This window comes from Schistocerca gregaria, chromosome 6 (assembly GCF_023897955.1).
Source record: "Schistocerca gregaria isolate iqSchGreg1 chromosome 6, iqSchGreg1.2, whole genome shotgun sequence".
NCBI classification, from domain to species: Eukaryota; Metazoa; Arthropoda; class Insecta; order Orthoptera; family Acrididae; genus Schistocerca; species Schistocerca gregaria.
This window is the reverse complement of record NC_064925.1, coordinates 445,614,920-445,903,277: the sequence shown is the minus strand read 5'-3', so window position 1 is coordinate 445,903,277 and position 288,358 is coordinate 445,614,920. Positions and strand designations below refer to the sequence as shown.

The following is a 288,358-nucleotide window of genomic DNA, read 5'->3' as shown; positions in this document are numbered from 1 at the left end:
ACTTCTATGCGTATTCGCAATTACATATGCATTTCATATATTTCACAGTATATACCAGCGCGAAGAGCTGCAGAAAACCAGCCTTTGGATTGAAGAACAATTACCACAGCAACATCTTATGGAGTGTTATGTGCTAAATTCTTTCTTCTCCACTATCTGTTAGTAATTATACGATTTTTATTTGTGTGTTCTGTACGGCCTGCCGCGGTGGTCTCGCGGTTCTAGGCGCTCAGTCCGGAACCACGGGACTGCTACGGTCGCAGGTTCGAATCCTGCCTCGGGCATGGATATCTGTGATGTCCTTAGGTTAATTAGGTTTAAGTAGTTCTAAGTTCTAGGGGACTGATGACCTAAGATGTTAAGTCCCACAGTGCTCAGAGCCATTTGAACCATTTTTGTTCTTTACGCCTTATAAAATCATTGTGTATCTGTTCAGTTCCTTCGAGCGAGAATTATTGCGTTTTCAGTATAGGTGTTTGGGGTAAATGTATTTACGATTTATGTGCCTTAACATTATTTAATTAATGTGTCAGGCTTGCACCCATTCAGGGCGCAGCAAGTATTATCTTGTCTCGAATTGGTGGAAGATGTAAAAATTGCGAATTATTTAAATCAGAGAGCTGGTCTCATTGCGTAAAAGTAGTTTCTTTCATAACATGTCAACTGTCAATGATTTAAGGTAGGTGCATGAGCTGGTACAACTTTTTCATGAATTCACATGACCCTTTCGATTAGAGTGTGCTTGTACATTGAGCAAATTCCTGTATTATTAATTTTTTGTATCACATATTTTCCTTAAATTACATTGATAAGAGATTTTATAATGACTTCTACAGTAACGATCGGGCCTTGACACTTCAAAACTATTACCTTAAAGTTAATTCTGCAATTACATATTTTTTTCTCAACTCTTGCGACATGGTCAATATAAAATAAAAACTATTTTAACGTGTCATCTGATTGATAATTACATGGCATACCTAACCCACCCACCAGTTAGATTTTCTCATATAATGCACTTCTTGGAACTGAATATCTCAGTCGATTCCCTGACTGTAATTTCAGGAAATCTGGTTTTTAAAACAGAAATTCTGATTTTTCTATAGATTTGTTCATATTATTTTCATACTGTTTATGTCCTTATTTCTCCATCTTTACATGTTAAAGGAAGAAAGATCATGAACATTTAAGTTTTTATGCTATCTGTCTTGTCCGGGTCGCCCTAAAATTATTTTGTCACATAGAACGCCCTTTACACCGTACTGGAATTTTAACATTCGCATCATTACTACCTGCGCCATGCATTGTCACAGCTTACAATAAAGAGACTAATAATGTTTACCAGTGTGTGACAAGACTGGTAAACCATGTTGTTGTATCCTTCATTATCAAGGTACTAAATAACATATTTTAGCAGGATAATGCAAGAACCCACACTGCAGTTCACATCATAAACGCCTTGATAAATGTGTGGATTCTTGACTGGCTTTCCCAATCACCTCAACGCCCATACATAGAGGATGTGTGGGATGCTTTGGAAAGACGCATGTGTGCTTTCATATTAAGCCTCAGCCAGTAATCTTGATGAACTGACACTGTATGCTTTAGGCATGGGAAGAATCTTCTAGCGTTGACATTCAGAGGCTGTTTGCATGTATGCCACAACGTATACAAAAGTGTATTCGTGCTCATGGGGGCTCCACCTCATATTGATGTTAATGATGGACATCAATTCTGAGCAGGTGAAAGTTTAATTATTGAATACCCATTATGTGATGATAAACTATACAGAATTTAAATAAAAATATGACATTTCAGTCTTTCATCGCTATTTTTTTATTTTCAATGACCGGTTTCAGGCTAGCTGCCCATCTTCAGATCATATATTGCAGTTACAGAGTAACCTGTCAGTACAGAGTTCTGTAAGACTGAAATGCCATATTTTTATTTAAAGAATGATCACGGAAATTCCAATAAGACAATCATGTCTAGTTTCGATATACAAAATTTGGTAAAAACGGGACTGATGCATCATAGTGTAATATTTTTCGTTGCCGTCAATGTATCACGAACATAGAAACATAAAAAAGGAATGTAACTTATCAGAACCGGAATAAAATATTTCTTGTTATTGTAAACAGTTTGGACTCCCTCATCTTCCGCTTGAGTGGGCAAAGTCTGCCTGTTGTTATCCACGAGAATAGGGAAAGTCAGTAGTCTTTATAGTTCCGATAACAGGAAGGTATTCATCGACAGACTGTTATTTGAAAAGAAAAGGAGAGTTGTAAATACAGGATTTGCGGCAGGTTCTGCTTCAAGCAAAAGGAATGAAGGGACATCGGCAGCTGCGTGGGGCAAAGGCAGCGGCTGCGGTAACACAATGGGCGAGGAAATTGCGTCCGCTGAGGGTCTTCTAGCGGAGGCGGCCTAAGCAGCCATCTGTGTAGCCGACGGCCGAGGGCCGCATCTCGCGGTCGTGCTGCGTCGCTGCATAACGAGCGGCAGCTATCTCGGTCTTCACGCTGTTATCGTAGAAAAATGAGAGAGAGAGTTGTCCGCTATCGCAGACTTCCTTAATCAGTGGGATGGTGACCTCTGATTTAGCGATTTTCTTCCTTTTTTTGTTGCTGTTTCATGCCCTTGCGAGGGCTGACAATAATAGTGAAGTAAGGTGCTCTTCATCCAGAAAAAGGGAAAGTATTATTGTATTCTTAAAATGATGGCAGCTGTTGTTAATAATGACTAAATTAGCCCTTGAATGCATAACAGGCGTCTTTCGACCCGACAACCTTCCACTGTATCAATAAACTGTATTAACAATTGTTTACATTAGTTAACGTTCTGGATAATATTCGGAAATACACTTGACTTTCCTTAGAAAAAACCTCATGTGGTGCAGGTCAAATTATTTATTTTTCCTTGTTAATATTGTAATCCTACACGCCTAATACTTGGAAAGGGTCTTCTGGACCCTTAGCGAGGAAATCATGTTTCGCACAATCTTTTGGGGTAACTTTGTACCACATTTTACCATTTTTGTAAATACTGGACGCAAAATAAATCACACATCGCAAATGACATTATAACATTTTACGTATACATTTACACAGTTCTTGGAAAGCGAGAATGTATAATAAATGTGCCGCATTATAGACAATTTTAAGTTTTAATACAGGTACGAAGTTATATTGTCATTCACAATAACTTTAGACCAGTCTTAAACAATAAATAATTTTTCCTATATCTATCCTCTGAATAGCTTTAGAGTGATCAAAAGCAAAATTACTTGTAAATAAGAAGCAAAAACAGAGAGTTAATTCAATACTGCAGATTTACTTCGAAATTGTAAGATAATTGTATTTACCTGGTATTGTTCTACTTAAATCACTGTTGCCAAAAGCTCTATTCACAGCCAGTTCAATTAAAGCATAATAATAAGCCTAAGAGTAGTTAGGAAGTCGGTAAGATAATTTAAATACGAACTAGAAATCGCATAGGCAATAACTGTTATTTATAGTACAAAATAATGCACGTAGGTGGAGCAGCAGGCATCTGAAACAAAAGTGGGAAGTGGTACAATGATAGGACTGGTAGAAAGTTACCCTGATTGACTATACTGTTTGTTTATTATAGCTCTGAAGGCCACGTTAAGTACACAAGATTACTGAGACAATTAATAGTTTGGCATAACTAAACTCATTACTGGAACGTCGGGAAGTGCCGAAAAAGCCTGAAATGAAAATTGTTTTGGAAGGTGTTTCATGTGCGCATATGTTCAGTTTCTTGGAGAGAATAATTATGCAAGATTTTTAGCCTTTACTCACAACATGGAAACTATATTATCGGTTAGAAGCAAAAGAGCGTCATCTGGATTCAGCACAAGTGATCAGAATCTTAAATAATAAATTGCTAAATGACTTGAAGTTCTATTTGACCAGAAAGATATCAGCGATTCCAACACTGATTGTCCCCGGGAATCGAAATCGCAAATTTCTAGCATTCCACGTGAAGATACTGTGCTGTCACCGCCAGACACCACACTTGCTAGGTGGTAGCCTTTAAATCGGCCGCGGTCCGTTAGTATACGTCGGACGCGCATGTCGCCACTTTCAGTGACTGCAGACTGAGCGCCGCCACACGGCAGGTCTAGTCTAGAGAGACTTCCTAGCACTCCCCCAGTTGTACAGCCGACTTTGCTAGCGATAGTTCATTGCCTACATACGCTCTCATTTTCAGAGACGACAGTTTAACATAGCCTTCAGCTACGTCATTTGCTACGAACAGCAAGGCGCCATATTCAGCTACTATTGATATTGATATCGTGACTCATGTACCGTCCAGAGCAACGTTCATCATTAATGGATTAAAGTTAAGTATCAAACTAATTACGTCCGCTTTCTGAATTCTAATTCCTTGTCATGTTCCAGACCTCACTTCAGTATAGTTCTTCCCTCCTCACGCTAGCCTGCGTGAGCTAAACCGCGTGCATTTCGGCCTCCTCTAGTAACACGGTGTTGGCTCTTCTGCCAACACAACAGATACTGTAGATTAAAGAATAGCTGATATCTTTAATGGTTGTGATGGAACTCAGTTGAGTAAAACATCGACACTATTCAGCATAATCATCACCAGGATCAGTATCATAGAAATCCCAACGGAACCAGTAAAAGGTAGTGAAACTATCCCTCCAAGAACACATGGGACTTCATTTTATATCGCAAAGACTGTTAGAGGACATCGTGTATTGTACTAATCTAGAAGGTAGGTGCATTGCTAATATGAAGTGGAAAATTCGACAATATTACGTATGAGGAAATGAACGTATTTTGGAGCCTGATCAGCTTAAAGAATCCTGTGCTGCTTCTACTACAATAAAAACAACAAAGACAGTTGGAGAAACCTTACAAATATTGCAATGGATAATTTATTCACAGGTGATTAGTTATTTGAATTACTATTGCAAGAAAACATTATAGAAATTCGAACTTTGAGCAGAAAAAACAACATGGTAATTCCATAAAAAATGAAGGCTTCCAAGGTAGTAGAGAAATGTTTTAACCTCATCACATGTTACTGAAGACAAGTTGACAATGTAGGTTATGTACCAAAAATGACCGTAAGTTTTATACTGCTCAGTTAGTCGCTCCCAACGCCACACTGGATGACAGTCATAAAAATGAGGCAGAGGTAGTTTTATTCAGTAATAAAACTAAATCAGGAGTTGATACTTTTGATCAGAAGACTTATATATACAAATGCAATAGACAGTCATGAAGATAGTCTTTGACTTATGGACAAATGTAATTGATAAAATACTCTGTGTCTATTTTTAATAGCAACGTCCCAATTACCAGGAAGGCAGATCTGATAACAGGATAGTTTTCGTCAAGGCATTAAGTAAGAAATGACACGCTCTGATATGGAGAAGAGAGACAACAATCAACGGCTCCAAAAGAATGTTCTACAAGCCATGACACCTTGTGGAGTTACTCATTAGCAGCCGAAGATTGCACAAACTGGAAGATTACCATAAAGATGTTCCGTGTGCCCATATAGATTTGGGATAAGAAGTAATCAAATATGCAGCAAATGTACAAAATGTATTTGCAAAATCATAATGTAATGATATGTAAATTGGGCACTTTCACGAGCAGAACTACTGCTGTAAGTGCAGCAAAGTTCATAGTTTTGGCTTTAACTCAGAAAAATTATAACCTAATATTTGACAGTGTATTTCATGTGCTCAGATCATAGTAAATATTTTATTAACCATTTTGTGTCATAACCAGATAATATTGTTTTAACAAATAGCTTTTTGTATTTGTTCTAAGGCAGTAGTGTCATAAGACAGTAAAGGATATCACGCGTGTACTTTTGATTTGAAAGGTACAGTCCCTGAAACTGCTTTAGGTGATTTCGGGAAACCATGGAAAATACAAATCTGGATATCTGGACATGCATTTGGATCAATGTCCTCTGTAAAATGAATACAAAAGAGCACTGCGCCACCTCGCGCCAGGGGTCTACACAAGAGGAAGTCTAAATTAACAGGCAGACGATCCAATAGATTTATCAAGGCTTTGGCTCCGTTGTAGAGATGTGCGAGCTAACATCCCAAAGATGTTAGAGCTCACATCCGGTTCCTCTTCGTCGAAATGTCTTGGCTCAAACCCGCCTAGGGGTTGGACCGCACGTGTCGCATTACACGCCCTAAATTAGACACTTTTGACCCTTTGGTTAAATAGTCTGACTGATGGCAAGTTTGCGAAATACAAAGTTAATATAAGATATAATAACAGTAATAGTAATATCGGGAACTAAATTATCGACCCATAAATGATGTAGGCCACACAGTTGGAATTTGGTTAGAATAATGTTTATTCAGAAAGCAAACTAATAGAGAAAGTGGTTGGATTTGGAGCTACTGTTACACTCTAGCGCATATCCATTTGACACAGTTCGATCAATCACAATCTCATAGCGAAACAAGTCTGTGGGGGTAGGTTTCTCTGTCATATGGTGTTTTGGTGCGTGTTAGTGAGTGTTTTGACATCGATAAAGTAGGCTTCAGAGGCATATGTTCTGTGACCTCACAAGAGACAAAAGAAGATTGTCTTGTTTTAGAGAGTTGTAAATGTATCGTTGCCTAAGTAACACGCCGATTCATGTCTTATAAAATTATAGAACAAAGTAGTTATGAGTTCTTATTTGTCTGTGTTTACCATAGACAACACCAATAAGTCCAATATCCACTCTATATTTACACGAAAAGTTAAGAGTTCACACCAGGCGCGCGGGTGCCCACCGCTCAAAGACTAAGTCCCGCGATACCACACAACGCGAAATTTTCTTAGTCGTTTCACTTCCTAGCTGCCTAAAGACCGACTGTCCGCCTTCGCGTCTCAATCCAAACTGTACCCTTTGGTGTCACCAGCCGAACTGCCCGCTTTCGCGTCTGCCGCAGCCTTGCCTTTGGTGTCTAGACACTAGACCACAACTGTCCCTCTGTCCGTCTCCGACCGCTTATTCCGCGCGCCGAACCTCCTCGCTCAAGTGACTAGCGCAGTTCCCTTTCCTGAAGCCGTCCATCTAATTGGTTGCAGCTTATTCTACATTATTTTACATTTTAACATATTTAAATAATCAAAGCTTGATCACTTTCAATTTCTAAATAAAGTAACAATAATATCCATTACATAATAAACGTTAAATTCTTTTACATAAAACCAATACAATATCCTTCTTAACTCCGAATGTCACTGCGCTTTCTGATAAATAAACAAAGAGCAAAAGTAACTATTATGCACTTACGTTCGCAATACGTCTTCCATTACCTAATGATTCAATAAGGTGTCATGCTGTCATATTTCAATGTGTTTTGTGTGGAGGAAATGATGATCTGATGCTTAAATGAAAATACTGATAATTTAAAATTATTATGTCTTTTAAAAAAATAAATTTCGGATTTGATATTTAGAACATTTGTCATTTTAATGATGCGCTTCTATATGAAATGTCGATCGTTAAGATCGACCAAAGCTTTCAGATTTTAGCGTTCATGTCTTTGTTAGAAAACTTTATGTCACTAAATCCTAAACTGTTATAGAGATGATCAGTATTCAAGGTTTATTGGGATTACCATGAAATTGTATAGAGGAAGGCAGATAAAAATTACTATGGCTTCATTCCGTGCACTACTACAGAATTAACTAGTTTTCATAAATGTTTCCGTTTACGGCCGTTCTTCGGTCCGCCATATTTAACACTGCTGCGTCTCCTTGGCCACAAAAGCCTTCTAATGAGTTTCCCTATCATGTAGGTTCTTGTCTGTCTCACTCGCGCACTACAGCGCTTAGGCCTAAATAGACAATAGCCGCCTGTGAGTTTCCCCATCTCGTAGTGAATCTGCGCCCTTTGTGGTATGCGGTCCTAGACGAAAGCGTTCGTTTCACAATTCCTGTAGGCTGACCCTTTCGGCCATATATTTAAATGAGAGCGCAATACTCGTTAACTCACATATGGAAGTGTGGGCTTTGGGATATCAGGACAGGTGTAATGCTGAAGAAACGTTCATGAAATTGTTGTTCTGGAAGAAACGTTCCTCAATGTGATTCCACATGGTGTTGTGGAGCGAGGTTTGTGCTATTAAAGTGGGAAACGATAACTGAAAACACTTATTAAAGACATACAATTTGGTAATAATGAATTTTAAGTAAGAAAGCTTATATGCCATGGAACAGAGTGAAACAGTTTATGAACAATAACAGAATGAGTAGCTTTGGTAGCTACTTAAACAGAGGGTGTAGCCACTGTATACAAGACGTCATTACTTCCGTACTCACCACTCAGTTACAGGTTGCTTTATCAAATGACTCTTGTCATCGCTTGTACTTCATATTCCTTAGAATGCCTTGTAGCCATACAAAAAAGATTTTACCATCGTGGAAATTCAGCTATACTGGTATAATACTCGAAGGTCTTGTAGATAATTTCAAGTCATGCGACACTGGGCGTTAATCTCGACTCCAGGCAAATATAACCCAACAACGTGTTGCAGAAGACCTGGCCATGAGTCGGACCACTACCGCGGCACAACTCCTGTAGTTACGCCAGCAAACTGCAACCGGCCGGCCGGGGTAGCAGAGTGGTTCTAGGCGCTACAGCCTGGAACCGCGCAACCACTACGGTCGCAGGACCGAATCCTGCCTCGGGCATGGATGTGTGTGATGTCCTTAGGTTAGTTAGGTTTAAGTAGTTCTAAGTTCTAGGGGACTGATGATTTCAGAAGTTAAGTCCCATAGTGCTCAGAGCCATTTCAACCATTTTGCAACCCGTAGTTTACGTATAGGTCTGGTATCTTCCTGGTCGTTGGCTCACAATTGATTGCCCGACCCGGCCACTCCCAGCGCCCTTCACAGAAACCGCTCATAGTGGCGCCACTACTCGAAGGCATACATCCTCAGGGCTAGCAGAATATGTCGCCAAGTGGCATAATGTGAAGTGGTACACATGAGCGTCTGTCTGTAAATGAGATATACAGGAAGCACTGAAGTTGCGTGAGAGAGAGGGTTGTTGAGTCATCCTTGGATAACTCAGTTGCTAACAGCATTAAGTTACGTATGCCAAGCAAGGTTCTGGCACTGAATACCGATATGTCGAATTGTGCTTATCAGTCAGGAAGCGCTTTAGCATTTTACACCACAAGGCAACTAAGTACACAGAGAGTTTGCATCCATAACCACGAGGTCAGCATGTCTGATTGCTTTGCAGAGAGCCCATGTTCGATTACAGTACTGTTACGATTTTTCCTTGGTAGGAGGATTGGAACAGGGTACACTCAATTTCGCGATGCCAGCTCAGGAACTACTCGAGTGGGAGCTAGCGACCCCAAGGTCAGGGAAGCTGGCAACAGAAGCGAGAGCCGTGTACTGATCCCCACCCTTCCGTGCCGTATCCGAAAGACGATCTTGCCAGAGGATGACACGGCGGCCGACCGATACTGAATAGGCCGACAGGGCCAGGAGACGGAGAAGTTTTCTGTACGTAGAAGCCATCTTTTGAACGGTTTCTATTGACGATGCAGTTATTTTATACTCAATGAAGCATTTGTGGTCTTCATAATTTTTGAGAAGTTAAACATGACTTTCAAACTGGATAGCTGCTTTTTTTAGTTTGGAAAGAGTAATGAAGATCCTGTGTCACAATGAAGCTTTGGTAATCTGCCTATGAAACGTCAGGTGAAAAGTTCTGGTTCTTCAGAGAAAAAACTTAAATATTGCAATGGACATTACATCTAATGCCGTAAATATTTCAGTATTGCCCACTAGTTAATTATACCTTTACTGAACTCATATAGAATAGTCCTACCACCATTTAGTTTTCGATCAGTCTTTTTTTATCACGGTGACGTCGTAATACCACAATATCACAAAACATGTGGCCAGAATGTGACGTATTTGGCTTCTCCAAGTTCTCTAGGTAAACGTACTTTCCGTGATCTGTAAATGATTTATTAATGCGCAGAGTGGCTGCTCTCTGAAAATTCGTTACGAGACACTATGTTAATTCTTCAACTACAATTGAAAACCACGGAAGATGCAAAACCTATTGAGCCTAGTAATCCCGACCATGAATTAAACACAGTTCATAAAGAGAACGGGATCTGCCCAACTGAAACGTAATAGCGAAAATCACTCTGCCACAGTATTCACTATTTGAGGCAGATTAATAACGATAAGGAAATATGGCTCGTTCCGCATTTACTAACGCAAAGATGTGACCTTTTGATCCAGAATAATCGTATGAGAGGAGTTTTACTTTTTTGCTAGAACACTTCACACATACAAACTATTATTGCTTTCATATACACTCCTGGAAATGGGAAAAAGAACACATTGACACCGGTGTGTCAGACCCACCATACTTGCTCCGGACACTGCGAGACGGCTGTACAAGCAATGATCACACGCACGGCACAGCGGACACACCAGGAACCGCGGTGTTGGCCGTCGAATGGCGCTAGCTGCGCAGCATTTGTGCACCGCCGCCGTCAGTGTCAGCCAGTTTGCCGCGGCATACGGGGCTCCATCGCAGCCTTTAACATTGGTAACATGCCGCGACAGCGTGGACGTGAACCGTATGTGCAATATGACGGACTTTGAGCGAGGGCGTATAGTGGGCATGCGGGAGGCCGGGTGGACGTACCGCCGAATTGCTCAACACGTGGGGCGTGAGGTCTCCACCGTACATTGATGTTGTCGCCAGTGGTCGGCGGAAGGTGCACGTGCCCGTCGACCTGGGACCGGACCGCAGCGACGCACGGATGCACGCCAAGACCGTAGGATCCTACGCAGTGCCGGAGGGGACCGCACCGCCACTTCCCAGCAAATTAGGGACACTGTTGCTCCTGGGTATCGGCGAGGACCATTCGCAACCGTCTCTATGAAGCTGGGCTACGGTCCCGCACACCGTTAGGCCGTCTTCCGCTCACGCCCCAACATCGTGCAGCCCGCCTCCAGTGGTGTCGCGACAGGCGTGAATGGAGGGACGAATGGAGACGTGTCGTCTTCAGCGATGAGAGTCGCTTCTGCCTTGGTGCCAATGATGGTCGTATGCGTGTTTGGCGCCGTGCAGGTGAGCGCCACAATCAGGACTGCATAAGACCGAGGCACACAGGGCCAACACCCGGCATCATGGTGTGGGGAGCGATCTCCTACACTGGCCGTACACCTCTGGTGATCGTCGAGGGGACACTGAATAGTGCACGGTACATCCAAACCGTCATCGAACCCATCGTCCCAGACCCACCATACTTGCTCCGGACACTGCGAGACGGCTGTACAAGCAATGATCACACGCACGGCACAGCGGACACACCAGGAACCGCGGTGTTGGCCGTCGAATGGCGCTAGCTGCGCAGCATTTGTGCACCGCCGCCGTCAGTGTCAGCCAGTTTGCCGCGGCATACGGGGCTCCATCGCAGCCTTTAACATTGGTAACATGCCGCGACAGCGTGGACGTGAACCGTATGTGCAATATGACGGACTTTGAGCGAGGGCGTATAGTGGGCATGCGGGAGGCCGGGTGGACGTACCGCCGAATTGCTCAACACGTGGGGCGTGAGGTCTCCACCGTACATTGATGTTGTCGCCAGTGGTCGGCGGAAGGTGCACGTGCCCGTCGACCTGGGACCGGACCGCAGCGACGCACGGATGCACGCCAAGACCGTAGGATCCTACGCAGTGCCGGAGGGGACCGCACCGCCACTTCCCAGCAAATTAGGGACACTGTTGCTCCTGGGTATCGGCGAGGACCATTCGCAACCGTCTCTATGAAGCTGGGCTACGGTCCCGCACACCGTTAGGCCGTCTTCCGCTCACGCCCCAACATCGTGCAGCCCGCCTCCAGTGGTGTCGCGACAGGCGTGAATGGAGGGACGAATGGAGACGTGTCGTCTTCAGCGATGAGAGTCGCTTCTGCCTTGGTGCCAATGATGGTCGTATGCGTGTTTGGCGCCGTGCAGGTGAGCGCCACAATCAGGACTGCATAAGACCGAGGCACACAGGGCCAACACCCGGCATCATGGTGTGGGGAGCGATCTCCTACACTGGCCGTACACCTCTGGTGATCGTCGAGGGGACACTGAATAGTGCACGGTACATCCAAACCGTCATCGAACCCATCGTTCTACCATTCCTAGACCGGCAAGGGAACTTGCTGTTCCAACAGGACAATGCACGTCCGCATGTATCCCGTGCCACCCAACGTGCTCTAGAAGGTGTAAGTCAACTACCCTGGCCAGCAAGATCTCCGGATCTGTCCCCCATTGAGTATGTTTGGGACTGGATGAAGCGTCGTCTCACGCGGTCTGCACGTCCAGCACGAACGCTGGTCCAACTGAGGCGCCAGGTGGAAATGGCATGGCAAGCCGTTCCACAGGACTACATCCAGCATCTCTACGATCGTCTCTATGGGAGAATAGCAGCCTGCATTGCTGCGAAAGGTGGATATACACTGTACTAGTGCCGACATTGTGCATGCTCTGTTGCCTGTGTCTATGTGCATGTGGTTCTGTCAGTGTGATCATGTGATATATCTGACCCCAGGAATGTGTCAATAAAGTTTCCCCTTCCTGGGACAATGAATTCACGGTGTTCTTATTTCAATTTCCAAGGAGTGTATGTAGCTCTCTCTCTTTTTTTCGGTATGTATAAAGGCAACCACTTTCAGTAGTACACATTTCACACCATAAGGAGGTACACCCTATGTCCATCACAGCCACGAACAGAATTGGAAGGAGAAATAGCCTTTGTTCTTCTTTGACACTTGGAAAGTCCTTCCTTAATGTCTGTGCGCCTTTGCCCCTAATTGGTTTAGCCGCTCATGTCCAAGAAAACCTCAATACATAAACTATCGTAACAGACGCCGCAACGAAGGCTGACCAGTGGGTTTTAAGATAGCAGAAAACATTGCTCACGAATATTCGACATACAATACTCTAGGAAACTCAGAAAATACGCAAATATAATGTATGATATTCACCCTCAAATAACATACTGTAGTAGTTAGTGTATTATTTGAGTTCAGACCGAAAGTCTTATCAGTGGTCACTTTTTGGATATAAAAGTGTACAAACCTTTTACTGAAAGCACATTCTCAAAACGCTGGCTAACTGGTTGATCTAGAAGCATGCATTCACTGGTTATGAAGAAAATGTTCTATCGGTGATATGGATTACCAGAACTTACACAGGCCTTGAAGAGAGCTGTTAAGTCAAAAGTTTAACTATTACATTTCAATAGATCGATATAACAATGTAATTACTTATAGCAATGCTAACTGACAATTTCTTTAATATGAATAATGATCCCAAAATTTTGTTTTGTTGTGCTCTAATTATGTACTGTAGAATAGATTAGAATAGAAATGAAGCCTAAGGAAGTACAATTGTTTAAAGGACATCATCTTTACGCCAGTGACTGTTATACGTTTTTATTACACTATTGTAATTTCGGCCTTAGACCATTATGAAGTTCTGATATTATGGCTTTAAGCACTTGATAATGGCCTAATGCCGAAATTGCAGTCGTGTAATAAAACTTATCACAGTCACTGGCGTAAAGATGATGTCCTTCAAAAAATTTTTTATGGCTGTGAATCCCAGCTACAACAGGGAACTACAATTGTCCTTTACAAAACATCTCACTCGAGATATTCTAGATTTTTTTCTTGGCCCTTATTAAATTGCTTTAAAAGAAGAAATAGAAAGTATTCAAAGGAAGGTACGATTCATCAAAGGTGCGTTGGCCCTACTCTAAAAATGGTGGTTGCCTATATCCTGAGTCAAAAAAAGCATACCACTTTTTCCAACGTAAACATCGAATAGTAATCGTCAAGGAAAGAAATGGAGTAATTCGTGACTATTTCCATGAGCTGAGACAATATTTTGGACTTTTTTCAGATATTCAGCAGGGTGGCGTTGCTCGGAAGACGCCGGGAAAATCTAACACACACAAAATTTCTTTCCACGAACTGAAGAGACAAGTTACTTTATGTACTGTGCAGTGAGAAGAATCGGCGCTATTTCGCACTGACGTGTATTGCTGTTTCCATTGCGAAATAGCAGCGGTAGAAGGATTTGTAACTCTGACATCGGATTTTTTCATAGGTGATTGATGTCGCTATTCTCGGAAAAGTGACAGCATACAGAATTGGATGGAACAAAACGATACCACGATGACTGCTGATAGAAGATTCATGTCTATACAAGAAGATGCAAAGCAAAAATCTACCATTGAATACTGATAGTACCATCATTCTTACCATGAACATCAGCAGCAGAAGCAGCTGCAGGAATTCGACATTTTGCCAGATAAAATCTTAATCTAAGGTTTCCCATACTGTCCTCAGCTATTTGCATCCATGAATTGGTTCTGTATGTTTTCTAATTGAGGGACATGTTAGTAATGTCGTTTGTGCGCTTTTGACAAGCTCACTGTGTACCTCAAAATCATGCCAAGGACGTTGTAGTGTTTGAGTGTCTTGTTTACTCTTAAATAATTAAATATTAAATTACTTGCTCTTTATGTTGCAATGGCCAGCCAAATAACAGACAAATCTGGCCATATCTGATAATTTTGATCATTACCACACGTGCTGATCAGGAAGATCAACAACTGTAGACAAACACATGTTAAGGGTGGAAGTGGAGGCAAATGCGCGTCAGACAATCGACGAGCTGTCAGTCACTTAATCGATCTTGTTCGACAGTCGAAGTTCATTTGCAGCAGATTGGCAAAGATAACGAAGCTAACCGTCCAACCAAATCCAACTTATTGCTTCAGCGGTACAATACAGAAGCGTTTTCTGATCGCTTCAACACTAGAGATGAAAAATGGTCCGTTTATGATAATCAAAAATGCAAAATGCAGTGGTTTTCTCCGAATAAATCACCACAAGGTACAGCTAGGGTTGGTTTCTGCATGGTTTTCTCCGAATAAATCAACACAAGGTACAGCTAAGCTTGGTTCCAAATAGGCGGTTTTGAGTGTTTGGTAGAGTAATCGCGGGATTGTCCATTCTGAAGAACTGAAACCTGGACAGACTGTGAATGCATATCTTTATTGTGAAAAATCAGCGATTGTCAAAAGAAACGGCATTATTTTGCTACATCATACAAGACAGCGCTGTGCAAGACGAAACCTGGAAGAAAAATTAGTGAACTATTGTGGGTGGTATTGCGTAACTCACCAAATTCGACCTATATTGCGGCACCAGGTTTCATTTTATTCTGATTGCTACAACATGTGGTAATGTGGATGATGTCCAAAATTTATTTTGCTCAAACAGCAATTGATTTTTATCGATGTGACATTGAAAACTTACACACTACATGGCAAATGATTGTTGATAACATGGATGATTATGTCACTGACTAAAAATAAAATCCTAAGAATTTATGTTTTTGAATTTAAATTAAAAAATCACATTTTCCTGTGCCCTTGTTAATCTCATCTGCTCACGTACTTTGAAGTCTTGGCCTTTTCAGCCAATAACTTCCGTAGTCCGTTATTCTCCAGACTACATGTCCCATCCATCTCCACTTCGTTCTTATTCTGATGAATTATACGCCTTTCGCATCAGTCTGTTCGCTGAGCCATTTGCTCCACCTTTCTGTTGCCCTACTAGTGTCCTATATGCATATCTTTATTGTTCTATAATCTGCTCTTTGTGTTGTACGGTTTCCGCATTAAAAGTCCATGCCTCATTGTGACAAAGTTCAGTCTGTCAGTTGACTTTGAAATGAGTCCACAATCATGTTTGGCACTTTGTTCGTAAATGTCCGGCTTGATTGCGTATAACAATATAATTGATAATGACCGGATTCATATTAATTCCATCATCGATTCACTTGTTAAGTGTACAGATTATTTGACGATTGTACATGTGTCAGAATACTGTTAGTGATCTTATGATGGCAGTTTGCTAAAACTCGACTATCACAGAAACAAGGAAGAATATACTTTGTATTTGTCAGTCTTTTCGTTCTTTTTGTTCTAGAGTAATGTGTTTATATTTCCGCCAAGCAAGGACTGTTGTAGTTATTATTAACTGCCGACCCCGGGAATGCTTCGCCATAGCTAAAGATGTATGGGAATTGGATATACGTCCTAGTCTCCTTCTTCCCCCTCTGTCCGTCCATCTCGTCCTCCCACCACCCTTCGCCCATCTCCTCCTCCTATCCCCTCTCTGTCCATCACTTCCTTTTCTCCTCTCTGTCCATTTCCTCCTCCCCACACTCCATCTCCAACGGATGATTTAGGTTCCATCGTAGCGTTATAATCACAAGGCGGTAATCCATAAATAGAATTCAACTGATTTGGTTAAAACCGACTGGAGAAAAGATAGCGAAAAAGCACGTAGTTGTAACTTTTGCTGAATATTATATATACAGGGTGGTCCATTGATCGTGACCAGGCCAAATATCTCACGAAAAAAGGGTCAAACGAAAAATCTGCAAAGAACGGAACTTGTCTAGCCCGAAGGGGGAAACCAGATGGCGCTATGGTTGGCTCGCTAGATGGCGCTACCATAGGTCAAATGGATATCAACTGCGTTTCTTAAAATAGGCACCCCCATTTTTATTACATGTTCGTGTAGTGTGTAAATAAATATGAATGTTTTAGTTGGACCACTTTTTTAGCTTTGTGACAGATGGCAAAATCACCACACGAAATTCTTTTTCGTCCACTTTTTGACAGTTACTCGACTTCCTTGATCCACACGAATGCCAAACACAAAGAAATAGGCCAACATGCCTGAAAGCTGGTGTGCGTTCTTTCCAAAGATGATAATAATTAAACATATGCACCGGTGATGCCATCTCTCGGACTCTGCACGGACTTTTCAAACGCCCCTCGTATACCAACTTCAGTGGGTCGTGCACATGACAGGTGTTTTCATTTACGTATTCTGATACTTGCAGCGCTATCTATTGATCAGTTTTCACACTATTTTCTTCTGCCATAAGTTTTCCCCTTTCTCCAATTATATTTCATTGCAGTTTTACGTCACTCTGTCCAGTCGTGTTATTTCTCAGCGTTTTGAAAGTTTAACTTTGATTATAATCACGCTGTATATCGGCGTTCAGTAAGTAATGCAGCACATTTCTTTTCTGACGGCAACGTGGTTTTATTCACGATTTCAGTACACCATACTATTCCCCACTCTGTGTCTACAAAACCCTATTTCCATGCAGTCCGACGTCCTGTCTCTACCTCACTGGCAGGACCTGTGTGTTTATATCGTACCACTATACTGGCTGTCGCCGCAGCCAACGACTTGCTGCATCAGTAATCTTCCCATCACCCACTACTGCTCCCCGCGAGCTGCATCCTGTTTGCCCCAAACAGATGCAAGGTGGATGGTGCGAGATTAGGGCTGTACGGTGATTAAGGAAGAACAGTCCAGTGAGGGTTTGTGAGCTCCTCTCAGTTGTGGAGATCTTGCATTGTCATGGGGAAAGAAACATTTGTTTGCATTTTTGTGGCAAAGAAGACCTTGAAGTCATTTCTTTAATTTCCTGAGGGCGCGCGCGGTCTGCCGGCAGGCGGGAGATAAGATAATTTTGCACGGCATTGTTGCAATGACGACAAATGCCTTGCCCAAGGTGTCACCATACTTTTATTCACTGCTAGTTCCTTGTAGACATTCTGCAAGTGGCATTGAATATGTGGTACTCCCTGGTTTTCCGTCAAAAGAGACTCAGTGACAGCACTCTGCTTGCAACGCACGTCTATTAAAGACACCATTTTGAAGGCTACGCACAGCACGGCTACGTTTCTGAACATCATGACGCTATATGGCTGAAGCGGGAATGTTCCACGGTGTTCCACAACAAACTCCGCATTTTTTCAACCAAAATTGACCGAGAAAAAAAAAGTGATGCATTACTTATTGAACGGCCCTCTTATATAGTATAAGTCCATCAAACGTTTATTAGGATATCGTTTAATATTCTGATGCACATGAGTCAAGAATTTTTCGAGACTTTTCTTAACTACGTTTCCTCTATGTGATTTATTTTATATATATCACTTCCGCCCGAACTTTTATAGCGGCGGAAGCTTATTGAATGCCGTCAGAAGCGAATTCTCACAGTGGTTACTTAAATTTTCTATTGGGTTTTATTTTAGGTACCTTGTAGCGGAGGTCGATCCGAGCAAAACTGTTCTGAACTTAAGCGCTCGTGGAACAGAGGACACTGAATAACATTTAATTAAATTCGAGCATCGTTGTATTTTTAAGAAAGGGAGTGGCCACAATCACTGTGACATGTCGAATCTTAAATTTTAACAATTCTATTGGTTAGCCGACAGCACTACAGGCTATATTTAATATTTTCTTTATTTTCTTCTTTATTTTGTTGTCCAGATCATTGTTACCTTCAACTCCTTTACATTCACAAACGCATAAACTGATTAGATGACTTTACTGTTAATTTGTACTGTTTTCGCTAGTTATACATTACTTTAGTCTTATTGTAGCTGATTTGGAGGATGTACTGTTATACGTGATCAATTATGTTCATCGAATAGTGAAATACGATACGATTATCGATTTAGAGAAGGTCGTGATTGAAAATGATCCTCTTCTGTTCTTTTATTACGTGTGAAGATAATCACTTTTCTTATTATTGCAGTGGCCGGTATCGGTTGTAAACTACAGACATCTTCAGACCTTGGTTGCAGCATAAATCTCGTGACAAATGCGCTTTTGATGCCTTATGACTGTAGAGCCCCCCCCCCCCCCCCCCTTCCCCATGAACCATGGACCTTGCCGTTGGTGTGGAGGCTTGCGTGCCTCAGCGATACAGATAGCCGTATAGCCGTACCGTAGGTGCAACCACAACGGAGGGGTATCTGTTGAGAGGCCAGACAAACATGTGGTTCCTGAAGAGGGGCAGCAGCCTTTTCAGTAGTTGCAGGGGCAACAGTCTGGATAATTGACTGATCTGGCCTTGTAACACTAACCAAAACGGCCTTGCTGTGCTGATACTGCGAACGGCTGAAATCAAGGGGAAACTACGGCCGTAATTTTTCCCCGGGGCATGCAGCTTTACTGTATGGTTAATGATGATGGCGTCCTATTGGGTAAAATATTCCGGAGGTAAAATAGTCCCCCATTCGGATCTCCGGGCGGGGACTACTCAGGAGGACATAGTTATCAGGAGAAAGAAAACGCGTTCTACGGGTCGGAGCGTGGAATGTCAGATCCCTTAATCAGGCAGGTAGGTTAGAAAATTTTAAAAGGGAAATGGATAGGTTAAAGTTAGATATAGTGGGAATTAGTGAAGTTCGGTGGCAGGAGGAACAAGACTTTTGGTCAGGCGAATACAGGGTTAAAAAACACAAAATCAAATAGGGGTAATGCAGGAGTAGGTTTAATAATGAATAAAAAAAATAGGAGTGCGGGTTTGCTTCTACAAACAGGATAGTGAACGCATTATTGTGGCCAAGATAGACACGAAGCCCACACTTACTGCAGTAGTAAAAGTTTATATGCCAACTAGCTCTGCAGATGACGGAGAAATTGAAGAAATGTATGACGAAATAAAAGAAATTATTCAGATAGTGAAGGGAGACGAAAATTTAAGAGTCGTGAGTGACTGGAATTCGGTACTAGGAAAAGGGAGAGAAGGAAACGTAGTAAGTGAATATGGATTGGGGGTAAGAAGTGAAAGAGGAAGCCGCCTGGTAGAATTTTGCACAGAGCACAACTTAATCATAGTTAACATTTGGTTCAAGAATCATAAAAGAAGGTTTTATACTTGGAAGAATCCTGGAGATACTAGAAGGTATCAGATAGATTATATAATGGTAAGGCAGAGATTTAGGAACCAGGTTTTAAATTGTAAGATATTTCCAGAGGCAGATGTGGACTCTGACCGCAATCTATTGGTTATGCCCTGTAGATTAAAACAGAAGAAACTGCAAAAAGGTGGGAATTTAAGGAGATGGGACCTGGATAAACTGAAAGAACCAGAGGTTGTACAGAGTTTCAGGGAGAGCATAAGGGAATAATTGACAGGAATGGGGGAAAGAAATACAGTAGAAGATGAATGGGTAGCTTCGACGAATGAAGTAGTAAAGGCAGCCGAGGATAAAGTAGGTAAAAAGACGAGGGCTAGTAGAAATCCTTGGGTAAGAGAAGAAATATTGAATTTAATTGATGAAACGAGAAAATATAAAAATGCAGTAAATGAAGCAGGCAAAAAGGAATACAAACGTCTCAAAAATGAGATCGACAGGAAGTGCAAAATGGCTAAGCAGGGATGGATAGAGGACACATGTAAGGATGTAGAGGCTTATCTCACTAGGGGTAAGATAGATTCTGCCTACAGGAAAATTAAAGAGACCTTTGGAGAAAAGAGAACCACTTGTATGAATATCAAGAGCTCAGATGGAAACCCACTTCTAAGCAAAGATGGGAAAGCAGAAAGGTGGTAGGAGTACATAGAGGGTCTATGCAAGGGCGATGTACTTGAGGACAATATTATGGAAATGGAAGAGGATGTAGATGAAGATGAAATGGGAGATACGATACTGCGTGAAGAGTTTGACAGAGCACTGAAAGACCTGAGTCGAAACAAGGCCCAAGGGGTAGACAACATTCCATTAGAGCTACTGACAGCCTTGGGAAAGCCAGTCCTGACAAAACTCTACCACCTGGTGAGCAAGATGTATGAGACAGGCGAAGTACCCTCAGACTTCAAGAAGAATATAATAATTCCAATCCCAAAGAAAGAAGGTGTTGACAGATGAGAAAATTACCGAACTATCAGTTTAATAAGTCACGGCTGCAAAATACTAACGCAAATTCTTTACAGACGAATGGAAAAACTAGTAGAAGCCAACCTCGTGGCAGATCAGTTTGGATTCCGTAGAAATACTGGAAAACGTTAGGCAATACTGACCCTACGACTTATCTTAGAAGCTAGATTAAGTAAAGACAAACCTACGTTTCTAGCATTTGTAGACTTAGAGAAAGCTTATGACAATGATGACTGGAATACTCTATTCTATAGGTGGCAGAGGTTAAATACAGGGAGCGAAAGGCTATTTACATTGTGTACAGAAACCAGATGACAGTTATAAGAGTCGAGGGACATGAAAGGGAAGCAGTTGTTGGGAAGGGAGTAAAACAGGGTTGTAGCCTCTCCCCGATGTTATTCAATCTGTATATTGAGCAAGCAGTGAAGGAAACAAAAGAAAAATTCGGAGTAGGTGTTAAAATCCATGGCGAAGAAATAAAAACTTTGAGGTTCGCCGATGACATTGTAATTCTGTCAGAGACAGCAAAGGACTTCGAAGAACAGTTGAATGGAATGGATAGCGTATTGAAAGGAGGATATAAAATGAACATCAACAAAAGCAAAACGAGGATAATGGAATGTAGTCGAATTAAGTCGGTTGATGCTGAGGGAATTATATTACAAAATGAGACACAAAGTAGTAAAGGAGTTTTGCTATTTGGGGAGCAAAATAACTGATGATAGTCGAAGTAGAGAGGATATAAAATGTAGACTGGCAATGGCAAGGAAAGCGTTTCTGAAGAAGAAAATTATGTTAACATCGAGTACAGATTTAATTGTCAGGAAGTCATTTCTGAAAGTATTTGTATGGAGTGTAGCCATGTATGGAAGTGAAACATGGACGATAAATAGTTTGAACAAGAAGAGAATAGAAGCTTTCGAAATGTGGTGCTACAGAAGAATGCTGGATATTAGATGGGTACATCACATAACTAATGAGGAGGTACTGAATAGGATTGGAGAGAAGAGAAGTTTGTGGCACAACTTGACGAGAAGAAGGGATCCATTGGTAGGACATGGTCTGAGGCACCAAGGATCACCAATTTAGAATTGGAGGGCAGTGTGGAGGGTAAAAATCGTAGAGGGAGACCAAGAGATGAATACACCAAGCTGATTCAGAAGGATGTAGGTTGCACTAGGTACTGGGAAATGAAGAAGCTTGCACAGGATAGAGTAGCATGGAGAGCTGCATCAAACCAGTCTCAGGACTGAAGACCACAACAACCACAACAACATGTGACTGTAGACTGCTGCTGAAATCGGACATTGAAATAAACAAAACCAGTGATTGTCATCGAGTGTAGTAAAGAATGAGAAAAATCTTCCGTTACTTGTAGCTCACTCCGTCTAGCGACAAACGAATGTCATTAGCAAACTAAAGCTGGTTTAGATACTTCCCATAAACACATATTCCTTTTGCATCTTCTCATTTTTTGGGGTCTGACAACTTCGTCAAGTTTTGCTGAGAGTTTTTATAGGATATGGAACTTCCTTATTTGATTTCACTGCCAATTTTGAATGTCTCACTATCTTTATATAGTCTAATACAAGTTATATCATTGAGTATACAGTGTTAGAAACGTAGTGTTTAACATGACTGCTTTGCCTTGCCAGACGCCGACTAGCTCCACCACAAGAACAAGATGCTTCGAAACCGTCTGGCACGGCATTTATTATTTTCACTGCAGCCGTCTTCATACTGCGTTTTTTGTCTGGCAGAGAACAAAGACATTTCTACACCATACAGACTAAGGCGTCTGAAGCGATCGAGCAGACCTTTGATTCATCAGTTGCAACGCCGCTTTTGTGGAATGAACTTCCTGCTCCCCTTCGGGTGAAACTGCAGGGCGTTTGTTTCTGTGTCCTGCAGTCCACATTCTAGGCTCTCAAGAAACACATACATCGCGGAGTAACCAGCTAAGATGGATTGAACAGCAGTAATATGTTCCACTTAAAATAATACGCAGAGCATGAACTGCCAGTCTTCTATTACGTAAAATCGGTGAAAGTTCCTGAAATTGATGAAAGTGATTAGCAATAACACTGTCAGGCGTCTATATTCTGGTAATCTGGAGGTGTAGTCCCGATATTTAATGCACAAACTGATTGGGGGAGCATTAGCCAAAAATTGATTAAACTATATTTCACTGACCCGTGTGGCTCAGTTTCATCTTTCCCGCAGGCCTTTCTCAAAGTGGATAATACCTGAAGCTGAAAGTTTGAGCAGAAGTGGAAGAGTCAACCATAACAGTTCAACACATAACTGTCTGTATTACTTTCCGGCGGACAACGAAAGATATTTCTGTAAAATACCTTTGGAAACAGTTTCCAGCTACTTTAGAAATCTTACATAATGTGCATTGTAATCAATCGATATTACTTTGAGGACATTAAATAGGTGTTGTAGCTGTAATCTCTATTGTGCCTTTTTCTCAGTAAAAGCCCCCAACAATTTTTTTGAGATTAATGTGATGCACTTGGTAAATATAGTATAACTTGTGTGTAAAGCTTGTTTCATTTACGTATTATTGAAACATCAGTCTAGGGCAAAGAATGGCAAACTATCACTTGACGAACAGAGAAGTTAAGTGTGAAAATCTTGAAATGTTACACATTACAGCTTTTGAAGACTGTATCAATGAGCCACAAAGAATAAAGCTGTAGCGCACATATTGATGGTGTAGTCATATACAACAGTGTATCTACGAGAGGGATTGCTTGCAAAACTACCCATTCTCCAATTTTTTCAAGTGTTTTGGATCCAGATTACAGTGTATGAATAGGGCACTGAGCATGTGCAATGAACAGCACAGGTTTGTCTGCCTAAAATATATATCGCAAAATGTTAAGTGGCAGGCATTAGAAATGATTCAAATGACTCTAAGCACTGTGGGACTGGGGTCATCAGTCCCCTAGACTTAGAACTACTTAAACCTAACTAACCTAAGGACATCACACACATCCATACCCGAGGCAGTATTCGAACCTGCGATCACAGCAGCAGCGCGGCTCCGGACTGAAGCGCCTAGAAACGCTCGGCCACAGCGGCCGGCGGCAGGCATTAGAGGAAACAGCTCGAATATCTAGTGAAAATCAGTTTCGGACGTTTCAAGAACGGATTTCCAAAACGCCTTGGATGGTAATCTGATTGTTATTTATTTAAGACTTCAACTTAAATTTGTGGAAACTCAATTTGAACTTTAATCAAAGGTGTGTACGTCGACACTTTTACTAAAAGTTACTAAATTCAGCGAGGTTATTCGCCGAAAAAGGTTCTTAAATATAACATTAAATTAGTGTTATTAATTGAGCCCTGCGACTAAGACGACTTTTATCTTTGAGCTGTGATACGATGCGCAACGTGTCTACTCTCTGTTCCTGTCCAGTAATTTGCCGTCTAGCACAGCGACGATTTCCACTACACGCTGAAATGGAGTACCTTCATTTACCAGAGAATGTAAGGTACACAGCTGAACATATTACAGAAGAACCAAATTGTGACCGTGGGAGCGATAGGGATATAGGTAAAATTTCGCTTAGGATGCACAAAACATACCAGCAACTTTGAATTTATATATTAAGGTACAAAATAATAGCTGAGATAATTGTGTTAATTGTAGTAGCATAAGTCTTATACGGGCGCTGAAGTGTTAATGGGGTTAAATCTACACAAGTTATACAATAATAATTATTACAGAAGCACCGACAGAACGCATGGAGAGTATACGTAATATTCTATAAAGAATGAACACAAGCAACAAAAATGTCCATAGGAGCTGTACACTAAGTCGATTATCAGTCGGCCATTAAAAAAGTAATGACAAAAGTGCAGGATTCGCTATCACAAATTTTTCACAAACAAATTTTTAATAGTTACAAATATGTGCTGCAAGAAAACACAACATTTACACTCTCAAGTAAAACGAGAAACAGACTGAAGTCATTTGGCAATATGCCCAATCATATTGAATATCCAGCGTAGACAGCACGGTCCATTTGGTTGGTTGGTATGTGGGGGTTGAAGGGACCAGAGTACAAAGGGCATCGGTCCCACGGTCCATTTAACCTGCTCATAATGACTCCTTCGTACTGTCACCAGAGGAGTGCTTCTTTAATCAAAGTGTTTTACTTAGGGAGCTGTCAGAGAAAGCTGACGTCGCATATCCGAGTTGCCAACCAAGCGAAGCGAATCACGTGCCTAGATTCAGGTCCTAAGTACGTTGGAGCTTTAGGACGATCGATTTCGAGATAAGCAGAACTGTGTCATTTTTACACATCGATAATTTAACGTAACTTGCGAAGGGGAATGGTAGGTTGAGAACACATTGCCACCTTTCACCGTTATTTTCAGCTCTCAACAGTATCTACATCTACATACACTCATGCTCATAAATTGAGGATAATTCTGATACATGGTGAAACAACGCTCTGGTGGGCGGTTTGCGGGCTTAAATCACCTCGGGGTATGCCCATGCTGTGCATTTGACCTGCAGTCGTCACTCGGTAGCGCTGACAGCAGTCCACATACGCAGAGGTGTGTTGGTGCATGTCAGAGTAGGGTTCAGCGAGCAAGTGTGCAGACGTTTTCAGACGTGCTAACGGTGACTGTGTGTTGAAAATGGCTCAGAGAACACATATTGATGACGTTATGAGGGGTAGAATACTGGGGCGACTGGAGGCTGGTCAAACAGAGCAAGTCATAGCACAGGCCCTCCGTGTGCCACAAATTGTATCCCAAGATTATGGCAACGATTCCAGCAGACAGGAAACGTGTCCAGGCGCTACAGTACGGGACGCCTACAGTGTACCATCACCATCAGTGCCCACAGGCCACGGTGTACTGTTGGATGCCTTGCTCAGGACATTACTGCAGTCACTGGAACAGTTGTCTTCAGACACACAGTCTACAGACGACTGAACAGACATGGTTTATTTGCCCGGAGACCTGCAAGATGCATTCCATTGATCCCTGGTCACAGGAGAGCCCGTAAAGCCTGGTGTCAAGAACAAAGTACATGGTCACTGGAACAGTCGTTCCAGGTCATGTTCACGGACGAGTTCAGGTATACTCTGAACAGTGTTTCTCGCCGGGTTTTCAAATGGCGTGAACGAGGAACCGGATACCAACCCCTTAATGTCCTTGAAAGGAACCTGTATGGAGGTTATTAGTTTGATGGTGTGGTGTGGGTTTATGATTGGTGCACGTACACCCCTGCATGTCTTTAACACAGGACATGTAACAGGTCAGGTGTATTGGGATGTCATTTTGTACCAAATGTCTGCATTTGCAGGGGTGCAGTGGGTCCCACCTTCCCCCTGATGGATGATAACGCACGGAACCACCGAGCTGCCAACGTGGAGGAGTACCTTGAAACAGAAGAAACCAGGCGAATGGAGAGGCCTGCCTATTCTCCAGACCTAAACCCCATCGGGCACTTGTGGGTTGCTCTCGATCGACGTATCGCAGCACGTCTTCAAACCCCTACGACACTTCAGGAGCTCAGAGAGGCACTGGTGCAAGAATGGGAGGCTATACCCCAGCAGCTGCTCGACCACCTGATACAGAGTATTCCAACCCCTTGTGCGGCCTGTGTAAGTGTGCATGGTGATCATATCCCATATTTATGTCGGGGTACATGCGCAGGAAACAGTGGCCCTTGTAGCACATGTGTTCTGGGACGGTTTTCTCAACTTATCACCAATACCGTGGACTTACAGATCTGTGTCGTGGGGGGTCCCTATGTGCCTATGCTATTAGCGCCGGTTTCGTGTAATGCCACGTTGTGTGGCACCATAATCTGCAACTATCTTTAATTTATGAGCATGAGTGTAGATACCCCGCAACCCACCGTACGGCACCGGGCGAAGGGTACTCCGTACCACTACTACTCATTTCCTTTCCTGTTACACTCGCAAATAGAGAGAGAGAAAAACGACTGTCTACAAGTCTCCATATAAGCCCTAATTTCTCGTATGTTATATTCGTGATTCTTCCGCGTAATGTATATTGGTGGCAGTAGAATCGCTCTGCAGTCGGCTTCAAATTCTGGTTCTCTAAATTTTCTCAGTAGTGTTCCTCAAAGAGAACGCCGCCTTTCTTCCGGAGATTCCCATGTGAGTATCACAAACAAACTTGCGTGTTGTTCTAACCCTCCATTGACAAATCTAACAGACCGCCCCTGAATTGCTTCGATATCGTCCTTTAATATGATCTGGCAAGGATCCCGAGCACTCGAGAAGTATCCAACAACAGCGTCCTACATGAGGTCTCCTTTACAGATGAATCACATTTTCCTAGAATTCTCCCAATATACGTAAGTAGACCATTCGCCTGCCTTTCCATAATCGTCACATGCTCGTTCCTTTTTATATCGCTTTGAAACGTTACGCTCAGATGTTTTGTAACATTCTCATACACTACTGGCCATTAAAAGTGCTACACCATGAAGATGACGTGCTACGGACGCGAAATTTAATCGACAGGAGGAAGATGCTGTGATATGCAAATGACTAGCTTTTCAGAGCATTTACACAAGGTTGGCGCCGGTGGCGACACCTACAACCTGCTGATATGAGGAAAGTTTCCAACCGATTTCTCATACACAAACAGCAGTTGACCGGCGTTGCCTGGTGAAAGGTTATTGTGATGCCTCGTGTAAGGAGGAGAAATGCGTACCATCACGTTTCTGACTTTGATTAAGGTCGGGTTGTAGCCTATCGCTATTGCGGTTTATCGTATCGCGATATTGCTGCTCGCGTTGGTCGAGATCCAATGACTGTTAGCAGAATATGGAATCGGTGGGTTCAGGTGGGTAATACGGAACGCCGTGCTGAATCCCAACGGCCTCGTATCACTAGCAGTCGAGATGACAGGCATCTTATCCGCATGCCTGTAACGGATCGTGCAGCCACGTCTCGATCCCTGAGTCAACAGATGGGGACGTTTGTAAGATAACAACTATTAGCATGAACAGTTCGACGACGTTTGCAGCAGCATGGGCTATCAGCACGGAGACCATGGCTGCGGTTACCCTTGATGGTGCAGCACAAATAGGAGCGCCTGCAATGGTGTGCTCAACGACGAATCTAGGTGCACGAATGGCTACATGTAGTTTTTTCGGATGAATGCAAGTTCTGTTTACAACAGCATGATGGTCGCATCTGTGTTTGGCGACATCGCGGTGAACTCATATTGAAAGCGTGTATTCGCCATCGCCATACTGGCGTATCACCCGGCGTGATGGTATGGAGTGTCATTGGTTACATGTCTCGGTCATCTTTTGTTCACATTGAAGGCACTTTGAACAGTGGACATTACATTTCAGATGTGTTACGACCCGTGGCTCTACCCTTCGTTCGATCCCTGCGAAACCCAACATTTCAGCAGGATAAAGCACAACCGCACATTGCAGGTCCTGTGCTTGCGTTTCTGGATACAGAAAATGTTCGACTGCTTTCCTGGCCAGAACATTCTCCAGGTCTCTCACCAATTGAAAACGTCTGGTCAATGGTGGCCGAGCAACTGGCTCGTCACAATACGCCAGTCACTACTCTTGATGAACTGTGGTATCGTGTTGAAGCTTCATGGGCATCTGTACCTGTACAGGACATCCAAACTCTGATTGACTGAATTCCCAGACGTATCAAGGCCGTTATTACGGCCAGAGGTGGTTAATCTGGGTACTGATTTCTCAGGATCTATGCACCGAAATTGCTTGAAAATGTAATCACATGTTAGTTCTAGTAAAATATATTTCTCCTATGAATACCCGTATATCATCTGCATTTCTTCGTGGTGTAGCAGTTTTAATGGCCAGTAGTGTATATTTTTTGCTATTGTAAATAATTCACCTTTACTGTACTTGGAGAAAGATAAATGAGTGCACTGCATGAGTAGTGAAATAGATCCTTGACTCTGTGTTTAGTCTGATCTCTTGTTGACTTGTTAGTCTGTCAGTTGTGCAGCGCTGAGACATTCTTATTTGAGCCATAGTAGCGTGATGTTCAGTTTTTCAGAGAAATCTGTTATTTGCACATCTGGTAGAAATTATCCGGAAATCTTTGTTATCGAGATGAAAACACATTTAAAATACTTGCTCGTTATTTGTATTTTTTGGAGAAGATTTTGGAGGAATCTTTAACGAATGTTTGTAATTTTTTTCATAAGAAGATTTTATAATTGTTAGAGTCTTCTTATGTTGTGTTGTCCTTTTCTCAATAATCAGAGTTTGATTTCTGAAACACGATTTTCTTTGAAGTATAACCCACCTCCATGATTCACAGTAAAGTTTTTAATTTTTATCGTGTGGCATTGCACCTTACGACACATGAAGTTGGAGATCGTTTCTGACAAACAAATTTAGCTGCTGCATCTGCTGATTTATATTTGCTTTCGAGATCGTCATTACTCCAGACACCAAAACAGCATGCTTAGCAAGAAGTAAGTCGCTTTCATTTCAGATCAGACCTCACCTTGCATTCTTGTGCAAACAGTATGTAATCAGGATTGTCCCATCTAGTGTTTGCAAGTACATTCATTTTCAGTGAACAGTGTCGGTAATGTCAAATATTTATTTTCTTCCCAGAAGAGCAGTAATTTATTTTTGTAGTCATTCTTGGTCCACACATTGAACTTCATATCACGCATCGTTCTTAATGTTCTTTGATATTAAATAAGTTACTTAGTTTTCATTGCGCACTCAATTAGTTACTTTTGGTATTGAATTAGAATAATTTTCGTAACTTCAAATTCTGCCTTTCATGAAATTTAAATTTTTACTTCAAGATGATGTTCACATGCGTAACATAGGGCTACCCAACTGTCAGTTTTGCTCAGCAATTGAATATGTCATCTAAAGTACATGTTACACGAGGAGAAAGTTTTCGAAATGAATGTGTTCAGTTTTCCCTTAGACAGACAATATTTTATAGAAAAATGAAAAATTATCGTTTTAAACGACGTGACTATGTCAAGCAGGACACTACTAATGCTGTATCCGAGCATTATAGATTTGTTTTTCGGCATTCATTACACCAATTAGAAATTTTGCCTAAGTCATCTTGTGTGCTCCTACAGTCACTCAACTTCGATACCTTAGCATACTCCACAGCATCACGAACAAATAACCGCAGATTGCTATCCACTGTATCCGCCACAATATTTGTGTACGCGGACAATAGTAACGGTCGTATCACACTGCCCTGGGGGGCACTTTTGACGAGACCCTTGTCTGTGATGCACACTCACTGTCGAGGGCAACATACTCTGTTCTATTGAAATCTTCGAGGCACTCTCAAGTCTGTGAGCCTATCCCATATACACGTATCTTCTTTAAGAGCCTGCAATGGGGCACCGTGTGAAACGCTTTCCGGAAATCTAGAAACATTGAATCTGCTTGTTTCCCTTTATCGGTAGTTCGCAATATCTCGGGTAGGAAAAGGGCAAGCTGAGTTTCGCATGAGCGATGCTTTCTGAAACCATGCTGATTCGTGTACGTAAGATTCTCGGTCTCATGATAATTTATTATTTTCGAACTGAAATGTGTTCAAGGATTCTGGAGCAAACCAATGTTAGGGGTATTGGCCACTCTAGCAGATGCCTTGAAATAATTAGAGCGCAGCATACGCAGTGGAATAAAGCTCCATCCTCTCAGATTTCTGCAGTCATCGTCTTCAACTTTGTCCACTTTCTCACCATCGTTCTTATTACACCCTCTTCAATATGACCACACAGTGTCTAAAGCAAACCAAGTTTTGCCCTCCATCATCCATCTGAACCAGTACCAAGAAACTGTGCTCATCGCCAACAAAATGATATAGTGTAAACCTCTTACTCCCAAATTCCGAGACGTCTCCTAAAATACTCTAATTTCATTCTACAGCTTAACGCTCGTCATCATCTAATGGGCATAATTCACTCACCCAAGACCGCCAAAAGCGGATTGTTACGCTCTCTGCTGAAGAGAATCACTAAAAACATTCACTTAGTCACCATCAACATCGTTTATCTGTCTTTGTTTTTTTTTTTTTTTTACTTTTTTCTAATTTCATTGTGGCCTTAGATCCTCGAAGGTTATATTCGGTTTAAAGCACACCATATTCAAAGAAATTCTTCTATCAGTGAGCTGTCGATCAGTTACTCAGTTACCAAGTCTAGAGGTACCTTTTGAAACGTCCCCTTAGAAAAATTATACAAGACTGTGCTTAAACTGACACACAATATTTTTAGCGCAACGCAATTTCACTTTCAAAAATCTCTACATAAAAAAGGCCCTGACTAACATTAACCTATACGTTTCACAAATCGCTTATCTCACAAAAATCTTGATTACTCGAACTACTGCAATACAGCGAGTGCCATTACTGCCAGCTAAATAAAAGATTCAAAATACTGAAGGCACTAACTACTGACAGGCATAGTTAGCAAGTGAAAGATTTTGATAGTGAACAAACAATGTATTTACCTTAATAGTCATAATATATATTTCAGTTCATGACATCCAGTCTTACAAATTTCAAAACTCCGCCATCTCTCTCCCCACATCCACCACTGCTGGCGGCTCACCTCCAACTGCGCAACGCTACGCGCTGTTAACATCCAGCTGCCCAACGCTACAATGGCGAGTATTACAACAATGCCACCCAGCCACAGACTACACACAGCACAGCCAGTGATTTTCATACAGAGCGCTATGTGGCGTTACCAATAAAAAAACCTTAACAGCCTACTTACATAGCCCCCATGCTCTCCACAAAAAAATTTACAAATTGTTTTGGGCAGTGGCCAATACAGATTTGAAAATTTTTTTCATAAGTATGATTACAATAACAGAGAAATCAAATGCACACACTTATTGATACAATGTTGGTCAAAAGCTAAAATTTTCTCACAGTCCATATAGACCTGATCATTCATCACAGTAAAATAGCAGTGTTTTTCTCAAAGACTGAGCATTAAAAGAAAATGCACAAGGAAGCAGTGGATTTCCATGAAGTGTTGAAGAAGTAGTGTTGTCCTTCCTATGGAAATACAGTGCTAACTCTTGACATGCAGACAGGTAATGGGTCACAACAGAGCAAACCCACAGTAGAGTCAGTCGAAGTTTTGAAGAACATTGGTAGGTAGGTCAACACAGAGTAGACCCATTGTAGTCCTGGTAGAGATTACGGTATTGGTGGGCCACCAGAGGTGCAGACCCACTGAAATCCTTGTAGATATAATGGTATTGGTGAGTCATCAAAGGTGTAGACCCACTGTAGTCCTTGTAGAGATGGCTAGCAGCCATCTGTTGCGACTGTGCAGGTGCACAATCACCATCGAAGAGTCTTGCGGAGAATTTAGCAAGTCCATAAACCACCACTTGTGCACGCACAAAGTTTTTTTTTGAAATGTCCTTATAACCAACAATGGTGTTATCTAGTCCCTTGCTGAATTATTAACACACGTGCAAACACTATCAGTCCCTACTTCTCACATATTGTCCATATACTATGACCAACAGAAACGAGTGTAGTGAAATGTAATTTACAAGTTACTTAATTTGATGAACTGGTGTCAATTACAATTTTATAACATGAGAATACAATAACAAAGGTACAAAATATATAATTAAAGAACATAATAGTAGAGATAACATTTGCAGTAATACAGGCTTTACAAAAGAATCGAAATAACAAATACATCAGAGTTACAAAAATTATGACATAAGTGCATACATTAAAGATCAGAATAACTTTTAAAACATCAACTTCACACATGAGCATTAGAACAAAACAGAATAATTAATGTCTAAACATCTTTATGAAGTAAATAACATGTTGTTAATGCAAATTATATTTGGGGATAACAGTATTCCTCATCATAGTGAACGTAGCTTAGTATTAGAAGAGAAAAAAATCTATCAAACAGTACACAGAGACAGGAAGAAAGCAAATACACAAGGGTACACAAACACATAGTGGGATAACACAAAAGGAAAGGACAGGGTTTGTTTTCAGTGTAACATTTGGTACTGCAGTCCAACCCAAAACTTTATTCCATAGATCGTCCCTCTTATTTCAACATTTGCTCCAGCCAAAAAAATCCTATCCAAGCATGCTTTCTGTATTTATATGTTCACATATTTCTTACCACATTATTTATTTTCCATTATCTTACCTCATCATTTATTTCCAAGAAAAAACTACCTAAACCTGTTGTCCATAAACCCTACTTTTTTTTGTTCCTATCCTCTCTCAAAATACTTTTTTTGGCCAAACCATTTCCTTATAGCTTCTCAATGCATTCCTTCCAATTCATCGCAACTCATTCTCTTATATAGTCTACCCCCTCTTAAGCTAACTTAAATCTACTGAGCTCAGATGCTAAACTAAGGGACGACGCAATGCAGCAGCACAAAACCATTAACACAAACAGCAATGACAAAAAAATGGCAATGGGCAAAGCAAGCTACAGTAAATCTAAATTACCAAGCAATGCAACGTTACAACTGAAATGAACCAATGTGCAGCAACAAGGAAAATAAATCAGTAGTAAAACTAGCTTAACAGAGTAATACAAAGTGAAATTTAGTAGCACTATGCCTGGCAAACAGCAGTAGCAAATACAATAACTTATATCTAAACATGACAAAGCTCAAGCAGAAAAAATATTACAGTAAAGTCAACAATGCAGAAAAGGGAAATGTCTATTCACATATTAATATCTATGTCATTAAAGTGGTGCACCACAAGAAGTTATTCTACCATAAAAATTACCAAGTACTGGAAAAGAAAATTATGTATGCAGTTCCTGTGAAGGGAAGTCTTTTTGTGCTCCTTCGTTTTTTTTAAGTACATCATAAAGTTATTATTTACTGGATCTGTAGGCATAAAATATCTATATTAGTACATCCATTAAATTTTATTGTAACCAATGCAGCAGTGCAGCTAGAAACTAGATATTAAACAAAATAGGCAAAGCAAGGTGTGAAACGTCATTCGCTATCCATAAGTCATTTCATAATGCAGTAAACAATCTTCCAACTAGCAAGACAATAGACATGAAACGTTTCTCATCATTTCATTTCATTTAATATCATAAATAAAGAACTCTACAGTGTAATCATGTTTTCAAGTTTGAGGGTGTCGTATTTACGATTACAGTGGAATGTCAATAGCGAGGATAATGTTTTTTTTTTTTTTTTTGTATCTGTGCCTCTGAAAGGCACACACTAATGGCTTGTTTCCTGGTGGCTGTCGCCCAGCTGGGCGCCCACGACCGACGCATTACGTGCAGGTGGTCACTTACATTTCTTACCGAAATATTTACGACACCGGTTTCCGCTACAGTGGCAGTCTCATATAAAAAAATTCACAGGTCAAGAATTTGCGTTACATATCTGTAGAAATAAAATCATTTAAATATAATAATGTCCAAAAAATTTTCGACAGCATAGTGATACATTCACGAATATACACACATTTTATAACTCTTAAAGTACGATTCTCGGTTTCCAACATCCTTTTTCACAAACCAGAGTCCCTAACCACTACTCATTATTCATTACCTTATTACACATATGTATATTCGTCGACACTTCTTCAATATTTCATCATAACAGATACATAGCATAACCAAATAACTCATATAGCATCAGCTTACACATACCTCAGCAGCATAATACACATCGTCGTCGTAATAATAACATCATAACACCTCAGTCAAATCTCAAAAATGTCATAGCTTTCTGCAATAATTTCAAAGCCTAAAAAAAATTCTCTGGTCATGTCAAAAGTGTCATCTACCTCAAATGTACTTTAAAAATCATGATCCCATACCTAATACATCATTAAAAGCTCTCATAGTATCACAATGGTTCCGAAAAATTGTGAACAGTTCACAAAGTACAGAAAAATACAATTTCATAAGTGTGAAGTTATCCAACTATGTAATTATGTAAACATCTGTCACTGATGTAGTAAAATAAATGTTTGTCTCTCTCAGTTAAATGATCAGATAGCTGTGTAATTTATGTGTCAGAGAAATATGCTACCGATGTGTAAAGTCGTGTAAGCAAATACCATATTAGCTAGGGCTCCTTGTGCTTGCCAAACACATGATACACAAAGTAAGCGTGTACCCCCCTGAGGATTAATGTAATTACATCCTCAGATGTTACAGATTACAGCAATGGAATGAAATGTATCACGGAAAACCTTGGAATCATTGTATTTCAAATATCTTTAAAAATAAATGTTTTAAGTACAAAATTAATCACTCAAATACGTGTACTGTAGCGCTAAACTGTGCGTCTTGTTGTAAGATAATCTCTGTGGAAGTGTCGTAGTTATCGTCCTCCTAAAGCTAAGTTCTGCAGAAGTGAATGTACTTACCTCATGATAAACAAAAGTGAAATGCTTTGCGTATAGATATCGTAGTTACTACGCTTATTGCCATGATGAAGTAAGTACTGTACTGTAACGTATTGTTGTGCTACAGAAAAGGCTGTCTCATTGTAGCTATACCACAAAGTTACTACTAAAACATGTTTTACTTTCCAGAATAATACAGAAAAACTGTGCAGATATAAAACAGATACAGTGCAAAAGCAACATTGTAAATTGTCACTCATTAGTAGCGTCGTGATAAAATCGTGTAGCTGTCACATAAACTAACCACTGAGTCATCTGGTATCTGACAGAAAGTACTTTAAATCCAGAATTTATTTTCAAGTGAACCAAAATTTTGCATTAAAATCTCATTAGCAGTACTGGTAAATGTTCTAAGTATGTCAGCCTTATAGTCGTTACGTAATCGTGCAACTAAAAGCAAGAATGTACACGCACAATAACACTGTGACGTCTGTTCACTATAACAATGGATTCGTAATTTCTGTTTAAATAAGTTCTCTTGGTTCTTGACTGGATATTTAACTTCAAACATTGTTGCATGTTAACAGATTCTAAGTCTGACAAAGCATACTAGTAATGTGAAGTGAAAAGTTATATGGCAAAGACAAAGTTAAAAAGCAAATTATCTTTCAATAAACGGTTTTACATGTGAAATGTAGTACAATCTTTTACTCTTCATAGTACTCAAAGTTTCAGCTTGAACGCAATTATCATGCCGTATACGTCGGTAAAGAGTACTGGAATTTTTCTCAAGGTTAGCGTCTGTTAATTTTCTCTGAGCCAGCCGGCGCACGCGGCTGCCTGCGGTGTGAGTCATTGTCTGTCTCTTTGTTGGCGCGCGCCGTTATTGGGATTAGGAGACCTAACTTCTGCAAATTCACCTCGACGAGAAGGCCCTGCCCTGTTTGAATCCCGCCAGTTCTGATGAAATTCCTGTCTGTCGTTATGATTATATCGTCTGTCGTCATGAAGGTAGTTCCTGTAGATTCTTTCTTGTCGGTTAAGTGGTGGAGAATTTCTCCCTGAATTATCACTGCGCAGTGGACCCTTGCGTCTGAAATTATTCTGTCTCCCGTGATAATAATAGTTTTGGTTGCCATAGTGCCTGTTTCTGTGATTGTCTCTGTTATATTCATTACTACGGAAATGCGATCTTTCTCTGTAACTATTATTACTCTGCCAGTGGTTGTCATATGGGTGGTGTCTCTTTTGGTCACGATTTGCGTTGTAAGAATAGCATTGTCGTGTCCAGTTATTGTTACTTTCATCGCGGAATTGCGACGGATGTGACCTGTAGTGATTGTTTTGCTATTTTCGCATCCCGCGACTGTCTGTGTCAATTTCTAATTCTTGTAAGAGTCCCTCAAAAGCTTCAATGTCGTCTTTGCAACGCCCTGCCAAAATAATATTCCTTAAATGTTTCGGCAATTTCATTAAGCAAACGCGGATGAGTTCTGAAGGGCTGTATGGGTTTGAAAGATACTGATTTTTATGCAATATGTCTACAAAATATTTGACAAGACTGGAAAATTCAGATTGCTCAAAGTGTTTCATCATCATGATGCTATGTTTTACTCGGTTTTGTGTAACTTGAGACCAATATGCTAAGAGGAAGGCATGATAAAATTCTCCTTCACTGTGACAATCGTGAATGACCGATCGCATTCTTACAGCTGGTTCATTCTCCAAGTAGCCACACATAAATTCTAATCTGTGCTCTAAAGACCAGTTGGGAGGAAAACAATGAGAGAATTGATGGAGCCACGCTGGATGAATGTCGTTGCCAGAATTATTAAATGATTTGAATTTACGTGCAGTAATGAAAAGCTTATAGTCAAAATCATCGTGTCGCCGAGTAGCATATCGGTCATTGTTATGTCACGTCGGCGGTTCCATCCCAAAATTCGGTGCACCTTGCCAATTTCTTTCATGATTTCCGAAATGCCCTGTGTTATTATTTTGTGGCTTTTCCGTATTTCTAAGTTCCTCCTCCCGTGTTGGAGCGCGAGTGTTCTCTGAATTATGTAATTTTTGTATTACCTGCGTCAACTGATCTTGTACTTCCCGGATTTCTCTTTTGTATTGTGTATTAATTTGATTCTGATTTTGTTTGAATTTTTTTAATTTGTTCATACTCTTCTGTGTCAGTGATGGCTACAGGTCTTGTGTCATTCAGATCATCATCTACCTTTGCAGATAAATTAGTGAACTGATCCTAAAGTTCGGCTACTTTCTCCGATAGCGAACACATTTCCTCAGTGTGTTTTTCTGAACCAAGTTTCAGAGTGTCCATTTGTGTTGAAATCGAATCTACTGTGTCCTTTAAGTTTTCCTGAGTTCTTACAAGTTGCGTAATCGAAGCGGTGGATGCAACTGAGTCCATTTTAGCTTGCAAGGTGTCGTGATTTTCACGAACAATAGTTTGCAATTCTTTTATGGCTGCTTCGTGATTCTGTAATGCGTTTTCATGCCGCGAAAAAATAGGTTGAAAATGCTCACAAATTTGTGTTTTTACGTCATTACAGATTTTTTGACATTTCGATTCAATGTTATGTAACTCAGTAGTTAAATCTTCACGTGTTTGTTCAAGTGTGGTGTCTAACTTCCAAAGATTTTGATCCATTGTGTCTAACTTTTGAAGATTATGTTCCATTGTGTCCAACTGTTGCTGTGTTTGTCTCTGGTGTTGTTCCATTGTGTCTAACTTTTGAAGCTTTTGCTGTGTTTGTCTCTGATGTCGTTCCATTGTGTCTAACTTTTGAAGATTTTGTTCCCTTGTGTCTAACTTTTGAAGCTTTTGTCCCATTTGTTGCATTAATTGTAATAACAATGCACTGGTGTCTGAAACATGTTCCTCAGTGCTATTCGGCAATGCATTTGAACCGGCAATATTCGCAGTTTGAAAAACAGAAGATGTGTCTTGACTTATTTGAGAAAACGGTGAGCACGCAAAACCTGAATCTACAGTATTTGCAAGATTGTGTCCTGTCATTTCGGATTCCTGACGCGAGCTGTTGCCGACCGATCGATCGATAATGCTTCCCTGTTCACTAATTGTTTCACTGCCTAAACCATTATTTGCAGCCCGCTCCATTTCCCTATGCACTATTACCAAATTACTATTTTGAACATTAGTTAATTCATTACATGGTGGCGCTAACACACTGCTTTCGTCTTCACTGTCATTTCTCAGTTTACTTTGGAGCCTAGTATTTCGATTTCACACGCCATTATTGTCACAATATTTCACACGATAACACAGAAAAGCACAATTTGAAGAGCAAAAGTAAGAGAACACATTAACGTAGCACTGAAAATAATATCTCATTAATTTCAAGCGCAACTGCAAAATACTTGCTGCAACTCTACATGCATGCCACAACTGTTTTACTGTACAACAATGAAAAACACAACTACAGAGGAAATTCTCTCTACATTTACGCACTAGCAATAAACAAAATCTACACTAATTACACAAACTACAAGAAAAAATCAGAAGACTCCAGTGAGGTATCCTCGGCTAAGGGTCGATATATGAAACGTCCCCTTAGAAAAATTATACAAGACTGTGCTTAAACTGACACACAATATTTTTAGCGCAACGCAATCTGACTTTCAAAAATCTCTACATAAAAAAGGCCCTGACTAACATTAACCTATACGTTTCACAAATCGCTTATCTCACAAAAATCTTGATTACTCGAACTACTGCAATACAGCGAGTGCCATTACTGCCAGCTAAATAAAAGATTCAAAATACTGAAGGCACTAACTACTGACAGGCATAGTTAGCAAGTGAAAGATTTTGATAGTGAACAAACAATGTATTTACCTTAATAGTCATAATATATATTTCAGTTCATGACATCCAGTCTTACAAATTTCAAAACTCCGCCATCTCTCTCCCCACATCCACCACTGCTGGCGGCTCACCTCCAACTGCGCAACGCTACGCGCTGTTAACATCCAGCTGCCCAACGCTACAATGGCGAGTATTACAACAATGCCACCCAGCCACTGACTGCACACAGCACAGCCAGTGATTTTCATACAGAGCGCTATGTGGCGTTACCAATAAAAAAACCTTAACAGTCTACTTACACTTCTGCCAGCGCCACAAAACCGTCTCGAAAACCAGCGCAGAAAAAAATCACTCAATCAGACAGTAGGGGAGCATCTTTGGCTACCTGCGAAAGCTACTAACACGTGCAACCACATGGAGACAGTTTGTAAGGTGTCTATAATTTTCTACATTAAAGCAATCATCTATATACTTTGCCGTGATTTACAGCCGGAATTAGGTATCATTTGATAGGTTGTACATCGTATATATTAACGAACACTGACATTGTCACGAACACCTTGTAAGTAGTTGTTAACGTTTATTTCATGAAAGGTGACAGAGTGTCTTCATTATCAATACGGCGTAATGAATGTTTACACTTGTAGAGGTTGGAACGCCAGTGGAAATGAAAAGGCAGGGGTAACTCAAGCCGTTGGTGGAAAAGCCCGCACAGGTGTGTTGGTCCTGCTTGATACAGGAAGTAGCCAAGACCTATGATCGGGGCACCTGAGCGCTGAAGGACCTGACAGAGGCGGCTGGCCGGTTTTGTAGCGGGGCCAGAAAGATAACCGGATAATAATTTGGAAACTCTGAAAATCTTGGACGCCAGAAAGAGGAACGAGGAAGCCTTACCTCGAAAATCACGCAGGGTGGATTATTTTCAAGGATTTTTACTCTGAGACGCGTACCATTGTATATATTCCTAATTAACGAGGAAAGGTATTTTCTCGCAAACTTTCCGCGCTAGACGACAAAAGATTAAAATATGGTTGGCCGGCGTTCGGAATAATATGTAAAGAGGGAGAATATTCCGTGGTTTCGAGGATATGATTGGCCTTCTGCAGTTACAAGGAAGGGGGGCCGCGCTTTGCTGGGAAGCCAGCAGTGGAGAGAATGAGGTCATCTGTTTTGAGAGCTCGTGTTTGACTGTCACTCCGTATCAGCTTTGTTGCTACAGACGGACTTGCTGTCTTTGCCCTCAGGAGATTTTTATAGTTAGAACGGTTAGTCTCTGTACTGTTGCAAACTTACACGATTCTGGACTTCGGCTCCAGTAGGAAGTCGTCGTTGAGTACGCAGCGTTCAGTGATTGAGAGCAGTTCTGCTGCCTATACTCACGTTGAGACGTTATCTGCCAGCCTCTGTGGCCTAGCGGTTCCAGGCGCTTCAGTCCAGAACCGCGCCTGCTGCTACGGTCGCAGTTTCTAATCCTGCCTCGGGCATGGATGTGTGTGATGTCCTTAGGTTAGTTAGGTTTAAGTAGTTCTAAGTCTAGGGGACTAATGATCCCAGATGTTAAGTCCCATAGTGCTTAGAGCCATTTGCACCATTTTTGAGACGTTATGTGAACTCTGTCCTTGTGGCTGAGAGTTCATGTTCCTCGATCTGTAGGACACAGAGAGGAGATGACAGATTATACTAGCCAGAGGACTGTATTCTGCCATCCTAGTGTTTGAATAAGTTGTTTTTATATTTTGTGGCTTGAGTTCTTCCGTCGTCGCAGATGTGTACGAGAACCATCACTCCGCCACACCAGATGCAGTACATATGGTGATACTGCTAACTGCTCCGGCTTATTAGGGCTACAAAGCTAAATAGCTGTGATCATGTAAATTTTATTCCACTTAGGGTGCACACCACTGTAGATCATTTTTGACAATAGTGTCTTCTAGGCGATGTCAGTCACATAGCGTTATTTATATTAGAGCGCGTAGCCATAAAAAGGGGCAGATTTGGGCAATTGATCAATCAAATTCGTTAGGAAATCGATTTGTATCTCTTTATGTCCATTGGACATTGATATATAAACATTTGTAATAGGTAAAGGGGTTTAATCCACAATAAAAGTACAAGCACAAACAGCATTTATCATTTGTAATTACTTGTTCCCTTAATTATTCATTTAAAAATGGTTCAAATGACTCTGAGCACTATGGGACTTAACATCTGAGGTCGTCAGTCCCCTAGAACAAAGAACTACTTAAATCTAACTAACCTAAGGACATCACACACATCCATGCCCGAGGCAGGATTCGAATCTGCGCCCATAGCGGTCAAGCGGTTCCAGACTGAAACGCCTAGAACCGCTCGGCTACTCCGGAGGGCAATTTTTCATTTATGTTGATATTTTAATCGCATAGCGGGATTAGCCGAGCGGTCTTGGCTCTGCAGTCATGGACTGTGCGGCTGGTCCAGGCGGAGGTTCGAGTCCTCCCTCGGGCATGGGTGTGTGTGTGTGTGTCAAATGGTTCAAATGGCTCTGAGCACTATGGGACTTGACTTCTAAGGTCATCGGTCCCCTAGAACTTAGAACTACTTAAACCTAACTGACCTAAGGACATCACACACATCCATGCCCGAGGTAGGATTCAAACCTGCGACCGTAGCGCCTAGAACCGCTCGGCCATCCGGGCTTGCTGTGTGTTTGTCCTTAGGATAATTTAGGTTGAGTAGTGTGTAAGCTTAGGGACTGGTGACCTTAGCAGTTAAGGCCCATAAGATTCACACACATTTGAACATTTGATGTTGTAATTTAAATGTTAAAGAGCAAGAAGGAGGAGATAATATCACCATTAAGAGATCATAAGATCTGCTTCAGTGGGTGGTCAGATAGGGCCAAATCTTCATTTTCGCGTTCCGTATTTTCCGTTGCTCACATTCATTTTACACTCGCCTGGAGTAGCATCTTGAAAGGTAACGGGTTAGGAACGAAACGTGGGCAGAAAAAATCAAACAAGTGAGAAAGGCATAATGTTGATTTTATTATTGACTGCCGCTTAGATAATTTGTTCAGTATGAACACTGGAGTTGTCAACTAGTTGGTCCATCCATAAAAGGACGTGATCAACAGTTATCGCAGCAGTTCTGGCGGAATGTGAGGAAAGTGTTCCCGTTTATTGGGCTTCAGATGAGGTAGAGACCGAACGTGTCGCTGGTAAACGCAGTTCTTTAGATATCCCAGAGCAAAAAGTCACATGGATTCAGATCAGGTGATCTTGCAACCCATGCATCTGGAAAATGTTTGGAGATAACACATTGTGCAAGGTTGCATTGAGCAGGTCTTTCACTGTGCGACTGACACGAGGTGTCACCACATTTTGTATAAAAACTGCGGTTTCCACACAGTGACACTCTTCCAAAACAGGAACCATATGCCGTACAAGAAGGACGTGCAGACCTCATGGTACACTTGACCTCTAGATGTTTTCTCTTCATAAAAGAAAGTACCGAGAATAAAGATGTTTTGCTGGCATTGGTGGCCGATCGGTTCTAGGCGCTTCAGTCCGGAACCGCACGACTGCTACGGTTGCAGGTTCGAATACTGCCTCGGGCATGGATGTGAGTTATGTCCTTAGGTTAGTTAGGTTTAAGTAGCTCTAAGATCTAGGGGACTGATGACCTCAGATGTTAAATCCCATAGTGCTTAGAGCCATTTGAACCTTTTTTGACCTAGTGCTTTACGTATTGTCTTGATATAGTCACTGCATATTTGTACCCTGATCTGAAGATGACCGTTCAACAGGCTGAAACCAGTATTCACTGTTTCCTACATTGTGATCTTGGATAATTAATGCTATAATAAAAATTCTACGGGATTCAACGTTACAGATCGCTTTCTCCATGCCGACTATCTCGTGAAATTACACAGTGTTGTGCCGTCAGAGCTCCCTCGATTACTACCTGCCGCCAACTGAAGTCATACCAGATGGCTGCCCATAGCATGATCCCGGGAGTAACAGTAATTGCCTCTCAAAAACTCTGGAAGAATGGGACTTCTCCGCAGGTCTCTATCATATTTGCTGACGATGGTCATCCGGGGTAGTGCAGAACGCTATTCATTGTTGGATGAACCATTCGTAGAAGTGTACCCGTGGAGGCCAATGAGCTGCTGATAGTGCCTGCACACACTGTACATGGTACGGAAACAACTGGTTCTCCCGTAGCACTCTCCATACAGTGACGTGGTCAACGTTACCTTGTACAGCAGCAACTTCTCTGACGCTGACATTAGGATTAAAGTCAACTGTACGAAGAATTGCATCGTCCATTGTAGGTGTCCTCCTCGTTCTAGGTCTTCCCCAGTCGCGAGTCATAGGCTGGAATGTTCCGTGCTCCCTAAGACGCCGATCAATTGCTTCGAACGTCTTCCAGTCGGGACACCTTCGTTCTGGAAATCTGTCTCGATACAAAAGTACCGCGCCACGGCTATTGCCCTGTGCTAATCCATACATCAAAAGTGTATCTGCCAACTCCGCATTTGTAAACATTGCATTGACTGCAAAACTACGTTCGTGATGAACACTAGCCTGTTGATGCTACGTACTGATGTGCTCGATGCTAGTACTGTAGAGCAATGAGTCGCATGTCAACACAAGCACCGAAGTCAACATTACCTTCCTTCAATTGGGCCAACTGGCGATGAATCGAGGAAGTACAGTACATACTGACGAAACTAAAATGAGCTCTAACATGGAAATCAAGCGCTTCCGGACACATGTCAACATAACATCTTTTCTTTATTTGTGTGTGAGGAATGTTACCTGAAAGTTTGGCCGTACCTTTTTGTAACAACCTGTATAAGAGGCAACAATCTGGAGTGCCAGATTCGTCATTTCACGCTTCGCAATGAAGTGGGACGTGGAATTCCACGCTCTGACGTCACCAGCCAGGACGGCTTTACAGAACTAGTGGACTAGTGGGAGCCAACCCGGAAACGCAGTAAACGGCGCAGCGGCGTCAACGTCACGGCCGACGCTGGCGCTGATTGGCGCGCGCTGCGGCGGGCCTCATTAGCAGCGCTGTTTATCGCCGTCCCGCCGCTCCCACGCTGTTTGCCCCACTACGGCCCTGCACCCCCACCCCCAGCCCTACCCCTACCCCTACCCACCCCTGCCTCCACGGCGGATTACGTGCGCAAGCGTTAACGGCCAGACACCAGCTTCACGGCGCCTGACACCTCTGCGGTGTCAGCCAGTGATGGACGAGCCGCCTCTAGCCGTCTGCTTCTCAAACAGCGGCGCTCCGTGGAGCTCGGGCTGGCGAGCTCCGAGGAAGCGTGTTTATGCTAATGTGTGACAATCTGACGTGTCTCATTCCAGTTTCGCGAAGTGCACGTACGCCAATCTGTCCTCGTCCACGAGTGCCACGTCATATTTCAAACCACTCTTTCTCACCGGATGAAACATTGCGAAAAGCGGGGTTCAGGTTTTCAACTAGCCATTAAGATGTCTGCATACGTTGTTCCAGGCTAATATGGGGCTGATTCTTCAACAGGGTAGTGACCAGCCTTATAATTTTTTAAGGACATGAATCTGTTTCATCCTTTCTTGTCTTGTAATCTTTACATCGCTACATAACTGCTGTAGCCAAAACCTTTGTACGGGGTGAAAAGTATTTAAACCGACAAACTGTGGAAGGTTGGAGAGGACATAAAAACAAATATTTTTCCCTAATGTCTTTTTTCCACGGAGGATTATTTAAACCGGTGGAGGCCGTTGTTGTTAGAGGCTGTATTACGACCTTCAGTTGTTAGAGGGCGTATTACGCTCTTCGGTTGTAGGAAACTGCTGCCACCAGTGTAGTAGTGCATTGTCTCTCTACTTATGGAGCGATAGACCTGGAGGGAGTACACTGATATGGTTGGTGGGTAGTACGTAGCGCACCACAACGGACGAGCTGCACAGCGGGTTTATCAACAACAGTATCCTAATCGCCGTATCCCGCATCATACGACCTTTGCTGCTGTGTACCAACGTTTGCGTGAGACCGGAACAATAGCAGATTACCTGGACAGGGACGCCGTCGCACGGTAAGAACGCTGTCTTGCAGCATGTGGAGCGACATCCTTCAATCACCACTCGTGCAATTGCACGTAACATGGGGACGAATCAGACGAATGTAAGAACAGTCTTTCGAGAGCAGTTGTTACGTCCATTTCACTTACGGCGTGTCCACAAACTGGAACCAGTTGATTATCCACAAAGAGCACAGTTTCCGCAGTGGTACCTGGAACAGTGTGAGATGCATCCTACCTATCCATCCTCTGTGTTGTTTACCGATGAAGCAACGTTCGAGGGTGATGGAGTCTTCAACACGCACAATTCGCATGTTTGGAGTGGGGATAACACGCATGACACAGTCACTAGTGCCCATCGAGTGCGGTTCTCCGTTAATGTGTGGGTCGGTGTTCTTGGGGACTGTTTAATTGGGCGTATCTGCTACCTAGGCCATTCAATGGCAGGCACTATTACAATTTTCTCGCCAGAGCATTGCCAGAATTGCTGGAAGGCGTCCCGCTCCCTACAAGACAAAGCATGTGGTTCCAACATGACGGAGCGCCGGAAAATTTCAGTAGTCGTGTGCGTCGATTCCTGGACCGACGGTTCCCAGAAACGTAGATTGGCCTGCTCGATCCCCAGATATGTCCCCTCTGGACGTTTTTGTGTGGGAAGAGATGCGCAACGTTGTTTACGCAACTCCTGCTGCATCAGAAGAGGATCTGGTTGCCCGGATAGTAGCAGCAGCAAGAACAATCCAGGATACTCCTGGGGTTTTTGCCCGTGTCAAACAGAACATTAACCGACGGTGTAACCATCGTTTACGTGTCAATGGAGGCAATTTTGAAAATCTGCTGTCACTGAAATTGGATTGTGTTCATGTGTTGTCCCTTGGCCACAGAAAATGGAAAAGTGTTTGTTCGTTCAATTAATTTGCCGCCAGAGAAATCTTCCTCTACTGGTTAAATACTCCTCATAGGAAAAAATGACATTAGGGAAAAATATTTATTTTGATGTCTGTCCCCTACAACCTCCCAGAGTTTGTCGGTTTAAATACTTTTCACCCTGTAATCCGTTTTGCATATTGTACTAGGGTGGTTTGAAAAGTTCTCGGAATCGTATAGAAAAAAAGTACTTACATCAGTCTCCTTGCAGATTAATGCACATGGTCGAACGATGTTCTAGTGCCTCGATCTCAACTCGAAAATGCGTTTCCTAAGGCCTGCAAAATAGTTGTCAACTCCGACAATCAATTCTTTGTTTGAAGTGAATCTTCGTCCACCAAAAAAATTTTTCAGTTTTGGGAAGAGATGGAAGTCTGACGGAGTCATATCAGGTGAATGAGGCAGCAATTCATACCTTAGTTCGTGTAAATTTGCCATGGTGACGGCACATGTGCGCTGGCGCGCATTGTCTTGATGGAAGGTGACCTTCTTCCTTGCTAAGCCTGTCCTTTTATTGCGTATCTTTCGTTGCAATTTGTCCATGAGTATAGCATAGTATTCCCCAGTAATTGTTTGCCCAGTGTGGAGATAATCTACACTCCTGGAAATTGAAATAAGAACACCGTGAATTCATTGCTCCAGGAAGGGGAAACTTTATTGACACATTCCTGGGATCAGATACATCACATGATCACAATGACAGAACCACAGGCACATAGGCACAGGCAACAGAGCATGCACAATGTCGGCACTAGTACAGTGTATATCCACCTTTCGCAGCAATGCAGGCTGCTGTTCTCCCATGGAGACGATCGTAGAGATGCTGGATGTAGTGGAACGGCTTGCCATGCCATTTCCACCTGGTGCCTCAGTTGGACCAGCGTTCGTGCTGGACGTGCAGACCGCGTGACACGACGCTTCATCCAGTCCCAAACATGCTCAATGGGGGACAGATCCGGAGATCTTGCTGGCCAGGGTAGTTGACTTACACCTTCTAGAGCATGTTGGGTGGCACGGGATACATGCGGACGTGCATTGTCCTGTTGGAACAGCAAGTTCCCTTGCCGGTCTAGGAATGGTAGAACGATGGGTTCGATGACGGTTTGGATGTACCGTGCACTATTCAGTGTCCCCTCGACGATCACCAGAGGTTTACGGCCAGTGTAGGAGATCGCTCCCCACACCATGATGCCGGGTGTTGGCCCTGTGTGCCTCGGTCGTATGCAGTCCTGATTGTGGCGCTCACCTGCACGGCGCCAAACACGCATACGACCATCATTGGCACCAAGGCAGAAGCGACTCTCATCGCTGAAGACGACACGTCTCCATTCGTCCCTCCATTCACGCCTGTCGCGACACCACTGGAGGCGGGCTGCACGATGTTGGGGCGTGAGCGGAAGACGGCCCAACGGTGTGCGGGACCGTAGGCCAGCTTCATGGAGACGGTTGCGAATGGTCCTCGCCGATACCCCAGGAGCAACAGTGTCCCTAATTTGCTGGGAAGTGGCGGTGCGGTCCCCTACGGCACTGCGTAGGATCCTACGGTCTTGGCGTGCATCCGTGCGTCGCTGCGGTCCGGTCCCAGGTCGACGGGCACGTGCACCTTCCGCCGACCACTGGCGACAACATCGATGTACTGCGGAGACCTCACGCCCCACGTGTTGAGCAATTCGGCGGTATGTCCACCCGGCCTCCCGCATGCCCACTATACGCCCTCGCTCAAAGTCCGTCAACTGCACATACGGTTCACGTCCACGCTGTCGCGGCATGCTACCAGTGTTAAAGACTGCGATGGAGCTCCGTATGCCACGGCAAACGGGCTGACACTGACGGCGGCGGTGCACAAATGCTGCGCAGCTAGCGCCATTCGACGGCCAACACCGCGGTTCCTGGTGTGTCCGCTGTGCCGTGCGTGTGATCATTGCTTGTACAGCCCTCTCGCAGTGTCCGGAGCAAGTATGGTGGGTCTGACACACCGGTGTCAATGTGTTCTTTTTTCTATTTCCAGGAGTGTACAAACAGAATCCCTTCGCATCCCAGAACACTGATGCCATGACCTTTCCCACCGAAGTAATTGTCTTCGCTTTCTATGGTGGAGGAGAATCAGCATGTTTCCACTGCTTCGACTGTTGTTTTGTCTCTGGGATATAGTAGTGCACCCAAGTTTCATCTGTGGCCACAAAATGGCGCAAAACATCATCTTCGTTTGTCCTATATGTCCATTCTCATGAGTTTTTGATGCAGCGTCAAGAGTCGCGGCACCCATCATGGAGATAATCCTTTCATTTCTAATTCTTCAGTTAAAATGTGATATAACCTTTCAGATGACAGCCGGCAAGCGTAGAAATTTCACGCACTTTCAATGGCGTTCCTCCATGACCATGTTATGCACTTTTGCAATGATTTCTGGTGCAGTGACACATCTTGGCCGACCACTGCGCGGATCATCATCTAAGCTCTCCCGACCAAATTTAAATTCATTTGTCCACTGGGCAACAGTTGAATATGAAGGAGCAGAGTCCCCCAGTGATTTTCGAAATCGGCATGATTGTCCTTTGCTTTCATACCTTTCTTTAAGAAATACTTAATCACTGCTCGAATCTCGATTTTTTTTCCTGTCTTCTCAAATTACTACGAGGGAACAACAACAGAGCCACTGCACCGCCACACCTCTCTTCCAAAAGCACTGACATGGCACGTGTTTACAGGGGCCCTATTCTGTATCGTTCATACAGATCGGTGTAGTAGGTCAGTCTCAGTAGCGACGTCATTTTCGGTTCTTTATCGAAATTTCCTATTCAGTAAGTTTCTGAGACCCGTTACCGAACGGTCCTCCCACCGATTTTACGACAATGGTACCGAGAGGTTTTGGCTTTTAGTGTGGCCCTGTCGATCGGTGAGCAACAGTCCAATGAATATCACTAGAACAATCCGTTGCGCTAATGCTGTCCTCTGGTGGTGATTTCGAGAACTTTTGAAACCACTGTCGTAGTGTCACAAAATTGTCGGCGACACTCGTTCCCTGAAATCGTCGACCTAGTGTCTGTGCGACCTGTTCATCAGTTCCATTTAACCCATACAAATAATAACACAGTCTGTTTTGAACCCGCTAACCTCCATAACTGATAGAAATTTTTATGGGTTTCAGTTACGCAACTAGTGATTCAGATGTCTGCTAACTTCAGCGTTGTTAGACGTACCGTGTACGATATATTTTGTCAAAATCGGCTCAGGAAAAAAAGATATTCACGCGTACACCTGACGAAAAAAAATCATAGCACCAAGAAGCAGCTGTGCGACATAAAACAAAGATGGTAGGCTTGTTTCTACATCTGTAAGAAAATGTCTGTTCATATTTCGCACCAATTGCATAGGAGTGGTTCTAGTAGCTCTTCTAAGAGGATGCAAATCAGGTTTGCTTTAAATACACGCTTGTAACGTTCGTGAGTTAGTTTGAGATTGGACGTGGTGAGGTGATGTTAGTTGATAATGCCATTAATATGAGAAAGACGCCATTATCAACACCACACTGAGTTTGAACGAGGTCTTGTAGTAAGGCTACGACAAGCTATATTTTTGAGAAAACAATGACACTAGATTAGATATTTATATGTATTGTTAAATTTCTGGAACAAGATGTTCCTTCTGTGATACTGCAGAAAGACTTGGCAGGAATAGTGCTATTCAAACCCCAAATTAGGGGGTTGTGGTTGTTTGGGGGAAGAGACCAAACAGCGTGGTCATCGGTGGCATAGGATTAGGGAAGGATGGGGAAGGAAGTCGGCCGTGCCCTTTCAAAGGTACCATCCCGGCAATTGCCTGGAGCGATTTAGGGAAATCACGGGAAACCTAAATCAGGATGGCTGGACGCGTGATTGAACCGTCGTCCTCCCGAATACGAGTCCAGTGTGTTAACCACTGCGCCACCTTTCTCGGTCCCAAATTAGGAATTTGATGAAATGGACAGGATCCTTCCTATCATTAGTGTTGATAGGAAGAGACGTTTTGTGCAGTTTCCACTGTACATAATTGCTGGTAGCAGTAGTCACGAGAATGTGTGGTCTTCGGTCATCCACGTGGCACTGCTGAAAAGGTAGATCATCGTGTTCAGAATATGGATCTGGTACACCGTAATGCATCCGCAGCAGCAATTTGAGCAGCAGTTGGCTCCACAGTGACGCAACGAACTGGTACAAATCCATTACTTCAAGGAGAGCTCCAAGCGAGACGCCCTGCAGCGTGTGTTCCACTGACCCCAAACCATCGCCATTTGCGGTTTCACAGGTGTCAAGGGAGAGCTCATTGGAGGGCAGGGTGGATGTCTGTCGTGTTTTCTGATTAAGATGGTTCTGCGTCGGTGCCAGTGATGGCCGTCTGTTGGTTAGAAGAAGGTTAGTTGAGGACCTGCAACTAACCTGTCTGTGTGCTAGATACACTTGTACTGCACCTATGATCTGAGGTGCGATTTCGTATGATAGCAGAGACACTCTCGTGGTTATCCCACGCACCCTGTTTAGACCAATTGTGCTACCATTCATTCACACCGTAACAGCAGAATAACGCTACCTCACCTACCGTTGTTGTAACCCAACGTGCACTACGGAGTGTCGACATCGTACCTTGCCGTGTTCGATCACCAGACCTGTCGCCAACCGAGCACATGTGGGACATCATCTGACGGCAACTCCAACATCATCCACAAACACCATCAACCGTCATGTACATACAGACCAAAGGTAAAATGCATAAAACTCCATCCCGCAAACCGAAATATGGCACCTGTAGAGCACAATGTATGCACATTTGCATGTTTGCATACAACATTCTAGCTGTTACACCCGCTATTAGTGTACTAGCATTTCACATTTGCAGTAGCTTATCTCGCTGTGATCTTGTGACGTTAAACACTTAAATATATTACCTAGACAAATGAATCCCGAAATTTCGTTACTCTACATCAACTGTTTTTTGGGGCTGCGATTTGTTTTCCGTCGGTGTATCGTAAAAAAAAAAATGTATGTATTTATGCATGCATATTCTACGTCCCCGAAACCACAAGACCGACTTCAGTCGCACTAGGTACCCATATCACGTACTGTCTGGAAAGTTTCACTGTGACGGTAAGAACCACCAAATGCATTCGCGACATATTTTACAGTGTTCACACGTACCACTGATTGTACTCTCAAAATTTGGTTTATGTCCGACATATAGTTCAAGATATACGAACTCAAACAGAGTGACGCATCATTTAATTTATTGTTACTAACCCACTGAACCGATTTCGATGAAACTTGGTAAGGACATAGCTTGAAACATGAGGAAGAAAATAGGCTACTTTAAAAAGAATGTAATGCTAGATGCTTACTGAAGAATGTTACACGAATTAGGGAACGTTATGGCCCTTTGCACCCCCCCCCCCCCTCCCCATGAACCATGGACCTTGCCGTTGGTGGGGTGGCTTGTGTGTCTCAGCGATACAGATAGCCGTACCGTAGGTGCAACCACAACGGAGGGGTATCTGTTGAGAGGCCAGACAAACATGTGGTTCCTGAAGAGGGGCAGCAGACTTATCAGTAGTTGCAAGGGCCACAGTCTGGATGATTGACTGATCTGGCCTTGTAACACTAACCAAAAGGGCCTTGCTGTGCTGGTACTGCGAACGGCTGAAAGCAAGGGGAAACAACAGCCGTAATTTTTCCCGAGGGCATGCAGCTTTACTGTATGGATAAATGATGATGGCGTCCTCTTGGGTAAAATATATCGGAGGTAAAATAGTCCCCCATTCGGATCTCCGGGCGGGGACTACTCAAGAGGATGTCATTATCAGGAGAAAGAAAACTGGCGTTCTACGGATCGAAGCTTGGAATGTCAGATCCCTTAATCGGGCAGGTAGATTAGAAAATTTAAGAAAGGAAATGGATAGGTTAAAGTTAGATATAGTGGGAATTACTGACGTTCGGTGGCAGGAGGAACAAGACTTCTGGTCAGGTGACTACAGGGTTATAAACACAAAATCAAATAAGGCTAATGCAGGAGTAGGTTTAATAATGAATAGGAGAATAGGAATGCGGGTAAGCTACTACAAACAGCATAGTGAACGCATTATTGTGGCCAAGATAGATAGAAAGCCCACGCCTACGACATTAGTACAAGTTTATATGCCGACTAGCTCTGCAGATGATGAAGATATTGAAGAAATGTATGATGAAATAAAAGAAATTATTCAGGTAGTGAAGGGAGACGAAAATGTAATAGTCATGGGTGACTGGAATTCGTCACTAAGAAAATGGAGAGAAGCAAACGTAGTAGGTGAATATGGATAGGGGCTAAGAAATGAAAGGGGAAGGCGCCTGGTAGAATTTTGCACAGAGCATAACTTAATCATAGCTAACACTTGGTTCAAGAATCATGAAAGAAGGTTGTATACATGGAAGAAGCCTGGAGATACTGACAGGTTTCAGATAGATCATATAATGGCAAGATAGAGATTTAGGAACTGTAGATTAAAACTGAAGAAACTACAAAAAAGTGATAATTTAAGGAGATGGGACCTGGATAAACTGCCTAAACCAGAGGTTGTACAGAGTTTCAGGGAGATCATAAGGGAACAATTGACAAGAATGGGGGAAAGAAATACAGTAGAAGAATGGGTAGCTTTGAGGGATGAAGTAGTGAAGGCAGCAGAGGATCAAGTAGGTACAAAGATGAGGGCTAGTAGAAATCCTTGGGTAACAGAAGAAATATTGAATTTAATTGATGAAAGGAGAAAATATAGAAATGCAGTAAATGAAGAAGGCAAAAAGGAATACAAACGTCTCAAAAATGAGATCGACACGAAGTGGAAAATGGCTAAGCAGGAATGGCTAGAGGACACATGTAAGTATGTAGAGGCTTATCTCACTAGGGGTAAGATAGATTCTGCCTACAGGAAAATTAAAGAGACCTTTGGAGAAAAGAGAACCACTTGTATGAATATCAAGAGCTCAGACGGAAAACCAGATCTAAGCAAAGAAGGGAAAGCAGAAAGGTGGAAGCAGTATACAGAGGGTCTATACAATGGCGGTGTACTTGAGGACAATATTATGGAAATGGAAGAGGATGTAGATGAAGATGAAATGGGAGATATGATACTGCGTGAAGAGTTCGACAGAGCACTGAAAGACCTGAGTCGAAACAAGGCCCCGGGAGTAGACAACATTCCATTATAACTACTGACAGCCTTGGGAGAGCCAGTCCTGACAAACCTCTACCATCTAGTGAGCAAGATGTATGAGACAGGCGAAATACCCTCAGACTTTAAGAAGCATGTAATAATTCCTATCCCAAAGAAAGCAGGTGCTGACTGATGTGAAAATTACCGAACTATCAGTTTAATAAGCCACGGCTGCAAAATACTAACACTTCCATATAATGTTCAATTTAATTCCTGAGAACTTGAAACATTTTATTCTGCAAAATACTAACACAAATTCTTCACAGACGAATGGAAAAACTGGTAGAATCCGACCTCGGGGAAGATCAGTTTGGATTCCGTAGAAATATCGGAACACGTGAGGCAATACTGACCCTACGACTTATCTTAGAAGCTAGATTAAGGATAGGCAAACCTTAGTTTCTAGCATTTGTAGACTTAGAGAAAGCTTTTGACAACGTTGACTGGAATACGCTCTTCGAAATTCTGAAGGTGGAAGGGGTACGGGGAGCGAAAAGCTATTTACAATTTGTACGGAAACCAGATGGCAGTTATAAGAGTCGAGGGACATCAAAGGGAAGCAGTGGTTGGGAAGGGAGTGAGACAGGGTTGTAGCCTCTCCCCGATGTTATTCAATCTCTATATTGAGCAAGCAGTGAAGGAATCAAAAGAAAAGTTCGGAGTAGGTATTAAAATCCATGGAGAAGAAATAAAAACTTTGAGGTTCGCCGATGACATTATAATTCTGTCAGAGACAGCAAAGGACTTGGAAGAGCAGTTGAATGGAATGGATAGTGTCTTGAAAGGAGGATATAAGATGATCATCAACAAAAGCAAAACGAGGATTATGGAATGTATTCAAATGAAGTCAGGTAATGCTCGGGGAATTAGATTAGGGAATGAGTCACTTAAAGTAGTAAAGGAGTTTTGCTATTTGGGGAGCAAAATAATTGAAAATGGTCGAAGTAGAGAGGATACAAAATGTAGACTGGCAATGGCTAGGAAAGCATTTCTGAAGAAGAGAAATTTGTTAATATCGAGTATAGATTTAAGTGTCAGGAAGTCGTTTCTTAAAAGTATTTGTATGGAGTGTAGCCATGTATGGAAGTGAAACATGGACGATAAATAGTTTGGACAAGAAGAGAATAGAAGCTTTCGAAATGTGGTGCTACAGAAGAATGCTGAAGATTAGATGGGTAGATCACATAACTAATGAGATAGTACTGAATAGGATTGGAGAAACGAGAAGTTTGTGGCACAACTTGACTAGAAGAAGGGATCGGTTGGTAGGACATGTTCTGATGCATCAAGTGATCACCAATTGGAGGGCAGCGTGGAGGGTAAAAATCGTAGAGGGAGACCAAGAGATGAATACACCAAACAGATACAGAAGGATGTAGGTTGCAGTAGGTACTGGGAGATGAAGAAGCTTGCACAGGATTGCGTGACACGGAGAGCTGCATCAAACCAGTCTCAGGACTGAAGGCCATAACAACAACAACAACAACATGGCCCTTTGAGGAAGCTATTTACTCTTTTTGACTTTTGAACTTTGTCATATTTTTAAACATTCTTTTCTTGGTAGACATGTGCTACGTGATACGATTCAAAGTGATGTATACAATGCTTAAACTATCTTCTGTGTGTTTATTCTATACTTTTGCAGTATTTGCTGCATAACGTACACGTTGCCTAATGTAGGACTACGGCTACTAGGTGCACTACGCAATATTTCAGAACAGAGAACTTAGTGACTTGCAACAAATACATACATAATTTCAAAGTATTATGAAATATTTTCAGGCTGACAACCTCCAGAAAATGATGGGAGGAGAAGTATTTATCGCTTACTGCATTTTCGTTGTTCATGTAGTAAAACTGTCGCATCACGTATGATGTCATGAGGTCTACATTTATTGCTTGTTCGCTACTAATTCATTCGCAACGCATTTACCAGGTACTATTCACATATGCTGCTGAATGTACCTACAAAATTATATCACTCAACGGCACATATCCCAGGAGGGAAGAAGAAGGTGGCCAGGGGAAAATGTCATTGATTTATAAAGTTTCACTCCTTTTTTGTTTTGTGAAGATCTGCTTATTGTTCCAGATATAGTCCCAAAGTTCGCTAATTTATTCTTTGTGTCTTCGTCGTACTCAGAATGTCATAAGCAAAGTAGTTAGAATGTTTTATGTGCTCCACTGATCTGTTGTTAACTATTCTACTGTTCGTACAAAATATTTTCTTTTAAAAAACCATTGATTTTCTCTTATTATCTGTAATTGACAAATTGTAGTCTTCACATACCTTACCGAATAGGTATATTCTCCTTTGTAGGTCATCTTCATTCTCTACCAACAATGTCATCTGCATATATAGAGCAATTCAAGAGATATTTCAATTACTTTTAATTCCTCCGTTAAAAATTTCCTTCAGTATCCGAACTGCGTCATTTAAATAAATGTTAAAAAGTGGGAATGAAATGTTACAAGCTTATCTGTCTCCTTTATTTGTGTCTATGTACTTCTCAGAGTACCAATTGTATCTAAATTACAGTCATGCATTTGTACAGACTTTTCTTTGGTGGTTTGCATAGTCTCTTTCGCTCTTAATCTGCATGTTTTCTTTTGGACAACATTCTAGAGTGCTTTAATAAAATGAATGAATACTAAACAGGTTTCCCTATTATAATTTATGTGTTTCTCGATTACACTATAGGACAGTTTGAGAGAATTTGGCACGGTATCCCTCAGGAGGAAATCCAGGACCCCTTGGTAACAGTAACACGGAAGTGGTCGCTGTCTTAATCAAGGCTGTCTTTTCATTACTCGCGATACTGTCTCGTGTAACATCCTAGTGATATCTAGTATCATAAATACTGTCATTAAGTGGATGTTGCTCGCTCACAGTTACCACTCTCGCATGTAGTACCACGACTCCACCAGCAATAATACAGCAAGTCATATCGAGCCGCGTTCTGCACCTCAATTCCATGGTTTGCCTTTACTATGATCGAGCTACAATTCTTATAATCACACTCAATTTCCTTTAGAATCTCTAGTGTCCTTTAAAATGTTTTAAGACTCGGCAAATTAAGAAAGGATGAGTGACTGTAATACATGGAGTCGCCTTCTGCACTTCAACTTCAATGGTTTGCCTTAACTACGATCGAGCTACAACTCTTACATTCATACCCAATTTTCTCGGGAGTCTCTAATATCCTTTAAAACGTTTTAATACTCCTTACATTACGAAAGGATGAGTTACTGAGTAATGTGTGAGATTGAACTCACCTGCACGATATGAAATGGAGTCCCTCAAAAAGTACGACTGCGTGAAAGAAATGTGTTCTCAAGTAGGCTGTCTGACTGTAACTAAATGACTTTCCGTTAAATGTTACGGACCTTTGTTAGTTTAGAAAGCAATTGCTGCACGATAACTGTTATCGTGACTGCACAACAAACGATCAATGAAAAAAAAACGCATGTGACTTTCTCCGTTAAATTTGTTTATATCAGAATGTAGCACTTTCATAAAGTATTTAACTTGCGTCAAATCTCTGAAGATACACTGATATTATTTTCTTGAGTGCTATTTGGCAATCACTGTGGCTGACTCAAACCAAGTACATTACCACACACTCTGACTCTTCGCTGGCAATGTAAAGCTAAACTCTCTGACCAGCATCTTTGGTCTCGAACGTAGTTCTACAGTGCATAATTACTAAGACAATGTTAAAACGTTACAAAGTTTGAGAACATTTGTCAGCTTTACAAATTAACTCATATTTGTGACCCAGGACAGAATTATCGTAGCCGATAGCATAGCCACTTTTCAACTTCTGTAACAGGGCTACCTCAAATTGCGTTTTCTTTGTTAACATTTGATTTCGAATTAACGTCTCTCAAGGGCTCTCATTCGCTGTAGCTTTCCCCCATCTGCTTTCTCTTAATACCTTTCAAATTTAGACAACACCGCTTCCCTGTAGGACAGAAATTCGACAGCCTGCGTGGTCCGTGGGCAGTACATCTGACTATCTCTCTCTCTGACAGAGAAAAGGTGCGAGGACCAAATCCCGTTCGTCGCAGACGCATCGATTGTTTCGATTACTGTAACCCACAGTTACGCCCGAGTGTTGAAATCCGAAATCTCTAGTGGCAACTACTTGTCAATGGTAACTGCAGGTGAATGAATACATAATTCTGAGGAAATGGAGGCAGCCATCAAAAAGTTGAAAAATGAGAAGGCTCGAGAACGGTATCTAATACAGCCCGAACTGGTAAAAAATTCAGGAAAGGAATATGTCAGACATTTCCACAAGTATGTAATTCAGATTTGGAGAAATTAAATTACTGTTGTTGAATGAAATGTAGGTATCATATGCTGATACACAAAAAAGACGAAAACTTGTGTGCACTAATCATAGGGGAATTTGCCTTCTACTTGCTGCAAATAAATTATTCTCTAACATCGTCAATAACAGGCTTCCGTCTGATGCTGGAAAATGCTGTTTGTCACTGTCAGCGTGAATTTAGTTAAGAGTCATCTGCTGATGATCAGATCATCACGATACGCAAATAGTATAAAAGTGTAAATTTCGGATTGATAAACATCTGCTCTTTATAGACTGCAGAGCAGCCTGTGCGACTGCTGACAGAAAGGAACTGTGTATAGCAATATATAGTTAGAGATTCCTATAAATTGGTCGCCTTAATTAAATCCAATAAAATTAAGATACAAATTATATTATTAAAAGGCGTGGCCACTGAAAAGGGTGCAAGACAGTGAAGTTCGCTATCCAACGTGCTGTTATACACTGCTTTGAAAAGGTGATAAGAATTGTGGGCATCAATACAATGGGGTAACCAGTACAAATTAACTGAATGTGCAAACGATATAATAGGAAGGACGTCAAAAGCAAGTAAAGAACTGATTATAAATCTAGAAAGACTGCTATAAAGATGAAACTACAGATGAATAACAGGGAAATTAAGTATATGTCTGTATCTATGAAAGGTTATCCTAAGGAAACAAAATAAAAAAAATTATTTCATTTAAATTTGATAGCAGGTGTATTTTCACTTATCTTGGACCAGAAATAAACTCTAACAGCTAATCGAAAGATTGTTCTCCAACAAGTGTTATCATTACCCCGAAAAAACTAAGTGAGGTGGCGCAGTGGTTAGCACACTGTACTCGCCTTCGGGAGGATGACTGTTGAAACCCGTGTCCCGCCATCCAGATTTAGGTTTCCCGTGATGTCCCTAAATCGCTCGAGGGAAATGCCGGGATGGTTCCTTTCAAAGGGCACGGCCGGCTTCCTTCCCCGTCCTTCCCTAATCCAATGAGATCGATGACCTCGCTGTTTGGTCTCTTCCCCCAAAACAAACCAACACATAAATCGCTCGAGGCAATGCCGGATGGTTCCTTTGAAAGGTCACGGCCGATTTCCTTCCCCTTCCTTGACACAACCCGAGCTCCAGCTCGAAGGGACGATAAACCCAGTCTTCCTTCCATGACCCCAAAACGCATCCGAAACCTCGTAAGGTGTCAGGCAAATCCAACACCTTACATGGAAACCCTGACATGATAAGCAAATCCAGTAGTATGTCACATAGCACCGAATAAATCGTGACATTAAATTAACCAAATAATACGAGTAACGAGTGAGCAAATGGAATACCACAGACTAACACAAGAATGCCTAAATGCATGTCGTACCTTCCCTCCGTGAGGCAGACGCAGTTCCGAGGGGAGAAACGAGGACAGAAGCCGAGAGCAGAACCGTGTTAAGCTAGAAAAGAGAGGGGCTGGGCACCCACGCCGCGAGCCTACCTGTACAACTATACAACCCACACGTTTTAGCGTGAGGCTTTTTCGCGTCTCAGGTATGTCAAGGATCACCCCCAGCCCATGTAAAAAGCTAGAGCCCTCCAGAAAAGCAGTATAGATCTTACGATAACACAAAAAGGGCCACTACCACCCGCAAGTTTTAGCGTGAGACTTTTTCGCGTGTCTGTTACATTAGGATCACTCTCCAGCCCATGTTAAAAGATAGAGCCCTCCAGAAGAGCAGTATAGATCTTACGATAACGCTAAAAGGACCACACCAGCTGCAGATTTTAGCGTGAGACTTTTTAGCGTCTCTGTTACGTTGCAAACTGTAAAAAACTTTGCCCCACCACGAAAAGTATAACGTTTCTCATGGGATAGACAAAATTTTTGTAGGCGGAGCTTAAGGTTAACATTGAGACCCTGATTGGTCAGATGAAAACATAGCCAGATAGTTTTTTTTAACTAACTTCGGTAAATTGTAGTAAGGAGAAGTTAGAGGAGAGTTAGTTCCGAGACGGCGGGCTGGATGGCTGCTGCGCCTGCCGCTGCCGCCCTGACGCTGCTTAGACACCGACAAGGTAATGAACGCACGCGATGCCGCATTTTTGAGCGCATAAGGCTTCACTCAGAACTGCAGAAGTCTCATCTGTTACACCCCTTTTTTCCGTAAAACTAATGGTGATTGTTAATTAAAACTCATGGTGTTCACATTTGCCACTTGAAGAACAGATCTGAAACGCGATGATTTTTCTTTTATATAGTTATTGAGAAGCCACGTCAGCCACTGTAATTTACGACAAGTTAGATAAGTTATTAAAGATAATTGAGGGTCACTGTAGACCATTTTGATAGTTTTCTCTTTTGTGAAACTTAAATTAAACCTAGATTATAGATGTGATATGGCATAGGTCATCCTTCGATCCATTGTAGAACTTGGAAACCCATTTAGGGAATATTCGTTCACATTTTTGTTGAACGCAGATGGTTTTTACCATCCTGTATTAAAACATTTCCTTTTATCAATAGTGCAATTTATAAACGATGTTTTGTGATTAGAATAAATTTCCAATGGTAAACTTAACTGCTTTTTCGACGTTATTTTACCAGCTAACTAAAAATAGGAAAGCCTTGAACCCTTTCCACTATATTTAGTTAGAATTAAGATTCTTTTACAGGGAGTGCAGTGGAGCTGACGCTGAGATCATTAAGCATTTGATTATATCATCGCTAGTCTCACTGAACTCTTCTGAATTCTACATGTCATGTGTGGTCTGGCGTCTCCTTACCAGCAACAGGTCCCAGGTTCAAACTAGTTCCCTAAAAAACACGCTCAGAGCGTCGTTGCGCGAAAGTGGTAGGGAGACACGATATAGGACAAACAGACACCACCATGAATGTTTAGAACCTGGACTGCTATTCACAAAAACTAAAGTTACGAGACACAAAGTTTTAGTGAAGCCGTTGCCAAAGTACGGTGCTGAAACCTGGAGATTAATGAAATTCGATAAAGAGCGACCTGAGATAGACTATTCTGTAAAATAAATAAATAAAAAAAAATTAGAGAGCTTGGCGGTTTTTTGAGCTTGCTTGTCAGTATGACGTTACACCGCTTCTAGCCAAGATACGCCGGCCGCGGTGGTCTAGCGGTTCTAGGCGCCCAGTCCGGAGCCGCGCGACTGCTACGGTCACAGCTTCGAATCCTGCCTCGGGCATGGATGTGTTTGATGTCCTTAGCTTAGGTTTAAGTAGTTCTGAGTTCTAGGGGACTGATGACCATAGATGTTAAGTCCCATAGTGCTCAGAGCCATTTGAACCATTTTTTTTTAACCAAGATACATGCACTGATTCATTCGGGAAGGGTGTCACAAAGAAGCTGTATCCTCTCCTAAGGCAGCCGTTGTACTCTGCCTTGATGCTCTTGATTTGGGGGCTGGGACGGGGTTGATGTCAAACGTATTCCATCGGAAACAAGTCTTAGGATCTTGCTAGCCACGTGAGTACTTCAACATCACTCAGACAGTGTGCCATATGGGGATGAATATGGAATTGTTGAAAAATGGAACCACAATAATATGACATGAGATGTAACACATGAGGACGCAGGGTGACCGTGACTCATCGTCGTGTGCTGTAGATTTCCGATTAAAGACTTTGTTTGCCAAGATCACAGTGTTGTAAACAGTGATAACTTGTTTCAAACCCTTAAACCGTTTTATTCAGATCAGGGTTCAGACATGCAGTATCCACATGAAGAGAGTAGGTACGGCAATTTGACATTTCAGTGTCAACATTCTGAAGGGAATGTCAACTTACAATCCTACTTACAAGGGACAGTCAAATGAAAAAGAGACAAATCTCTTCACCCGAACAAGCCTTGGAAGGCCCAACGGTACCGACCGGCCGCTGTGTCATCCTGAGCCCAGAGACGTCACTGGATGCAGATATGGAAGGCCATGTGATCAGTACACGGCTCTCCCGACCGTCTGTCGGTTTGCGAGACAGGAGCCGCTACTTCTCAATCAAGTATGTCCTCAGTTTACCTCACAAGGGCTGGGTGCACCCAACTTGCCAACAGCCCTCGGCAGACCGGATGGTCACCCAGCCAGGTGCTAGCCCAGCCTGACAGCGTTTAACTTCGGTGATCTGACGGGAACCGGTGTTACCACTGCGGCAAGAATATTGGCAAAAAATTGAGTAAACTGTCTATTGTTTCATATATTGTGATAACTGTTAATGCATTTATCCCACTGTAAGAGAAGACAGTCCCTGCCTTCGTAGAAAAATGTTTGTGGTTGCCTACGTAACCATGATTGTACCTAAGTGTGCACCTCTTCGTCCGAAGCAAACTGACAGCCTTGATTGTCGTTCTTCAGGGCTCCAAACATATAGACATCGCATGGGGAAACAGCGGTAGTCTATGGAGAATTTGTAAGGGCTTTGCAGCGGAATTTATGCTGCGTAGTGGAAACAACCTTGTCAACATACGGGTTTCGCTGTGGAACCCTTACACGTCCTTCGTACAATCCCGATCCCTCCCCAAGCCAGTTACATATTTCTGGAGCCCTGGAGAAAGACATTCGTGGCTGTCCATATTATTCCTACGAAGAAGTACACGCTTGGGTGAATCAGGGTTCCGAAGGCAACTGCAGACTTTTTCCATGAAGGTACTGACCTTCTTGTCTCACGGACATATAAACATACCAAAGTTATTGCACTACTTTTGAAATAATAAACAGCTTACTTTTCTTCATCTGCCTCATTTTCTTTTGAATACGATTTACATTTGATTGCCCCATATAAAACAAACGCATGTGAAGCATACTGCTCAAGTGTCACACATGAATATTTAAAATACGATTTTAAGTTGAAATTTCATTCAGGATGTTAACATTGAAGTGTCCTAGTGCACCGGCCGCTGTGGCCGAGCGGTTCTAGGTGCTTCAGTCCGGAACCTAGGTGCTGCTACGGTCGCAGGTTCGAAGCCTGCCTCGGGCATGGATGTGTGTGATGGATGTGTGTGATGTCCTTAGGTTAGTCATGTTTAAGTAGTTCTATGTCTAGGGGTCTGATGACGTCAGATGTTAAGTCCCACTGTGCTTAGAGCCTTTTGAACTATTTTTTTGACCTACTGCTTTACGTATTGTCTTGATATAGTGACTGCATATTTGTATCCTGATCTGAAGATGATCGTTCAACAGGCTGAAACCAGTATTCACTTTTTTCTACATTCTGATCTTGGATAAACAATGCTATAATAAAAATTCTACGGGATTCAAGATTACAGATAGCTCTCTCCATGCCGACTATGTCAGATAATTACACAGTGTTGTGCAGCCAGAGCTCCCTCTGTTACTACCAGCCACCAACTTAAGTCATACCAGATGGCTGCCCATAGTATGACCCCGGGATTAACAACATGGTGTTTCTCAAAAACACTGGAAGAATGGAACTTCTCCGCAGGTCGCCATCATATTTGCTGACGATGGTCATCCGGGGTAGTGCAGAACGCTATTCATCGCCAAAGACAATACGGCGCCATTGTGCTTGGTGCACAATAAAGTGACCCTCCCTTGCGGTTGTTAGACACAGTTGACCGGAATCTTGAGAGTTTGGCTGCATGAAGTTTAATAGTGGGTCGCTGTCACATTCGAATGCCCCAGAAATGAGGCTAATGTGCTCTGTGACTGGCTGGCCAAATGGAGACCCACTATGAGGGAGATTTCAAGTTCCATCAGTTGCTGATAACGTTGTCTCACACAAGAACGTGACATCTACGTGTCTTTCACAGGGATCACTCAACATATGATCCATTTCATGTCAGTTGTATACCCTACCAGGCCTACTAACAACACTACACACGAACAATAGTAACGCACTCTGGTGGACATTCTATTTGTCGCAGAGAACAGCAACTATAATGATTAACATACACTCTGGTTGCAGTAGGAGTATGAAGTGGCAGTGAGATCCGAACATGTCTTCTGGGAGCTTCACTTTCTTTTTGTCAGGTAGTTCTTAACATTCATGGTGGTGTCTGTTTGTTCTATATCGTGTCTCCCCACCACTTTCGCGCAACGACGCTCTGAGCGTGTATTTTAGGGAATTGACTAGTTTGAACCTGGGATCTGTTGATGTAAGGAGACGCCAGACCACACATGAGATGTAGAATTCAGAAGAGTTCAGTGAGACTAGCGATGATATAATCAAATACTTAATGATCTCAGCGTCAGCTCCACTGCACTCCCTGTAAAAGAATCTTAATACTAACTAAATTTAGTGGAAGCGGTTCAAGGCTTTCCTATGTTTAGTTAGCTGGTAAATTAACGTCGAAAAAGCAGTTAAGTTTACTATTGGAAATTTTATTCTACTCACAAAACATTGTTTATAAATTGCACTATTGATAAAAGGAAGTGTTTTAATACAGGGTGGTAAAAACCAACTGCGTTCAACAAAAATGTGAACGAATATTCCCTGAATGGGTTTCCAAGTTCTACAATGGATCGAAGGATGACCTATGCCATATCACATCTAAAATCTAGGTTTAAATTAAGTTTCACAAAAGAGAAAACTATCAAAATGGTCTACAGTGACCCTCAATTATCTTTAATTACTTATCTAACTTGTCGTAAATTACAGTGGCTGATGTGGTTTCTCAATAATTATATAACAGAGAAATCATCGCGTTTCAGATTTTTACTTCAAGTGGCAAATGTGAACACCATGAGATTTAATTTACGATCGACACTAGTATTACGCAGAAAAGGGGGTGTAACAGATGAGACTTCTGCAGTCCTGAGTGAAACCTTATGCGCTCAAAAATGCGGCATCGCGTGCGTTCATTACCTTGTCGGTGTTTAGGCAGCGTCAGGGCAGCGGCGGGCAGCACAGCTCCGCTCACCTCGCCATCTCGGAAGCAACTCTTTCCTAACTTCTCCTTACTACAATTTACCGAAGTTAGTTAAAAAAAACTATCTGGCTGTGTTTCCATCTGACCTATCAGGGTCTCAATGTTAACCTTAAGCTCCGCCTACAAAAATTCTGTCTATCCAATGAGAAACGTTATACTTTTCGTGGTGGGGCAATGTTTTTAAAGTTTGCAACGTAACAGAGACGTGAAAAACTCTCACGCTAAAACCTGCAGCTGGTGTGGTCCTTTTAGCGTTATCGTAAGATCTATACTGTTCTTCTGGAGGGCTCTATCTTTTAACATGGGCTGGGGAGTGGTCCTAATGTAACAGACACGCGAAAAGGCTCACGCTAAAGCTTACGGGTGGTAGTGGCCCTTTTTGTGTTATCGTAAGATCTATACTGTTTTTCTGGAGGGCTCTAGCTTTTAACATGGGCTGGGGGGTGGTCCTTGACGTAACAGAGACGCGAAAAAGTCTCACGCTAAAACGTGCGGGTGGTAGTCTTAGAGGTAGCCTGCCGACGTGGGTATCCAGTCCGTCCCTTATCGTAGGGCCTTCTAGCTTAACACAGTTCTGCTCTCGGCTTCTGTTCTCGTTTCTCCCCTCGGAACTGCTTTGGTCTCACGGTGGGAAGGTACGACATGCATTTAGGCATTCTTGTGCTAGTCTGTGGTATTCCATTTGCTCACTCGTTACTCGTATTACTTTGGTTAATTTAATGTCATGATTTATTCGGAGCTACGTGACATACTACTGGATTTGCTTATCATGTCAGGTTTTCATGGAAGGTGTTGGATTTGCCTGACACCTTACATAGTACGTTTGAAAAACTTCTTGAACCATTGAGAGAAAATGGTGTCTGGTTAGAAGATCTTAGCTGAGGTGGGAGGAAGGCGTCAGATAGAAATTTAGCATTGGCGAAGTATGGCAGTGAGCAGGATAGTATGAAACAGTACAACACAGGACGCCAAGACTCGCAAAGGACAGACGATGATGATGATGATGATAAGAAATGTTGATTACATGAAGCTACATTCATTAACAGTGAATTAAATGATAAGTTTTAACTGAAGAGATAGAATGTCAAGTAAAACACTTTTCAGCCGTCTAATTTTGACACTGTTGTGTTGCTGGGCTATCAGTTTCGGCGATTTATTACGTCATATTGAGCCCTCCTTCCTGAGTCGGCAGACGGTGTTTGAAGTCGTCACTGTATCATGCAGAAATATGCAGATGCCAGTCTTTGAATGCTGGCCCCTATTTTGACCGGAATCGAATTTTCATACACGTCGGTCAGGAGGCTTGAAGATGGCGTAATAAATATAGGAGAATATACAGCCTACAGTTGGAGGTTAACTTTATCGTTTACCTAGGTTTCAACGTTAGTAATAACGTCTTCTTCAGAACCAGCAAAAAGTTGATATTATAATGTGCTAGTGAATTACATTAGACGTAGTCATCCTACAGGATGCAACGTGTAGTACTTACATAAAATATTATTTAAATGTTTGCATAAACAAGTCTTTCTCAAGGGAATGAACCAAATTTGGCTTTAAAGTATTACTCGTTGAGAAGGAAATTTTAAAACCTGAATTTGGTTCATTCCCTTGAGAAAAACTTGATAAGTCAGCGAAATTGGGCGTATATAAGATTATTTGTGATGATTGCCCATGTTATTACATAGGCCAAACAGGCAGAGCTATAGCAGTAAGTTTTAAAGAACATCTTCCAATAAAGGGAGTAGGAACACGGGGGTCAGCCTTTGCGGAACATCTGGTGGAAATGGCTCATACACCGAAACCTTTACGTGACATAGAGCTACTATATCATGAAGTTAAGGGATACAGACTCGAGATACTTGAGGAACTACAAATTTATACACACCTAATTACAGATAGAGGCAATTTAGTGAATGATCAACTGTATCTAAAAAATAGGACATACTTCGAAGGCTTGCAGCCTACATTAAGTTTACAATAATCCATAATGCAAGTGACCATTACAATTTCTGTAATAATAGAACCATTCCTACAGATGTTCATACGAGATTTGTTGGTCAGTTTATAAGGCTCTGTAGTAAAATGTAAAATGTAACCATGCTGGATACTGTAATTAACTGACAATAGTAAAGTATAAAATTAATTCATAGCAAAAATGTTATCTCGCATCCGCGCCGCACTCTGTGAGGCAGACCGCGAAGCCCTCGCAGTCCGCAGTTGCTAGTCACACGACGAGGCCCATACAACGGGCTTAAAGTGAATTTGCTACAGCTTGTTTAATAGAAATGACAAAACCTTATGGTTATGCATCAAGTTTTATAAAGTTGACTTAGGACATTGCTTGTTTTAGGCAAACATTTAAATAATATTTTATCTAAGTACTACACATTGCATCCTGTAGAATGACCACGTCTAATATAATTTACTAGCACATTATAATATTAACTTTTTGCAGGTTCTGACCCACCCCTCCTGGCAATTCCCTTCGCCCTCCCCCTACCGCTGAGGACATCATCAGATTCCTTACCATCGTCCTCCAAAATGTTGGCCCCCTTTCAGCGCCCCCACACACTCCAACAGATATCCCTCGCCACCCGTTCCGTCTTTCACCTAAAAATGTATGTCATCTACTCCCATAACCAGGCCCATTTCACCTTCTCCCGTCTTGACACCCTCATCTAAATCATTGTCATGGCGCGACAGCACCGTATCCTGTTAAAAAACATCCGCTCCCTTACCGCCAACAAGAACCTCTTCCTGCACACCCTTGCCACCCACCACATGGATGCCTTCCTCCTAAATGAAACTTTCCTCCAACCCCACCACACCATCCACACTTCGCCCTACCTCCTTCATCGCTCCGATAATCCCCTCCTGATTGCGCGTGGCGGAGTTGCCATTGGTCACCACCACCAGATCCCCGTTCGGCTGCAACCTCTCCTTCCCGACCCTACCGAACACCTGATCCTTAGTCTCTTCTTCCCCGGCCTAACCGTCATCTGCGCCACCATCTATGTCCGCCCTAACGCCCTGTTCCTCTCACTGTACCTTCTCCTCCTACGTGATCGCCGCCGACCTCAACATCCATAGTCGTTCCGCCGCCCAGTTATGGCGGTGGCATCGGTTCCTCTCCTCCCTTCAAGGCGACCTCGTCCCTTTCCCCATTCCCCAGCACACCCATCCCAAATCCAACTACACTCCTGATGTCATCCTCTCCTCCCCAACCTCCTTGGCCACGTAACGGTGGATGTCCTGGAGCCCATTGGTAGCAACCATCTCTCTGTCCTCCTCACCGTTTCAGACGGTCGTCGCCCCCGCCCCGACCCTCGTAATGACCCACTCCCGAAGTACGTCCATGATTCTTCCTGTGCCAACTGGAATACCTACTGGGGTATCCCCTCCACTCAGGTCGATAGCCACTCCTTCACATACCACCACCCTGACGATGTTACCCATGCCACCTCCTTGCCCCAGAAGACATTGTCTGAGGCTGCGGAGGCCCACGTCCCTACTGTCGCCATCCACCCCCCCCCCCGTCTTATCTTACCCCCACAGGCTGTCCTCCTCCTCTGTGAATCCCGCCGTCTCTACTGTGCCTTTCTTCACACATGTGGCCCGGACACACTATGACGCCACCGGCAACTCCAGCGACATATCCGAAACTTGCTCGCGACTAAGAAATACCAGGACTGGCGACAGAAATGCACCTGTTTAAATACTACCCTGCCTATAAACTCGTCCAAGTTCTGGTCAGCCTTCTGTCGCCTTACCGGAACTAAACCCTCCCCCTACTATCCTCTTCTCCATGATGATCACCCCTTCTCTGAAACCCTTCATAAGGCCAATCACTTTGCCTCCTACCTCTCAGATGTCTTTTCCATCCCCGTTGATCCCCAGTTCGATTACTCCCTCTTCCCGGATGTCCGTGATAAAACTGACACCTCGCACCTGGTTTCCAGTACTTGGACAACATTGCACACACAGAACTCAATGCCCCTATCATTACACAGGATCTCATTGCTACACACCGCACAAAACGCAACACCGCTCCTGGTCACGATCGTGTCACCTACTTCCACCTTTGTGAAGCTCCTGTCACTTTCCTTTCCACCCTGGCCAGGCTCTACAATGTAGTCCTGTCCACTGGCTACTACTGCAACCTGTGGAAAACCTTCCATATCCTGATGTTCCTTAAACCAGGTCAACTGCCGTCGGCCACCTCCTCCTACCATCCCATCAGCCTTACCTCGGTCTTCAGCAAGGTCCTGGAATCCATCCTCACCTGCCGCTTCTACCAGAACCTCCACCAGCACTGCCTCCTTCCCATTACCCAGTTTGGCTTTCGGCTGTCCTTCTCTTCCGATGACCTTCTCTTTCACCTCATCTCCTTACCCAACAGCTTAATTCCCGTCGCTCCGCAATCTTCCTCTCCCTGGACCTCGAATGTGCCTATGACCGCGTATAGCATTCCAGTCTCCTCTTCAAGCTCCAAACCTTCGCCCTTCCCATTAACTATGTCCGTCTGATCGGCTTCTTTCTCTCCCACCGTCCTTCCTATGACACCATCCATAACACGGATTCCTACACCTTTTTTCCCTCCACCAGGGTGCCCCAAGCCTCTGTCCTCTCCCCCCTTCTGTACCTTTTGTATACAGCGGACATGCCGCTGCCGTCACCCCCTGTCCACCTTCTCCAGTTTGCCGATGACACCACATTCCTTTCCCTTGCCCCCACCCTGCAGTGTTCCCAACACCTTCTCCAATCCCATCTTGACCGGTTCACCGCTTAGTGCAACCAGTGGTTGCTCAAGGTCAATCCCTCCATAACCCAGGCGATCATTGTAGGCAAACCCACCCCTTCCTTCCGCCTCCTCGGTTTCTATCTAACCATCTATGGCCGTCCTATCACCCTCACCCCCACCCTTAAGTACCTTGGCGTCACCCTCGACCGTCGCCTCTCCTGGACCCCCATCTCCAGACAATCCAAGTCAAGGCACGCTCCCGACTCCATCTCCTCAAGCTCCTTTCCGGCTGTATGTGTGGTCTGGACCCCTCCACCATACTCCAGACCTATAAGTCCCTCATTTGCCCTATCCTCTGTTACGCCCATCCGGCCTGGATCTCCGCCCTCCCCCTGCCTTTTATAAATCCCTTCAGATCCTTGAATGCCATGCTCTCCACCTCGCATATGGCATCCGTCTCCCCTCTCCCACGCAGGTCCTGTATGACCTAATTCCGTTTCCCACCTCCTCCTTTTCCTCAAATGGATACGGATCCTCTACACCTCCCATAAACTCGATACTCCTCACCTGCTTGTCTCCCCCATCCTATCCCACCCCAGCCCAGTGCCATGCCTGTACTCCTACGTCCCACCCGGTGTCCATCTCTCCACCCTCCATACCCTCTCCCAAGGTGGCTTCCGCCAGCTCCCCCTCCCTGATGAAGCCCTCCTCCCCTCCATCTACCCCTCCTATCAACATTGATCCTCCCCTCCCACTTCCTGTGTTTTTTTCCTTTGGGCACCCTCCCTCCCTTTTCTCCTCCTTCCCTCCCTCCTCCCTTTCTTCCCATTCCTCCCCCAGGCTTCCCCTACCCCCATCCCTCTACTCCTCCTCCCCTCTCCTCTGCCATTGGCATCTTTGCACTCCATTCTCCCTCCCCCTCACCCTTCTCCCCCTCTTGGCAGGTCCCCAAACTCGCACACGTTACGTGAGCATTAGCGCGCCGGAGATCATCGCCATCCGTTCTCGTGTGTGCCGTCGTGTTTTGTGTTTAGTGTTCACCGTCACACTCCATAGTTCACATGTGCCATCGAGATCTTCAGTATTTGTGCGTCGTGTCAACAGTTTGTAGTGTGGATTATCGTCGAGTGTGAGCGGCTCCGTGTTTTTGTATTTATGTGTCTACTGTTTTCTTACCCGCCATTATGTAAATTATGTGTATTCCTTATGTTTTTCTCATTGTCTATCCTGTGTATTCTACGGCTGAAGAGCAGCGTAGAATGCTGCTGCCAGCCTGCCTGTTATACAGGTTTTAAAACCACAATAAAGATAAAGAAAACAGGTTCTGAGGAAGACGTTATTACCAACGTTGACACCTAGGTAAACGAAAAAGTTAACCTGCAACTGTAGGCTGTATATTCTTCTATAAACAATATCAGTTGCTGTCGCTGCATAAAAATGTTAAAAATTATGAAAGGCGTATTAAAGTAACAATTTGGAAATTAAACACTTTTGATTTTGCAATGAACAGCCGAGTCCCGCAACCATCTCTGAAAAGATGGACATACGTAAAACTGAAGTACATTTGAAGTCTAATATTTTTATTTTAAAAGATTCGTTTCAACAGCTAAACTCGTTCAGTGAGAACCTCCTTGTAGAGCGCCGCAGCACAAGCGCGCGCTGGCTATGGCGAGCGGGTATTTCAGACAAAAAGTAACAGATTGTCATCTCACTCCATTGTCAAATTTATCCCCGTCGTTCCTTCTGCGTAATGCGGAGCCACGTCATACCAGAGGGACACTCGGTTCGGCAGCCGCGTCTGGACGCCGGCCAGCAGAGCAGCGGCCGCCACGTGGGAGCGCAGGATTTACGAGGCGTGGCTGTCGACGGCGCTGGCTGGGCGGCCTGCGGAACGAGACGCGGGGGCCGTGCAAATCGAGAGGGCGATTACACTCCGCTGGCTCTGAGGCGGAATAACTCAGTGCGACAAGAAGCGGAGGCTAATGGGGAAGTGGGGAAGGGGGGGGGGGGGGGGCAGGGAACACTCGTCCACTCCTGCTTGGCGTGCAAATGACCGCTAACGGGATTCAGTGGCAGTGAAATCCCGCGGAATATGAGACTTGGCGAGACGCGTCAGCACTGCTAGCGTTCTGGTGGAACACCAGCTGTTAAAGAGGTGCTAATGGAAGGAAGATTTAAGAAGCGGCAAGAAATATTCATAGAACTCTCTGACCTAGAAAAAACATTCGATTGTTTAAAGCAGAATAAAATGTTTCGAACTCTCAGGAATTAACTATACACTATAATGGAAGTGTTAGTATTTTTCAGCCTTGGCTTAGTAAACTGATAGTTCGGTAATTTTCACATCTGCCAAAACCTGCTTTCTAGCCGGCCGTGGTGGGAGAGCGGTTCTAGATGCTTCAGTCTGGAACCGCGTGACCGCTAGGGTCGCAGGTTCGAATCCTGCCTTGGGCATGGATGTTTGTCATATCTTTAGATTAGTTAGGTTTAAGTAGTTCTAAGTTCTAGGAGACCTTAGAAGGTTCGTCCCATAGTATTCAAAGCCATTTGAACAATTTTTTGTTGTTGTCTACTTCTGGGGCCTTTTTCGACTTCAGTGCTCTGTCAAACTCTCCACGCAGTATCATATCTCCCATTTCATCCTCACCTACTTCCTCATCCATTTCCATAATACTGTCCTCAAGTACATCACCTTTATACATACTCCTTCCACCTTTAGGCTTTCCCTTCTTTGCTTAGAACTGGGTTTCAAAGCTGCATGCCCTCGGCAAAAATTACGACTAGTTTCGGCTTGCTTTCAACGGTTCGCAGTACCAGCACAGCAAGGCCGTTTTGGTTAGTGTTACAAGGCCAGATCAGTCAATCATCCAGACTGTTGTCCCTGCAACTACACGAATTCTTGACAGACGATTGGGAAAACTGGTAGAAGCCGACCTCGGGGAAGATCAGTTTGAATTCCGTAGAAATGGTGGAACACGTGAGGCAATACTGACCCTACGACTTATCTTAGAAAATAGATTAAGGAAAGGCAAGCCTACGTTTCTAGCATTTGTATAGAGGAAGCTTTTGACAATGTTGACTGGAATACCCTCTTTCAAATTCTGAAGGTGGCAGGGGTCAAATAAAGGGAGCGAAAGGCTATTTGCAATTTGTATAGAAACCAGATGACAGTTATAAGAGTCGAGGGACATCAAAGGGAAGCAGTGGTTGGGAAGGGAGTGAGACAGGGTTGTAGCCTCTCCCCGATGTTATTCAATCTCTATATTGAGCAAGCAGTGAAGGAATCAAAAGAAAATTCGGAGTAGGTATTAAAATCCATGAAGAAGAAGTAAAAACTTTGAGGTTCGCCGATGACATTGTAATTCTGTCAGAGACAGCAAACGACTTGGAAGAGCAGTTGAACGGAATGGACAGTGTCTTGAAAGGAGGATATAAGATGAAAATTAACAAAAGCAAAACGAGAAATGTGGAACGTAGTCGAAATAAATAGGTTGATGCCCCGGGAATTAGATTAGGAAATGAGGCGCTTAAAGTAGTAAATGAGTTTTGCTATTTGCAGAGCAAAATAACTGATGAGGGTCGAAGTAGAGAGGATATAAAATGTAGACTGGCAAAGGGAAGGAAAGCGTTTCTGAAGAATAGAAATTTATTAACATCGGGTGTTGATTTAAATGTCTGGAAGTCGATTCTGAAAGTGTTTGTATGGAAGTAAAATGTGGACCATAAATAGTTTGGGCAAGAAGAGACTAGAAACTTTTGAAATGTGGTGCTACAGAAGAATGCTGAAGATTAGATGGGTAGATCGCATAACTAATGAGGAGGTACTGAATAGAATTGGGCAGAAGAGAAATTTGTGGCACAACTTGACTAGGAGAAGGGATCGCTTGGTAGGACATATTCTGAGACATCAAGGGATCACCAATTTAGTATTGGAGGGCAGCGTGGAGGGTAAAAATCGTAGAGGGAGACGAAGAGATCAATACACTATACAGATTCAGAAGGAAGTAGGCTGCAGTAGGTACTGGGAGATGAAGAAGCTTTCACAGGATAGAGAAGCATGGAGAACTACATCGAACCAGTCTCAGGACTGAAGACCACAACAACAACAACATAATGGAAGACGCGTAATATACACTGCGCAATAGAATTAAATGATCATCTTTTAACAAAACCGGTAACTGTCTCAATTACAACGCTTAAGTTTTAAATTTGGCGCAAAGATTCCTGCGATCTAATGGTGCGACACTTCAGACAACAAGGGGTCGACACGCGTGAAAAAGAGGCCATAGGTCAAAAGTTCACGTGAGCTATAATGTGGGTTAATCGTGTCTTATTGGCACCAAATTTCGCCACAATTCTGCCCTACGCCACTGTGTGCATGTAACAAAAAGTGTTCAAATGAGTGTGAAATCTTATGGGACTTAACTGCCAAGGTCATCGGTCCCTAAGCTTACACACTACTTAATCTAAATTATCCTAAGGACAAACACACACACCCATGCCCGAGGGACAACTCGAACCTCCGCCGGGACCAGCCGCATAGTCCATGACTGCAGCACCTTAGACCGCTCGGTTAAACCCACGCGGCGTGCATTTAACACTATGAGGAGGTCGTCACAGCCCCACTCACTCTTTTTTTGGCTACTCTGCTATGGAGGACAGAACCGAGACACGCACACTGAAATCACCCAGTTTTCTAATGAGTGACCGAGGAAATCATTTCAGAAACACCGCCGCTACATTAAATGGCCTCAAGAGGCGACAAAAAGTGCACCAATGAATCCATCCCTTCCCTTGTGGCGTTGATTTCACACAATTCGCCGTCTAGAACGTTTGTTCGCAGTGCGATGAGAGACAGGAATGTCCTTGACTGTTCCGGCGTAAAGTTAAGAACCGGCATCGGGTTGGGGACGTTCGAGCAGAGAGGGCTGTGAAGAAGACGTCAGCCAATTGCACGCGGACCGACCCCTTTCGAGGACGACAATAACAGAGCGGCATCGAGAATAGGCACTTGATAGCAGCGACTTAGAAACTGCATAACTTTTTTGTATATACTGAAGGGATTGCTTATGTTGTTTCTCTCCCTTTGCTTGTGACACATCACTGTAAATTTCTCAAAGTTAAATATAGTCGTTCATTTCTGTTAGTAAAATTTATAAATAATATTTACTTGAATGTTGACTAGCGATCAGAGAAAGCTGGTTTCATAGGCACCCCATATTTGACGAGTGGGCGGAATACAACATTGACAACTTCAGACACTGCTGACATCCTCGCATGCATCAACCCTTCTCTACAGACATTATTTAACTGCGTTACTGTATCGACAGTGAATGTAATCGCATCGCTTTCGACTGCAGAGCTACCGCAATTTTCGCTTTTGTGTACAGGCTAGAACCACTAGAGACCGTTGAAAACTATTCTACGAAATTTGAACGTGATCTGAAGCACCAAGGCCCACTTATCTTTTTCAATCTTTCTGTTTTCTTCCCTTCTGTGACGTGATCGTGCGGGAATGCAACATTAACATATGAGTGAGTAATACGGCAAAGTGATCCTCTAAGACCCTCCCCCCCTCCCCCCTCCCTCCCCCCCCCCCAGTTTGACGGCACATTTTTGTTGAGCACCGTTAGAAATGTACATTTAGAAATTCCGACACCAGCCTGATGGCGGGTGTAGCTTGAAGGCAGGAAAATCACACCAAAGGTTGTCAAAGGGGTTGCCTATTTCTAAGGCGCTAGAGCTTTGGTGTCGAAATTTCTGAAGCTGCATTAATAGCGTGCCAAACAAAGTTGTATGGCACTCGAGGTATCGCCGAACTCGGCGGGTCTTAGAGGCACCCTTAGCCATTTCATGCACGCACATGTTAATGCAGCACACCTACATGATCACGCCACAGGGTCGGTGGGAACAAGAGAGCTGAGAAAGAATCACGTCAAATTTCGTCGAATGGTTTCCGAGTGGTTACAACCTGTACGGGAGAGCAGAAATTGCGATTGCACTTCACTCCAGAGGAATGTGATCACGTTCAACGGAGATGCAGCTGCAGAATGTCGTTAGAGAAGGGTTGAAACTTGCGATGGTGTCAGCAGTGTCAAAGATTGTCAAGAACATTTTCCTGTTCATCATCGCACTGGGAATTGTCATTTCCAACCGCGTAATGTTTGGGAATCAAAGCTCCACGGGAACCGGTGTATCCACTGCGGTAAGGCCGTTGCAATTAACACAACGTGATATTAAAATTTTTTGGCTATTTCTGCCTACAAGCCTAATGACATTTTCAGCTGTGTAATTCTGTGTTAGACAAATATGGTACCGATGTGTAAAACTGTATAAGCCAATACCATATTAGCTAGGGCTCCCTGGGCTTGCCACACCCATTCAGTGTTAGCGCGAGCGGGCGGTTTGGAGAGTCCTTCATGGACATTTAGTGTTGGTTGGAAATGGCTTGTAAAATGATGATTGATGTATTTGCTAATGTTTTCAGAAATGGAATTATTGACGATTATATAATTTTTGGGACTGGATGTTACATGTTTAAGGTAAAAATCTGCTAAATGCATTGTTTGCTCTGCAACAAAATCTTTCCTTTGCTAACCACATGTCTAGCAGGTAGAGCCAATAGTAGTTAAAATCATTTTATTTAGCTGGCTTTATTTTTGCAGTATTTGATGTAGTTCGAGTCATGAAGATATTTTGTGAGGTAAGTGACTTATGAAATGTATGGGTTACTGTTATAATCTCTTTTAGTTCAGGGTCATTCTTTTGTATTAATTATTCAGGCTCATTCTATTGTGTTAATTATTTGCAGTCAGATTGCGTGGTGTTTGAATATTGTGGGTAATGAATGAATAAGTTTGAGTTGCATTTGTCAGGGATAATTCTGCCGGTCAGAGTTGAAATGATAAAAAAAATAACAGTACGTTCAGTTGCACACAGCAGTTTCAGGAGGTTCAGTTGCAATCAGCAGTTTAAGTAAAAACATAGAAGTTTCACCAACTCAGTATTCAGTGAAAGTATAAAACTAAGAAGTTTCAAAATAAGTAATTTGCGAATAGCACCTGTATTGTGTCCATAGTTACAAGCACCAGACTGCAGCTGTTAGAAATTAGAATAACTCGGTCTTAGAAAGGAAAAGCTATGCGATGTTTTACTTCTGCAAAGGAGCAGTTAAATGGCTTTGAACAAGACAGATTTGAGTTTAAATCTTCAGAAAAATCCGGATATAGAGGAATTTTCCACATCTGAAGAACTGCATTCCGAGTGAATATTTTTTTGTTTTGTATTGTTTAGCACCTACAAAGCTTTTTATCTCCTGGTGGAACCACAGAAATAATATCTTGAGGTACAATCTTATGCTTTCTCATTTTCCTAATGAGTGATTGTTTGATGTATAGGGTGACACAAAAGTCGGTTAACATTTGTAAATGCACTGCTTCAGGGAATAATGTGGATATATAGGTAAAACCTGCCACGCGTGCCTGAAATGACATGGGGTTGTACTGAAAGCAAAAACGAGTGCACAAACTCGCCAACAGATGGCGCTGGACATCTGCATCTCAGTGAATCTTCACGCGAATCATGTATAGAAAGTCAGCGTGACGGGTGCGAGGTGTAGCGATGTGTTACAAATCGCATTATCCCTAGCGTGGTTGATAAACACCTGCTGGAAGGCACGACTGTTATGCTAATTGGCACTACAACCCATATTGTCACATCTGTGAAAGATGCCTTACTCACATCCTTTGGTGAGGATCGAGTGCTGAGTCGCCACTTACGTCATGCTTAGTTCCCCAGTCTACAGACTTCAATCCATGTGGTTTTTGGGGATGGGATTACCTGACATTAGAAATCTACCGCGATCGTCCGACATCGTTAGGGAAGCAATTTCTCACCATACCTACGGATATGTTGCACAGTGCTGTTCACAATATTGTCCCTCAACTACAGTATTGTTGATGAACTATAAAGAACAACGTCTTTGCTAAACACTAGCTGTTATGCTAATTATGGCTTTTGTATCATTTGGAACGCCATCTGTTTGTCAATTCTTGCACTTTATTTTGGTTTCAATAAAACCCTACTTCATTTCAAGCACTTGTTTCGGTGTTTACCTCTCTGCCTACCTTATTCAGTCAAGCACTGAATTTTCAAATGTTCGTGGACTTCTGAATCAGTTGAACAGATTAGCACCATTTTATGCTGTTTTTAGTCGTACCTTATCACTTTTTCCCTTCTTTTTCCCATTTGAAATTTACAGCTAAAAATCCTACAACTGATCATAACACACCGGTTTTTGGGGGTTTAATTATATGATCAATCAGGACGGAAAAAAAATTATCGAACTACTGGCAAAAGGTCTCGTAAATTCAGTTATGTCTTAAGGACGCTAAGTGACTAACCATAAAATATTGCTTATTACACCGAAAAAACAAAATGATTAATTTCTTGTTTCTTTGGACATATATGTCTATAATACTACCACATACTAGAAAATTCCTCCCCACGCTACAATACTCTAGAACGCCGCTAGAGGAGCTAAAATATACTGACACAGTCTATTGATCGTGCAGTAATTCCGTTTCGTCAGCAGTCCAGTCGGACAGGGAAGCTATCAGGGTTCGCCTGACACAACGTGTCTCCGCTGCCGTCGAAAACGAATTAACGAAGCGTACTCCATTTCCTCAATGGGGTGTGCAATTTCGTTTTGCCTCCTCTAATGGCGTGAGAGGGCACGCGGCTGCGCTTGTTAGTGTGTGAATATGTGTTTGTGCGTTACCGTATACCGCACAGGGAATTTTCAGCACTTCACAACCATGTTCACGGTAACGACACTGGAAGTAGGAACGAATTCCACAGAGAAATACGTAAGAAGGCCCTTTATCAGAAATAAATGTTGCATGAACTTAAAAATAAATTTCAATGCATTTCTTGCAGAAATAAATAATATAAAAACGTCAGGTATATTTAACAAAATGTTGAAAACGACGGGTTCATCGGTGTTAAAGGTAATTAGCAATATGTACTGAAGCTTCAAAGAAACTGGTATAGCCATAGGTATTCAAATACAGAGAGATGTAAACAGGCAGAATACGGCGAACGGTCGGCAACGCCCATACAAGAGAACAAGTATCTGGCGCAATTGTTAGATCGGTTACTGCTACTACAATGGCAGGTTATCAAGATTTAAACTAGTTTGGACTTGATGTTATATTCGGCGAACTAGCGGTGGGACACAGTATCTCCGAGTTAGCGATGAAGTGGGGATTTTCCCAAATAACCATTTCACGAGAGTACCGTGAGTATCAGGAATCCGGTAAAACATCAAATCTCCGACAGGGCTATGACCGGAAAAAGATCCTACAAGAGCGGAACCAACGGCGACTGAAGAGAATCGTTCAACGTGACCAAAGTGCAACCCTTCCGCAAATTGCTGAAGATTTCAATGCTGGGCCATCAACAAGTGTCAGCGTGCGAACCATTCAACGACACACCATCGATATGGGCTTTCGGAGCGGAAGGCTCACTCGTATACTGTTGATGACTGTACGACAAAAAGCTTTACGCCAGGCCTGGGCTCGTCAACATTGACAGTAAACTGTTGACGACTGAGAAGATGTTGCATGGTCGGACGAGTCTCGTTTCAAATTGTATCGAGCGGATGGACGTGTACGGGTATTGGAAAAACCTCATGAGTCCAAGGCCCCTGCATGTCACCAGGGGACTGTTCAAGCTAGAAGAGGCTCGGTAATGGTGTGGGACATGTGCAGCTGGAGTGATATGGGACCCCTAATAGTCTAGACAAGACTCTGATAAGTGACACGGAGGTAAGCATCCTGTCTGATCACCTGCATCCATTCATGTTCACTGTACATTACGAATGGCTAGGGCAATTCCAGCAGGACAATCCGACGCTTTTTAAGCCTCCAGAATTGCTACAGAGTGGCTCTAGGAACACTCTTCTGAGTTTAAACATTTCCGCTGTCCATAAAACTCCCGAGACATGGACATTATTGAGGATATCTTGGATGCCTTGCAACGTGCTGTTCAGAATAGATCTCCGTCCCCTCTTACTCTTTCGAATTTATGAACAACCCTGCATGATTAATGGTGTTTGCTCCCTCCAGCACTACATCAGACATTAGTTGAGTCCATGCCACATCGTGCTGAGACACTTCTGAGTGTTCATGGGGGCCCTACACAATATTAGGCACGTGTATCGGATGGCCGGTGTGGCCGAGCGGTTATAGGCGCTGAGGTCTGGAACCGCGCGACCGCTACGGTCACATGTTCGCATCCTGCCTTGGGCATGGATGTGTGTAACGTCCTTAGGTTTAAGTAGTTCTAAGTTCTAGGGGACTGATGATCTCAGATGTTAAGTCCCATAGTTCTCAGAGACATTTCAACCATTTTTTGTAGGTGTATCAGTTTCTTTAGCTATTGAGTGGATACATCATTCACATTGAAACAGATCGGCCACTTTTTTCAAAAATTCGCTTTAAGGCAAATGGGAATCGAAGCAGCACGGAAATTTTATCGGAATGGGACGAAAATAGGTAGATGTGACGTACACGTACAAAAAACGTATGATTACCATTTCAGAAGTATTGGATGAGTTATTCAAGAGAAAAAGCTTCACAAATTAAGGACATCAGTAATGCATTGGCTCACCTCTGGCTCTAATGCAAGCACTTACTCGGCATCGTAATGATTCATAGAATTGTTGGATTCCTCCTGAGGTATATAGTGGAAAATTCTGTCCAATTGGCGCATTAGATAGTCAAAAGCTAGAGCTGTTTGGAATGCCCTGCCCATAACGCTCCAGATGTTCTCATTTGGGAAGAGATCGAGCGACCTTGCTGGCCAAAATTGAGTTTGGCGATCACGAAGACAAGCACTAGGCACTCGCACCATATGTGAGTGGTCATTTTCTTCCTGAAATGTATGCCCAGGATGGCTTCCTGTGAAGGCAACGAAACGGGGAGTAAAATACTGTCTACGTACCGCCGTGCTGTAAGGGTGCCGTGGATGTCTACCAAACGAGTCCTGCTATGAAATGAAATAGCACCTCAGATCATTACTCATGGTTGTTAGGCCGTATGGCGGGCGACAGTCAAGTTCGTTGTTTAAGTGATAGTCGTGCACCAAACACGTTGCTCAGTTTCAAATGGTTCAAATTACTCTGAGTACTATGGGACTTAACATCTGAGGTCATCAGTCCCCTAGAACTTAGAACTACTTAAACCTAACTAACCTAAGGACATCACAGACATCCATGACCGTGGCAGGATTAGGACCTGCGACCGTAGCACTCACGCGGTTCCGGACTGAAGGGCCCAGAACCGCTCGGCCACAGCGGCAGGCTTGCTCAATTTATGAAGCTCTTTCTCTTGAATAAATGATCCAATTTTTCTGAAGTCGTTATCATTTATTTATCTGTATGTCTACAGTTATCTGCCCTTTCTTTTGTCTTTGAGTGTATTGCCGTTGGTCTTTGTGCGGCAGTGATTTGAGATAGGGCGTTACGCCAAGATGGTCCAAAAACTGAGGAACACCTAATTTGGAAGGGATTTTAAAAGATGTTAGTAAGTTAGTCAATCAACAGCAGGTATCTAAAGGAGCTAGGGCAAATCCCAACATGCATTAGGATCTGTTGTGTTCTTCCAGGGAAAATAACCCAATGGGTAAGATCATCATTGACTAGGCAGGACCTCCTCTCTGTATTAAAAATGGGCACTGCTGCAGATTTGTTGCTGTAGTACAGTTGTTTGGTTCATTCCTTGTTGTGTCTTTCTCACTCGTCTCTTATAGGGTGCCTAAAGCATGCTGCTTTCTCGGATAGCTATACAAGTGAAGCAAATCGCTTTAACGGTTTTCATTACAATAAAGTAGAATGTCAATACTTAACTATGGGTCGCAAGCAGTTGGCGACATGCAAATAATCAATGTCCTTTGCTATATTGCTATATACAGTATACAAACAAGTAATTCACACAAGTTCACATGGATCACAAATAACAACCCTTCTACTGCCTCTTCTAGGGTGTGGTTTCTAGTCCAGGTCTGCTAGTAGGCGTCTTCTACTGTCCCGCCGAGGCTGGTAGGAACGGTGCTTACGTTCTCTTCGGCTAGAGGCAGCTCCTGTCGTGGTGAGGTCCAGGTCAGTGCACTATTGGGCTCAAATGGTTCACATGGCTCTGAGCACTATGGGACTTAACATCTATGGTCATCAGTCCCCTAGAACTTAGAACTACTTAAACCTAACTAACCTAAGGACATCACACAACACACTATTGGGTGATGTCGTCTCATAGCCTTCTCTGATCGTGCGTTCTTCAACTTCGTGCTGGCGCTTGTTGTTACGCTGGAACATTCCTCCCCCACAAAGTGACGGGTCGTCACCGTGCACCGTGTAGTGGGGGAGGGGGGGGGGGGAAGCAGCAGTGTGGGCACATCGCTGGACTGGAAGCTGTGGGTGCAGGGGGTGTCAAGCTTCTGATCATCCCCAGCCATACGGCCTTCACTCTGACAGAAACGTCCCCCAGGGAACGACAGAAGAGTACCCGTCCAACTCCTGATGCCATGAACCAGATGAAGAAGGCGGCGACTGCTGCGGAGGGGCGGGTGCAGCTCCGTGGATAGGAGGAGAGGAGGCGGAGGAGGCGAAGGCTAGGTCTCCATGGGGTCGTCCCGTGGCGTCGTAATGACACCCTCTGGCATCGTCTGTGATCGCACTGTCCTCTGGATCCGTGAATCTGTGGAAAGAGACACGGAAAGAACATCGTGCACACGACAGAGGCTGCATGCACGGGCTCTTCATCCCATGTTGCTTCATTTTAATTTGAGTGTACAGTGAGAGATGTCTCACTGTCTACCACTCACAATAATTACACGGAACACAATATCTGGCATAAATGTTTATTCCAATAAACTTTACAATTTGCACAGTCAGTCTGCCAACTACAGCTCCTGGCTTAGCTGAGAGACATACACGACCGTCCGCTACGAGGTCTCTAAGCTACCTGCCCGGCCGTTACAACGTCACTCATCTTACCTGCGCGCACTAAAGTTCTGGGAGGTCTCCCGACGGGGAGCAGACTATACTGGACAGGCTGACCTGCCCAGTTTGGAAGCAGTCACTAGATGGCAGTTGGAGTGAGTTGCACAGTCCAAACATATGCCCACTCTAAAATGAGTTTCTCATTTGACAAATAGCCATAATTTTAGCAAACAACAAATCCAAAACAACGAAAACAATACAGATGTAACTAGACATAATATCAATGCACATAAAACATCAATACACTAACACTTGTGACTCTCACACCACCAAAATGACACTATAACACTGCATGTGATACGCGATGGGTACTAACAAGTAAGAAACAAAACAATAAATTATTAATATCATATTGCATAAATCAGTATTAACAGCAGTCACTCCACAAGAAAACATCCACAGCTTCTCAAGTTGATCTTATGAATTAAGCAGTTATTCCTGTAAATGATAATTTGGCAGTGGCCCTATATAATGTACTATTACAAAGATGTGAGGGAACACTTAACTGATTCACTGCTTAGGCAGGGGTCACTATTTGGCTACAGACCTCTTAATTTGCCCATTAGCCAAACGCACACACTTATCAGAACTGGGAAACAACTGGTCAATGACACCCAGCCTCCACACCAAGGAAGGCAAGTTATCCTCCTTGACCAGCACATGACTGCCGATCTGAAATTGCCATGCTGCTTCTGGTGTCCATTTCCTGCATTTCTGCAGATCATGTACGTATTCTGTCGATCACCTCTTCCAAAAGGGCTCATGCAACTTCTGTACAAGTTACCTTTTGTGCAACCTGTTGGGGGGAACATCAAGGTCAGAGGGTTCAGAAAGAGCACAAAGGGACTGTCCGATTAGGAAATGACCAGGAGTGAGAGTGTCAGTAGGCTCTAGGTCATGCTTGTATCTGAATTAAAACAGTGGTCAGTTCTTCAAATATCAGAACCACATTGCCGATGAGGCGTTTGAGATACGACTTCATGCATTTTATTCCTGCCTCCCAGAGGCCACCAAAGTGAGGGGCATGAGGTGAAGTGAACCTCCAACTGATTCCCTCTGAGTTCGAAAAATTCGCCTCACCTTCAACAGTAGCACTATTAAAGCAGAAACGTTTCAGTTTATTGTCACCTAAAAATGTGGTGCCATTGTCACTGTACATGTGAGAAGGTTTCCCTCTTTTTGCAATGAATCTCGTGAGGGCAGCTGAAATGAACTTGCTACCAAGTCACTAATTCTAAGTGGATGACCTTGGTTGCCATGCAAATGAATAAAGCAATACAAACCTAGGAGGTAACCTTACTCTGTCTTCCAACATGCTTTACAGCAATTGGCCCTGCGTAATCTATTTCCACAGTGCTGGAATGGGCGACACGGGTTTACTCTAGCTACAGGTAGCTGAGCCATGAGTTGAACTGCTGTCTTGGACTTACGCCTAAAGCATTTTAAACAGTTTCTGATATTTACTTTGACTGTGTTGAGCCCATTGTTGGTCCAAAACCTCCTACGCAACATAGCCAACGAAAGTTGACACACAGCGTGCAACAGATTTTCATGTTAATATATTATGAGGATTGTTGTCAAATGTTGCTTAGGCGTACGATAATAAGATGGCGCTCATGGTACATCAGCATTCATTAATCACTCGTAAAATACCTTCGGTGTCAACAAACAGGTGCAAATCCCTTAATTTGCTGTTATGTGGAACAGGGGAACTGGCCTTCAACAGAGCGATCTCATTACCATATTCGCTATGTTGAACTGTGCCAAAGGCCCTTTTGATAGCGTTTTGGCATTTCTGTGGAGCGAGTGGCCCAGTTATCCTCTCTGATTGCTGAAGCCTAATATTATTAGCAAACCTCACTGCATAGGTCAAAACTCTGTAAGTTTTATTGAATGATTAATATTTACGCAGCAGTTCATCACCAAGTTTAATGACCGACACCAAGGATACTTGTATACATCTTCAGTCACGCGCATCTTCCGCATTAAGTGAAGCACAGGTGTTGCAGTCGAGGTCGCAACTGCATTGCCATGATGGGCCAAACCGCCATTGTAAATTGAACTCAAAGCAGTTAGATTAATACCACATGATAAGTGATTAGCAGGATTATCCTTTGATTTGACATGTCTCCAGCTGCCAACTGAACTCAGTTCCTGAATTTCAGAGAATCTGTTGGCAACAGAAGTTTTCCAGTGACCAGGACGACACTGCAGCCAACAGAGAACTATTGTGGAGTCCGTCCACAAATAAATCTCGCCACTATCTATGACGTCTAATGCGTTGGCCACCTTGTGAGTGAGTCGAACAAAAAGCAGAACACTACATAACTCCAGTTGTGAAAGAGACTGTTGTTTTACAGGGCAACCCAAGATTTGGCTGCAGCCAATGAGACTAAGACATTGTTACTGGGAAGAACACATGTGACGTATACACATGCACCATATGCCAAATGTGAAGCACCACAAAAACCATGAAATTCTAATTTAACATACTGGGGGCAAGGAATGATTTTCCTGATGATCAAAATTCCATTCAGGGAAGGCAGTTGAAGACAAACGGCATTCCATTCATCAGTCAGGTTGGATGGAAGAATTTCATCCCAATCAAGGCTTAGCTGCCACAAGCGCTGCAAGAACAATTAACATCTTATAACTGCTTGATCTAGAAGCCCCAGCGAATCATAGATTGATATTATTGTTGACAGGAGATTGCGCTTGGTAACTTTTGATAACCGATGACTCTTCAGCTTCACATGGCACTGGAATGTGTCAAAGCCAGGGTGACATAACATTCCTAAGGTTTTTATGGCTTGATGACAAGGGAAAGACGTTTCTCTGCCTTGCACAGGAATTTTTTCCATGACCTCGTGGCTACTGGAACACCATTTCCTTAGTGGAAAACTTCCAGATGCAAGTAGTTGAGTCAACTGGGTTCGATGTTCCTGAACTTCAGATTCCGTAGCTGATCCACCTAAGAAGGCGTACACATAGAAACTAGACATCAACGCTTGCGATGCCATTGTAAACCTGTTTTGATTTTCCAAATCCAACTGTTGAAGACACCTAGAAGCAGGAAAGGCAGCAGTAGCGGTTCCATAAATGAGTGTACCCAGTCTATATTCTTGCATCGGTTCAGACGGTTATTCCTGCCACAGGATTCTCTGGAAGTTCCTATCCTCAGGATGGAGAGACACTTGGCGATACATTTTTGCTATGTCAGCTGACAGAGCCACATTGACGGAGATAAATTTTGTAATAATGGAAAATAAATCTGGCTGGACACTGCAGCCAATCATCAGAACATCATTGAGAGATACTCCATTGGAAATGGCAGCATAACCCTCAAATACTACCCTCAACTTAGTAATGGAGCTGCATTCCTTGAAGACAGCATGATGCGGAAGTTAACACCTTGGACCAATAATTCCTTGAAATTAGAGACCTCCATGGGTCCCAGTTCAATATATTCATGCATGAATGAGACATATCCCTTCTGCAGATTCGGTTGCCTCTTAAGTCTGTTCTGAAGACGCGCCAGTCTCCGAGAGGCTTGTTGTCGTGATTCACCTAAGGGTTTACAGTTAGGTTTCACTGGCAGTAGAACCACAAATCTCCCTTTTTCATCTCTCGCCATGTGGGGCTGAAAGTGAGCCTCACGTATTTTATCCTGTTTACTCATTGTTTTAATAGACAGTTTCTCTAGCTTCCGAAACCTTTGCTGTTTGACATTTAAATTGTCACCTCTAACAAAGCACAAGGTCACCTTAGAACGAAGCATGTTGCTTGCAGCTGAAGGCATCGTACCAGCCAAAATCCAGCCAAATTTTGTTTCAATCAGTGAAGGATGACTTGGTTTCACCAGCCTTTCCTTACATACAACACCAAAAAGAATCTCAACACCAAGAATTAAGTCTACTGTGGCAGACTTGTTGAATTCTGGATCAGCGAGTGGAAGATTACATGGGCCACTCCAGGACCCTTGTGTCTAAATAACTTGCTGGTAGGTCACTGGTAACATTGTCTACGATAGCACAAGTGGTTCTAAGATGAAGGTCGTTGAGCCTAGACGACAGTTCAACATTACAGGTGTAAGGCACTGAGGCTGCAAAGACATTGTTTATGCCTTTTACAAGAAACGAATGTTTACTTTGTTTCAGTTTTAATTTCTCTGACATGCTCTAGGATAAAAAGAATATCTGACTTGACTATCTAGTACAACTCTGCAAACCTGCCGTCTACCCATGCTGTCCTTAATGTTGACAACAGCTGTAGCCAACAAAACATTACAATGGATGTTTGCTTTCCCCTTCGTAACTTGATGGGCCAAGGAATGGTCTCGGGATTCATTATTCTGCTCATTCCTTGGATCAGCAGGCTAGTGCAGCAGTATGTTGTACATTCCATTACAGGGCTTACAAGGAGAAATCTGGCATTTAGTCGAAATATGACCAGAGCGGATACACAAAAAACAAAGCACGTTTTTATCACATATTCCCGCCGTTGTCGATATTTAGTGATCGAAACCCCTTGCATTTGGCGATATCATGAGGTTCATTACAAAATTACATGACTCCTCAGTATCAGCATTAGCCAGATGAGCCCTCCTCACATGTCTCGTTTGATTTGATTCATGGCATTTCCTGTCGATCGCTTGAGGTGTTATCCCTGAACCTGATCAATTCAAAAGCCTGACATTTTGTTTCCAAAAAATCTGTCAGTTGATTTAATGCGGTGAATGTCGACCCATATATCTATACCTCCCACTCATGACGATCCGTGGGTCGCGTATTAGACAGAATCACTTTCTAAAGAATAACTTCATGAAGTGGAACATCAGGTTTGAGAGCTTCTAAGGCCTTCAAATGGCTACATACGTGATTAATTAGTTGCCTATAATCACTCGCTGTGCCATGGCAAATCGTAGGTAAGGCCAACAAAGACTCAGCATATCTGGCTCCAATTATTTTTGGGTTGTTATACCTCTGCGTAATAAGTCTCCAGGCTATCGATAGGTTTCCTGCTGTGGCAGGTATATGTTTCAGTAGCTCTTTAGCTTCACCTCGCAAAGACGAATTAAGGTAATGAAGTTTTAGAACGTCGTCAATTGAATTTTTATTCATAATGAGACTCAAAAATGTATCCCGGCATGATGACAACTTCAAGTAGTCGCCTTCAAAATTGTGGCAAGTTAATAGCGGGTAGATTCAAAGAACTGACACTGCTCGACGGATTCGAGCACAAAGACTGCGAAAGCTGGGTGTACATCTTCATTGAACCCTTGGTAGTGGATTCAACGGAGTCCAACGAATCATAGAATTCTGCCCTGTTCTTTTTATGATCTGCTGATTTGTCTCCAGTTTCCAGACGTGTTTGAGACGTCTCAGAATCAGTGTGAATCCGAGTCAATCGACTTAATTTTGATTCAAACATTTCGATGCTGGCACTGTCTGCAGACTGCAAAAAGCTCGCTAAGTGCACGAGAGCGGCCTTTGCTAGACCTCTCTGCTTAGCTAATTTCATTATCTCTGAGTGCTCCATTTTAGGACTGGGAAGATGATAGCAGGAAGCCAACAGTTGCACTTACCAGGTTGCAGCGGCAGTACGGAAATACGAGGCAGCACGGGCTGGAATGCGGCGTCACGGGCACTTGCAGCTAGCGTGGCAGGCTTTGCACTCTCCGACGGCGCGGAGTTTCGGCGGGAGCAGGAGATGACGTCACACCGACACGCTACTGTGCTCCTCGCGTTTCAGTTCCAGACACATTAAACGTTGTTAAGGCTGTTATTGTCGAAGTCCCGAATAGGCCTTGGGACACTTTATAGCGGTCACCAACGAAACCGATAACGTGCACAGCTCACATATAGTTTTTAGAAGGTCAAAAATACCGGAAAATAGGTCCACGCGAACGTAAATTCCACGTGGTCGCTGTATCCGGCCCGGAGGACCAAAAAAATGTGCGCATGGGCTGACCTGCCCAGTTTGGAAGCTGCCACTAGATGGCAGTGGGACTGAGTTGCAGAGTCCAGAGGCGAAATTGATTTTGATATCGGCGCTGCATGCCGTCTGGACCTTAAATAAGATACATGCAAGATCCAAGTCGACGGCAGATCTCGCCTCGCGTTTGCTTCCGCTAAAAACCCTGTAAAAGACAGCATCGTGCGGCGCGAAGCGGTACTTGCGGCCTTCCTTCAGCGGCGCATGCTGCGGAGGGTGGAGCAGGTGGAGCAGTGTCCGATGGTGGCGGCCGTGAAGCAAATCCGCAGGCGATGGTCCGTCTCGTGGGTGTGAATGATAGCAGTCGAGAAACAGTTGCAATGCTTGATCCCTGGTGTGTGCGGAGCGAAGTCTGGCCTTCTGCTGCTTGAAGGTTCTGACAAAACGTTCCGCTTCCCCGTTTGACTGTGAATGAAACGGTGCACTAGTTAGATGGTGTATGCCATAGCGTTCACAGAATGTTTCACATTCATTTGACGTGAACTGAGGGCCGTTGTCTGACGCTATGACTTCAGGTAAACACCTTAATTGTGCTACGTGACAATGTCGAGTTCATTGGCACAGCAAGAGGAAACTTGCTATTCGAGTCAACCACAATCAACCAACGAGTGTTCCAAAAAGTTTTCGCAAAGTCTATGTGCGCACGTTTCCATGGGCATTGCGACTTAGGCCAAGCAAAGAATTTTTGTGGCGGAGTGGACTGATATACCTCACATCCGTGACTAGGTGACGTCATCTGTTGTATTTTTAGTACCGATATCCTGCCACGTACAGTGTCGACGTGCTAACTGCTTCGTACGAACAATCCCTCAGTGTCCTTGGTGAAGTAACTGCAACACTTGTTTTTGGAAAGCCTTAGGGATCGACTCACGCGACTGTCCACTGTCATTTTGAATAAGAATCAGACCTTTCTGTACGGCGAGGGTATGCCGACGGACAAAATTTCGCGCATTACAGAGCTCTTCACGCTATGCAAGGAACGAGGGCAAGATGTGGGAATGACATTTAGCATAATGTTCAAATCTGAATCACCTTCCGTGGCCTGTGCAATTTTCTTATAGTTCAGCGGAAAAGATTGAAGTAATTCAGAACCTTGGACATCGATGTGACAACAAGATGCAGCAGAAGCGTCGAAGTCTGTATCAGGGCCGAGCAGAAGGCGCGAAAGAGGCTCCGCATTAGCATGCTGAGCCGTCGGACGATACACAGTTTCGTACAACAAAGCCCATCTTTGCAATTTTTGGGCTGTTCGTACAGGAACCAATTTTGTCGGATGAAACAAGGCCTGCAAAGGCTTGTCATCCGTTACTAAGTGCAATTTTCTGCCATACAAATAGTGGTGGAATTTAGTGCCACCATAAACAATAGCCAAGGCTACGTTTTTCAATTTGTGAATAGTTACACTGAACATTGGGCAACAATTCTGATGCGATAGGAATAGGCCTGTCTTTATCACTAGTTCTGTGCGAAAGCACTGCACCGATTCAGTAAGAGAAAAAGGTCAACTTGCAATATAACTGGTTAGTCAGGATCAAAGTGAACTAATCATTGACCACTGAGCAATGCATCTTTAAGTTTTTGAAAAGCTACTAGCACCCATCTGTTCAAAAAAGGGGAACATTCTTGCGACACAAGCGAAGCAATAGAGCCACAAGTCGTGCAGCATGCGGTATGAACCAATTATAATAGTTCATTTTCCCTATAATTGACTGCAGTTCTGTGATATTTTGAGGAACTGGCAAATCTCGTATGGCTAACACAATGTGCTTTCCTGCCCACACGTCTCTTATAGGGTGCCTAAAAGATGCTGCTTTCTCGGATAGCTATACATCACTTCAAGCAAATGATTTCAATGGTTTTTATTACAATAAAGTAAACTGACAATACTTAACTGTCGTTCGCAAGCAATTGGCGACATGCAGATAATTAATGGCCTTCGCTATATACAGTATCCGTACAAGTAATCCAAAGATGGTCATATGGATCACTAACCACTGCCTCTCTTCTGGTGCGTGGTTTTTAGTCCGGGTGTATTATTGCCTCTGCTAGTGCGCGTCTTCTACTGTCTGGGAGTCCGCTCCTGACGTGATGCGGTCCTAACCAGCGTAATCTTGGCTGACAAAAAAAAAAAAAAAAAAAAAAAAAAATGGTTCAAATGGTTCTGAGCACTATGGGATTTAACTGCTGAGGTCATCAGTCCCCTAGAACTTAGAACTACTTAAACCTAACTAACCTAAGGACATCACACACATCCATGCCCCAGGCAGGATTCGAACCTGCGACCGTAGCGCCTAGAACCGCTCGGCCACATCGTCTCACAGTCTACTCTGCTCTTGCGTTCTTCAACTTCGTGCCGGCGCTTGTTACGCCGAAACATTCCTAGTACGCCAGTCACTGCGAAGGTTAAAACAAAACATGTGACTACTATTTTCTGTAGTTTTGGGCCACTCAAGCTTTTAGAATCGGATAATGCGGCTGCCTTTCTCTCCAGGTATTTTAGGAAGTTGTGCTTTGCTAATTTAGTTTCTCACGTTACCACATAGCACACATTTTATTCAAACTTGATTTTAAAATAAGTGGTATAAAATTCTGTATGAGATCAGCGACGGTTTGCAAATTTTATATAATCACCCGTGTAGCTCTAGTGTCAAACGAGATGTTGATAACAGCGATCTTTATCGGTGCGGCATCACGGCGTTTGCACTTAAGCACCGTCAAGCGGAGCTGTCATGCTCGAGTGTGTTGTTCTATGTAGTTTGTATAACACGAGGACGACAAATATTTGAAACAGTTCTCGCCCTCTAATAAGCTATAACATAACATACAGCTCCATTTACGAAACTCTTATCTGATACTATATTTTTGTCGCAAAAAGAGGGACAGAGAGGAAATACGTATTATCTCAGCCTGCACATTACAGCGGATTCAGAGATCCAGCTCCACCTGGCGGTATCTACATTACTAAAGTGGATTCCGATCGACTTGTCTTTTAGTAAATGCAGCCAACAACAAGCTTTATACCACCGTAGTTGCTTGCATAGTTTTACAATGTCTTTCCATTTGAAACGACCATACTCGCTTCAATGTCTCTTTGTAGATACGAGTTATTAGTGTTAACTGAATTGAGCAATTACCTGCCTTTCTGCGTACTATCATTTGCCAAAGCCCGAGGAAGGTCTTGAGCCGCTTAGGAGATAAAGAGGATGTTAACGAAGGCATACGGTCTAGATATCTGGACACGATGCTCGTCTGTTGTAACTGGTAGGAGAAGTACGTCTTTTCTTATAACAAATCCAGACAATAGGTTCCTTTGCCTAAAGAATTTCTGCATCAGTCGTGCAGTAAGCACTCACAAGACAGCGTTTGAATCATGAAAGGCTCACTGGATGTGGCAAACGAATAAGAAATCATAGGAAGAAGTATCACTGGACTATTTACAAACTTAATAATCTTTTATTAAAAGTAATCTTTTATTAAAACAAACAATGATTAAAAAACAAAATACAGCAATTTGAAAGTGAACACAAGAATCGTTCAGGTAGTATTATCGTTTTGCGGATGTCAGACTTTTACTGTAGGACTTGGTGAAAGGCCGGAAGATCATCCATTTTATTCAAAAAAGGAACACAGTTTCCATCGAGATATGCAGATGGTAGAGCACTTGCCTGCGAAAGGCAAAGGCCCGAGTTCGAGTCTCGATCCGGCACACAGTTTTAATCTGCCAGGATGTTTCATATCAGCGCACACTCTGCTGCAGAGTGAAAATCTCATTCTGATATTTGTGTTTGTTATAACATTTGTCACCTAAGGGTGGAGTGAACATCTTGGCTCTGAGCACTATGGGACTCAACTGCTGTGGTCATTAGTCCCCTAGAACTTAGAACTACTTAAACCTAACTAACCTAAGGACATCACACACATCCATGCCCGAAGCAGGATTCGAACCTGCGACCGTAGCAGTCGCACGGTTCCGGACTGCGCGCCTAGAACCGCGAGACCACCGTGGCCGGCAGTGAACATCTTATTTGATGTAAATTGACAGAAGCTCTAGAAAATTGTCGGCCACAAAAATTAACATAACTGTGTGTCGTGACGTCAGTGTAAATACAGACATTATTATATGAATATTCTCCTTTGTCCGTGGCCGTGATCGGCGTTAGCTCGTGTGCTTTGCTTGGATTCACTCCGTTATCTCTGAGCCGTGGGTAATAAGTGTTATTCGGAGGTTGTCATGGTACTGTAAGTAATTATTATAAACAAAATTGTTTATTCTGATTATACTAAATTGGAGATGTAAGGTCGGTTGTGTGCCGCTGTAAATTACTATTGTCTCCTCCGTGTAGCAGCCTAGCATTGTCAGTGGCTTCAACCATTACTCCTGTCATATTTCGAGTTCTGTATTCGTGGGTTACTTAAGCTGACACTATTAAGTGAAACTGTAAGACCTATAAACAGGCAAGTCAAACTGAGTAGTCTATGAGCTCAAGACGATATCCTAATATGTGGTACTTTAGTTTGTTATAGGTTAGAAGTAATTTACGTGTTATTAATATTCTGCTGTTTGCTATGTCTAAAGAGGAGCTAGTTCTGTGAAGTAGTCGTTTATATTTTACACTCCTGGAAATTGAAATAAGAACACCGTGAATTCATTGTACCAGGAAGGGGAAACTTTATTGACACATTCCTGGGGTCAGATACATCACATGATCACACTGACAGAACCACAGGCACATAGACACAGGCAACAGAGCATGCACAATGTCGGCACTAGTACAGTGTATATCCACCTTTCGCAGCAATGCAGGCTGCTATTCTGCCATGGAGACGATCGTAGAGATGCTGGATGTAGTCCTGTGGAACGGCTTACCACGCCATTTCCACCTGGCGCCTCAGTTGGACCAGCGTTCGTGCTGGACGTGCAGACCGCGTGAGACGACGCTTCATCCAGTCCCAAACATGCTCAATGGGGGACAGATCCGGAGATCTTGCTGGCCAGGGTAGTTGACTCACACCTTCTAGAGCACGTTGGGTGGCACGGGATACATGCGGACGTTCATTGTCCTGTTGGAACAGCAAGTTCCCTTGCTGGTCTAGGAATGGTAGAACGATGGGTTCGGTGACGGTTTGGATGTACCGTGCACTATTCAGTGTCCCCTCGACGATCACCAGAGGTGTACGGCCAGTGTAGGAGATCGCTCCCCACACCATGATGCCGGGTGTTGGCCCTGTGTGCCTCGGTCGTATGCAGTCCTGATAGTGGCGCTCACCTGCACGGCGCCAAACACGCATACGACCATCATTGGCACCAAGGCAGAAGCGACTCTCATCGCTGAAGACTACATGTCTCCATTCGTCCCTCCATTCACGCCTGTCGCAACACCACTGGAGGCGGGCTGCACGATGTTGGGGAGTGAGCGGAGGACAGCCTAACGGTGTACGGGACCGTAGCCCAGCTTCATGGACACGGTTGCGAATGGTCCTCGCCGATACCCCAGGAGCAACAGTGTCCCTAATTTGCTGGGAAGTGGCGGTACGGTCCCCTACGGCACTGCGTAGGATCCTACGGTCTTGGCGTGCATCCGTGCGTCGCTGCGGTCCGGTCCCAGGTCGACGGGCACGTGCACCTTCCGCCGACCACTAGCGACAACATCGATGTACTGTGGAGACCTCACGCCCCACGTGTTGAGCAATTCGGCGGTACGTCCACCCGGCCTCCCGCATGCCCACTACACGCCCTCGCTCAAAGTCCGTCAACTGCACATACGGTTCACGTCCACGCTGTCGCGGCATGCTACCAGTGTTAAAGACTGCGATGGACCTCCATATGCCACGGCAAACTGGCTGACACTGACGGCGGCGGTGCACAAATGCTGCGCAGCTAGCGCCATTCGACGGCCAACACCGCGGTTCCTGGTGTGTCCGCTGTGCCGTGCGTGTGATCATTGCTTGTACAGCCCTCTCGCAGTGTCCGGAGCAAGTATGGTGGGTCTGACACACCGGTGACAGTGTGTTCTTTTTTCCATTTCCAGGAGTGTATTACTGTGTTACGCGTTGTGCCTTTTAAAGTTAAATGTTTTTAAAAAGCTACAAATGCCTCAGTGAATGTTACAGGTAGCTGAAACTGACGTGTTCACGGTGGTCTCATCCTGATGTGGTTGATAGTGGCCCTTTCTACTACAGCACATACGGCTATCCTCCTTCAGTATATTTGTCTCGGTTATATCGTTACTACGTTTGTCTAGTGGAATTAGGGCTTCTGTAATCTCCTTATATGTTGAAGTTAAGTATCTCCTTTGCCAGGGCGCGAACCTTCGTTATATAGTCGTTTTCTCATCTGTAAAGATTGATAGTGTTATTCATTTGTTCTCGTCACAGTATGATTATTAATCTTGTTATATTTAATGTCAGTAAAATGTAAGAGTTAGCGAGGTCCGTTGTGTTCTCCTCCTGTGCAAACAAATTTAAGTGATTTTATTCCCTTTTTAAGTAGCTTTTAGATGCATACATTTTGCTTCCATGTTTGATGTTTTTATGGCTTCCGCGTTAATTAAAATTGCAATAAAGGTAAATTTGGCTATAGATGATATTTATTAGTTGCTAAGTGGACCTAAGTTAAGTGCAGGAATCCCACAAATCTCGTTCGGTGTTTTATTTTTGGGTGGTCTATACACTTACCAAGCACAGAATAGGGTGGTGGTCATACTGATTTGCGGTGTCAGTTTGCAAACTTCTTGTAGACTGTCGTTCAGGTGTCACCGAAATGAAATTCTGTCACTCCTGTACATAAATTCCATAATGGGATTTGTTATCGACAATACTGACTCATTCAGAAAAACATGAAAAAATTCATTTGGTCAATAGTATATGGAAAACTATGTGCACTTGGATAACACTGTTGCTTATGCACTGTGATGGAACTTCTCCACAATTAACCAGGTTTCATTTTCAACAGGCTTCCTGCAGTACCGAAAAAAATTGAGTGCAACACCCTAAGCATGCAAACCTAACTTGGAATTACTTATTTGTACGGGAAGGTTTCCGACCAGGGCGGTCAACAGTAAATCGTATCTTCAGTCTTCGGCAGCTCACTGAGAAACTGGGCGAATATGGTAAAGATTTGCATATTTTATTAATTGATTTTAAGAAGGCCTATGATTGCATACATCGCAAGAGCATGCTCAACTGTTTAACGGAGTTTGGCATAGCAGAGAAACTCATCAATCTGATAAAGATCTGTCTGAACGAAACACTTGCAAAGGTGAAGATGGGAAATCGCGTAACTGAGGAGTTTGAAATTATGACAGAACTCAGGCAAGGAGATGGTTTGTCCCCTATGCTGTTCAACTTTGCCCTCGAGAAGATCATACGCGAGGCCCTCCAGGAGAACGAAGGGACTGAAATAGAAGGAACAAGACTGGCATACTTAGCCTATGAAGACGACATCTTTTTACTCTCTAGGTCGGAAGAGGAGTTGGAGCAAATTACCAAAGCACTAAAGGAGGCTGCCAGCAAATTTGGACTAAACATAAACGAAACGAAGACAGAGTACCTCGTTATGACGCGTGGTCATTGTAAGACTGCTGATCATCTACAGTCACTGCAGGTTGGGGACCATTCCTACAAGAGAGTGCAAGAATTCAAATACCTAGGGGGACACTTTTCGCTGAGAATTCGTCATGTGAAGCAGAGATCAATGCCAGAATACAAGCAGGAAACCGATCTTACCACAACCTAGCACAACTGCTTCGGTCCAAATACCTCTCCACACAGTTCAAGATTCGACTGCACAAAACCCTGATCCAGCCTGTTGTTCTATATGGCTGTGAGACATGGAGTATCCGGAAACAGGACTTCCATAAGCTCCTTGTTTTTGAGAGAAGAGTGCTTCGGAAGGTCTTCGGTCCAGTTCTGGATGCAGATACAGAGGAATGGAGGATCAGATAACCAAGAGATTGTGGAACTATACCAGCAGCCCAAGATAGCAGGAGCTGTCAAAGCCAAACGAATGCAGTGGGCCGGCCATGTGGCTCGGATGGAGGATCACAGATGGCCTCGGAAGCTCCTGGGTTTCACACCTACAGGAAAGAGACCCACAGGGAGACCCAAGAAGCGTTGGAGGGATGGACTCCATGAAGATTTAAACAAAGTGTCAATAGATGTGAACGGATGGCAGATAGCAGCAGTGGACAGAATACAGTGGAGGAGGAAATTTGTAGATGCGTGCGGTCCACTGGGCCTGATCACTGGTAGTTTTGTATAGTAGGTCAGGACTTGTCACCGTAATGTGTTATTTTTACCTGTACTCTCTCACAATTTTTTTCGTGTTCATAATTTTTAATGGCTTTGTTCGTACATTTTGTAATAAGTGTTCTATAAGTATGAACTGACTCGTTCCAAGACCAAGTAGCTTTGGATGGCATGGCCCCACAGAACACGAAAAACGAAGTAAGAATACGTAAAGAAAAAGTGAGCCGCTGTGCCTCGACTGCACTCCCAAAGGGCAGCGAACTCCGCCCCCTCCTGCGTGTACCCATCTCCGGCAACCACGCTCGACTGCCGGTGTGGTTTGCTTATCATGGAAATTGCGGAGCTCGGCCGCACGGTCACGAGGGTTTTTCTATGCAAATTCTACAGCTGTGTCACATGGCTCCCTATTTATGGGACGGGGCTGTGTCGCTGTGTGTTGCTTGTATGGCAGCACCAGCGTCTGCCTCGTTTGGGGACGATATATCCTTTATTTCACGGTCACCGGCGCTACCGAACAGAGGGCTTTCTTGTCTGCGCATGTGCGTGTGGGTATGCGCGCTATCGCATGTGTGTGTGTGTGTGTGTGTGTTTGCGTGTGCGAGAGAAAGATAGCAATTACGAGAGAAGGATGGCGATACCAGGAGGCAGACTAAATTTACTACACATACGCTCTTTATTACGTTGTGCTCTCACCTCGTCGACACACACTTTTGTCCTTGCGCCATCCGATACAGAAACATAGTGTATAGCACGACAGCCTTGAGAAAGATACACCCTACTTCTCATGTTCCTCTACACTTAAGAACATACTAAAAAAGGATCATGAGTATTTCTGCTTTATGCTTCAGATCAACAGTAGACAACCTGGTCCCTGCTGCTCAATAGTGGACGCTTCAGCGTTATCTATAAACGATAGAGGGTTTAAAGACTTTTCATTAGATTCTCATAAAAATTAGACGTAAAGAACACGGTACGTTATTGTTATTTTACGCTTCAGTTGGCTGTAATTGTTCATTATATTTTTTTAAGTAGGGTATGCAAAAGTAGGCGGTAAGTAAAAAAGGTTAACTACCCTTGCTTTAGATATAGTCTAACTGTTAAAACATAGTGTACTGAAGTATTAAGACTTTGTAACCAATTACACTAACATTGCTGTCGTCCTTTGTTATTAAGATGTATAGAGATTTTACGGAGACAAAAATGGTTCAAATGGCTCTGAGCATTATAGGACTTAACTTCTGAGATCATTAGTCACCTAGAATTCGAACTACTTAAACCTAACTAACCTAAGGACATCACACACATCCATGCCCGAGGCAGGATTCAAACCAGCGACTGTAGCGGTCGCTCGGTTCCAGACTGTTGCGCCTAGAACCGCTCGGCCACCTCGGCCGGCTTTCCGGAGACAACGCTGATACAAATTATCATTTGATTTCAAGGTCAATGTGAATCGAACAACCATGAACCTGAATGTAATGGAACGCTGTATTCCAGCCTCATCCATGCACGAATGCAAAATGAAACATTTTTTAAATAGCAAATTTTTAGAATCTTTACTTTATTTTCAATAAGAATCCCAAATTGACAACTTCATGGTAGCCTTGCACATTTTTCTGCAATCAGTCATTTTACTAATACGAATTTGGGGTTTTCTCACTTGGGCCGGCCGTTGTGGCCGTGCGGTTAAAGGCGCTTCAGTCTGGAACCGCGTAAGCTCTACGGTCGCAGGTTTCAATCTTGCCTCGGGCTTGGATGTGTGTGATGTCCTTAGGTTAGTTAGGTTTAAGTAGTTCTACGTTCTAGGGGACTGATGACCACAGATGTTAAGTCCCATAGTGCTCAGAGCCATTTGAATCATTTTTATCACTTGTTTTCTCCAACAGCTCTGAAATTCAATCCACTCTATTATATGCTTGCGGAACTAACGGTCAGCGTATTGTAAAAAAAGGAGAATTTCATGAAAAGTCCTCCCCATAATACGATCGCTTTTGATTATTTCTCCGTTACTTTGTTTTTAAATCTTAAAAAAAATGGCTCTGAGCACTATGGGACTTAACATCTGAGGTCATCAGTCACCTGGAAATTAGAACTACTTAAACCTAACCAACGTAAGGACGTCACACACATCCACGCCCGAGGCACGATTCGAACATACGACCGTAGCGGTCGCGCGGTTTCAGACTGAAGCGCCTAGAACCGCTCGGTCACACAGGCCGGCTAATTTCCCCAGATCATATGGCGTCTTGTATGGGAAGCAGTGCACACAGGATTTACTGACACCAGCGTCCAGTCCGCCTGGTGTATCACCGTCAGTGGCAAACGGGTCAACCAGTTTAGTTTGCATCGCATCTGCCTGGCTGACACCCCAATATGCGTTCTCTTGGGTGTACGATACAAACGCCCACTGACTCTCAAGAGTTCCACCGTCTGATGTCTGGATGTTCGGGGAGCGTATCTTGGCATTCCCTACGCAATAGACACCTACTAAGATCACTTTCCATACACTTCTATTCCCAGATGTGATTCATTACCCTGCAAGGAAAACTAACGCCGTAAATTGGATACGTAACCATATGGTCCGGAATCTTTTGGGCCCGACGAGAAATCGGAATTGGCTTATTGGGCGTACCTTAATGACCGGCACTGTGCACTTGTTCGCAACCACTGATACAAGCAATTCTTTTCCCAACTTCTGTAGAGGGCCCTCCATGAAGCGCTTTTCAAACCGTGAGATACTGATGCTTCTTTGCGACAGCATGCTCTGAATGCCCTATAAACTGAATCGCCATTAAAATTTCGAGAAGACACGTTTGGATATTCCGCCATCCGAAGGCGCGAGCGACACCTGGAATACTGGTACATAAAAAAGCTATAGCGTCTTAGATTAGTGAAAAAAACATCCTAGGTCCCTGGTTCACAACCCGCAACTGCTTAAATTTTGTATACAAATCATCAGCTTTGGAGGCAAAAACTTCCAGCATAAGAAGATTTCCTCATTCTGCGAACAGCTTTGTCAAAGAGGGCGGAGGAGAGGACAGAGGTTCAGGGCACCCTCTTGCCGTTGAATGAGAGACTGTTTCTAAAAGCCGGAAGAATCCGCAACGATCTACGGCATTAAGATGCAGAAGGAAGAGCGAGACCACCTGCGTTAAAGACACATTATGCATATGCATAGGACATATGGCCCATAAAGTATTATGATGAACTCTCCATTGGCAATAGGGTTTCAGACTAGTCCCCCATTCGAATCTCCTGGAGGGTACTACCAATGGGTAGGTGACGATGAGAAAAAGGTTCAATGACAAACGAAAGGGTAACGTGCTACGAAACGGGGCGTGGTCTGTCAGAAGTTTGGACGATATAGCGAAGCTAATAAATCTGGAAAAGGTACAATTAAAGCTCAATCTAGATATAGTTAGGAACAGAAGAGTATAGGATACTATCAACAGTGGCGAAAATAGTGTAATGGTAGTAGGCTTCGTTATGAATAGGAAGGTAGGCCGGAGAGTGAGTTACTGTGAACAGTTCAGCAATCCAACACCGACAACGATAGTTCAAGTATACATTCCGACGTCGCAAGCTGAATATGAAGAGATAGGGAAAGTAAAGGAAGATATTAAACAGGTAATTAAGTATGTAAAGGGAGATAACAATCCAGCAGTCATGGGGGATAGGAATGTGCAGAAGCAGTGGAAGAGAGAATATGGATTGTTGGTACTAGGAATGAGAGGGGAAACAAAATTGAGTTCTGCAATAAATTTCAGCTAGTAATAGCAAATACTCTGTTCAAGAATCACAATAGGAGAAGGTAAATGTGGCAAAGCCTGCAAATAAAGAGAGACTTTAGTTACATCATGTTCTGGCCGAGATTCCGAAATCAGATGCTGGATTGTGAGAGGTACCCAGGACGGATATAGACTCAGATCACAATTTGGTAATGGTCATGCGTAGACTGAAATTTAAGAAACTACTCAGGAAGAATCAATACGCAAAACAAGTGGGATGCGGAAGTTCTGAGAAACGTAGAGATAGGCTTCAAGATCTATAAGACTACAGATACTGCGATAAAGAATAGCACAGTAGACATTTCGATTGAAGGGATCTAGACATCTCTAAAAAGGGCAATCACAGAAGCTGGAAAGAAAAACATAGGTAGAAAGGAAGTAGCTTCAAAGAAACCATGGGTAACAGAAGAAATACTTCAGCTGGTCGATGAAAGAAGGAAGTACACAAAGGTTCAGGGAAGTTCAGGAATACAGAACTACAAGTCGATTATTAATGAAATAAACAGGAAGTGCAGGGAAGCTAAGGCGAAATGGCTGCATGAAGAATGTGAAGAAATCGAAAAAGAAATACACTCCTGGAAACTGAAATAAGAACACCGTGAATTCATTGTCCCAGGAAGGGGAAACTTTATTGACACATTCCTGGGGTCAGATACATCACATGATCACACTGACAGAACCACAGGCACATAGACACAGGCAACAGAGCATGCACAATGTCGGCACTAGTACAGTGTCTATCCACCTTTCGCAGCAATGCAGGCTGCTATTCTCCCATGAAGACGATCGTAGAGATGCTGGATGTAGTCCTGTGGAACGGCTTGCCATGCCATTTCCACCTGGCGCCTCAGTTGGACCAGCGTTCGTGCTGGACGTGCAGACCGCGTGAGACGACGCTTCATCCAGTCCCAAACATGCTCAATGGGGGACAGATCCGGAGATCTTGCTGGCCAGGGTAGTTGACTTACACCTTCTAGAGCATGTTGGGTGGCACGGGATACATGCGGACGTGCATTGTCCTGTTGGAACAGCAAGTTCCGTTGCCGGTCTAGGAATGGTAGAACGATGGGTTCGATGACGGTTTGGATGTACCGTGCACTATTCAGTGTCCTCTCGACGATCACCAGAGGTGTACGGCCAGTGTAGGAGATCGCTCCCCACACCATGATGCCGGGTGTTGGCCCTGTGTGCCTTGGTCGTATGCAGTCCTGATTGTGGCGCTCATCTGCACGGCGCCAAACACGCATACGACCATCATTGGCACCAAGGCAGAAGCGACTCTCATCGCTGAAGACGACACGTCTCCATTCGTCCCTCCATTCACGCCTATCGCGACACCACTGGAGGCGGGCTGCACGATGTTGGGGCGTGAGCGGAAGACGGCCTAACGGTGTGCAGGACCATAGCCCAGCTTCATGGAGACGGTTGCGAATGGTTCTCGCCGATACCCCAGGAGCAACAGTGTCCCTAATTTGCTGGGAAGTGGCGGTGCGGTCCCCTAAGGCACTGCGTAGGATCCTACGGTCTTGGCGTGCATCCGTGCGTCGCTGCGGTCCGGTCCCAGGTCGACGGGCACGTGCACCTTCCACCGACCACTGGCGACAACATCGATGTACTGTGGAGACCTGACGCCCCACGTGTTGAGCAATTCGGCGGTACGTCCACCTGGCCTCCCGCATGCCCACTATACGCCCTCGCTCAAAGTCCGTCAACTGCACATATGGTTGACGTCCACGCTGTTCGGCGTGCTACCAGTGTTAAAGACTGCGATGGAGCTCCTTATGCCACGGCAAACTGGCTGACACTGACGGCGGCGGTGCACAAATGCTGCGCAGCTAGCGCCATTCGACGGCCAACACCGCGGTTCCTGGTGTGTCCGCTGTGCCTTGCGTGTGATCATTGCTTGTACAGCCCTCTCGCAGTGTCCAGAGCAAGTATGGTGGGTCTGACACACCGGGGTCAATGTGTTCTTTTTTCCATTTCCAGGAGTGTAATTGTTGGAAGCAGTGACTCAGCATACAGAAATGTTAAAACAACCTTCAGTCATGTTAAAGCAAAAGATGGTAAATTCAAGAGTGAATTCCACTGAAGAATGCAGAGGCGAGAGCAAATAAGTAGAAACAGTACACTGAAGGCCTCTATTCGGGGAAGACGTGTCTGACGTGACCGAACAAAAAGAGGAGTCGATAAGCAGGAGATAGGGGATCTGGTGTTGGAATTAGAATCTAAAAGAGCTTTGGAAGACTTTAGATTAAATAATGCAGAACGGATAATAATATTCCACCAGAACTTCTAAAACCATTGGGGGAAGTCGGAATAAAACGACTCTTCACGTTGGTGTTTAGAATGTATGAGTTTGGTGATATGCCCTCTGTCTTTCGAGAAAATATCAACACAATCTCAAAGACTGTAAGAGCTGACAAGTACCAGAATTATCATACAATCAATTTAACAGCTGATGCATCCATGTTGCTGACAGGAATAATGTACAGAAAAATGGAAAGAAAATCGAGGATGTGTTAGATGACGATCAGTTTGGCTTTAGGAAAGTTGAAAGAAGCAGAGAGGCAATTCTGACGATGAAGTTGATAGTGGAAGCAAGACTAAAGAAGGATTTGTCTACCTGGAGAGAGTGTTCGACAATGTCAAATGATGTAAGGTGTTCGAAATTTTGAGAAAAATAGGGTAAGCTATAGGGAGGGATAGATACTATACAACATGTACGGACCAAGAGGGAATAATATGAGTGGAAGACCAAGAACGAAGTGCTTGAATTAAAAAGTGTGCGAGACAAGGATATAGTCGTTCTCCCCTACTATTCTATCTACACATCGAAGAAGTAATGATGGAAAGAAAAGAAAGGTTCAAGAGCGGAATTCAAGGTGAGAGGTTATCGGTGGTAAGATTCGGTGATGACATAGCTATTCTCATTGCTAATGAAGAAGAATTATAGGGCCTGACGGATGGCATGCACAGTCTACTGAGTACAGAATATGCATGGAGATTAAACTGAAGAAATATGAAAGTAATCAAGAGTAGCAGAAAAGACAACAGTACGAAACTTAACATCAGGACTGATGGTCACAAAGTAGATCAAGTTAGGGAACTCAACTACCTAGGCAGTAAAATAACCCTGGCAAAAATGGAGATCCTGGCCAAGAAAAGTCTACCAATATCAAGCACAGGCCTTAATTTGAGGAATAAATTTCTGTGGAAGTATTGTGCGGTAGTGAAATATGGATTATGGGAAAAAAGGAAAAGAAGAGAATCGAACCAATTGCGATGTAGTGCTACAGACGCACGTTGAAAATTAGGTGGACTTATAAGGTAAGGAATGATGCGGTTTGCACAGAATCGTAGAGGAAATGAATATATGGAAAACACTGATAAGAAGAAGGGACAGAATGACAGGATATCTGTTAAGACATCAGGGAATGACTTCCATGGTGCTAGAGGGAACTGTAGAGGGTAAATACTGTAGAAGAAGACAGAGATAGGGATATATACAGCAAATAATTGAAATAATTGGTTGGCACAGGAGAGGATTCCGTGTCGGGCGACATCAACCCAGTCAGAAGACTGATTAAGTACATTCTTCTGTCAGTTCTCTGCTTCAGTTGTCCCATTTCGCATGGCTGTTTCTGCATTTTGATCGTCGTATTCATAGCAGAGTCAAATGTTTCCACATACGGTATGGAAGTTGTTGGCTTGTTGGTAGTTACTTAACGTAATTTTAATTTTTACTTGCTTGTTCGTTCACTCTACACAGATACAGTCAACGTATGTATCTCAAATGAAGTAGAGTAATTGACTGTGTGGTTGTACCGTGATCTCGAAGCGGGAGGCTGTTACATTGTGTTTTTATATAGTATGCTGCGAATCCCTTACATGTTATTCTTTTCACACTAAGCTGCTCTGTGGCTCGTAACGCTTCTATACAGGGTGTAAACGATAGCCCTTTACAAAGTACTACAGACGTGTAGTCGGGACGAACAAATTAATACAAAATACTACTGGCCTGTTAAGCTGGGAAACTACCTCAATTGGCCCACACAATCAACTCGAACTACAGCGCACAGGTGCCACACGAGTTTATTTCTTTTCCTCGCTAGTATCGTCCTTGAAGATTAAAAACTATTTGTTCTTGCACTTACAAAATCAAAGTGCTAAGTTGACTTTTATGAACAATGAAATCTTTTTCGTTTTTTTCCCTCCTTGCTACTATACAGGGTGATTCAAAAAGAATACCACAACTTTAAAAATGTGTATTTAATGAAAGAAACATAATATAACCTTCTGTTATACATCATTACAAAGAGTATTTAAAAAGGTTTTTTTTCACTCAAAAACAAGTTCAGAGATGTTCAATATGGCCCCCTCCAGACACTCGAGCAATGTCAACCGGATACTCCAACTCGTTCCACACTCGCTGTAGCATATCAGGCGTAACAGTTTGGATAGCTGCTGTTATTTCTCGTTTCAAATCATCAGTGGTGGCTGGGAGAGGTGGCCGAATGACCATATCCTTAACATACCCCCATAAGAAAAAATCGCAGGGGGTAAGATCAGGGCTTCTTGGGGGCCAGTGATGAAGTGCTCTGTCACGGGCTGCCTGGCGGCCGATCCATCGCCTCAGGTAGTTGACTTTCAGGTAGTTACGGACAGATAAGTGCCAATGTGGTGGGGCTCCATCCTGCTGAAATATGAATTGTGCTTCTTCTTCGAGCTGAGGGAACAGCCAATTCTCTAACATCTCCAGATACTGTAGTCCAGTTACAGTAGCACCTTCGAAGAAAAAGGGACCAAAAACTTTATTCGCTGAAATGGCACAGAAAACGTTCACCTTAGGCGAGTCACTTTCATACTGAGTTGTTTCCCGCGGATTCTCAGTGCCCCATATACAGACATTGTGACGGTTGACTTTCCCGTTAGTGTGGAAAGTTGCTTCACCACTAAACACATTTGAGCAAGGATAAAATCACAGAAATAGATTCTTTTAATCTTATCAGCTGCAGACAGTGCTTGAACCAATTTCAGACGATAAGGTTTCATAACTAACCTTTTTCGTAGGACTCTCCATACAGTTGATTGTGGAATTTGCAGCTCTCTGCTAGCTCTGCGAGTCGATTTTGCTGGGCTGCGAACAAATGCTTGCTGGATGCGTGCTGCATTTTCATCACTCGTTCTCGGCCGTCCAGAACTTTTCCCTTTGCTCAAACACCAATTCTCTGTAAACTTGTTATACCAACGTTTAATACACCACCTATCAGGAGGTTTAACACCATACTTCGTTCGAAATGCACGCTGAACAACTGTCGTAGATTCACTTCTGCCGTACTCAATAACACAAAAAGCTTTCTGTTGAGCGGTCGCCATCTTAGCACCAACTGACGCTGACGCCTAGTCAACAGCGCCTCAAGCGAACAAATGTACAACTAAATGCAACTTTATAGCTCCCTTAATTCGCCGACAGATAGTGCTTAGCTCTGCCTTTTGTCGTTGCAGAGTTTTAAATTCCTAAAGTTGTGGTATTCTTTTTGAATCACGCTGTATTACTATTCTTGTAAGGGTAAAGCTTGGATCGTATTGTAAACGTCAATAGTTTTTGCATTGCTATTACAAACTTTTTTCTTTCAAAATCCTTATGGGAAAGTTTAGATTAATAATGTTAGCGAAGTATCCGACTAAGCCGCTGCCGCTAGAGAGAGAGAGAGAGTATTGAAAATCTTGCGCGTCGGGCATGCACAGTAGTGTAGGTGGCCTTTGGAGGTCAATTTAATATTGTTACCTAGCTAGATAGACCGCAAATATTGTGTAACGAAATATTCGTCTCACCTGCCCCTACGCCACTATGATACATTGTTAACAGTTGTCGTTTACACCTTGTAGTGGTCGACGGACTAAACTTGTGAATTTAGGTTAGACTACATATCGAGCCGATCCTGATTCATTCCGTGCTATACCGCCTTGTTCTGTGTGACACAGCGTACTCCCCAACAGCGAAACTCAGTGCTAGAACAGTCAGATGAAAAACTGCCGAAACGGGCCAAAGTGGAACACTCCTTTTCACGTTATCACTATATCCATGTATTTTCTATACAGTTGTTAGTAACGCATTTTATATGACAAAACACCTTACAACACTGCCCCCAGAGATACTTCGCGTTGTCTTTATGGTCTAACATGAATCCCCTCCACTTATAGTCACGTGACTACTTGCATACTCCGTAAGTGGAACTTGCACACTTGGATCTCGTTGGGGCCATGCTCCTGATTATTAACGTTGAATTTAATCTTTATACTAAATAAGAATGAAACGTAAAAGTACTAAGATAATAATCTTATCTGAAATCTGTTTCAGCCATGTAAGATCATTGTCAGGCTGAAGAAACTTGCACATTTCGGCATTTCTGTATTTCAGCTAGGTCGTATGAGCGTGTGCAAATATTTACGTTTTACTGAAAGTAACGTAACAAGAGTAATTTCCATAAATATGTCACATTTGACATATTGGGGTGTTCGTCATCTTAACAGCCAAATTCGATGATGTTTCGTTTTGACAATGTGGGCAGATTTTTCGAAAGACTGTTAGTAAATAAATCTATCGTTGCTTGTTCTCACAATAAGTAGTGAGACATTTCTGACAGCAAATAAAGCTTTCCTTGATTTCCTACCAAATTTTTAAAGCATGTGTTTAAACTTCTTACAACGCCTTCCCTGTAGTGTCTCTATCTCGAAATTGCCCTGTATATCTGTGGCGCTTTCATGGTCGCTAAATAAAACGATCAAGAATCTCGCTAATCTCCACGAAATTTTCTCGGTGTCTTCCTTTAATACAGCTCAGTAAGGGTAAGGGTTCTGGGCTAAAGAACAAGACTAACAATTGATATATTTGTATGTTTGACATTGAGTAAATGGTTGTGGGCTGTCTCAATGTTTGACATTGAGTAAATGGTTGTGGGCTGTCTCAAGGTAATGTTTTTCTTGAATAGTCAAGTTTATCAAAATCATTAGTAGTGATTTGCGTTAAATTGCAATAAAAAGTGGGAGCATGTCATAACTAAAATACCACAGATTTAACACATACAACGTGCTGTGCTGATGTCCCAGTATAATAAAATACTCAATGCCTTCACAATGATGACTTAGCTCGTAGGTATGTAAGTTGTCGTTGTGGTGTCAAGTGATTAGCTTATGTTGTGACATCTAACAACATTATAAGATCCGATGATGACAGCGTAGATCCGTCTAAACCGGAAAAGCAATAAAAAGAACTGCTAGCGATCTTGGCAAACTTGATTCTTCAAATATTACTTAGAACAGAGTGGCTCTAGATGTTATAAGAAGCCTCTTTCATAATATTTTATTTCTGTCTGACCTTCACTTTTAAGCAACTAAATGTAATTAAAACTATTAATTACAATTACAGTGCCAGAAAAGATAGGAAATAAGATTTAGTTAACATTGTGTATACAGTTGCAAGAAGTGTAAATTAAATTTGTAGGTAATTTGTGGCACTCATCCTTTAAATTTTGTTCACACAGAAACAATGACTCAGACCCAGCTTGGCCGACAAATAGATACGAGTATTTCCATGATACTTCTGCTTTGTGCGAGAGTTTAGACCCTCCTACAATGTGAGAAAGGGTCTAATGGCCCTATTTAGATCAGGTTGAATAAACAAATAAATAAATACATCGGAGCATTTATGCACAGAACACGGTCCAACTGCAACCCACTATGAGGCAACATCGACTACAATGTGATCTAAAACTGTTTACCAACTAGGTTTGTCAGCATCAACTGTAATAATACGACAGTCAAATTCGAAATCAAAAATTTCTGCATCATTTGAAACAAGGATAATGTGGCTCTGATATTTTACGTCGCCATCCGTTTGAATCTTGATTATAACGGGGAAAAGTTTCCCGTCAAACAGTCTCTGCAACTGGGGACTGTAAATTTTCTATCATTCCCACGAGAATTCTTCAAAAATCATGCATGACTTATAACTTTTCAAACCTTCAAAAGCAAAGTTAATCGGTGTTTGGATAAAGATTTTTCATGATTTGTGTGGTAACCAACAATGTTTTCAAACAACGTGAATTTACCAGCACCAGGAAGTCCATGAGTTCTTGAGTGCATTAACACCATCATTCCATGCGCCTACCAACGATACCAAGAGGCGTCCTCGCATTGTCGCATAAATGTAATTTGATTACGGTGTGAAACCACAAAAGGATGAAAATATCAAGTCTCGTTTCAATTTGCAATGATAAAAACGTTCAGCATTAAAACGATAATTTCGAAGCAGGAACATAGATAAAAACATTCTGTATCTTCTTTACTGATACAATTTAATGAAGAGTTCTTGCTCATGCAAGTCTGACCATCAACACTTGGAAATAACTCCCCCGGCAGTCCACTGCCAGAACAGCAAGGAGCAACATGGGGTCTGGTATTTTGAAGCTGAAAGGTAATGCCACGGAGACCTTAAAGATAGAGCACAGTCTCATTACTGAAATACACAGTAGAAATTTTTCAAACGGACAAACTCTGGGAGGTTACGCGGGACACTGAAACAAATACTTTTCTCTAATGTCGTATTTTCCTGTGAGGACTTTTTTAAACTGGCAGAGGGAGTTTTCTCTGGATGAAAATTAATTAAGCCAACGAACACTGTGAGGTTACATGGGATAATGAAAACACTTTTTCTTATGTGTTTCCCTGTGAAGACAAAAAGTAACACAACAAATTTCATTTTTGCAGTGAACACATGGTGTGTCGTGGGGCGATCACTCTGTTTTCAAAATAATTGAAAAGCCACGATCGCTTCAATCGTTTATTAGATGACTTGTTTCAGCTCTCTGAAGCTGCCATCATCAGATCTGTGAAGGTATAACATAACAGGTTTGACGGAGGGTTTACATGAGCTAACTATATACATTACAATTATTACAGAACCACATACCTGAAACGTGGATTAACATTAATAAAACCATATGGGCATCATGGCATATGAGGCAGACCATCTGATAAAATCATTGTCACAACCAATAAAAAATAATAAAAAACCGCTCTCACGGTCGTTACTTCCTACGCGGAATAGGGCAGTGATGATGCCGACCGGTGTTAGGCGGGCAGTGGTAGTTTCGTATGGTGACTTCACTTTTACATTTTATGGAAATAACGACCATGAGAGCAGTTTTTTATTAATTTTTATTGGTTATGACAATTATTTTATCAGATGGTCTGCCTCATATGCCATGATGTCCATATGATTTTATAAATGTTAATCCAAGTTTCAGGTATGTGGTTCTGTAATAATTGTATTGTATATAGTTAACTCATGTAAGCCCTCCCGCAAACCTATTATGTTATACACTCCTGGAAATGGAAAAAAGAACACATTGACACCGGTGTGTCAGACCCACCATACTTGCTCCGGACACTGCGAGAGGGCTATACAAGCAATGATCACACGCACGGCACAGCGGACACACCAGGAACCGCGGTGTTGGCCGTCGAATGGCGCTAGCTGCGCAGCATTTGTGCACCGCCGCCGTCAGTGTCAGCCAGTTTGCCGTGGCATACGGAGCTCCATCGCAGTCTTTAACACTGGTAGCATGCCGCGACAGCGTGGACGTGAACCGTATGTGCAGTTGACGGACTTTGAGCGAGGGCGTACAGTGGGCATGCGGAAGGCCAGGTGGACGTACCGCCGAATTGCTCAACACGTGGGGCGTGAGGTCTCCACAGTACATCGATGTTGTCGCCAGTGGTCGGCGGAAGGTGCACGTGCCCGTCGACCTGGGACCGGACCGCAGCGACGCACGGATGCACGCCAAGACCGTAGGATCCTACGCAGTGCCATAGGGGACCGTACCGCCACTTCCCAGCAAATTAGGGACACTGTTGCTCCTGGGGTATCGGCGAGGACCATTCGCAACCGTGTCCATGAAGCTGGGCTACGGTCCCGCACACCGTTAGGCCGTCTTCCGCTCACGCCCCAACATCGTGCAGCCCGCCTCCAGTGGTGTCGCGACAGGCGTGAATGGAGGGACGAATGGAGACGTGTCGTCTTCAGCGATGAGAGTCGCTTCTGCCTTGCTGCCAATGATGGTCGTATGCGTGTTTGGCGCCGTGCAGGTGAGCGCCACAATCAGGACTGCATACGACCGAGGCACACAGGGCCAACACCCGGCATCATGGTGTGGGGAGCGATCTCCTACACTGGCCGTACACCTCTGGTGATCGTCGAGGGGACACTGAATAGTGCACGGTACATCCAAACCGTCATCGAACCCATCGTTCTACCATTCCTAGACCGGCAAGGGAACTTGCTGTTCCAACAGGACAATGAACGTCCGCATGTATCTCGTGCCACCCAACGTGCTCTAGAAGGTGTAAGTCAACTACCCTGGCCAGCAAGATCTGCGGATCTGTCCCCCATTGAGCATGTTTGGGACTGGATGAAGCGTCGTCTCACGCGGTCTGCACGTCCAGCACGAACGCTGCTCCAACTGAGGCGCCAGGTGTAAATGGCATGGCATGCCGTTCCACAGGACTACATCCAGCATCTCAACGATCGTCTCCATGGGAGAATAGCAGCCCACATTGCTGCGAAAGGTGGATATACACTGTACTAGTGCCGACATTGTGCATGCTCTGTTGCCTGTGTCTATGTGCCTGTGGTTCTGTCAGTGTGATCATGTGATGTATCTGACCCCAGGAATGTGTCAATAAAGTTTCCCCTTCCTGGGACAATGAATTCACGGTGTTCTTATTTCAATTTCCAGGAGTGTACCTTCACAGATCTGATGATGACACCTTCAGAGTGCTGAAACCGGCCATCTAATAAACGATTGAAGGGATCGTGGCTTTTCAATTACTTTAAAATTTTTACAAATTTCAGTTGTTTATTACCAAGAGACAACAACATCAACACAACACTACGTCAGTAACACTAGAGGCCCAAAGTACTTTCATTGACTTGTAAACATAGGCGACATCTGTGTCATGTTCTGTCTAACACGATCAAGTGGTGCAGGAGTGTCGTTAATTCCTACTGCTGCTGCTATTGTCTGGGCAACCAGATGCTATTCAGATTCAAAATGGGGATTGTAAACAAGGTTGGACACCTTTTCCCACACAAAAAGTCTTGACGCATCAAATCGGGGGGGGGGATCGAGTAGGGCATGGTACAGGACCACCAATCCCAATCAACTTTTGTGGAAACGGTTCAAGAATCGACGCATAGGGTCACTAAAATTAGCCGGCGCCCCGTCATGCGGGAACCACATGCACTGTCTTGTCGCGAATGGCGTGTCATTCAGCAACTCTGGCAATGCTCTGGAAGGGAGTGGTAATAATGCCTGTCATTTAATGGCCCAGGTAGCAGAAGTGAAACAGTCACCAACAACATCTTCCCACATATTCACCTAGAACAGTACTTGATGAGCGCAAGTAAATTTTGTATATGGATTAACCTCTCTCTCGAAACAGGAGCGTTGTGGATGTTGAAGAATCACGCCCGAACGTGACTTCATCCGTAAACAGCGCAGAGGGCGGATTGTAGGTTGCATTTGACACTGTTTCAGGTACCGCTGCGAAAACTGTAAAACTGTGCTCTGAGGGATAACCATCCCGTCCCACGTTTTGCGCACGCTGTAAGTGAAATGAATTAACAATTGCTCATGAAGGACGTTTCTTACATTCATCTGATTAGTCCCAATGTTATGCGCAATTGCACGAGTGGTATGGGCGATTATGGCTGCTATCTGATTGAAAAATGCTCACAGATATTTACGACGTTTGAGAAAAATGCCTGTTTCTGTGTCCCTTGCAACTATGAAGAATTTTTCGATTTAAGTAATTTTCTCCCTATGTAACGGCTGGTCTCTAAATTGGAGTCTGTACGAACCTGTGGTGATTGTATTGTGCACCCAATGCAACCTCATACCATCACTCCAGCTAATAGGTGAATATGAAAATGACGGATGCAATCCAGCAACACGTGTTCTTCATGGAACCTTCACACATGGGGTCGTCCATTGCGATAGACGCAGAACTGACAATCGTCTGAAAAAACGACGTGGTGCTACTGTTGGTTGTCTTGTGTTGTCGTTTTCTCTGCTACCGTCGCAAGGAAGACCGCTAAAACGGTCGCCATACTAACTATGCATGGTACCGTGGACCAGTAAGGTGGATACTTGTCTTGCTCCAAACGATGCCATTCCTCACTCATGGTTGGTGACGTGGCCGTACGATGCTGCACCGCCAACAAACGGTGTGCCGCTCCTATTGGGAACAATACGTGTGTGACCATTGAGATTCTGAATGGAGTTGAGTATGGCGAACATGAACCCATCGACTCTACTTTCGCATGAGAATCGTGGGATGCAGACAACGCTAGCAGTAGTATCGGCAAACGACTAACAGCACCCGTGACAGGCCAATTCTCAAACGTCACCCAGCTGTTAGAGGCTTTCCCTTCTTGCACGAGTATCCCACCAACAAGCAACGTTGAAATACGATTTCTGAATGAGAAAATCGCTTTGTGATCTTTCCTAATATAATAGAACCAGCTGAATACCTGGCGTTGCTTGGATACGTATTTACTTCAATTCTATAAGTGCACCTCCTCGCCTCCCGTTTCTCTGTCTACTTCTCCCTCCCTCCTCTTTGTCCATCCCCTTATCTCTTGTATGTGTGTTAATGTCCTCCCTCCCCCTCTCTGTCTCTTTTCCTCTTCCTCCCTTATTCTCTCTCCACGTTATCACCCCCACTTTGAATAGGAGGTTGCTGGTTCTTACTGTTACGTATTTCTTTCCAGATAATAGGTGATATGTGTACCAAGTTTGATTGAATTCGATCAAGGTCTGTAGAACAAGTATTTTACCCACATTCTTGCCTGCATACGTACATGTTATATATGTTTCTGATATATTTAATACGTTTCAAATATACACAAATCAAAAAAAAGTTTTGCGTTACCCCGGTCCCCAGAACTACTGAACATAGATGTTGACTGCGGATATTGTATCACAGACACAGTACCTTTCACTGTTCAGAGATGTCGCTAAACCCGCCCGAAGATGTAAACAACCATGCATGAGCAGAGCCTATTAGTAGAAGGGCATTCGACAACCGATCACTTCCAGTCACTCCACCAGGTAGGAGGTACACTGATCTTGGTGTATGTAGTTCAGCCATGCCTAGACGGTCGATACCACCGTTCGATATCGTCCACATTCTTATTTTGTGCCAGGAAGGGTTCTCAGCAAGGGAAGAGAACCAAAGCGATATTGTTTGGATATGGAGGAGATACAGAGAGACATGAACTGTCGATGGCATGCCTCTCTCATTCCACCCAAGGGCTACGAATGCAGTGGATGACGGCTACCTACGGATTATGGCTCGGAGGAACCCTGACCGCAAAGCCACCATATTGAATGATGCTTTCCGTGCAGCCACAGGACGTTGTGTTAAGACTCAAACAGTGCGCAATAGGCTGCATGAAGAGCAACTTCACTACCGCCTCCCATGGCGAGGTCGATCTTTGCAATCACGACGCAATGCGGCGCGATATAGATGGCCCGACAACATGCCGAATGGACCTCTCAGGAGTGGTTACCATGTTCTTTTCACCGATGAGTGTCGCATATGCCTTCAACCAGACAAACGTCGGGGACGTGACTGGAGGCAACACGATTAACGTGAAACCCTTAGACACACTGTCCAGCGAGTGCAGTAATGTGGAAGTTCTCTGCTGTTTTGGGGTGGCATTATGTGGGCCGACGTACGCCGCTGGTGGTCATAGAAGACGCAGTAACGGCTTTACGACACGTGAATGCTATCCGCCGACCGATAATGCAACCATATCGGCAGCATATTGACGAGGCATTCGTCTTCATGGACGACAATTCGCGCCTCCATCGTGAACACCTTGTGAATGACTCCCTCCAGGACAGTGACATCGCTCGACTAGAGTGCCCAGCATGTTCTCCAGACATGAACCCTACCGAACATGCCTGGGATGGATTGAAAAGGGTTGTTTATGGACGACGTGGCCCACCAACCACTCTGAGAGATCTACGCCGAATCGCCGTTGAGAAGTGGGACAGTCTGGACCAACAGTGCCTTGATGAACTTGTGGATAGTATGCCACGACAAATACAGGCATGCATCAATGAAAGAGAACGTTCTACTGGGTATTAGAGGTACCGGTGTGTACAGATATCTGGACCATCAACTCTGAAGGTCTCACTGCACGGTGGAACAGCATGCAATGTTTTGTATTCATGAGCAATAAAAAGGGCGGAAATGATGTTTATGTTGATCTCTATTCCAGATTTCTGTACAGGTTCCGGAACTCTCGGAACCGAGGTGACGCAAAACTTTTTTGATGTGTGTATTTCTACGGATATTTTATGTGTACATGTAACTAACTTCGTCCTGCACTTTTCCTTTCACGCAACTCAGTGTTGGAAATGGAAATGCGGTGTGGGTAGCGCCTCCCGCAAGGTAGACAATTCGCCTGGTGCAAGTCTTTCGAGTTGACGCCACTTCAGCGACTTGCGTGTCGATGGAGATGAAATTATGATGATAAGGACAACACAAAAACCAGTCCCTGAGCGGAGAAAATCTCCGAACTAGCCGGAAATCGAACCCGGACCGTTAAGTTAAAATGGCTCTAACCGCTATGGGACTTAACATTGAGGTCTTCAGTCCCCTAGACTTAGAACTGCTTAAACCTGACTGACGTAAGGACATCAAACACATTCATGCCCGAGGCAGGATTCGAACCTGCGACTGTAGCAGCAGCGCGGTTCCAGACTCAAGCTCCTAGAAGCGCCTCGCCACATCGGCCGGAGGGACCGTTAGGCATTACATTCCGTCCGACCACTCAGTTACCAGGGGCGGACAACTCAGTGTTTATGACGTTGTATCTTCTGAATTACGTGTTGTAGAAAAATATAATTTTGTAGGTACATTCAACGACATTTAGGGATACTTTCTGCGAAATGTGTTGCGAACAGAGTTAGTAGCAAAGAAATAGTAAATTTAAATGTCATGGAAGGAGGCTGACAAACCACAGCCATGTTGCGCTTGGCCAACAGCTCTGAAATAATTGAGAATGACGAGCGGGTGAGTTATTGTGGTGGAGGTGTCACCTGCCAGCTGTCCGTAAGTCCGACTATTCGCGTCTCACTGCTCCACGAAGGGGGCGCCGGGTATCTCGCCAGCACTCATTATTGAAATTAGTACCTTATGTGGCGTACTCGTGATGGGCCACGCCACTGAAGTAAAAAAAAAGACGGTCAGCATTACTAACACTGCTCGGACTTGCCTTGCTTTTTTAGAATGATGGGTTATTTGCTTATCCATTGGCATATTTCCATTCTGTGACCGCTCCTCATATGTTTCAACATATGAAATATGTTTCTGCTGTCAAATATTGTATTTGACCTCTCTATTTCACTCATTATGTTAATCATGAATTTTCTTTTCGCTGTCCTCGAATCCTGTTTGGTTCTCTTTCATGTTCTTGACTACTTTCTGTATAATTTATATCCACCGTGGGTGTTTCCCTAACTCTCATCCTGGCCTTCACAGCCAGTTCACATTTATCGTTGATCTGCTTCTTCTTGCTTGTTGACTTTTTCTCTCCCAGAATTCTACAGTGATCTTTACATGTTTCAGTACACTCCGATCTTATGCTGGTTACACAACTCTATATTCTTAAGCTTCTGAACATTAAATTTACATCTACATCTACATCCATACTCCGCAAGTCTCGTATTGTTCGTGGAAACAAAGACTGTTGGTATTCCTCTGTGTGGGCTCTAATCTCTCTGATTTTATCCTCATGGTCTCTTCGCGAGATATATGTAGGAGGTAGCAATATACTGCTTTACTCCTCGGTGAAAGAATGTTCTCAGAACTTCAACAAAAGCCCGTACCGAGCCACTGAAGTTTATCTATCATCTCCGTAACGCTTTCGCGATTACTAAATGATGCTGTAACGAAGCGCGCTGCTCTCCATTGGATCTTCTCTACCTCTTCTATCAACCCTATGTGGTACAGATCCCACACTGGTGAGCAATATTCAAGCAGTGCGCGGACAAGTGTACTGTAACCTACTTCCTTTGCTTTCGGATTGCATTTCCTTAGGATTCTACCAATGAATCGCAGTCTGGCATCTACTTCACCGACGATGAACTTTATATGATCATTCAATTTTAAATCTTTCTTTCCATGTATTCACAGCACATTACACTTGTGTACATTGAGATTCAATTGCCATTCCCTGCACCAAGCGTCAATTCGTTGCAGATCCTCCTGCATTTCAGTACAATTTTCCATTGTTACAACCTCTCGATATACCACAGCATCATCCGCAAAACGGCTCAGTGAACTTCCGATGTTATGCACAAGGTCATTTATGTATATTGTGAATAGAAACATGTTGTTTCTTTTTCTTTTACAAACAGCTGCAGTTGTAGTTTGTCGGTAACTAGGTAATGGCCTGACTCAGCATCAGCCCTCTCCAAGATCTGTCTTGTACTTCTTGTAACTCTCGTCTACAAGTACATGATCAATCTGAGTGATTGTATGCCATGTGGGTAAGTCCACGTCCCTTTGTGTATCTGGTTGTGCGGGAGCGTCGCCGAACTCACCAAAAGGTTCTGGCGTAGCGCAAAACTGATGAAACGTAGGTCATTATCATTTGTTTTCGCATGTACCCTCTCCTTGCAGATTTTTGGCCTATACATAACTTCTTTTCAACATTTGTACTGAAACCCTGCCTGCCTTAATATTTCTGGTAACAATGATTTCCACTGTTCTTTCTAGTTGTTCATGACACTCACTTTTGTCCTTCTTGTCATTTACAATTGATTGTGCATTTGTACTGTGTTACATCCCCATTCTTTCACTTTATAGTAAGCCACTATACCTTCGTTCTATTTGCACCGAGCCTCTTCACTTGCCTTACCAAGCGGTTACTCACAAAACGTATTCCATGTCCGTACCTTCAACTCTCTTCGTAGCCCCCGAAAAAGAATAGTGATTTATTCTTAAGTAAAATCCCTTCTCCACACCATCTAACGACATCAAATTTATATCCCTACAACTCTGATACTACAATTTTTGCAGCTGCTGGTCTATATAGACTTCTAACATTCAATGTGCCGACTCGTAAACCAATCCGTCTATTCTTGTTCATACTATAGGATTCTATCTTTTTCCAAGACACACTTGTGAGGTTTTTGACGGCGTTTGCAATGAAAAATGTTCCCTGGCCACGTTACGGGCACTGTGCAGGGTTAATCCAGTAGTGAGTCTGTCAATTTTCTGTTCCAGAGGTATCAGGATTTCACTTAAGAATTTCTCCCTTAGGAGGATAAGCTTCATTAGACCTCAGGAGCTCCCAGTGTCCTATGGAATAGACACATATGGAATATGTAAGGAATGGAAAATTAGGCCAGATGGATCCTTGTAGGTAGCTGTGAGAGACAGTTTGCAGAATGAGTTTTGCACTCAGCAGTAGAGTGTGCGCTGATATATAACCTCCTGGCAGTTTAAAACTGTGTGCCAAACCGAGACTCGAACTCAGAACTTTTGCCTTTCATGGGCAAGTGCTCTGCTAACTGAGCTACCCAAGCACGACTGACGGCCCTCCTCACTGTCTTACTTCCGCCAGTACCTCGTCTCCTACCTTCCAAACACCACAGAAGCTCTTCTGCTAACCTTGCAAGACTAGCACTAGCGTAGCTTATTTAAACAGATCAGATTGGACTTCTAGTGGCACACACTGTACGGTAACACACTTTGAAGTTTAAGTTTGACATAACTATCCACGACCTAAATCGTGCTAGGATGCTTGGAGGATGTTTTTAGGATGAGACGAGGTACTGGCGGAAATAAGGCTTTGAGGAGGCGTCGTGAGTCGTGCTTGAGTAGCTCAGTTCGTAGAGCACTTGCCCGTGTAAGAAACACTGTTTTAATCTGCCAGGAAGCTTCAGGTACCCTTTGTTTGCAAAGAATTGTGGACAGATGGTGGGAATATTTTGAGCAATTGCAAGACGCTGAACATCTTGAAAATGTCTTCCGAGAAGTGAGAATTGCAGAGAGTGTAGAGGAAGGAGAAACTGAAGTAACTTAACAGGATGCAGATAGAGCAATTAAGAAACCGAAGAATAATGATGCACCATGAGAAAAAAGGATAATGGCTGAGATGTTGAGGGCAGGAGGTGGAACACTTCTCATAAGAAAATATGGAGAAAGGATGGGGATCCCAACATAATGGAAGTCATTTACCATTACCCCATCACATAAAAGGAAAAATGAAAGTAAATGCATTAATTATTGCATAATTTCTCTACTACGTGTACTGTGCATAGTATTTTCATTAATAATTCTCGAACAGCTGAAGTTTTAGTGAATATATTGTTGGACCATAACAGGTAGGTTTTCGGGCAGGAAAATCAACCATGGATCAGATTTTCACCATGAGACAAATCAGGAAGAAGTGCTCGTAATTCAGCCCTCTTTTCCTGGTAACACCGTCAATTTGTGAAAGGAGTATGATTGTATACACAGATTAAGTATGTACAACATCATGTTCGGCCTTGGCGTACCAAGAAACGTAATTAACTTGGTGAAAGTGTGCACAGCGGAGAAAAAAGCCAAGGTGAAAATTCAGGGGGAGTTATCCAAGGAATTCAACATCAGAACAGGTGTGAGACAAGGTGAAGTCATTTCACCACTGCTGTTACATTTGGTCGTGGAGCAAGTAATTCAGGAAATGAAAAGAGAAGGTAAAGGGGTGAAGATAAATGGAAGAACACAGCTATTGGGACATGCAGCTGACATTGTTAACATAAGGAAGTCATAGGTGGAAACCATAGAGGACTTAGCACAGAATGGGAGTAAGATTGGACTAAGGATTAATATAGAGAAGTCCGAAAATATAGAAATATCCTGAGAAGCCACTTATAATGCTCCATTGCAGTTTGGGAATATGGAATATAACCAGAATGGAAAATTTCAGATACCTTACAACTGGTTCAACGTTATCAAAAAATTTGTCAGTTAAGGCTAACGTAAAGCCTGTACTGCAGTGATAGCACTGGTGTTGTTACGTGGGACAGAAACGTTCATCACACAAAAAGATGAATAGTAGTTGCTGATCTTCGAAGGAAATATCATGAAAAATATCTTTGGACCAGTACGTGAAGAGAACCATGGAGACGTAGAAAGAACCAGAAACTGTACAGTCTACTGAAACAACCTAAAATCGTGCCGAAAATGAAAAAGGAAAGAATAAGACTGCGAGGGGACATTATCTGGAATATTATGAGAAAACGCGATGGAAATCGTCCTATTGGAAGATCAAGGAAGTGATGGAAGGATAACTGCAGAAGGACTTTCAGCAGTTGGGTCTCCCCGAAAACTGGATCCGAAGTGCTCAAATTCGCCATCTGTCGAGGAACATTCTGAGGTCGGCGCGTAATCTTCAGGGTCCACGATCGGCTTTATGTTTGTATGGGGATGACGAATTGCTTCCACTGCATTTGTTGTAACTTTGTCTTGATCAACGTGTTAAAAACGTTGAGATTACTGTTCACAGTATTCAGCATGGCCTGTGCAGTCTCTAAGTTACTTCTGCTCACTTGTTATCATATTTGGCACAAGTTTTCCGGAGCTCCTCATGAGGTTCAAATGTTCCGTTCAAACGAGATGAATGTCCGATACTAATTTTAAGCTCATCTGCAAGTTCTTTGAGCTTGATTAGTAAATCCTACATCACCAGGGGTTATACGTCATCAGTAAGCAACCTCATGATTAGGGACTACCTGAACGTACTTCACTCTCCAGTGATGAGTAGCCGTTCTTGAAGCGGTCGTACCAAACCTTTGTTGGTATAGTACCCATTTCCCACTCTATAAACACTTCAAGATTCTTGTGAAGTGTTTGAAATTGAGAATCGTCAACTTCAAAAGAAAATATGAAGCAATAATGTTTCTCCACTTTATCTGTCTTTCTGCCCACAACACAGATCCGACGACACCCACTTTCACGTGTTCACTTGTCAATTACCAGCGATTAATTGGTTCCGCAGTTGTGAAAAAATCAGGCATGCGCTATACGTATGCCTGCAAACATACAGAGCGCTAGCGCCACGATGCCATTGTTGCTTTCAAGAAATAATATGAGGTAGGATTCTTTGTAAATGTACATGGATGTTTATAATTTGATTCATATCTGATCTGTGGGGTTCCGATGTGTATGCAAGTATGTAATACATTTCATGACAGTTTGACGTTTGTTAAACGCCACATCCACAGTGTGACAATTTTAATGGTAAGCAGTGCATCTATCGATTCCATCTTACATCACTCCATATGGTTAACAATGCATACGTGACTGTTTCAACTAATTCTTGTGAATACGCTCCCTAGCTGTAGTTGAAAATTGTATGAATATGTTTCTTATATACGCTCGTTTGTACTAATCTAATCTAAGCTTTATAGTGGTGTGATTTCTTTACAGATCTCCGATGTCAGCGTAAAGATTTAGTGAAATGGCATCTCATTTACATACTTATTTGAAGAACAATTGTCTTGACATAGTTCCTTGAGGCGCGCCCTGTTTTGATGCTGTTTCCGTCTCGACAATATCATGAGCTCCAAAAGTCATCATTACTGTCACGTTCAGTAGGGGCCAATGTGGTATTACTTCCTCACAACGCGGATACAGATTTAATGAACCCCTCAATGTCTTCTACCAATACATCACTGGTACGAGCAATCCTAATTGAATATGTGTCGCCGTATTGCAAGCGTCAGACTTTAATCTAGACTGACAAGTGCAGCGTTTCTATTCTAGAATTTACGATGTTTATGCAAATGAATATTCTCAGGAAAAACTTAAAAATCAATGAGTATCAAACTATTTAATATGTGGGAGTATCCACACAAAAAATGGCAGATGACAGCTGTATGTGTCAGATAATGCCGCTGAACATCATCCAGTTATTGGGGGTAATCAGACACTTAGTAGTAGACGAGGAACCATCTACCTAAAGATAAAACAATAATAAGTTGATACATAAAGACACATTCTTCGCCAGTATTAAGATGAAATGGTGTCCAAACAGGTATTCATCCTGGCAGAAACGCAGTCATCTGGATGTCATCGCGTTCCACGTAGTTGTGTCTAGTAACGAATATAATATATAACCAATTAATTCTCTCCCTTCACTACGTTGCTTTAATGTAGTTCGTTATTACTTGTATCCAACATTTTATTGCTAAGCGTATCCAAATAAACATTTGCGTATGAATCACGGCACCCTTCCCCTCCCTCTCTAGGCAAATGTTTAAGTTTGAGAATTATTTTAAACGTCTATGAATGTAACTATAAAATCTTCCCAAAGTGACTACTCTTTTCAAGAATTCAGATATGTATAGATAAAGTGAATACTTCTTTCCGCTTATGAAACCTTGATATCAGCCTGCTGTTGCCTGTATTAATGTTGATAACACAGCGAGGATCTTCGGCCCTTGTAATGTGTGGTTTTAGGTGTAAATTTCTTTTTATTTTGTCATTACGTATATATTTACAAGACACCTTTTATAGACTCTACAACGATTCTTTGCCATCTATACTCTGATTTTTTTAAATATTTGTTATTATAGTGTCAGTCGCACGTATTCACTCTGGATTACCAGTTTCGATTATTACCAATGATCATATTTAGACGGAAGCAGGACTCGTGTATCTGTGCAAACTTAATTACGTATGTAGATAGTTCGTCCAGCAGGGAGTCGAGACTCCCAATGACTTTTGCGTGTTATCGATATCGATACTGGCAAGACACCGGTCGTAGGAATTCCAAGACGTTAGGTAGATGGCAATGGCGTCGTTTTCACAAAATCGATTCCTCACAGTTCAGACAGTTTGACAAGAGGTATTTTAAAATAGTACACGCAGAGTTTCCTTGTAAATTGTATCAAAATCTCTACAGTAGTTCTTGAGACTACTCCGACCATTTACAAAGCGAGTAGGGGATTTCAGTTTACATGTGTATACAAAGATGATTTAATAAAATATTTTTATTTACTCACTAAAACACAACTACAACTTACATTTCATGTGCGTATCAGTAATATTGTTCTGTTATGCTTTTGGCAGGTGATGAATGCAAAGTAAGTTATAAGGACAAAAGGATGTTTCATTTTTGATATAATTTCAGTATAACGATTTTCGGAGTTTTTTCCTTTACTTGTTTTCTGGAACTTTACTTTACCTTTTGATGAATGAGTTTGTGAGGATCAAAATATGTGACATTAATGACGTATCTTTTGATTGCATTGACTTATAAACAAAATCTTTTGCAGCCGCCAAACCACCATAGACCGTAATTGTGATGTAAATTTCAACTTGATACGTCTGCCAGTTCTCGAGAAAAAGAGATTTTTAACAGTTGCATTGACAGACACACGGACAAAAAAGGTATCCTACAAGGGTTCAGTTTTCACCTAACACTAAAAACGGAACCCTAAAAATGAAAAACCCCTTTCCTTAGAGGACACAATATGATTGAAATTAAAGACGCTAAAATTGTTCCTTCATATCGAAAGTACATAGAGCGACGTTGTTTAAAACATAAAATACATAAAATTGTACCTGGTTGATCACGATTATCAAAAAAGGTCACCTCTCCTAAAAAAGAAGGACATGTACAATAAAGGTAAGAACACAAAAGTATACTTTCGAGGACATTCCGTGGCATCACGTATTATACTGAACATAACATGCAGGATACAAATCTATATGTCATGCATGAATGATGGATAAGAAAGGGAGGACGATGGGAGGGGAGATGAAATACTAATAAATGAGTTCGTAAAATATAATACAGAACTGTCTAAAAGAGGTAGTACAAATAGTTTGAGGTCAAGAAGGAAAATAAATAATGCACTAAGCATTAGTACATGACACGTTAAAATTTGTGAATGAAATAAAAAACTGAAAAGAAACGTGGAGTACTAGCAGTTTCCGCCAGAATAGGTCTTAGGTGTACTGTGATCGTGTGCATAGTGTTCAGTGCTAGAGGTGACGCAGCGAACTTCTGAGGTCTTGTTATGCCCAGAGGGCTGTAGTGATGGTGCTGGCTGCTGCTGAACTACGAATTTTACTGAAGTGGAAATGATTACACACATAAGACTGGAAAGCTTTGCGCCAATGGAATTAAAGAGATAGGAAGTATACTACAACAAAATTCTATGACAATATGAAACGTAAAATTCAGAATTCTAACTTCACATTCAGTGACAATGAAAAGAAACTATTTATTGTGACGAACCTGCAAATACCATTCTGCCAACAACAGGTTAAGCTATGCAAGCAAGACATATCAATGAGTTTAGTCTCCAACCTCGAACGGAGTCCTGATGCAGCTGTTAACTGATGTTTGGCTAAAAATCCGAAATATTTGTTTACGTTAGGAAACGTTTCAAAACCGAGAACACCTACCACTCTGCGATAGAAAATGAAATGACAGAATTTCAGAGACTTTAATGGTCTCATACAGGTATGATTTTATGTGTACCGATTGAAGCATATCATTTGTATGAGTACCTGCAGCAGGATTTCAGGCTGAGGTGCTAATCCTGAAAATGGAAAGCTTCAGCAATTCTGTTTGTGTGTAAGGGGGAGTTTAAAGTGGACGGGTGGCAGTGAGAATTTGCATCGAAACTGGACGTGTGACAGGGTAATCCTACAGTTTTGGGAACTGCTGTGCCAAAGTGGCTTAGTGGCCAGCACACCTGCTTAGTAAGAAGGAGACACAGGTTCGACTCCCGGCTTTGTTGATAGCGTAAACCATATGGCGATAATAACAGATGTGTTATGTGCATCACTTCACTCAGTCAATTTGTATAAACATTTGTCAATCAGTGAAATCTCCATTTAATGAAAAACACTCTACTGTTGCATAAAGAAAAGTGCCTGTAAGAGAGTGTAACAGAGTTTTTAGAAGTAACGTAGGCTCACAACTACTTTTAACAGCAAAATTTACCATGAACCAAAGGGTTATCAATGGGTAACACTGTCGCTGGTATGACGCTTGAAATATTTATGAACCACATAGTTCAGAAATTTTTTATCGAAAACTCAGGATTAACTAACAAATTAATATATTATTGTGGATATATTGATGATTCCATTTTATTAATCAAAGGGACTGAAAATAAGATCAGTGAGATTGCTACAGTACGTAACGCTCTTTACCCCAAGGTAAAATTTACCATTGAACATTAGTATAAGTGGATAATCAATTTCCTTGACATAATTGGCACTAAAGAAAATGGTAACATAGATTCAACATTTATAGGGATCCTAATTACAGCCTCCAATACATGGGATCCTACTGTATATAATATGATATATTTTCGTTTCTTAATGAACAGACTGCTTAATTCAAGGAAGAAAAAAAAATTCTTAAGCAAGCCGCTCTAAGCATTGGCTACAAAGCTGAAGTGCTTACTAAAATGTTTCAAAACATAAAAAAGAGCGCTCACAGAGAACATAATCTTTCACATTGAAAGATGAACATCAAGTGCAAAAATCTATGTATATGCCTGCTCAATATAGCGGAAGAGCCTCTAAAAAATTGCCATTTGTGGGCATTGCTCCAGCGCTTATTCTTTTCTTGACTCCCAAAGGACAAACACCAGCAGCAATCCATTAAAGAATGAAGAACGTAGATGGGGCAGCATATCTGTCGAAAATCACCTTTGTGGAATGGTGTGACATGTTCTTTGCTGGTCATAACTGAACACAAGATGCCGGTAGATCTGTCGCATTGCAGAAGTTAACGCCGACTCGAGTGGGAGACACTCAAGCGCCTGTCATATAATCGTAGTCCTGATCTCTTGCAGCACACCATTAGCGCGCCTTTGGTCCCTTAAAAAGGGCCTTGAAGGGTGGACGTTTCCTGTCGGATGAGGATATGCTACAGGCAGCTACGGACTTATTCACGCAGCAGGACATGGCGTTTTACCTGTGGGCAGTCCTAATTCATGAAATGCACACCGACCAGCGCAGTGGCACGAAACATCAAGAAGGTGCTGACCCACGTGTCAGTGGAAACAGTGGGCAGCGCCACACCTCCAGTAAGACAGAGTCCAGCTCTTGCTGATTTAACCAGCCACTCGTCATTTTTCGGCCCCAGTTCCATCGCAGACTTCGAGAGCATCAGTGCTTAGTTCTGCAAGTAGTGATAGTGAAACATACTTGCATGTAGGAGGCGCAGGAAGCAAGTTAAATTATATTTATTTTCTTTTCAGAAATAAGGTGTTCAATCAAAGTATTATGTACAGATCTACATCTACAACTACGTGATTACTCTGATATTCACAACAAAGTGCCTGGCAGAGGGTTCAATGAACCACCTTCAAGCTGTCTGTCTACGGTTCCACTCTCGAACGGCACGCGGGAAAAACGAGCACTTAAATTTTTCTGTGCGAGCCCTGATTACTCTTTTTTTTATCGTGATGATCATTTCGCCCTGTGTAGGTGGGTGCCAACAGAACGTTTTCGCAATCGGAGGAGAAAGCTGGTGATTGAAATTTCATGAGGAGATCCCGTCGCCTTTGTTTTAATGATTGCCACTCCAATTCACGTATCATGTCTGTGACACTTTCTCCCCTATTTCGCGATAATACAAAACGAGCTGCCCTTATTTGTACTTTTTCGATGTCATTCGTCAGTCCCACCTGATGCGGATCCCACGCCGCACAGCAATACTCCAGAATAGGGCGGACAGGCGTGGTGCATGCAGTCTCTTAGACCTGTTGCACCTTCTAAGTGTTCTGCGAATGAATCGCAGTCTTTGGTTTTCTCTACCCACAGTATTATCCATGTGACCGTTCTAATTTAGGTTATTTGTAATTGTAAACCCGAAGTATTTATTTGAATTTACAGCCTTCATATTTGTGACTTATCGCATTTTGGATTCCTGCCACCAGTCATCGCAATTTTACTTCTTCCTTGTTTGTGTTGGTGCTGACTCCCACATTAGCTGACACAACATTACCATACTATTATCTTCAGCCTGATGCGCTGCCTCAATGCTCCTGGCAATTCGCACGATTAGCAACCAATTGTGGCTTGTATGGCTTTGGAACGGAAACTTTTTGATGGCAGCATTTTCGGAAAACAGGGTTTACACGGGTCTCCGCACAAGTGAAACTCACTGATTTAGGCTAAAATATTATACAAATAAACCTAGTGGCAAATTTAAGACATAGGGTTTCTATAAAATCAAGTACAACGGCTATCGTAAACGCTATATACTCGTAGATCAGACACCCAGAACTTTTGAGATCCAGTAAAGAACACACGGAAATATAAAATAATGAGACAGCTTTTGGAAATCATATAAAAGAAACTAAACACTTAGTAGGACCAACATAAACATGTCTTGAAATTTTACACGCGGCACCTAAAGGATGTATTTTAAACATTTTTGAAGAACTTGAAATATAGGGTCGTCACCTGAGTGAACCAGATAAAACACGTCATCTTCAGCGTGAATTCAAGACTTCAGTGTACTGAAAGGGATTGATGTGCTTGGACGGCCCTGTAAAAAATAGCTCAACACCTCCGCTACAGCCATACCCGGCAAACTATTCCTCAGCAGCCCGATGTTCTTGCTGTCCACATGGCAATAAGATTTTTTTAGGGTTATTATATTCACGGCACGCCAGGATTAGAACTCATATATCGATCTACTGAAGCAGTTGTACAGAACTTTCAAAATTCTCAAGAAAATCGACTTTGAAGTTTTCCCATCACCTTTAATTCGCTACCGGCGGAAACATCAATTTTTCGCCAAATAATGTGGAGATGGAAAGAAGGGTTTTGTTTCAGTTCCAGGTATATCCAAGTTCTACAGCAAAGATGGAAAAATTCAAATAGTAATTAGCCTTTTCAAGGTAAAGAACCTTGGTTAACCATCGTTTATAAAAGATAGCTAGTTTGAAATTTATATTTGCAATTAAAACTGTTGTTTTTGTGTCCAGTAGGTAATTAGAAATAAGAAAACGTGCATTTTCATAAAAAATAACAGTAAGATAAGTTTATGAAATATTCCGTCGGTTCTTGGAAGAACTTAGACATATCAATAACTCGAATACAACTTATCTATGTCCCACAACAATATTTATTAGTTTATTATGGACCGGCTTTTTGCTTCTGAGGCCGTCATCAGATAACTTGAACAGATAGTCCACACAACTTCAGAGAGAACTGATTGCTGTACAAAGAGTGCTGTACAAAGATATGTGACATTTAATGACTATACTAAACTAAACTCCGCCCGACCAGGCCGTGAAGGCCCAACGGTACCGACCAGCCGCCGTTTTATACTCAGCCCACAGGCGTAACTGAATACAGATATGGAGGGGCATGTGGTCAGCACACCGCTTTTCCAGCCATATGTCACTTTAAGTGACCGAAGCCGCTACTTCTCAATCAACTAGCACCTCAGTTTTCCTCACAAGGACTGAGTGCACCCCGCTTGGCAACAGCGCTCGGCAGTCTGGATATTCACCCATCCAAGTGCTAGCCCAGCCCGACAGCGCTTAACTTTGTTGATCTGACGGGAACTTTAGTTAACACTACGGCAAGGCCATTGGCATTTTGTGGCTATATCGATACAAAACACGAGCATGATGTAATACCTAAGGGGACGCTGAACAAATAAGTCTTACATTAAAGTATATTCAAATATTAAAACTGTGTGAGTGTATAAAACATATGTGTTCTAGAAGTGAGTAATCGCACCGGTTATGATGTCATATGGTCATATTGGTGAATGTGATGAACAGACCGAATAAAGGGAGGGGAAGAAAGATGTCTCTGGAATGTGAGTGTGGAACAGTTACAACAAGTTTGTTGGTTAATGGTGAGAGAAATAATAACTGGCTGCTACTTTAATAAGAGTGAGTAATGAAACAGTGTTTGACCAATAAGGACAAGATCAGGATTCTCTGAGTGGTGTTTATTAATCGCCAGAATTTCCAGTAATGTTAGTTTTCTCCCTTCAGTATTTTCACTAATGCAAGTGAATTGAGTATTCTAAAGCTAAAATAGAACAAAGACCTTGTCATTTACCTATCAAATGCAAGTTTGTCCTCTGAAGAACTCCGGATTGTAAATATGAGAATTAAATATTCTCAGAAATCCAATATTTCCGAGAACAGCCTGATATAGTGAAAGTAGATTTTGAATACTCTTCATCAGACGATGTGTTGCGAAACATTTGGTAGCTCATGAACTAAAAACTGTAAATACAGGTAAATACAACGCTAATTGCAGGGAGAAATAAAGTTTTGTCGACATAAAAGAAAAAACTGTATTCTAAGATGTGATTGCCACCAAGGATGACAAGGGGAACAGTCTACTGGCACTTAATAAGTCAGAATATATTCAAAAAGTGTTTAATTTCCTCAGCCCTGTAGAGACCCTAAGTTGCCCAACGAACTACACTGAAATGTGTTACGGAAGTTGAGAACTGTATTAAAACCCACAAATCAATAATTACTAATAGTGATGCCAAATACCTCACAAACATGAATCCAGTTGCACACAGAGTATATGGGTTACCTAAGCTTCAAAAAGAAAGTGTTACAATAATACCTGTAGTGTCTTCAGTTTCAGCAACTTGTCATAACTTAGCAAAAGAATGAGAGTCTCTAATTTAAAAAATAACGAAATTTCAACAAAAATTTGGAATATCCAGTTCACTTGCGTTAGTAATTAGACTAAAAGATGTACCCATTCCACCTAGTGCAAAACTATTCTCATCTGATGTTAGTAGCCTGTTTGTAATAATCCTGTTGCAGAGGCAACGGAAATTTCAAAGGAACGGTTACATGAAACTAGAAAAATCCAGTGGAGACAGAAGATATCAGGATCGTAATTGAAACATGCTTCAAGCATTTGGCGGAACCGGTTTATAGTATTTCGTGACTTTAATTACTTCTAAACGTAGATCAAAAAAATATAAAACCAGTTACCTATTGTCAGCTTAACAATTCTTTTAATCTCAAAAATGATTGTCCCGACCAATATTTTTCACTCTGCTGAAGAAATCTCCCCTTGACGTTATGTAGAAGTGTTGTCTGTAAAGTTGTGTGAGTAGCACTAAATTGCATACCATTTATCAGATTTTACACAACTGTTAATGAAGATGGTAGCACTTTTCTCTAGCAAAAGGAACATTTAGTCACAAAATACTACCCGCGCACAACACTGACGTATGTCTCCTATTAAAATATTTCATGTAAATCGTCCGAAATAGTTAGACTTCATACATTAGCAAATAAGAGATTGATATTACGTAACTTACTTTGAGCACTATTTTTAAAGATTTAATCTGAGTTGAATTCTATCTTGTGCACAATTACTTCCATTCATTTATATCTAACAATATTTACGTTTGTTAAAATTCTCGATTCAAAACTGCCGCGGAGATACTTTTGCTAAGATGGCAGCAGACAGACAATAGTCAATTTGTCTATTGTTATTCTCGACTTCTTTTATATCAAGTTAATATATTTAGATAAAAGTCTTTAAGCCTTTTGTTCTCTATTCTTTATCATTTGAAATTATTCTCAATGAAAAATACTTCACACTTTTTATACCAGCTACTAGTAAACTACGTTGTAAGTTCCTAGCGTTAATGGCTGCGAGATTGGATTACAGTTGAAATAAATAAGAATCCACGTCTAGACAATAGCGACTCTATTTTTTAAACAATAATTAACAATATAATTACTGGCTTTCTCTTTACAGACCTCACACGTCTCACATCCGAACAGTTCATCGATTAGCATAGGAAGAACAACTGAACAACAATTATCACAGATAACAAAAAAAGATTATAATTGTAGTTGTCTGTGAAAGTAGTTTCCTGATAATAGTTTTAATTCACACAGAAATTAAATTATTATAGAAATAGTGAAATAATTATCGTCATTTTTACACGGTAGAGTCTTTTTTATATTATCGATAATATTTATTGAAATTTCTACACTTAGTTAATTTTAACATCTTGTGGCTTGAACATAGTGTCATGGATATTACAAGCAGAATTATTTTCACTTCCAGCAGTCTCTGTATAATCAGTCAGAAAGGTTAGCAATTGGGTATCCACTGATCTGAAATGTTTATGGGTAATTTTGAGCAAATGTTTTTGGATAAGGGTGCCTCTAAGTTCTAAAATAAATATTGGAGTAGGTATGTGAACGATACACGGCATGTGGAGAGGTACCACCAAACAATTTTTTTTTCAACATTTGAATTCACATCACTGTAAAATCGAGTTTACAGTGGAGTTGGGAGGAGACACTATCAGTTTTTTAGACGTCACCATTGACATCAGTAAGTAACAGCATTTGTTTATGATATACAGGAAATTAATCTCAACAGACACAGTAATATCTGTCAGTTGGCAGCATTCCGTAATACATAAATATGCAGCCTTCCACTCTATGGTGTACCAGCTATTATGTGTACCCCAAACCAAACCAGATTTTGAAAACGATATGAAAATAATGAAAGAAATAGCATACAGTAACGGTTATAGTCCAACACTGAGTGACAATATACTCATCAAAAATAGGAGACGGAGGATAACAGCCTTCCCGTTTACACTTCAGACAGTACAAAACCACACTAGTAACAAATGGGCCCATGTACTATATGTGGGTATGATCTCACAGGTTTTTTCAAGGAAACTAAAATCCAGGACATACGCACCAGCTTTCTACATTAGGAATACTGTTGTCCACCTTCTGTTCAACAGTAAAGATTCCACCTTTTAAGCAGAGTGATATATGTAGAATTTCCTGCAATCTGTGTGGCAAATTATATGTAGGTCTGTCAGGTAGGGACATAACCGCTAGACTGACTAAACATGAAACGAGTTGGAGACTGAGAAAGAAAGATTTCACCTTTGCTGAACATGCTCTGAATATATACATATATATACATATACATATGGTGTAAAACGTGGTCTTCCCATAAAGGAACTAAAGGTAGAAAACTAATATTATTATAAATTCTGGCCATTAATACACCAATCAAAGAATCCTGACCTTGTCCTTATTGACCAAACACAGTTTCACTACTTACCGGTATTAAAGTAGCAGCCAGTTATTATGCCTCTCACCATTAGCTAATAAGCTTGTTATAACTGTTACACACGCACATTCCATAGACATCTTTCTTCCCCTTCCTTTTATTCGGTCTGTTCATCACATCCATATGACATCGTAGCCTGTGCCCTTACTCACTTGTAGAACATTTCTATTTTATACACCCACATAGTTTTAATATTTGAATACACTATAGTGTAAGATTTGTTTGAACACTGCCTCTTTAGGTATAACATCACGCTGGTGTTTTGTATCGACATAGTCATAAATGTCACATATCTTTCTACAGTACAGTACGCGGCAGGTTCGCACTCAACAAAGAGCCACGCTGCTTGCCAAAAAACTGATTTCACTGTAGTGTATCAATGTGATCGGACATTTTCAAAGTCGGTTTTCTATAGAATGTTTGAGATCTGCGTCGAACTGCTTCAGGGAACTTTTATTTGACTTCTGAACTTCACGTACCATAAATATAATACATTTCCCAAATCCGATCGACATGGAGTCTCCTTGTGAGTCCCAACGTGGCCTCTTACACTGAGCCACATCACGAGAGCACAACAACCTCAGACACTTTCTGGCAAGAGCTGTGTGTAGCCTGTGTTTTTTTTTTCAGTAGATTAGTTTATTCACAAATTTCAACAAGATGTGTCATATACTAATGTTAAGTGCATTATCTACTTTGCTTCTTGACCTCAATTTATTTGTATTACCTCTCTTACACAGTTCTGTGTTATACGTTAAACACTTGTATCAGTATTTTTTTCTCCCTCCCATCTTTATCCCTCCCTTATTCATCCTTCGTGACGTATGCATTTGCTTCCTGCATTGTTGGTTCAGTATAATAGTTGATAGGGGTATGTCCTCACAAGCGCACATTTGTGCTGTTACCTTTATTGAATAGCTTTGACTATGTTTTTGTTTTCGAAGAATATTTACTTACACTTCTGGCCATTAATCATTGTCGTTTTATGAGTGTTTTTAAATGTGCATTGAACGTTTTGATAGTCACTGATTGTTGAGTAACAACAAATACATTCCAAACAACATTCGTGTATTATATGCTTGACAACGCGTCAGTTTGGGAGCTAATTGTAATTTATATTATTATTGAAGAATGAAGTTTTCCAAGATTTCTAGCAATTCTTTTTGTTACTACGTACGGTTTCGAGAGATCTACGCTGTCACCATCGGATTTTGTAACATTATTAGTTCCAAATGCCTGTTACAATACTGGAAGTCAAATAGTGATGTTGCATCAAATAAAACCTGGCTGGTAACATAACCATGTTGCAAATAAAATCACACGTAATTAAAACCTACAACATGTGGCCTTAAAGAATCTTAACCTACGAAGTATAAATCTCCAGGTACAATTTTAATGTTTTTAATTTTAAATATTTTCCTATCCACAGGAATATCACATAAAGAAACAGTTACTCATTAATATGCATATTCATTTTATTTTTGGATCTGGAAAAGACTATTGCTTATGATCAAAACTAGAAATACTGTGGGAATATGCGCAGCTGACACTGTAATTCTAAATATTTCAAAAATATTTGTGAATTTGCGGAATCTCTCGGAAAGGATGTCATCTATTATGTTTTCTTTTAATTAACAGTCTGATGATGACCACAGGCTGGCCGAAATCTACTACTGTATTGCGATTGTGCCGTAATAAAATAAAAAAGTAAGCCATCACATAAACCCCTACAACAATATGCCACTTTCACAACATTTTTCAGGAATTTACAACAGATGAAGTAGTTCTTGAATGTTAAACAGAGTACTTTACTTATAATAACTTCCAACTTCCTGTAGGTAGGCAAAGTATTTTTTTGCTTAGTATATGTTATAACGCCAACTTTCTACGAAGGTGAAATAATTGTATCGCTGAACACGCGTGAATTAATATGTCGAAACTGCATTAAATACTTCATTACGGGCTTAGCGTATTGCACGTCAATTGTGCGCCGTTCACCTGCACTCTCGTGTAGTGATTTAGTTGAGTTTAATTCCATTGTCACATTAATCCGACGGGCCGCGCGAAGGTACACCCTGCTGTTTATGCTCGGAGTTAATTGTGTGTACCCGCGTCCCAGCAGGCGATTATGATACTGCAGCTCACGAGCGTGGATGAATTATCGTAGTATTAAATCCTACTTTGACTTGTCGAGATTTTAGCGTACAAGTGTCGCCAACTTCTGATCTACGGCACTACAAGTGACACATGGATTAAGCGTGCTCCATGAGTACACATTAAAAAGATGTAGTGAGGCCATCAAGCCGAAAGTTTGAACACTGCTCTCTATCCCTTTGGGGATAGCGGTATAAGCTTTTGCATACGCCTGTAGGCTCTACATTGTAATACTCAATCTGAGGCACTCTAACTTGGCGTTTATCCCCTACACGGACTAAGAGGAGAAAGCCAATTGATGTGTACAAACAAAAGTCGATCATCCGTTGATTCGATTCCAGAATATTTCAATTGAACAAACTTCAGCTAGATGCGTATTATATATTTGCAGCTTTTCACCAATATTGTGGCAAACTGTAGGTTTTTCGGAAGTTCTTTTTCCACACTCTGAAGATTAAATAATTTGCGTCTAGATTCAGTGTAAATCCTGTATGGCACAGTTATGCAGTTCATCTGGGAAAGGTTTCTGCCCTCATCAGAAGCGCTGCTCGCTCTTCAGTTTACAAACTATAGTGCCGTATGGTTTCGTATGGGATATGACTATAAAAGAACCATTTGGATTACTTTTCATTATTTACGTTATGGTACTAATGACTTCAAGTAGACTGACATTTTCTATTAACACGATGATCATGTATTTGTTAACAAAAATGCTTTTTAAAAATTGTTATTAATATCAAGCAGAAACTACTTTTGTGGTATTCTTTACAGTATTTAATGGCTGTGCGGCACACCCCCCTCCCCATCCCGATCGAGTTTACAAAGGAAACACGTATCGGTATTTCTCATCACGATTGCGAAATCGGTTGTGGTGTTTGAGGTGGTGGCGAGCTGTTTGGCTGTCGCGTCGTAGTTGGCAAGCCCACAGCCCACAGGAAACACGGCACGCCGGGGCTGATTGCGCCTGCATTATTCACGTCCCGGAGGACTTCCATCAGCAGGTCGGTCCCGGCGGGACCCTCAAGCTCAGGACTACGGCGCCTGTTAACGCCGGGGCTTCCGCCTCGGGGCCCGTCGCCCCTATTGCGCGCTGCAAAGGGAAGACACCTATCTGCGAATCGACTAGACACAGTGGTCAGCCGAAGCTTTGAGAGCGTTTCGTTTCTCTACAACCATCGTCTCGCCTAGCAGCTATGTTTACAGACTTCATTTAGGTAATTCAGGCCCATCTATTACACAAACAAGTGTTCGTTTTAACGCCTACTTTTATTTAGTTCTGTAAAATCTAATCATATTCTAAGTAAGCTGCGACAAATTTAAGTATAAGCGTTTTACGTCTATTTTGATTACTGTCATATTTTCTAGAACTTTGTGGGCTATGGCATGAGAGGTTTATTGACGAGAAACGATATCTCTTCGTTTCACAAGCTGCGACATCGTCGCGAAAAAACACAGTGACCCGTATACGTAATAAGTTTCCTTTAATTTACGTCTATGATCACAATATTTTCTGTTTAACAGATTACCGGTTTCGGTCTCTAATGACCATCATCAGATCTGTAGCAAAAATGGGAAAAATATAAATACACTCGCAAGCTCTATACGGCTTAAGAACAATACCTAGAGCATATTGAAAAGTAGTACTGACAGAATTTACATATGTGCGCTTTAAATGTGAAGAGGCATACTTGTCTCATAAAAACGAAGTCCTAATGCACTGAAGCCATAGTGGCATAGTCAACTGTTAAATGCGGAATCAGCACCAGCATCGTCAAATACATATAAATCACATCACATGCACAAGTCATGTTGTCAGTAAAACTACTGTTTAAAACAAGCTGCCGTACAGTAGCCACAAGATGTTTGTGTAGTAAGTTGACCAGATGTCGCTAAAGTCAGCATACATTAGTTTTTAATAATTAAGGAAACAGCGAAAATAAAAGGGGGATACACTAGTTAAAGTCTGTAATAAGCTTATAAAGTATAAACAGTGTCACAGTAATAAAAACCAATAAAAAGAAGAACACGACAAAAGTAATAGTGTTAAAAAGACGAAGAGTTAAAAAACAGCGGTTGACATATGCTCTTCTGCCAATACTCTGGGCAATGACATAAATATTAAACACCGTTGATATTGCACCGTGTAATATAAAAAACATAAAACAAATCGCTAAAGGAGCCACATATGAAAAGAAATATAGTTCTGCACATAATCCGCGCCCTCTGTTAGCGCTAACTCTAGAATTCCGCACAGGCGGGAAGCAGTTGAAGGAACGTGACCGGCAGAGGGCCCCTCGTACCCTGCGGTACTTGGTTACAGGCAAAAAATGATAAAATTCCATAACAATGGATGATCTACATTGTCTGATTATTGTAGTCTATGAAATGAATAATGAAGGAACAAGAACCTACTAGAGTCATGTGTAAAACGCATGAGAAGGAAGTAAATATGTGATACACTCAATACTAGGTGAACTTGCGAATACACTATATATAACAGAGGCGTGGAGTGTATCGGGTAAAACACTGTCAAATACTACAGTTTCGGAACTGTGGCCTCAACCTCACAAATGTGAGAAACAAAGCTCTGGTGCTTTACATGCGAGCGATGATACGAAATTGGCAACAAAGAAAGCATACCATAACGTCAGCTCTGATAGAAGTACTTATTCCGCCTTCGTACGAAGCCCATAGTGCGATGGGCAATATTTCGCCTTCTCTTGCACACATTTCTTGTTGACTACAGTTATGTTCGTCTGAAAGTACCTTCGCCGAGAATACCCACGACTCGGGAGATCTATAGATGCTTGATGGATCACCATGGCCGCAATATAATGGAATTCAAATACCCGTCGAGAACGTGGAACCACATTTGGTGTGCAGTGCATACTCCATTACTGTCAACAGCAGCGAGATCGATGGTATATTCTTATAAACCGTAAACTTGTGACCAGGAGTCGATTACATACAATTCATATGGTCGATTCTCCTCTTTGCACCAACTGTGGACTGTTAGCAACGGAAGAACATGGTTTAGTGTGTGGCGCAGTGAGGGACGTCTGGATGCTGAAGCGTCGAATACTGGCCTTCCTTCGGCGCACTAACTACACAGAAATCACATCGGATGTACTTTTTCTACCGGACAAGACCTTTTTGCCCAAAGAAAAGACATATGCGGTCAATTGGATCGCTGGACATGCGACGAAATATTTGTATTCGTACGATATTAAGTCCGTGATGGATTATTGGATGTATTTACAAGAACAACACGAGCTCATACGGAGTCATACGAAATACAGGACTTATTTTTCCAATTTTTTAGGAAGTGTTTTTCACAATCCTCCCGATAGCTGGGGTGTCCGCCCGTGACTAGGATTGTCATTTACTTTATTGCTGTTACAAGAAAAAAAAGAAAAAAAAGACAAAAAAAGAGGGCGGCCTTTGTGTTGATTTTTTGGTTTCCAAATTGTTTTTGCTGTCTCGATACTTTTCTTATCCCTAGGACAGCACAATTGTACGAATAAAGATTGTTTGTTTACCCTGCCTTCCTGTTCAAAATAAAAAAAAAATAAAAAAATTAAAAATAAAAAAAGGTTGGTAGAACACTTGTCCGCGAAAAGCAAAGGTCCCGAGTTCGACTCTCGCTCCGGCATACAGTTTTAATCTACCAGGAAGTTTAAAAATAATTATCGTTTCGAGCTGCGTAGGAAATGAAAGGTAATTTAACGAACAATCAGCCTCTGAAGTCAAAATTATCGATTTACGAGGTTTACTTAAAAAAAAATAAAGCAAAGTAGTTATCACTCTGATTATAGTTCTGTTGTACAAAAATACTTCGCTACTATATTTTACAATTACTTGCAGCTATTTTTTGGTATATATTCTCATGCAGATATAAATATTTGCAAAATATACTAGCGAAATATATTCATGTGACGAAATTACGTATGTGAGCTGCTTGTAGGTAGTAAACAGTTCGCTTCTGAATTTTATAGGGCGTTTCATGACGGATGACTTGAATGTACTGATTCATTATAAGAAAAGCGTTTTCAATTTTTACACTAGGTTTTTATCTGTGACTTAATGTATTTCACATATATTGGACACATCTCCTTCTCCTCAGACTTTGTCTGTCTCCTCCTTCCCCCCCCATCCTTGTCCACCTCCTTTTGCCCCTCTCCCTACACCCCCTCCTCCCCACTTCACAATGACCTCTTCTTTGTCCCCCTTCCATCGATCTCCTCGTCTCCCAATCCAGTTCCTCTCTTTGTCTCTCTGTCCCCATTGTGCCCCCTCTCTCTGTCGCTCCCCTAATTTTCTCCTCTGTTCATCGCCTCCTACCCTTCTCTCTGTAAATCTCCTCATCTATCCATATCAAAATATTCCCAGCTATTCCCATCAGCACAGGTAGCCTCTGTAAAACATGTTTATAAATCAGGCCGATAATATCTCCACAACATACTTGTTGTGCCAGGCAGCTTATGTGTCAGGGGCTTGACAGCTGCTTCTTGCCTGATATGTGTAGGCCACTTCACACAGCAGGTCGGTAAGATAGGTTGATAATATTCTCAGACTTTTGGCCTGTTGTCCAGGGCAGCCTGTATGGAAGGGGCTTGAAAACATGTGTTTCTGTGTATCTCTGCTCTGAGCTGGGATGTTGTAAACCCCGTAGTGCTTGTATTTGTCAAGTGCACTATTTGTGTGTCAAATTTGGTTGAAATCGATAAAGGGTTTTGGGAGGACATCCCAATCATACATACATACATAGCCTGCTTTACACATGTACTAAACTCTTCCCTACTCATTGCATTCATCTCCTCCTCCTTTCTCATTGTGTGCACCTCTTCCTTCATGGTCTCTTTGGCCACCTACTCATCTCACCCTTATCTGTCCACCTTCACCTTCTCCTCCTCCTCCTCATCCTCCTCCTCCTCACCCTCTCCCCCTCCTCTCTATCTCCTCCACCTCTCTCAGACATCTGCTCTGCCTCCTCCCACTGACCTTATATTCTCCTGATCCCCATTCTCTCTGTCCATATATTCCTCCCCACACTTCTTTTTCTACCTGTCCACTACCTTTCTACACCTTCCACTTGCATCCTGCATTTCCTCCCTAACCCTCTGTCTTTCTCCTCCCCCCCATCTCTGACCATTTCCATCGCTCCTCCCTACCCCTCTATGAGCTCCTCTGCTAATCTCAGCCATGCCCTGGCAATGCCCATCTGTATATGTAGCCTCTGCAAAGCAGGTTCACAAAGCAGTCTGATACCGCACCCACAACATGCCTGCCAAGTAGGGCAGCTTACATGTCAGGGGACTGAAGACCTTTTTCTGCCCCTGACAAGTAGGCTGCCATGCAAAGCAGATAGATAAAGCAAACTACCACAACTGTTGTGTAGGGAACCCTATATGGTAGGGGGTATGTTTGTCCATATCTCTGTTCCTATTTGACCTAGGAGGTTATCAACCAGACTGTACTGATATCTGGGAAGTGTTCTGTTTGTGGGTAGAATTCGGCAGAAATCTATCTATAAGTTTAGGAGGAGATCTTGGACAAATATACTTGCTGTTTTTTTTAAATATGATAGATATCCAAAACGTTCTTAAAACCACACATATCCTCTGCATTGATTCACCTCCCAACGTACACTTTTCGTAGGGCAGGCAGATAAAAAAAGCGAGGTGTCGGTGGTGGCGCGTATATATGAACAGATCTCAAACCGAAAGTCTTCCGTACGTCCAACCCTGCTCAAGAACAAGAGACCGAATTCATGTTTACTGAAACAAATATACAAAGCCGGAAGTGCTTGACTGGTGTCGTCTAAAAGCCGCCAAAAATAAGGGTAGTGGTGTGTAGTGTCTGTAAGTGGTTGTTCTTTGGAGGGCGCCAATGCCCAGTGACGCAGAGAGTGACAAGCAGAAGCAGTTGTTGAGAGGCTGTGGAAGGTGTAGGCTGCGTGAGTCAAAGGTGGTTGCATTGCGAAGGATTTATATCTATGTTTAATAGTAGTGGCACACAGTTTGAATAACAATGTGTTTATATTTGTGCAGTGTGATGAAGGAAATAAATTAAATTTTACCAGTTCTTGATGTGTCTCCATCAGTTAGTACCACACCATTGCATTTAACAATGAACGAAGTCTCGATATACACGGTCAACTACAACAAGAGGATTGTAACATAATAATCATTAATTAACCCATATAATCTCCAAGACGTTGAGAGCTTATAAGTTCCTTTCAGTCGGAAATACATTCACTTCTGTTCAATACGAACATGTCATTGTTATGGGAGGCATGAACATTGACCTTCTAAGAGACACACTTCATACTCTTATAGACGTAATCGCAACGACAAAGACTGACAAATTAAGAGATGTTGGTCAGACCTCGCCCCCACGCCTCTCAGCACATTATGTAATATTCCTGGCCTACTCTGTGCAGCCTCCAAAGATCAAATCGCGTTACATAACTTGTAAGAACATGAAACGTATTGAACTTGAGCCCTAAAAGCCGACTGCTCAGAAATCTCATCAGATCAAATAAGCAGTGAACCTGCAGTCAATGGGAAAAACAATTAACTTGGTGATAAACTCATTGATGACTATGAAAAACATGCACCTGTACGCATAATCCGTGTAAGCAAATCTCCTGCTCCATGGATGACAACTGCATTACGTCAAATTATGAATATTAGGGGTGTTGCTCACAGGTGTTTCAAGGGAGATTCGAAACCCGAGCGTTTCGAAGAATATAGAAAGCTACGGAATAGAATGAAACAATGCATTTTCAATGTCAAAATCAGGCATACTCGCTCCCTTGTACGCAGCGATCCGAATCCGACGCCCACGACTCTGTGGAAGAATCCGCGTAGGCTGGGTGTCTGAAAGGCAAAATCGAAAACTGCTTTTCATGTCTCAGATAACGAATTAAGCTGATAATTATCATCCTCAAGAATTCCCTAACTGGATAACTAACCACAATACCTTCCATCTAAAACATGTAACAATAAATCGGCAAGGAAAGTAATAATTAGAATCTCTTCTGATGCGATAGGCAAAGATGGTGTCAGTATAACCATGATTAAGAATGTTGCCGATAGCTTAGTACCTGTCTTAACTGACATATTTAATTTTTCCCTTGTGAAAGGAATATACCACACTGCATGTAAAAGAAACGTAGTTCTACCCATCTCTAAGATCGAAAACCCGCAACTGCCTAGTAATTAGCGACCAATTAGCATGCTGCTTGTTGTTTCCAAAGCACTTGAATATGTTGTTCATGATCAAATCACTGAACATCTGCATGAATTCAAACTGTATAACAAATTACAATCAGGTTTCCGCAAATACCTCAGTACAAACAATGCTCTAATTAAAGTAACTGATGATCTGAAGTATGCCATCGACAGCCGAAAGGCAACAGGCAAAAACATTGACGCAACCAGACTTCAGCAAACTTTTGACACTGTTAACTTTCACGTATTGCTCTCAAAAATGCGACAGCTTAATTTCTCAAATAGTGCAATGAGCTGGTTTGAAAGCTACTTAAAAGACAGACAGCAAAGTGTTGTCTGCGTAAATGAAAAATATTCCTGGAATTATGTCTTCTCAGGAGTGCCACAAGGACCAGTATTAGGCCCACTTATGTTTTCCTTATATGTTAATGATACTTCGTCGGTTCTGTCCTCCTGTAAATATCATTTCTATGTCGATGGCCGCTAGCTTTACCTAAGCGTCAGACCTGAAGACGCAAACACTGCAATCACTCAGATGAATGAAGATCTTCTTCAGTGCTGACATGAACAAAAAATCCGGGGCTTAAAATAAATGCAAAAAAGACAAGTAATCTTAACCGCTCAGCAGAAATTAAAAAGTTCAGATTTCCGCGTACAGCTGCCTCCTATTCTGCTCGACAGTATTTCAATACCATATCAGAAAATGGGCATCTTAACTGGGCCAAGAATACAGGCGCAATGTGCCGAAAGACGTCCGCTTGTCTCTATGCTCTCAAAAAGTTTCGGAACGTATTTCCACAGGACGTGAAACGCCAGCTCGTGCAAGCACTCGTTCTACCGAACCTCCACTATTGTGATGTAATTCACCAAGGCATAAGTAGTGAAAACAAAAGACGGCTAGAGCTAACCATGAATGCCTGTGTGCGTTACACCTGCAACATTCGTCGATATGATCATGTTAGTGCTTCATACTCCCAGCTAGGGTGGCTGCGGCCGCACAAATTGCGTGACTACCACACTCTGTGTCTACTTTTCCAAGCGTACCTTTGTAATTACTTATTTCAATTTTTTACTAGATGTAGTTTAACAAGCCTACTAAAACGTATGAAAACAAAATAAGTAGAATGCCTGGTTACATGTAAGAGAGGTTAAATAAATAAATAAAAAAAAGATATGTGACTTTACAAATTTTTTGCCTTTGGTTGATAAAAAACATGAAAAGTAAGAGTCTCCAAAATGGCATGGTAGTCTGAAAAAGTAAAATCTGTTTTAACACAGAATACTCATCAGTTTTGTGCCTGTGTCCTAAGAGATTTTGGGAAACATCCCTGGCTAATAAGAGCCCCCATTCAAGTTTGACCCCAACTTCTACTGACAACAAATCATGTACCATTTGTGTGTCCACAATCATGGAACTGGTTAACCACACTTATGTCCTAAACGTAAGTAGAACAGACTGAAGGAAATAACATTCGTTTACATGCCCATACATCCATAGTCTGCAGACCTGTGTACAGAATCGTAGTACTTCGTGAAGTATTGGTAATTGTGAATTCATTATTCGATTTCATTCGGATTAAGTTCGATATTTTTAAAGTTTCGACAGTTTTATGCTGCTGTGGTTCTGAAATCAATTTCATTATATATCAAGTACTGACATCTAAAATTTTCAGATGAAAGGTATTTTTATCTTAATTTCGTTTTCTGGATGTTATACTAAAGCTTTGGTTTAAATACTGATGCAAACATATTAATATTATATTATTTTATATATTTTATGATTATTATTATTATGACACACTAACATTGGGTTCAACACGAAGTTAATTGTGCTGGTCGATGGGGTTGGGGGAAGGGGGGTTGGGAAGAGGAAGGGTTTGAGACTATGACAAACAGGGGCTCCATCCATGAACTGAAGCTGATTTTAATAGTTATGCAGATATTGCATCCCACTCCGTTGTTATGTATATTTCCTGTGTCCAAAGCAAAACAAAAAAAATCGCATTTGGTTGTTCCCAGAATCCCGGGGCCTCAAAAATGTAGGCAGTGCCTTGGGATCCCACTGCGTCCTGTTAAGAATTCTTACAATGCATCATTGGGAAAGGGTTATGCTATTGCGGACCAGCCCATTATTATTCGTGTATAAAGTCACTGTTCCTCTTGAAGTCGTGGAAACAAGGTCTGCCACACATCGAAACAGCTCTTCCAATTACCGTGAAGAATGGGCCGTACAACCATTCGTAAGAAATGGCACAAAACACGGATACTTCAGATAAATCTCTATCATGCTTAACCAGCAACGAACAGCTCAGTAGACTGGTTCTGAACATCACACACATCCATGCCCGAAGCAGAATTCGAACCCGCGACCGTAGCAGTCGCACGGTTCCGGACTGAAGCTCCTAGAACCGCTCAGCCACAGCGGCTGGCTGTGAGCACTGTAGTTGCTACAGCGCTTGTTCTGCCCGTAAACTTTACCGTATCGTGAAATGTTGCCACATTATTGAAAATTAGGAACAGTAAATGTCATTTGTCTTCCATGCAGATGTCGACATGCATCTCTTTATAATGAACACAAAGAGCAAGCACTACATGTAGTCATGGATTGTAGACCAAACGTAGTGTTAACATTCGCCACATTGTCGTACGGGAAGTGCAAGTTCTCTACTTGCGCGGGGAGTAGATCTTTCTGGTCTCCGCTCAAATGCCCGCCGAACTTTTCCCACTCTTTCATCCCAAGTGGGAGGTCGACCTGAACTTTACCTTTGAACAGATACCCGGACCCTTCAAACAGATGATAACAACGACGAATGTGTTTCGTCACAGGAAAGACTGTGCCAAAATCCGGCTAAAATAACGCTCGAACGCAATCACATATTAACACTTTTTCATTTGTAGCACTCAAAAACCGCGCCGAGTGGCCGCGCAGTTAGAGGGGCCATGTCACTGACTGCGAGGCCCCTCCCACCGGAGATTCGAGTCCTCCCTTGGGCATGGGTGTGTGTGTTGTTCTTAGCATATATTAGTTTAAATGGTGTGTAAGTCTAGGGACCGATGATCTAAACAGTTTGGTCCCTTCGAAATTCACACACAGCACTCAAAAAGCGTTCTGTTCAGCGGAAGTAATTGTGCTTTGGACCATTATAAAAAAGATAAATGCATGGAGCGACATCTACGTTTCTATACAACTAAAGGCCACACCCATTCTATTAACACACATTTCTTTCCCGGAATTTGTCTGGAACGTTCCTTTTCTTCCCTGTCTCGGAGGTACCGTAGTGTCAGGGATGAGCCACTTGCACACACATTTATAATCAATAGACACACACAAAATGAGCGGTGCACGAGACAAAAATTACGCGATGGACTGTTCCGCAGACACACTCGGAATGGTTTAATGGTCGGCACGGATTACTTCTCAATGTTGCTACACATCTGTCTAAATATGGATGGCCATCTTAGCCTTAACCCGTGAGATAGTGTTAAACTAGTATCTACTCCTGTATCACTAATCAGTGCCCTGCACAATCTACCAGCTATCAAAAGAAAGATACAATTAGACTGGAAACTGAACACCGTCTCCAAAATGCTGTTGGCACTGACTGCTTGGGCAAAACAGGCTACGAAAAGCCAAACACGGGAAGGCCAAACATAAAAATACCGAACTTCACGATTTCCCTATCACGAATGGAATTTATTTTCGTCTATAAAATCTCGCCAAAGCCACGTGATTGTTACCAAGCAGTACCTGAAGCTAGCTGTTGTCTCCACGTTAATATCATGCAACTGCCCACCGAGCAATGGTCTCTCACTAAGTTACACCTTGCTTACAAAAGTCTCTCAGGCCTTCAACATGTGCACAGGAAACCCACTGGTAAACTCTTTCGGTTTTCTATAGCAGAAGGACAACTTACTGATCACTAAGGAACGCTTCCTCCGCACTTCACACACGCAACCCTCCACAGGGCCCACTTCACCTATCCTAAACTGGCGAAGGCTGCTGCATGACTGAGCTCCAGACTTTTCCACAAATATATTTTACCTTCATCCTTTTTGCCAGTCATGTTCAGTATCTGAATCAGTGAACTTCACTCTGATGTTTTCTGCACCCACTGCTAGAGCTCTCCCGCAGCGAGAGTTACTTTATGCTAGGACCTCTTTTGTTTGCAATCCCAACTGCGAAACAGCAGCCATCCAGGGAGAAAACACTCCGCCTTTGAAATCAGCATAGCCGGCCTAGACCACCACGCATTTAATACTCTTAAGAGAAGACCGGCCCGTTCTCCCCAGACACTGGACATCGAAAATAGAGTAGGCAACAGGACGACCACATAGGCGGGCCGAAAACATATTACACTAGCGATCTATCCAGGATTTCCACGAGACAACTAGTCTGGTGTTTCTGTAATGATTTATGTACACAAACATTTCTCGTAAATCATTGTATCTATTGGTGAAACTACTAAACTGTGTCCGAACAGGCCTCGGAAGACCCTAACGGTAATGAAGGAGCATCGCGACAGCCTCAGGCGATAGGCGTCACTGGATGCGAATGTGGAGGGGCATGTGGTCAGCACACCGCTCTCCCGGCCGTTGTCAGATTTCGTGACCGAATCTATTAGTGAAAACCGCATCAAAATCCCTAGAGTAGTTTCAGAGAATAGCATTCATTTACAGACGCAAAAACACGGTGGCGGACTCCAGTTTTTTTTAGTACAGCCGATTCGCACGAAATATTTATAAATTACATACAGAAAACTTCTTCGCTATTCCCTCTGTCTGTTAGTGAAATACGAGCCCTTGGTCCAGGCTTCGAAGGCCCAAAGGTTGTCGACGGGACGCCGTGTAATACTCTATCATGTGGCTACAAGCGGGTGCCGTGTGGTGGAGAATTTGGTGTGACCGCCAGACACCACACTTGCTAGGTGGTGGCCTTTAAATCGGCCGCGGTCCGTTAGTATACGTCGGACACGCGTGTCACCACTATCAGTGATTGCAGACCGAGCGCCGCCACACGGCAGGTATAGTCTAGAGAGACTCCCTAGCACTCACCCCAGTTGTACAGCCGACTTTGCTAGCCATGGTTCACTGCCTACATACGCTTTCATTTGCAGAGACGATAATTTAGCATAGCCTTCAGCTACGTCATTTTCTACGACCTAACAAGGAGCCATATTCAGTTACTATTCCGAACAGGTAATATTGTGAATCATGTACCGTCAAGAGCGACGTTCATCATTTATGGATTAAAGTTAAGTATCAAACTAATTACGTCCGCTTTCTGAATTCTAATTCCTTGTCATGTTCCAGACCTCACGTCTGTATAGTCCTTCCCTTCTCACGCCAGCCTGCGTGAGCTAAAACGCGTGAAGTTTCGGGCTCCACTAGTAACACGGTGTTGGCCCTTCTGCCAACACAACAGAGCATGTGGTCAGCACACCGCTCTCCGCGCCCTTTCTGGCGACTTTCCAGAGAGTGGAGCCGCTACTGCTCATTTAATTGGCTCCACAATTGGCATAACGAGGCCGCCTTCTCCCAGCACCTGTCCTACCATCTAGTAATAGTCTTTAATAGTACAGGGAATCGAACACGGGTCCTCCGCATGGTGTCCGCCTACGCTGACGCCTCCGCTATTGAGGCGGACAGTAGTAGGGAAAATCTTGCAGTAGTTGCTGAGAACAGCTTTCTGAAAATCAGTTTCGCGTTGTGAACGATCTTTATTTTACGTGGGCGGGCTGAAGAGTAGTGCTTCCTAGTTTTTAATGTGGACACTGTTAAAGCTTTCTAAATGAAACAATCGTTATTAACATTCTGCATCTTTATTCATTTTTATTTCTCAAAATAGTCGCTCTGGTGACGAACACATTTCTCCAAACGAGATAGTTTGTTGATACCGCCTATTTGATTTTGTTGACGGAGCCGCAACTTGACCTTCTCTTGCACGGCTTCGTCACTACCAAAGTGGACTCCTCGAAGGCATTCTTTAATTTTCGGAATAGATGAAAACCGGAGGGGTGCAAGTCGGGACTGTGTGAACAGTGAACCTAAGACGTTGGATTGCTGCAGATGCTGCAGTGTTCGTATGTGGTCTCGCAATACCATGCTGAAGGGGAGGGTACTCCATATGCCGACGAACTCTGCGAATTCTAAACTCTTATTACAGCACTCTGTTACAAACATATAGACACCGCTATGTTACACGCTACAATTCGGATCCCTCTAGTGGCAGAGACCTTGCGTATGGAGACAAGAAGAAAAAAAGACGTAGAATATTAATAAACTGCGTTTTATTTTAAAAGCTTTAAGTTTTCACATAAACATCCAGAGGCATTATCTTTCAGCAAGCTCTCGTGTATTTCCGATTTAAGTTTTACCAACCTAATATTATAAGGCAGTTAAGTGTAGCCATCAGATCCAGCAAACAGAGCTCACATATCATTACATTTTTAGCGCCATTTGCTGAGTTACTATACAAAGCACTCAAGAATGCATGGTTGTCTGTAGATGATAATTTTATTTGTAATTTTGTTTCCCATTATTTTATCATACTTCTTTTTTTCGTTTTAAAGAAATATGATGATGACTTGGTGATAGGTCAGAATTTGTAATAATACTAGCTGCGTGTTTTTACGAGACTGTCACTGCGTTCCGTAAGGTGGTATGCCTAGTCTGTGTCAAGAAACATCGCACAGTCAGCTTAACTGCTCATACTTCAATGTTATTATTATTTTTTTTTTTGACAGAACCGACCAGTTAAAAATAAATACACACAGGAAACTCTAAGGAAAGGATCGGATGGTAGCAAATGCGAACACATCAAGCAATACCTTCCATGGTGCTATAGGGGACCTTAGAGAGCAGAGCTACAAGGGAAAACAGAGATCAGGATATACACTACTGCGCACTAAAATTGCTACACCAGGAGGAAATGCAGATTATAAACGGGTATTCATTGGACAAATATATTATACTAGAACTGACATGTGATTACACTTTCACGCAATTTGGGTGCATACATACTTAGAAATCAGTACGCAGAACAACCACCTCTGGCCGTAATAACAGCCTTGATATGCCTGGGCATTGAGTCAAACATAGCTTATATGGCGTGTACAGGTACAGCTGCCGATACAGCTTCAACACGATACCACAGTTCATCAAGGGTAGTGACTGGCGTATTGTGACGAGCCAGTTGCTCGGCTACCATTGACCAGACGTTTTCAATTGGTGAGAGATCTGGAGAATGTGCTGGCCAGGGCAGCAGTCGAACATTTTCTGTATCCAGAAAGGCCCGTACAGGACCTGCAACATGCGGTCGTGCATTATACAGCTAAAATGTAGGGTTTCGCAGGGATCGAAAGAATGGTAGATCCACGAGTCGTAACACATCAAATATAACGTCCACTGTTCAAAGTGCCGTCAGTGCGAAGAAGAGGTGACCGAAACATGTAACCAATGGCACCCCACACCATCACGCCGGGTGATACGCCAGTATGGCGATGACGTATACAAGCTTCGAATGTGCGTTCACCGCGATGTCACCAAACACGGATGCGACCATCATGATGCTGTAAACAGAACCTGGATTCATCCGAAAAAATGATGTTTTGCCATTCGCGCATCCAAGTGCGTCGTTGAGTACACCATCGCAGGCGCTCCTGTCTGTGATGTAGCGTGAAGGGTAAGCTCAGCCATGGTCTCCGAGCCGATAGTCCATGCTGCTGCAAACGTCGTCGAACTGTTCGTGCATATGGTTGTTGTCTTGCAAACGTCCCCATCTGTTGACTCAGGGATCGAGACGTGACTGCACGATCCGTTACAGCCATGCGGGTATGATGCCTGTCATCTCGACTGCTAGTGATACGGAGCCGTTGGGGTGCAAGCACAGCGTTCCGTATTACCCTCCTGAACCCACCAATTCCATATTCTGCTAAGAGTCATTGGATCTTGACCAACGCGAGTAATGTCGTGATACGATGAACCGCAATCGCGATAGGCTGCAATCCGACCTTTATCAAAGTCTGGAACGTGATGGTACGCATTTCTCCTCCTTACACGAGGCTTCACAACAACGTTTCACCAGACAATGCCGGTCAGCTGCTTTTTGTGTATGAGAAATCGGTTGGAAACTTTCATCATGTCAGCGCCAACCTTGTGTGAATGCTCTGTAAAGCTAATCATTTGCAAATCGCAGCATGTTCTTCCTGTCGGTTAAATTTCGCGTCTGTAGCACTTCATCTTCGTGGTGTAGCAATTTTAATGGCCAGTAGTGTAAACAGTAAACGCCTGCTAAAAGTATGATCACAACTGGATGATAATTGGTTTCGGTCGGCTAACAATCACCCGCAGATAATGATTACTAAAGAATTGGCACCTAAGTACAATGTTGGTTAGAGCACCATAGTTACTGAGTAAAACTCGTCCATGTTAAACGATCGGTCAAAGCATGACAGTTAACATATAAAACCAGCAAAAGTCCTGTGGCTTCTACTGGTCTTATACTTTCAGTGTAAGAGCTGACTTGAGATGAAGAGTTTGGCACGGGACGAAAATCGCGCCGGGACATAACAAACCAGTCATAAAACTGATGAACTGTTAAACTGAAGTGTGCCCCTCTGCTGATTAGCGAAAAAATTAGGGAACTGGTCTGTTGTAACTGAATTTCCTTCAAGAGAATACATCAGTTTCCTCTGGGCAACTAGGCACATTTTAAACAATAGAGCAACAAAGAGAAAGGTATCACAACCAACTGAGTACCACTCCCTGCTACGCGAGTATCACTGAAAGAGAAGTTATAACATCGGAGTTTGGAGCTTTCAGGTTTCCACGTAACAACTTCTGCTTGATATTACATTATCTTCTAAATTGATCCATCATGAGGATGTAAAACAATTCAAATACTGTTTTTATAAAAGACAAAGCGTCTGATGGAGAAATGTAGGTATTGACAGATTACATATTGTATATAACACTGATAATGATATATCGGAAGCTATTTCGATCTGGTTAGACATTAACTTCATTATAAAAGTACAATACCTTATCACTGTTATTTGAGGAAATCATTTTGTCAAAATCTGTCTTCGAAATTACTTACTGCTAATGGTTGGTTGTTTTGGGGGAAGAGACCAAACAGCGAGGTCATCGGTCTCATCGGATTAGATAAGGATGGGGCAGGAAGTTGGCCGTGCCCTTTCAAAGGAACCATCCCGGCATTTGCCTGGAGCGATTTACGGAAATCACGGAAAACCTAAATCAGTATGGCCGGACGCGGGATTGAACCGTCGTCCTCCCGAACGCGAGTCCAGTGTGCTATACTGCTAATGAAAACATGGAAACTCATTGTACTCATTGTTCAGGAGACGTTTACATGATTCGCAGTCAGCCTTTAGCCGCACATTAAAATCGAAAGATCTACGACACTTTTTACTAACTGACTGTATAAGCCACGTACCATTTGCTGTATTATGACTCCACAGTCCACTGTCCGGTACCGAATCGATTACAGCTAAGTGTTTGAACGCTGTAATAGAATTTTTATGGTTGCCCATACAGAACCGAGCAAACAAATCGTAATTGATCGAGTGCGAGTGAGTGGATGGCCCATAAATAACAATGAGCTACCGTGTGAGGGACACTTGGTTGGACGGTCTGTTCCAGTTTAAGAGACACTAAAATTATTAGAGCAAATAAGCCAAGAAGGGGGCGCTCTTATAATGAGAGGAAGACCAAATTTTAACAGTCCGTCGACGACGAGATCATTAGGGAGTCAGCAGAATCTCAGATGGGAGAGGAAATCAGCCGGTCGTTTTCCAAGGAATCATTCCGCTGTCAGCCTTGCGCAATTTAAAGAAGCCACGGAAAACGTAAACGTGGCTGGGCGCGCTGGGGTTTGAACCACCGTTCTTCCGAAACAAGCCGCTCGGATAATTATCTACTGAAAAAGAATTGCGTGATTTCAGCCCTGGGTTATCAATGGGTTAATATAAATGCAGCACCAACGTCTTCTAAAGCTTTCAATTGAGAGGAAAGTTATAATCATATCAAGCAGTTGGCTGGAAGGCCCACAGAAAGAATCTCAATTGCCAGATGCCAAGGATATCTATCACTTGATGCATATTAATGTCTTTCCTTTACTGAAAATATCTTCTCTTTAAGTATAAAGCATTCTCACGCGTGATCGTGGGCGGCGGTTCCGGTGTGGTTGATTAGGCCTCAAAAACGTGGACTGAAACGGACGTTGTTCGCTAAATCTGACACATGGCTTTTGCTTCTGATAACGGACAAGCCTGAAGTAAATTCCATACAAATTGTAAATGTGAAAATTTGGGGACTAGGAAACAAAATTATTAATATCTATGAGTAACTTACTTCGTTTGTCCCACAGCGAAGTTGGAAAGCAGATTTAGTACTGTTTTCATATTTTACTTTTTTCTTTTTTTATGGAGCTTCCTTTCTTTCCTACAACGACGTTTGGTATTCACAGTAACCGCTTCTTTGGCGTTAGTGGAAACCAGAGAAACAAACATTTGTAGAAGTTTTCCCGTACGTCTGTGTAACTGGTGAAATACCCCTGCGGAAATATTCGAAAAACTAAATACTTCTCGTAGAAAAGGAGTGCCTTGGGGGAAACAGTCATTCTGCAAGTTAAGAGCAAGTCATATTGACATCTACCGTGGTGACGAAAGAAATATGTATCTGATCTACTTAAAAGTAATGGAAATAGTACATTAATTAAATAATTTCTATGATTTCTATAGTTGACAGAACGTTGGGAGCACTGTCGTGATAGATTGAGAGTAAGTATGAGTTTGGCTCAGGCTGCAGTTAATCGACGTCCAATCTTTTTTTGCTATTACATGATTGATTTATAAGCCTCATATTCACATGTGCGTGATACAGATACATCGTATCGTATTATTATTAGAGCACGTTTTTGAGCATGTTAACTTTCTTTCTTGACGATGAATCACCCAAAACAATATTCAGTTCTATATTATTGACTGAAATTCGCAAAATGTGTTAACTTAGTGATGTATCCTTTTCAAGACTCGCATAGATAACAAATGCAAATTTGATTGAACTATGTTGTTTTAGGAGTTCCAAAATGTGTGTTTATCAGTCTATATGTGTGGACATCTGGCCATTTTGAAATTTGCAAACTAGTCTTTATTTCCTTATCATGAGTTACAGTTATCATTGGTTGAGTACCTCTACATGTGTAGAATTCAATATCTCGTGACTTCTCGAAGTTTAGCGTGAGATCGTTTGTACAAAACTACTCAATAATTCTCCAAAGAACGATATTTAACATTTCTTCTGTTTTTGTATTTATGTTTAGATTGATTTCAGTATTAATATCAACTGCGAACAGAACTACTGACTACATTGCTTGTATTTTGTATTATGGAATATAACTTTCTTGACTTTTTTGATTAGACACGACATTATCCATTTTACCACTAGGTTCAAATGATTCCAAGCACTATATGACTTAACGTCTTAGGTCATCAGTCCCCTAGAAATTAGAACTACTTAAAGTTAACTAACGTTAGAATATCACACACATCCATGACAGAGGCAAGATTCAAACCTGCGACCGTAGCGGTCGCGTGGTTCCAGACTGACACGCCTAGAACCGCTCGGCCACATCGGCCGGCCGATAACGGTGGTTCTGACACTTTTATTAAGATGTGGTCACGGGTTTTAACATGTGTTCAACATGGTCGCCAGACTCGGAAACTTGTTGCATCCGTAATAGAGCAACGTCTATCCGGTGTAATCAGAGCGATAGGTCGTGGTATTCTGTCCTTTAGCTAAGGATGGTTCAAGATTCATCCGACATATACCATCGTTCAAACATCTATGACCAGAGCTCAAGTGGATTTAGGTCGAGGGTTTAGAAGGCCACACATCTTTAAATTGCCTGGAGATGATGAGGTGATTATTGAAAGTTTCTCGAAGTAAAATTTTCACCTGCCAAGCGACAAGTATTATCGCGAAATCTTGGGTGAAAATAGTGGCACAGCTGCGTTCTTGCGAAGCTGGTTTCACAAGGAAGTCCTTATAACATGCAGATATCACTGTACACCTAAGAGACCCGCAAGGTGTCGTCTCCGCGAAGATAAACGGACCGAGAATGAAGAAGCTTGTGAAACCACACCACGCAGTCACATAAGCTGAATGCAGTTGATGTTTCTGCACCATACACGGTGGAATATAGAAAGAACCTTTTCAAGAACCTTATATGTAACAGTTACGTGCATTCACATCACGAAGCAGAGTAAATTGTGCCTCTTTCATCCAGAGAATATTACCTGGTCACTTGTCATCCATTTCCATGGGTTCCAAAATGCGAAGGGCAAAGTTACGGCCATTAAAACTGCTGGCCACTACTGGTCATTAAAACTGCTACACCAAGAAGGATTGCAGATGATAAGCGGGTATTCATTGGACAAATATATTATACTAGAACGGACATGTGATTACACTTTCATGCAGTTTGTGTGCATGGATCCTGAGTAATCAGTACCCAGATCAGCCACCTCTGGCCGTAATAACGGCCTTGATGCGCCTGGGTATTGAGTCAAACAGAGCTTGGATGGCATGTTCAGGTACAGCTGCCCATGCAGCTTCAACACGATAGCACAGTTCATCAAGAGTAGTGACTGGCGTATTGTGACGACCCAGTGGCTAGGCCAACATTGACGAGACGTTTTCAGTTGGTGAGAGATCTGGAGAATATGCTGGCCAGGGCAGCAGTCGAACATTTTCTGTACCCAGAAAGGCCCGTACAGGATCAGGAACATGCGGTCGTGCATTATCCTGCTGAAATGTAGGCTTTCACAGGGATCGAAGAAGGGTAGTGCCACGGGTCGTAACGCATCTTAAATGTAACGTCCACTGTTCAAAGTGCGGTCAATGCGAACAAGATGTGACCGAGACGTGAAGCCAATAGCACCCCGTACCAGCACGCTGGGTGACACGCCAGTATGGCGATGACGAATATACGCTTCCAATATGCGTTCACCGCGTTGTCACCAAGCACAGATGCGGCCATCATGGTGCTGTACACGGAACCTGGATTCATCCGTAAAAACTGAGGTTTTTCTATTCGTGCACCCAGGTTCGTCGTTCAGTACACCATCGCAGGCATTCCTATCTGTGATGCAGTGACGAGGGAAGCCGCAGCCATGGTCTCCGAGCTGATAGCTCATGCTGCTGCAAACGTCGTCGAACTGTTCGTGCAGATGGTTGTTGTCTTGCAAACGTCCCCATCTGTTGACTCAGGGATCGAGACGTGGCTGCACGATCCGTTACAGCCATGCGGATAAGACGCCTGTCATCTCAACTGCTAGTGATACAATGCCGTTGGGATCCAGCGCGGCGTTCCGTATTACACTTATGAACCTACCGATTCCATATTCTGCTAACAGTCATTGGATCTCGACCAACGGTAGCAGCAATATCGCGATACGATAAACCGCAATCGCGATAGGCTACAATCCGACCTTTATGAAAGTCGGAAACGTGATGGTACGCATTTCTCCTCCTTACACGAGGCTTCACAACAACGTTTCACCAGTCAACGCCGGTTAACTGCTCTTTGTGTATGAGAAATCGGTTGGAAACTCTCCTCATGTCAGCGCGTTGTAGTTGTTGTCACCGGCTCCAGCCTTGTGTGAATGCTCTGAAAATCTAATCATTTGCATATCACAGCATCTTCTTCCTATCGGTCCGTAGCACGTCATCTTCGTGGTGTAGCAATTTTAATGGCCCGCAGTTTATATTGGGGCTCCATTTGGTCCGTATCGATGTTGTATGAATAACAATGTAAAAGGCGCCACAAAGTTGAGAGCTGTTGACCAGGGGAGAGAGAGTTCTGCTGACAGAGCATTGCCTGCAGAATTTGCTGCATTGTCGGCTATAGTTACAAAAACTTCATTAACAACTACAATGCTAATGGGCAGCCCTCCACTCCATGCTGCAGTAACTACTTCACATGTTTCTTCAAATTTATTGATCGTTTTCTTCAACCCATTTAATGATACGAGGCCTCATTGCAGTAGTTCCTGTCAGCGATATTCCCACAATACAGCGCTGCTATTGATGGCATTCTGATAAAACAACTTTTCCTGCAGCGAACGTTCTTTAAATAGCCATTACGCTTCGTGCAGTAAACCTTAAACCAACGGTCATTTTACAAAAGAAATCATCATGCATCGCCAAGGAGCTAGCAAGATACTGACGTAAACATGAAATGTTTCACATTCTGACTACTTGTAGCATCTCTAGAAAAGAAAAGTTTTTCTTTCTAGCAGTTAGACAATGCTGATTGATGTTTCTTACAACACTGATGTAACTAAAAACCTTTTAGTCACAAAGCAGTGTTTGTGACTTATTGAAATGAATTTATTTCTAAAGATTGTTCTTTAAAGTTACTAACTTAGGAAGCCTCGAGCGGAAATAGTTGGAGTGATCGGTCAGTTTTCGCCTAACACGGAAAGATTTTTCCTCTGTGCAAAATTCTTCGCCTCTGCATTACTGAACCCTTCAGTTATTTGAAACTACTTGAACACTTGGTCTCCCTCTGCATTTCCTCTCCCCTTACCCCTACCCTACCTCTCTCTATTACCACAAGACAATTTGAGTGTCCCAGTAGCATAGGTCTCCTTTTATCTAAGTTGTGCCACAAATTTCCTTTCTCCCCAAATCGATGCTATACTGCTTACGTGACCTATGAATCTAACCATCAGCATCCTTCCGTAGTATGTCATTTCAAAAGTTTCTGTTGTCTTCATATCGAAACTGTTTATCGCCCTAGTTTATCGTCTTTTCAAATACCTTCACGAAAGACTGCCTAATACATGTATTTATATTAAACGTAAATAAGTTTCTCTTTTTCAGAAAACCTTTTATTGTTTCTGCCAGTCTGTATTTTGTACCCTTTCTACTAGACCATCGTCAGTTATTTGGCTGTTGAAATAGCAAATGTAATCACTGCTGTTAGTAACTAATTTCATTCAGCTGCATTCCATTACCCATCTTTACTTTTGTTGATATTTCTCTTAAAACGTCTTTTCAAAACATTGTTATCGTTCACGATACATCCCATAAGGAAAATGGGACGGAAATCGTTAGATGCGATGTACATGTACAGACAAACAAATGATAAAAATTTCAGAAAAACTGAATGATTATTCAAGAAAAAGAGGTTCACGAACTGAGCAAGTCAGTAACGCGTAGGTCGACCTCTGGCCCCTATGCAAGCAGTTATTCGGCATGTCATTGTATGATAGAGTTGTTTCATGTTCTCTTGAGGGATATCGTGACACATTCTGTTCGAAATAAAAGCTGGTTGGAGGACCCAGCCCATAATGCTCCAAACGTTGTCAATGGGGCGATATCTGACGACCTGGCCGGTCAAGGTGGGTTTGTCAGGTACGAAGACAAGCAGTAGAAAACCTATCCGTGTGCAGGTGGGTATTACCTGCTGAAATGTAAGTCCAGGACGTACCGCTGTGTTATTAGGGTGCAGCAGATAACAACCAAACGCGTAGTTCTATGAAACGGAATGGCAGCCCGAACCATGACTCCTAGTATGGCGGGCGATGGTCGGGTTGGTCTTCCACCGCTGTCTGGGGCGCCTCCACACACGTCTTATATGGTTATCGGGGCTCACTTCAAAGAGGGGCTCATCACTGAAGACAGTTTTACTCCAGTCAGTGGCATTACAGTCTGAAGGCATGTCTGGAGACGCTCCTGTCTGTGGTGGAGTACCGATCTGGCTGTCGCCCGCCATCCGGGCAACCAGGAGGGGTAGTCTGGGATGCAATATCATTTCATAGCAGGACATCTGTGCTATTTATCTGCGGCACCTATACAGCTCAGTGGTACGTCGACGATATTCTACTCCTCGTTTCCTTGCTCTTCATCGAATGCTGTGCTGGTATTACATTTCAGCAAGATAATGCCCTCCCAAACACGATCAGAGTTTCTACTGCTTGTTTCCGTTCTTGCCAGAGCCTAGCTTAGCCAGCGAGATCGTCGTATCTCTCCCCAATTGAGGGGTATGAAGCATTATGGGCAACGATACTCTAACGCGCCAATTGGAGAGGATTTGCGGCGATATCCTTCAGGAGAACATCCAGCAACTCTGTCTATTAATTCCAGGCCGAATAAGAACGCATAAGATCAAGAGGTGAACCAACGCATTACTGAGTTGCTCAATCTGTGAAGATGTATCGCTTGAATAAATTATCCAGTTTTTCTGAAACAGTAATCATTTGTTTAACTGTACATCTACCGATTTTAGTCCCATTCGGATAACTCCTTCACGGCGGGTCATTTATTTTCTTTGAGTTTATGTGTGATGAACTCTATGGGGCTGTTTTTGAATGTTTCTGTTTTATATAAGAAAGTCACAACACCAGAAAACTGCAGCGAAATGTGGGATGACCTTCAGAGGGTCGCCGCTTGATGCAGGGACTAACAATTGGCTCTCATCATAAATAAATATAAGTTATTGCGGGTAGATAGGCAAAAGACGCACTGTTCTTTGATTAACCTACCACTGATAAATAACTGGAAACAGTATCAGACTTAAAACATTTGGAATTATCCAGGTGCAAACACCTGCCGTGAAACGATCGTATACAAGTAGTTGTATAAATAGAAGTTATGAAGTCGAGATTCATTGGAAGAACAATAAGCTGTAATTCACCTGAACAAACTATGACTGTTACCTTGGATTTGTCGCCTTGTATCTAAGTTGGGATAGCCCGTTTAGTAACTAACCAGTAAACACCTGATTCCTTAAAGAATCGATCTCCCACGTATAACAAAGAACCTGGAACTTCTGATTTCTTTACTAGTGGGCTAATGTGTTAAATAATTGATGTTAAGCATGTAAGCGACGAAAAGTTTAGAAAAGGTTTTTGAAATTATGTTTAAAGTTTGTTGGTAGTTGTTAAATGCTCTCATTAGAAAACGCTTGTCGAGTGTGGTCGGGGAAGTTTGCGTTCCTTTTTAAGCAAACGCTAGTTTTTCACACATCTCAATGTTTATGAGGTCATATCTACTGAAGTATTTGTCATACAACGATATAATTTTGCAGGTACATTCAGTGCTGTACGTTGATTCTGTCTGCAAGATGTGTTACGAATCGAGAAGTAATACATTAAATAGTCATACGTGATGCGACTGTGTTACTGCATGAACAGAGAAAATTTAATAAGCCCGAATATTCATCATTTTCTGTTCGGTGGCGGGAGGTCTACGAGAAGTTTCATAAAGGTTTGAAATTATGTGAAAAATTTATTGAAGGTCTAAGTGCTCTCATTTTCAAATACTGAAGGAATATAATGTGGGTATTTGCGCACGGTGAGTTACGTTGCCTCAGGATATAGACGAGGGCTGTTGGGAAAGTAAGGTCCGATCGGTCGCGAAATGAAAACGACAGTAAAAATCAAATTTTTTTTTATTCGCAACAGTTAGCCACACCTTCTAGCTACCACTGTCAATAGTCGCTGCTCCGAATTAGAAATTTGTCATGGCGTCGTTCAGACTTTCCAGTACCCTCGTCTCAGAAAGCAGCCGCCTATGCTTTCCACCAATTCTCTAAGCTGGTCTGCCTTTCGTTGTTTGTGCCAAAATGATGTCTTCGTAGCCAGCGGTTCATGTGAATAGAGATGAACAACGGAGGGAGCCAATTAAGGGCTGTATTGAGGGTGATCAGACACTTCCCACCGAAAACGCCGCAGAAGCGTCTTCAATGCCGCTGAAGAATGCGTCTGAAAATTGTCTTGAAGAAAGAAACGCATGGGCTGCATAGCCTCAGGCGAAATCTCTCACCAGATCCACATAACTGATTGGAGACACTGTTGTTTTAGGCATTTCTACGTGATAGCTTTGCGCTCTGAACTGAAAAGGGCGACGTGAAGCTATCGACAGGCACACTAAAGACACTGCCCAACACATATGTGCAAAGTGCCATCGGATATTCACAGTTGTTTTCGTTACGCGCCTAATCGGACCTTACTTACCGAATACGCTTCATACATAGTTAATAGCTGTAATTCTTTTCTTACTGGGCTAAACCTTCGACATAATGAGTACGTTATGACAACACTTTATGAATTTTTAAATTCGGTCAATAATCATGCGAAATATTGAAATACAATTTTGTTGCCCCTGAAAGCTGTCAGATAAGTATGGACCACAACGAACCACGAACAGAAATAGCGGTTTAGTAAAGTTTATACGCAACATATGTGGTCTTGAATGCCTAGGAAAGACCGTGTAACTTTACACCGTTTTTACTTTACATGTAACTTAGACCTTTAGCTCGACCCAACCATCTTGACTGCACACGATATCTTTCAAAAGTAAATCTTATGTTCTTATTTTGCTGCTGCCTACTGTTAATTATGATTGTCGACCAAACTGTGTTTTAACCTGACTTTTAATGTAAGTGGTAGTCACTGAAGTAAACACAGACAATTAAGTAATACCACAAATAGTTTGTTCATTTCTTAAGAGTGTGCAATAATTACTGAGCCACACATACACACACACACACACACACAGAAATGTATTACAACGGGCGCGGGCACACACACACACACACACACACACACACACACACACACACACAAATGACCAAACAAACAATAACAAATAGCTTGTTCATTTTTAAGACTCTACATTTCATTATTGTTCGCTCTGCAAGTAAAAAATTGGTATATCGCGTGTCACACGTTGCTTTGAGTTGTGCGTCGCTATAATGTAAGAAATTTTCATAGCCGTTAGGACGTCACGTGCGTGAAAAACTAAATGCCAACATACAGAAAAGAAATTCCTGCGATAGAGATAAACACTAGATATACTGGGACTGCTGGTGACATTTTACATTATTTGTTGCTAACATCTTCATAACATTAGCCAATGGCCTTTGATACGCCACTGCGAATTGTAGTAGATTAACTGTTTCCTGTTTGTCCAGAGGGTATCAGAGGTGACTCTGTGTACTGTAGCAAATGAAGGTGCTCTCCAAACATTTGGTTAACGTAGGTGAAATATTGCCACGAGAACGTTCCTGTGATACACGCTGGAGTTTTGTCATGAAACGTCTCGTGGCGTATGTTGCTACGAGAGCCTCAGCTTGCTAACGCACTTAACTCTAAATTGAAACTTTACACGTGGAGGACGAACAACGACGGAATCTGTTTCTCCGTTCTAATTCAAACCGCCGCCCTTGAAAGAGTGTCGGCAAGTTAATTCTACGGAAATAATCACAGAGAGAGACGGTTGAGTGGGACCCAGAATCGGGGTCTCCTGTTTATAACCTGACGAACCGCAGCGTAGTGCGTCAGCTGAAGCTGCGGAGAAGTAGGGGGGGGGGGGGGAGGGGAGGGGGAGGGGCGCTATTCCTAAACGTCCTGTTTATGATTACTTTTCTGGATGGAATCCATTAAAATGCAAGTACTCCCACTACTTTTATGACACGGTGAGCCAAGTTTATTTTACTTTGAAAGTGGGGTCACTATTAACAGATTAAAGTAATGCTGTTTCAACAGAAGATATCCCGTTTTACGTAATGTGTTTAATGTTTTGCCTAACGTATATTTATAAGAAATGTAACACCTTAAAGAGACTGGGGATATATATATATATATATATATATATATATATATATATATATATATATATAGTGTCACAGCTATCTTGTCCACTCAAAATATTTCTGAAACAATAACAACTATTGGAAAACGAATTTCACCGGTATCAATGTAGGGCTGGGGCCCATGAATGTACGTATTTGGAAACATTCTAAAACGAAAGCATATGTGTTTTTTAACACAAACTTATGTTTTTTTTAATGTAGCTCCTATATTTTTTCTTCAGCAATCCATAGCATGACAAAGCACATACACAATAGCGTTGATTGCATCGCAATATTCCCATTACATTACGATATATTAAGACGCGAAGTTGACGCTTGAAACACCCGACATGCGCTGCTAGCGCACGTCCTTAGGGCTCAGGCGTGAACCCCATGCTGCCGGTAATCACGATGTGACTGACATGCGTAATCACACTTCCATACTTATCAAGAGGTCCGAAACGAATAATACGGTCTGCTGCCATCCTGCTGCGATTACGTGCAGCATGGCGTTCACGCCTGAGCCTCAGGACGTGCGCTAGCAGCGCATGTCGGGTGTTTCAAGCGTCAACTTCGCGTCCTAATAAAAACGGTTCAAATGGCTCTGAGCACTATGGGACTTAACATCTGAGGTCATCAGTCCCCTAGAACTTAGAACTACTTAAACCTAACTAACCTAAGGACATCACACACATCCATGCCCGAGACAGTATTCGAACCTGCGACCGTAGCGGTCGCGCGGTTCCAGACTGAAGCGCCTAGAACCGCTCGATCACATCGGTTGCCGTGTCTTAATATCTCGGGATGTAATGGGAATATTGCGATGCAATCAACGCCATTGTGTATGTGCTTTGTCGTGCTATGGATTGCTGAAGAAAAAATATAGGAACTCCATTTAAAAAAACTTACGTTTGTGTTAAAAAACACATATGCTTCGTTTTAGAATGTTTCCAAATATGTACATTCATGGGCCCCACTCCTACATTGATACCGGTGAAAGTCGTTTTCCAATAGCTGTTATTGTTCCAGAGATATTTTGGGTGGACAAGATAGCTGGGACATCCTGTATATGTTACGTGCCGGTCGGTGTGGCCTAGCGGTTCTAGGCGCTTCAGACTGGAATAGCGCGACCACTACAGTCGCAGTTTCGAATCCTGCCTCGGGCATGGATGTGTGTGAAGTCCTTAGTTAGGTTTAAGTAGTTCTAAGTTCTGGCGGACTGATGACCTCAAATGTTAAGTCCCATAGTGCTCAGAGCCACTTGAACCATTTATTTTACGCTTTCACCTTGAGCAGCAGGGACACCATGGTGCAGATAAGAAAGATTCAAGGCTGTAGTGTACCAAATATTGGATTTTTAACGAAAAATCTGCTTGACATTTAGTAACTAATTAAACAGTCCCCTTTTTGAAAAAGAAAAGCTAAAAAATGGGTACGTTCAACGATTTATTTAGCTAACTGATTTTCTGCTTACTAGGCCATCAAACTGACTATCGTGATCAAAGAGGATAGAGTGCTGGTGAATAGCTTTGAAAAAGACGTTACCACAACTGAAGTGAGGCAGTAACACTCAATAAATGTAATATTTCACAGTGAAATTGTAACATAATTGAATATTTAAGTCAAACTGTATATAAATGGGAAGAGATCATGCCAGAGATCTTTAAGGGTTGTCATCGAAAAAAAAACCGTGTTCGAGAAAATGGCTCTGAGCACTGTGGGACTTAACTTCTGAGGTCATCAGTCCCCTAGAACTTAGAACTACTTAAACCTAACTAACCTAAGGACATCACTCACATCCATGCCCGAGGTAGGATTCGAACCTGCGACCGTGGCAGCAGCGCGGTTCCAGACTGAAACGCCTAGAACCGCTCGGCCACAACGGCCGGCCCTGTTCGAAAAGTTGACATGAAAGAGGAAGAGAACAATGTGACGGAAAAGAAATCATGCTGCTTCTGGATATAAACGTTGAACTGGTATACGTAATTACTACAGAAATAGGGTGTTGTTCTACTCTAATGCAATACAGCAGCGATTCTTTAGATATCTTTTCCTAAAATTAGCACCGATAGCTGAAAAATCTATAAAGTTTACTATGTGGACTAGTGTAAAAGATTTAGACGAGACTTGTATCGATGTAAGTCTTAAACTGAGTTTATCCCACTAAACTTGAATCAGGATGAACATTCGAAACCAGGGATCATCTACTTGATACAAGCAGGCGGTTGATAAAAGACCAGCAGCCAGTGCCGTTTAGTACTGAAGTTTATATTCAGCTCAGTTTAAGTAAACTGCACCAGTAGAGAAATTCCAACAAAGCTCTGTTACTCCCATTCCAGTCAATAAACTAACTTCATTGTTCATCAGAGCTATTCAAAACATGGCATTTACTTCGCGGTAAGCGAGACTAACTTCCGAGAAGTTTAGCGAATAACGTGGGGGTGTCAACGATACTGGCAGACACGGTTGCATCGCCTTCCAAGCCAGTATCCGAGACTGCCCCGCTGTTAGCGCTTCCGAAAACCAGATCGCGCTGGCTCCGCAAGTCCAACAGGACTGATCACTCGTAGCTTTCCGCTTGTATGCTGTCCCATATCCATGGTTTCTGACATCACAAAAGTATGTCTGATTGCGTATTACCAGTGCAATATAAATTATTTAAACGGTCTTTCACAAGATGAAAAATATATAAATATTGGATGACAATTTGGCTGGGATATCCCACGGGGTGGGTTCATCCGCCTGTCAGAAAGGGTGTTCATACCTATCTCACATTCTTCCCTCTTCTTGGGGATATGTGAGCGGTGTTCTGCTTGTCTATTTGTAGAGTGTGTGGATGCGTCTGCTGTGTAGTGTAAGTTTGTAGTAGGATGATGATGATGATGAGAGAAGGGAGAGGGTGTAGCCCCGTTCCGATACACAACGTACTCCTTTAGAATAGCACGAGTATAAGAGCCAATCTTAACGAACCCATCCGACGGAAGGTGGGTTGCTGGCCTAAAATGTCACATGCCTTCAGTTCATGAAATGAGGTGGGAAGGTCTGGAATTTAATCCAGGACATTGGAACTATGACCAGTGATCAGGAACTTAAGGCCACGACTTCTCCTCCCCTTGTCGGCCAAATAATGACCCTGAAACTTCCATCCACCACCCGGATTCAAACCGGTGTACCTCCGACTCGAGTGTCACAGTGCAGACGTGCGTTAACGACTTCGGCTACAGAGGCGGGTACAAGAGTTAGAAGCAGCGTTGCATGCGCTCTGTCAAGACCAGGAAAACAGTACTAATTGGTTGATTTATATTGATTGGTAGATGAGACTGACTACGATAGTAACAGTAGTGTGATAACTGGTTAATTAAATGAATGAAAACTGTAGAACGCCCAGATTTTTATGCTTTTCCTTTATAAAAATTGATACATAAAGTCTGTCCAAGAGACAAGGAGATCTCCCATGATGCGGTGTTGTGTGTAACCCCAGTGGACGAATGTGTGTCCGAGAGATGGCCAGTTTGCAGAAATATCTTTATTTCTGCAGAGTTGTTTTTGCAGTTCGTTGAATGATGGATTTCTCCCGGTCCCTCCTGGTTATAGAATTTCTTAACGAAGAAGGTGAGCACGCTTCACAAATTCATCGCAGGATGAAAGAAGTACCGGAGAGCAGTGTCTCGCATGGTGCACAATATTTCGGTGTCGACGAATATGGACGAATAGTGGATCACCACGAGTGACACTGCTGTGGGACTGTCGATAAGCAAAGGAACTGTCCATAATGAGGAGCTTCATCATGGCAAAGTTCGTGCGCAGTGGGAGTAAAAAATAAAATTAAAAAAAAAGTTTCAAATGGCTCTGAGCACTATGGGACTTAACATCTGAGGTCATGATTCACCTAGAACTTAGAACTACTTAAACCTAACGAACGTAAGGACATCACATAAATCCATGCCCGAGGCAGGATTCGAACCTGCGACCGTAACGGTAGCGCGGTTCCAGACTGAAGCGCCTAGAACCGATCGGCCACAGGGACCTCCGCAGTGGGTAATAAATATCTTTCAGTGAATCTGGAGATTTTCTGGATCTTTCCCTAAACCCTTTGCCGCATTTTTGAGCGCATAAGGCTTCACTCAGAACTGCAGAAGACTCATCTGTTACACCCCTTTTTTGCGTAATACTAGTGTCGATCGTTAATTAAAATTGATGGTGTTCACATTTGCCACTTGAAGAACAGATCTGAAACGCGATGATTTTTCTATTTTATACTTATTGAGAAGCCACATCAGCCACTGTAATTTACGACAGGTTAGATAAGTAATTAAAGATAATTGAGGGTCCCTATAGACCATTTTGATAGTTTTCTCTTTTGTGAAACTTAATTACACCTAGATTATAGATGTGATACGGCATAGGTCATCCTTCGATCCATTGTAGAACTTGGAAAACCACTCAGGGAATATTCGTTCACATTTTTGTTGAACGCAGTTGGTTTTTACCATCCTGTATTGAAACATTTCCTTTTATCAATATTGCAATTTATAAACGATGTTTTGTGAGTAGAATAAAATTATCAGTGGTAAACTTAACTGCTTTTTTTCGTTATTTTATCAGCTAACTAAAAATAGGAAAGCCTTGAACCCTTTCCACTATATTTTGTTAGTATTAAGATTCTTTTACAGGGAGTGCAGAGGAGCTGACGCTGAGATCATTTAGTATTTGGTTATATCATCGCTAGTCTCACTGAACTCTTCTGAATTCTACATGTCATGTGTGGTCTGGCGTCTCCTTACCAGCAACAGGTGCCAGGTTCAAACTAGTTAATTTCCTAAAAAACACGCTCAGAGCGTCGTTGCGCGAAAGTGGTAGGGAGACACGATATAGAACAATCAGACACCACCATGAATGTTTAGACCGTCGGTTGGTTGGCAACATTCGTGCTGGACGACCGCTCGTGGCCTGGCTGCCCTCTTCTACCTGGCTTTCATCGGCACCACTCAGCAACCACTGCGTTCAACCTTGGATTCATGGAACTGCTTGCTGATAAAGGGATGTAACATTCTTTAATGCTTGTGGTCATTTGTTTCATTGTCTACCTGCCCTCCATATTATTGTGTGGTTTGTACCCGACCCTCAGAGTTTTACTCGGTCAGCTCTTCGGTCGTAGAGATAGGTAGTATTATTGTACTAAGACACTAGTTGTCGTTTGAAAATTTGTCCCACTATTATATTGCCTTTCCCTTCTGTTTGTACCCGATCATTAATATTCTAATTAATCACCTCTTCGTCGTAAATACAGCCAGAACAATTGTACTAAGGCGCAGGTTGCTGTTAGACAAAAGAGGGACCTTGTGGTTAGATTTAGCTGTTAACCGGTTCAAATCTTTGATTGTAATTGGATTCCTCAGTCATTAGTTGTATCCTGAACAACCTGTTGTACTAAGCTATTAGATTCTGTGTTTGAAGAACCCGGTCATTATTAGTGTATTTTAACTAGATCTTGTGGTTCCGTCGAGTGATTTATTTTGTAATAAGTGTTCACACTGACAATTAGTTTAACTTTGAAAATATTAACAGCCAGCTGTCACTAGGACTTTAGTCAATTGTCAGAAGGAACGGGTTGGGATCCAGTCGCACCCTCGTTGACGTTTGGTTGCTTTGAAGTAAGTCTTATCATTGTCATATTGTTTGCTAATCTGTTTAACCTTTAAGCACAGGTGCGCATCTCAACCACGAACCTTTCGACGTACAGCTTTCAAATTAAAAGGTCAGCCATTTGTTTTGAGTAAATGAATAGCTCTTGACATCAGTGGTACTTATATAGCTTTCATGTCTTGCAGAAGGGCATTTAATAAGACAGACTGTGTCCAGCGCGGCAATAAACACCGCTGTTTCACCCGATAATGGCGGGCTGCAGGTCCGGCCGTCTTGTAATCATTGTCATATTGTATGCTGTTTTGCAATACAGCACTTCATATTTCTTTTACAAAGATTAAAAGCTTATTCAACTCATGGTTTAAAGTCAAAAGAATTTTACAGATCTGTTCATTTTGTTGGCCGGCCGGAGTTACCGAGCGGTTCTAGGAGCTACCGTATGGAACCGCGCGACCGCTCCGGTCGCAGGTTCGAATCCTGCCTCGGGCATAGACGTGTGTGATGTCCTTAGGTTAGTTACGTTTAAGTAGTTCTAAGTTCTAGGGGACTGATGACCCCAGAAGTTAAGTTCCATAGTGCTCATAGTCATCTGAACCATTTCTTGTTCATTTTATTAAAGAGAATTTTATGGTTAAATGTTTCGATTATCTGTAAAACACAGTTATGTTGCTCGGTCCTCCACTCCACGTTTTCCTTAATTGCACTAAGTACCATGTATCAGATGTTGTTGTGGCCCAAATTAATGCTTTGTCATACTTCATTGAATGTCCGTTGGAGACAAAATATTCCGCAATTCCACACGTTTATATTATGTGCAAAGTTCTTCTATTGCGCGTGTTGTTTGTCCAATACAGGCCATACGACACTGTAATTTCCCGCTTTCTGCAATAACAAGTTGTCCTTCACTGACCCCAGCACGTCATAAATCACTTTCACTAGAAAATTACTAAGGATTCTTGGTATTATGAAGAAAATATTTCCAGTGGCGGGAACAGAAGCTAAGAACTTTGCTGGCGCGTTCACCTATTTACCCACTTCCCGGTTGAAAATGGCTCTGAGCACTATGGGCCTTAACATCTGAGCTCATCACCCCTACAACTTTGAACTACTTAAACCTAACTAACCTAAGGACATCACAAACATCCATGCCCGAGGCAGTATTCGAACCTGCGACAGTAGCAGTTGCGCAGTTCCAGACTTCGCGCCTAGATCCGCTCGGTCACCGCGGCCGGCTCTCTGTGTATCTTTTGTGTTTATTAAACTTACAGAGAAAACGCTACGAACTTCTGCACCAACTTAGTACAGCTCTAGTCTCCCTTTCATTTGGCCGTACCTTATAGTTTCTTAATAAGCAAATCTCAAGAGCTATCAATATTGTTGTAAGTTCCAACATTTTGTACATATAGCTTTAGTCGATTTAAGAACTTGACTTAAAGGCGCTCTTGTTTCACAACACGCATTGTTTCGAAGTATGCAATATTTGCAGTTTAACTACTTAAAAATACTGAGATAAGCTTTGCCGTAAGCAGGTACGCAGCAGACCGGCGTAACGTGGCGAGAAGAGACGCGGAGGACCCATAAACCGCAGAACAGGCCTCAGGTCGGCGCCCGGCGCTTTGAAGTCGCGCGGCCGCGCGGCCGGACATCGCAGTGGCGGCAACTGCCGCTGAGCAAGCAAACAACTCCACAAAGGCGACAGGCGCCGTGTTTACTCACCGCATCGCTTTCGGATCCGTCCTCTGCGGCTTCCGTATCTCCCGCGCCGCGCTTGCGACACCAAGAACAGTCCAGCGCTTTGTTGTGACGATTTAGTTACGGGTGCCGGCACAGCGGGTCGAGTGGCTAGAATTCCCCCGTTCGAGTTTTTAACACCTTACCAAAGACACCAAACTACTTCTTTGAGACAGATTTTTTTGAGAAGGAAGTCTTGCGTAACACCGAATGTGGGAACGGAAGAAGTGATGGAGTCGTCGCACCTACGAAGCAAAGTTATCCAGGATGGCCAGTGTAAGGAAGATAAGTTCACTGATCTAAAGTATCCGGACACCTATTGCGGGCATTAACATGGGATGTGTCCACCGTTTGCCTTCATGGTGGATTGAACTCTGTTTGGAGGACTTCCATGCAGGTGTCTGGTATCTGTGGAGGAATGGCAGCCCGTTATTGCTCTAGAGCCGACGTTTGATTTTCACGCTGGGCTCTAGAGCGAAGCTGACCTTCTAACACATCCGAAAAGTGTTCTATTGGGTTCGTCTGCGGACTTTAGGCATGTCAGTGAGTTCCAAGAACATTATTGTCCACATCATTGCCTTACAGATGTTGCTTCCTGACAAGTTGCTCTGCCATGGTGATACAAGCCAATATTGCCTCTCACCTTGCATGGGAACTTAATTAAAAATAAAAGGGACTAATATTAATGAATAAATGCAATAATTTTAATAGCTGTGTGACCGGTTACGAAGTCTCGTAATCGATTGGCCCTGACTAGTATTAGCACGCACTCCGACTGCATAAAATAAAAATAAAGAATGACAACGAATTTCCATTAACGCAATTGATTCATTAAGTCCCCTGAAACTATAAAAGCTACGAAACAACAAAGCACAAGTGTAACTGTTCTGTATATGGTAGGGTGACTCAACGTACATGTATCTGGCGCGGTTCTTTCTCAATACGACAAAATATTTTAAACACCATTTACAATGAAGTAATTGAAAACTAGAAATACTACAATTGCACATAGAAACCAGAATTACAAGTCTAATAAATGAAGCTAGATTAAGGAAAGGCAAACCTACATTTCTAGCATTTGTAGACTTAGACAAAGCTTTTGACAATGTTGACTGGAATACTCTCTTTCAAATTCTAAAGGTGGTAGGGGTAAAATACAGGGAGCGAAAGGCTGTTTACAATTGTACAGAAACCAGATGCCAGTTATAAGAGTCGAGGGGCATGAAAGCGAAGCAGCGGTTGGGAAGGGAGTGAGATAGGACTGTAGCCTGTCCCCGATGTTTTTCAATTTGTATATTGAGCAAGCTGAAAAAGGAAACAAAATAAAAATCCGGAATAGGTATTAAAGTCCATGGAGAAGAAATAAAAACGTGGCGGTTCGCCGATGACATTGTAATTCTGCCAGAGACAGCAAAGGACTTGGAAGAGCAGTTGAAGGGAATGGACAGTGTCTTGAAAGGAGGGTATAAGATGAACATCAACAAAAGTAAAACAAGGATAATGGAATGTAGTCAAGTCGGGTGATGCTGAGGGAATTAGATTAGGAAATGAGACACTTAAAGTAGTAAAGGAGTTTTGCCATTTGAGGAGCAAGATAACTGATGATGGTCGAAGTAGAGAGGATATAAAATGTAGACTGGCAATGGCAAGGAAAGCGTTTCTGAAGAAGAGAAATTTGTTAACATCGAGTATAGATTTAAGTGTCAGGAAGTCATTTCTAAAAGTATTTGTATGGAGTGTAGCCATGTATGGAAGTGAAACATGGACGATAAATAGTTTGGAGAAGAAGAGAATAGAAGTTTTCGAAATGTGGTGCTACAGAAGAATGCTGAAGATTAGATGGGTAGATCACATAACTAATGAGGAGGTATTGAATGGGATTGGGGAGAAGAGAAGTTTGTGGCACAACTTGACCAGAAGAAGGCATCGGTTGGTAGGACATGTTCTAAGGCATCAAGGGATCACCAATTTAGTATTGGAGGGCAGCGTAGAGGGTAAAAATCGTCGAGGGAGACCAAGAGATGAATACACTAAGCAGATTCAGAAGGATGTAGGTGGCAGTGGGTTCTGGGAGATGAAGAAGCTTGCACAGGATAGAGTAGCATGGAGAGCTGCATCAAACCAGTCTCAGGACTGAAGGCGACAACAACAATAACAAAAACAACAACAATATATGAACACAAGCCACATGCTTTGTTGACTGTACCTTTGAGCAAGAGGGATTGTCATTAAAGGAAACCGTGTTACCTTTTTACCTCATTATATATTGACGAAAATATTCCATTACACCAGCATCATAAATCATAAGCCTATCTCCTTTCTCAAATATGTTCTGACAATTGCAACCTCTTCCATCTATACATTACACCAACCGAACAGCGTCTACTCTCTCGACCAACAGAACAACAACTGTCCTCGACATACTCTGAACTCCTACTGCCCAGTGGAGGTGGCGTAATAATAATCTTTGGCGCAATCTCTGGCTCTGTTACTCAGTGTAGCCACCTTTCAACGTCTTCCTCTGCTGTGCGTAGTTCTGTAAAATGTATTCATATCCTCCCGTATTTACCATACTTCACCGTTGGCACTGCCATCTGTTTGGCACAGGATGTAACATGATTCATCATTCTAAGTCACTCGTTTCCAGTCATCCGTTGAACAGTGGAGTTGTTCTTCACACCTCATTAAACGTGGCTTAATGCTGACTGCAGAAACGTATGGCGTACGGGGAACTGCTTGACCGTTGCACCCCATATTTATTAATTCTCTACACAGAGCCATTGTGACAGCTGGACCGCTAGTAGTATTTTGAAACTCACGAGTGATTCCTTCCACCCATTTCATTCAGATTTATTTATTTATTTTTGTAATCATTTTGGCTTAACTATGCTTGTACCTTCGCGTTCCCATTTCACAATCGCAGCGCAAGCAGTCGACATTATCGGCTTTAGAAGGGTTGAAACTATATATTTTTTACTCAAATAACATGCAATGACGAGTACACGATCTACGTCACTGAACTCTCTAGACTGACCCTTTGTCCTGTTCCTGCTTGTCTACTGACAATACGGCCCCCTACTTTTATATTGCCAGTTCTGTTTCTTACGGCATCTAGTGGTCAAGTCCACGTTTCATACTGATTACTAACCACCTTCCACACACAGCACGTCCGTATCTCACCAGTGACTTCCAGTATCAGCCTCACGCAGTTGACGCCAACAAGTGTATGGGCCTGAAGATGACGTCGTTACAACGTTGCAACTAGTTGCCAAAATAAAATCGACACCTTAAATACAGCTGAAGGAATTTAATCATTTTTAATATAAATTTATACAAGCTGACGTCCCACTGTCCTCAGTTTCAACTAATGATGTACAAAAACATTTGATAAGGGTTTCCGGATACGTTTGATTAAATTATGTAAGAGAGCTGTCGACCATCAGAACTCAAGAAAAGCAGAAATTGGAAGCATCAGAAATGTCGTGTCATCGCATAACATTGAAAATTAAAAGCATTGCATTGAACCGGGGACCTGGAAATGACAGAGAGGGCCGGCCGCGGTGGTCTCGCGGTTCTAGGCGCGCAGTCCGGAACCGTGAGACTGCTGCGGTCGCAGGTTCGAATCCTGCTTCGGGCATGGATGTGTTTGATGTCCTTAGGTTAGTTAGGTTTAATTAGTTCTAAGTTCTACGGGACTAATGACCACAGCAGTTGACTCCCATAGTGCTCAGAGCCATTTGAACCATTTTGACAGAGAGGCTTCGTCCCGCCGTGGCCCTCAGTGGTTCACATCCCCACAACAGGCCACAACAGTCCACCCCACAACGAACCCTGGTTTATCGTGCGGTTCGGCCCCCAGTGGACCCCACTGGGAACGTCTCATACCAGACGAATGTACACCAAATGTTTGCGTGGTAGATTAATTGTGGTGTACGCGTACGTGGAGACAGTGTTTGGGCAGCAATCGCCGACATAGTGTAACTGAGGCGCATTAAGGGGAACCAGCGCGCATTCGTCGAGGCAGATGGAAAACCGCCTTAAAAACCATCCACAGGCTGGCCGGCACATCGCACACCGACACTAATCTGCCGGGTGGATTCGTGCCGGGGACCGGCTCTTCCCGTTGGGGAAACAGCGCGTTGGCACGGCTAGCCGGGCGGGCTAAAAATTGAGTAATAATAATATGAAATAATTTGAAACAACATAAAATGTAAAATGATTAAATGCTAAAAAGAACAGGTAAGGAAAGCAGACCAATGAAGTTTTCTTACCTGCAGGAGACAGGTTAAGGCACATATGGTATGCCATAGGAGGATGGTTCACTACAGACCGGAAGAAGCCGCAGAAGAGAATGGTAGGAACAAGCAAAGAAAAATATGGTCATCAAAAATTTCCGTTTGAAGGCCGTACAGTCCAGAATCGGTATGACATTCAGGCAAACTCACCGTCAGCATGGCGGCAATCATCCCATCAAAACACCAGTTTGAAGACTCCTGTTTAGTAAAACACCGTGTCCTGCTGGGCAAACAAGTTCGTAACTGCCAGCTGCACATCCTCGTCAGACACGAGTCGTTGACACTTAAGGACCTTGTTTATGCGACTGAAGGTGTGATAATCGCATAGGGAGATATCAGGACTACAGAGCCGGTGTTCGAGTGTCTTCAACTTTAGTTGGTCCGTAATGTGTGAGGCTGGTCTTACAGATCGACTGGCGGTTTTTGCCGACTCGCAACGATGGTTATTGACAGGAATGCTACTCCATACACATACTTCGTTCTTCGATGGATGTTTGCAAGTGTTTGTTCTTCGGCAGCCAAGAAAAGAATAACGGCACACTGGTCCTGTTTGGACGAATTTAGTAATAACGTTTCCATAGTTCACGTTTCTGCATTTACCGCACACACCTCGGAAACGCATGAATGACACACTAAACCCTTACCTACATGTCGGTACTTATATAGCAACTTCGGAGTCGCGCTACGCCGCATAGACGCTGCAGAAACGACCTCAGATGGAAACGTTTTCATCATTCTTTCTACATGCAAAGCAGACTATGGTGGATTTAGTGTGTTGAGAATGCCTAGATAGCACGAGACGAGGAAAGATGGAGGACAGTATTAAAACATTAGAAAGTCTCATGACTCTAAAACAATCGTTTCTAATTTATTTAGAACTACCAGTCTTTCACCTTATTTGACTGTTATCGTACCCCAGAGTTTTCGTTTCTGCAGTGCACGTTCTCTTCCAGCTGTGTCAGCTAAGATAGGCTACCCCTAGTACACAAAAACAATTAAACATAACGGGATGCAGTCTCCACTGTATTATAACGGGCAAAGCGTGAACCAGGCAAAGAGTTTCAGCTGCCATATTATGAAACCAACGTGAAGGTTTCATATATCCTTAAACTAATGTTCGTAAGTGTCAACTTGGTATACGAGAAATCTCGCTACACGATGCGATATCCAGACTAGTCGTTACATCAAACAGTTCGTCTGCGAGAAAACAATCCGTTTTCAATAAAATGTATGTATGCCATTTGACTGCAAAACAAAATAACTCAGAATAAAACGTTGGCCGTGAATATATATAATTTTTACTTTAGTCTTGCAAACAATATTTTTATCAGAACTGTTACTGTAATTACACAGCAGATGAAGGGTAAAAAGTCAATACATCTGACTTTCTGACAAAACTGCTTGAAGATTCACAAGATAGCACTTTACTGAAATCTTCTACTGATATGATATTATTTTCACAGATATTTTCTGGCTATTTCCGTGCGTTACAACAGACAAACTTTGATGCTAATTACATTTATTGGCCGAGCTGTGTACATGGAACGCTCGTCTGCTCTATAACTTGTTACTATTAGGAATAATAATGTGACTATCAAAACTCAAATTTCATTTAATGTAACTGCTATTAGCAATGCAAGACGGTATCTTAATAATTTTCATAAATGCTTCTCAGTACACAACTCGCGATGTGCAATGCTAGTGTGCAAACAGAGTCATTAAAGTAAAATGAAAATGGGGGAACTAATGTGATTGGTAATTGAGAACAAAGACTCCAAGTTTAACAATGTTTCATCAAGCCATAACAACAATACACATTTTCATGAAGATTTCACACCTAGACAAGTTACCAGAATGTTTCTTAATAACGCTCTCGTGTGCAACTACCTTCCTTGACAATTGTTTCAGCTATAAGACAAGGCCATGTGCTTCATTACAAAATTTATGCTTCAGTGTTCTAACAATGAGAAACTGCACACTTTCAAATATAAAAAGAGTATATTAGTTTAAACGTTGACATTTATAATTCTTCCATTAATATAATCTCATTTGCTCAATATCTTTTCTCAAAACATTACTACAAACCCTTTTTTAATAATGCTCCGTCCACTACACAGCAGCCCAGCTTCCATCCTTTTTAAATCAAGCTCATTCTCATACTATCTGACACACATGCTAATATTACTCTTTGACTTACTGTGACCATCGACTTCGATCTCCAACACAGTCTTAGAAATAATTAGATTATATTGATATAACAGAGGTTGAGTACATGTATCAGATTCACACTTAACGGTCAAAACTTCATGAAAATCGTCATGACAAACAGGACAACCCTATTTAAGTTTTTCTTAAATGGACAGTTGAAAGAGCATTCTAAAAGCATCGTCATATTGAAAGGTGGCAATGAATCTACAATGCATGTGGTTTTGTATTTTTATAACGTTCTGCAGAGCGTCTTTCCGCTGTCTGTTTGTCTCGTACTTCTTCGTCCCAGAGAGGGCAGGGGAAGGAGATCGCACTGGGAACTTTATTGGCTGATTTCTTTCTTAATTTTTATGACAGTTGATATTCGGTATCCAATGTGCCTTTAACCACGTTTCATGAGTGTGGATGATTGCTAGATCTTCTGAATGTGACCGTGATAGCTAAAGCTAGCACATTGATAAATTTAGGTAGACTTTTCAGATTTGTGGCAGGGCCTGACAACGTCCGTTGAGTTTACGTTCTCGAAGCTGGGTGGGACACCAATTTGAGAAGAGTGGGGGGAGGGGGGAAGGGGAGGGTTCACTTGGCAAGCACTTATTGAAATTTTAGACGTCACACCGATGGAAAACTTTTAGCAACGGAACCAGGCGTTATGTCTCATATTTTATGATATTTGTGCCTAATTTGCTAGGTGATTTTCGATGGGAGTTAGATCAGATTTTCGAATCAGGAATTTTCTATAATTTTTAAAGTCATTTTTCAGAAGCATTATTGGCATTTTGCATGTGATAACTTTGCTGTCGTAGGCTTTTTACTGTATCTGGTTACGATGCACCTCATGCATCGTGAACCCAGATAAATTTCGTGCTTCTCTTCGCTGTGAGCAATAAGCCAGTTTTGATGACTCAAGCTTTACGAGAAAATGTTGAATTCTGCTGTCGGTTATTCTCGAATGTTTGAATCTTTGGGTGTGAGCACATGAGTGTCCATGTTGCATTCCTTAGTGAACCTAATCCTCGCTAAATAAGGATGATTAATATAGTGGGAAACAGTTTCACCTTACACAACCAAAGTGATCGAATTTTGTAATTGTTAAATGTTACTGTAGTTGACAAGAACGTTCCATTCAGTGAACAATTGTTAATTTGGAGTCAACTTAGTTCGTTTAACTTTTCGCCAATGTGCCTATCAGGAAACCATTCCACGTCCCTGGAAGAAAAGACGCTCGGAGGCATTTAGTGAAGTTAATACCTTGATCGGTCGATCTGAAGTCCAGTAGTTAAATTTCCATTCGCGGTTTCTTTGTGATCGGTAAGTGTGCGACAACAAGCGCTACCAAAATGTTCCAAGAAACCGCGCATAAAAACAGGAATTTTCCAGAGCTTATACCTCGGGTTTTATTGGTTACTGAAAGGTAATGTCAATTGTTTTGGATACCCGTTGGGCTTGGCACCATCAGTGTACCCAAAATAAGAATCGTCTTAATGTGACTACCTTACAGTACAGATGTAAGTCTGAATATTACACACTTCCGCCATCTACAGGTGGAGTAAATCCGTTGGTCCTTTTTGAATTGGATGTGGTGTACTGTGCACATTAAGGGGCTTATGGCGGCACCGTTTAGTTAACAGGTCGTTCCTGCGAAAATCCTAAAAAGAGCGTTTTTCGCCATGTTCTCACCTTCAGCATCGGATATAAAAATAACTAACAGCAGAAAATGGCTCATATTCTGACGGTACATTCTCTAGGTATTTATCTAGAAGTGCCATCTTCCCATTTCCATACTTCTTTATCTGTTATCGAGAAATAGCTCAAAAACTTGATTTCTGGGCTACCGAAATCCAGGTGCAGATTCCAAGAGAGCTATGAGCAGCATTTTGACGAAATCTTGAAAATTTTCTTGAAATTTTTATCCGTTTACGAGGTGTAGAGGTTCAAATTGCACACGTATAATCCACACGTAAAATACAGCGTGAGGCGGAAACGTAATTTATAAAGTGACGTAGCAAGAAGAAATATGCTGCAAAGTGTCACTGTTATCATCAGAAGGGTTTGAGAACTCATATGTTATTGTACTGGAGCACACGAAAAATGTTTGTACCCTAAATTCTGCATTGAATTGTAAAATTATTATTTTATGTTTCAGTGCCACAAAAATAAACTATTAAAATTTTATTGTGCCGTAAAGCTGTTTTCATATCAGTGTCATGTCCTGCTGTAGCAGAGGGAGAAGGGAACTAGCAGGAAAACGTTATCAGAGCACAAGAAAAGAGATATACTCTTGTTTGACAGAGTCTGACTGAAAAGTAGGGTACCAGCTGCCTCATCTAACTTCCTCAGCACCTTTAAAAATTTTCCAAAATTTTTGACTTGCGAACATTTTCGAACTTTTTTGTGCTGAGTTAGGAGACAGTGGCAGCAGGAAATACAAAAAAGTAATAAACACTGGAAGATAGTGTACTGTGTTTGTGGTATAGGAAGACCGAAGGAGACAATTGCAGTGTGAGAGAAAGAGAAGGACACAGTGGCAGTGGAACATAGCTGATAGTGACAGAACAGTACTAGGAAAAGAGTGAAGGAGATAGTGCCAATGGGAGAGGAATAGAGAGGAGGAGAAAGTGGAAATGGGGTAAAGCCCGTGATTATGAGAGACAGAGTCTATTATAATGACAACGAGAAAGAGGGAGAGAGGGAGAGAGAGAGAGAGAGAGAGAGAGAAAGAGACAGAGAGAGAGAGAGAGAGAGAGAGAGAGAGAGAGAGAAAGTAACAGTGGGAAGAGACACCAGCAGTGGGGAGGAGTGAACGAGGTAGTAGCAATAAGAAAGAGCAAGAGTGATACAGTGACAGTGGGATGAGGGAGTAGTAGGGACAGAACGGAGGAGACTGCTGCTGTGATACAGGAGACAATGACAGAGAGGAACAATGAGATAGTGACGATGAGTTGGACTGAGTGAGTGAGGGAGTGTAGGGAAGTAGGAGTGGATGGGCTCGAGAGAAAAATATTCAAATGTGTGTGAAATCTTATGGGACTTAACCGCTAAGGTCATCAGTCCCTAAGCTTACACACTACTTAACCTAAATTATCCTAAGGACAAACACACACACATATGCCCGAGGGAGGACTTGAACCTCCGCCGGGACCAGCCGCACAATCCATGACTGCAGCGCCTGAGACGCTCGGCTAATCCAGCGCGGCGGCTTGAGCGACTTGCAGCGATGGACTAGTGGGGCAGGTGAGATACAGTGAGGGGAGTTTGTGCAGAGGAAGGTAAAATGAGCCAGTTAGTACCTCACTGTTCATTCGGACTATTTTAAATAAGAGCATATTCGCTCTTTCGTGCTCCATCAAGAGTACTTTTCCTCTGTAGAACATAGGGCCAAATTCAGATCAAATGCGTGTGTCTTCAAACGGCTTGGCAGTCAATGAAAATTACACAATGGTAAGCACGGTTTTGTTCAAATATGAAGCTGCAATTACGGAAAAGTGCATGCGATATGGAGAAAGTACGCCCCACCGCCGATCCGTTTGCCAATATTTAGACATTTTCAGTACTTTATAAACCCTGGAATGTGATTAAACAATAACGAGATACTAGTGCCTCTATCCACTGTCTCTCATTGGCACTACAGCACCAAATGTAAATAAACACATAACTCAGGTACGATTCTTGTGTTTACTGTTATATTATCAGCCACTGAAAGTGGTGATCGTGAGCACTACTACATTCAATAACACGATTAGAGACACAATAATTCACGTTGAATTTCAGAACATGCCAGCAGAGAAATTTGTTACTTTTCATCGGTGTTTCGCTAAAGATGTTTAAGTATGGTCAGCACGAAGGCGATTCTGTGTTTCCTGAAATAATCACCGAACGATCTCTAAATGATCTATTACGAAGGTCCGTAATTATCTGTCCCGAATGAACAGGATGTTTCTACCACATGCATTGCCTTATGTCCACTGTGATGTCTTCCAATAATGGCGACTTCGCATCTGCGAGGAATTATAGATGATTGATGTTAATAAGACTTTTATCGGCAAAAGTGGATAAGTGAAAAGTTCCTTAAAATACACAAAATACACTTTGATAGAACGATGTCGTTGCTTACCTACCACTCTCAGGTAGCGTGGATTTTCAAGTGAACAGTAGAGCATATTATAGGGACTGTTTTTACCATGGTTTAAAAACATAATCTTGAGTTAAACAAACTTCAGTTATCAATTTCGTAGCCGTAAATGATTCTGAAACTGTTAACTGGACGAAATGTGGAAAGTATGAAATGCGTTGGAACATTCCTTTTTCTGGTACCGCTCACCCATTCAAGCTGCCTCCTAGGGACATGTGAGCTGTGTTTTACCTCTGATAGTATGTTACTTGCATTCATCTCATCGCGAGGGCGTGACGGGATGAAAATACATTTCAGCATAGAATCGCGTCGCTGCTCTAAGAGTTTAGCGACATTCTCCATAAACTAAAAATGTATCCAGTTTTCGGCTGTCGTATATATTGTAAAAATCTGAAGTGCTTCATGACCAAATACCACAGTCTCAAAGAGACTGAAGAGGCTCAAGCACATAGCTAAACACACAAACCATTGCTACGTGTTTTCTTACATTTGGTAAGTTGGCGGAGACGTTTGGGGAATCGCTTCTGCTCAAGGCGTAGAAGTGGTTTGTGACACTGTTATGTTGTTACTACTTTATCAAGTTCCACAAATTAACGGCTCTGAAGTCCTATTCGAAGGCTCTTTTCAATTACCTGGAAAAAGATGTATAGAAGAAGTTGTTATCAACGTATTTCAAATAATTATAAAATAGTTATCCTAAAATGAATGAAACACTATATGTTCATTTATGTACAGCAAACCGAATAACAGACAATTAATGTAACCCAAACATGAGTTAGTAAAAAGCGTAGGTAGGTCTTCGTATAAGTGCTAGTCTTGAGGATGAATGATTAAATATCTTGATAAAATGTTCTCGGTTTTTCATCCACGTTAATTGTAAACTTATTGGAATTTTATCTCAACGGACGTGCTTTGAAAATCGAGACCATTTTAGTTAGTTATTATCAGTACTCTAGTGAATAATGGTATAGTAGTGGTTGCAAAAAATTGAAGAGTCAGAGTAATGCGCAGTGTTAGCCCACATTCATATCCAAGGTGCCTCTAGGAGCTAGGCATTTTAGCTTCTCCCTGCTAATAAATGTTTACTAAAAATAGTACATCATAATATGAGAAGACTAAATATAGAGATATTCTACATTACAACACTAGAAGAAAAAATGAATGGCTTGCAAAGATTTCCAATATGTAGCCAACAGAATCTTTTATCATTTTTTTTCAGTAACAAAACATTTATGACTGGTAGCAAAGCAAATATTAAAACTAACATAAAGTCATTTATTTTATTCAATTTGTGTTCCAGATATCAATTTTGGATTCACAACTGTTACTATGCACACCTACAATAATAATAATAATTAAAGTTAGTGTTATGATTCGTATTTAAGACTAGCACGCTCATTTTTCTTAAATTTAAGCTAATACGCTATTTAGCCACCCAAGCAGGTCGTGTATATGTAGGCCATAAACGGCTCCTTTTCTCATCGTTTGGATACAATCATGCTAATAATCTATCGAACAAGTAACTACCTACCCAGCTAACTCGTATCATATTTTCGTACTACTGTTCTCACAATAAAGAATGTCCAAGATGGGTCTAAACCGTGTTTACGATACTCATAAATGTACTATTCGCAAGGATCATCAAGTTATCGCGAGTTCGAATCTTCAAGGTACAAAAATCTTATGATAGATCGAAGTGTGTGCAGTGTGCCTGTGCTTACACTGAATTGTATATTTCATTCCGTATTATTACGTCTGTATTGATGATTTAGAGTACCTGTGCAAACAGATTCCGTTATTGTTTCCTCGATGTTGTTGTGTCCCACCAGTCTTGAAGGGCGATGTTCCATAAGTCATGCAGTCGGGATGTTGAAGACACCCTGGGCTAAGATCTGCTAATTCCCCTCTAATGGAATGAGAGTGAGATTGTATCCTAGGATATTCAGCAGGGGTTGATTTTGAATCAGATAATAGAAGTTTGTAGGAAGTAAAAGAGGGTGCAAATACTTCCCAATATACACTACTGGAAATGGAAAAAAGAACACATTGACACCGGTGTGTCAGACCCACCATACTTGCTCCGGACACGGCGAGAGGGCTGTACAAGCAATGATCACACGCACGGCACAGCGGACACACCAGGAACCGCGGTGTTGGCCGTCGAATGGCGCTAGCTGCGCAGCATTTGTGCACCGCCTCCGTCAGTGTGAGCCAGTTTGCCGTGGCATACAGAGCTCCATCGCAGTCTTTAACACTGGTAGCATGCCACGACAGCATGGACGTGAACCGTATGTGCAGTTGACGGACTTTGAGCGAGGGCGTATAGTGGGCATGCGGGAGGCCGGGTGGACGTACCGCCGAATTGCTCAACACGTGGGGCGTGAGGTCTCCACAGTACATCGATGTTGTCGCCAGTGGTCGGCGGAAGGTGAACGTGCCCGTCGACCTGGGACCGGACCGCAGCGACGCATGGATGACGCCAAGACCGTAGGATCCTACGCAGTGCCGTAGGGGACCGCACCGCCACTTCCCAGCAAATTAGGGACACTGTTGCTCCTGGGGTATCGGCGAGGACCATTCGCAACCGTCTCCATAAAGCTGGGCTACGGTCTTGCACACTGTTAGGCCGTCTTCCGCTCACGCCCCAACATCGTGCAGCCCGCCACCAGTGGTGTCGCGACAGGCGTGAATGGAGGGACGAATGGAGACGTGTCGTCTTCAGCGATGAGAGTCGCTTCTGCCTTGGTGCCAATGATGGTCGTATGCGTGTTTGGAGCAGTGCAGGTGAGCGCCACAATCAGGACTGCATACGACCGAGGCACACAGGGCCAACACCCGTTATCATGGTGTGGTGAGCGATCTCCAACACAGGCCGTACACCTCTGGTGATCGTCGAGGGGACACTGAATAGTGCACGGTACATCCAAACCGTCATCGAACCCATCGTTCTACCATTCCTAGACCGGCAAGGGAACTTGCTGTTCCAACAGGACAATGCATGTATGCATGTATCCCGTGCCACCCAACGTGCTGTAGAAGGTGTAAGTCAACTACCCTGGCCAGCAAGATTTCCGGATCTGTCCCCCATCGAGCATGTTTGGGACTGGATGAAGCGTCGTCTCACGCGATCTGCACGTCCAGCACGAACGCTGGTCCAACTGAGGCACCAGGTGGAAATGGCATGGCAAGCCGTTCCACAGGACTACATGCAGCATCTCTACGATCGTCTCCATGGGAGAATAGCAGCCTGCATTGCTGCGAAAGGTGGATATACATTGTACTAGTGCCGACATTGTGCATGCTCTGTTGCCTGTGTCTATGTGCCTGTGGTTCTGTCAGTGTGATCATGTGATGTATCTGACCACAGGAATGTGTCAATAAAGTTTCCCCTTCCTGGGACAATGAATTCACGTTGTTCTTATTTCAATTTCCAGTAGTGTAATTTAAGACCATTTTATAATAAATGTAAGTGTCGTGTGACTAGAGATTCCCGTCGGGTAGACCGTTCACGTGGTGCAAGTCTTTCGATTTGACGCCACTTAGGCGACCTGCGCGTCGATGGGGATGAAATGATGACGATTAGGACAACACAACACCCAGTCCCTGAGCGGAGAAAATCTCCGACCCATTCGGAGATCGAACCCGGGCCTTTAGGATTGACATTCTATCGCGTTGACCACTCAGCTAACGGGGGCAGACACCATTTTATAATAATTTAATCTGAGTTGGAGGGGTGTCTTACAATTGTTTTTTATCCATCAAAGATTACACTCTACTAATCTAGCAACGCCCAGTTCCTGAGTAACTATCTTTTACTGTCAGAAACGAGTGCTGATGATACCACCAGATACTCGAATCGGGGTGGGAGGTAGGGAGAGGCACTGCTCAGTCCTTACCGCCGACATGCAACTAGACACTAGGAGAGAAGTGTAAGGCGGCACGTGTTCTTCTGTGTAATCTGACATACAGAAATACTATTACTCTTTGCTACTTCTACAGACAAACTCTGCAGAACTGTTCTTTACTAAATGGTGCGAAACTCGGTGTAAGAACTGCATCTGGATATATATTGGAAAATTAGCGCCTCGTTTGAATGTATATAGTCTTCTCACGGTTTACTGAAGCATCAGCGAACTGTTGTGCCCAACGACTGAGCTCCTCCCTCGTGATGACTGCGGCTCTGACCGTGTGACTCACCCGCTAACTCCCTCACTGCTTAACTCATCTGCTACTGCTGAGACTGTCTCCGATTGCCGTTTACATATTGCCTTTTTAAGGTATTGGATTTTTCCCTGACAGTGTTGCTTTGCCTTGCTTCTATTGAAGATCGTTTTAATGACCAAAATGTTTCCAAAAACATCGTAGACCACCTTGAACAGTCTAGTAACGCTTTATGTGAGCCAGCATTCCTTCTTTCGGCCTCGGGCAGCTGGCTGTGGCTATTTACATTTTTAACAGGAAGTTATGCTCCGGCAACAATCGCGTCTGCAGCAGCCTGGAGTCTGCTAATCGTTGCGCTCGTTTCGCTGTTTGATGTTGACTATATGCAGTGTGTCTCTCCAGCATCATGCCTTGCTAGTTAATAAAAAAAATTCCTTTCGTATCGTCCATGCCACATCTTATATCAAGAGCATTTGACATCTTGCAGAAAGAACATCACGTACAGCTGTATCTTTAACGGGAGATGACCAGTTTCGTTGCTTATAGACAAATCCTCAGGTGTACATAATACTTTAGGTCTTAAAAGACATCGACGTAAGAAACACGGGAGACCCAACCTTCACTGGTAAAACAGCATTGCCCTCCAATTTCAATGCCGTTTTACTAGTAAAGATTCAAATAGTTCAAATGGCTCGGAGCGCTACGGGACTTAACATCAGAGGTCATCAGTCCCCTAGAACTTAAAACTGCTTAAACGTAACTAACCTAAGGGCAGCACACGCATCCATGCTCGAAGCAGGATTCGAAGCTGCGACCGTAGCGGTCCAGACTGAAGCGCCTATAACCGTTCGGCCACACAGATCAGCTACCAGTAAAGGCTGTGTCCCCCTTCTTTGATAAATCAATGCATTTAATGACAAAGTATTACAATGACATGACAAAAATCACGGGATACCGCCGGCCAGTGTGGCCGTGCGATTCTAGGCGCTTTCAGTCTAAAACCGCGTGACCGCTACGGTCGCAGGTTCGAATCCTGCCTCGGGCATGGATGTGTATGATGTCCTTAGGTTAGTTAGGTTTAAGTAGTTCTACGTTGTAGTGGACTGATGACCACAGATATTAAGTCCCATGGTGCTCAGAGTCATTTTTGAGTCACGGGATACCTCTGAAGTCGTGTTTCCCGGTGTAGTGCAGCATATTGGCGTCACATGGACTGAACAATTCGTGGGAAGTTCCATACCGTACATAATTGCGACAGTGTTGCCAGTGCAGAATGTTCTTCACGAATTGAACTATCGATTATGTTCCGGAAATGTTCGGTGGGATTCATGTCAGGTGGTCTGCATGGCTAAATCATTCACTCGAACTGTCCAAAATTTTCCTCAAACTATTCGCAAACAGGCGTCGCCCAGTGGAATGGCGCATTTTCATCCATAAAAATTTCACCGATGTTCGCGAATTTAAGTTCATGAAATGGTGATAATTCTCTCCAAGTAGCCGAAAGCAACCACTTCCACTCAGTGATTGGTTAAATTGGATAAGAGGATTCAGTTCATTCCATGCAAATTCAGCCCACATCATTATGGTGGCACCACCAGCTTGCATACTGCCTTCTTGTGGGTTCGTGGGGTCTGCGCCACACTCGAACCCTAGCATCAGCTCTTCCCAACTGAAACAGGGATTCATCTGACCAGGCCACGGTTTATCCGACGTCAAGAGCCCAACCGATGTGGTCACGAGACGAGGAGAGGCGCTGCAGCTGATGTCGTGCTGTTAGAGAAGCCACTCCCGTCGGTTTTCTGCTGCCATTGCCCATTAATGCCAAATTTCGACGCGCTCTCCTAACGGATACGGTCATCGTACGTTCCACATTAATCTATGCCGTTATTTCATACAGTGTTGCTTGCCTGTCAACACTGACAGCTCTACGCAAACGCCTCTACTCTCGATAGTCAACTGAAGGCCGTCTGCCACTGCGTCCGTGGAGAGAGGTAATGCCTCAGATTACGGCAATCTTGACATTGCGCATCTCGAAATATTGCATTCTCTATTTCAGACATGAAGTGTCCAGTACCATTCCGTGTCCAGAGTCTGTTAATTCCTATGGTGCGCCCCTAATCACATCGGAAACCTTCTCACAAGAATTACCTGAGAATAAATGATAGTTCTGCCTTTTTATACCCCGTGTACGCGACATTATCACTATCTGTATATGTGCATATCGCTATCCTATGACTTTCGTCATCTGAGTGTATGTATTGGTGAGGATGTAACTGCGGGCCACGAAAGCAGTCGCGTCCAATTAAAGATTATGACAAAGCCATATGTGGTATTCTTTCTGCAAGATGTGTTACCACAACTGCAGATGCCTGGAACACAGCTTTGTTTGTAATAACTTTTCACTTCTTATATTAATAAATCTCAACAGCCATGACAATGAACAAGGGTTGGAACTTAAATAGTGGGAACTATTTATTTACAGCTTTTAGAAAATAGATACGTGTTTCAAAGTTTTACTGAGCTTCAAAGTAGTCCCCAGCATTGTGTACAACCCGTTGCCAGCGATGTGGAAGTCGTAGGATACTCTTAGCAGTGCCAATTGTGTTGACAGTTCGAGCGGCGCGGTCTATCGCCCGACGAAATTGTAGCAGTTCTGAAGCGATTATTCAGACACAGTCTTAATCGGATTTATTATTATTATACCGCCACCCGGTTTTCAACCCGACATAGGGGTCATCTTATGTAGACAGGAGTGACACCACCAGCAGTTGACTAATGGTGCAAACGCCCAGAAGATGACCCCTATGTTGGGTTTAAAGCGGTTGGCGGTATAATAATAATAAAAAATGCGATTAGGACTGTTTTTGAATAATTGATTAATCACACTAATCGTTGCTTTATCTCCACAACCATATGGTCTAAAAAAAAGTTCTGAAGCGAATGCCGTGAAGAGTTTCCTTTAGCTTAGAAACAGAGTTGAACGCAGGAGGGCATATGTCAGAGAAGTGCAGTAGGTGGTATAGCACTCAGCAGTCCCACCGGTCAAACAAATCAGTAACAGCTTGCACTGTACGTGCTTGAGCTTTGTCCTGCAAAATGATAGTCAGGTCATGCAAAAAGAGTCATCACTTCCGGCTCTAGGCTGGTCGTAGGTTGTGTTCCAAAAATGAACAGCGTAGAGACAGAAGTGATGACACTTTCTGCAGGACCTGACTATCATTTTGCAGGGCAATGCTCAAGCACGTACAGTGCAATCTGTTACTGATTTGTTTGGCCGATGGTAACGCTAAATGCTATACCGCCTAGTGCACTCCTCTGATTTAAGCCCTCCTCAGTTCAAATCTATTTCTAAACTGAGAGAAACACTTCACGACATTCGCTTCAGAACTGCTACAAATTCGTCGGCCGATAGACCGCGCCGCTGAAACTGTCAACACAACTGGCACTGCTAAGAGTATCCTACGACTTCCACATCGCTGGCAACGGGTTAAACACAATGCTCGTGACTACTTTGAAGGTCAGTAACCTTTTGAAATACGTATCTATTTCATAAACGCTGTAAATAAATAGTTGCCACTATTAAAGTTCCAACCATCGTATTTGTGGCAATGTTCGTGTGTTGAAGTACTGGTATATCAAATATTCAGCTAATGAGTAATGGATGCTTCCACGGAAAACTAATTAAACAGTACAATGTAAATCTTATCTTCCACCTGAGATCACAAATAAGGAACCAAGGTTCTGTTAGTTAGTCCTGTTCCAAGTTCCTCAGCAAACAAACAAGACAGAAGAATGGGATTTCTGTAGTTACTGGCCTCGTTACACCTTGAAGGAGTTTACGCACCCAGTGATTGGTTAGCTGATGTCTCTAAATTTTGCTGTATTTAATCACATCTCCATTAAATGGTAATGTAGGATGTTCTTAGGTTTTCGTAGAAGTTGTGGATTGTAAAAATCCGTGGAGGGGATGATTAAGTGAGTAGACAAAGCACAGTTTCGCAAAAACTAAAAAAAGATACGAGTTTCTAATCTTATCACTTTATAATACCTACTGCGTTTTAACTAAACCAGTACGTTGTTTTAAAAAAAATTACTGTTATTATGCTGTCAGACTGGTACCGTTTAGATACGTGTGAGTACATTCAATGCCATATACACTCCTGGAAATTGAAATAAGGACACCGTGAATTCATTGTCCCAGGAAGGGGAAACTTTATTGACACATTCCTGTGGTCAGATACATCACATGATCACACTGACAGAACCACAGGCACATAGACACAGGCAACAAAGCATGCACAATGTCGGCACTAGTACAGTGTATATCCACCTTTCGCAGCAATGCAGGCTGCTATTCTCCCATGGAGACGATCGTAGAGATGCTGCATGTAGTCCTGTGGAACGGCTTGCTATGCCATTTCCACCTGGCGCCTCAGTTGGACCAGCGTTCGTGCTGGACGTGCAGACCGCGTGAGACGACCCTTCATACAGTCCCAAACATGCTCAAGGGGGGACAGATCCGGAGATCTTGCTGGCCAGGGTACTTGACTTACACCTTCTAGAGCACGTTGGGTGGCACGGGATACATGCGGACGTGCATTGTCCTGTTGGAACAGCAAGTTCCCTTGCCGGTCTAGGAATGGTAGAACGATGGGTTCGATGACGGCTTGGATGTACCGTGCACTATTCAGTGTCCCCTCGACGATCACCAAAGGTGTACGGCCAGTGTAGGAGATCGCTCCCCACACCATGATGCCGGGTTTGGTCCTGTGTGCCTCGGTCGTATGCAGTCCTGATTGTGGCGCTCACCTGCACGGCGCCAAACAGGCATACGACCATCATTGGCACCAAGGCAGAAGCGACTCTCATCGCTGCAGACGACACGTCTCCATTCGTCCCTCCATTCACGCCTGTCGCGAGACCACTGGAGGCGGGCTGCACGATGTTGGGGCGTGAGCGGAAGACGGCCTAACGGTGTGCGGGACCGTAGCCCAGCTTCATGGAGACGGTTGCGAATGGTCCTCGCCGATACCCCAGGAGTAAAGTTAGTGTTATGATTCGTATTTAAGACTAGCACGCTCATTTTTCTTAAATTTAAGCTAATACGCTATTTAGCCACGCAAGCAGGTCGTGTATATGTAGGCCATAAACGGCTCCTTTTCTCATCGTTTCGATACAATCATGCTAATAATCTATCGAACAAGTAACTACCTACCCAGCTAACTCGTATCATATTTTCGTACTACTGTTCTCACAATAAGGAATGTCCAAGATGGGTCTAAACCGTGTTTACGATACTCATAAATGTACTATTCGCAAGGATCATCAAGTTATCGCGAGTTCGAATCTTCAAGGTACAAAAATCTTATGATAGATCGAAGTGTGTGCAGTGTGCCTGTGCTTACACTGAATTGTATATTTCATTCCGTATTATTACGTCTGTATTGATGATTTAGAGTACCTGTGCAAACAGATTCCGTTATTGTTTCCTCGATGTTGTTGTGTCCCACCAGTATTGAAGGGCGATGTTGCCTAAGTCATGCAGTCGGGATGTTGAAGGCACCCTGGGCTAAGATCTGCTAATTCCTCTCTAATGGAATGAGAGTGAGATTGTATCCTAGGATATTCAGCAGGGGTTGATTTTGAATCAGATAATAGAAGTTTGTGGGAAGTAAAAGAGGGTGCAAATACTTCCCAATATAATTTAAGACCATTTTATAATAAATGTAAGTGTCGTGTGACTAGGGCCTCCCGTCGGGTAGACCGTTCACGTGGTGCAAGTCTTTCGATTTGACGCCACTTAGGCGACCTGGGCGTCGATGGGGATGAAATGATGACGATTAGGACAACACAACACCCAGTCCCTGAGCGGAGAAAATCTCCGACCCATTCGGAGATCGAACCCGGGCCTTTAGGATTGACATTCTATCGCGTTGACCACTCAGCTAACGGGGACGGACACCATTTTATAATAATTTAATCTCAGTTGGAGGGGTGTCTTACAATTGTTATTTATCCATCAAAGATTACAATCTACTAATCTAGCAACGCCCAGTTCCTGAGTAACTATCTTTTACTGTCAGAAACGAGTGCTGATGATACCACCAGATACTCGAATCGGGGTGGGAGGTAGGGAGAGGCACTGCTCAGTCCTTACCGCCGACATGCAACTAGACACTAGGAGAGAAGTGTAAGGCGGCACGTGTTCTTCTGTGTAATCTGACATACAGAAATACTGTTACTCTTTGCTACTTCTACAGACAAACTCTGCAGAACTGTTCTTTACTAAATGGTGCGAAACTCGGTGTAAGAACTGCATCTGGATATATATTGGAAAATTAGCGCCTCGTTTGAATGTATATAGTCTTCTCACGGTTTACTGAAGCATCAGCGAACTGTTGTGCCCAACGACTGAGCTCCTCCCTCGTGATGACTGCGGCTCTGACCGTGTGACTCACCCGCTAACTCCCTCACTGCTTAACTCATCTGCTACTGCTGAGACTGTCTCCGATTGCCGTTTACATATTGCCTTTTTAAGGTATTGGATTTTTCCCTGACAGTGTTGCTTTGCCTTGCTTCTATTGAAGATCGTTTTAATGACCAAAATGTTTCCAAAAACATCGTAGACCACCTTGAACAGTCTAGTAACGCTTTATGTGAGCCAGCATTCCTTCTTCCGGCCTCGGGCAGCTGGCTGTGGCTATTTACATTTTTAACAGGAAGTTATGCTCCGGCAACAATCGCGTCTGCGGCAGCCTGGAGTCTGCTAATCGTTGCGCTCGTTTCGCTGTTTGATGTTGACTATATGCAGTGTGTCTCTCCAGCATCATGCCTTGCTAGTTAATAAAAAAAATTCCTTTCGTATCGTCCATGCCACATCTTATATCAAGAGCATTTGACATCTTGCAGAAAGAACATCACGTACAGCTGTATCTTTAACGGGAGACGACCAGTTTCGTTGCTTATAGACAAATCCTCAGGTGTACATAATACTTTAGGTCTTAAAAGACATCGACGTAAGAAACACGGGAGACCCAACCTTCACTGGTAAAACAGCATTGCCCTCCAATTTCAATGCCGTTTTACTAGTAAAGATTCAAATAGTTCAAATGGCTCGGAGCGCTACGGGACTTAACATCTGAGGTCATCAGTCCCCTAGAACTTAAAACTGCTTAAACCTAACTAAAATAAGGGCAGCACACGCATCGATGCTCGAAGCAGGATTCGAACCTGCGACCGTAGCGGTCCAGACTGAAGCGCCTATAACCGTTCGGCCACACAGATCGGCTACCAGTAAAGGCTGTGTCCCCCTTCTTTGATAAATCAATGCATTTAATAAGTATTACAATGACATGACAAAAATCACGGGATACCGCCGGCCAGTGTGGCCGTGCGATTCTAGGCGCTTTCAGTCTAAAACCGCGTGACCGCTACGGTCGCAGGTTCGAATCCTGCCTCGGGCATGGATGTGTATGATGTCCTTAGGTTAGTTAGGTTTAAGTAGTTCTAAGTTGTAGTGGACTGATGACCACAGATATTAAGTCCCATGGTGCTCAGAGTCATTTTGAATCACGGGATACCTCTCAAGTCGTGTTTCTCGGTGTAGTGCAGCATATGAGCGTCACATGGGCTGAACAATTCGTGGGAAGTTCCATACCGTACATAATTGCGACAGTGTTGCAAGTGCAGAATGTTCTTCACGAATTGAACTATCGATTATGTTCCGGAAATGTTCGGTGGGATTCATGTCAGGCGGTCCGCATGGCTAAATCATTCACTCGAACTGTCCAAAATCTTCCTCAAACTATTCGCAAACAGGCGTCGCCCAGTGGAATGGAGCATTTTCATCCATAAAAATTTCACCGATGTTCGGGAATTTAAGTTCATGAAATGGTGATAATTCTCTCCAAGTAGCCGAAAGCAACCACTTCCACTCAGTGATTGGTGAAATTGGATCAGAGGATTCAGTTCATTCCATGCAAATTCAGCCCACATCATTATGGTGGCACCACCAGCTTGCATACTGCTTTCTTGTGGGTTCGTGGGGTCTGCGCCACACTCGAACCCTAGCATCAGCTCTTCCCAACTGAAACTGGGATTCATCTGACCAGGCCACGGTTTATCCGTCGTCAACAGCCCAACCGATGTGGTCACGAGACGAGGAGAGGCGCTGCAGCTGATGTTGTGCTGTTAGAGAAGCCACTCCCGTCGGTTTTCTGCTGCCATTGCCCATTAACGCCAAATTTCGACGCGCTCTCCTAACGGATACGGTCATCGTACGTTCCACATTAATCTTTGCCGTTATTTCATACAGTGTTGCTTGCCTGTCAACACTGACAGCTCTACGCAAACGCCTCTACTCTCGATAGTCAACTGAAGGCCGTCTGCCACTGCGTCCGTGGAGAGAGGTAATGCCTCAGATTACGGCAATCTTGACACTGCGCATCTCGAAATATTGCATTCTCTATTTCAGACATGAAATGTCCAGTACATCTAGCTCCAACTACCATTCCGTGTCCAGAGTTTGTTAATTCCTATGGTGCGCCCCTAATCACATCGGAAACCTTCTCACATGAATTACCTGAGTATAAATGATAGTTCTGCCTTTTTATACCTCGTGTACGCGACATTATCACTATCTGTATATGTGCATATCGCTATCCTATGACTTTCGTCATCTGAGTGTATGTATTGGTGAGGATGTAACTGCGATCCACGAAAGCAGTCGCGTCCAATTAAAGATTATGACAAAGCCATATGTGGTATTCTTTCTGCAAGATGTGTTACCACAACTGCAGATGCCTGGAACACAGCTTTGTTTGTAATAACTTTTCACTTCTTATATTAATAAATCTCAACAGCCATGACAATGAACAAGGGTTGGAACTTAAATAGTGGGAACTATTTATTTACAGCTTTTAGAAAATATATACGTGTTTCAAAGTTTTACTGAGCTTCAAAGTAGTCCCCAGCATTGTGTATAACCCGTTGCCAGCGATGTGGAAGTCATAGGATGCTCTTAGCAGTGCCAGTTGTGTTGACAGTTTGAGCGGCGCGGTCTATCGCCCGACGAATTTGTAGCAGTTCTGAAGCGATTATTCAGACACAGTCTTAATCGCATTTATTATTATTATACCGCCACCCGGTTTCAACCCGACATAGGGGTCATCTTCTGTAGACAGGAGTGACACCACCAGCAGTTGACCAATGGTGCAAACGCCCAGAAGATGATCCCTATGTTGGGTTTAAACCGGTTGGCGGTATAATAATAGTAAAAAATGCGATTAAGACTGTTTTTGAATAATTGATGAATCACACTAATCGTTGCTTTATCTCCACAACCATATTGTCTAAAAAAAGTTCTGAAGCGAATGTCGTGAAGAGTTTCCTTCAGTTTAGAAACAGAGTTGAACGCAGGAGGGCTTAAGTCAGGGAAGTGCAGTAGGTGGTATAGCACTCAGCAGTCCCACCGGTCAAACAAATCAGTAGCAGCTTGCACTGTACGTGCTTGAGCTTTGTCCTGCAAAATGATAGTCAGGTCATGCAGAAAGTGTCATCACTTCTGTCTCTAGGCTGGTCGTAGGTTGTGTTCCAAAAATGAACAGCGTAGAGACAGAAGTGATGACACTTTCTGCAGGACCTGATCATCATTTTGCACGACAATGCTCAAGCATGTACAGTGCAAGCTGTTACTGATTTGTTTGGCCGATGGTACCGCTAAATGCTATACCACCTACTGCACTCCCCTGACTTAAGCCCTCCTGAGTTCAACTCTATTTCTAAACTGGGGGAAACACTTCACGACATTCGCTTCAGATCTGCTACAAATTCGTCGGGCGATAGACCGCGTCGCTGAAACTGTCAACACAACTGGCACTGCTAAGAGAATCCTACGACTTCCACATCGCTGGCAACGGGTTATACACAATGCTCGTGACTACTTTGAAGGTCAGTAAAACTTTGAAATACGTATCTATTTCATAAAAGCTGTAAATAAATAGTTGCCACTATTAAAGTTCCAACCATCGTATTTGTGGCATTGTTCGTGTGTTGAAGTACTGGTATATCAAATATTCAGCTAATGAGTAATGGATGCTTCCACGGAAAACTAATTAAACAGTACAATGTAAATCTTATCTTCCACCTGAGATCACAAATAAGGAACCAAGGTTCTGTTAGTTAGTCCTGTTCCAAGTTCCTCAGCAAACAAACAAGAAAGAAATATGGGATTTCTGTAGTTACTGCCCTCGTTACACCTTGAAGGGATTTACGCACCCAAAGATTGGTTAGCTGATGACTCTAAATTTTGGTGTATTTAATCACATCTGCATTAAATGGTAATGTAGGGTGTTGTTAGGTTTCCGTAGAAGTTGTGGATTGAAAAAAATCCGTGGAGGGGATGATTAAGTGAGTAGACAAAGCACAGTTTCGTAAAAACTAAAAAAAGATACGAGTTTCTAATCTTATCACTTTGTAATACCTACTGTGTTTTAACTAAACCAGTATATTGTTTAAAAAAAAATTACTGTTATTATGCTGTCAGACTGGTACCGATTAGATACGTGTGAGTACATTCAATGCCATATACACTCCTTGAAATTGAAATAAGAACACCGTGAATTCATTGTCCCAGGAAGGGGAAACTTTATTGACACATTCCTGGGGTCAGATACATCACATGATCACACTGACAGAACCACAGGCACATAGACACAGGCAACAGAGCATGCACAATGTCGGCACTAGTACAGTGTATATCCATCTTTCGCAGCAATGCAGGCTGCTATTCTCCCATGGAGACGATCGTACAGATGCTGGATGTAGTCCTGTGGAACTGCTTGCCATGCCATTTCCACCTGGCGCCTCAGTTGGACCAGCGTTCGTGCTGGACGTGCAGACCGCGTGAGACGACGCTTCATCCAGTCCCAAAAATGCTCAATGGGGGACAGATCCGGAGATCTTGCTGTCCAGGGTAGTTGACTTACACCATCTAGAGCACGTTGGGTGGCACATGATACATGGGGACGTGCATTGTCCTGTTGGAACAGCAAGTTCCCTTGCCGGTCTAAGAATGGTAGAACGATGGGTTCGATGACGGTTTGGATGTACCGTGCACTATTCAGTGTCCCCTCGACGATCACCAGAGGTGTACGGCCAGTGTAGGAGATCGCTCCCCACACCACGATGCCGGGTGTTGGCCCTGTGTGCCTCGGTCGTATGCAGTCCTGATTGTGGCGCTCATCTGCACGGCGCCAAACACGCATACGACCATCATTGGCACCAAGGCAGAAGCGACTCTCATCGGTGAAGACGACACGTTTCCATTCGTCCCTCCATTCACGCCTGTCGCGACACCACTGGAGGCGGGCTGCACGATGTTGGGGCGTGAGCGGAAGACGGCCTAACGGTTTGCGGGACCGTAGCCCAGCTTCATGGAGACGGTTGCGAATGGTCCTCGCCGATACCCCAGGAGCAACAGTGTCCCTAATTTGCTGGGAAGTGGCGGTGTGGTCCCCTACGGCACTGCGTAGGATCCTACGGTCTTGGCGTGCATCCGTGCGTCGCTGCGGTCCGGTCGCAGGTCGACGGGCACGTGCACCTTCCGCCGACCACTGGCGACAACATCGATGTACTGTGGAGACCTCACGCCCCACGTGTTGAGCAATTCGGCGGTACGTCCAGCCGGCCTCCCGCATGCCCACTATACGCCCTCGCTCAAAGTCCGTCAACTGCACATACGGTTCACGTCCACGCTGTCGCGGCATGCTACCAGTGTTAAAGACTGCGATGGAGCTCCGTATGCCACGGCAAACTGGCAGACACTGACGGCGGCGGTGCACAAATGCTGCGCAGCTAGCGCCATTCGACGGCCAACTCCGCGGTTCCTGGTGTGTCCGCTGTGCCGTGCGTGTGATCATTGCTTGTACAGCCCTCTCGCCGTGTCCGGAGCAAGTATGGTGGGTCTGACACACCGGTGTCAATGTGTTCTTTTTTCCATTTCCAGGAGTGTATTTAGTGGTGTTTGAGGCCAAGTGGTAAAATGAATACAAACGTCACGAATTAAGGGTATAAGGATACTGAAGGCCTTAAGAGCTTAGATATGTCTGGTATTTTCAGTAGCAAGGCTAATATTGGCGATAGGCGAAATAGTTTTCAGATTTCACTATAAATGGGTCTGGGTACACGTTCTACTATCTAATACACATTACATGTTCTGACTTTCTTCAGATTGATACTGAACTGCTTAACTGTGTGGTGGGGCATAATGTGAGCTCTGTTTGCGAGGCTTATTTTAACTCGGGGTTTAAGGGGGGGGGGGGGGTAGGTGGGGCAGCTGTCCCCTTTCGCTGCCTTACTCTGAGAATGAGAACGCCCTCGGTAGGCGGCACACAGTTTGCGAGACGCCACTCTTAAGGTGATGGCTGATCTACGTGTCTACACCTACATGACTGCTCAGCAATTCAGAGTGCCCGGCAGAGGGTTCACCGAACCACGTTCGAGCTATTCAGCCCTCTCGAACGGTGTGCGGGAAAAACGAACATTTAAATCTTTCTGTGTGAGCTCCGATATCTAATAATTTACTACAATGATTATTTCTCCCTATGTAGGTTGGGGCAACAAAATATTTTCGTATTCGGAGGAGAAAGTTGATGAGTGAGATTTCGTGGAAATGTCCTATTTTAATCATTGTCATACTATGTCTCGTAGCGTATACGTGACGCTCTCACCGTTATTTTACCATAAGAAAAGGAAAAGGTCCTCTGCCAATCCTGTCTGATGTGGATCCCACACTGCACAGCTGCACTCCAGAATAGGGCAGACAAGCGTAGCGTTAGTGCCCACTTTTGTAGGCCTGTTTCATCTTCTAAGTGTTCCGTTAATAAGTCACTTTCCCCACGAAATTATTTGTGTGATCTTTCTAGTTTAAGTTGTTCGTAAGTATAACCCCTAAGTATTTATTGAGTTGACAACCTTTAGCCGGCTGGGGTGCCCGAAGGGTTCTAGGCGCTACAGTCTGGAACCGCGCGACCGCTACGGTCGCAGGTTCGAATCTTGCCTCGGGCATGGTTGTGTGTGATGTCCTTAGGTTAGTTAGGTTTAAGTAATTCTAAGTTCCAGGGGACTGATGACATCAGCAGTTAAGTCCCATAGTGCTCAGAGCAATTTGAACCATCTTTTCTGATAAAAGGAACCTTTCATATGAAAAACCTTTAGATTAATGTGATATATCCTGTAACTGAAATTTAGTATATTACTTTTAGTACTGACGTGGAGGAATTCATACTTTTCATTACTTAGCGTCAATTTCCACTTTTGACACCATACAGATATCGTGCCTAAATCATTATCCAATTGGTTTTGATCGTGTGATGACTTTATGAGACGGTAATCGAAAGCGTCATCTACAAAAAGTCTAAGAGAACCCTTCAGATTGTCTCCTAAATCATTTACATAGATTAGGGCTATAACTCTTCCTTGGGATATATAATTTCTGTTAGAAACGATGAATTTCTGTCAGTTACTACGAACTGAGAGGAAACACCGAATCCAGTCGCAAAACTGAGACGATCTGCGTAGGCACGCAATTTGATTAGAAATCCCTTCTGAGAAGCCGTGTCAAAGGCATTCTGAAAATCTATTAATATGGAATCAATTTGAGATCCCTGTGGATAATACGCATTACTTCATATGAACAAAGATCTAGTTATGTTTCTCAAGAACGACATTTTATTGCTAAATACATCGTATTATTTGAGGTAGTTCATAATATTTGAATACAACGTGTATCCCAAAATCGAATTAAAAATGGAAGTTAGAAATACGGGCCTTTAATTCAGCCGATTACTTTGTTTCCTTTCTTAGGTTTCGGGGTGATCTCTGCAACTTTCCAGCCTTTAGGTGTGGATCTCACGCCGAGCGAGGAGTTTTATATGACTACTAAATGTTGTTCTTGTTGTTGTTGTGGTCTTCAGTCCTGAGACTGATTTGATGCAGCTCTCCATGTTAATCTACCCTGTGCAAGCTTCTTCATCTCCCAGTACCTACTGCAACCTACATCCTTCTGAATGTGCTTATTGTATTCATCTCTTAGACTCCCTCTACGATTTCTACTCTCCACGCTGCCCTCCAATACTAAATAGGTGATCCCTTGATGCCTCAGTACATGTACTACCAACCGGTCCCTTCTCCTAGTCAAGTTGTGCCACAAACTTCTCTTCTCCCCAATCCTATTCAGTACCTCCTCATTAGTTATGTGATCTACCCATCTAATCTTCAGCATTCTTCTGTAGCTCCACATGTCGCAAGCTTCTATTCTCTTCTTGTCCAAACTATTTATCGTCCATGTTTCACTTCCATACATTGCTACACTCCATACAAATACTTTCAGAAACGACTTCCTGACACTTAAATCTATGCTCGATGTTAACAAATTTCTCTTCTTCAGAAACGCTTTCCTTGCCATTGCAAGCCTACATTTTATATCCTCTCTACTTAGATCATCATCAGTTATTTTGTACCTCAAATAGCAAAACTCCTTTACTACTTTAAGTCTCTCATTTCCAAATCAAATGATCTCAGCATCACCCGACTTAATTCGACTACATTCCATTATCCTTGTTTTGCTTTTGTTGATGTTCGTCTTATATCCTCCTTTCAAGACACTGTCCACTCCGTTGAACTGCTCTTCCAAGTCCTTTTCTGTCTCTGACAGAATTACAATGTCATCGGCGAACCTCAAAGTTTTTATTTCTTCTCCATTGATTTTAATACCCACTCCGATTTTTCCTTTTGTTTCCTTTACTGGTTGCTCAATATACAGATTGAATAACATCAGGGAGAAGCTACAACCCTGTCTCACTCCCTTCCCAACCACTGCTTCCCTTTGATGTCCCTCGACTCTTACAACTGCCATCTGGTTTCTGTACAAACTGAAATAGCCTTTCGCTCCCTGTATTTTACCCCTGCCACCTATAGAATTTGAAAAAGAGTATTCCAGTCAACATTGTCAAAAACTTTCTCTAAGTCTACAAATGCTAGAAACGTAGTTTGCCTTTCCTTAATCTAGCTTCTAAGATAAATCGTAGGGTCAGTATTGCCTCACGTTTTCCAATATTTCTGCGAATCCATACTGATCTTCCCCGAGCTTCAGCCAACTTCTACCAGTTTTTCCATTCGTCAGTAAAGAATTCGTGTTAGTATTTTGCAACCGTGACTTATTAATCTGATTGTTCTGTAATTTTCACATCTGTCAACACCTGCTTTCTTTGGGATTGGAATTATTATATTCTTCTTTTAGTCTGAGGGTATTTCGCCTGTCTCATATATCTTGCGCGCCAGATGGTAGAGTTTTGTCAGGACTGGCTCTCCCAAGACCGTCAGTAGTTCTAATGGAATGTTGTCTACTCCCTGGCTCTTGTTTCGACTAAGGTCTTTCAGTGCTCTGTCAAACTCTTCACGCAGTATCATATCTTCCATTTCATCTTCACCTGCATCCTCTTCCATTTCCATAATATTGTCCTCAAGTACATCGTCCTTGTATAGACCCTCTATATACTCCTTTCATCTTTCTGCTTTCCCTTCTTTACTTAGAACTGGGTTTCCATCAGAGCTCTTGATATTCATGCAAGTGGTTCTCCTTTCTCCAAAAGTCTCTTTAATTTTCCTGTAGGCAGTATCTATCTTACCTCTAGTGAGATAAGCCTCTACATCCTTACATTTGTCCTCTAGCCATCCCTGCTTGGCCATTTTGCACTTCCTGTCGATCTCATTTTTGAGACGTTTGTATTCCTTTTATCCTGCTTCATTTACTGCTTTTTTATATTTTATCCTATCGTGAATGAAATTCAATATTTCTTCTGTTTGACCAGGATTTCTACTAGCCCTCGTCTTTTTACCTACTTGAACCTCTGCTGCCTTCACTGCTTCATCTCTCAAACCTACCCATTCTTCTTCTACTATATTTCTTTACCCCATTCCTGTCAATTGTTCCCTTATTCTCTCCCTGAAACTCTGTGCAACCTCTGGTTTAGTCAGTTTATCCAGGTCCCATCTCCTTAAATTGCCAACTTTTTGCACAGTTTTAATCTACAGTTCATAACCAATAGATTGTGGTCACAGTCCACATCTGCCCTTTGAAATGTATTACAATTTAAAACCTGGTTCCTAAATCTTTATCTTACCATTATATAACCTCTCTGATACCTTTTAGTACTGCCAGGGTTCTTCCATGTATACAACCTTCTTTCATGATTCTTAAACCAAGTGTTAGCTATGATTAAGTTGTGCCCTGTGCAAAATTCTACCAGGCGGTTTCCTCTTTCATTTCTTAGACCCAATCCATATTCACCTTCTACGTTTCCTTATCTCCCTTTCCCTACTACCGAATTCCAGTCACCCATGGCTATTAAATATTCGTCTCCCTTCGCTTTCTGAATAATTTCTTTTGTTTCATCATACATTTCTTTAATTGAAGAAATGTATGACTACTAAATATGGAGCTATTATAACAGCGTACCGTGAAAGGAACGTAAATAGCACACGATCTGCACCGGAGGACTTTCCTTTATTGAATGCTTTAAGCTGCTGCTCTGTACCGAGGTTATCTAGTCTAACATGACGCATGCTTTAGGGTAAGTTAAACGACCAGTAATGTGATTTAGCCATACGTTAACTGTTTCCACGAATGTATCCTTTCTCTGTTGGGGCTGACTGACTGGGAGGCCCGCAACTGTGTGTTGCAGACGGTGTCGGTGGCGGTGTCGGTGCTGACGCTGACGTTCATCAGCATCGACCGCTGGTACGCCATCTGCTTCCCGCTGCGCTTCAACTCCACCACCAACCGCGCCAAGACGGCCATCGGCATCATCTGGTTTGTGTCGCTCGCCTTCGGTAAGCAACTCTCTACCACAATGTCAAGTTGAACTATTTATGTCATACCTCCTACAGAAAGTACAGTGGTCTAATTACTGGAGTAAAGAAACCATTTGTGTGTGTAAAATGCCAACTTTCACGGTCGGAAAAGTCACAATTAATCAAATATTCGGGGCTACTATGCTGTGGTGTTATGGATTTCACATTTAAGCCCAACGTTTCGTCCCCATCAAATCAGCTGTTGCGGAACTTACTTTGCAGCCTGGAGAGCATCACATTAATACTGGCAGCCATAAGCGGATTCCATGAAAGGCTGTACAGAGAGACCATAGAGATTGTAAAACACAACAGGAATTTCAATAGGAGTGAGGAGGCCGTGAAACAGAATGACATTTGGACCTAGGTGCTGAATAGATGTGTACTAATTTTCTACAATGGGGTCATAGTAATAGCGGACGATGGAAATCGACAGCGGCCAATTTCTATTCAAAACGTGTGACATCACCGCTGCGTAGAAGCGCACCTAAGTGGAATTTTGCTGTGGTCAGTAGTGAGGTAGAGTGCGAATCGAACACCCAAAGAAGCTAGGTCGCCCTTTGAAAATGTCCTTCGCAGATGGGGACGAGACGCTGGGTTTAAGTGTGAGATCTATTCGAGAGAGGCATAACAGCCCGGAACACTTTATTACTTGTGAGTCTGGTAATACAAAAAGGATAATGAAGGTAAAATCAGCAACATTTATTCTATAGCCGCGCGGGGTAGCCGTGCAGTCGAGGGCGTCTCGTCACGATTCTCGCAGGTCCTTCCCGTAAGAGGTCCGAGACCTCCCTCGTGCATAGGTGTGTCTTTTGGCCTTACTGTAAGTTTGTTTAAGTTATATTAATAGTGTGTAAGCTTAGGGACCGATGACCTCAGCAGTTTGGTCCCATAGTACTTAATAAAAATTTCCTATTTATTCTATAATAACAGATTTAATCAGCCACAATTTATATCGAAAAGTGGCTATTGCAAACAGAAAGTGAAATTTTTGCCATCCACGGATCATATTGCACAGTACTTAGACGACAAATTATCGTCAATCCACATTTTCTGCCGCATATCAAAGGCTTTTGATTGAGCCGACCACAATATCTAACCCGGTACACGACCCACGGTGCCACTTGCAGGTTGACTGTCTAATGACTTACGCGGACAAAAGAATTGGTTTTCCAATATTTCATTTAACTATTGGCCGAATATAAAAATTTAAAATTCTGTCACAATGCACTCATTAAGAGATAGGATTTTACACGGTATGCCAAGTATCACACTCAGAAAACGTCCGTATGTCGGGAGGCAGCGTAGCTAATGGCGCACAAATTACCCAAACTTTGCTCATCAAATATTTGAAAGCGAGAGCATTCTGTGACTTCCAACAACTCTACACGTAGTTTCTAGCCTTATAGAAACTTTCGAACTGCTGACAACCCTATAAACTGGTAAAATATGTTTATCACTAACTACACTTTCGTTGTTCATGCAGTGAGATTCCAGCCTCTGGTATGACATTTTAAATTATTACTACTTTAGTACTAATTCTATTCGCAACACATTTTGCAGACAATAACCACATAACATGTTGTTGTTGTTGTTGTCTTCAGTCCTGAGACTGGTTTGATGCAGCTCTCCATGCTACTCTATCCTGTGCAAGCTGCTTCATCTCCCAGTACCTACTGCAACCTACATCCTTCTGAATCTGCTTAGTGTACTCATCTCTCGGTCTCCCTCTACGATTTTTACCCTCCACGCTGCCCTCCAATGCTAAATTTGTGATCCCTTGATGCCTCAAAACATGTCCTACCAACCGATCCCTTCTTCTAGTCAAGTTGTGCCACAAACTTCTCTTCTCCCCAATCCTATTCAATACCTCCTCATTAGTTACGTGATCTATCCACCTTATCTTCAGTATTCTTCTGTAGCACCACATTTCGAAAGCTTCTATTCTCTTCTTGTCCAAACTAGTTATCGTCCATGTTTCACTTCCATACATGGCTACACTCCAAACAAATACTTTCAGAAACGACTTCCTGATACATAAATCTATATTCGATGTTAACAAATTTCTCTTCTTCAGAAACGCTTTCCTTGCCATTGCCAGTCTACATTTTATATCCTCTCTACTTCGACCATCATCAGTTATTTTACTTCCTAAATAGCAAAACTCCTTTACTACTTTAAGTGTCTCATTTCCTAATCTAATTCCCTCAGCATCACCCGATTTAATTTGACTACATTCCATTATCCTCGTTTTGCTTTTGTTAATGTTCATCTTATATCCTCCTTTCAAGACACTGTCCATTCCGTTCAACTGCTCTTCCAAGTCCTTTGCCGTCTCTGACAGAATTACAATGTCATCGGCGAACCTCAAAGTTTTTACTTCGTCTCCATGAATTTTAATACCTACTCCAAATTTTTCTTTTGTTTCCTTTACTGCTTGCTCAATATACAGATTGAATAACATCGGGGAGAGGCTACAACCCTGTCTCACTCCTTTCCCAACCACTGCTTCCCTTTCATGCCCCTCGACTTTTATGACTGCCATCTGGTTTCTGTACAAATTGTAAATAGCCTTTCGCTCCCTGTATTTTACCCCTGCCACCTTTAGAATTTGAAAAAGAGTATTCCAGTCTACATTGTCAAAAGCTTTCTCTAAGTCTACAAATACTAGAAACGTAGGTTTGCCTTTTCTTAATCTTTCTTCTAAGATAAGTCGTAAGGTCAGTATTGCCTCACGTGTTCCAACATTTCGACGGAATCCAAACTGATCCTCCCCGAGGTCTGCATCTACCAGTTTTTCCATTCGTCTGTAAAGAATTCGCGTTAGTATTTTGCAGCCGTGGCTTATTAAACTGATAGTTCGGTAATTTTCACATCTGTCAGCACCTGCTTTCTTTGGGATTGGAATTATTATATTCTTCTTGAAGTCTGAGGGTATTTCGCCTGTCTCATACATCTTGCTCACCAGCTGGTAGAGTTTTGTCATGACTGGCTCTCCCAAGGCCGTCAGTAGTTCTAATGGAATGTTGTCTACTCCGGGGGCCTTGTTTCGACTCAGGTCTTTCAGTGCTCTGTCAAACTCTTCACGCAGTATCGTATCTCCCATTTCGTCTTCATCTACATCCTCTTCTATTTCCATAATATTGTCCTCAAGTACATCGCCCTTGTATAAACCTTCTATATACTCCTTCCACCTTTCTGCCTTCCCTTCTTTGCTTAGAACTGGGCTGCCATCTGAGCTCTTGATATTCATACACGTGGTTCTCTTCTCTCCAAAGGTCTCTTTAATTTTCCTGTAGGCAGTATCTATCTTACCCCTAGTGAGATAAGCTTCTACATCCTTACATTTGTCCTGTAGCCATCCCTGTTTAGCCATTTTGCATTTCCTATCGATCTCATTTTTGAGACGTTTGTATTCCTTTTTGCCTGCTTCATTTACTGCATTTTTATATTTTCTCCTTTCATCAATTAAATTCAATATTTCTTCTGTTACCCAAGGATTTCTAGCAGCCCTCGTCTTTGTACCTACTTTATCCTCTGCTGCCTTCACTACTACATCCCTCAGAGCTACCCATTCTTTTTCTACTGTATTTCTTTCCCCTATTCCTGTCAATTGTTCCCTTATGCTCTCTCTGAAACTCTGTACAACCTCTGGTTCTTTCAGTTTATCCAGGTCCCATCTCCTTAATTTCTCACATTTTTGCAGTTTCTTCAGTTTTAATCTACAGGTCATAACCAATAGATTGTGGTCAGAGTCCACATCTGCCCCTGGAAATGTCTTACAACTTAAAACCTGGTTCCTAAATCTCTGTCTTACCATTATATAATCTATCTGATACCTTTTAGTATCTCCAGGGTTCTTCCATGTATACAACCTTCTTTCATGATTCTTAAACCAAGTGTTAGCTATGATTAAGTTGTGCTCTGTGCAAAATTCTACTAGGCGGCTTCCTCTTTCATTTCTTAGCCCCAATCCATATTCACCTACTATGTTTCCTTCTCTCCCTTTTCCTACACTCGAATTCCAATCACCAATTACTATTAAATTTTCGTCTCCCTTCACTATCTGAATAATTTCTTTTATTTCATCGTACATTTCTTCAATTTCTTCATCATCTGCAGAGCTAGTTGGCATATAAACTTGAACTACTGTAGTAGGTGTGGGCTTCGTATCTATCTTGGCCACAATAATGCGTTCACTATGCTGTTTGTAGTAGCTTACCCGCATTCCTATTTTCCTATTCATTATTAAACCTACTCCTGCATTACCCCTATTTGATTTTGTGTTTATAACCCTGTAGTCACCTGACCAGAAGTCTTGTTCCTCCTGCCACCGAACTTCACTAATTCCCACTATATCTAACTTTAACCTATCCATTTCCCTTTTTAAATTTTCTAACCTACCTGCCCGGTTAAGGGATCTGACATTCCACGCTCCGATCCGTAGAACGCCAGTTTTCTTTCTCCTGATAACGACATCCTCCTGAGTAGTCCCCGCCCGGAGATCCGAATGGGGGACTATTTTACCTCCGGAATATTTTACCCAAGAGGATGCCATCATCATTTAATCATACAGTAAAGCTGGATGTCCTCGGGAAAAATTACGGCTGTAGTTTCCCCTTGCTTTCAGCCGTTCGCAGTACCAGCACAGCAAGGCCGTTTTGGTTAATGTTGCAAGGCCAGATCAGTCAATCATCCAGACTGTTGCCCCTGCAACTACTGAAAAGGCTGCTGCCCCTCTTCAGGAACCACACGTTTGTCTGGCCTCTCAACAGATACCCCTCCGTTGTGGTTGCACCTACGGTACGGCCATCTGTATCGCTGAGGCACGCAAGGCTCCCCACCAACGGCAAGGTCCATGGTTCATGGGGGGGGGGGGGGGGGGGCACATAACATATACCACTGAATTTACTTCCAAAAGTATATCATTGTATGACACATAGTTCTGGATATATGACGTCATAATCATTGAGATATGCGAATAATTATTATTTAAAACGGAGTGAAATTTTCCCAGAGTATACTCACTCAGTATTTGATAATGAGAGCATTTAGCGACTTCCGATAAACTTTAAACATAATTTCGAACCTTTACTTAATTTTTACGTCAAATACATAACACATTAACTCATTTATAAAGAAATCATACGTTTGAAGCTACTTTATTTGTGTAAGATTTTTTAAGGCATCGGACCTGAAAGATTTACTGATTGAAGGTAAAATATTATGGTATGAAAGATCTTGCTACTAACATGTTTACATTCTATCTAAATAAAAGAACGCAGAGTGTCACATTAAGAAACCAGTGTACGTACACATCTTCGGGGTAAGGAGTAAACGCTACTACTATATAGTAATTTTTATGTAGTGTATAAATGTTGTGCCATCGTGCATCCCTGGAGTAACATGAAATTGGAAACCGTACAGGACCGATCCAAATCCAGGTAGGTCACTGTACAGGGGGGGGGGGGGGGTGTTCCCACTGTCCCTAACCAGCAAATCACCCGGCGTGATGGTATGGGGTGCCATTGGTTACACATCTTGGTCGCCTCTTGTTCGTACTGACAGCACTTTGAACAATGGACGTTACATTTTAGATGTGTTACGACGCGTGGCTCTACACTTCATTCGATCCCTGCAAAACCCTACATTTCAGCAGGGTAATGCACGACCGCATGTTGCAGGTCCTGTACGAACATACAGAAAATGTTCATCTGCTGCCCTGGACAGCATAATCTCCAATTCTCTCACCAATAGAAAACGTCTGGTCAATGGTGACCGAGCAACTGGCTCGTCACAATACGCCAGTCACTTCTCTTGATGAACTGTGGTATCGAGTTGAAGCTGCATGGGTAGCTGTACCTGTACACGCCATCCAAGCTCTGTTTGATACAATGCCCAGGCGTATCAAGGCCGTTATTACCGCCAGTGGTGGTTGTTCTAGGTACTGATTTCTCAGGATCTATGCACCCAAATGTCGTAAAAACGTAATTACATGTCAGTTCCAGTATAATATACACTCCTGGAAATGGAAAAAAAGAACACATTGACACCGGTGTGTCAGACCCACCATACTTGCTCCGGACACTGCGAGAGGACTGTACAAGCAATGATCACACGCACGGCACAGCGGACACACCAGGAACCGCGGTGTTGGCCGTCGAATGGCGCTAGTTGCGCAGCATTTGTGCACCGCCGCCGTCAGTGTCAGCCAGTTTGCCGTGGCATACGGAGCTCCATCGCAGTCTTTAACACTGGTAGCATGCCGTGACAGCGTGGACGTGAACCGTATGTGCATTTGACGGACTTTGAGCGAGGGCGTATAGTGGGCATGCGGGAGGCCGGGTGGACGTACCGCCGAATTGCTCAACACGTGGCGCGTGAGGTCTGCACAGTGCATCGATGTTGTCGCCAGTGAACGGCGGAAGGTGCACGTGCCCGTCGACCTGGGACCGGACCGCAGCGACGCACGGATGCACGCCAAGACCGTAGGATCCTATGCAGTGCCTTAGGGGACCGCACCGCCACTTCCCAACGAATTAGGGACACCGTTGCTCCTGGGGTATCGGCGAGGACCATTCGCAACCGTCTCCCTGAAGCTGGGCTACGGTCCCGCACACCGTTAGGCCGTCTTCCCCTCACGCCCCAACATCGTGCAGCCCGCCTCCAGTGGTGTCGCGACAGGCGTGAATGGAGGGACGAATGGAGACGTGTCGTCTTCAGCGATGAGAGTCGCTTCTGCCTTGGTGCCAATGATGGTCGTATGCGTGTTTGGCTTCGTGCAGGTGAGCGCCACAATCAGGACTGCATACGACCGAGGCACACAGGGCCAACACCCGGCATCATGGTGTGGGGAGCGATCTCCTACACTGGCCGTACACCTCTGGTAATCGTCGAGGGGACATTGAATAGTGCACGGTACATCCAAACCGTCATCGAACCCATCGTTCTACCATTCCTAGACCGGCAAGGGAACTTGCTGTTCCAACAGGACAATGCACGTCCGCATGTATCCCGTGCCACCCAACGTCCTCTAGAATGTGTAAGTCAACTACCCTGGACAGCAAGATCTCCGGATCTGTCCCCCATTGAGCATGTTTGGGACTGGATGAAGCGTCGTCTCACGCGGTCTGCACGTCGAGCACGAACGCTGGTCCAACTGAGGCGCCAGGTGGAAATGGCATTGCAAGCCGTTCCACAGGACTACATCCAGCATCTCTACAATCGTCTCCATGGGAGAATAGCAGCCTGCATTGCTGCGAAAGGTGGTTATACACTGTACTAGTGCCGACATTGTGCATGCTCTGTTGCCTGTGTCTATGTGCCTGTGGTTCTGTCAGTGTGATCATGTGATGTATTTGACCCCAGGAATGTGTCAATAAAGTTTCCCCTTCCTGGGACAATGAATTTACGGTGTTCTTATTTCAATTTCCAGGAGTGTATTTGTCCAATGAATACCCATTTATCATCTGCATTTCTTCTTGGTGTTGTAATTTTAATTGCTAGTGGTGTAGGTTAACATGTCGTCCATGATGTAACTACCAACGTAATGTGCAATATAGTGTCTCCTGCAGGACTCGTGTAATGTTTTTATCCACCAGCGACTGTACTAAATCTAATTTTTAAGTCGAAGCCAATAATAATTGAAACGTGAAATGCGTAACTTTAAGGGAAAATTGTTGATTATGTTCTTGATCAAACCACCTCTGTGCATACTATCTATATTGCAACACGGCTAAAATAGTCAGCCGATCCCCTTTACAGGTTACCTACCTAAACGCTTCCAGAGGCAACAGCGTTTTCAGTTTAAACGAATTTAAAATTTTTAAGATGCTGTCATTATTCCCTCTCTCAGAGGTATAGTCCTACGTCAAAGGCTTAACACAATGAATGCCGTATTAAAGTTAGAAACTGTGTGTATGTCTTGAGAAGCGTAACTCACGGAATGAAAATTATGCACTCTGTATTCCTCCGGTATTTGAGAATGAGGGCATCTAGTAATTTCCAATCAACTTCGCACATTATTTCAAACTTATTCTAAACTCTTTCTTCCTCATAAATCCCCACAAGAAAGCAAAAGGAAAAAAATATTATCGCTAACATTTTCGCCCTTCTTGCGTAAAACTTCATCGTCACGAGTGACGTTTTAATTCATTTTTTCTGTACTACTAACTCTAGTCCAAACACGTTTTGCAGATAGTCTCCACATACATCAGTGAAGGTATATGCACAATTATAGCGTTATACGAAAATTAGTTCAGGAGATATAACGTCATAAAAATTGCGACGCGTCAAAAAAGTAACTGCTCTTAAGTCCGGAGCGCAAATTATCTACACTATATACATTTGTAAGGAAATCATGTGTTAGAACATGTTTTATAGATGAGAGTTCGATTCTTTAAACGATCAAGGGTGGAAGGGGGTTGGTAGGCTTACTGGTATTAACTCTAACATTTTGCTGGACTCTTACCACCAATTATGGTGGGTGACCAAACCAGCGGAAGAGTATTTCCGGTTTCCTCTTTACAGCACTTGTTCTAATGCGTGAGGTCGCCAACAACTTTTGTCTTAGCACAATTAAGTGCACCTTTAACCCATACTCACACAGACTCTGATTCGTTTACTTTAAGACGGTTCCTCGTCCTAAGCACCAATGGCATTGTAGACATGTAATAAGATGAACCTCTATCTCTGATATACACCTCACATATCTGAAATGTGCGATAAGCAGTAAATTCTCGACTGTTAAAAGTCTCCAGACCTGATACAGTCTCCTACCTTACCACACATCTGATTTACTAGTCTTATGTAATTTGTTAGTATAGAAGGCTTTTGAAATGACATTTTCTTCACTGCCTTGCGTCTGTGTAATCGTAAACGGAATCTTCCATTTTGAAATATCAGTTGGATCACCTACCACAATTTTTTTTGTTTTCGTGGGTCAACGGTTTTGTTGTAAAACTCGACGACGTGATCGGTCTGAAATTTAACCGGTTTTCAGACTGCTTAAGTTTGCAGAAGATCTTCTATGGTGATACAACGTCTTTTCCATCCTTCTGTATAACAGGACAGCTCACACGAATGTAGAAGAATTAAATATTTGTCCTGAATCTTCAGAACTCTCTTTTCGGAGATAAACAAGTGGCATTTCGTACTGGGAGGTGTCAGTCCCCTCAACGAAGTTATTGAGCCGTAAGTCTCACATTTTACAGTCGACAAATTAGTTTAAGAAAACAAAAGAACGACAATGACGTAGAAAATGGTGGCGTGTGGTTATCTGCACTTCAACGTATTGATGCTGGAGGGAGCAGTTGCTGCACATGGAAAGGGAATATATGTGTGATAGAAACATGGATATCTACTTATTTAGCATACCGTCATATCACAGAAAATATTTACAACTGTGTCAATTTGCCAACTAATATCCACGCCGCGAATGTAATCCATTGATTCCTCCATTATCAACTAAGGTCTTGTGCAGCACTTGGAATTTCGCTGTACTACTGACAAACTTTCGCTCTTCTACTGACAAACTTTTAAACATTGACCTACTTTTATAGGTACATAGTTCTGAGAATCATTGGTCGACTCATTCGTATTCTGATGTGTGATGTAAAATTTACCACTAGATCTCGAGGACTGTCTAGTTGACAGTATTTCTTTGCTCGTTTCGCATTTCCAAGAGAACGCCTTCAGAATAACTAATAGGTTTAAAACTGCGGATGTGAGAAACAATCATCCCCCAGGCAATTTGGAAACATGCAGGCTCTGGGATTTTGATCTACGATTACGGGTGTGAATACCGGTAAATCAAAAGTAAATTATCCGTTTGGAGGTCGAACCAATGCAAGTGGAGCGGTGAATTGGATCCAAAAATGTTTACTGCTTTTTCTTGGTGTACTGTGGCTTGACCCACTTAAAAACAAACAGTCTAGGTAAAATTAGAGTTCTTTGAGCCAGATACATTCGTAGATGTTTCATTATCTCAGTATGATCGACTGAAATTCTTTTCATAGCTTAATATAAAAGCCTGTCGCTACTTTATTTTGTAACATGTGAGTTCATAACCAACTATGATCACCTGTATCATTGTCGTGAAAACTTCCTGTTTATGTGAAGTCTGATGCATTCGTGATGCATTTCGTCCAAGTTTACTGTGTATTTCGCGGTGACATGGAGTTTCTCACAGCGCACAGAAATTGTTGAGGAGATTTAACATAAGCTAATCAAGTAAAAGCTTGAGCTATTATCTTTACAATGATCTCCTGTAGCTACTCGTCATCTGTCTATTCGAGTTACATCTTATAGATGTAATACGTGCAATGCTCATTTATATGCTGTGGATATCCTACAGTACTTAATTTGAGCTAGTCTGATAGCAAAATATCCAAGTCTCCGTCTGCAGCCACAAGTCTTCAAGTCCCATTGTAATGCAAACTTACCTAATTAGCTGAAAATCTCATCCAAGAATAACAGGAGAGTACCATCACTGCTGAAGGAAGTTTATTTTCTTCATCGCTTTTAAATGCAACGTAACTCGTACGAGAACATATAAGGGGCAGTCAAGTGAAAAGGAAACACTTGGGAAAACGTAAGTAACTGTTAATACATCCACCCCATTCTGAAACAAGACGGTCAATGCCTTGATGTTTGTGGTTGCCTACGGAATCATGGTTGTACCCAGGCGTGCACCCCTACGCCCGAAGCAAGTTGGTGGCCACGAATGTGCCTCTACCGGACTCCAGAAACTTCGAAATCGCGTGGAGACAAATCGTATCTAGGATGTGTGAAGCCATCTCCAGCTAACATTTCCCGGGGTGATTAAACAACCTTGGCAAACGTGGGCCCGCCCACATGCTCCATAGAGTCCAGATGTCTCTCCATCAAATTTATATATCTTGGAGACCTGAAGGAAGACATGCTTGGCCATCGATATGTTTCGGACAAAAAGGTGCAAACTGGATACAGTCATGGTCACATGGGGAATCGAAAGCATTTTTCTACGAAGGCCAGACTTTCTTGCCTCAACGTAAAATAACTGTATTAACAGCCTCACAGAGAAGTAAATGTATTAACAGCTAAGGGGCTTACGTTTGAAATTATAAACAGATTCCTTACTTTTTTCCATCTATCTCTTTTGAATTTGACTTCCTCTCATAAACTTCGCAACATAATTAAATGAGCTTTCTCGATGCCCCATAATTGACGCCCATTCCGACGCAGAAATTTGGGATTTGGCGCAAAGGTAATTACGACACTCTTGTGTAACTTTACAAAAACGTGGTACCCTGCGACGTCACCCTTGAGCTCGAAGACACTTCAGACAGAAAGGTATTGATACAAGCGAAAAAAAGCCAGACTTCAGAAGTTCATGTGTCATATACGTGGATTCACGATGTCGAATTGCTACCAGATTTCACCAAAAATTTCTCTGACCATGCCATAGAGATGAGAAGTTCCTCACAGCCCTTCTCATTCACATTAAACCTCTCCTTTTGACGTATCTGCGATGCGAGTCACAACTGCGACCCCCAGACGCCCAGCGTTGAAATCTTATTTGTGGCAGAGGAATATATTTCAGTCACACAGCCGTTCACAATCGACAAATAAAGGTCTCATGGGGTGATACAAAGAACGTAAATGAAACCACCCCTTTCCTTGTAGCGCTGATACCCACACATTTCGCAGTAGAAAACGACAGTTGGCTGTGAGATAAACAAAATTACGACATTATTGATAATCTTTGACACTGCTGTAAGCCCCTGGCGTTTCAACCCTTCTAAATGGCATTCTGGACTGCATTCCCAACGTAAGTGATCCGCTCCTTTTTCCACCTGTCGTATTTGCATTTGACTGCTCCTTATTAACTACACAGCAGAATCACTTTTTGTTAACCCGCAATTGTCTCCCATTCCTTCGCAGAAGTTTGAAATTAGGCTCAAAAGTGCTTATAGCTTTCCTCTGTAACGGTGCAAAAGCATGGAATCCTGCAAAGTGTAGCAAGGCTACAATTTTTGACCTCACGTACAGATTGGGATTACTAGGGATTGTTCACAACCATTCGTCGAAATCTGAACGTGATCCGGAAAACCAAATGATGCTTACGCATTTTCAGCCCTCCCGTTCCTCACGTGATCATGGGGTGGGTGGCAGGTTACGACATCGACACATACTTGAATAAACCGACAAAGGGTTTCTCTAAAATCTCAGAACATCCTCGGTAGCACCCACCCACCTTCACTGAGAATTAAAAAAAAAAAAAAAGTATCTGTACTGAGACAACCTGTGTAGTGGTCCTAGCTGCCAGCAGACAGGCAACCCCTCCGATCTCAGATACATGCTAGCAGACGCCTTGCACCACTACACAGTTTATCTCAGTACAGATAAATTTTTAAATTTCTCAGTAGAGGAGTGTGGATGCCACTGTCTTGTCGGACTGGGCTGTCTTAGAGGAGCACTTTGCCGTTTTTTAACGAAATTGTCAACGTCGGAACCCTCCTCCCTACCCATGATCACGCCACAGTAGGACGGGAAACAAGAGGGCTGAAAATGCTTAAGCGCTATTTTCGGATTCGGCAAATGGTTGTGAATGGTCTCTAGTAGTTCCAATCAGTACACGAGAGCAAAAACAGTGAGCGAGCTGCAATGGCAATGCAGGCAGCCCCCAGTGTCCTTAGAGAAGCGTTTAAACGTTCCGGAGGGAAGGGGGTGGGGGGGGAGGGGGGGAGAGGGGAGGTGTCAGCAGTGTCCAAAGTAGTTATCAAAAACGTCGTCCTGTTACTCATCGTTTCCGACCAAGAAATAAGCGGGAACAAACGCCCAATGCCCTAAAAACCACGTCAAGAGACTTGTCGCTTCTGAATGACAGTCTCTGAAATATTTTCCTCGGCCACCGACAAGAAAATCGCGATTTCGACTCTACGCGTCGCGGTTCTGACTTCCATGACAAAGGCGCCATAAATGAGGTGGAATGTGGATGAGAGAGTCTGTGGTTATCTTCACCTCGAGTGAACGACGGCGTTGGACAGCATTTTGTCAAAACTTGGTGCCAATGTAACATCATGAGCCCCCGTTACATGATACATGAACGTTTGAGGTCTGACCCTTTTTTCGCACGTCTCAACACCTTGATATTTGAAGAGTCGTCCAGGCGTTGAGTCCCATGCTTTTGCACTGTTACAGAAGAAGGTTGCAGGCAGTCGGGGGGGTTCCGAGAAAGTGATCCTTTAACTGTGTTGCACAGCGTGGTTCTTAAACAGGAGCGAAAAGTAAGGACCTATATTATATGAACACTGCGTATATACAATGCTATTGTGCCGAAAATGAATGCAGAATCTCATGTGTTACACACAAGTTCCCTTCAACGAATCACGTGTTTTTACATACTATAAATTTACATAGACATCAAGAAATCATCCTATATTCACATTAATGTCCATAGTATTATTTAGTGACTGGAAAAACAGTTCGATTAACGGCTTGTGAACTCAGATGATAGAACAGAAATTGGATATTGATCCTCACAAGTTCTAAGAGAAATGAGAACTCGAACAAAAATCTAGCGCATATGTGGAATTGGAATGTTTGCCTAGAATGAATCTGAACGTAAGGAACTCTGATGTTTATCATAAACGTTCACCGGAGAATGATGCAGGAGCCTAAATAAGGGAAAAATCCTATTAAAGAACTGCAAATTCCTTCCAGCATCCACACAGAAAAACACTGCATAATAATGATTCCAACAGCCCCAAAGCTCAGAGCAGCCGATAATTCACGAACCTGGACACCCAATACACCAAGGCGCTAATTTAGTTCGTAGTCCTAGTACAAAATCACTAAAAAACTTCATTAAAATTTCAGTAAATTATACAAATTTACAAACAACTACTCCATAAAGAACATCGATTCATAGGATCAGAGACGTCAGGTACCAGATACAACAGTGATTCAGTGATTCACAGGACCAGAAACATCACAATAACCAGATTGAAAAGATTTACATTCTGCGACGTAGTTTACGTATGCACCAATATATGTACAACACACACTCTCAGACTAATTAAAGATAACTTACTGCGTCATAAAAAGTTAAGTAATGTAGAAACCTATGCAGCAATAAATTTGAATTTGCTCTAGTTAATACTATTTCAGTATTTCCTTCAATTTATTTAACTTTCATAACAAAATCTATATCTGAATGCTGGTTTAACAAAGCGCAGTGCTTAGTTGGCCTACTTTCTGACGTCTATATTAATCAACCAGATTTCTTCAAACAAACTAAACAGAAAAGGACACAATCATTTATTATAAATGTTTTATTGATGATGTCTTGCTGCATTATAATCGGACAACCACCGAAATAGAGAACTTAGCAGAAAAAAATAACAAGATGTATCCAAAAAAAGTAGTTTCCAGTTGAACAACATAATAATATGGATTTAATTTTTTTGACTTTAGCATAATATGTGTCCGCTACAACTAAACATTAGATTGCAACTGTTCTTATGACCCACTTCTAGTTGACAAATTAGATGCTAAAACCACTCAAACATGATCAACAAACCAGTCCTCAGCAGCAGAGAAAATTAAATACTTCACTATACATTTTGTCAGTAATATCTTGTACTAACTCGCTCTATACAAAGTCAAAATAAGTTTTCACAAAAGAAATACACAAAACAAAATAGTTCTTAACACTAAAACAGCTAACCCAGTTATTCATAAATATGGTGTATATAAATTAACTTGTGACAGCTACTCCAGCTACTGCATAAGACGAACTGGAAGAAACTTTGAAATACCAAAAAAAAAAAAAAAAAAAAAATAATAATTATGCACTCCATTTTAAAACTCTAAATAAATCCAGTTTTGTTTCCATTGGCACATAACTCCATTACAAAAATAAAAACCAACGTTCAAATCCTACACAGTGTAGACAACGGAATAAAGACCTTTTGGAATAAAGAGATTTTCACTCATAACGATAAGTCACTACACATCGTCTTAAATCGACAAATTGACTTCTCAAACAAGCAATTTTCGAGAATTTTACAGAATCCTTACCCCTCTGAAGTTAGATTCGAAGGACAAATACACATACATACACAAACCCACCCACCCTCCCCTCATACATACACACACACACACACACACACACACACACACATTAACTCCCCCCCCCCCCCCTCCACCTCAGACCATCCCCCCCCCCCTCTAATTCATAATAAATCTTTATTAAGCAAAAATAAACGTATTAGACATAGTTGCTTGAAACTGTAGATGAAAAATTATGTAGAAATATAGCTTTATATACTACGTAAATAGCACATTTTGCTGTAACGAACATACGTTCCGTTTCTTATTAGTAACGTAATTGAAATCGGTATGTGTATTTATTGTCTTCAGTGCGCAACATTCGAAAACGCAACTGTTGAAAAAAAAAACTCTTCTACAACGCTAGTCTTTAAACCTTAACTTTAGTCATGCTCTTTGGTTAAGCTCACATCCTGCATAACACGTGGGCGCTGTTTGCCAGTGGTAAACCTTGTGTAGTGTTGAGCATTTGACATATCAGGAAAAATAAATTATGTTTCTCAGAATGATGTGTGTACCAGGATTAAACCAATAGATGCCAATAATTGTAAATAATACCTTAAAGTCGATCTTATGAAGTAAATAATTCTTGATACCTCGCCACATTCAGTGATTATGTTTTTTTTCTATCTTACCACAGCCACAATACTGTGAACAGTCATTAACAGTATGTAGATTTGATTATGATTTGATATACCCTGGCCGTCAAACAAGTCACTTGACAGCTCGTGTGTAGTTGTCTACACTTCGACTGCAAGGTTTTAATAGCTGCCAACGCACACGCCCACAGCTGACGGCTCCGAAGTATCTTTTGTAAATGTAGGCTACAATCAACATTTATAAAAGCCGTCGCATCATAATATATACTTAAGTACAACAAATAATGTTTTTCCAACAATGCAGAGAACAATTACGGAGAAAAAGTGTTTGATAGAATATGAAAACGGGAAATAAATGATACCCCAAGTTAATGACAATGTGTGTGAGAAGTCGTTCCGAATTTTTACCGTAAAAGCAGTATATAAAACGTCGTATTATAATGTACACCTAAGCATGCCAAGGAACACGCTATCCACAATCACAGAACGAAATAAAGAAAAACATATTTAGCCTGTTGGCTTATAGAGAAAAAGAATTGATTCTGTATACTTTACAGTCACCAGTTTACGATATCAGTGGTACAATTCCATCCAATTCTCTTTCACTGTCATCAGAATCGGCGCAAAAACCGTCGTCGTCGCCATCGTCATCAGAAAGGGAAATCATTAACTGTTTATTCTCATTCAAAATTCCGTCTATAGTTCGTGCTTCTCTAATAAGTCTTTCTTCCTCTACGAGGTGGCGTCTACAGTAGCAACACCTACACGTGGCAGTTTTTCCTCTTCCGTTGTTATTATTTCGAATTTTAGCCTAGTCATCAGTCCAGACCAATTAATTTGGATTAAAATGCCAATGCTAAGGCGGTAGAGAAATTACCATTTGACCCTGTTCCTTCGCAGTTTCATCTACAACATATGTAGGAGTCACAGGCTAATTTTGTTTTACATGTGAATATAACAGCAGCTTTATCATGCTCATTGCCGCAGCAATGTCTCTTTCTTGTAACCACTGCGCCGTACTTTCTTTGCGGTCACTAGTTATTGGAGTTCTGTCTAACACCACGAAACGGTAAGGTGCATTATCCACTGAAAACACTATCGGAACACTAAACTGAAGTAAAAATTTTTTTGATCACTGCAGAAATTGTGGGTGCCCCATATCCTCATGACAGTTACAGGTCTTTCTCGATCGAAAAACTAAAAGTCCTTCACCAACATCACCGTTTGAAGAACATGCATGGGCCACAATTAATGGAGGTTCTCTTCCCGTTCGCTGATGACCGCTGTTATTCGGAGTATCATCTGCCCAGCCTTTATCAATTGCTTCTCCAGCGTTGTCCCTGGTTTCATCTAAGCATATAACAGAATTTATGTCTTTGCCTACAATTTTATGTAAGAAAATATTACTAGCCGCAATGACATAGGCTTTTTCGAGCAACAGCTTCCATCGTCTAACTTTTAAAGTGGAAGCCCAACTTTTTAACACCACTTTTAGTGACGTCTTCCCTCTAGAGGAGTTCACGTTCTTTCCTGCTATAATATCCGCAAATATGTCGACTAACTGTATCGTTTTGGAGCGAATCAAGCTCTGTAACTGGACGAGGCTGTTTTCCTTATTTCTAGGAGTACTTAAATATCACCGTTTCCTCCACAGAGGCTTTTTTCCACAAGGTTTACTTTAGTATCTCGCAAATCTTGAAGTAGTATTCCTTTCCTTATAACAGTTCTTTGACTAAGTACTAGTGTTTTCGAGGTGCCCTCTAAACTTTCATCAGTGGAAATCGACGCATTCCTATGAACAGAAACAACGTCTATTCCTTACTCGTAAAACTCACTCGATGTTTGTAGTAGTTTCCAAGCCTCTGCTTATTTGACGGCGCTATATGACGCAATTGGTAAACGACGTCGTTTTGGTAACATTCTTTAATAAACAGAAACTGTAGTCGAGGCGGTAACACAGCACAACTGTAAAGAAGTAGGCTGTCACACACTAACACGCGTTCGTGCGGTAGCGTTCTCGCTTCCCGCGCCCGGGTTCCCGAGTTCGATTCCCGGCGGGGTCAGGGATTTTCTCTGCCTCGTGATGGCTGGGTGTTGTGTGTTGTCCTTAGGTTAGTTAGGTTTAAGTAGTTCTAAGTTCTAGGGGACTGATGACCATAGATGTTAAGTCCCATAGTGCTCAGAGACATTTGAACAATTTTTGAACTAACAACGGGTGCCTCGCGTTTCTGTGATGCTGACAACTTTAATGCTCTTGTGGAGTGACCTTGAAGTGACATTTTTATAGTTGACTTGAAACCATTCATGGTGTACCCAAACTTGATTTATCACGAAAGACGAGTCTCTGCAGTTATTTTCGTAACCCTGTAGAGACCTGCTGTCTCTCATAAATTAAGGATAATGCTGATACATGGTGAAACAACGCTCTGGTGGGCGGTTTTCGGGTTTAAATCACCTCGGGGTATGACCATGCGCTGCATTTGACATGCGATCATCGCACGGTGGCGCTCGCAGTATTCTACATGTCCAGAGGTGTGTTGGTGCATGTCAGAGTACGGTGCAGCGAGTAAATGTGCAGACGTTTTCAGACGTGCTAATGATGACTGTGTGCTGAAAATGACTCAAAGAACACGTATTGATTACTTTATGAGGGGTAGAATACTAGGGCGCCTGGGGGCTGGTCAAACACAGCAGGTCTTACCACGGGCCCTCCGTGTATCACAAAGAGTAATGTCGAGCAGACAGAAAACGTGTCCAGGCTCTACAGTACGGGACGTCCACAGTGTACAACAGCACAAGAAGACCGATATCTTACCATCAGTACCCGCAGACACCCACAGAGTACTTGAGGTAACTCGGGACCTTACTGCAGTCACTGCAACGGTTGTCTCCAGGCACACAGTCTAAGACGACTGAACAGATATGGTTTATTCGCCAGGAGACTTGCAAGGTGCATTCCACTGATCCTGGTCACAGAAGAGCCCGTAAAACCTGGTGTCAAGAACACAGTGCATGATTATCAGTACAGTGGTCCCTGGTTATGTTCACGTACGAGCCCAGGTATAGTCTGATCAGTGATTCTCGCGGGGTTTTTATCTGGCGTGAACCAGGAACCAGATACCAACACCTTAATGTCCTTGAAAGGGACCTGTATGGAGGTCGTGGTTTGATGGTGTGGGGTGGGATCATGATTTGTGCAAGTACGCCCTTGCATGTCTTTGACATAGCAACTGTAACAGGTCAGGTGTATCGGGACGTCATTTTGGACCAGTATGTCCATCTTTTCAGGGGTGCAGTGGGTTCCACCTTCCTCCTGATGGATGATAACGCAGAGCCCCACCGAGCTGCCATCGTGGAGACACCAGGCGAATGGAGTGGCCTGCCTGTTCTCCAGACCTAAACCCCATCGAGAAAGTCTGAGATGCTCTTGGTCAATGTATCGCTGCACGTATTCAAACCCCTATGACGCTTCCTTAATTTATGAGCATGAATGTACTTCATCAATGGTACTCTGTAAATTCACAAATACCGTACACATCCCATACCTCTCCCAAATCGAGTCAGAATAGCTTGAGGAACACATACATGAGAGTACTTCTGCGTGTCGCCTCCCTGTTTACCAGGTCACCTGGTCCTGACCCTAGTGGATACCCTCGTGTGAGATGGGCTTACTTTGGACCGTCCTTCCACCAATTTACGTTAGTTTAGGTGGCATCTTAGAGGTCAGGGATGAGATTGGCTATCAAACGCTTTGAATCTGGAATCCACTCTGCGATGCTTGGGCATCATTAGCATCTTGAATGGGGCTCCCATATGATACTAGGCATGCCTGAATCGGCTGATCATATGACTGTGGCCGATATCACTTTGCTCGCAGACATCCCGGAGCTGGTGGTGCTGAGGGCCCGCGGCCGCGACTGGGACTCAGTGCTGCTGACGCAGTGCGAGAGCACCTGGAGCTACGACTCCGAGATGGTGTTCCACGGCGCCAAGAGCCTGCTGCTCTACACGCTGCCGCTGCTCTTCATGTCGGTCGCCTACTACCAGATCGTGCGCGTCCTCTGGCGCTCCGACACCATACCAGGGCAGGCTCAGGAGACGTCGAGTCGGCGAAGTGTCAGCGCCAACGGCCGCAGCACCAATCCCTACGGTACGTGGTAGCTGTCTGACAAGTGAACACCGCTGAGGGAAGGGAGAAAGTACATATGAAGTTCAGCAACTCTGTAGACACAGGCGGAATGTAATCGAACACGTTTCTTGCTTGTTAGCTCTAACAAGGGAACCTCCCCATCGCACCCCCGTCAGATTTAGTTATAAGTTGGAAAAGTGGATAGGCCTCGAAAAACTGAACTATCAATCGAGAAAACTGGAAGAAGTTTCGTCGAACTATGGAAAAAATAAGCAAAATATACAAACTGAGTAGTTCATGCGCAAGATAGGCAACATCAAGGAGTGTGTGAGTTCAGGAGCGCCGTGGTCCCGTGGTTAGCGTGAGCAGGTGCGGAACTAGAAGTCTTTGGTTCAAGTCTTCCCTTAAGTGAAAAGTTTACGTTCTTTATTTTCGCAAAGTTATGGTCTGTCCGTTCGTCCATTGGCGTCTCTGTTCACTGTAATAAGTTTAGTGTCTGTGTTTTGCGACGGCACCGCAAGACCGTGCGATTAGTAGACGAAAGGACGTGCCTCTCCAATGGGAATTGAAAACATTTGATCGCAAGGTCACAGGTCAACCGATTCTTCCACAGGAAAACGCGTCTGATATATTCTATACTACACTGGTGACGGCATGTGCGTGACATGACAGGAATATGTTGTCGATCGACCTATCCTGTACACTTGGCGAATGGGTAAAAAGATTCTTCTACCTTGCCCAATTTAGGTTTTCTTGTGGATGTGATAATCACTCCCAAAAAAGTGATGAAAACATAAGAGTGTGTCACATAAACTGCAGCAAATGATTGCAACAGTTTCACAGTCGTACAGTTTTCCCTGTGCTCTGTCAAAACGTATGTTTTTAACGTTCTCAAATTTTTCCGTGTGTAGACAGTGAAATCCCGCATATCTTTAAGCAAATCTGAAGATGTCCTGGAATTTTGGAGAGCAAAGTTGATTATGTTTCCCCATACTACGGTGCAGTTACCTTGCATCGGACGGACGGAAGGGACAGACAATAATTGTCTGTAAATAAAAAAAATTAAAATTTTCACTCGAGGGAAGACTTGAACCAAGGACCTCTCGTGCCGCAGCTGCTCACGCTAACCACTTTATTTATTTATTTTTTAGACAAAACTCCCATTCTCCGATGTAAGAAAGACAAAGAAACCTCTTCTCTGAGTAGAAAATGAACACTGATAAATGTTTAGAATTCTTCTTGTATCACACAAATACTTTGTAAGTCGAACACGAGTAATTCTGAACAAGATGTTTTGAAAAAACACTTCGTGTAACATAGAAGTTCTGGAAGCAAGGTAATAGTAAGTAATAATAAGAACACAAATGACTTAATTTTTTTTTGTTCGTTCTCGTTCAGAGTGTTGTAGTTGTTCCACATATTTAACCAACATTCATTCTTTCAAAAATGATCTTTAGCATGTTACCGTAGTGCTTCTTGTGGTTGCGATACGTGCTTATTTTTGCACATTCACACGTCATGTAAACGCGGAATTTTATCTAGTTTTCCGACCCAAGTATGTTGATGACATAACTAACGTATTTTCCCAGTAACCAGCTAATGACGTTGGTTTTTAATTTCGGGAAGTATGTCATGTCTGGTCTCAGGAGAAGCGATGGCGTTATATATTCCATCAAGGATGTGGTGAGAAATGCGATTTGTTGCCTGATCCAATTCCAGTTATTCACATTGCCGCCTCAGGTGAATCTGTGGATGAGTGTATCCACCAGATTGCATTTTTTCCACAAAGGTGTGTCTGGTTTAAACCGATGCCATATAGTCTCTCGTTGGTGCTGATGGCATTGTTAACTGTTTTGTACCATGTGGAAATAGCGTCTCTAGATAGCCCGGCATAGTTGATGTTCCGCCATACAGCTTTCCACTCACAATTAGGGAATTTCTTTTCAATTTTGTTTCTGCCCTCATTTAACTTCCTATCAAGTATGATGTCGCGCGCTGTGATACATATGTTGCTTGTGATTTCGTCACTAAGATAACTTACTTCGAGGAAAAATTTCCTCATATACTGCAGACGGGCATTAATCCTTTGCGTCATAAATTTTTCACTTAAGGGAAGACTCGAACCAAGGACCTCTCGTTTCGCAGCTGCTCACGCTAACCACGGGACAACGGCGCTCCTGAGCTCACACAATCCTTGATGTTGCCTATCTTGCGCTTGGACTACTCAGTTTGCATATTTCGCTTATTTTTTTCATCGTTCCACACAACTTCTCCCTGTTTTCTCGATTGATCTGTGTTCAGTTTTTCAAGGCATACCCATTGTGCCATCTTATAACTAAATCTGAGGGTGGTACGATGGGGAGGTTCGCTTGTAAGAACAAATGTTGAATACTGTATACAATCACACATTCAGAGTGTATTCATGTGTGGGCGGTCGCTTCTTCGCAGCGCTCCCGTCGTCCGCGAGCTGCAGCAGCCGGCGCAGCACGGTCAGCAGCAACGCGGCCACCGAGGTGCAGCTGCGGTCGCGCCGCAAGGCGGCCAAGATGCTGGTCGCCGTCGTCGTCATGTTCGCGCTCTGCTACCTGCCCGTCCACCTGCTCAACATCCTCAGGTGCGTCTGCAGAGCAGGGTGGTGCGCGGTGCTGCTTCAGCGTCGACCAGCAGACTGCAATACACGGCTCCACGAGGGCCGGGCTATTCATAGCAATTCTGGCTATGAAACTGAGAACTGCAAGCGTATTCCGCAGCCTCGTTCTCTTTGTTTGTCAACTGAAGAGCAATCTTAAACTGATGATCAAAGAGGTCGATTGTTGAAATCAGAACTCTACGAATACCGGCTACTTGATGATAGGTCCAATTTAGACTGCACATCAGGATGGATTTCTCCTGCACGTTGGTCAGTGGGCCTGAAAATGGCGTAGTGGGACCTCTAAACCGACCATAAAATAAATTACATTCAAAACAGAGATAGCTGAAGGTGTTCCTAATTTCACATTGTCCGTCAACCACTGGAACCTGGTTGGTAGGTACTGAGAGAGCGCACAGGATAAGGTTATGATTGTGGATGGGGCCGTAAACAGTTACTATGAGTTGCACAATCAAACACACAACTTTATTTTTCTAAGAACCACGCATTTACACATTGCTTTAAGACATCACAATTAAACAATACAGCTGAAGGCCTAGTTAAAAAACTTGAAATGCGTTCTGGTCTGAAGGCCCAAAACCACACCAAAAACAAGAATGGCTGAAGGCTTGGCTCAGAAATCGAAAGCAATTAAAATAGAAGGTAAATTTAAAAAAAAACATGCAATTGAAAACAATTAGGACTGAAGCCCTACAATACAAGTCCAAAGGACAACTTTAATTGAAACACATTATTAAACAATTTTCTAACCGAGAAATTTCTGTTTTTGAACTTACAACAGAATGGCCAAAAACCTAATTAAAGAAATAGTAACTTATTGATCGGCTGAAGGCCACAAACAAATTTGAAACAACTGCTGAAGGCTTGAACAACAAGTCATACAATTTAAAATAAAACTCTCCCTTCTCATAAAAAAATTATTTAAAGAATACACACGGCTGAAGGCCTAATTAAAAGGGGTTCATGTAAATTCTCGGCGGAAGGCCACACATAGCACATCGAACAACTAACGGCTTAGGGCCTGGATTACAAACAATTTCAGATAGAACAAATTGTAAGAAATTTTTTTAAAGAAAATCAATCTTCAAAATTTTAATTTAACGCGGCTGAAGGCCTTTATGTAAAATTTAAAAGATCTGCATTAATACACGGCTGAAGGCCTCGCACAATAATTCAAACTAAAATGAAAATCACAATCTGAAACAAACAGAACAAATGGTGCTCAGAAGTGTTCCAAGGGTAAGGTAGCTCAAATGTAATGTGGGGTGAGACATGCAGCCAAGAGTTCAAGCTAAATAATTGGATGGCAACCCAAACTAGGGATGGTCCAATCACCGACCAACAACTCAACCAGTTCCTTTCCTTCCGACCAACAGCACAACGATCGAAAATATTTACCAAGGACGAGAATAAGAACGGCACTACGTCTTCAGAAATTGCCGTTTAAAATCAGCCAAGGGAACAATAACCACTCTAAGCTAATATGAACCAAACAACTTAACAGGCTGTGAAACTATACGCCGTGCCTGACAGCATCAACACGACGAGGAAAGGCACACTACTGGAAAAGTACGCTAACGACCAGGGCAGGTAACTGGGGCATTAACGGCCACAGGGCAGAAAATACCACTGGTGCACTTCACTGATAAGTAACAGTCAATTAAATAATTAATCTCAATATAAGAAGACGGCTGCAAGATTTCGCTGACCCCAACTCATCATACGTTGCTGCTATCCCCAACGGCCCAGGGACCAACAACCCGCAAATGAACGAAGAGGTATCACAATAGTTGAGGCTTCGTAACAGGTTAACTGATCACTCAACTTCAGTGCCCAGCTTCGGTGGGAAACGAACTTTGTCGCTCTCGCAGCTAGCGCCTCACGATCCGACAACGCATGTACGCCACCAGCAGTCCTGGTCTGGCCTTGCGCTGCCGAGAGTTCCTCGCTGCTCCGTCCCAACCGACTGACCGCCACACACACCAGCACCACACGGAAATACTAACAGTCCCACCAAAGATAGTACGACAGTATTAGTATCAATAAGAGCTGCTGCTGCCACTCAAGGAGGCAAGCCAGCAACTTGGTTACGCCAGTAAGTAAGGAAGATACAAGACGCCACTCGATGAGACAAAATGCCAAAGATCAAACGGCATGAACGTGAGCTTGCACAAGGCTCAACCATTTTGTTCGAAGGTGGACTTGCAGAGACTAACACGAGTCGGTGCAAACCTGATCTGTGTAGTAATTTTCATAATAGCAGCGTTCCGATCAATGGATAACCTGAATAATGTACCTTCGTAAAATGTTGTTTTGAACCATTTATTTGTTATACAAATGTGTTCACAAAACACTGAATGGATATAGATATGAACACAATTTACAGCATTGTGTACTGTGGACAGTTAAGAAATAGTTCGAAGACGATGTCTGTTAGTATTAACATGACAATGCACCCTGTCATAAGGAAGCATCTACACTCCTGGAAATGGAAAAAAGAACACATTGACACCGGTGTGTCAGAACCACCATACTTGCTCCGGACACTGCGAGAGGGCTGTACAAGCAATGATCACACGCACGGCACAGCGGACACACCAGGAACCGCGGTGTTGGCCGTCGAATGGCGCTAGCTGCGCAGCATTTGTGCACCGCCGCCGTCAGTGTCAGCCAGTTTGCCGTGGCATACGGAGCTCCATCGCAGTCTTTAACACTGGTAGCATGCCGTGACAGCGTGGACGTGAACCGTATGTGCATTTGCCGGACTTTGAGCGAGGGCGTATACTGGGCATGCGGGAGGCCGGGTGGACGTACCGCCGAATTGCTCAACACGTGGGGCGTGAGGTCTGCACAGTGCATCGATGTTGTCGCCAGTGAACGGCGGAAGGTGCACGTGCCCGTCGACTTGGGACCGGACTGCAGCGACGCACGGATGCACGCCAAGACCGTAGGATAATATGCAGTGCCGTAGAGGACCGCACCGCCACTTCCCAGCAAATTAGGGACACCGTTGCTCCTGGGGTATCGGCGAGGACCATTCGCAACCGTCTCCCTGAAGCTGGGCTACGGTCCCGCACACCGTTAGGCCGTCTTCCGCTCACGCCCCAACATCGTGCAGCCCGCCTCCAGTGGTGTCGCGACAGGCGTGAATGGAGGGACGAATGGAGACGTGTCGTCTTCAGCGATGAGAGTCGCTTCTGCCTTGGTGCCAATGATGGTCGTATGCGTGTTTGGCGCCGTGCAGGTGAGCGCCACAATCAGGACTGCATACGACCGAGGCACACAGGGCCAACACCCGGCATCATGGTGCGGGGAGCGATCTCCTACACTGGCCGTACACCTCTGGTAATAGTCGAGGGGACACTGAATAGTGCACGGTACATCCAAACCGTCATCGAACCCATCGTTCTACCATTCCTAGACCGGCAAGGGAACTTGCTGTTCCAACAGGACAATGCACGTCCGCATGTATCCCGTGCCACCCAAAGTGCTCTAGAAGGTGTAAGTCAACTACCCTGGCCAGCAAGATCTCCGGATCTGTCCCCCATTGAACATGTTTGGGACTGGATGAAGCGTCGTCTCACGCGGTCTGCACGTCCAGCACGAACGCTGGTCCAACTGAGGGGCCAGGTGGAAATGGCATGGCAAGCCGTTCCACAGGACTACATCCAGCATCTCTACGATCGTCTCCATGGGAGAATAGCAGCCTGCATTGCTGCGAAAGGTGGATATACACTGTACTAGTGCCGGCATTGTGCATGCTCTGTTGCCTGTGTGTATGTGCCAGTGGTTCTGGCAGTGTGATCATGTGATGTATCTGACCCCAGGAATGTGTCAATAAAGTTTCCCCTTCCTGGGACAATGAATTCACGGTGTTCTTATTTCAATTTCCAGGAGTGTATTAGGCAATAGTTTGTGGATACTAACAGACCCGCAATGGACTTGTCTGCACAGATTCCTTGCACAAACCCAGTGGAAAACCTCTGAGGTGAGTTAGAATGTCGATTTAGCTTAGGACATCTGTGCCCAAAATCACTACCTTATCTAGTATTGGCTCTTGAGGAAGGATGGGCTGCCATTACTCCAGAGGCGTTTAGATACCTCATTGATAGGGTCCCCAAAAAAATCAAAGTCATCGTAAAGCCGAAGGGTGAGCGTATCCCCATAAGAATGTAACTAATAGATGTCCGTCTCGTTTTAATCTAATAGTGTACTCGTATATCAAAACGGCCAGAGTTAACTTTTAGTGCGGTTCGTGGTTATCAGCCGTATTTTATAATAAATATTGGAACCAGAAAGCATCAAGAGCGTCTTAGGAGCGTGGGTTTCCTGCTCAGGATGAACAAGAATGCAGAGACAGTAATATTTGAAGATGTGCTTAATTTTATTTGATGTTTGTGAGGTAAGTAGGGTTGCTCGCTTATCTCAGGGGCAGAAGGGTAAGCAGCGCAGCCACTGAGAGATTACGCGACGTCAGTAGGAGAACTTACTTTTTTTTTGTTCTTCAATAGCGAACAACTCATGGGCAATTGCGACTTTCACCTATCAACTGTATGGTACAAATTTCAAATGGAAGTAATGGGGTTTCTTGAATGCGTATTATATACATAGTCCTCTTGAAATCCTATACATACACTGACGTGAAAAAAACGCAACAACAAAAATCTAATTATGTAGAGTAATGAAATTTTGAAGATACATTTGTGTAGGTACCACATTTAAATGATCAACATTGCAAGATCACAGGTTAATGTTAAGTCCAAAATAAGCCATTGCAAATGTGAAATGCTGGTACAATAATAATTGGTGTAACCACCAGAAAGTTGAATGAAAGGAAACGATGTTGAGTGGTGGGGTACAGAGCTATGCGGCAACTGTCATCGTAGTAAAGCTGGACAGGAGCAGAAATGATTAGCGAACAAGTGACACGGCAAACAGAAGATTCACTTGTATTTCTTCAATTGAAGGAAAACATCAGTGTAAATAGAGCAGCAAGAAACAGAGTCCCGCTATCACAATGTGCACAAGATGAAGTATCCCTGCCCTAAAGTACAGACGGTGATGAAGTAGCGGCGAGCAGGCGGGGTCTGTGTAGCATCACTTTGCGGAGCGTCTCCGAGAGAGAGTGGGCGTGACCCGCTGCCGTCGATCATCCTATATTACGGCAGCACAGGGCGGTCGTTGTACCGAGCCGTTAGAGGCGTGGGCCAGCGGGCGTGCTCCATTGGATCTGCCGGATCCCGCAAGAACGTTACTGGACTTTCAAGAAAACTTGCACTTTCGTTGCTATGACGCCAGAGGGGTGATACCACAAGCAAACGTGTATGTACAGGTGTCGTACAGGGGCTGAGTGCCAGGTTGTGGGATGGAGGTCCATGCCTGTTGTACTGTAGGTCAGTACAAGGACGGTTGCTGCTGTTTGCGGATGACCCTGAAGTTACCGTCCGATAATGTCCCACATGCGATGGACTAGAGACAAATCCATTGATCGAGCAGACAAAAGTCACATATCGACACTTTGTAGAGCATGTTGGTTACAACAGCGGTGTGTGGGAGAGCGTTATCCTGTTGGAAAACACACTCCTGGAATTCTGTTAATGAACGTCAACAGAAAGCACAATTGGCCGAATCACAAGACTGGCCTACAGTTTTGACGTCGGGGTGCGTGGGATAACCACGAGAGGGCTCCTACCGTTATACAAAATCGCACGCCAGACCTTAACTTCAGGTGTAGGTCAAGTGTGGCCAGCACACAGACAGGTTGGTTGCAAGTCGTCAACTGGCCTTCTTCTAAACAACACATAGCCGTAACTGGCAAAAAGGTAGATCCAGCTTTCATCAGAAAACACAATAAACCTACTTCATGTCCTCCAGTGAGATCTCGCTTAACACCACATGAAGCTATCTACAAATGGTGACAGTTTGTGGTCAACTGGAATGGACTCTATAGTGCAACTATCTCAGAGCTGTACTTTGAAGTGACCGATTTGTAGCAGTTCGTTGTGTCACTGTGATGCCAACTGCTGCTCAGATTGCTGCTGCAGACGCAGTACGATGCGCCAGAGCCATATGTCGAACGAGATGGTCTTCACTCTCTATAGTGCCCGCTGGGATGTACAGTGGCTACATTTCTGCCCAGTTTTTCTGCAATAAGGCAGAATGAACATCCAGCTTCTCGTAGTCCTATTAAACCACCTTGCTGAATTCAGTGAGATGTTGATAAAGGCGTCATTGCCACCTTAAAAGCATTCATGACTAACATCAACTCACCAAGTCCAATCTCATAGGAAAATAACTTCACTCCCGTTACTGCATATATTTGAAGTGAAGTTTGTTTGCATCCTCATAGTGGCACTATCAGTGCCTCTCTTATGCGGCTGGCGCGAAATCTGAATAGACATCATCTTTCAGATGTAGAAATACGCCTATCTACTTTTCGGTCACCTCCCACAACTCCTTCTCGGTGTTGCGATTTTTTCTCCGTCGGTGTATTCGGAGGAAGGAATGTAAATTAAATTAAGGCAGTTTTAATAAAACGCAATGAGGTAAAAGAAGAATTACTTTCAAGACTTTTAGTTAGCATTTGTGAGCGTGCTTCATAATCTATAATGCATTTAAATCTAAGTGAATTACTATTGTTAATCAGTTGATCATCTGCTCACACAGACAGCACACCAACACTTCATCAGGCACTTACAGTGTCACAACTTTGCGATCGCTGAGTGTTGCAGCATTCGGAAGTAGTGAAAAGGCGACAAAAATTATTCCCAATAGTGCTGACTTTTTACGTGGGAGCCGGCAGCCAATTTATCGCCACCTTTCTGTAGGTAGTCTACTGGGGCTCATAACATCTTAATTTAGGGAAGTTACCAAATAAAAATAAAGTTGGTACATGTACGGCCCGAGATAACGCCGCGAAATGTCAGTATCGGCTCTTGGACAGTAAGTGCTGACGACCATTGGTGTATATTTTCAAATGTGTGTGAATTAAATTTTTTTTTAAAATGTGTGTGAAATCTTATGGGACTTAACTGCTAAGGTCATCAGTCCCTATGCTTACACACTACTTAACCTAAATTATCCTAAGGACAAACACACACATCCATGCCCGAGGGAGGACTCGAATCTCCGCCGGGACCAGCCGCACAGTCCACGATTGCAGCGCCGTAGACCGCACGGCTAATCCCGCGCGGCGTGTGTGAATTCCTTATGGACCAAACCGCTGAGGTTATCGGTCTCTAGACTCACACAATACGTAAACTAACTTATGCTAAGGACAACACACACACACACACACACACACACACACACACACACACACACACACATATCCATGCTCGAGGTACGACTCGAACTTCCAGCGGGACCGCGCAATCCGTGCATGGTGCCTCTAACCGCCCGGCCATTCTGCGAGGCGTGGGGTATGTGATTCACCTCACATACATAAGTAATCATGAGACATATTTGTGCAAAACTGTTACCCTCTTCGCTGAATGTCAACTGTAGGAGTTCTAGACAACGCTTTTTGTACAGTAATAACCGACTGAAAAAATATTTCAGTTCACAATTGAAACATTATTATTTCTCTAAATAACAACGATCATTCCAAAAAGTTAAAACGATGATTATTTCCTTTCAAATGGGTTCTATAATCTGTATAATTTTCACAATTCTGATTACAGGCTTATCCACTGTCAGATGTGCTATCGGTAGTGCATTGGTCTTCCATATTTTTAGACGGCTGTTCTTACTACTTTAGTCATTAACAAATTCCCTCCCATCCCTCAAAGTATGTATGCTAATTCTGACACACACTGAAATTTCATTTTAGTAATTTATATATTCCTGGAATTTTGAGATACCTTTGATTCTTGCTTAGAACATAGGTCAGAAATTGCTCCCACATTCCTGGTGATCATAGAAAAGTGAAGCAATTAAAGAAAACAGTATACAGAACTTCCTCTTACTATTTTTTTAACTTTGCTCACAACATTTACCACTTCAGTATGTACCCGTGAAATTATTTTACGCGAGGTTAGGAGTTAACTGTTTTACAACATGAAGAGATGACTCAGTCTGTTGGTCTGCTCGCACAGGTACACCATGGACATCCCGCAGAATGATGCGACGAGCATCATTTCGATGCTGTCCCACTGGCTGTGCTATGCCAATTCAGCAGTCAACCCCATCATCTACAACTTCATGAGCGGTGAGTACAAACTTTTTTTCGCTTTTCCCATCATCACGATTTCTGGCATTTTTCTGTAGTTAACTAACAACGGTTTATAGGAAAAGGAAAGGCCACACTCAGATTCAAAGAATCTTAGGGACATGTGTCTCATCCAAGAAGGAAATGACTTAAAACACGTTTGTAAGACTGATTCTTGCTTGCTGCCTTCGCAGGTGAGATTAAGGGAGTAGGTAGAGAAAATTCAACGGAGGGTTGCGTTTTTCCTTCGGAGATTCGTGGAGCAAGGGCGGGAGGCTTGAGATTTTCCTAACAATGGCAGACGCTTCGAGAGTAGTGATGTGCGTAGGGGAGAAGATAACTGTTAGTGTCTCGAGACCGGAAGTATCCTCAATTATATATATTGTAAGCTGGCTTTTAGAGCGTAGGTATAGCTCTGGATATACTGGTTATTTGCTGAGAAGGTGGTGCTTGGATGGGAACTGTCAATTATAGTTGCGCTGAAGATTTGGGTATTATTTGTTTTGTGAGATGGCTGAGATTTAGAAGATAACACAGGGTGACATTTTCATCTTCAATTAAAAAAAAAAGAATTTTTTTGCAACCTTACCTTGAATACTCAATGATGATAACTGTGATGGTTCCTCGTATCTGTAGATAGAAATTAATACGTGGGAAGTAGTGGAGAGACTGTTACATGAAGAATGGAAGATATATATAGATTTATGATTGATGTAATTGTTGGTATATGGAAATTAGTAAGATTTCAGATAAGCAGGACAGGTGGAAGTAGGTTGTGATTGGTAGGATAGATATGGTTGAGGGCCTTTAATGTGGTAGATGGGGTAAGTCCTGGGATAGGATTTTGAGTATTTGGAGATGTACGAAATTTGCTTACACTGATTTATGTGTAGATAATTTTTCATTGAGTGTCACTTCGAATTGTTTTAGAGTGTACGTCTGTTAATTGTGAGGTAAAGGTCTAGAGGACCGAGTGTAAGAATTGTTTTTTCCTAATATTCTTGCTTGGATTTTTGTGCGTTTGGTTGGCTACTGATGGATGTAAAATTGTAGGAGTTGAATGAGATCACTGAATGACAAGACCCAAAGGCTAGCATGTGGAGTGGATGTGTCGATATCTTTTTTTACTTATCTGGTTTTTACACAATGCGTCGGTGAGATGGCAGCGAGCAGCGGTTTTCAGCCGTTATGTAAGATAGCTGAATAAATAAAAACAATGAAATGGTGGCATGTCTTGTATCCAGAATTATAAGGATGACGGTACATTACGCATCTGATAATATTTCGTAGGTGAGTTGTTTGGATGCGTGGCGATTGCAGGTGAAGGGATTAAGTGAGGATGTGGTGTGCGTTTTGGAACAGGTCGAGAGAAGGTATGTAGGTCGTAAGAGGCGATTAGCATTAGAGATACGCAGGACAAGTACAGATTGGAACATTCAATGGGTGCTAGTACCATTGGTCTCACTAGGAGTTGAAACATTTGAACTACAGTAAATTGAGTCCTTGAGAATAATGAGGCATGGGTTGGACACGAAGAACATGACTGTAATCCGCAGCTCGTTTAGAAGCTACTGTATGACGACATCGGAGCAATTTCTTCGTAATACGGTCCTGGGGGAAGACAGCTTCGGTGGCTTTCGAGAGAATAAATACATTAATAATACATGACTCATAAAAACAAAATTAAATAGTGATAGTGTAATGAGAGCCTTACTTGCGGCTTAGATTAAGACAGGATGGAGCCAGTAGACGGAGCTCAGTGCAGTGTAAACTTCAGAGCAATGATTGGACATTTGGCTCGCGGCCCAAGTAAAACGGGACATACACAGATCATCCTAAGTTTAGCTACGCAATTGTACGGTCTGTCACGATAGCGCGGTCGTGTCGCATGTAGCGGTCTGCAAAACAGCGGATAATTATAGCAAACTGTGTCCACAGGCGACGGAACTGCGTGTCTCCAGATAGTCTGCTAATATTAGCTGGTTCACAGGGAAAATAAACACCCGTATCTCCCTTTCAAGATGAGGTAGCTGAGGTAGAATTTACAGTTACCATCACAGTACGTCAGTGTCTTTCTAGATTACACCATGTACTGATACTGATTTCTATATTCACGATATCAGACTCAAAATATCAGTCGTCAGACGTCAACACACAATGTTACGTAGGAGGTACGGGTTTGGATTCTTCCTTTTTTCCTATAATAGAATTTGGCGATTATATACAGCTTGGAACCTAAGCCAAAGGTACAATTTTTTTCTTGCCAGAACTTCTTCGTTCGTTGGCTGATAACCTGCCTCTGTCCATTTGACATCACCCTCCTAGTTTGTAAAATTTTTTGTTGGTCAGGAAATTTTGCAGTATTGCTCAGTAACCTGAAACGTTCACTGTCTCCTTTGAATTAAGTTTTCTCAAGTTCCTTCTTATATTCCAGGCACTCTGTAGTGTTTTTAATTTGGAGATTAAATTAAATTTTTTTTTGGTAGTCTGTACATTCTGTAAATATTAACGTAAAACAAATTCCTTATTAACATAACATAAATCTTATTTTGTTCTATGAGTCAGGAATTCTGTTGTTCTAACATGCCTAGCCAATGGCAAATTTAGAAAAGTAAATACCAATCTCAGGTACGTTCAAATTATCATTATGGCTTTTATCATCATTATCATTGTCATTTTTACTATTAGGCTCTTCGAGCTGTTCTGAATTTAATGGATCTTTGCCTCAGTCTTCCTAGGTGTCTTCGGCAAATAGGTCTGGCACTGCTAATTTTAGGAATCCTTAAATTGTCTATTCTTTGTAAATACTATTCCGATTTGCTTCTACATTCGTCCAGCGTTAACAGTCTTTGTAAATGATTTCGTACGTCCTGACAAGGAGTCTGTCACAGTAGTGTACTAAGGAATTTCATTTCTATGGCTATTATATGACCGTGATCTTTAATGTCTACGTTTCGCTACCATACAGAATAACCGGCACTGTAATGAACTAGTACAGCTTCGGTTACGTTTCGGTCGGCTGTGTTCTCAGTGTTCTTCAAACTACTCCGCACATTGACTGGTATCTTCTTAGTGTATTATTTATCTGCCCGTCGTAATCAAACGAGATATTACAGCCTATATAATGAAGATGTTTATACTGTTATAAAATTCTGTCATCGAAAATGATCTTTGTTCTTAGTGATTGTCTGACCTGGAATGTTATGGTTGCTGATTTTGAGCTAGAAGTTTGAAAGTTATATTCCTTACAAATATTATGTTGTAAATGAATAGCTCTTTCAAGACTACCTCCAATTTTTTGCATAATAGCGAAGTCCTTAGCATATGGCAGCGCATTTAAGTGGTCCTTCCTACTTTAAATTCAGGTGATGCCTGATCCTTCCATCCATCCATACAAACGTTACAAAGCGTGCGTGACACTAGAAACCCTTGTCTTACTCACTGATTAATAATTACATTTCCCCACTGTAATGGCTCATACATAAATTGAATCTGAAGCATGTGCTTTTACATGAACTTTTTATATAGATTTCCTGTCTCACTTTATCGAAGGCCTTCTCTAGATCTACAAACATCACGTAGTTGGGCAAGTCGTATTCTCTTCTCTTGTCTATTACCTGTTCAGTTGTAAATAAATTGTCAGTACAAGTTCTTCCTTTTCAGATCCCTACTGTTCTTGCAATAATGCCTCTGTTATTTACTTTATTTAATTACAAGTGTATAGTTTATAGGTTGAATTTAATGTACTTACACCTCTGTAGTTTTTAGGTTATTTCTACTTTCTTTTTTAAATGAGAAGTAGTTGCTGTTACGCCTTTTTAAGAGCGATTTTTCCACTGCGTCAGATGATCCATAGTTTCAGTATTTAAACTGTAAACTCTTCTGCAATGTCCTGTAAATAGCGGAATACGTAAAGTAATCTGTATTTACGGAAATTTTTAGCGCTTTCGTCTGGAGAATGTTATACGACGGTTGCCGAGAAAGTAATGCAATGCATTTTTTTCTCAGCCGGAAACAATGCTACGAACGCGAATTGTTACGTACGCATTATTTGAACTCTCCTGACGGAGCGCGCTAAGTTTCCCTCACTTCTGACAGATAGCGTAGCTGCAGGTCAGTTTCAAAATGCCGACTGTGGGTGAAGTACATTACAAACAACATTGAATTTGTCACTACAAAGAAAGAAACTATGGCGAATATTCACAAACGCTTGTGCAAAGTCTATGGAGCATCTGGTGTCGACAGAAGTACGGTTAGCCGCTGGGTACTGAGGGTGAGGTCATCAGAAGGCGGTTCGGCGGAGCTCCACGATTTGAAGCGGTCGGGGAGTTCATCCACGGCTCTCACACCTGACAGCCCTGACCTAGCCCCCTCGGACTTCCACTTGGTTAGGTCATTACAGGAAGACAATTTGAGAACGACGAGGGGGTCATTCACACAGTGGAGCACTGGCTCCGCCACCAGGACAAGGATTGCTACTGACAGGGCATACAGGACATAGAAAGGGATGGAAATTACGTGGAAAAATAGGATGTGTATATAAAAATCCATTCTTTCGCATGTGTAATTCTCATTATGTGCAATAAAGAACTGTTTCAGAAAAAAAAGTGGTACATTACTTTTTGGGGGAACCCTCGTACATTCTGCTACCTAATGACAACGTAATAGACATACATACACACACACACACACACACACACACACACACACACACACACACACACACACAAATGAAAGCAGTTTATAGTCGTTTGATATGGCAATGCTAGAGTTCCACTGTTTGCAGTTTAGGACTGGTTATCGAAGATGGAATATTCTTCGTTTTATAAGCTTGCAGACTCAGTGTTGGTGGCGCAGGATGTAGCGACCGCTAAGGTGAACAAATGTAAATAGGAAAATGCTGCAACACGTGTGCATCCCATTTGGAAGGAACTTATGGCCGAGGATAGCAACTAGAAAGAAACTGTGTTGTTTAAGCCCCAATGAGATATAAGGTAAGGACGAAGAACTGAACGGGCGTTAAATTACGCGTCTGAAAATTCATGGCGGATTAAATCTGTATGCCTCATCGGGATTCGAAACAGGGGCCTTGCCTTTCGCGGGTATTTGCTTTACCAGCTTAGCCATCCAGTTCCCCGAAATATTCATTCTTCCGAGAGTGCTAGTACTGTAAGGTTGTCAGGACAACTTGAGTGGAGTTTGAAATTACGAGAAAAGATACTGGGGGAAGTGGTACTGCGAGGCCGAGTCGTCAGTCGTCTGGCACACAGTTTTCATCTGCCAGTAAGTTTCATATCAGCCTTCACTCCGCTGGAGAGGGAGAATAGATTCTGATCGCTTTGAGTATAGCTGTCATATAGTAGGGGAGCCTGCGAAATACACACTTTACAAAATATGACGTGAAGAGTACCAGTGGGGCAGTATTTTATCGCTATCGTAAACTACTTGTGCAACCGATGGAGACAAATGACTGTTTCCATAGGTTTTAGTTCTCTTCAGGAGGTCCAGGTGACTGGTAATCCCTACCTTAACTAATGTAAAATTTATTCATATGAAAACTATCTTTTTCAGAAAATATTGCGGATAAAAATTTGTAAGAGTACTGCTTGTAGATTACACGTTTCTTAAAACTTTAACAGAATTTCTAAAAATATTGATTAGTTTTAAGATAATAATTATTTTTGTAATAGGTTACATCAAAATAAAAAAAACTGTCTACATTTTTCTGTTTGTGTAAGACTTGAACTTCTTTGAGGTTTACAAACTGGGAACAACCGCTTTGGATTTATGGCCCAGTTAACGCTGTTGATCGACTCGTTAGGATTTTGAGGGCGACCATCAAGACATTTCTTCAGTAATCTTACATCTGACAAATCTCTGAAAGTTTGTTTCAAGATCTTCAATATGGCAAATGGTATAGCTAGTCCGTATTTAAATTTCTCATTTCTTTGCTGTGCTCTGTTGTATTTGTACCATGAATCACTTTCTGGAGGGCAAAGACCATGATTGAGTTTAGCCATATTGGAGAGAGGTGAAATGAAACTGTCCACACAGCTTTTATCGAATGTTCTACGCTACTAACGTTTTTCCCGATGGGCATGTCATAATAATTTTGGATTTTAACTGTGATAGGTACTGTGATTATGTGTAATTTTCAGTCTTCGCATCTTTGTACCCATTCGCTTTTGTACGTTTCCTATGCACCCCAATTTATTGACAGTTACATTTTCTCCATATGGCTTCCTCAACTGCTTTGAAAGCTTTGGGCCCTTCTAGATCATTGACGTATCTTACCTTCTTCAGCTGTTGAGGTTCTTGGAAAAAAATTAAGCCCACGCAGAGTTTTGTTTGAGTGAATGAATAAACCAGAAATGAGGCAATAACATATATGTATTAAGTATCACTGAAAGAGGGATATTCAATAGATTAAGATCAACGAAAACAACAAGAATTTAAAATTTCAGGATTTCAACTGGTGTGGAGTCCCTTAACGGATCATCACCTGAATTTAAAGTGGAGCACATGCTACAGTTTTTACTACTCACTGGTGAGGCTTCCTTCAATTCTGAAGGTGTTTTCAACTCTCACAATGGTCAAGTCTAATGCATAACTGCATTGTAACTGGTGGTCGTTACTTTGAACAATTATAAGAGTTTCTGTTGTTCCTATAAAGCTTAATATACTTACCTCAGTTAAAAATAAATATTCGTTTACGACCATTAGTTCAAAATGCCAAAATATTCAGTTTAGAATCTTCTGAAATCTGTGTAATTTTGACCCAAAAGTTTTGGTAAATCCTGAATAACTATTACCTCACTACATATTTTCTGACCGTCAATTTTTTAGGAAACTGTTTTGTCTATGTTAGAGATTCTTAGCAATTAATTCTTAGTTTGACTCTCATGTCAGCATGTTTACAATTACTACAACAAATGAAGTTAATAATTTTTATTTTAATAGAAGCTGCACATTTACAAGCAGAGCGAAGTATCCAAATAGGTATTCTAATTTGTGTATATTTGTACAGAAGAACAAATATCGTATATGTGGACCTGAGAGGAACTTGACGTTTTTATACCAGATAAAAACGAACTACGTACAATAAGATATAGGATTATGTAAGTTTCCAGAAATTGATAAATAACCATCCCAATGCTTAAAATTTTCTTTCTTTTATTCCAAGGTAAAGGGCTTTATAGCAACTGGAACGGTTAGGTACCAACTCATTACACAGTTAGGCAGCAGTGACACTCTTCAATGATGTAGGAACTAATAGCTTTCTAATACCTCAGAAATAATATGGTCGTGCTCCACACCGTCAACAACTGAGGTCTTGGAAGTCATGATACGCCTTTAATTAGTTCTAGCAGCTGTAATATACACCATCTGATCAAAACTATCCGGACACCTATTAGTTGCTGTTAATACGAGGGTTGTGCAGAAAGTATGGTCCGATCGGTCGCTAAATGGAAACCACAGTGAAAATCAGAATTATATTTGCAAGAGTTAGCTACATTTACCGATACTTCTCTACATAGTCGTCGCTCCGACTTAGACATTTGTCAGAGCGTTATACCAAATTTCCAACACCATCGTCATAGAAGGCAACCGCCTGTGCTTTCCGATAATTCACTACGTCGGTCTATAATGCGTAGCCTGGTGCTTAGTGCATAGCCTGTCTTCGTATCCAGCGTTTCATGAGAACAGAGATGTTACTCAGGACGAGCCAGTTAGGTCTGTGTTGTGGGTGATCGAACACTTCCCATCGAAATGGCTGCAGGAGCGTCATCACTGCACCTGCAGAGTGCAGCTGAGAATTGCCTTGAAGAAGGAAGTGCGCGGCAGTTGTGTTAGGTGGGCTGCATTCATTAAGGCGCAGCCTCTCAGCGGGCCCTCCTACTTGGCGGGAGACATCGTTGTTCTAGGTACCTTTACTCGCAACTGAAAAGAACCTCTTAATGCGATCGACGGTCGTACTAGAGACGTTACACAACACGTATGTGCAAAGCTTCATCGGGTTTTCACTGTGGTGTCCATTTCGGGACTGATCGGAACTTACTTTCTGGACAATCCTTCTCAATTTATGACGGCTTTTGAACTTTGCCCGGAACACTTTCAATAATGTGCCTGACTGTGGAGGAATGACAGCATAATCCAAAACCAAAGGAGTTCGTGGTGTTCAGTTCGAGCGAAGTCGACGTTGTAAGTCACCCCAAAGATATTCCATTGGGTTCAGGTTGGGAGTCGGGTCAGGCCAGTCAGTTTTAGCAGTGTTACTGTCCACAGTTATTTGTTTCAGATGAGGTACTATACGAGAGAATGCGTTGTCATACGGAAGCCCGAATATTCCTCTACCGTTCGCAGTATAAACTGCTGTAAAATGTGTTCATATCCTTCTGCATTTAACGTTTTCTTGGGTGCAGTAAGAGAACTACACACTAAGCACATAAAATAGTCCTCTAAGGTAACACCATCACCTCTGTACATCACAGTTCGCGATTGCAAATAACGATATTCAGTCATTCACCAATTTCTGACCATTCCATAAAATTTCCTAACGAAATAGCGTGATAGCGTGTGCCATCACTGCAAATCACTCGTTTCCAGTCACCGATTGTCCAGTGCCGTTGGTCTTTACACCACTGAAAGTGGTGTTTAGCATTGACTACGAAAATGTGTGGCTCAGGAGGGGCTAATCAACCACAGTATACTGTTATTTTTAACTCCACACGCACAGTTGAACTCTGGCAGCACTTTGGAACTCACGAATGACTTTTTCCGCTCATTTCATGCGATTTTTTACAACTAGGCTCCGCAATTTTCAACGGCCACTGTCCGTCAACACGTAAGGTCTGCCTGGTCGTGGTTCAGTCATGATTCTACCTCACAGGAGTCGACATAGACAGCTTCAGAAAGGTTGAAATATCGCTGACGGATTTATTACTACTCAGGTGACACTTAGTGCCTAGTTCATGTTGTAAGTCAATGAGCTCTTGTGTCTTACATATTCTGTTGTTGCAAATTCTCTTCCGTCAACACAACACTTTCCGCTTCCTTTTATATTGGGGCCGCCTCTCGTACGATCTGGTCGTTCTTCTGTGTTACGTTGGGGCGTCCGAACACTGTTTGTCATAGTATAAGTTCACGCATGTCGTGTCCGACTGCTGTGTCAGACGACAACTGCACACTAACTGTAGGAATGCAAAAACTATGTTACCTATTTCTGCAGAAACTCATTGTACTTTTTTGCTCGATTTCCTGGTCAGTCTGCCGACCGCTGTGGCCAAGCGATTATAGGCTCTTCAGTCCGGACCGCATTGCTGCTGTGGTCGCAGGTTCGAGTCCTGCCTCGGGCATGGCTGTGTGTGATGTCCTTAGCTTAGTTAGTTTTAAGTAGCTGTAAGTCAGATGTCAAGTCCCATAGTGCTTAGAGCTATTTGATTTTGAACCTGGATAAGATTTTTAATTTAAGGTCGCCTTTTTGCATGACAACGAAATGAAGGAGAGAAAATCAAGCAGAATTCTATTTTCTTGTCAGCTCATCCAATTATTAATTCCATGCCTCTCTCTCGAGGAGCGGAACTATTTGCAGTACTCGTGTTGTTCAGAACTGGCGATAGGATATCAGAGATTGGTGTCTCACGATAGCGGGAAAATGTCCGAATGACGTTACTGTGGTGTACGTCAATCAGGAGGACAACTTGCTTTTTTAGTTATAATCTTTCTTTCCTAAGGAAACATATACTGGTGCTGTGCTATTCTTATATTTTTAATGGGTTCAAAAGCAACAAATTCATCACATAATTTAAGCAGTTTTAAGCAGTCACTATAATTTAACTAACTGAATTAGCTATATAGACTGTCTTGTGCACACGATGGCAGCTGTCTGTCATGTGGGGAGACGCAAGATGTACATTTGTCAACTAGCGAAGTTTCGGGTAAGTGTACCTACCGCTGTGATGGTTTATTCAGAAGTGCTTGCGGTTGAACAAGAACAGTAGAGAAGATAGCAGGAGAATTTCGTGGTCCAATGCAATCTTGCTGTTTATTCGGCGGAGGATTTTTCTCCTTCTTGTGTAATGACATGAGACTAGAATGCAGATCATCGGAGATACCAACATTTATCAGTTACCAGCGAATGAAACCAACCCAGCAACCAATACGTGAGTACTGGGCATATCTGCTGCAAGTGGGCAAGCACATATGCCCGATGTGATATGGTCTCTGGCAAAGTTGACAGAAGGAAACGGATGAACCGATCGTGAGAAATCCTTGTTGGCAGTGAAGAATGTCCTCGAAGAGAAACAGTGAAGGGGAAAGAGAAACTGAAGAAGAGAAAGAAACCCTTTACTGTGACAACCGTTTCATCTCAGGATTCGAAATGCAACAAACGCCATCAGTTATTTGCCAATGTGTTCCAAATTCTGTCTTTCTCTATAGCCTTTATCCTCTACCGCTTCCTCTAGCACCTTCGAAACTATTCCCTGACATCCTAACAGATGGCCTATCACCCTGTCCCTGCTTCTTGTCAGTGTTATCCATATACTGCTTTCCACACCGATTCTGCGAATAATCTTCGCATGCCTTGCCTTACCAGTCCACCTAATTTTCAACATTCGTCTGTAGAACCACATCTCAAACGCTTCGATTTTCATCTGTTCCGCTTCTCCCACGGGCCATGTTTCAATACTATACAACGCTGCGCTCCAGACGCACATTCTCAGAAACGTGTTCCTCAAATGAAGACCAGTGTTTGATACTAGTAGACTTCTCCTGACCAGAAATGGCCTTTTTGCCAGTGGTAGTCCGCTTTTGCTGCCTAGGTAGTAAAATTCCTTAACATTGTCTACTTGGTGTTCCCAAACTTTGATGCGGAGTTCCTCGCTGTTCTCTTTTGTGCCACTTCTTATTACAATCGTCTTTTTTCGGTTTACTCTCAGTCTGCTTTCTGTACTCATCTGGCTGTACATTCCATACAACACATCTCTTAATTCTTCCCACTTTCGTTGAGGATAGCAATTTCATCAGCGAGTCCCGTCAGAGATGTCTTTTCAACTTGAATTTTAATCCCACTCTTCAACCTTTCTTTTATTTTTAACGTTGTTTCTTCGATGTACAGATTGAACATTAAGGGCGAAAGATTACATCCCTGTCTTATATAGTTCTTAATCCGATAACTTCGTTCATGGTCTTACAGTCTGATTGTTCCGTCCTGGTTCTTGGACGCTGTGCAAATTACTCTTCCGTCTCTATAGCTCACTCTATTTTTCTCAGAATTTCGAACACCTTTCACCATTTTACTTTGTCGAACGATGTTTCCAGGTCGAAAAACCCTACGAACGTGTTTCGATTTTTCTCCAGTCTCGCTTCCATTATCAAACGCAACGCCAGAACCGCCTCAAATGTTCAAATGTGTGTGAAATCTTATGGGACTTAACTGCTAAGATTATCAATCCCTAAGCTTACACACAACTTAACCTAAATTAGCCTAAGGACAAACACACAAACCCATGCCCGAGGGAGGACTCGAACCTCCGCCGGGACCAGCTGCACAGTCCATGACTGCAGAGAACCGCTTCTCTCGTGCCTTTACCTTTCCTGGAGCCAAACTGATCGTCATCTAACAGATCCTCAAGTTTATTTTCCGTTCTCCACATATTATTATCAGAAATCTGCTTGCATGAGCTGTTAAGCGGATTGTGCGGAAACTCTCGTAATTGTCGGTGTGTTTCGAAAGAGTGTGGGTGATGTTTCTGTTTAAGTCGGATGGTATTTCGTCAGATTAATACATTATGGAGACCTACGTCAAGAGTCAGTCGTTTTGTTGCCACTTTCTCCAATGATTTTAGTAATTTCGATGGAATGTTATCTGTCATCTCTGACTTCCTTTATCTTAAGTCGTTCAATGCACTTTTAAATTCTGCTTCTAGTACTGAGTCCCATATCTTCTCTAAATCGACTCCTGTTCCCTCTTCTATCACGTGATCCTTCCCATCATAGAGACCTTCAGTATGCTCTTCAAAAATGGGTCTAATGGCTCTGACCACTATGGGACTTAACATCTATGGTCATCAGTGCCCTAGAACTTAGAACTACTTAAACTTAACGAACCTAAGGACAGCACACAACACCCAGACATCACGAGGCAGAGAAAATCCCTGACCCCGCCGAAAATCGAACCCTGGAACCCGGGCATGGGAAGCGAGAACGCTACCGCACGACCACTAGCTGATGGCAGTATGCTCTTCCCACCTATTCGCTCTCACCCCTGCATTTGACAGTGGACTACCCATTGTACTCTTATTGTCACCGCCCTTGCCTTTAATTTCAACATTGTTTTGGTTTTTCTGTATGCTGAGTCAGCCCATCCGACAATCATTTGTTTTACTATCTATTTACGTTTTTCGTGAAATCATTACGCCTTGTCTTCCCTGCACTTCCTATTTATTCCGTTCCTAAGTGACTTGTACTTCTCTGTTCATGATTTTCACAGAACATTTTTATATTTCCTCCTTTCGTCGATCAACTGAAATATTTCTTCTGTTATCTGTGGTTTCTTTGCACTTGTCTTCTTTATAACTATGTTTTTCTTTCTGTGACTGCCCGTTTTAAAACTGCCCATTCCTGTTCAACTGGACCGCCTGCTGAGCTGTTCGCTGTCGCAGTATCTATAGCTGCAGAGAACTTAACGCGTTTCTCATCAATCCTGAGTATTTCCATATCCCACTTATTTGCGCATTGATTCTTCCTAACAAATCAAACTTCATACTAGGTTGTGATCTCAGTTTATATCCGCTCCTGGGTACTCCTTATATAACAGTCTCTGATTATTGAACCTCTGCCTGACCGTGATGTAATCTGACTCGAATATTTACGTATCTCGGAGTTTTCCTAGTATACTTCCCCCTTTTTGATTCTTGAACTGATTATTCAGTATTGTTGTTGTTGTGGTCTTCAGTTCTGAGACTGGTTTGATGCAGCTCTCCATGCTACTAAATCCTGTGCAAGCTTCTTCATCTCCCAGTACCTACTGCAGCCTACATCTTTCTGAATCTGCTTAGTGTATTCATCTCTTGGTCTCGCTCTACGATTTTTACCATCCACGCTGCCCTCCAATCCTAAATTGGTGATCCCGCGATGTCTCAGAACATGTCCTACCAACCGATCCCTTCTTCTAGTCAAGTTGTGCCACAACATCCCCAATTCTATTCAATACCTCCTCATTAGTTATGTGATCAACCCATCTAATCTTCAACATTCTTCTGTAGCACCACATTTCGAACGCTTCTATTCTCTTCTTGTCTAAACTATTTATCGTCCACGTTTCACTTGCATGCATGGCTACACTCCATACAAATAATTTCAGAAATGACTTCCTGACACTTAAATCTATACTCGATGTTAACAAATTTCTCTTTTTCAGAAACGCTTTCCTTGAGATTGCCAGTGTACATTTTATATCCTCTCTACTTTGACCATCATCAGTTATTTTGCTCCCCAAATAGCGAACTCCTTTACTACTTTAAGTGTCTCATTTCCTAATCTAATTCCCTCAGCATCAGCCGACTAAATTCGACTATATTCCATTACCCTCGTTTTGCTTTTGTTGATCTTCATATTATACCCTCCTTTCAAGACACTGTCCATTCCGTTCAACTGCTCTTCCAAGTCCTTTGCTGCCTCTGACAGAATTACAATGTCATCGGCGAACCTCAAAGTTTTTATTTCTTCTCCGTGGATTTTAATACCTACCTTGAACTTTTCTTTTGTTTCCTTTATTGCTTGCTCAATTTATAGATTGAATAACACTGGGGATAGGCTACAACCCTGTCTCACTCCCTTCCCAAACACTGCTTCCCTTTCACACCCCTCGACTCTTATAACTGCCATATGCTTTCTGCAGAAATTGTAAATAGCCTTTCGCTCTCTGTATTTTACCCCTACCACCTTCAGAATTTGAAAGAGATTATTCCAGTCAATATTGTCAAAAGCTTTCTCTAAGTCTACAAATGCTAGAAACGTAGGTTTGCCTCTCCTTAATCTTTCTTCTAAGATAAGTCGTAGGGTCAGTATTGCCTCACGTGTTCCAACATTTCTACGGAATACAATCTGATCTTCCCCGAGGTCGGCTTATTTCAGCTTTTCCATTCGTCTGTAAAGAATTCACGTTAGTATTTTGCATCCGTGACTTATTAAACTTATAGTTCGGTAATTTTCACATCTGTCAACACCTGCTTTCTTTAGGATTGGGATTATTATATTCTTCTTGAAGTCTCAGGGTATTTCGCCTGTCTCATACATCTGGCTCACCAGATGGTACAGTTTTGTCATGATTGGCTCTCCCAAGGTTGTCAGTAGTTCTAATGGAATGTTGTCTATTTCGACTCAGGTCTTCCAGTGCTCTGTCAAACTCTTCACACAGTATCATATCTCCCATTTCATCTTCATCTACATCCTCTTCCGTTTCATAATATTGTTCTCAAGTACATCGCCCTTGTACAGGCCCTCTATATTCTCCTTCCACCTTTATGCTTTCCCTTCTTTGATCAGAACCGGGTTTCAATCTGAGCTCTTGATATTCATACATGTGGTTCTCCCTTCTCCAAAGGTCTCTTTAATTTTCCTGTAGGCAGTATCTATCTTACCCCTAGTGAGATAAGCCTCTACATCGTTACATTTGTCCTCTAGCCATCCCTGCTTAGCCATTTTGCACTTCCTGTCGATCTCATTTTTGAGACGTTTGTATTCCTTTTATCCTGCTTCATTTACTGCGTTTTTATATTTTCTCCTATCGTGAATTAAATTCAATATTTCTTCTGTTTGACCAGGATTTCTAGCAGCGCTCGTCTTTTTACCTACTTGAACCTCTGCTGCCTTCACTGCTTCACCTCTCAAACCTACCCATTCTTCTTCTACTGTATTTCTTTACCCCATTCCTGTCAATTGTTCCCTTATTTTCTCCCTGAAACTCTGTACAATTTCTGGTTCTTTCAGTTTATCCAGGACTCCTTAAATTACCACCTTTTTGCAATTTCTTCAATTTTAATCCACAGTTCATAACCAACAGATTGTGGTCAGAGTCCACATCTGCCCCAGGAAATGTCTTACAATTTAAAACCTAAATCTCTGTCTTACCATCATACAACGTGTCTGCTACCTTTTAGTATCTCCAGGGTTCTTCCATGTATACAATCTTCTTTCATGATTCTTAAACCAAGTATTAGCTAATATTAAGTTGTGCTCTGTACAAAATTCTATCAGGAGGCTTCCTCTTTCATTTCTTAGCCCCAATCCATATTCACCTACTATTTTTCCTTCTCTCCCTTTTCCTACTACCGAATTCCAGTCACCCATGACTATCAAATTTTCGTCTTCCTTCACTACCTGAATAATTTCTTTTATATCATCATACGCTTCATCAATTTCTTCATCATCTGCAGAGGTAGTTGGCATATAAACTTGTACTAATGTAGCAGGCGTGGGCTTCGTGTCTATCTTGGCCACAATAATGTGTTCACTATGCTATTTGTAGTACCTTACCCTTACACCTATTTTTTTATTGATTATTAAACCTACTTCTGCATTACCCCTATTTGATTTTGTATTTATAACCCTGTATTCACCTGACCCGAAGTCTTGTTCCTCCTGCCGCCGAACGTCTCTATTTCCCACTATATCTAACTTTAACCTATCCATTTCCCTTTTTAAATTTTCTAACCTACCTGCCCGGTTAAGGGATCTGACATTACACACTACGATCCGTAGAACGCCAGTTTTCTTTCTCCTGATAACGATATCCTCTTGAGTAGTCCCCGCCCGGAGATCGGAATGGGGGACTATTTTACCTCCGGAATATTTTACCCAAGAGGACGCCATCATCATTTAAAAATACAGTAAATTTGCATGCCCTTGGGAAAAATTACGACCGTAGTTTCCCTTTACTTTCAGCCGTTCGCAGTAAAAGCACAGCAAGGCCGTTTTGGTTAGTGTTACAAGGCCAGATCAGTCAATCATCCAGACGGTTGCCCCTGCAACTACTGAAAAGGCTGCTGCCCCTCTTCAGGAACCACATGTTTGTATGGCCTCTCAACAGATCCCCCTCCGTTGTGGTTGCACCTACGATACGGCTATCTGTATCGTTGAGGCACGCAAGCCTCCCCACCAACGGCAAGGTCCATGGTTCATGGGAGTAAGTATTCAATATTACTATCTGAAAATTATTGTAGAACTGAAGTGGTCTCTATCCTATCTGATTCTGCTACCAAGCTCATAATCTCCCGTAACCTTTCTTATACTCCTTCCATCCAGTTCCCCACGATTATTTGATTTTCGTTTGCTTTTACATACTAAAAGTTACCCTTTCAGCTGCCTCGTAAACTTTCTCTATCACTTGATCATCTGCTTACTACGTCGGTATGATAGTTAAATTATAGTTGGTGGTGTCGGTTAGCTGTCGACTGTGTTGAGGACAACCCTATCACTGAACTGTTCCCAGTATTTCTGTACCTCCCCACCTCCGTATTCGTAACGAATTCTACTCTCAGTATATAATTTTCTGCTGCTATTAGCAGACCCATTTGACAAGAAATCCTTGTATTCCTTTTCACGTTATTGCACTGACCCCTACTATATCTAGACTGAGGATTGGTATTTTCCTTTTGAGAATTTCTAGCTTCCTTACCTTGTTTAAACTGCTAGCTTCCGTGGCCCTGTATGTAGAACGTTACTCTTCCCTTGGTTGTTTTATTTTTTTTTTCTCATGGGCACCATACCTTTGGCAGTCCTCCCCGGACATTGGAATGGGGGACTATTCCGGAATCTTTTGCCAGTGAAGAAGTGATCATGATACTTTTGCACAGGCCATATATCCTGTAGATACAGATTGTATTTAATGCACTGGTTTGCATTGCCTTCTCCATCCTCTTGCCCTTGATCATCGTTGATTATTCCGCCTTTTAGGGGCAGTTTCCCATTTTAAGAGCAAGAGAGTGCCCTGATCTTCAGTCCGCTCCTCCATCCCCTTTGGCAACGCCGTTGGTAGATGATAGATTTTATTCAGACTATAAGCACTGGTGAGGTTCAAACTCGGGACTCAGAAAATTTTCTTTACTAGTGGAAGGCGCTACCCCTAGACCACAGGAGCATTTATAAATGTGGAAATGTAAATATCTTCATTCCGGAAAAAATGAATTTTTTCATAAATCTGCAGAAAACGGAGTCCATATGATACTGTGTTAAACTTAAAGAATAGCGGAACGAGGACTGTGCAAATTAGGAAGGTGATCGGTGTTATCTCTTTGACCACTGCTGCAGAATATCATTTTCGAACTCTTGTCCCATTGCATACTTATTCTTAGCTACCTGTGAGATTGAAAGTACGCAGTTAATGGTTTTGTTCTTTTAGTCTTATTCCGCCTGTCAAAGAGTTAAAATGCTTTCATTTTTACAATTAGTAATATGTAGGACCTTTAATAACAGATTTTTTTTATAAATACACTACACAAAAAAGTATTACTTTCTCGAAACTCTGCAATTGTCTCTCACTGCTATACAAACATTTGCAGAAATTTCGCTCGAAGGTGCCAACGTCTTTCTTGTGCAACGATGCAAAAGTGTGGCAAGAGAACATGCGACATCATCCTCGAGCTTGGCGATGCTTCAAACAGCAAAGTGTAGTGGCACCTGTTTAAGGTGGGAAAAGGTTAGCTTCGGTGCAATATTTCGGAGCGCACAAGTTACAGCCAGGCGCAGGCCTGTTGACAGTAAGTTACGCTACCAGTTGTATCGAGGGAGAATGGAGGCCACAGGGCTGTAGACCCACTGCAAAGAGTAAACGCAGCAGTTTGCATGGCGCAAGGTACAGGCACAAGGGGAGCGACGCATTAGCAAAACAGAGGTGCACAGCTGCGTATAAATAAGCCCCGATTTACTTACAAGGCATTCAAGTGTCACAGCTCTCCTGGATGGCGGGGTGTGTCAAACCACTTGCTATACACAGCAGTATAGATGGGGCGACAGCATTCCAGTCCACGCCAGGTCGTTGGTTAGACTCTCTGAGCCCAGTGCTGTGACGGGCCACGCCGTGGCTAGATGCTGTGGGCAGTCTTATTGGCTCCCAACACATGTTGGAGGCATCACGAGGCTAAGGCCGCAGGTTTGGATGCCAGATCGTGGAAGCTTGTTGTCGCCACGATCTTAGCCACGCCGGAGAGGAAGCACTCTGCGGGCCGTCTTGCAGCTCCCAGTGGGCAGCGCCCAAGCAGCAGGGACGGAGACTGTTGAGTCGACTGCCAGAACATCCTGATGTCATCACGACCCCGCGGTCATACAAGGCTGACACACAGCGGGGCGTTGCACGGGTTGCTGAGGCAATCGCTCTGCAGCAAGCGGTGGCGGTGGTTAGTGTTTAACGTCCCGTCGACAACGAGGTCATTAGAGACGGAGCGCAAGCTCGGATTAGGGAAGGATGGGGAAGGAAATCGGCCGTGCCCTTTCAAAGGAACCATCCATGCATTTGCCTGAAACGATTTAGGGAAATCACGGAAAAACTAAATCAAGATGGCTGGAGACGGGATTGAACCGTCGTCCTCCCGAATCCGAGTCCAGTGTGCTAACCACTGCGCCACCTCGCTCGGTCTCTGCAGCAAGCCATTTCACAGACAGCGAAGTGGTGTCCTCAGCGTTGCGGGACCCGGTGATGCAGACCGACAGGAATGTGGGCACTCTAACTGGAAGTTACAGTTACGCATCCTGACAGTTTCCATCCTCATCTAACATTCCTCTACCTCTGAGACCGAAAGTACGCAGTTAATGTTTTTGTACTCTTTTATTTCATCTGTCACACAGTTAAAATGCTTTTATTTTTACGATTAGCAATATGTAGGACCTTTAATAACAGATTTATGCACAAATACACTACGCAAAGAATATTACTTTTTCAAAACTCTGCAATTGTCTCACACCGATACACTCAAATATGCATAAATTTCGCTGGAAGGTGCCTGCTTCCCTCCTCTGCAATGGTGCAAAAGCGTGGCGCCCTGCGACATCACACGCGAGCTCGGCGAGGCTTCAAACATCAAAGTGTCAACACATAATGAAAAAAGGCTAGAGTTACGAAGTTCACGTCAGGTGTAAGGTTAACTAATGATGCCGCATTGACTTCAAATTTCGTCACAGTTCTGCCCACGCCATCATGGGCATGTCTTCTCTTATCCACATTGCACTCGCTTTTTCTAAGGTCTGTACGATCAATGTCGGAACCGCGACATTCATTATTGAAATCACGTGGATTTTTCCGGGTGGCCCAGGAAAATATTAGAGATACACCGCCGCTCAGAATCAACACGAAAATTCCTGAGGATGTGGCATCAAGGGAGCCATTGAAATCACCCCTTCCCTTGTGGCGTTAATTTCCACACATATTGCGCTCAAAAACGACAGTTCAGGGTGCGATGAGAAACAGGATTACATTCTTGAGAACTTTCAACACTACTGACAGACGGCTAGTGGTTCAACGTTACTCTATAGACATCGTGGCGCTGCAGCCCTATTGTACGTGATATGGCCTGTTTTGACTACACTGTGACCACAATTTTTGTTGTCATACAGAGATAGGATCCACGTGAACCGTTCAGAGTCCTTCGACAAAACTTGAATGTGTTCTGCAGCAGGTGAGGGTGTTTGTGATTTTTCAACCCTCCTGTTTTGAACCCTCGAGTGGTGTGATCACAAGTTGTTGTTCTTGTTGTTGCTGTCTTCAGTCCTGAGACTGGTTTGATGCATCTCTCCATGCTACTCTATCCTGTGCAAGCTTCTTCATCTCCCAGTACTTACTGCAACCTACATCCTTCTGATTCTGCTTAGTGTATTCATATCTTGGTCTCCCTCTACGATTTTTACCCTCCATGTGATCACTAAGGGGTGCAATATTGACATCTGTGTGAATGAAACGGCAAAGGATAGTTGTATGACCTCTCACTTCGGTAACGTCGTCAGTACCATTGACGAACCTTTGTAAAAAATGTACCTGTCGGAGACTTCGATGTCCGTTCAGCTGAGTAGTGCCTACGATTGCTCTGGTGTTTGGGGACAGACAACCGCACTTAAAGGGTGTCGAAAGAGAGGCACTGGGTAGAAGTTATAAAGATCTATACCGTACACTAGTTACAGACAAAAGACTTGATACTTAATCCTTGTTAACGGTTACATAATGACAAAACTGAAAATCATAATAAACTCGTTCATTTAAGACACTATGCGATACACGATTTTGAAAGCTTTGGCCAAACGAGGTATTATGTTTTTTTTTTTTTTTTTTTTTTTTTTTGAAATTATGGTAAGTTTCTATCTGACCAAACTACTGAGGTCATCGTCCACAGGCTTACACACTACTTAATCTAACTGAAAGTAACTCAACATTAATGACAACACCCACACACACACACACACACCCATGCCCGATTAAAGACTTGAACCTCCGACGTTTCATATCCGCGAACCGTGGCAAGGCGTGGCAAGGCTATCGCCGCGCGCGGTGATACTTTGGTAATAATCGGACGGGGGGGGGGGGGGGGGGGGGGGAAGCGGTGAAAGTATTTCAATGAGATGAACTGTTCTGAGGATATAAATTTTAAGCCGTTTCCTAGGCTGTCACATTGTACAAGTTCATAAAATATGTTGCTCTGGTTCTATTTAAAATAAGAGTAGATTTTTGACACACGTAGGGTACTTTAGAGATCGTATGTGAGTTTGTACGTGATTTTTGTGGGAGATACAGAGTTTAAAGCGTTATTCTATCGCTACGGAGAATGAAGTGACGTGGCGGCTACGTGCAGACAGTGAAGCTCCCGCAAAATAAAGTGGCACCGGCTCAGAAACAAAAATGGTTCAAATGGCTCTGAGCACTATGGGACTTAACTTCTGAGGTCATCAGTCCCCTAGAACTTAGAACTACGTAAACCTAACTAACCTAAGGACATCGCACACATCAATGCCCGAGGCAGGATTCGAACCTACGACCGTAGCGGTCGCGCGGTTCCAGACTGTAGTGCCTAGAACCGCTCGGCCACCCCGGCCGGCGCAGAAACAATTTCTCGTCGTGAGAGCTGACCGATTCCAACCCGCTGTATCAAAGGGGTAGCCGCCACATTGTCTGGCGCCTGACGATCTGCATCCGTCGAGTACTGTCGTTGCCGTCTGTTTAATATACAGCCTGGCATCTCGGTCTTCACGCAGCATGAAAGTTCATTATCAAACGCTTTGATTATGTTGGAAAGGCGCTGCATTTTTGATGAAAAAAGAAGCAGAAATATCAGCAATGAGGCTTGAGAGAGCTGCTCGAGTTGCTTAATAAAGAGATCGCTCAAATGGCTCTAAGCACTATGGGACTTAGGCTAAGAAGAAGATACAGGAACACACTGACGGAAAGAAAATTCTGCACCTAGAAGGAGTTGTGCGAGATGAACTAAAGTTTGTAGGCGTGTTTCTACATTAAAGGTGATGCCCAATAAAGGTCGCATAAGATTGGCGCTAGTAGCTCCACTACAAGCATGCGGTGGTAACGGTCGTCAGCGTGAGTTACCTTTGAGACTGGACGTGGTGGGCTTGATGTTAGTTGAGAATGTCTGTCAGGGGACAAAGACGCCATTATCAACATCTCACTGAGTTTGAAAGATGGACGTGTAATAGAGCTAAGAGAAGCAGGAAGACTAGGCAGGAATGTAGCCACGGTACATGATTTCTGGCAGCTGTGGTCACAAGAATGCACGGTTGCAAGACGACCAGGCTCTGCACGGCCACGTGGTACTACCGAAAGGGAAGACCGTCGCGTTCGGCGTATGACTGCGGCGCACCGCACTGCTTATGCATCAGCAAGTTGAGCATCAGTCGGCACCACAGTGACACAACGAACTCTTGGGTTGGGGTTGGGTTGTTTAGGGGAGGAGACCAAACAGCGAGGTCATTGGATTAGGGAAAGAGGGGGAAGGAAGTCGGCCATGCCCTTTCAAAGAAACCATCCAGCCGTTTGCCTGGAGCGATTTAGGGAAATCACAGAAAACCTAAATCAGGATGGCCGGACTCGGGATTGAACCGCCGTCCTCCCGAATGCGAATCCAGTGTGCTAACTACTTCGCCACCTCGCTCGGTCACACCGAACTGTTCCAAAGCGGTCACTTGAAGAACAGCTGCCAGCCAGACTTCCTGTAGCGTGCTTTCCACTGACCCTGAACCACTGCCATTTGCGACTTACGTGGTGTGGAGGCGAGGATGAAGATTTGTTGCGTTTTCTGATGATAGCCCGTTCTATTTCGATGCCAGTGATGGTAAGAAGGAGGCTGGTCGATGGCCCGCAACCAACATATCAGCGTGTTAGAGTAAAATGTGTCTGATCAGAACTGATTTTATCAGATAAACACGTTTTATGGTTACAGCTGCGTATGAAACTTATAAAGTCTATGTGCGCCACACGGTATCATGGACAAAGAAACTCATCGTAATTATAGTAACAAAGATTCTATTCAATCATCCTGTTGTGTACATAGTTCCACATAGTCAGCGCATACACAACTTTCCCACTAGAGCGCGCCCCGTTAAGCACAACACCGCACGCGCAGCCCTCGTCCATCTCCGCACTGCGAGATGGCGCTGCCTTAGAGACGGATCAAATTCCGCTTCCGCCGATCTGCATATTAATATGTAACGCGGCCAGTGAGATTGCTGCTAACGTAGAACCTTTTCTTCTCACAGATCACACTCGTGCAGTGATATCTGATCGCGCAAGGTATTATAACCAGTGTACAAACCTCCGATTAGTCGGTCTGCATTTGTCTGCACCAGTATATAGTCAATTTTCAGTCTACGCCTAATAAGATTATCATATTCCTGTACATAGCCATGAAAAGAAATGTATAGACACTTTGTCAAGTATGAGAGATATGTGAGAAAAAGATTAACGTACCAAGACCAAAGGAACTTCAGATTGTCAATTGTAAATAGCATCCAGAACCAAGTTAAGTAACATTTAGGCTTGTTATTATTTTAATAAATGTGTGTGAAAATTAATCAAGTTCTGGTTAAAGTTGGTCACTGTCAATCTGCTACTCTAAGCGTGCAAGTGGCATTTCTATCGTCTGACCTAACGGCAGAAGATAAACACGCCACAATAAGGCCACAAGATATATTGCTGACACTCGCCTACTTCGTTAGAGCGACAAGTCAAATAATCTGATGGTGTATGTACCGAAGGTCTTATAGTACGCACACCACACATCCGTCATACCATGCGCCACCCCATTTCACCCGAGACTGAAAACAGCAGCGCGCTACTTGGACGAGTCCGCTACACGTCGCTTCAGGCGCCACCGGTGACTGCAAACGGTTGTGGTGCAGACGACGAAGAGACGTGTCGCCGCCACGCCACCTCTGTGCACATTGTGTTAAACACGCTAGTCACTCGAAACAAAGCCACGTACCCACAACGACTCTGTCACATGTCGGCGCCACGCCACTTCTGTGTGCGTTTGGTAGCAACGTTTTTGCGACAAGTAAAAAGCACATAAAGTAACTTGTCGTGTCATTGCACGAACGACGGAGTAGGGGAGGAGACAACGTACGCGATGCGAACTCCCTTTTGAAGGACAACTGCGCGACAGCGCGCGTGCAGAACGACCGCTGATGCCTATGAGCAAATGTACGTCTCATATAATCTGTAAGCTATAGCTAGTGAAGTCTGCAAACGAACCTTTAGTCTTGTCAGTGTGATCAACATTTCGACAAACATAAACCAAGGTCGACTGTTTCTCACTAGAGTAATCAAATAAATAGTCGCATAAAGAAAGAAACAGCGAAAGCAAAATAAGATCGACCACCCACTGCCAGAAGGAATACTCACAAAACAAGAGGTGAGTATACAGCGCAGTGCAGCAGACAACGTGACTCTCAACGACACTGAGGGTGTGTTTACACCTGTGCGCCTGGCAACCTCGTCGTCGTGCGACTGGGCTTGCCCTACTCGCAAGTAGAGGGCCACGTGTAGCTGCATGCCTCTTCCTCAAGACCTGAGTGCGAGTGATTCTATTCACTCCTGTGTTCACACGGGGCACCTCAGCTGTCACGTGGGGCAAGCAGCAGCCGCACGGTGACTACTCGCGAGGCGAACAGGGGTAAACACATGTTAACAACATATTATGAATAACTTATGTCTCGTGTAAACGATACACAGACTGGAAAAAATGGCAACACCAGGCGGTAATTAATGCACAGTAACGATTTCGGAAATACACTCCTGGAAATTGAAAATAGAACACTGTGAATTCATTGTCCCAGGAAGGCGAAACTTTATTGACTCATTCCTGGGGTCAGATATATCACATGATCACACTGACAGAACCACAGGCACATAGACGCAGGCAACAGAGCATGCACAATGTCGACACTAGTACAGTGTATATCCTGCTTGGTGCACAACAGTTCTTGTACATGGGGATGAGTATGCGACAGCAAGAGAAATACGAGAAAACGTTAACATGGGAGCACCGGGAACCAGGCAATCAGTAAATTTTTTCGTCGAGGCAACAGGTAATAGTGATACACTCGACTTGACTGCTGCAGTTGATGCTTTCCTGGAAAAAAGAGAAGCATCTTCCTCTACACTTACTTCCATGTGCATTAAATGATAACCGAGGGTGGTTGAGAGTTGACGAGGAGTGTGATTTAATGGTAGACTGAGGAAGTGTTCTAGAGAAAGAGGGAGATTTGACCATTTTTTCCTGTTGTTGTCGATATGCTTCAGTTGTGTGAAATAACCTGCGTTCTACTCGTATACAATTGCTTGTTCTGTGTGTGACTTAGAGGATGTCTACTCGTGTTTGCAGTCATTAAAAACAAACCTCTCAGTCATTAGAGGACTTCAGTCATATGTGTGATGAAACATGTCCATTCTATTTCGGTGCTTTTCTCTAGACGAACAAAGATTTATGAGACGTACTCCAACCCCTCCAGCATCTTCGGCATAAAATAGTCTTCAGTTTCATAATTGTGGTGATTCTAAGTTAGGGACAGGTGTTTGCGAGGTACTACTGTCCTCGTGTATTCATTTGCTTGACAGACGTCCTGTTTACGGAATCACTGGTGGCATGAAGTGTAATTTCGTATGTTAAAGCCGCCGCTATGCATTTGTCAATATTCTTGTAAGAGGTATTACCCGTTACTAAGGATCATTTTCTATAGGTCTGATGCGAGCATAGTATAATTTCTGAACCGTGATCGGATGTGAACAGTGGGTGCTATATACCTTTGGAAACCTATACTGAGCTTTTTTAACAAAATGGAGATGTGCGGTTATTTAATATCAACGCTCGGCTTCTGCATGGACGGGGATTGCCAGGGAAACAGCTATGTCATTGTGGATAACGATAAAAGTAGTGGAATAGACTGTACAATGCGGTTAAGCCCCAACTGTGGAGTAAAGATATGTAACAAATTTATATGTCAAATCACAAGTTCAGGAATGAAGGAAGATATTGGTAATCACATTATACATTTCATAAAGTGTCATGACATGGGATTACTAGAAACTATTAGGTCTTCCGTGGCTAAGCAGCACAGCACTACCAAGTTGGAGGCTACAATATACAAGTACAGAACGGATCGTGTATTCGACCCCATGCAATAGTGTTTACGTGTATTAGACAGCAACAAACAGTATTCACAATGTGATCCATTTTACCCCGTGCCAGTCGCTTCCATGTGGCGTCAATTAACGGATAATGTACAGAAAAATTGTGTTATGTTTAATAACGTACTGCAGTTTGTGTACTGGGGTACTGAGAATACCCGACGAGTGACAGCTGTTCAAGTAAGTCTTCCAGATACTCCAGATCGAGATAGCTTATCACCAATGTTCTGTCTGCATTCAGTTTTAACTATCCGTCTATAAAATAGGTGATGGTTCTTAATTCTGACTCTAATAAAGACGATATAACTGTTATACAGAAGTTTTATGTTAAGGCAGGAGAAACTTATTTTCTTCAGTCCAAAACACTCTTCTCCACAACAACATCTGATATAGATATTGCAAAATTTGGACTGATTTACACGAGAAACATTATTCCACAAGTCCTAAGAAAAAGACTAAATACACTCCTGGAAACTGAAATAAGAACGCCGTGAATTCATTGTCCCAGGAAGGGGAAACTTTATTGACACATTCCTGGGGTCAGATACGTCACATGATCACACTGACAGAACCACAGGCACATAGACACAGGCAACAGAGCATGCACAATGTCGGCACTAGTACAGTGTATATCCACCTTTCGCAGCAATGCAGGCTGCTATTCTCCCATGGAGACGATCGTAGAGATGCTGCATGTAGTCCTGTGGAACGGCTTGCCATGCCATTTCCACCTGGCGCCTCAGTTGGACCAGCGTTCGTGCTGGACGTGCAGACCGCGTGAGACGACGCTTCATCCAGTCCCAAACATGCTCAATGGGGGACAGATCCGGAGATCTTGCTGGCCAGGGTAGTTGACTTACACCTTCTAGAGCACGTTGGGTGGCACGGGATACATGCAGACGTGCATTGTCCTGTTGGAACAGCAAGTTCCCTTGCCGGTCTAGGAATGGTAGAACGATGGGTTCGATGACGGTTTGGATGTACCGTGCACTATTCAGTGTCCCCTCGACGATTACCAGAGGTGTACGGCCAGTGTAGGAGATCGCTCCCCACACCATGATGCCGGGTGTTGGCCCTGTGTGCCTCGGTCGTATGCAGTCCTGATTGTGGCGCTCACCTGCACGGCGCCAAACACGCATACGACCATCATTGGCACCAAGGCAGAAGCGACTCTCATCGCTGAAGACGACACGTCTCCATTCGTCCCTCCATTCACGCCTGTCGCGACACCACTGGAGGCGGGCTGCACGATGTTGGGGCGTGAGCGGAAGACGGCCTAACGGTGTGCGGGACCGTAGCCCAGCTTCATGGAGACGGTTGCGAATGGTCCTCGCCGATACCCCAGGAGCAACAGTGTCCCTAATTTGCTGGGAAGTGGCGGTGCGGTCCCCTACGGCACTGCGTAGGATCCTACGGTCTTGGCGTGCATCCGTGCGTCGCTGCGGTCCGGTCGCAGGTCGACGGGCTCGTGCACCTTCCGCCGACCACTGGCGACAACATCGATGTACTGTGGAGACCTCACGCCCCTCGTGTTGAGCAATTCGGCGGTACGTCCACCCGGCCTCCCGCATGCCCACTATACGCCCTCGCTCAAAGTCCGTTAACTGCACATACGGTTCACGTCCACGTTGTCGCGGCATGCTACCAGTGTTAAAGACTGCGATGGAGCTCCGTATGCCACGTCAAACCGGCTGACACTGACGGCGGCGGTGCACAAATGCTGCGCAGCTAGCGCCATTCGACGGCCAACACCGCGGTTCCTGGTGTGTCCGCTGTGCCGTGCGTGTGATCATTGCTTGTACAGCCCTCTCGCAGTGTCCGGAGCAAGTATGGTGGGTCTGACGCACCGGTGTCAATGTGTTCTTTTTTCCATTTCCAGGAGTGTATTTGCAATTATTCTAAGTGAAAATGTGGCTCCACTAAGCTATTTTAGGAGCTCCAAAATGTGCTTTTTTCCAGTTTAAATTCTCTTCAGTGTGTAAATCTAAGTATTTTGAAGTCTCCACCCTATTTGTTATTTCCTGTTACTTCCTGTTTTCGTTTATGATTGGTGTAGTACCTCTAGATGTGCGGAATGGCGTATGTTTTTTTTTTTCAAAATTACGGCGAGACCATTCGCAGAAAATCGTCAAGGATACTTTTAATAAGACTGTTTAGGATTTCTTCTGTTTTTGCACGTCTGCTTCGATTAATTACAATACTTGGTGGATATGTAAAAAGAACGATTTCTGGTTGTTGTATGTTAGATGGAAGATCGTTTACACATACGAGAAACAATAGTGCACCTAAGCGTGAGCCTTGGGAAACTCAATACGTGACGTTGACTAGACCAACAATCCCATAAAACTGTAGTTTATCGAGGAGAATAATGTGATTTTCATAGTCAAATGTCTTAGATAGATCACAGAAAATACCAATGACGCCATTTATTTATTTAATTCTGGTAAAATTTCGTGAGTGAACCTGTAACTAGCATTATCAGTAGAACAACTCTTCTGAAATTCTCACTGTGATTTGCTGACTTTATTATTGTTGCTCAGGTGAGTTACTGTACTGGAATACATCAGCTTTTCAAAAAGTTTGGAGAATGACGTCAGCAATGGAACAAGTCGGTAGTTATTGACATCTCTCCTATTACCTTTCTTATGGAGGGGTTAGACAATGGAATATTTGTGTCGATCTGGATAAATGCTTTGTGTAATAATCGTTATAAATTTTATCGCATTTGGCAGCAAGCAGTTATATGATTTGCTCTGAATGATGTCCTTCACTTTGTCTGTAATAATATAGAAACTTTTTTTAGATATCCGACCAATATAGTAAAAGTGGTCGGAACAGATGTTTTATATGTTAATATTTCTTCTCACTTTTAAACGACACTGGAAATGTCCAAAACTTCTTGACTGTTGAACATCTACGAGCCGCAAAACATCGAATTCATGACTGTCTCGGTCTGCTCTGGACGGCATATTCTATTCAGCAACAATTTCGATTCACTTTTCCTCGCAGAGCTGTCCAGCGTACTTTTTCGTGACGTCGCTGCCGCGCCGTCGCCAGACAAAGTTGTACACTGCGCCTTAACTCTCTCAGTACCAAGGTGGGACTGGGTGGTGGGGGGATACTTTATGTCTTCGTATGAAAATATTGTAATCTAGCTAGTTGCTTTGTATTTTAAAATTTTGAAATTTTTTAAATTGTTTTTAATATATTTTTATACAAGGTTTCATAAGTATTTTAAAATTTTCATTTGAACTTAGCACCAAAATTTAACTCTCTATAGCAAATCTAACCTTCCGCTACGAATGTTGTATTCGGTTCAATTTTCCATGTTTTTGGCCTTACTTAGACATCAATTTCTCTTTAAAAGTATGTTAAGAGTACATATTAACAACAAGGAACTGAATTTACTTTTTTAAAAATCTTTTATGTTGCTCATGAATTAGGTAGTACACGTTATCGAAAATGCTTTGAATTCTAAGAATGTGCTAAAAGGTATTTTCAGATTCTGGACCAAACTTGCAGACCAGTAGCTCCTCAAAATGTATGTTGTTAATATACACAGAGGTCACAAAACTCACGGAATAGTGTTACAATCATATGGTGGTGGCGGTAGTGTCATGTACACAAGGCATTGGTGGATCTGTCATTTGTAGTCAGGTGACTCGTTCGAAAACGTTTCCGACGTTATTATGGCCGCACGACAGGAATTAACAGACTTTGAACGCGGAATGGTAGTTTGAATTAGATGCACGGGACTTTCCATTTCGGCAATCGTTAGGGAATTCAATATTCCGAGATCCACAGTGTCAAGTGTGTGCCGAGAATACCGAATTTCATACATTACCTCTCACCACGAACAAGACAATGGCAGACGGTCTTCATTCAAAAACTGAAAAATTGAGTGGGTTGGGTTGATTGGGGGGGATGAGACGAAACAGCGACGTCATCGATCTCATCGGATTATGGAAGGTTGGGGAAGGAAGTCGGCCGTGCCCTGTCGAAGGAACCATCCAGACATTTGCCTGAAGCGATTTAGGGAAATCACAGAAAACCTAAATCAGGATGGCCGGGCTCGGGATTGAACCGTCGTCCTCCCGAATGCGAGTGCAGAGTGCTAACCACAGCGTCACCTCGCTCGGTGAGAAATTGTGAGCAGCGGCGTTCGCGTATAGTTGTCAGTGCTAAAAGACAAGCAGCACTGCGTGAAATAACCGCAGAAATCACTGTGGGACGTGCGACGAACGTATCCGTTGGAACAGTGCGGCCAAATTTGGCGGTAATGGGCTGTGGCAGCTTGTGACCGACGCGATTGCCTTACCTATCAGTACAAAATCGCCTGCAGCGCCTCTCCGGGGCTCGTGGCCATGTCGGATTTGAATCCTAGACGACTGGAAAACCGCGGCCTAACGTGTGTGAAATCTTATGGGACTTAGCTGCTAAGGTCATCAGTCACTAAGCTTACACACACACACACACACACACACACACACACACACATGCCCGAGGGAGGACCTCAACCGCCTCCGGACCAGCCGCACAGTCCGTGACTGCAGCGCCTTTAGACCGCTTGGCTAATCCCGCTGAGCCCATATTTCAGCTGATAGTAGGGTTCGAGTGTGGACAGGGATACAAGATGTCAACAAGATATTGTGCAATCTGGTTGTGGGTCCATAATGTGTTTACATGGAATGCGTTGGGTCCTCTGCTCCAACGGAACCGACTATCGAATGGAAATTGTTATTTTCAGCTACTTGGAAACCATTTGCAGCCACTTATGGACTTCATGACAGCACGCCATGTCGTCGGGTCACAGTCGTTTACAGCTAGTTTGAAGAAAATTCTGGACGATTCCAGCAAATGATTTGGCCATCCAAACTGCCCGCCATGAATCCCATCGGACATTTATGGGACGTATTCGAGAGGTCTGTTCGTCCACAAAATCCAGCACCGGGAATTATGAACTGCTGTAGACGCAGCATGGGTTCAGTATTTCTGCAGGGGACTTCCAACGACGTGTTCAGTCCATGTCAGGTCGAGTTGCTGCACTACGCCGGGAAAAACGCGGTCCGATACGTTATTAGGACGCGCCCGATTACTTCTGTCACCTCAGTGTAATTTAACAACAATTAACAATTTTTTAAAATTTGTTTTTGGGGTGGGGATAAAATGCCCCGCCCTTCAAACTCTTGGTAATGCGTCTTCTACATCTACATCTACATCCAAACTCCGGAAGCCACCTGACGGTGTGTGGCGGAGGATACTTTGAGTACCTCTATCGATTCTCCCTTCTATTCCAGTCTCGTATTGTTCGTGGAAAGAAATATTGTCGGTATGCCTCTGTGTGGGCTCTGATCTCTCTGATTTTATCCTCAAGCTCTCTTCGCGAGGTATACGTAGGAGGGAGCAATATACTGCTTGACTCCTCGGTGAAGTTATGTTCTCCAAACTTCAACAAAAGCCCGTACCGAGCTAATGAGCGTCTCTCCTGCAGAGGCTTCCACAGGAGTTTCTCTATCATCTCCGTAACGCTTTTGTGATTACTAAATGATCCTGTAACAAAGCGCGTTGCCCTCCATTGGATACTCTATCTCTTCTATCAACCCTAGCTGGTACGGATCCCACACTGGTGAGCAATACGCAAGCAATGAGCGAACAAGTGGACTGTAACCTACTTCCTTTGTTTTCGGGTTGCATTTCTTTAGGATTCTTCCAATGAATCTCAGTCTGGCATCTGATTTACTGACGATCAACTTTATATGATCATTACGTTTTAAACCACTCCTAATACCTACTCCCAGATAATATATGGAATTAACTGCTACCAGTTGTTGGCGTGCTAATTTGTAGCTAAATGATAAAGGATCTTTCTTTCTATGTATTTGCAGCAAATTACACTTGTCTACATTGAGATTCAATTGCCATTCCCTGCACCATGCGTCAATTCGTTGTAGATCCTCGTGCATTTCGCTACAATTGTTACAACCTCTCGATATAGCACAGCATCATCCGCAAAAATCCTCAATGAGCTTCCGATTTCATCCACAACGTCATGTATGTATATTGTGAATAGCAACGGTCCTACGACACTCCCCTGCGGCACACCTGAAATCACTCTTGCTTCAGAAGACTTCTCTCCATTGAGAATGTCACGCTGAGTTCTGTTATCAAGAAACTCTTCAATCCAATCACAAAATTGGTCATTAAACAGAACGGTTCCTTTGAAACATGGGAACACAGCTACAGTTCTGTCACTATCACCAAATGGAATGGTTTAATCAGTAAGGGCAGTCATATGAGAAAATGACTTTTCCAATTAATTTCAAATCGGTGTAAAATAATAGAAGTACTGTACAAGGGGCAGGCTTCTCCCATAAGTGCACTGTCCATTAACACTTAGAGTGATGGTCTCTTTTCATCCTCATAAAATAGTCAACACTGCTGAATTTAGGATTAATATAGAAGTTATTTAGAGCTTTATCACTCAAAGCCTGTTTGATGTAATATCATGTACACTGCCTACTATGATACGTCAAATAGTAATTGTGGAATTGTATTTATACACACCTGGAAATTGAAATAAGAACACCGTGAATTCATTGTCCCAGGAAGGGGAAACTTTATTGACACATTCCTGGGGTCAGATACATCACATGATCACACTGACAGAACCACAGGCACATAGACACAGGCAACAGAGCATGCACAATGTCGGCACTAGTACAGTATATATCCACCTTTAGCAGCAATGCAGGCTGCTATTCTCCCATGGAGACCATCGTAGAGATGCTGGATGTAGTCCTGTGGAACGGCTTGCCATGCCATTTCCACCTGGCGCCTCAGTTGGACCAGCGTTCGTGCTGGACGTGCAGACCGCGTGAGACGACGCTTCATCCAGTCCCAAACATGCTCAATGGGGGACAGATCCGGAGATCTTGCTGGCCAGGGTAGTTGACTTACACCTTCTAGAGCACGTTGGGTGGCACGGGATACATGCGGACGTGCATTGTCCTGTTGGAACAGCAAGTTCCCTTGCCGGTCTAGGAATTGTAGAACGATGGGTTCGATGACGGTTTGGATGTACCGTGCACTATTCAGTGTCCCCTCGACGATTACCAGAGGTGTACGGCCAGTGTAGGAGATCGCTCCCCACACCATGATGCCGGGTGTTGGCCCTGTGTGCCTCGGTCGTATGCAGTCCTGATTGTGGCGCTCACCTGCACGGCGCCAAACACGCATACGACCATCATTGGCACCAAGGCAGAAGCGACTCTCATCGCTGAAGACGACACGACTCCATTCGTCCCTCCACTCACGCCTGTCGCGACACCACTGGAGGCGGGCTGCACGATGTTGGGGCGTCAGCGGAAGACGGCCTAACGATCTGCAGGACCGTAGCCCAGCTTCATGGAGACGGTTGCGAATGGTCCTCGCCGATATCCCCAGGGGCAACAGTGTCCATAATTTGCTGGGAAGTGGCGGTGCGGTCCCCTACGGCACTGCGTAGGATCCTACGGTCTTGGCGTGCATCCGTGCGTCGCTGCGGTCCGGTCCCAGGTCGACGGGCACGTGCACCTTCCGCCGACCACTGGCGACAACATCGATGTACTGTGGAGACCTCACGCCCCACGTGTTGAGCAATTCGGCGGTACGTCCACCCGGCATCCCGCATGCTCACTATACGCCCTCGCTCAAAGTCCGTCAACTGCACATACGGTTCACGTCCACGCTGTCGCGGCATGCTACCAGTGTTAAAGACTGCGATGGAGCTCCGTATGCCACGGCAAACTGGCTGACACTGACGGCGGCGGTGCACAAATGCTGCGCAGCTAGCGCCATTCGACGGCCAACACCGCGGTTCCTGGTGTGTCCGCTGTGCCGTGCGTGTGATCATTGCTTGTACAGCCCTCTCGCAGTGTCCGGAGCAAGTATGGTGGGTCTGACACACCGGTGTCAATGTGTTCTTTTTTCCATTTCCAGGAGTGTATATTGCTCCATACATTTTGTTATTTCTTTGTACCATTAGAGCCCTTATGCTGACAAAATTCAGTCCTTTTCTAGCTTTTCCTTTGGCATATAAAAATCCTGGCGCTTTCAGTGCGACACAGGCAAAAAAATGCCTCGGCACTGCTAGTGTTGAATGTTGAGAAGCGAGCGAGACTGCAGCGCATCGCGGTCCGTGTTGCAGGCAAGTTCCGGCTGGAGTTCCGGCGGCTGTTCTGGAAGTGTGCGTACGGCGGCGGCGGCCGCTTCTCGCCGGCGCCCGCGCCGCTGGTGCTGCGCCGCGGCGGCGCCCGCCTCCGCGTCTCGGCGTCGGTGGCGGCGACGGCGACGGCGTGCCCCTCGGCCACCGGCTCCGGCCTCGAGATGCGCTCCCTGTACCGGCCGGCCGCCTGACACCCCCCACCGCGGCGCGTCGTGCTGCAGAGCTGGGGCGCCTGCGCCGCCGACCGGCCGCCTCTCCAGCACCCGCACCGCTTCACCTGGGCCACCTCCGCCTCCGCCGGCTCCGTGCAGTACGAGTAGCGCCGGGGGGGCGGCGCCCACTCACCTGCGCCGTAGCGTCCGGGAACTGTAGAGCAGGCGGGAGTCGACCTAACTGAAACAAATTTATCGCCGTGGATAGAAACTCACAAGAAATAGCGCCGGCAGAATTAAACTGGCTTTCATGATCACAACATTCTACGCTGTACTTAACCCCTAAAGTGCTTGTGACGTAAGTACCTGTTGAACTGAGCACACTGGTCGCTATGTAACAGGGGTAATCTCTTTTGATGCCAGTCAGTTGTCAGGATGGGCATTACTGCAAAGGGAGTTTCATTCTAAAGCATTATGTCAGGGTGAAAATACACCAAATAAATTACTTTTTCTCTGAAACTTCCTGGACGATTAAAACTGTGTGCCGGACCGAGACTCGAACTCGGGACCTTTGCCTTTCGCGGACAAGTGCTCTACCATCTGAGCTACCGAAGCACGACTCACTCTCATTCTGGAAACATCCCACAGGCTGTGGCTAAGCCATGTCTCCGCAGTATCCTTTTTTTTAGGAGTGCTAGTTCTGCAAGGTTCTCAGGACAGCTTCTGTAAAGTTTGGAAGGTAGGAGACGAGATACTGGCAGAAGTAGGGGTGTGAGGACCGGGCCTGAGTCGTGCTTGGGTAGCTCAGTCGGTAGAGCACTTGCCCGCAAAAGGCAAAGTTCCTGAGTTTTAATCTGCCAGGAAGTTTCATATCAGCGCGCACTCCGCTGCAGAGTGAAAATCTCGTTCTACCTTTTCTCTCTTAACATGTGGGCAGGGTGTGTAATTCATTGGCTCGAGTGTGAGGTAGAATGAAACAGCATTTTTACATAAGTAACTTTAATTGAAGATTTGTACAGGGGTTTTCTTACTGGATTGTTCTGGCTGCGAGAGCGGCAGCTGTGTCGTTTGCGAAGCTGCGTGAGCGGCGGCGTCTGATTACTCCTGGCGGTGTATATCTAGTGTCGCTGTCTCGCCCAGTTGACTGTAGACGCGCATCGCGATGTGGTCCGTTTAATTATCGAGAACGAAGTCGTGAATCGGATGGTGATACCTTGGATGTGGCGTCCCAGTGTTCCTCTTCTCTATGCGGCCGCGTGTGTCAGTGTTGTGCGTCGGCCAGCGGAGCGGCGCGGCTGGGGATGGCCAGTGTCCCGGACTCGAACAACGGACTCCAGCTTGCCAGTCTTCGGCTGTCAGATCTTCATCCCCAGATCACAGGTCACTGCTGCTGTGAGGCCATCTCCTTCCCGTCCTCACGAGTCACCTGTGTACGTAAAAATCAGTCTTCAGATACCTTCTGACTTCCGTCTTCTGGCGGCGAGGCTGCTGCTTGCTATTTCATTACAGCGGCGGACTTGGTGCTTCTGTGTACGATGTAGTCTCTTCCGGCATGACGGTCTTCAGCACCGAAACTGAACTGAGAACTACTACTCTCGGGCCCACTGCGTCTCGCGTATTTATTCACTTCAGCTCACTGGAGGTGAACGACTTCACGGTCATTGCTTCTTCTGTCACGTTGAAAGGCTACTCGAAGAATCTTCTTAGCGGCGGTCATTGGATATTGGAATGTACGCGACGGCCTGTGATCACATGTGACAATTGAGAAACACGTGAGCCGGCCGGGCGATGCCCTGACGGCTGAATCGACAGCGTCCGCTTATGCGGGGAGGGCGATGCCTTCTCTTCAACGTACTGACTTCACGGTCATTGGGTCTTCTGTCACTGCTCCTCTGCCTGCTGTTTGCCAGTGTGTAATTCTTCTAAACTAACTAAGTTTTTCATTTATTTTCTAATTTCTACTTCACTTCACATTGATTTCACTAATTTATTTACCTATCTGAAGTACCACTCAACAGCTAAATAATAAGAATCCACGTGTTACAGAAATATTAATGAGGCGTTTCCGACATGGCTCATCACCAGCATATCTTCTGGACATTCCTGATCGGCAAAATAGCGACACAAGGCCATGTAGGAGGTCTGCGAACGTAATGCGATTAAGTGAGCTCTTCATGAACACTGCTCCAGGTCGCTTGGTAATGAGAAATCACTTGCTACACTTTTGCAATCTTTCACTTAAACTATACAGGATGTTGTACAGATCCTAAGGTTGCTTATTCGAGGCGTGCTGCCACGGGATGATAGTTCCACAACTTCAGTGACTTTTTTTTTATTTAGTCCGTCTCGATTGCAGCAGAATTTTATGTCAGTGTTACAGAGCCAGAAGAGATGAAAAAAAAACTCAGGCTCATCAGGTTTGTAAGAGTTGTATAGGGGACTTAGTAGGTGAAGTCTTACAACAAACCTATCTTCGGAAATGTACCGGTTACATGTAAAATACATTTAAAAATAGGATCACTTTCAAATCTGTCACCTCAGCAAACAGAGACGAGTTCACCTGTTCATTCTGATCATTAAAATATTTTGAAAACGGCGTCTTCCACGACGGCACTAATAGATAAAACACTCTCGGACTTCTTGCCGCGTTAGTCCAGGGTGAAACCTTGAACTTTTCACTAGCACCTCCATCGTTAGGAGCAACTGAATAAACTGCTGTTGTGGTGATCTTATATAGCCCATCGACAGCTTCTGGTTGGTCGGTAATTACGTAATGCTGTCGCAGATCGTGTCAACGTCTGCACTGGTGATGCCATGGCTCCCGTAGTAGCACAGACGTTGCGAAGAATGTCTCTGCTTCCTCCTGCATCGAGAACTCGCTTCCATGCGCCGAAAAAGATTGTATCCTTTGTCATGGTTGCAGTTCTTCTCGCACAATCTTATTTCTATAGCCTCTTTAATTACAGAATTTCAGTGTCTGGGAGTATGGGAAAAATCTTTTAGTTCGTTAAACAGTACTTTTTATTTGTTTATAAGGCTGTGTTTAGCAACTTCACATTTCTCCAATTCCTGATTTTTAATATCCCATTGAAGGTCCTCATATTGACCAGAAACGGTGCGGATGGAATGGCCGACGTAGTTGCTGCCGCACTCACAAGGGATTTTATACAAGTAAATCCCAAGGATCCTGAGGCCGAGATTGTTCTTAACAGGACGTACCATTTGATTTTTTTTCTTCTTAGGTCGGGAAATGGATGTTCATCTTCCCATGTCTCGGCATATTTTGCTGGATGTAGTGCCACAGAAAGGAATATAATCGGTGGCTCATCACGTGACTGTTCAAGATTTTCCCGTTTTCTCTTCTTGGACAATGCTGATTTCATATGACGTGAATCATAACCGTTCCTATGAAGTACGTTTCCCGAAAAAAACGGCTATTGTTTACGTCATATGATGCCAGCATTCTACAAGAAGGGAAAACGTGAAAATATTCAACAGTCACGTGGTGAGCTATCGATTGTATTCCTTCCTTTCTACCGCGCTACATTCAGCAAAATATATAGAGTCCTAGGAAGACAACTTATGAACCTCCTAACAAGATAAAGGAGGTGCAACACCAAGTTAAGGACAGTTTCTGCATCAGGATTCCTGTGAGTGCTGAAGCAATTACGTCGGTCTGTCAATCGGTACCATTTATGTACGATGTGTTGAAAAGCAACGGCATATTAAAAATCGAGAATTCGGCAAATCTGCAGTTGCTGAGCACAGGTTTAAGAAAAAATACAAAATACTATTGGACGAAACAAACGTTTTGGACCATGGTTCTACATATGGGATTCTGTAATTAAAGAGGCTGTAGAAGTAAGAATGTGCGGAAAGAGCTTCAGCCGCTTCAATGCAAGCGAGTCCTCGATGCAGAGAAGGATCGGAGACATTCTTCGCTACTACTGGAAAGGTGGCACCACCAGCGCAGACGTTGACACCATCTGCGACAGCAATATGTAATTACCGACCAATCAGAAGCCTTATATGGACTACATAAGGCCACCACAGCACCAGTTTAGGTTGCCAGCGGCTTCGGATTAAGACGACGAAAGTAATCGTCCTAAGATCAAGGTTTTGCCCTGAACCGACGTAACAAGAAGTCCGGGAATGTTTTATGCATTAAACTTTTTTCACCCAAAAATAATTTCCAAATATGACGAAAGCGACAAACGACAGGAAAAAATCATGGAATTGACTGCAGGCAGAATCCCAGAGTTTCGGTTTCGTAGGGTGGCACGTATTCTATAAGGTATTTCACTAGACTGTTTGGGACGTTGTTGTTGTGGTCTTCAGCCCAAAGACTGGTTTTAAGCAGGTCTCCATGACAGTTTATCATCTGCAAAACTACTCCAGGCTACATGAACTTGAATCTGCTTACCCCAGCGATAACTTGCTCTCTCTCTCTCTCTCTCTCTCTCTCTCTCTCTCTCTCTTTCTCTCTCTCTCTGTCTCTGTCTCACTTTCTCTCTTTTCGATTTCTTTCTTCTGGCAAGTTGAGTCACAGATTTTTTCTCTCCCAAATTCCCAATTTTAGCGTAACTAAACGTAATTCAACTCTCTATTACAAACAGAGTAGGTTTCCCAGATATAGTGCTTCCCTATGTGGTATGTCAAACATACCTCGGTACACAGTATGATAGTGCATTCCTGTGTTTTCATCAAATGAGCGCCTCTTGCCTTTCTTCACAGCATCCCACGAAAGTATCAAAATTGACCTTTCAGCGTGAAACACATTTACTCCAGTCAAATTATTATCTTGCGTGTCTAGCCTGCGACTTCGTCTTCGCTCCTACGGAAGTACCGGCAATAACCGAAGGCAATACAAGGGTCCCCTTCCGTAGATGAGTGGTCAGCGCTTCTGACCGCGATTCGCAGGACACGGGGTCAATTTTCGGGTGCTGTCGTGGATGCTTCCTTGTTGGAAGACTGGTACAAGTTACACTCACTCTTGTGATGCGAACTGAGAAGCTACATGAATGAGAAAAAGTGGCTTCAACATCTGTAAAACCGACATCCACCAGGAGAACGGCTTTCTGACTAGAGCATTGGAAGTCATGTCTGATCAATGTGCTATTCGAAAGACAGGGCGAATAAACTTCGCTCAGCTTAGGTGACATAGCCAAGGATGACCCATACTACCTCGCCTGTCGACACAGAGACACCTGCACGGCAAGCATAACTCTGCGGTATCTCGGAGAAGTGCATAGGCAGCAAAGTCAGTGGTCCACAGAAAAGACAAACTGCGGCGTCACAGAACGTCACGCTGCAAGTCTTACTAATTTTAGCAGCAATCTCCGTTGAGGAACGAATAAATATTTCAAACAAATTTAACAATTCCTGACTGCACATTTAAATGTATGCTGGCACTCGATAACATACGACAAAGGTAGGACCTCTACTGGGAATTTTTTCGTTGACATATTGATTTCCCGTGGGCCCTCCACGGAGCCTAGCGTTCTCGAAGTATGGCGGACATTGCCATTGGCGTGATGTCACACCTTCGTTACGGGGTCCTGTATTTCGCTTGGGCCCCGGCAAAGTCGCATTGTACACAAGCTCGATGCTGTTCTGTAGGACTTGGGCTACGTAGCTAACCGCCATGTTCCCTTTGGGTGTCAAGCGCTCGTTAGGTCGCAGTCAGAGTTTTCTCCCGCCCGGAAGTGAATCAGAGCGAAACACATGGATAGCGACCAATGGGGAAAGATTGCCACTCACTTAGGTTGCCAAACCGATGTATATTTCTAGTGCTGACCACATGCACTTCCATCCTGCGTACGAATGACGCCATATCACGAGCATGTCATAATGGCCAGTCAGTTTAGTTGTAGTTAGTACATTACTTAGAAATTTTTACATGTCAGGTAACAAAATTCGTTAGGCAACCAGCACTACCCTATATGTAATTCTGATCGGTATGTGAGGGTGCTATATAGCGCTTGTTGACATTCCATTTATATATGAAACCTTACCGGAGTCGCATACTTCATACGAACTCACAGAACATTTCTATGGTTTCTCCAATATCTTAAACTGAATACTGGGGTTATTTACTTGAAAGGGCGCTGCCGGATTCCTTATTCAGTCTTCTCCAATTCGAGCTTGTCCTCCTTCCCTAATGGCCTTGTTATCGACAGAAAAAGCCCAGTCTTCCTTTTTTGCTTTGCCACGATCCTCTAAAGTGGTTCACAAGATTTGAAAAGATATAATATGTGATTGAAAGGCATAGTTTCCGTCATTGTGAGAGCCGCCTTCAGTTTGCCATGTTCAGTGCTTCTTCGGTACAGTATCAGCAACAAGAGCATGGTTACTGAATGTACACATGACAATTCAACTTCATACTCTTCTTTGTCACATCGTTTCAACTTGTGGCAGTTTAACGCACGTACGTCGCTAAAGAGCAGTAATAAAGAATCTGTCTGTTACTGTTGTTGTTGTTGTGGTCTTCAGTCCTGAGACTGGTTTGATGCAGCTCTCCATGCTACTCTATCATGTGCAAGCGTCTTCATCTCCCAGTACCTACTGCAACCTACATCCTTCTGAATCTGCTTAGTGTAGTCATCTCTTGGTCTCCCTCTACGATTTTTACCCTCCACGCTGCCCTCCAATACTAAATTGGTGATCCCTTGATGCCTCAGAACCTGTCCTACCAACCGATCCCTTCTTCTGGTCAAGTTGTGTCACAAACTTCTCTTCTGATGCCTCAGAACCTGTCCTACCAACCGATCCCTTCTTCTGGTCAAGTTGTGTCACAAACTTCTCTTCTCCCCAATTCTATTAAATACTTCCTCATTAGTTATGTGATCTACCCATCTAATCTGTAGCATTCTTCTGTTGCACCACCTTTCGAAAGCTTCTATTCTCTTCTTGTCCAAACTATTTATCGTCCATGACTCACTTCCATACATGGCTACACTCCATACAAATACTTTCAGAAATGACTTCCTGACACTTAAATCTATACTCGATGTTAACAAACTTCTCTTCTTCAGAAACGCTTTCCTTGCCATTGCCAGTCGACATTTTATATCCTCTCTTCTTCGACCATCATCAGTTATTTTGCTCCCCAAATAGCAAAACTCCTTTACTACTTTAAGTGTCTCACTTCCTAATCTAATTCCCTCAGCATCACCCGACTTAATTCGACATTACTATTAAATATAAATTACTCACCTGCGAAGAAACGACATGACAAGACGGGAGGCAGCTGTTACCTTTCGATTTCTACCAAGGCGGGTGTGAGAACGTCTGTGGTGTACGCAGTGGAGGGACACCGAGCAGTGAGACAGGTCTGGGTATCTCTGTGACTAATGAATTTCCCATGAAACACAAGACAGAAGGAGGTGGCTGGGTGGGTAAGGCGCTGAACTTGTATTCGAGAGGATGACATCAATTTTTTGTTTATTTATACCTGCTAAGCGTTTTATGCTGCTGCAGTTTTCTTCATGGGAATTTATTACTCATTTATTATTATTTGTACTATGTATACATGACGCATATTTGGCAGTCAACAATGAAAATAAATGGTAGAGAGTGGACTTGCAAAGGCAACAAAAATAAACTCCATACCACGTGGCTCCGTAGTTTGCTGAATGGGTTCTACTTTGGGAGGAGCGTGTTTCAAATCCCCGTCATGCATTTCCGATTCAGGCTCTCCGTGGTTTCCGTAGTTCAACTAAGTCACTTAACCGCATGGCTGCAATCAAGGAGTCACGGTCTACTTCCTTCCCCCGTCGGACATTGTGCTCGGTAACCCCGTCTACGACGGAATGATGAACCCCTGTTATATTTTCAAAGGTAGGAGTCTCAGTTCGGGTTCCATTCCAGCATACACTTTCATGCAGATTCTTTCCATCTCAAGCTCAAATGTGCAGTGAAATTCTTAAAAGCGTATTGATTTGTTACTAAAATCTTCTCCGTTTCCAAGCCACGTCAGTTCGAATAAAAAACCGATAAGATTTTGTTCAGACATGCCTCTATGAAAGACTCCGAGGACACATACCGCTTAATATCACGCAAGTGGAAATTCAGGAAATCGAGCGTTTTTAATACAGCACCGATACTTCCTAAACAGCAAGTCGTTAGTAGGTTGAGAAACCATCTGCTACATTTACGTGCATTAGGCACGCTCGTTTTACTTCATGTTCGCGGTACTTGAAATGATTATGTAAATGTGGCATGTTTTAGAAGCAGTTATTATCTTTCAATGTTTAGCGACACTTATACCTCACGGTTTTGATGATTTTTACACATCACCTCCTGTACACCAGAATCTCACCCTTGAAACTTTTAGGTTTGTTTTGTCCAAACGCCGGCCGCGGTGGTCTAGCGGTTCTAGGCGCTCAGTCCGGAACCGCGCGCCTGCTACGGTCGCAGGTTCGAATCCTGCCTCGGGCATGGATGTGTGTGGTGTCCTTAAGTTAGTCAGGTTTAAGTACTTCTAAGTTCTAGGGGACTGATGACCACAGATGTTAAGTCCCATAGTTCTCAGAGCCATTTGTCCAAACAGTATTTGTTTCCAATTAGTCACTAGTACAAAGCGTGTTCGATTGAAATTGTTCCAACCGCGCCAGAGCTGTGGTTACATGTTACCATTTTTCCACCCCAGCCCTCACAAATAAGGATGCCTGTAATTTTCTTCTGAAATACTGTCTTGTGTGTACGAGGATTTGTTGAAATTGCTCTAGGAATTCCAGAGCTATATTGGAAACCACACAGACACACACACAGACACACCCACCCACACGCACACGCACGCACACCCACATCCACACACACACACATACCATTGCCTATAGTTGATCCAGAACTCAGTACCATTCCCGTGTTTATAAGACATTATAAGATACTTTTACTGCAGTTTCAGAATTTTACATATTTCGCTTAATGCTGTTGTTGTTGTTGTTATTGTTGTGGTCTTCAGTCCTGAGACTGGCTTGATGCAGCTCTGTATGCTACTCTATTCTGTGCAAGCTTCTTCATCTCCCAATACGTACTGCAGCCTACACCCTTCTGAATCTTAATGCTATCAATATTTATTCATACCCTTCACTTAGTCCCCGGCGATGTTGATGGAGGCAGTCACCGAAAGCTTGGGACGTTATTCGAATGTGACATGGCAAACGAGAAGTTTTTATCCAAAGACTCAATTGCGAAAGACTTCGTAACCTTCCCAGATACCTCATTCAAAAATTGACAAGCGCTAAAAATTGTTATCGAACATAAATTCCGTGTCCAAGACATAAGAATAAAAGGTTTTGTGAAATAAACCATACTCGGTATAATTATAGTTTCCACGCTAGGTTTCCATTTTAGTAGACATTTTGTAGGATACTAAATGAACAACTTGGTAAGTTACAGGGTGCTTAATTTAATATTTGTGTTTAGAAAAGCATTTTTTTTGGTGTCATCAGTCTTCTGACTGGTTGACATGGCCCGCCACGAATTCCCCTCCTTTGCTAACCTCTTCATCTCAGAGTAGGACTTGCAACCTATGTCACCAATTATTTGCTCGATGTATTTCAATCTCTGTCTTCCTCTAGACTTGTTGCCCTATACAGCTCCCTATAGTACCAAGCAAGTCATTCCCTGATGTCTTAACAGAAGTCCTATCATCCTGTCTCTTCTCCTTATCAGTGTTTCCCCATATTCCTTTCCTCTCCGATTCTGCGCAGTACCTCCTCATTCCTTACTTTATCGGTCCACCTAATTTTCAACATTCGTCTGTAGCACCACATCTGAAATGCTTCGATTCTCTTCTGTTCCTGTTTTCCCACGTCCATGTTTCACTACCATACAATGCTGTACTCCAGACGAACATTCTAAGAAATTTCTTCCTCAAATTAAGGCCGATATTTGATATTGGTAGACTTCTCTTGGCCAGGAATTCCCTTTTTGCTATTGCTAGTCTTCTTTTGATGTCCTCCTTGCTCCGTCCGTCATTAGTTATTTCACTGCCTACGTAGCAGAATTCCTTAACTTCATCTACTTCGTGACCATCAATCCTGATGTTAAGTTTTTAGCTGTTCTCATTTCTGCTACTTCTCATTACCTTCCTCTTTCTGCGATTTACTCTCACTCCATACTCGGTACTCAATAGACTGTTCATTCCGTTCGGCACATCATGTAATTCTTCTTCACTTTCACTCAGGGGAGTATAATATCCACTAAATTTTAATCCTCAGACGGCGTCCAGAACAGTAAACTTCTTAAATTTATGACCTCAAATTATTAACTAAGTACTAAGACGTGGTACGTTAAATAGTGAAACAGTGTAGAAGCATATCACATCCATGAAATTTTCAGGCAGATTAAATGGGTGTGCCGGACTGGGACTTGAGCGCTAAACTTTGGCTTTCACTTGGCGTTAACGAGAGCATTTTTCAACCACAGCTCCCGGACCCTCCCTTTTTCCTCATTACTAGCTTCCACGTTCTACGTTCTTAGACATTTTCCTGAAAAATTCTTAATTTCCGAGAACACTGAACGAAAGTACTGTTACTAGTGAGAGTCACTATACTCAGTTATGATGTTTAAGTTCTGTTTCTATAGGAAAACTATTGGAGATAATCTCCAGGATATGATTTTAACCCATTAAAAAAAATGTGTTAGATAAATCAAATCCGTAGTTATTGTTACGTCTAATACGAATACATCAACAAATTCCTTATAATTCTTACATTTTTTAGTTTCTAGTCCACATTGTCTTTGAGAAATGGAATGTGTAGTGGCAGCATTTCTAGTTACTGATTTGTGTGCTTTGAGTTTATGAAACGGTGGTAAAATTTGTGTTTGTTACATAAGTGGACTGCTTGTAAACACTACATATTTCCTAAAAGTAACAAACATGAAAGCAAACGTTTTCTGTGTGGGCCACTATACCATATCAAACACGCCTTGTGTAAACAATGGAATATAAAACAATAGTGTTTCTAACAAAATAGTGACTTATAGGAAACAAAAACGAATCAATATTCTGATTCTCCTTCAGCGAAGGAGAACACAAACGTTGAGGTGTCCAGGGGTTCACAAAAGGTTGTAATTGATAGTTAACATCGTTTGTGAAATCCTATCAGATATATTCGTTGATGTTGACATCTAATGTGACAAGTTCGAATTGGGTCGGTGAGTAAAGTGCTAAATTAAAACAATTAGTAAAAGGACTGTTAATGATTCAAAACACAGAGAGTTCTTGCAATGTTTAGCTTAAAAATCTTCTCGACGGGATGGAAATTAACAGGACGATTTTTGACGGCGATGTCTTGAACCCATATAAAATTGGTTATTCACTAACAAGAAACGAGTTTGCAGCAGAGTGTTATTCCATAATGCTATCTACCTCAGTAGAGTATTTTCTTCAGAAGACGTGACCAAAACTAAAATCATCCCGTCTTGGCTACGCAAAGTGACGTTTGACAGATAGCTTAGCAATATAAGTTACTTTGTAGTAACCTGCTGACTGCCAAATTTGTCACAGAGTGGAAATGAATATATACTTTTCAATAAACCATGATCACCAGTATTAAACTGATTTGCAGAGCTATGCTATTTTCCAAATCTGCTATACGAACGGCTTCAGATTAGACTGGAAACTAAAACTTGAAAGACGAGAATATATGGGGAGAAATTACTATTTGGAAAGGGCTGATGTGTGTGTGCGTGTGTGTTCGAAAAATATATTTTCTGGAATTGCTTGCACTGAATCGCAGATGTTGTTTATTGTATTAATAAATAAAAGTATTCAAGAAAAGAATATCGTTGCAGAACTATCTCTGCGTACTGATTGAAACGATTAATGAATTGGAATACTTATCTTAGTAGTTGTCATTTTATCGAAATATCGCTAAAAATTTATGTGCAAACAATGAAAAAAATTTAATATTTAGTTTTACGAACAATCAATATTTTTATATGTAAATACGTTATTCATCAGAACTACGTCTTTCAAAGACGTTAAATTTATTTTTATTATTAGCACTATCGTAAGAAAAAGAGTGTGTACATTTCTCATATTCTATGAGGTACCCTCCTGTTTATGGTGTACAATGTATGTGCTGAGCTGCTGTAAAATTTATAACTGATAAAAATATTTTCGAGCTAATTTCTCTTCAAAACGATCGTGAACTAGGCAGGATTTCCTTCTCATCAAACATCAATAGAATGAATTTTATACAGACTTGTTATTAAATTATCATATTATTATTAATCTTCATTAACAATATTTTTCATACTACAGCTTAACCTGTCGAAAGATAATGACTGAATAATGTATGATAGCCAAAAGAGTTATCTTTGCTAAACAGTCTGACACTGTTTGACAGATTATAGAAACTTTTCGTGCTGTTAATGTACTAATATCAATAGTGACATAGTTGTTGTTGTGGTGGATCATATTTAATGTATGGTTGTACTGTGTAACCTTCTTATGTAAAAGTTAATTTTATGTTTGAAGCTGATGGTGTAGTTACTACTTTTCTGTAACGATGTTGAGTCAATTGTGCGATCGTTTTCCACCCACAAAATCGAACAGATACGATCTGGGGAAATTACGCTGAAGTGTCATTATAATTCAACATATCAAGAGATGAATTTTAATGTCTGTTATCTCTTTAGCCTCGAATAAATGTTTATGAATTATATTAGTTGTAATACTGAAGCACTACTTCATTTTCCAATTGTATCATAAATGAAATTTCTTCGTTTCAGGTGATATTGTATAACACGAATGCAACATTGTTTGAAATACACCAAAGACAGATCCTGGTGGCTTAGAAAGAACATAGCGAATTAGAGAAAGAAAGTAATATAGTGACAGCTCACAAAAACTGAAGTGTAAGTAGGAGGAATAACCGAGAAGTCCTGCGTATTAAGTTAATCAGGTAATTAACTGGAAAACAAAGAACTGAGCAGCTGACAGCCATCAGTCACTAAACCCATATTTCAAATCTTTGGACCTCTTAACCAAAGTAGACAATTGCACTGAAATATGATAGAGATCAACAGCACATCTACTCCCATTATAGTACTCAGTGGTTATCGACAGCTATACTCACTAACCACATATCACTACATCGTCTATAAATATAAAACAAAGCATTATTTTATATCTTTTCACAGAATTGTGTTTTAAACATCAGAAGATGGCCACCACGTAAGATCTGACGACAATTTTTGTTATCAAACGGAAAATAAAGAAAGAAGGTCTATACTTTCAAAATCACTACTTTTTCTCAAGGCTACGTCGCAGCCTGTAAAACCATTTTATCTTAATTGATACTGAAGACTATGACTGGTTGGCACTCGTCCATAAATAACAATATTGTATAGTTACGTAACTTGCTTGGAACAAAAGAATTTTAAGCTATGGATGAACAGTTACAGACTTTTATAAGCCTAACTTTATTTATTGATCCGTATGGGATCTATGTGTTGAGTACTGTAAAATGTTCGTTGTTTTAGCGTTAAAACTGGTTCATGGAACGTTCGATGCAATTTATAACGAACTGTACAATGTCTTCCTTCCAGTGACGGCCAGCTAAGTTCTTTCAGCAATCCTGTTACTCTCTCCTGCCAGTCAAACGAAGCTGTGACCATTTGCTTCACTCTATTCTGTATACACTCATAGATAGTGAGGACAAACATATAGCCCGAACACGTCAGCAACATTCCAGTATGGACTGTACAAGTGTGTTGCGAGCGTTCTTCTTCGCACGTGAGCTACAGTTCTGCCATTTTCTTTATGCACAGCTGAGCCTAAATAATCATTCCAATTTTTAGTCTTCTCATTATATCATCCAGCTATAAAACGATGTATTTACGTCTCATAAAGTGAACCGAGTATATATTTTGCCAAGATATAACTAGTTATTACAACAGTTGTGTGTGAATGTAGAGACGCAAATTTCATACTTTGCTATGCAGAATATCTGAGAGCCATACTTTATGATATAGTTATCATATGTCTACCGTTTTCAATATTCATAGATCGATAGCGGCACTAGACCTATATTTTATAGATTACTTGTGACTTAAATATCTTTGTTCACCTAACACAATTTTCAAATATTATATTTAACACGTTCTTTGGACTACAACATAAGATTGCATGAAATTGATTCACTTCATGTGAAAGATATTAAACGTACTTGCACAATCAGCTGTCCATACATAATCCACGAGTTTACTTTCTGTTTCCTTTCTAGACATTGTGCCTAACATTGTGAACTTGTATTGACGTCAGGAGCATCTATTATTACAATTAAGTGATCGGTTTTCTGCTTCCACGAGCTAATCACATCAAACCTGGTATCAAAAGCAGTGCAAAAATTGGTTTTAAGAGCTCTTTAGAAGTATTCTATTTCTCAGTTTTCTCAATGATTGCAGAAAATGTCTATATATTTTTACTGTAGTAGAGGATCAAAAACATATTTACAGATCAAAAATTGTTGATTCGATATGACTAGCGTAATGTTTGTACCCACGGTCAGGTCTGAAGACGGTCATTACCGATGGAATCTAAAATTTGATTTGTAAATATTTTTGTGGTCCGCAACTAGAATTAATATATATATATAAGTAGCTGAAGCAATTTATACGAAGAAAGTCAAAATCATTTGAGATATCTAGAACACCCGCAAGACGATAATCTAAATACTATTGTAAGTAGGCTGTTTAGGTTTTTTTATTGGTAACGCCGCCGCCACGTAGCGCTCTGTATGAAAATCACTGGCTGTGCCGTGTGCAGTCTGTGGCTGGTTGGCATTGTTGTAACACTCGCCATTGTAGTGTTGGGCAGCGGCAGCTGGATGCTAACAGCGCGTAGCGTCGCGCAGTTGGAGGTGAGCCGCCAGCAGTGGTGGACGTGGGGAGAGAGATGGCGGAGTTTTGTAATTTGTAAGAATTGGTGTCATGAACTGCTATATATATTATGACTAGTGAGGTAAATACATTGTTTGTTTTCTATTAAAATCTTTCAATTGCTAACTATGCCTATCAGTAGTTAGTGCCTTCAGTAGTTTGAATCTTTTATTTAGCTGGCAGTAGTGGCGCTCGCTGTATTGCAGTAGTTTGAGTAGCGAAGATTTTCGTGAGGTAAGTGATTTGTGAAACGTATAGGTTAATTTAGTCAGGACCATTCTCTTGTAGCGATTATTGAAAGTCAGATTGCGTTGCGCTAAAAACTATTGTGTGTCAGTTTAAGCACAGTCGTGTACAATTTTTCTAAGGGGACGTTTCACTATGACTTAAAACATCGTTACAGGAACTCCGATTGCCTTCCACACACGTTATCTACATAAAATACAATTGCACATTCAAATTTTCTCGGTGCAATCCTTTGATATCCACAACCACAAAATTCGATTAAAATTTTATTTTCATGAAATTATGACAAACAATTTATTACCTTTCTAACACTACCGTCCTGATGCTAACCAGTCCAGCCAGTATCCCACCAATTTGATCCAAACCCATAAAAATCCGACACACTATAATCATCAACCTTTCATTTTTTGAATCACTTAACCACACAATAAATTGGTCTTCAGCATAAATTAACACCATATAAAAATCCAGCTCAGCTGACGATTGAACAATGACTTTAGAGGCCACAGTTCAAAGGAACCTGACTCGTCTGAAAGTGGGTAGTTTGTGACAGACTACCACTGCAGATATGAAATGCCGGCACGTTAGTAACAGGTGTAACAGCCAGATAGTTGAGTAAAAGCAAACGGAAGTGTATTTATTGTCTCGTACAAACGACGGGTATCAGTTTGTGTAATAAGTTCCATGCCACCGAAGCAGAACTTAGCCGTGCAGGGATTAATGCGGACTGTGGATGATGCTGGAGTTGTCGACTGATGAGGTTCCGTACGTGCTCGACTGGAGACAGATCTGGTGGTCGAGATGGGAAGGCGACATGATGACACATTCTACACCATGTTGGGTTACAACAGCCGTATGCGGCCCACAGTAATCCTGATGGTAAACACACCGTGGAATGGTGTTCATGAAAGATATTACAACAGGACGAATCATCAGACTGACCAACAAATTTTCAGTGAGGGTGCGCGGGATAGCCACGAGAGCGCTCGTGCTGTGATACGAAACCGCACCGCAGACCAGAACTCCAGGTATAGGTGCAGTGTGTCTAGGCCGCAAACAGACGGGCCTACTACTAAACAACACACGGAAATCAATGGCACCGAAGAAGAACCGGCTTTCATCAGAAAACGTGACACACCTCCACTGCGCCCTCCAATGAGATCTCGATTGACACGACTGAAGTCACAAACAGCGCTGGTTTGGGGTCAGTGGAATGTTCGCTGCAAGGCTTCTGGATCGGAGCTGTCCTTGAAGTAACCGAATTGTAACGATTCATTGTGTCACTTCGATTCTATATGCTACAAGAATTGAAACTTCCTGGCAGATTTGTGTGCCGTACCGAGACTCGAACTCGGGACCTTTGCCTTCCGCGGGCAAGTGCTCAACCAACTGAGCTACCCAAACACGACTCACGCCCCGTCCTCCCAGCTCTCGGTCCGCCACACAGTTTTAATCTGCCAGGAAGTTTCATATCAGCGCACACTCCGCTGCAGAGCGAAAATCTCATTCTGGAAACATCCCCCAGGCTGTGGCTAAGCCATGTCTCCGCAATATCCTTCCTTTCAGGAGTGTTGGTTCTGAAAATTTCGCAGGAGAGCTTCTGTAAAGTTTGGAAGGTAGGAGGCGAGGTACTGGTAGAAGTAAAGCTGTGAGGACGGGGCGTGAGTCCTGCTTGGGTAGCGCAGTTGGTAGAGCACTTGCGCGCGAAAGGCAGAGGTCCCGAGTTCGAGTCTCGGTCAGCACACAGTTTTAATCTGCCAGAATGTTTCATATCGGCGCACACTCCACTGCAGAGTGGAAATCTCATTCTGGCTTCAAGAATTGCTGTTGCAGACGCAACAATGCGCCACGCCGAACACGACGGTATTCCCTCTCGGTAGTGCCAAGTAGTAGTCCAAAGCATGGTCCTCTTTCGACTGTTTCTTCCCGTGACCACCGCTGCCATAAATCGCGTGCAGTGGCTACGTTCCTGCAATATCGCAAAACGAACAGCCAGCTTCTCGTGACCCTGTTACACGACCCTGGTCAATAATAGCGTCTTCGTCGTCTTAATGGCATTTTTGACAAACATCAATTCACATCGTCTAGTCTCAAAGATAAGTAACGCTCATGATCTCATTTAAAGCGTACCTGATTTGCATTCTCATAGTGGTGCTACTTGCGTCGCTCTTATACGACTGCCGCGAAATTTGAATAGGCGCCATCTCCCAGATATGGAAACACCACTGCCAACTTCCTTTCATCTCGCACAACTCCTTCTTGGTGCTAGGGTTACTGTGGCTGATCTACTCATCTCCCCTATCATAGCCCGTAAATAATCATCCGGTCTTTGGATGTTGTACTTTAACGAAAATAGTCGAAATGTGAACGCAACGATACAACTCCGTATAACATGTGTGCTATGCTGAACCTGTATCGCTCTTGGTGAAATAGCTCTAAAATGCGTCGTGTTTGGGGAGCCCTTCTAAGTAAGTAACGTTAAACTGCTTCGGGAATCATTCGACACTGCAATAGAATTCAGCGTGCTTGTTGGCTAGTCAAAGAATGGTGTGTTCCTTGTAGCGAAATTCATATTCTGAAGTCTGTTTTATATGCTACGAGTTTCCGTTAATGAACCGACAAAAACTCTAAAACTTAGTTTCGGATAGCTGTCTCAGTGTTTGCTACTTGAGAATTGAAATGTCGTCCTTTCAAATAAACCGTGCCCTATTTCCGGAACACTGACAACTCAAGTGATACCAGCGAAGAGATCTTATGAGATTGGAATCGCCGGGGAAGTGGATTATTCAATTTGAGTTCCTCGCTCCGAGCAGTCGCTGGTAATTGAAGGGGAATACAACGAGCGACAGCAACCGGCGACGAGTCTATTTTATCACCCATACTAAAAGTACGTTCCATTTCTTAATAAAGAGACAGGGTTCCACAGTTCCCCAAAACGCTGACACCGTTTTTTGTGTTTAGGAAATCGTCATCGATAAATAATATATTGTAAGGAGTGTTACAACATATGAAGTGTTCTCATTTTCTAAACCTGCACTGAAGAAAGAATACTCACACTCCATTAAACGATGAACGTTTAGCTCTTGAAGAAACAATAATGAATACTGCTACCATACTTCGAACGTTTCGTACAAACATTAAATATATTTGTGAAAAGATCGGTGGTAGGCTTCAATGATATTCTCAGTAAAGGAAATGGGACACAACAAATTCTATTCGTGTACAACATTCGTTACAAGTATCACACGCCGTTACTATACTATCTTCATACTGGTACAGTGTATGGTTTTAGAATAAGTTGGTTGCTGTTGTGAAACTTATTGATCGATTAAAACTGTAACAAGCTAGGACATCGAACCGGGTCGTTCCTAGACTGCTCAGGTATTAAGTGGATTTCCCTCCAACGGTGAAGTTTGCATACAAGTTCCATCAAGGCACACTGATTTTATGTACATACAAGTAACATACAGTAAAACACCAATGAAATGAATTAACCTCAAGTTCTAAATGTTATGCAAAAACAAATGAATCTATCACTGATCCTCCCATCCTTTGCTCGCTGATTCTGCGGAGAACTTCCTAGTTCTTTACCTAATCGTCCACCCAGTTTTCGACATTCACCTTTAGCTCCACATCTCTGAAGCTTTGATTCCCTTGTGTTCAGGTTTTCACACAGACGTACATTCTCAGAAATTTCACTTGCTTCGTCCGTCATGGGTTATTTTGCTTCCTAGGTAGCAGAACTTGGTAACTTAGCAGAATTGTTTAAAAAATGGTTCAAATGGCTCTGAGCACTATGCGACTTAACATCTGTGGTCATCAGTCGCCTAGAACTTAGAACTAATTAAACCTAACTAACCTAAGGACATCACACACATCCATACCCGAGGCAGGATTCGAACCTGCGACCGTACCAGTCGCGCGGTTCCGAACTGAGCGCCTAGAACCGCAAGACCACCGCGGCCGGCCAATTGTTCATCTTTGTCTGCTGCGTGATCCCAAATTCTGAAAAGTTTCAGCCTTTTTCTTGTTTCTGGTACTTCTCATTACTTTCGTCTTTCTTCGACTTACTCTCAGTCCATATTCTGTATCATTAGACTGTTCGTTCATTCAAGAGATCCCGTAATTCATCTTCGCTCTCACTGAGGGTAGCAATGTTGTCAGCGAGTCATGTCATTGATAATCCTTTCACATTGTATTTATTGATTTATTTTATTTATTTATGCATTTATTTTACCTGATTATTTCCGTCCTCGCTTTTTCGACGTGTAGATTGAACATTAGGGGCAAGCGACTACACCCTTTGTTAACCAGATTTTAATCCGAGCAGTACATTCTTGGTCTTCCAGTCTTATTGTTCCATCTTGGTTCTTATACGTATTGCATATCCGTCTTTCCCTATAGCTTACCCTTGTTTTTCTCAGAACTTCGAATATCATGCACCATACGACAGCGCTGAACGCTTTTTCAGTTCGACAAATCCTCTGAATGTGTCTTGATGTTTCTTATGTCTTGCTTCCATTATCAACCACAATGTCAGAACTGCCTCTTAGTGCCTCTACTTTTCCTAAAGCCAATACTGATCGTCATGTAACAGAGCTTCAATTTTCTTACCCATTCTCCTGTATATTATTTTAGTCAACAAGTTGGCTGTATGAGTTGTCAAGCTGATCGTCCAATAATTGTGACACATGACGGGTCTTGCTTTCTTCGGGATTGTGTGGATGCTGTTTTACCGGAAGTCTGATGGTATATCGCCTGGTTACAGATATAAGCTTTTAAATATAATATAAGCTTTACTTACATGGTGTTAGGGATCTATTTTTGTTGGTGACAGAACAGTATACTGAAAAACATGGCATTAGAATCTACTTCATTTGTAGAATAATAGTCAAAGCTAGTAGAAGCAGTATATTTTGAAGGTTTGTTAGTACATCCAAGAACATGGAGCAATACCAGGCCATTAATGCTTATTTTCCCCTGGGCAACAGTTCACGTATTGAAATATTGACACTTGGACGCATAACGGACAGTATAGATAGACAGGAGTGGTCCACATAGTGTGCAGTTACGACAGTGCAGAAAACATCGGATAGTAAATTATGTGGCATATTTCTGGGACGACTGTTACACTCAGAGGAAACAAGCGACACACATCTGCTCTTTCAGTTCTAACATCTTGTACTCGTATGTAAAATAGCTACAGTACACATTATTGAGTTACTATATATATATATATATATATATATATATATATATATATATATATATATATATATATATATATATATATATATTCTTATTGAGCAGCAGAAAAGGAGCCACGTGAAACTCCACTGTATCTTTTATGTTAATTAAATTTATACATTCTTATGTGTCACTAATAACAAGTCACATCGTTAATTGAAACGATAGAGCAATGGTTTTCGTTTACGATTGTTTAATATTTTCAACATTATGAATAGTGTCATTTTGTGTTCTACAGCTCGAAAAAGGTGAGTGTTCGTTCAAGCACGGGAGGACGTTGTAACTGGAAGACAGTGTAATTAGGAAAACATGTTTCCTTGAAGGTGTTTCAATAAAGTGACTGAATTTGGAAGCATATCAAGGAAGGCTTACTGGAAACTCTATAATATACAGAGTGACAATTATTGAAGTATGTGATATAAAATTGTGATAACTTCTGAACGGTTTGCGTTAGCACGTTCAAACTGCGCGGTTGACCGCGGAACACGACCGGAATTAGTTTGTGTTGTACGGCTTGAAGCTCAATTTGGATGAATAAGAAAAACTGGCGCACCTGGGGGACTGAGAATCCGCATTTCGTGGTAGAGAAGTCTCTTCACCCTCAATTGGTGACTGTCTGGTGAGCTGTGTCCAGTCAGGAAATAATCGGTGCCATATTCCTTGATGACACGGTGGCTACCGAATGGTGCATGAAGGCTTTGGAAGATGGTTTCATTCCCATTATCCAAGGTCACCCTGATTTCTGCAAGACGTGGTACATTCAAGGCGGAGCTCGACCCCTTCGAAGCAGGAGAGAGCAAGTCATGGAGGAGCACTTTGAACCCCACATTATGGCAGTGGGGGCCCAGAGGTCACTAGCATGAGCCCCGACTGGCCGCAATATTCTTCGGATCTGAACACACGCCACTTCTTTTGTGGGGCTGAATAAGGCGTACAGAAGTGACACCAAAACCATTGCTGAGCTAAAAACAGCCATTCAGTAGTTCAGCGGCATCATCGATGTTACGACCCTTCAGCGGGTCATACAGAATTTCGCTATTCGTTTGGGCCACATAATCGCTAATGATGGCAAGCATACCGAACATATAACCTCGTTTACGCTTCTTTCATATAGTTGAATAACTGTCACCCTGTATTAAAGCTATTTGGAAGATATTTTTAACCTTCAGTTACAGAGTTTTGTAGTGAATACGGTCCTGCATAATTTTGAAACTAGTTACATAATATGTAGGCAGTTGAGCCATATTTCGTCGGCCGTGAAGGAAAAGAAGGTCTTCTACCATGGAATACGTGATATTTGCAAGTAAGCTGACTTTTTAATGTCTTTGCTATTTTCCGTCTCTCGAATATGAAAATTTGTGTTAGTTGCCAACTGCTTCTATTAAAAATATTTTTAACTTTTAATGGGTTTTTATCATAATTTTTATTAATTTGACTTCAGTTTCTGGTTATTGGGTTGTAGTAGAGTAATTATGTAACACAAAGGCTTTTGTATAAAATACTGACAAATTTTACCCGGCTGGTACCCTTGTTAATTTGAATGGCGTATTTTTTGGGTACTTGTATATGTCCACGTTGCATGTTGGAACAGTTTTCAAAGTTGGACATATATTGAGAAGACAAATGTCATGGGATATCATCTGATAACGTGTCGGACTCGTTTTGAACGGCGTAGTGCAGAAACTCGACGCGGCATGGATTCAAGAAGTAATTGGATGGTTCAAATGGTTCAAATGGCTCTGAGCACTATGGGACTCAACTGCTGTGGTCATCAGTCCCCTAGAACTTAGAACTACTTAAACCTAACTAACCTAAGGACATCACACACATCCATGCCCGACGCAGGATTCGAACCTGCGACCGTAGCAGTCGCACGGTTCCGGACTGCGCGCCTAGAACCGCGAGACCACCGCGGCCGGCAAGTAATTGGAAATCCCCTGCTGGGATACGGAGCGTTGGTGAGGATTTTGTGCACGAAATCTACTTTCGATTATGTCCCACAAATGTTCGATGGGTATTCGTGTCGGGCAATGTAAGTGGCGAAATCATGGGCTTGAAGTGTCCAGATTGTTCTTTAAACCAACCACGAATATAGTGAAGTCCGGTTACATGGCCCATTCTCATGAAGTTTATGAATGGCTTCTAATGGTCTCCAAATATCCGAACATAACCATTTCCAGTCAGTTATCGGTTCAATTGCACCGAAGGACACAGTTCTCTCCTTGTAAACAAGGCCCACACTTATATGAACCCGCCACTAGCTTGCTGGAAATTTGGGTCCATGCCTTCATCACACTCGAACCAAACTATTAGCTCCTAGCAGCTGAAATCGGGACTTATTTGACCAGACCACGTTTTTCCATTCATCTAGGGTCCAGTCGATATAATTACGAGCCCAGCAGAGATGCTGCAGGCGATGTCGTGCTGTTAGCAAAAGCAGTCGCGTCGGTCGTCTGCTGTCGTAGCCCATTAACGCCACATTTCGCCGCACTGTCGTACGTCCTCCATTGATTTCTGCGGGTATTTCACTCGGTGTTGCTTTCCATTAGAAATGATAACTCAGCTCAAAGCCACTGCTCGCGGCCGTTAAGTGAAGGCCGTCGGCCACTGCGTTGTTCTTGGTGAGAGAAACGCCTGAAATTTAGTATTCTCTTCACTCTCTGGACACTGTGTATCTCGGGCTGTTGAATTCCCTAAATATTTCCGTAATGGAATTTTCCACGTATCTAACTCCAACTACCATTCCGCGTCCAAAGTCTATTAATTTCCGTCGTGTCGCGATAATCACGGTCGCAAACTATTTCACTATAAATCATCTAAGTGCAAATGATTGTTCCACCAATGACTTATCAACTCTGTGTACGTTTCAAGGATAATTTTTGCTATCCTAAAAAAAGAATGCAACACACATAAAACAACGGAATAAAAATATGTATACTTAACTTCTAATGCAGGGTTGACTTGAGCCGAATGTGCGGAAACTGTCCCAACGTACAAAATTCTCCCCTGAAAAATGATCTGTCGACTAAGAGATTCCCACTCACAAAAAAGCTGAATAATAGGAAAATTTATTAAATGAAGCTGTTCTAGTAATAGGAGGAACACTTCGGGGACTGTTGAGGTCAAAGACATCAGATGAGCAGTGGCTGCACGAGAAAAATTAAAATGCTTCAGTAGTACTTGTGGCTAACTGGCCCCTGTGGAAGATTTAGAGTTGTGCAAAATGATATAAACCCAACTGGCCATCCCAACTCCGCTTCGTTGTCGACTACACTCTTTGCGAGTTTCACTATCGAATTCTTTTCTACCAGTAACTAAGAGTGGAATGTTTGAACTTCAAATGACACTACGAAAATTCCTACGACTGACTGTGAATCGAAACGGTACCAATCGTTACTGCTGAAAATGTACGGAGAGATTTACAAATCATGTAGTTTGGTGTGCTCTAGCTACAACTTGAAAGGATATGATGGAAAGTTTTCTTCCAGACCAGGATTCGAACTGAGATACACATTCATCTTGGAGACCTTGGGGAGTTAGGAATCCTGGGGAAAGAATCGAACTATAGAACTGCATCGTCTA

General features: G+C 42.9%; 1 protein-coding gene across 1 annotated transcript; it reads left to right on the top strand.

Moving 5' to 3' along the window:
• Positions 1-115,417: 115,417 nt before the first annotated feature.
• On the top strand, positions 115,418-264,553 carry LOC126278906 (orexin receptor type 2-like). Its single transcript, XM_049979180.1, has 7 exons — positions 115,418-115,504; positions 199,507-199,654; positions 219,242-219,454; positions 221,891-222,107; positions 230,240-230,352; positions 264,216-264,286; positions 264,455-264,553. Exons 1-7 carry the CDS (start codon positions 115,418-115,420, stop codon positions 264,551-264,553), a joined length of 948 nt encoding a protein of 315 aa, XP_049835137.1.
• Positions 264,554-288,358: the final 23,805 nt, after the last annotated feature.

Bases quoted from the DNA above. Each gene is read 5' to 3' on its own strand.
- LOC126278906 (XM_049979180.1), top strand. From the start codon at position 115,418: ATGTTGCGCTTGGCCAACAGCTCTGAAATAATTGAGAATGACGAGCGG. The intron at 222,108-230,239 runs GTGCGTCTGCAG...CTGCTCGCACAG, and splicing joins CACCTGCTCAACATCCTCAG to GTACACCATGGACATCCCGC. The intron at 230,353-264,215 runs GTGAGTACAAAC...TCCGTGTTGCAG, and splicing joins CATCTACAACTTCATGAGCG to GCAAGTTCCGGCTGGAGTTC.